This window comes from Desmodus rotundus, chromosome 9, assembly GCF_022682495.2.
Source record: "Desmodus rotundus isolate HL8 chromosome 9, HLdesRot8A.1, whole genome shotgun sequence".
In the NCBI taxonomy this organism is placed as follows: domain Eukaryota; kingdom Metazoa; phylum Chordata; class Mammalia; order Chiroptera; family Phyllostomidae; genus Desmodus; species Desmodus rotundus.
In genome coordinates this window covers 42,533,403-42,787,219 of record NC_071395.1, presented here as the reverse complement: position 1 = coordinate 42,787,219, position 253,817 = coordinate 42,533,403, and the positions used below count along the sequence as shown (strand labels likewise).

The window sequence follows — 253,817 nt, the reverse complement described above, 5'->3', positions numbered from 1 at the left end:
TCTAGGGCCCATCTCATTTAGTCCCGCAACTGCAAAAACGTTCCCCAAGGTCAGGTTACACAGTTTGTGACAGTCTCTACCCTTGCCTCTTTCAAACCTACCCTTCCTCATTTTTCAGGTGTCAGCTGACTCACCATCTCAAGCCTCACCTCCTTTTTGATCACTCCTCCTTTTCCCTTCCTTGGTATTTCTTGGGTACCCTCTTTCTGTTGTCTGTCTCCCTTCCCTCAAGTTCAATGGCAAAGATGTTAATTTTAGTCACTAGTGAATATCCAGCGTCCAGTGTGGTGCCCCCCTCCCCCTCCGTGACATACTACTTTTTTTTTTTTTTTTTAAGATTTTATTTTTAGAGAGAGGGAAAGGGACCTGACCCACAACCTGGGCATGTGCCCTGACCAGAAATCAAACCAGTGACCTCTTGGTTCATAGGCTGGTGCTCAATCCACTGAGCCATACCAGCCAGGGCTTTTTTTTTAATTGAAAGAATAATAGAGACTGAATGCCTATTAAGTAAGTATGTATCTTACCTGCATTAGCTCATTGAGTCTTTCCAAGCTCAAGGTGAGTCACTTGCAGCATAAAGCAGAAGGTGAGATCTCACACAGGAGTCAGGAAGACCTGGATTTAAAACCTGACTCTGTTAGCATGCAGGGGTGCCAAGCAAGTTTATGGGACTTGTTTACACTTCCCTTTCATCACCTGTAAAATGGAATCAATGGTGCACACCTCCACAGGCTGCTTATGAGGAATCCATGAAAAGCAGGCCATCTGCGAATAATGCACAGAAAATGGGCAAGTGGGGTCTGAACATTGGTTTCTCTCATTCATTTAATATTTAAGCACCCTCAATATGCTGAGCACTGGGCTGATCATAGGCCTGCAGTGATTTAGCGAAGAGACAGGGTTCCTGTCCATGAAGCAGACAGTCTGAGTTCAACTGACTGTCTCCCATGTTGATCACACTAATACATAATAGAAAAAAAATTTTTTTTCTATAAGAGATAGTCTATTCAGAAAGTTATGGAGGTAGAAGTGAGCCAGCTGGGCTTCGTAGCCTCAGGAACAAGTTACAGAGACAGAAAGAGGAGCTCTTGGAGCGTAGGAGAGAGAAAGGCAAAGGTAACACTCCTGGGGGAAAGAAGAAAGGTAGAGAAAGGCATGGGTGTGCTCCTGCTTGAGCAGTGAATAAGAAAATCTTAAGTGTAATGGAGGAAAACCCTAAGGTATAATAAGTCAAAACATGGGACCTTTCTGGGATTGGAGGAGTCAGCTAGACCTCTCTTGAGGAAGAGGTGTTTATGCCAAGACCCAAAAGATGAGCAGGAGCAAAGAGGAGGATAAGACTAGGTAGAGGAAACAGGATGTGCCAAGACCCTGAAGAGGAAAAAAATGTGGGAATAGATAATGGCCCATGTGGCTCTGAGGGGAAGGTCAGTAACAGTCATACCAGGCAGAGCCTGTGGTGAGGATCTTTCTGGAGCACAGTGGGAAGTAGTTGAAGGGCTTTAAGGAGGAGAATCCCATGGCTGCTATGGCTGCTATGGGGCTGGGAAGGAAGTGGGAAGTCACTTTAGGCCATAGCTGTTCCCCAGTGTGGAGAAAGTGGTGGCTTGCACTAGACTGAAGGTGGTATGGGTAGGTGGGAGGAAGAATGGCTAGAAATTGGAAGCATGGACCTGAGGTAAAGAAGGGAGGTCAAGAGTGAACTCAAGCTTTCTTTGCAGCTAGGACAATGGGATATGGAATGGCAAGGAGGGATCAAGAATCCTGTTTTAAGAATAAGATACCTGTTGGGAAAAATCCTGAGAAACATTTCCAGTTAATGTTTGTATATGGTATGAGTTAAGGCTGACTGTTTAAGTGTTTGTTTCTGTACTCTTTTCTGTTCATTGACTGATAGGTCTACCTTTGTGCTAAGGTAGTGCTTTTTTTTTTTTTTTTAATTTGTGTGTGTGTGTATTACATTACCTTTTATCCCCTTGGCAATACTATCTTGATTACTTTAGCTTTAATAAGTCTAGAAATCAGGTGATCGTCCAACTTTGTTCCTTTTTTTTTTCTTTAAGATTTTATTTTTAGAGAGGGGAAGTGAGGGAGAAAGAGGGAGAGAAACATCAATGTGTGGTTGCCTCTCATACACCCCCTACTGGGGACCTGGCCTGCAACCCAGGCATGTGCCCTGATGGGAATTGAACCAGTGACCCTTTGGTTTGCAGGCTGGCACTCAGTCCACTGAGCCACACCAGCCAGGGCCCCAGCTTTGTTCTTTTTAAAGATTGCTTTGGTCACTCTAGGTCCTTTGCATTACTATGTAAATTTTAGCATCATTTTGTCAATTTCTATCCAAACCATGATGGGATTTTGTTTGAGATTGCATTGAATTCGTAGACCAATTCCAAAAAATCACCATTTTAGCACTATTAAATTTTCCACAAACGTGATATATCTCTCTATTAAGATCTTTTATTAATTTCCATTAAACTTGCTCTTTTGGGGCCTTGCCTGTTCCACTGAGATGACTCTTGCCAAGGTCACAAGGACCTACCTGTTTCTGAATCCAGAGATATGTTCTCATCTTGACCTTGATCTGTGGGCAACAGCTGATACATTCCGTCCTTAGAACAATCACCTTACTTGGCTTCCAGAGCACCACACTGCTGGGTTTCTTCCCACCCCATCGGCTCTTCCTTCCTGGAGTCTTTGACAGCTTCCTCCTCTTCATACTGACCTCTTAATAATGAACTGCTCCAGGACTCAGACCTCGGTCCCTGTCTACATTCATCCCTTTGGCTTCCAGTCTTGTGATCTTAAAAAAAAAGTCCTCATTCTAGGTATCTACCCAAAGGAATTGAAAATAAGTACTTGAACAAATACAAACAAATGTTTGTTGGTGCTGTACTATTCACAATAGGCAAAAGGTGGAAACAGTCCACGTGTTCCTCAACAAGTGATGATAAACACATTGTGTATTATACGTTCAGTAGAGTGTTTAGACACAGAAAGGGATGTAGCCCTAATGCATGGTGTTGTACAATGTGAACGGACTCCGAACACATGATAAGTGAAAGAAGTCAGACACAAAAGACCACATGTCGTATGATTCTATTATTTCAAATGTGCAGAATTGGCAAATCCACAGACAACAAGCAGATTGCCAGGTATTGGGGGTCGTAGGAGACAGAACTGCTTCATGGGTAAAGGGTTTTATTTTGGGACAATAATATTTTGGAACTAGATAAAGATGGTGCTTACACAACATTGTGAACATACTAAATACCATTGAATTGTTCATTTTCAAATGTCTAATTTTATGTTATGTGAATCTTACCTTACGTGCTCATAATTTTCAGATGTTTGTCTCCTGCCTGTACCTTACCCTTAAGCTCCAGAAAATTGCCTCTCACACACCACCATTTGGATATTAAATAAGAGTTAAAATTTCAGTTCCATTGTGTCCCTCTTTTGCTCAAAGCCCACCAGTGGCTCCCATCTAGCCAAGAAAAGGGCAAAGATCATCAAGAGAATGAGAAGACGAGCCACAGATTGGGAGAAAATATTTGAGAAGACACATCTGATAAAGGAACATTATCCAAAATGCATGAAGAACTCTTAGAACTCCACATAAGGTGATGAACAACCCAATTTAAAAATAGACAAACCTGTCCTGGCTGGGTAGCTCAGTTGGAGTGTCATTCTGTACACCAAAAGGTTGAGGGTTCAATTCCTGGTCAGGGTGGATAACTAGGTTTCAGATTGGATTCCTGGTCTGGGGCATATGGGAGGCAAGAGATGAATGTCTCTCTTTCCCCCTCTCTCGAAAATCAGTGAAAACATATTTTTTAGGGTAAGGATTAAAAATTTTTTAAAAAGACACACCTGAACAGACACCTCACCAAAGAAGATGTACAGATGGCAAATAAGCATATGAAATATGTTGAACATGATACGTCATTAGGGAATTGCAAATTAAAGCAACAATGATACTACTACATACCTTAGAATAGGAGAAATCTGGAACTCTTAAGAACACCAAATGCTGGTGAAGATGTGGCAAGAGGGACTCTCATTCATTGCTGGTGGGGATGCAATATGAGTCAGCTACTTTGGAAGATGTTTTGGCATTTTCTTAAAAAGTAAACGTACTCTTACCCGAAGACCCAGCAGTCCTGCTCCTTGGAGCCTATCCAAAGGGGACAAAAACAGGTGTCCGCACAAAAACCTCCAAGTGGGTTTTTCTAGCAACTTTAGTCATAATGCCAAAACTCAGAAGCAATCAGGATACCTTCAGCAAGTGAATGGATAAAAAGTGGTACATCTAAACAGTGGAATATTATGCAGTGGTAAAAGGGAATGAGCTATTCAGCACTAAAAAGGAATGAATTATCATCATGAAAACACATGAAGGAACCTTAAGTACATACTACTAAGTGGAAGAAGGCAATCTGGATAGGTTATATGCTGTATCACTCCAACTGTATGAAATTCTGGGAAAAGGTAAAACTATGGAGACAGTAAAAAATCAGTGGTTTCCAAGGATTGAGGGAGAGAGAGGAATAAATAGGTAGAGTACAGAGGATTTTTAAGGCAGTGAAACTAATCTGTGGGATACTGCAGTGTTCATGGAAACATTCTACAATTGTGCAAACCCATAGGACATATAGCACTATGAGTGAAGCCTAAAGTAAATGACGGTCTTCGGGGGCTGACATGTCAATATAGGTTAATGACTGGTAACAAATACACCACTCTGGTGAGCGGTGTGGATAGTGGGGGAGGCCCACGTATTTGTTGAGGCAGGGGTTCTATGAGAACACTACTTTATGTCAGTTTTTCTATGAACCTAAAACTGCTCTAAAGAATAAAGTTGATACTTTAAATGTAAACTAACAAACCAAAGCCGGTCATCACAGGGGCCTACAGGACCTTTGTTTGTTCCATTACCGAATCTTCAACTCCTCCTGACTCATTCCACTTCCGCCACTGGCCTCCTTGCTCATGATTTTTCAAACCTGGCACATATTACCCCATGTGCTTCAAACACCTGCATGACTGTCTCCCAGAGGCCCTGTATAATGTTGCACATGCCCCATTCTACATCTCCAGTTTGCTTGTCTTCATGGTACTCACTCCTGTGCTGGAACATAAGCTTTGAGTCTGTCTCCATGAGCCATGCATCCCCAGTGCCTAGCATAGCACCAGATTCCTGTTGCATGTAGGTGAGAATGAATGAGTGAATGAGCACCAAGGAGGGAGTTCTTGGGGTGACTTGATGCTGCCTCTCCTCACGGGGAATTGGGACCTATGAGATGCTTCCTGAGACCTCTGTACCATACCACCCACTTCTCAGGTGCCAATATGGAAAAGGACGTGGGCCCTGGCCTAGAGTTACATCACATAGGCTCTGCCCCTCATCTCATGTGTCCTTGGCCAAGTCACCTTCCCCATTTGCTGCGTAGGGCCATGACGCCTGCCCCTTTTGCCCTCCCAGGGGAAGGGTAGTGTGAGGTACATGCGGAAGGGTGGTCTGTGACTACCAAGAGCGTGTAAAAGCCCTGATGTTCGCAGCATCAGTCTCATGTGGCAAAAATAAAAATTCCCTGTTGCTTTTTAGCAACCTCAGAGTCTGTGTTCCCGTCTACATCCTATGTATCTGTTGGCCCATGAGGTGGGGCTTTCTCATATTCTTTGCATGGCTCAGAGGATGTGTTGTAGTTCTCCAGAGATACAGAATCGATAGGATGTTGGATATACATATATATACATCCTATTGATTCTGCTTCTCTGGAGAAACAAAACATGTATATAGAGAATATATGTATAAGGGAGGGGTAATGTACATATATGTTCAGCTCAACAGAGATTTATTTCAAGGAATTGCCTCATGTGATCATAGAGGCTGGCAAGTCCAAAATCTAATCTGTAGGTCAGGCCAGCAGGCTGGAAATTCAGGAAGGAGTTGATGTTGCAGTCTTGAGTCAAATTCTGCAGGGCAAGAGGCTGGAAATTCAGGCAGGGTTATTATGCTAGAATCTTGAGGCATATTTCTTTGGGAAACCTCAGTCTTTGCTCTTAAGACTTTTGGCTGATTGGATGAGGCCCACCCACATCATGGACTATTGTCCATATTACTCAGTGTCAACTGATTTAAACATTAATTATATCTTTAAAAATACCTCCACGGCAACATCTATACTGGGGTTTGGCCAAACTGGGCACCATGGCCTAGCCATGTTGATGCATGAAATTCACCATCGCAGAGAAAAATCCGTTCCTCTTTTAACTCAACATTGAGGACTTGAAATAAAAAGCTTACCCATGTCCAATATGTGAAAATGTAAAAGGCATCCTTTCAGGTGCCACTGTAAATGAATGATTTTTGAGTAATCTCTTCAGATCTTCCTCAAAACATGAAATTGCTTATTTATTAAACAAACATATATTTATTCCCCAAACATGACCAACTACCGTGAAAAACAGGTCTCAGAGGAAAGCAATTCCCCCAAATCAAGCAATGAGATGTGTAGGGTGGGGAAACAGGGAGTAGTCCTTCCAAATTACAAACACAGGACAACAGGTTTCTTTTCGCTGGCAGCCAGTTGTACCTCGACACAGCAACAACCGGTACGTCGCGTATGCTTACACTGAACGAGCCGCTTCCTGCAGCTGCAGGTGGAAGCCTAACCACCTTCACGTGTCAAAACGTTTACAGGTGTTTTATTCTAGGTTGAATTTATTAAGCTCTCCTAAAACACTAGTTCTGAATTTTTATACTTTGGTCCTCCATCAAGTGTACCCAACAATACCCTGGCTAGTGTGGCGCATTGGTTGGAGCATGGTCCTGTAATGAAATGGTTGTGGGTTCAATTCCTGGTCAGGGAACATACCTAGGTTTCGGGTTCAATCTCCCGGTCCAGCGCATATGGCGGGGGTGGGGGCAGGTAGGGGCAGCTGATCAATGCTTCTCTCTCATATCAATGTTTCTGTCTTCCTCATTCTCTAACAAAAGCAGTGGAAAGATGTCCTTGGGTGAGGATTAAAAAAAAAGTAATCAACAATAGGTTTTACACATACACCCCCCCAAACATAATTGGGGCTAGGCTTGATACGTTTAGACATTTGACTAAAGAGGATATACAGATGGCAAATAAGCACAAGAAAAGATGTTTAATGTCATTAGCCATTAAGGAAATGTAAATTAAGACCACAATGAGAATGGCTAAAATAAAAATTAGTGGCAACAACAAATGCTGGGGAAGATGTGGAGAAACTGGAATACGTCGGAATATGTGTAAATACATTGCAGGTCGGGACATAAGTGGTACAGACACTCTAGGAAACAGTTTGACAGTTTCAAAAGAAACTAAACAGCCAACTGCCACGTGACCCAGTCATTATACTCCTAGGATTTTAGCCTAAAGAAATGAAAATGTACATTCACACAGAAACCTGTACATGAAATGTACATAGTAGCTTTAAAAAAAAACATTTTATTTATTTACTTTTAGAGTGAGGGGAAGGGAGGGAGAAAGAGAGGGAGAGAAACATCAATATGTGAGAGAGACATCAGTCAGTTGCCTCTTGCATACCCACAACTGGGGTCTGGCCCACAACCTAGACATGTGGCCTGATAGGGAATCAAACCACAACTTTTCCGTTCGCAGGCCAGCACTCGGTCCACTGAGCCATACCAGCCAGGGCTGTTCACAGTAGCTTTTCCTGCAGTAGACAACAACTGGAACCAGGCCCATTGTCCTTCACAAAGGTGAATGGGTAAACACACTGCTGCATCTGTACCATGAAGTACTACTCAGCAATAAAGGGAATGAACTACTGATCCATGCAACAACCCGGATGAATGAATCTCCAGGAGACTGGGCTGAGCAAAAAACTAAGCCACTCAGAAAGGCTACATACTATCTGATTTCATTTATATCATGTTTGGGGGGGGTAGAGATTTTATTTATTTTTAGAGAGCAGGGAAGGGAGGAAGAGAGGGAAACATCAGTGTGTGGTGGTTGCCTCCTGTGCTCTTCCAACTGGGGACCCTCAACCCAGGCATGCATGCTGGACTGAGAATCAAACTGGCAACCGTTTGGTTCGCAGGCCCGCGCTCAATCTACTGAGCTACACCAGCCAGGGCTATATCATATTTTTGAAATGGTAACATTTTTGAGATGAAGGGCAGTTTCCAGGAGGGAGGTGGGCATGGTTATAAAAAGGCATCTTTGTGCCTTTGGAACGTTCGGTATCTTGATTGTGGTGGTGGATAGACAAACCCACACACATTAAAACTGTACAGAACGTAATACACCTGAGCACACACAAATGAGTACAAGTAAATCTGAGAAAATCTGAATAAGATCAGTGAATTGTATCAACGTCAATATCCTGGCTGTTATATCTCAATAAAGCTGGGGGGTGGAAATAATGGAATTATTTATGTTCAATGTATATATCCTGGCTATGATATTATACTATCATTTTGCAAAAGATTACCATTGGGGACTCAAACAAATAATTGTACACTCACAGCAGCATTGGTTACAGTAGACAAGATGTGGATGCGACCCTTGTGTCCTTTGACAGACGACTAGATAAACAAAATGTGGTCCCTCGATGCAATGTAATATTATTCAGCCTGGAAAGGGAAGGAAACTCTGACACATGCTACCAGGTGGATGAACCTTGAGGACGTTATGCTCATGAAATAAGCCAGTCACAAAATGACAAATACTGTGTGATTCCACACGAATGAGGCACCAAGGACAGGCAAATAGAGAGACAAAACAGAACAGAGGTTGGTGGGAGCGGATGTGGAATTAGTGTTTAGTAGGGACAGAGTGTCGGTTCGGAAGATGAGAAAGTTCTAGACGTGGCTAGCAGGGATGTTTGCACAACAGTGTCAATGTACCTGATGTCACTGAACTGTACAATTAAAAATGGTAAATTTTATGCATATTTTACATATATTTTACCACAATTTACAAAAGGAGGAAAAAAGTTACTATTGGGAAAAACTGATAAAGTGTATGAGGAATTAATCTGTATTATTTCTTACAACTGCAGACGAATCAACAATGATCTCAAAAATTTCCATTAAAAATTTAAGTCAGCCATGGCTCTGGATGGCTCAGGTGGTGAGAGTGTCATCCGTGCACCAAAAGCTTGCAGGTTTGATCCCCAGGTGTGGTGCATACAGAAGGCCCTGGATCGATGTTTCTCTCACGTCAAGTTTCTTTCTCTCTCTCTTTAAATATTTTGTTTGTTTATTTTTAGAGGGGAAGAAGGAGAAAGAGAGGGAGAGAAACATTGATGTGCAAGAGAAACATCAATCAGATGCCTGATCAGTTGCCTGTCACACTCCCCCAGCTGGGGGCCTGGCCCACAACCCAGGCATGTGCCCTGACAGGGAATCGAACTGGTAACCTTTCAGTCCGCAGGCTGGTGCTCAGTCCACTGAGTCACACCAGCCAGGGCATCCCTTCCTCTCTCTCTAAAATCAATAAACATATCTTCAGGTGAGGATGAAAAAAAATGTAGGTCAACATGCAGAAAATTAATCTTAACATTATTGTACGTTCTGGTAACTATATGAATGTTTGCTTCTGCAGTATAAGAGTCTCCAAAGAATTTTTAAACATATATATATATATACATATATATATATATATATACATATATATATATATATATGAAGATTTTAAAGATCCTAGGGATAAAAATTCTCATGAACATATTAATACAAGATTAAACAAAGCAAAGCTGCAGATCACTTGCATTTTCTTGGAAGTCTTCAAGCTGCCATCCAGGGAAGCCAGCAAGGGGCTTAGGATAACGTTTACAGGGAAAACAGCCTGCCTTATTCGTTTGGGCCTGTGGTCTCTTCTGCTGTTGTGAGAGTGCACATGTGAGTGTGTGCATGTGTGAATGTGCATGTAATCACACCCCTTGTGGCCTTTCATGGTATTTACCCCTGAAGAAACAGCAGGAGCAGCAATGAGATCTGGTCAGCACGCTCAGCTTCCCGTCCTTCCCACCTCATTCAGGACAAGGGGACAATTTAAACTCTGTCGCTTTCCCTCCTAGGTCTGTAAGAGCAATGCACAGTATTCCGAAGTCTGTACCACTCACCACCCTGGCTTTTACACCATGAGCTGCGTGTAACGTCTGGTTGTTTAACTTCACCTGGCTTTCAGAGCTCATACGAGTTTAGGCAAATGAGCAGATGAGCAGGTTGAGGAGGGTGCATCCACTTCTCAGTGGTCCCATAAGCTATGCTGGGTCCCTTTTCTATGATAATCATACCTTAGCTGCTAGAAGAAACTTAAAATAAAAGAAGGCCTCCCTTCTGAGAGCCACAGTCAGACTGGCCCGCAAGACAACTCCACAAAAAGGCCTTGATTTGTTACTTGGTTGCTTTGTATGTACTGTGCAGCTACTCTGCCCCGGTGGTGTTGTGTTCTAGAGAAACATACAAAGAAGGAACATTAGCTTGTGGGCACTCCCCAGATTCACTAGGCAGGTGAACTGCTGAGGGGGCTTATTCAAAACACAAGCCTGGGAAGTTCCCTGGAGATTCTGAGACCTCTTGAGGGGATCTCCAGAGTCCATTAATAACAAGGGCCCCGGGTGAGCCTCACTATCCTGACAGTCTGTGAACAGGTAAGGAAGCCGTGGTTTCAGTGGGGCAGATCCGCTCACAGACGTACCCCACCTGGTTGCCGATGCTCAGAGAAAGGTGCAGATATTTTCAACAAGGTATTCCCACCTAATGTGGCCATGTGATTAATCTTAAAATGACCATTTCAGAAACTCTACATTTAAATGTGTACTCTAAAATACACTTTTTGGCCCTGCTTGATGTGGCTCAGTGAATTGAGCGACGGCCTGCAAACCAGGGGGTCGCTGGTTCCATTCCCAGTCAGAGCACATGCTGGGTGTGGGCCGGGTTCCCTGGTGTGGTGCACGCGAGAGGCAACCGCACAGTGATGTTGCTCTCCCTCTCTTTCTCCCTCCCTTCCCCTCTCTCTAAAAATAAGTAAAATCTTTAAAACATGCACACACACTTTTGAGTGTTGCTCTCAGAATACCCCCGCAGATCACTGGGCCCCACCCACAGAGCCCCTAATTCAGCAGGTCTGGGGCAGGGCCTGGGAACCTGCATTGCTAGTGGGCTCCTGGGTGACACGGTCACTGCTTGTCAGAGACGGCTATGTTAGGGGATGAAATCCTATTGGCAATGCAACAAGGTTCAAGTTATTGTCACCTCGATCAGTGCCCTTTTCACAGGTGAGGCAGCTCAGTCCAGAGGCTAAGAAATGTGTCCCAGATCACACACCAGGGGCAGGGGAGCAGCAGGCCCTCTCTGAGCACAGCCCTGGTCTGGCCCCTGGGAGGAGCCACGGCATACCTAGGAAGGGAGACTCCCACACCCTTTGGGGCTGACTGCCTATCTTACCTCATTACTTTAAATAAATCCTGGATGGCTCGGAATGAGCCCCCAACTTCTGAATATGGCCCACAAGGTTCTGCTCCCCTGTCCTTCCCCCTTGTGGTTCTTCCTCGAGCTGCATCACAACAGTAGCCCTGCACCCCAACCCTCACGTCCACTAGCATCTGCACGTGATTCCTCAGCCTGAAGGCGCTCTGAGACTCCCTCCTTGGCTTACTACTCACGACTCAGCTTGGATTACTTTGTACCGCCTTCCCCAGACTGGTTAGATACCCTTCTTCTGTTAGGAGAAATAGGGACCCTTATCCTTTCTTAAAGGCGTTGAAAGGATGGACGAGCTTAGCAAGCCAAAGAGTGTGTGTTAAAAACTTACGTCCATACAAAAACCTGCATGTGAATGTTTATAACAGCTTGATTTATAGTTGCCAAAACTTGGAAGCAACCAAGATGTCCCTGGATAAGTGAATGGATAAACAATCCCCAGTACACCCAGACAATGGAATATTATTTAGTAATAAAAACAAATGAGCTATCAAGCCACAAAAAGACATGGAGGAGCCGTAAATGCATATTGCTGAGTGAAAGAAGCCCATCTGTAAAGACTGTGTACTACGTGATTCCAACTCTATGACATTCCGGTAAAGGCAAAACCAGAGGCAGTAAAACAATCAGTGGTTTCCAGGGTGTTGGGAGAAGGGAGGCAGGAATAGGTGGGCCACTGGATTCTTAGGGCAGTGAAGCCATTCTGTATGATACTACATTGATTGATACATATCATTTTACATTTGTCAAAATCCATAGGATACACAATGCCAAGACCGGACCCTAATGCCAAGTATGGACTCTGGGTTAATATGATGTGTCAGTGCAGGTTCATCCATCGCAACAAATACACCACTCTGGGGAGGGATGCTGATAGTTGCAGGGGCAAAGATGTACAGGAAATCTCTGTTCCTTCTGCTTAATTTTTCTATGAGCTGCTAAAAAGAAAAGCCTATTTTTTAAAAGAAAAAGAATGTACAACATTAAGAATGAACCCTGAAGGGAGCAGGGGTCTGGGGTCTGGGTGGAAAAGGTGAAAGGGTTAAGCAAAACCAAACAAAAAACCCTCATAGATACAGACAACAGTAGGGTGATTACCAGAGGGGGAGGGGGGAGGGGGGGAAGAAAAGGGTAAAGGGGGATAAGCGGTGAAGGAGGGAGACTGGACTTGGGGTGGTGAGCACACACTACAACATACAGGTGATATATTGTAGAATTGTACACCTGAAACGTATACAATTTTATTATCCCATGTCACCCCAATAAACTGAGTTAAAAATAGCAAACACTAATGTAAACTGTGGACTTTAGTTAGTAATGTATCAAAATTGGTTTAATTGGAACAAACTTCAGTTGTAACAAATCATCCACATTAGTGCAACATGTTAACAGCAGGAGAAACTGGCAACTGTGGGGCACAGGGCTGGGCAGGAGAGGAAATACAGGAACTCTGTCATTTCTGCTCAATTTTCTGTAAGCTAAAACTGCTCTAAAACAATAAAGTCTATTCATTTAAAAACCATATGTACTTATACATATGTGTCCCTGATCCTCGCCAAACCCTGGGCTGCATCTCCCACCATCGCCCCCATGCTGTAGTTGAAACTGAGGCCCAGAGAAGGCTAATAACCTACCCAGGGTCATCGCAGTCCTGCCAGAGACGCGGACTCCACACCCAGGCAGGTGGGCTCGGGGCCTGCAGCGTTGCCGCACTCACCTCCGCCCTCTGCCGCCTGCTGCCAATGACAGAAGCAGAGACAGGAGTGGGAGTAGGCTGCCTGCAGTTGATATGTGAAGCCAAGGAAGGGAGGGGACCCCTAGATGACTGTTGTCACTCAGGCTTAGTGTTCTGTGACAAACAGTGCTGGGGCGGTTCGTTTGGAAGATCTCCCCTTACATGGGCTACACTCCTCGGCGATCTCCAGAGAAACAGAACCAACCGGATGTGCACGTAGACAGAGGTTTAGCGTGGGTGGAATTGGGTCCCTTGGAATTCACATGTTGAGGCCCCAACCCCAATGTGAATATATTTGGAGATAGGGCCTGTGAGAAGGTAATTAAAGTTAATTGAGGTCGTAAGGGTGGGGCCCTGAACGGGTAGGTTTAGTGTCCTTATAAAAACAGACACCAGAGAGCAACCTCACACTCATTGGTTCTCTCTCTCTCTGTAATGGGGGGGGGGGGGCAATGAAAAGGTGGCTGTCTATCAGGATGAGAGCCCCCACTAAAAAGTGAGTTTCCAGGCGCTTTGATCCTGGTCTTCCCAGCCTTCGGAACTGTGAAAAATAACTATGGTGTTATTGTCAGCCTGAGCAGATGTTAAGGAATTGGTTCAAGTGACTGTGAAGGCTGCAAGTCCAAAATCCAAAGACCCAGGAAGAGCTGATTCAAGCCCCAGGGCCCGGAGGGCCGGATTCAACCTGCAGGCCTTGTGTGTGCCACCTGTGCTCCAGAACTACCCAGGTCCCCACACCAGGACCCCACTGGTTGATTCAAAGACCAAGGATGGGTACACCTGAAACTAATACAAAATAATATTGAATGTGAGAGAAAAAAAGAACAGGGATGGGAAGGGGAGGCAGCAGCCCTGGCCACAGCAGGGCCCCTCAGCCTCCAGCGGGGGGGTCCAGGAGTAAAGACTGTCCTTCGAAGACAGCCGCTCCCTGCCCTCTGAAGAAGCCCCGCCCCTTGCAGAGGTCTGTGCCTGACGGGGGGGGGGGGGGGGGGGGGGGGCAACTGGGGCTGGGACTGTCTCTACATATTTGATGTACAGATTTTATCAGTCTGCCAAACACATCGAGTTACATAAATTCAGTGACAAGTACTTAATGCTCATCCACTGTTAAGTATCCCATATTTATAGGACTTCAGAGACTCTCATGTGATACAGCAGGGGTCCCCAACCTCCCTCCTCCCCGTCCGTGGACGATGCTTGCATTTCCAGCTGAGCTCTGCCTTCTGTCTCCCCCACCCCTACCCCAGTCCCTGGAAATATCATCTTCCACGAAACCAGCCCTTGGCGTCAAAAATGTTGGGGACCACTGTGATAAAGGACACCCTCCCTCCAGTGTCCAACGTCCAGTTCCAACCCCAGAGAGGGGACAGACCTGTGTATTTATCTGTCTGTTCTGTAGGTTTACATGTCCAGAATCCCGTTGAAGGTTTTAGGATACCTTCAATACTTTTTGAAATAAAAATATTTCCTATTAAAAAAAAAAAAATCCTGCCCTGACTGGTGTGGCTCAGTGGATTGAGAGCCAGCCTGTGAACTGAAAGGTCACTGGTTCGATTTCCATTCAGGACACATGCCTGGGTTGTGGGCCAGGTCTGCTAGAGGCAGCCAACTGATATTTCTCTCTCAAATCATTGTTTCTTTCCTCCTCTTTCTCCCTCCCTTCCCCTCTCTCTGAAAATCAATAAATAAAATCTTTTTAAAATAAAAATAAAAAAAACTCCCACCCTCCCAACCCATTTTTTGGTTATGACCACCAAAAAATGCCTCCGTACATGGCCAAATGTCCCTTTAGGGCAAAACTGCGTTCACTGAGAAACAGTGACCCAGTTGCTTCTAACCCTCCTCTCACCTTCACCTGTCATGGGAGGGTCATAGCGCAGGGGGGGGGGTGACTTGTCACCCCAGCTCCCAGGGTTGGTGCAGACCCTGCAGCCAGCACGGGTGTGACAGAGCCAAGTGGCTGTCCCCCCGGCCCCTTTCCATCTGCCTCCTCTTTGCCTCTCACACTTTCTCCTCCCTGTCTCCCACTGACCTCGTTTGCAGGGCAAACGGAGCCCAGGAGTGGCATTTGTGATTGTGGCAAAACAGGCTGTCCGGCCCTGAACTGGAGAAACAAGAACCTGTCTCTGCTGGAGCAGAGGTCCCACGAGCCTCGCCTGCACCTGCGCTCCAGTCCGCGGGTGGCCGTGGGGAAAGCACAGGAGGCAGGGTCTCAGCAGCTCTGCCTCTCCCAAGGGAAGGTTTCGCCGTCCTGCATGTCTCTGGCCATTCCTTCTTCCTGTTCTTCGAATGACTTTATAAACCCGAGACACACTTTTAGGGAGGCAGCACCAGACTTAGCCCCGGGAAGTGACTATAACCTCATACCCATGACGGTGGCTACTATCAAGAAAACAGAAAATAACAAGCGTTGACAAGAATGTGGAGAAATCCAAGCCCTTGTGCACTGTTGGGGGCAACGTGAGGTGGTGCGGCTGCTGAGGGAAAGAGCACGGTGGTTCCTCAAAAAGTCAGAAATAGAATTGACCATATGATCTAGCAGCTCTACTTGTGGGTATATTATCAAAAGAATTGAAAGCAAGGCCTCAAAGAGATACTCGTATACTGTGTTCATAGCAATGTTGGCCTTAAAAATAAAACACTAATTTTTTTTTGATTTATTGGTTTTTAGAGAAAAAGAGAGAAACACATCAATTTGTTGTTCCACTTACTGATGCATTCATTGGTTGATTGTTGTATGTGCTCTGACAGGGGATTGAACCTGCAACCTTGGCGTACTGAGACGCTGCTCTAACCAAAGGAGCTACCCAGCCAGGGCATAAAACACTTATTTTATCAGCAAAAATGGGTTTATTCAGGAATAGCAGAGAACTGCAATTTGAGACATGCAAGCTGAGGCCAAACCATAGGCCTGGCGGAGAACAAAGGAGAGGAACCATTCTCTTACAGAGGAAAGCGGTTAGGTGGGAGGAGCTGTTATAAACAAAGAGCCCTTGGAAGGACACTGAGAGTTTGAAGTGTAGCAGCTTTTCATTGGCAGGGTAGTAAGGGAAAATCCTCCTTCCTCTTGCTGGGGTGCTAGAACAGAAAACATTTTCCTGTCAAAGCTGCAAGGTTCCCACCCCACCAACCCCCGCCCCTCTCCCCACCCCCTGCCATAGGCCCTCCCCAATCCAGTCTTAGGTTTTCTTCATTGATTCTTCACAACAGCATCATTCACAATTGCCAAGAGGTGGAAACAACCCCAGTGTCCATCGATAGATCCACACCATGGAATATTATTCAGCCTTAGGGAGGAAGGGCATTGTGAACCTTGAGGACATTATGCTGAGTGAAACAAGCCAGACGCAAAAGGACGAATACGACAGGACATCCCAAGAGGAATTATAGGGAACCTATCTGCATGGAATGGCAAATGTAGCCCAGCCCTGTTGGAAAGCCTATAGGCATGTGTCGGCACACAGGAAGCCAAACCACGGATTGGCTTTCCCGTGGGAAACCAGGCCTGCCATTATACCTAGGCTGCTTTGAGGCTTGCTCTTGCTAAAACTCCCTCACCCTGAGTTGAAGCAGCAAATGCTTACTGCATATCTTTAAAGTAACTTCCTGAAGTCTGTGCTAATTCTCCCAAGGATGGAGTGTAACCAGACCAATCACTCTTATCGTTCCCTTGCATTTGCAACATTTTTTCCTTGTTAATCTGTAGGAAGTAATCAGGAACATCCTTTCCCTTGTTATCTGTAAAAAGTAGTCACCTAAAGCACACCTGAGCATAATGAATGAGAACCTTCTTTGATGTATGCTGTTAGAAAGCCAATAAAAGCCTGTCAAGGCAAGGGTCAAGGCGCTCTCTCTCTTAGAGAGTGGCCGAGCCATCCCTTTTTCTCCACAGGACTCAGCAGTCCGTGTGAATTTGTTCATCTCATCCACAACACTGCGGACACTGCTGGCCAGAGTCTGCATCAAGGAGTCAAACCCAGAGGCAGAAAGTGGAAGGGTGGGTGCCTCAGGACCAACCTCAGGTGCAGAACAATGTGAAGAATCTCCCAATGAGAAGCATAAGCTTGAGAATTAATTAAGAATTTACCCCAGTCACCCAGAAAAATTTGGGAAACTATTTTAATCTGATCAGGATCATGACAACTGTGTTTCTGGAGGGGCCAGGGGGGTCCCTTCACAATGCTGTCATCGCTGGCCCTTCTGAGGTCAAGTCTGTGTCCCACGTGACAGGATGGAATTAGGAAAGTGCCGCCAGGCCCAGAGGCAGCAGGCGTGCGTGGTAATCACTGCTGGAGGTGGAATCAGCCGCCGATGGCCAATGATTCAATCAATGGTGCCCATGTAATGAAGCCCCCATGAAACCCACGAGGACAGGGTTCGGGAAGCTGCCAGGTTGGTAAACCAGATTCATCTACACGCTAAGCCCCAAGCTCCCTAGGGACAGAAGGACCTCGCCCTTTGTATCTTTTCATCTGGTTGTTGGTTTGTATCCTTTAATATCCTTTGTAATAAAACAGAATCTAATAAGTAAAACATTTCCCTGAGTTGTGTGAGCCGATCTAGCAGATGAATCAAACCAGCGGAGGGGGTCATGGGAACCTCTGATTTATAGCCAGAGGGTCAGAGGCATAGGTGACAACCTGAACTTGGGGGACAGAGCCCTTAACCCGTGGGATTGTTGCCAAACAACAAGTCGGGGCATGCTGCCCACCGCTGCCCTCTGGGCAAAATTCCAGAGGCAAAGGTTTAATGATAAAGGAAAGGAGTCTATTCAAAAGCTTCACAGTTTTGGAGTAAGAGCTTTCCACAGGCATTAGTCACTTAAGCCTATCAATTAAGGCTAAACTCTTTAACACCTGAGTCCTCTTATCATTTCCCCCTCTTAATTTTATAGGGTTAGTTTACAAACTGAAACAACATAAGATACAAAAGTTACACAATTTTGGAAAAATGGCAGGTTTCTGCCTCAAAACCTGTTCCCTCTAGAACACCCAGAGAAGAATAACCCTGCCACCCTCTGCCAGGCCAGCTGGATCCCAGCCTGAGCCTGGAGTTCCTTCCCATCCAAAATACCGTCCTTTGGGAAATGCAGGCAGCTGCAGCGCGATCATCCAGGCATCCTCGAGGAAGAGAGAGGAAGAGAGAGCCAGAGAGAGCCTGCGCGCCAGCCCAAGAGCCGAAGAGTCTTTCTTTTATTTCATATCTTCTAGCCCATAATCCCATGCGCTCTGGAGGCATTCGGTTCCTCAGCCAATCCCGGCCCAGGCTGTTTACCGTTGCCTTGGCAACCTCCTCCTGCGGCCCGCTCTGCTCCTCCCCAGATTGGATCAGATCTCTCGGTATCAGGGTTCGATGCTATCTCCAGGTGTGGGGCTGCGGCTGTTGTGCATTTTGATCTGCCCTCATTCCCCTCTCCTCAGGGACAAGCACAGAAGCTGGCTTTTGGGTCATCTCCCTCAGAGGAGTCCCACGGCTGAGGCAACTTCCCGGGTGTCGTCTGTCAAAAGCTATGAGGACGCGTGCTACCCACAGCTCGCAGGCAGGGGCTGGCAGAAGAGGCGAGCAACAGACATCAGAAGCCTGTGAAAAGGAAATGAGAACGGGATCTCAATGGTCCACTAGAAAGAAACAAACAGAAAAGAAGGCAGTAATGGCGGAATTAAGGAACAAAAAAGACATAAGTCATAAAAAAACTAGTCCTGTGTATCTCCAGCACCCATTCCTCCAGCGCTGACCGTGGCGAGACCCTGGAGATGCCACACCAAGAAGTATCTGTTGTCCTCATGGTGTGTTATCCTTCCCACACATCAGTCCACAAAAATCAGCAAAGATCACGTGTTGTCACACACAAGGCCCAGTGTTCAGAATCTGTGCTGGGGTTTGGTAGGTCTGCGTCGCTGATTGAATGACTACGCGCTGGTTGAACCACCCCCTCGGTCTCCAGCTTCCACCTCCGCCCCTGGAGGTCAGGCCGGTATCACGTGGCCGATCCACCTAATCACGTGCTGGGCTCCCTGGCATGGCCATCCCTCACTGGATTCATCTTAGCAGAACAAATCCAGGGGCCCCCATGAATCATCGAAGTAGCATAAACTACCAAAATGTGGTCCAAGATGCCCACCATGAAGCCGACACCATCCTAACACAGGAGAGTCCCAAGAGTTCAGAGGCTACCTCCCTAGAGCCAGGACAGAGGCCAGACCTCATTCTGGGTCGCTCTTCACTGTACAGAGTTACGCTGCAGTTCACAATTTATCAAAATAATAACTCCCCATCGAGATCAATGGTAACAACAGATCAGCCGGAATAAAACAATTATCCTGAAAGAAACAACAATTATACTGACACCTGCCATTGAAAAGCACCCCTGGAAGCCAGAAGACAAGCAATCATGTCTTCAATATACTGATTTTAAAACACCAAAGTGAAGTTTGCATGAAAACAGTGTTTAATGACACGATGAAATGAAGACATTTTCAGGCAAATAAAACAGAGTTTGCCACCAGAAGGAACGTTGAGTGAAAAAAGGTAGTAAATTTGAGAAAATATAAATGAACATAGAATTTGAAATACTAGTAATAATGCAGTGTATTGTGAGGTTGAAAAATAAAAAGGTTAAAACTATTTTATTAAGTAGTATGTCGACCAGAGCTTGGTAAATGTTTCTCCAGCAGAGAGGACAGGTCTGGTCTTTGTCGTTTGTGTGACAGGCTGGGGATGTGACGGAAGAAACCTAAACGCATGAATCACTGTATGATCTCCTGTGGCAAGTGCTCTGCAGGCGGAGTGTGAATGACAGGAGGCTGGACCCTGGGAAGGTCTCCTTCCCTCCAGTGACGATGCAGGTGACAGCTGAAGAAGGAAGCGGAGCTAAGGCGGAGGGCGGGACCAGTGGAGACTGTGTAGAAAGAACCGGCCACTCAGCTCACAGGTTGCTGTGAAAATGAAGACTGTAGGCTCACAACAGAGTGCAGGTCCGAAGTGGTTTTGCAGGCCCTGGCTTGGCTAGAGCGTCATCCTGGTCAGGGCACATACAAGAATCAACCAATGAATGCATAAATAAGAGGAACAACAAATGATGTTTCTCTTTCTCTCTCCCAGTCCCTTCCTCTCTCTCCAAAATCAATTAGCAGCAACAGCAACAAAAAAGTGGTTTTGCAGCTCTCCACCTGCCATTGTCCCACAGCTGAAGGCGTGTGTCTGGGTGCTCCCGTGTACTGGGCCGCTCTGTTTGCATTCAGAGGCTAGCGCAGGTGTGGCCTAGCACAGGTGTGTGCTGCTACCTGCACAGATGATGGTGTGTGCAGGGAGTGTGCCATTTATAACCATGCACCGTGCCAGGTGAGTCCCGGAAGTGTCAGGGGAACATGTTGTAAAGCACATGATTGTCTCACTACTACACTGTACACCTGAAGCTAATACAAAATAATATTGAATGTAAAACTGTAATTTAAAAGTAAAAGTTTTAAAACACTGGATGAAGGGTGTGTAGCACACTCCCAGACACACACAAACACAAGGAAGAAAGAAGGCACTAGCCTCGCTGTCATCTCTAAACACAACATGTGGCTGTTACATAATTTTGGATACAGCTCTACGGTCTTGAAAAAATTCTTAATTTAAAAATATTTTCTCCTGACCAGCGTGGCTCCATTCAGTTTCTCCTGTAAACCGAAAGGTCGGCAGTTTCATTTCCCGTCAGGGCACGTGCCTAGGTTGTGAGTTCTGTCTCCAGTCTGGGCACGTAAGAGAGGTGACCAATTGATGTTTCTCTGTCTCACATTAATGTTTCTCTCCCTCTCTCCTCTCCCCTTCCCCTCTCTAAAATCAGTAAGCATGTCCTCAGGTGAGGGTTAAAAAATTTTTTTCAGGAACGAAAAGCCGGAAGGGGCAAGACAAGTACAGTAAACAATGGGGCTGTTTGGAAAAACCCAAGAGAGGCCACCCAAAGAGCTGGTCAATGAGTGGTCATTGAAGATAAGAAAGGAAAGGAGAGTTGTTGACAGGCAAATAAGAGATATTCAAAGAGAAGAAGAAAAAGTGAAATGGTCTGTGAAAGATGCTGCCAAGAAGGGTCAGAAAGATGTCTGTGTGGTTCTGGCCAAGGAGATGATCAGGTCAAGGAAGGCTGTAAGCAAGCTCTATGCGTCCAAAGCTCACATGAACTCTGTGCTCATGGGCATGAAGAACCAGCTGGCGGTTTTGCGCGTGGCTGGTTCCCTGCAGAAGAGCACAGAAGGCCATGCAGAGTCTAGTGAAGATCCCAGAAATCCGGGCCACCATGCGGGAGCTGTCCAAAGAGATGATGAAGGCTGGGCTCATAGAAGAGATGTTAGAGGACACTTTTGAAAGCATGGATGATCAGGAAGAAATGGAAGAAGCAGCAGAAATGGAAATCGACAAAATTCTGTTTGAAATTACAGCAGGGGCCCTGGGCAAAGCCCCTAGTAAAGTGACTGACGCCCTTCCAGAGCCTGAACCTCCAGGAGCAATGGCCACCTCAGAAGATGAGGAGGAGGAGGAAGAAGAGGAGGCCCTGGAGGCCATGCAGTCCCGGCTGGCCACGCTCCGCAGCTAGGGGCCACCCAGCTGGGCCCTCAAGCTCTTCTCACGGCCTGCCCGCCAGATGTGCGCACACTCCTCTGAAACAGCAGCCATTTATGTATCTCTTGCACTACACCTCTGTGATGAGGCTTTGCGTTCTAAAGAAGGTTTTCTTCACTCCGCAGAGGTTTTGGGGATTGTTCTTGAGAGGTGGTGTAATAAACACATCATTTTCAGGGGTATAAACAGAAGTATCTTTTTTGAAGGGAGGGTAAAAGAATTTGGTCTTCTCACAAAACACTTCTGAGAATGGAGTTCATTGCCTGAATGTTGAAGACTCTGTACATATTTTTGTCTGTAAAACACTATATAAGTGGATTTGAATAAATTTCTGCTTTAACACTTGGAAAAAATTTTTTTTTTCAAAGCCACTAATCATTAGGGAAATGCAAATCAAAACCACAATGAGATACCACTTTGCATGCCTTAGGGTGGTTATTTTATTTATTTATTTTGGGGGTTATTTTATTTTTAAAAATAAAAGAAAATAACAAAAGTGTTGCAAGGATGTGGAGAAATTGAAATCCTTGTGCATTGCTGGTGGGGATGTGAAATGGGCAGCTGGTTTGGAAAACAGTTGGAGCATGTTTCAGAATTTCTTTCCGTTTTTTTTAAAGATTTTATTGATTTATTTTTAGAGAGAGGGTAAGGAAGGGAGAAAGAGATGGAGAGAAACATCAATGTGTGGTTGGTTCTCACATGCCCCCAAATGGGGGACCTGGCCTGCAACTGAGGCATGTGCCCTGAATGGGAATCGAACCAGTGACCTTTTGGTTCACAGGCCAGCACCTAAGCCACTGAGCCACACCAGCCAGAGCCCTTCCTTAAAAAAAAAAAAAAAAAAAAAAAAAAAGATTTTATTTATTTATTTTTAGAGAGAGGGGAAGGGAAGGAGAGAGGGAGAGAAACATCAGTGTGTGGTTGCCTCTCACACGCCCCCTACTGGGGATCTGACCCACAACCCAGGCATGTGCCCTGACTGGGAATCAAACTGGCAGCCCTTTCGTTTGCAGACCCGTGCTCAATCCACTGAGCTACACCAGCCAGGGCAGAATTTCCTTCCTTTTTAAGACTGAATTTTATTCCATCATGTGCATATATTGCATTTTGTTTGTCCATTCATTCATCGATGGACACTTGGGTTGTCTTAACCTTTTGGCTGTTGTGAATAATGTTGCTGTGAACATGGGTGTACAGAATCTGTTCAAGGCCCTGCTTTCAATTCTTTTGGGTATATACCCAGCAACAAAACCGCTGGATCACATGGTAATTTTATGTTTAGTTTCCTGAGGAACTATCTAAACATTTTCCCTTTTGGCTGCAGCATTCTATATTCCCACCAGCAGTGCACAAGGGTTCCCATTTCTCCACAGCCTCACCAACGCTTGTTTTCTTTCTTTGTTTGTTTTTTTATACTAACCATCCTGACGCATGTGAGAAGATATCTCGTTGTGGTAATTCTCCTCATATTTTGAAAGTGTTTTAACTCTTTTGCAGTTTTTATAATCCCCCAGTGATAAGACAGGATTGTTTCAAAAGCCTACACCCAGATGATTAACTGTTTTCAGGAGAAGTGGGGAGACTTTTCAGAGCGTCAGCAAGGCCACAGATCAGAAATCCAGATGGGAGTACACAGAGCTACAGACCAGAAGCTTCACCAAAGACCAGTGTGGTCCCCAGAGGAGACGCTGGACTTCCTGAAGACGGCTGACCCAAGAGCGACGTTTAAGCCAATCCACAGAGAACAGCCTCCACACTGTCATTGGTCAACGCTTACCAGGACTCAAAGAGTGGAAAACCCTAGAGATTCTAGCATGAATAACATCCAGGAGAGCCGGTTCCTCAGAGCAAACCGCCCCTCGGCCCCGTTTTTCATTCAAAGGACTATGAGAATTTCAATTAAATATTTTTCACTTAATGATTTGCTGTGAAGGGTTAGAGACAACCACAGAGTGTGAGGACATAGCCCACCCAAGACTGTTCTCATTTGTGCTATCAGTTGCAAGATCAGAGGTCCTCAAGACCACCCCTGAGCTTGATAATTCACTGGAAAGACCCACAGAACTGACTGGAAGCTGTTACACTCGTGGTTATGGCTTATTACAGGGGAGGGTATAGACTGAAACCAGCCAAAGGAAGAGGAGCGTGGGGCAGCATCCAGGACTTGTTCTGTCCCCAAAGGGCAGACAGCTTTACCCTCCTGGCGTCAGTGAGTAATGATACACACAGAGTAGGACCAGCCAGAAAGCCCAGCTATGCACAGGGATCTGAGTTTTTATTGGGGTTCCATTATGTGACCCAATTGGTTAACTGATTGATTGTCCACAGGTCGTCTCGGTCTCCAGGTCCACTGATACCACGTGACCCAAAGCCCCCACCTTAAATCACATTGTGGATCTTTCTGGCCTAAAGCATAACATTAGACCATCCAGTGTGACCCAAGGCCCCAGACAGACAAAGACACTGCAACCAGGCATCTTAGAGTTGACCTCCCAGAAGCTGGGGACAAAAGCCAGACCTCTTTTGGGACAAGGTTAAACTCTTACCACCCAGTTCCCTAATCCATTTCCTCCAGGAAATGGTAAACTCGGTGAGGGCAGGAAATGGAGCCCACTGTGCTGCCTCCCAGTGCCAGGGAGTTTGTTGGATGCAAAGAATGGGAAGTTTTTTGTTTTGGTTTGTTTTTGGTCTTCTTCCAGTGTTGAAGCATTTGGGTCATTGTCAAGGGACGGGGTGTCGAGGTGCCGTCAATGAAGGCCTGGGTGCTCAGCAGGAAGCAGAGGCTGATGACGTTGGGGCTGCCCCCTTAGCTGTTGTCCAGAGTGAAGGTTCTTCCTCGGACGACGAAGACCACTGCAATGCAGCAGATGCGCGTGTCCCTCGGAATGCACAGGGTGCAGTCCTCATGCCAGCGGGATGGTGGCAGCAGGCTGGGTATCTGGGAGGTGACTAGGTCGTGAGGATGGAGCCCCCATGAGTGGGATTAGTGCCCTTAAAGAGAGACCTCACGGAGCCCTCTGGCCTTATTTCTGCTGTGTGAAGACACGATGGGGGTCGGCTACCTGCAGCCCAGAAGGGAGGCCTCACACCGTGAATAACGCTGCGTTGGACACAGTGTGCAAGTGTCTGTTGGAGGCCCTGCTTTCAATTCTTTGGGGCATATACCCAGGAGTGGAATTGCTGAGTGGCATGAAAACCCTGTTTTTAACTCTTTGAGGGACCACACTGTTTCCACAGTGGCGTCTCTGCATCAGTTTTCACTGTTATCTTCTAATCAGAACAAATGATGCCGGCTGCCAAGTACGATAACGACAGAAAATTCCCTTTGAAAAATTCATTAGCTAAAATGGTAACCCCCTGAAATATAACTAAAATTTTGCTAAAAACTCTGGACATAGCATAAAGAAGCATAGCCCCAGCTGCCCACACGCCTGCAGGTTGATTTGTAGGCAGTACGAACGTTCGGGTTGGGCTTCTTTTGTTCTTTGCCTTGTTTGTTTTCTTTTGCATTTATACTTACTACTAACAGTGCAACATTTGCAAACATTTCTGCATTACCCTGTTATTGATATGGGACAAATCTCCCACAAGGGGGCTGGACTAGAGATTTTTCTGACGCCCTTTCTGGCAGTTTTGTATATTTCATCTTCACGCAGGTCCCAGGTGACGTTCGTTCGCTGATTTGTCAGTAGAAACACAAACACACTTTCTGACAGTCGCATATCCTGGGAGCTCCTGGCATGTTAATTTCTCCACAACCTTTTTCCCGGGATTGCAGCTAATAGAATCAGGCCCAGCAGTCTCCATGGTAACACTGTAATGTATCAATGTCATTTGCACCCCCTCAAGAACGTGGTTCACAGAATAAGTCTCAGTTATCACCATAGTAACATCGTGCCCTGTCAATGTCACCTTCATTCCTCCCAGAACACAGTCGCATAGGGACCAAGGCAGAGCCAGGGAGGGGGAAGATGCTGGTGCATTTTTAAACCTCTATGTAAACAAATTCCACCTCTCTAAACCAAGTTTACAAGGCTCTAAGAGCACAAAAGCTCCTAATGGGCTTTGACTGTTTTGCAAGGTAGAATTTCAAAGCAGAGCTTCAGCCGGCAATCAAGCAGGTGAAGGGGCTGCCCCCGAACCACATGCGGAGGTGCTATGAAAGTGCCTCCACGCTATGGTCTCGAGAGAAGAGACATTTATGAATCTTACTCTTTGAAAAAGAAAAAGTAGCATTATGGTGGCAGGAAGCCTAAATATAATCTGTGGCCACCGAGACCTAATAATGACTAGGATCCAGTAACTGTCATTCATTGCTCAGGATTTTTCATTTGCAGCAAATCGAGCTGTCTTCTGAGGTCACCTCAATGCCCTCTCTACAAAACATAAGGTGCAGGATGTAAATTCATGCATTTACCTCCAAACAATGACTGTCTTAGTCTGGTCAGGCTGCTGTAACAGAACACCGTAGACTGGGTGGCTTAAACAGAAAGTTACTTCTCTCAGCTCCGGAGGCTGGAAGTACAAGATCAAGGCGTTCGCAGAACTTGTGCCTGGTGAGAGCTCACTCCATGGTTCATAGGGGGACATCTCCCCGTGTACTCATACTGCAGAAAGAGGGCAAGAGAGCTCTCTGGGGTCCCTTTGTAGAGGCACTAATACCGTTCACGAGGGCTCCACCCTTATGACCTAATCATATCCAAAACCCGCCACCTTCCTAGTATCATTACCTTGAGGGTTAGGATTTCAACACACAAATCTGAGGAGGATGCAAACATTTAGTCCATGGATAACTGAGTGTGTACCACATGCTGGGCCCTGGAGAGGTGGTAGTGAACAAGGGAGGCAGATCCCTGCAACCTCAGACCTTCACCCAGTGGGGCAGAGCGACAGAGGAAACATTAATGAGTACCAGCGAGAAAGGGAAAGCGGGACAAGAGGCCAGAGAGCGATCTCAGACTGGGTGCTCAAGGAACACCTTCTCAATAAGGTGATGCCAAGCAGAGCCCAGAAGGAAGGGAGAGAGCCAGGCCAGCGTATGGGAAAAATCTTTTGGGTGGAAGAAGCAGCAAACGCAAAGGCACTGTTTGAGAAGAGCTGGGAACCGCATGGGCAAGGGGATTTGCCGGATGAAGCAGGAGGGGTTTGGGGCTACTGTGGGGACTTCAGTGGTTACTGGCTAATCTGTGCCACCCTCACAGGCACCTAGGAAGCGCTTAGCACGTGCTGAGGGCTGGGGAAGGGAGACCATCTTGTCTTTATCCCCCAGTGCAGTATGTGCTAAAATTTAGTTACCTTACATTGCTTTCTGAACAAAGGAGAGAGGTTTTTGTATTTTTTCTTTTGGATGGACTACAATGCATGGCCTCACTTTCACTCATGTCATCTGATGGGGTCTCTTGCCCCCTGGGCCTTATATCCTCTTAGGTAACTAACTCACCAGGAAGTCCCAGGGTGCTGTGCACCACACAGGTGAACTTAGTGAGAATCCACCTCCAGGGCAAGGAGCAGCAGTGGCTGAGACCTTGGGCTTTAGCCTAACTGTCTGAGTCTGAATTCAGATCCTGCCCCTTGCCTGTAAGATGGGGACAAGGGGACAGCAAGACTACCTGTATGAGCAAAAGGGGAATGTCAGTAAAGAACCAGAAAAAATAAAAAGAGAGGTGGACGAGAATCGGCACAAATGAAGACAGACAGGAGTATGACTCCACTTAAATGAGGTCCCCAGGAAGAGTCAGACTCACAGGGACAGACAGGAGAAGATGGCGGGGCCACAGGCTGGGGAGGGGTGGGGGCTTGGTGATTAATGGAGAGAGAGTGTCGGTTGGAAGAGATGGCAAATGTCTGTGGGTATGACGGCCACACAGTGACGGGAATGTGTTTAGTGCTTCTGACACCCTAAAGAATGGTTAAGATGGTACATTTTATGACATGTGTATTATATCATAATTTTTAAATTAAAAAAAGGAAGACATCTTTTTATTTTATTTATTGATTTTAGAGAGAGAGAAAAATGTCGATTTGTTGTTCCATTTATTCATTCATTGGTTGATTCTTATATGTGCTCTGGTAGGGGATCGAACCTGCAACCTTGGCGTATTAGGACAATGCTCTAACCAACTGAGCTAACTGGACAGGGCAGAAAGAGATATCTTTAATGGAGACAGAGTTTCAGTTTGGGAAGACAACAGGAGTTTCAGCGATGGACGATGGCACAGGTTGCACGGCAGTGTGAGTGCACCTAATGTCGCTTGGCCTAGACACTGAAAAATGGCGACGGCTGTAAATTTTATGTTGTTTGTGTCTCACCACAATGAACAAAAAATGTATGTTAGAAACAAAAAGAATAAGAGCTGTCAAACCATGAAAAGACATGAAGGAACCTTAAATGCATATTGCTCAGTGAAAGAAGTCAGTCTGAAAACACTACCTACCACGTGATTCCGACCATCGGATACCCTGGAAAAAGGTAAAACGGTGGAGATCATAACAGATCAGTGTCTTCCAGGAGTGTGGGGATGAGGGGGGACGAGGAGGGACGAGAGGGGACAAGGTGGAGCACAGGAGGCTCTCCGGGCAGTGGGCCTACTCTGCGTGACACTGTGCTGGCGGATGCCCGTCATTGTACATTTGTCCAAACCCCTACAACTGCCTGACACTGACAGCAAACCCTGACGTAAATTATGGGCTTCGGTTAATAATAGTAACGTACCATTTTGTTTCATTCTTTATCACAGATGCACCACATTAATGCAAGATGTTGTTAATATGTGGGGAAATCGGGGTGGGGAGAAGTGGGCGTGGATGTACGGAAACTACTTACTGCTCAGTTTTTTTAAAAACCTAAAACTGTTTCAAAAAATAAAGGCCATTAGTTTTTACAAAAGACACGTCCCATCCAACTGCCTAGGACCAAGTCCATCTCTGTACCATGGCCAAAGGTCGTGTGACCTGGTGGTCTCAGCACACACCGTTGTCCCTGCCTGCCTTGTTCCTCCCTACCCCCGAGGCCTGCGGGACTCCCAGGCTAGGATCCCCAGCAACCTCTCCAGGCGATCCGTGGCCTCTCCGGCTTCTGGAGACGGGTGGTGATCCAGAAAAGCATAGGAGGGTCTGAGGAACACCAGTACCACGGGCGGGGGGCCAGGAACTGGATTTTTATAAAGTCCCCTTTAGGGTCAATTTATCTTTGTCCTTGTTGTGCTCACCAGAATAAGCTGTTATCTCCCTTTAAAGGTATGAGGGAAAGAGATCAGGAAATAAGGAATGAAAAGAGTTAAAAGAGTTCTGATTTCACTCAGGTTTCCATGGGAACACTTTAAGTGGCTTTAAATGCCCTATTTCCCCTCAACTGCACTCAGCATGTGATAACTCATCGTGAATAATTCATCTGTGGGTAGAAATTCATTCCCCTATCATCTAAGTGCTTAATAAACAGACTCTTGAAATCGACCAGCACTTGGGGGACAGGCAGCACCTTCTCCACAGGGCCTGACAGTGCAGGGTGAACGGGTCAGGTCACTGCCCTGGTGGCTGTCACACCCTCATTGGAATCCAGCAGGAGGGTGTGCACACACAGGGAAGGAAGCTCCGCCCATAACTGGCGACAGCCACTCAAGTGACCACTAGATGAAGGACGATGACCTCTCTAGGTGGGTCCCTTAGTCCACAGCAAACCCACAATATTCCCAAACCCACCCTTCTGTTTGGCCCCAGGTTTCTCATCCCACCAAATACAAGCATCTGACACAATGAGCCGGTGGCATCACAGTCATGGGCCTGCTTTTCCTACCTGCCCATCTCCATAGATGGAAGATCCAGCTGGCACTTCAGTTAACTTCTTTGGGGACAAGATTCTGGACAAGCTCCATAAATGCTGAAGCAATAACCTGCTCCCCCCATCAAGCCCAAGGAAAACATTTAGTCATGAACCCCTGAATTTTATTCCGAAGGAAGCAAGTTCAACTTCACTTTTACCACAGTGCTTTCCAGATCAATCCCAGGTCAAGGCAAAGAGTAGATGAACCCTAGTACAGGAAAGGGCAGATTAGAACACTAGGGGAGGTAGGTGGCTGACTCCCACGCAGTGTGAGAGAAAAGGAGGGATCTTGCGCCCTCTGGTGGCCACCATGTGCCACTCCCATCAGGCCGAGCAGCTCCAGCGCCACCAGTAAACCAAGTCAACTGGCAACACCAAGCTGTCCCTCAATAGTTGAATTGATAAACTGTGGTAATCCAGCTAGTGGACTATATTTAGTGATTTTAGAAACTGAGCTTTCAAGCTATGAAAAGACATGCAGGAACCTTAAATTCATATTGCTAGGTAAAAGAAGCCCGTTTGAAAAGGCTACACACGCTTCCCTGGCGCTGCCTACGGAGGTGGCAGCCATCTCTTACTCGGCACCATGGCAGCTCTCAGACCCCTCGTGAAACCCAAGATTGTCAAAAAGAGGACCAAGAAGTTCATTCGGCACCAGTCAGACCATTATGTCAAAATTAAGCGGAAAAGGCGGAAACCCAGAGGTATTGACAATAGGGTGTGCAGAAGATTCAAGGGCCAGATCTTGATGCCCAACATTGGTCATGGGAGCAACAAGAAAACAAAGCACATGCTGCACAGTGGTTTTCGAAAGTTCCTGGTCCGCAGTGTCAAGGAGCTTGAAGTGCTGCTGATGTGCAACAAATCTTACTTTGCCGAGATTGCGCACAACGTCTCCTCAAAGAACCGCAGAGCCACTGTGGAAAGAGCAGCCCAGCTGGCCATCAGAGTCACCGATCCCAATGCCAGGCTGCGCAGTGAAGAAAACAAATAGACAGATTGTGTGCACATTGTATTTGTGTTAATAAAACCTTAAAATTCTGCCAAAAAAAGAAAAAAGAAAAGGCTACACACTGTATGATTGAAACTATGAGACATTCTGGAAAAGGCAAAGCTATGGAGACAATAAGACCCATGGTTGCCAGGAGCTGAGGGTGAGGAAGGATGAATAGACAGAGCACAGGATTTTTAGGGCAGTAAAATTGTTCTGTATAGCACCATAACGGTGGATACATGTCATTTCTACAATTGGCCAAACCCACCCTCCGCAGAAAGTGAACCCTACGTGAACTGTGAAATTTAGGTAATATTCATGTATCGATAGTAGTTTGTCAATTGTAATAAATGTCCCCTCACTGCACTAAGATATTAACAATAGGGAAACCAAGGGGTGGGGGGCAGGAGTCTATAGGGACATTCTGTACTTATGTGCTCATTTTTCTTCCTGTAAACTTAAAACTGAAGTCTAGGAAAAAACCCAGCTTTATTGAGGACAACTGACCTGTAGGGAACCACTTATGTGAGGTCCCTAGGGCAGTCAGATCCACAGAGGCAGGAAGTAGATTGGGGGGGGAAGGGGGAGGGAGAGGGGGAGTGAGTGTTAGATGGGGACACAGTTCCAGTTTTGCAGATGAAAAGAGTTCTGGAGAGACAGTTGGTAGGGACTATTCTACAACATTAAGTGAATCGCTTAATGCTACTGAACTGGACACTTAAAAATGATTAAGATGATGAGTTTTATGTGTATTTTTAACACAATTTTTTAAAAAAGCTCAGAGGAGGAGAATGGGAAATCATACAATTATTTGAAGAAACTTTGGGAAAATCCCTTTATAAACTTTTCTAACTATGGCGCTAAAACTAGAAGATAAAATCTTGATAAATTTAGCCATGGCTGGTGTGCCTCAATCAATTGGGTGTCATCCTGCAAACCTAAAGGTCGCCGGTTCGATTCCCAGTCAGGGCACGTGACAGAGGCAACTGATCGATGTTTCCCTCTCATGTTGATGTTTCTCTCCTTCTCCTTCTCCCTCCCTTCCCCCTCTCTAAAAATAAATAAAATCTTTTTGTTTATTTTTTAAAAGATTTTATTTATTTTTAGAGACAGGGGAAGGGAAGGAGAAAGAGAGGGAGAGAAACATCAATGGGTAGTTGCCTCTCGCACATCCCCCCTGCTGGGGACCTGGCCCCCAACCCAGGGATGTGCCAACTGGGAATCAAACCGGCAATCCTTTGGTTCACAGGCCAGTGCTCAGTCCACTGAGCTACACCAGCCAGGACTAAATTTTTTTTTTTTTTAATGATAACATCGTTAGAAGAAAGGCTGACGGGAAACCTAACCAGAGGGACAGTCTTAGACAGTGGGACAACCACACAGGGTGTGCCTCTGATGTGGTGCATCAGTAAGAGGCAGCACCCCGCGGGAGGAACAAGCTGGATAATAGAACAGGATTCCAATCAAACCTCTTCAGCAGTGGTTCTCAGACATAGTTCTTTGTTGGCAACACATGGAGAGATTTAAAAACTGGTTGATGGGGACCCACCCCATGACATTGACCTCAGTGGCCTAGATTAGTGCCTAGATGCAGGCAGACCTTGGAGATGTTTCAGGTTTGGTTGTAGACCACCAGTAAAGCAAGTGTCACAATAAAGTAAGTCATCATCTTTTTCCTGGTAGAGGGTCTTGCTTTCAATTTGTAAAAAGTACACCACCTGTGCCATGCAGTCAGATGAGACGTACCCAGCATGCATTCTGAGTTGAGAGTTGATTTACAGGAGCTATGGAGGATAAGGGAACAAGTTCAATGACACAAGATGACAAATCCAGTATGTGGAATACTTCTCAAGATGTCTGAGCCCATTTCCGCAATAGGTCAAAGGTGGGAGGTGGGGAGGGTACTTCTCTAGATTACAAAGGACTTAAAAGACACAACAACCAGACGGGCAGCTGGGGCAGAGAGGACTAGCATTGCCGTGTTGGGACCGAGACTGGTGGAGTGTGGGACCAACGAGGCAGGCAGTCTGACCACTAGCAGACCCTGCGGCCCCACATTCATGCACAGATAAACCAGGACGACCGGCAGGGAGCGAAGCAGACCACGTAACCGCGGGCTCCAGCGTGGGGAAAGGAAGCCTCAAACCTCTGATCGAAAGCGCCTGTGGGGGTTGGGGCGGCAGCAGGAGAGACTCCCAGCCTCACAGGAGAGGTTGTTGGAGAGACCCACAGGGGCCTAGAGTGCGCACAAGCCCACCCACTCGGGAACCATCACCAGAGGGGCCCCGTTTGATTGTGGGCAGAGGAGTGAAAGATTGAGGTCCGGTGGAGAGTGGAGCGGGTGCCATTGCTCCCTCTCGGCCCCTCCCCCACGTACAGTGGCACAGCGCAGCAACCAGCCTTACCCCACCCCGGGGAACACCTAAGGCTCCGCCCCTTTAAGTGACAGATGCACCAAGACAAAAAAAAAAAAAAAGGCCCAAATGACAGAACACTTCAAAGCTCCAGAAAAAATACAACTAAGCGAGGAAGAGATAGCCAACCTATCAGATGCACAGTTCAAAACACTGGTTATCAAGACGCTCACAGAATTGGTTGAATCTGTTCGAAAACCAGATGAAAAATGAAGCCTATGCTAAGAGAAACAAAGGAAAATGTACAGGGAACCAATAGTGATGCGAAGGAAACTGGGACTCAGATCAATGGTATGGACCAGAAGGAAGAAAGAAACATCCAACCAGAAAAGAGTGAAGAAACAAGAATTTGGAAAAATGAGGAGAGGCTTAGGAACCTCCAGGACATCTTGAAACGTTCCAACATCCAAATTATAGGGGTGCCAGAAGGAGAAGAGGAAGAAGAAAAAATTGAAAACTTATTTGAACAAATAATGAAGGAGAACTTCCCCAGTCTGGCAAAGGAAATAGACTTCCAGGAAGTCCAGGAAGCTCAGAGAGTCCCAAAGAAGCTGGACCCAAGGAGGAACACACCAAGGCACATCATCATTACATTACCCAAGATTAAAGATAAGGAGAGAATCTTAGAAGCAGCAAGAGAAAAGGAGACAGTTACCTACAAAGGTCTTCCCATAAGACTGTCAGCTGATTTCTCCAAAGAGATCTTACAGGCAAGAAGGGGCTGGCAAGAAGTATTCCAAGTCATGAAAGGCAAGGACCTACATCTAAGATTGCTCTATCTAGCAAAGCTTTCATTTAGAATGGAAGGGAAGATAAAGTGCTTCTCAGGTAAGGTCAAGTTAAAGGAGTTCATCATCACCAAGCCCTTATTATATGAAATGTTAAAGGGACTTACCTAAGAAAAAGAAGATAAAAAATATGAACAGTAAAAATGACAGCAAACTCACAGTTATTAACGACCACACCTAAAACAAAAACAAGAGCAAACTAGGCAAACAACTAGAACAGGAACAGAACCATAGAGATGGAGATCACATGGAGGGCTGTCAATAGGGGAGTGGGAGGGGGAGAGGGGGGGAAAGGTACAGAGAATAAGTAGCATAGATGATAGGTGGAAAATAGACAGGGGGAGGGTAAGAATAGTGTAGGAAATGTAGAAGCCAAAGAACTTATAAGTATGACCCATGGACATGAACTACAGGGGGGGAATGTGGGAGGGAGGGGGTGGGCAGGATGGAGTGGAGTGAGGTGGGGGGAAATGGGACAATTGTAATAGCATAACAAATAAATATATTAAAAAAAAAAGACACAACAACCAAATATCATGTGTGGACTTCGTTAGGATCTAGAGTCAAACAAACCAAAATGTAAAAAGACATTTTAAGACTATCAGGGAGATGTGATCATGGGCTGGGATCAGATGAAACCAAGGCATTATTGTGAATTTTGTTAAGTGTAACAATCTCGTAGTCACTATGTAAATACATGCTGAAATTATAGCGGTGAGTTGACGTGAGGTCTGGGATTGGCTTTAAAATACTTCAGCAAAGAAAAATCAGCTGATGCAAATGTGGCAAAATCTTAACTGTCAGATTGGGTGATGTGTGTATAGGGGTTCAGATGTACTTGTGTGTTTAGAAGTTTTCATACAAAAGAGTTTTAAAATGTTGTTAGCTATTCCCAAACCTCACAGTTCTGCTGGCTCCGCCTTGCCTCTCTCAACTGCCTTCCGAGTCAGTACAGGTGCGTCTGGTTTTGTTGCACATCACTGTTGTGCTTCGCGGATGCTGGGTTTTTTCCAAACTGAAAGCAAGGCCCTCCACCTGCAAAACGGTTGTGATCTGCTTAGTTGAAATATTTGCTCTATTGCAGTGGTCTGGAACCGAACCCACAAATACCTCCACGATGTGGCTGTACCTGTCATGTGTCCAAAATGGAGGCGGGTGTTGGAGAATTTTAAAAAAGTCAGACGCTGGTGCGTGCCCTCCCATTTGTGGCGTGAGTATCAGTTTGAGAAGGGCTTGCGGTGTCAGGGCTGAGCAAATCTGGAAAAGCCCACTGGGCACACGTGGGTGATTATGGCAGGGCCTGATGCAAGGCCAGGACTAAGGCAGGCTTGAGGTGCTTTGGGCCTAGAATTTAAGGGGGCACTCCATTTCTGGGACTGCCCCTGCACTTGCTGGACCCTGAGAGGGAGTGTCTCCTTAAAGCCTGTGCCTGAGGGACCTCACTTGCCTTACCCTGGTCCAGGGTCTAACACGCTGAGTGCTCAGTTCAACTTCCAGAAAACTAGGGAACTGGACAAGCTCCTGGGGCCAACCAGGTGACTCTGCCCCACCCTGCCCTAAGGGAAGGAGACAGGAAGTCTCAGTGGTAGGGCATGGCTTCCTCTGCTAACAAGGTAGGTGCAAGTTCTAGACATGGAAATCCCTAGATACCTACAGCCCTGACTTCAGCCTCCAGCGACCGGAAGAGCAGTAACCAGAAACGTGAGCCGACTGCGCAGCCTCCTGTGCTGCTTCTCAGAACAAAAGCAAGCTGGCTTGCTGCTCCCCCGCCAGAGGAGCCCTCAGGCTTCCCTGAACTGAACCCCAGATGCCCTCTGCTGGCCTCTCTGGTTACAACAGTTGGCACCGAGGACATGGGGCCTTGCCTGGAAAACTGATTAAGCTGATGGAGACTAAATTTTAAGACAAACGGAGAAAATGTTCATTTTAGATTCAAGAGTCTTTTGGCTCCAAGAGACGCCCACACCCAGTACCAGGCTGCATTGTTCCTCCATTCACTGAGCTCGCCCCACGGGGCTGGCCCTGGGCAGGCAAGGCCGTCTGGAGCTGAGAGGGCAGGGCTGGGCATGGACTCAGAGCCTTCGGCTCCCCACACCGTCATGCCATGGACTGTGAATACTTTCGAGTGGTTTCTTTTCTTTTTCTTTTCTTTTTTGCCTAACAGTCCTGAGCAGAACCATTCCCATTTACAGATACGGAACTTTAGGCCTGGAGAGGTCCCTTCCCCTGTCCTAGGTCAGTCACAAAGCTAGTGTGAAAACTGAGACTCAAACCCTACTTTTTTTTAACATTTAATACAATATTACTAACTATAGTCACCAAGCTGTCCACGACATCCTTATGACTCATTTATAACTGGAACTTTGTACCTTTTGACTCCCTTCACCCATTTCACCCCTACTCCCACTGCCCCCCTCTGGCAGCAGCACGTCTGTTCTCTTGTCTCGTTTTCTTTCTCTCTTAGATTCCACGTAGGAGAGATCACACGGGGCTTGTCTCTGTCAGACTTATTTTACTAACTGTAATACTTCAAGGTCCATCCACGTCGTTGCAAATGGCAAGATTTCCTCCCCCCACCAGGAGGTTTCCCCAAGTTTATTTGGATGGACTAGGGGACAGGGAGGCCCTGCATCTGAAAGAAGGTGTTGGGCCTCTTGGTGGTGAAGCATGGCTCGTGCTGGTGACGAAGGACCTGGTGGGGCAGTGGGAACTTGATCTTGGAGTCTTGGAACTGCCTGACTGCCTTTGGCGGCACGCGGCCATGATCTCCTCCACCTTCATCCTCTGGATTCAGTGGGTGCGGCACAGTGCCGGGGCCCCATGTCTCCATAGCACTGGGAGGCGGTGCCAGCAGCAGTCAGGTCCCAGTTCTCCCAGTGTATGTGGTGGGTGCCACTGCGGGAGTCACAGCCAAAAGCCAAAGTTCTTCACCTGAAGGGGGTGTTTTTCGAATGCCTGCCATCATAAGACAATTTCCCCTGAAGATTCCTTCATTTTCTTTAGTTGAGACACAAAGTACCAGAAGCTGCACTTAGCAACGACGTGGTTAGGTGCAAAGATGCCATGTGGTAGAGGGGCGGTGTTGGCACTCGGGGGTGGGCAGGCAGCGCCCCAACCCCTTGCGCTCTCCCAGCACGCCGGAGGCCTTCGCAGTGTTCTCTCCACTTTGGCTGCCACCCACAAAAAGATTTCCTTCATTTTATGGCTGAATATTCCATTGCGTGTACATACCACGTTTTCTTCATTCATTTATCGATGGATATCTAGGGTAGTTCCATATCTCAGTTATTATGAATTATGCTGCGGTGGACACGTGGGTGCAGATAACTTTTCAGGTTAGTGTTTACTTCAGATAAATATCCAGAAGTGGAATTGCTGGATCACATGGTAGTTCTGTTTTCAATTTTCTTTAAGGAAACTCCATAGTGTTTTCTGTAGTGGCTGCACCCATTTACATTCCCACTAGCCGTGCGCCAATACGTGTTACTTCTGTTATTTCCTGTCTTTTTGATACTGGCCATTCTGATGAGTTGCTATCTCATTGTGGTTTTGAGTTGCATTTCCCTGATGATTAGTGATGTTCAGCTCATTTTCATGTACCTGTTGGCCACCTGTATGTCTTTTTTTGAAAAATGTCTATTCAGATCCTCTACCCATTTTTCGATTTTTTTTTCTTTTTGGTGCCATTGATTGTATGAGTTCTTTATATATTTTGGGTATTAACCCCTTGTGAGATATGATTCACAAACATTTTCTCTCACTCATCAGGTTGCTTTTCCGGTTTGTCAACAGTTTCTTTTGCTTTTTATTTTGATGTAATCCCACTTGTTTTTCTTTTGTTCTTTGTTTTTGATGTCAAATACAAAATATCATCACCAAGACTGATGTCGAGCTTACTATTTCCTTCCAGTTTTCTGGATTCAAGTCTTTAATCCATTTTGACTTGACTTTTGTCTATCATGTAAGATAGTGATGCAGTTTCATTCTTTTGCACATGGCTGTTAAGTTTCCCAAGACCATTTACTGACTATCCTTTGTCCATTGTATATTCTTGGCTCCTTCTTCAAAAATTAATTGATCATATATGGGTGGGTCTATTTCTGGCCTCTCTTCTGTCCCACTGACCAGTGTCCGTTTTTATGCCAATATCATAGTTTTGATTACTGTAGCCTTGTAATATAGTTTGAAATCAGGGCATGTGATGTCTCCAGCTTTGTTCTTTCAAGATTACTTTGGCTATTCAGGGTATTTTTTGTTTGTTTGTTTTTGTTTCATTCATGGTAAGTGCCCTATATTGGTGTATCAATTTTTATCTTTTATACCATATTTTTGCCATACCTTTTCTGTTTAGATCTGTCTAGAACCACAAATACTATTGTTACAATCGTCTATAGTATTCAGTATCGTAACATGCTGTACATGTTTGTAACCTAAGAGCAAACAGGCTCTGCCACATGGCCTAGGTGTGCAGTAGGCTGTACCATCCAGGTCTGTGTAAGGGCACTCTGTGATGTTTGTGCAAGGACAGAATCCATTAACAATGCACTTCTCAGAAAGCATCACCATCATTAAGTGGCATGTAACTACAGTGACAGTTGTACACTTTATGATTTGGATGCCTTTACATTTTGGATGTTTTTCTTTTTCTTTTCTTGCCTAATTGCTATAGTCCAGGTCAGTCACAAAGCTAGGGTAAAAGCAGAGATTCAAACCCTGCTTTAAAGCCCACTTCTTTCCCAGGTCCTACTGTGTGTCCACTGTGCTGCTTCTGGCATCCGTCAGGGTTGAGACTCGAGGTCCTCTTCCCTGGGCTTGCCAATGGATGGGGAGCCAGCCTTGGGCCCCTTCCCACTCCCCAGCCAGGCCATACCAGTTCTCAGCCATGTGGACATGCACAGTACCTAACTCGTCTTTTTTTTTTTTTTTTTTTTTTTTTGCAAAAGCACTTGTGAGCATTTAATGAATTCCCCTCTGTGTGGCTTCAAGCTACCAGCACACAAGCCCCACCAACACTCTTAATCTTCTCCTCAGCTCTTCTGCTGAAGAATTGGGCCTTCACAATGACAGGCTGCTTTGGGAGCTTTCCCTTCGCCAGAACTTTGTAGTAGCCCGATTGCACCACATCAATGATGGGAGCAGCTCCCGTCTTGTTTTTGGCAGCGTTTACCCGTGTCTGCTCACTGACCAAGGTCCACAGTTTATCCAGGTTGACAGTGGGGCAGAAGCTCTGGTTCCTCTTTAAGTGGTAGTGCCTCATACCAACTTTCCCAAAGTACCCTGGGTGATATTTGTCGAAGTTGATCCTGTGATGATGCAAGCCACCAGCATTACCTCGGCCTCCCGGGTGCTTCCTGTGCTTGCCGATGTGGCCATGGCCGTGGCTCACGTGGCCCCTAAGTTTCCGGGTCTTCCTCAGTCTGGATGGCATTTTGGTGGCCGAGACGCAAAAAGCGTCATTATTTTTTATTGAATTTACTAGGGTGACACTGGTTAATAAAATTATATAAGTTTCAGGTGTCATCTAAGGGTTTCAACATTTGCTGGGGCTCACACTTGGTTGAGTATTATGCGGAGTTGGGAGCTCAGCAGCGAACAAGGAGACCTGGACTGGTCCTGTGTGAGCCTGTATTTGCCCCAAGATGCAGAACATGAACACCTGGTCCCTTGTCCAGTCTAACAGCTCCAGTCCACAGGCCTTACATCAAACTCAGGAGGCCAGAGCTACTAGAGAGGGTACTACTCCTGTGGGAAAGGTCAACCCTCCCACCAAAGACAAAGCCACACCAACATCAAGCCTGTACCAAGCCCCTTGTTTCCTACGTACATTTTGAGTTGTTTATGTGTAGTTTGTCGTCAACCACTGCTGAGCTTCACAGCTACAGGGCATCTGCATGGAACACACACACCCTGGCAGGAAGTCAGAAGTGGCACTTAGTAACTGACTCAGTGAAGATGTGCAGTCCTCTTTCAATACTTCTGACCATGGTAAGGAGCAAATCTCACTTGGATGCCAGTGTGTCTTAAATCCTTCCCTGAAGTTGGCGATTCTCTCTCTTGAACAAAATCGTCAGGATTTAGGTCCAGAACCTTTGGCAGGTAACAGTAGTCAGGGGTCTGGCAGAAGTGATGCCTGCTTGAGTGTGGTTGGTAGGGTAATAATTAGGGTGTAATAATTTAGTTTTAATTTGAACATTTTACCTAAAATGTCATATGGTGTGTTTGAATGTGATATTATATTATAGAACTACATGCTTTTGACTTTGTAATGGAAAAGGGGCATTATTTGTGCCGGACCCTGTATGATTAAAATTTAGTATCATTTTCATTGCATTTTAGAATTCATTTATTTGTGTATTCGTTTTATTTATGGTTACTGGTAACAGTATTCAATGGTTTCCGACAGGATGTTGTTAGGATCAAAGACGGTGCTATGAGTTTCAGAATTAAGTGACAGGGCTGGTAGTTACAGTTTGCCAACAGTTTGGGAGGCTCTGCCACCATCTTGGAAAAAATAAAACTTTTTGACCCTCACTTTTTTCTTAGGGAAATGGAAATGCAGGCTGAGAAGATGCCCCTTTGCCCCAAAAACAAGGATTTAAAAATTGCCATTTGTCCAGCGCACCCATAGTACCAGTACAAGATCTAAGTACCAAAACTGAGAAGCAAAGCACAAGAACACAAAATCACAACAAAGCTGGCTGTTTCATCTCCTGGTTTTAGTAACTGGCCACAGGCCACCTGGGTGAGAAAGTTACTCTCACTCTGTACATTTAGTTTTCAAAGTATTATTACCATAACCTAGCTGTCAGCTACCATGTTCCTTTCCATAGGATTCTGTGTTTTAAAGGTTTCTGAAGTATAACATAACTAGAATGTATGATTCCATACAGATTTCCAGGTCAGAAATGTTTTATCATTCCAAATCACTTTAACATCACTATCAATACACAAATGGTAAAAGCAGGTTGTTTTGCGAAAAGTTTCTCTGTAAAACCCAAAGTCATACCAATGTCCATCTCTAGTTTGGTACTGCTTCTGTAAAATGTTACCATGTAGGGAAAGCTGGGCACAGAGAACAAAGGGTGTCCTGTATTATTTTTCCAGTTTACTCTGGTACTGTAATTATTTCAAAATAAATTAAAACAAAAATGCTATTCATGAAAATTAGAGTATAAACATTGCAGCTTTAAATTTAAACCAAAAATCTGAATGGTTTTAGGAGAGCCTGGGAGTCACCTGTCAGATATGATGCCTCAGTAAGGGGGACCACGAGGCCCAATGAAAAAGGCTTACTCACGTATAAAGCTCATTACTAATGCTGGCAGTGATTAACATTATATGGTCTTGTCATTTCTGCTCTTCCCAACTCCTAGACCAAAAAGGCTCTGAATTAAGCCCTGGCTGGTGTGGCTTAGTGGATTGAGCACCGGCCTATGAACCCAAAAGACTCTGAATTAGCTTTAGCGTTAGGACAAATGTGAGAGGGACAAAGGCTCCCCAATTTTGTGAAAGCCCAGCGAGAACACTCTGCACATAATTTATTTCAGTCACTCTGCACTTGAGGCTCACTCACACCAATTGCACAGTCCCGGGCAAACAGTCTGCCAGGACTAGGAGCTGGGTCTGGATCCAGGCCTCACTGGGTTTCATCTGGGGCCCTCCCCATCAGAGACTCGGCCTGGCTCAGGGCCAGCTTGTCCTTTTTCTCCTTCTGCAAGACCTGCTCCTCCCATAGCGCTTGATCCACCTGATCGTCGGTGAGCACGACGGGCTGATATTTCTCATCAAAGAGGCGCTCATTGGCTTCCGAGTGCAGCTGATGGGCCCCGACCACGCGCAAATGTGCTGGCAGGTGAAGAAACTCATCGTCGTTTATGTCGCAGTCGCGCATCCGAGCCCCCAGCACCCACCAGCGGCCCACGAAGCCCACGTCCAAGATCCGGTCTGGGAACTCAGCCCAACGGGGTTGCAGATAGCGGCAGCGGGCCTGGTAAAGGCTGGCCTGGGCGTCGTAGGGAGCCTCGTACACCAGTGACCAGAGGCCCAGATTCACGTGGCGTAGGCGCCCGCGGCCCCGCAGCCAGAGGAGGTGCTGCACGTATGCTTCCGACTCGTGGTTTCGCGTGGCGGGCGCCAGCAGCAGCAGGGTCCCTGACGCGTCGAGCAACGCCTCCTCAAAGGCCTGCTCGCTGGGTGCCAGCGCGCAGCACGTCGCCGCACCGCCCAGCAATCCCAAGTACACTGCTGCACGGCCGGGCCGGGCCCGCGCCGCCGCCGCCGCGTCCCCGCAAGCTTCCGCGTAGTCCCGGAGCAGCGCGCGGGCCCAGGCACCTACGGGAAAGGAAGAGAGATGACAGGCGTCCAGCCGCTGCCGCCACTCACTCCGCGCTCTGTCTCCGCCGCGGCCACCCACCCTGCCGCTACTCACCCAATCTCGCCCACACGCCTGGCTTCGCTGCTGCCGAGTCCCCTGCCTCCCCGCGGCTTCGCGACCAAAGTCTTTTTAGAGCGGCTGCCGCCATTCCCTTCCGGCTTGACGTCCTTTTTCCGAAGAGAAACGACAGGTATGCAAAGTAAAAGGCCCGGGAGTCTCATCTGCGCAAGCGTCAATATTGCCGGTAGTGGTTTCCTATCGGAAGAGGATAGAAAACGGATCGGCGCCGGATGTTGCTGTCCGAAACGGGTCGGATTAACTGGCTGGTAGGCGGTCGCGCAGGCGCAGAAACCCCTGGCCACGCCGGCTGAGACGGACTCAGGTGAGTAGAGCAAGTTGCACCTGTGGGGCGGGGGCGGCAGTTAACTCCCAGGTGGGTACCGTTAAGAGCCAAGCTGGGCTGGGGGCTGAGGGACGGACTCCCCGCGGGGCGCCGAGTGGGATTGGGTGCGGGCCTGATTGGCCTCTGTCTTCAGAGCGGGATGCGGTGACGCCCCTGAATGACCATGGCAACGGGCGACGAGCTGGCCTTCCATGGTGAGTGCCCCGACCTACCCCCTCCGCTTGTCAGGACCTCACATCCAAGTCCCGACTCATATCTAACCCGAGCCGCAGTCATCTGTGAATTCTGATCCTAGGCGTGAAACCCAGCCTGAACGCGAACTCCGCTCCAGCCCAAACTCAGACCTCAAACCTGACACTGTTCCAGAACCAGCCCTCAGTTGCCATCACTTGTTAGGAGTGAAGGAACACCTCCTTCCCCACTCCCCAAAATTGAGGAAGCCAGGCCCGAGGTGGCCACAAGTAGAGTCTTGGCCCTCAGATGAGTAGTGAGCCAAACCAAATTGTCTTGACTTCCCCCAACCAAACGTACCTGTGTCCCATATTTATTCCCAATAGAGTTCGAGGAAGCCACTAATCTGCTAGCAGAGACCCCAGATGTGGCTACCACCAGAAGTGATCAGCAGACCCCAAAGGGGCATGTAGCTGTGGCTGTGGGCTCAGATGGAAGCTATGGTGTAGAGGACGAGGTGGAAGAGAGTGACAAGACCACGGTGAGTCACAGAAGTCCCTGTGCCCTACCTCCATCCAGACCCCGGTTGACCCAGGCTGGAAGGGCAGGCACTGAAAGCCCACACTGTGCAGCTTCTACAGGAAGAGAAGCAGCAGCCGGGATTCTGGACCTTTGGCTACTATCAGAGCTTCTTTGATGTGGACACCGCACAGGTCAGGTTTGGGAAGCTGGTGGGATGGGGCTTAGAGTCATGCTTGGGGTTTAGCTACTATGTACTGAGCACTTTCTGTGAACCAGGCCCTGGGCAGGTTGCTGGAGATACACACGTGGGAACACAGGAGATTCCACCCAGGCTAGCTGAAGTAACTGGTATGCTGTAAGGGTTATGATGAGTGGGGCTTTGGGGAGCCCAGGAGACATATGATATGGTGGGTTAGAGAAAGGCCGCCCAGAGGTGGTATGGAATTTGCTGAAACTTAAAGAAGGAAAACTTAGCCAGGAAGAGTGGAAGGACGCATAAGTGTGTTCCAGACATAGGGAATGTCATATACAGGAGACTAAAGATGAGAGAAGGCGGGAGCTATCACAGAAGCTACCTGTCACTCTGGTTGGCTGGAGTGTGAGAGGTGGGGGAGAGACAGGCAGAAGCCAGACAAGGTATGTTAAGGAGTTTGGGTTTTATCCTGAGGGTGCTGGGGAGCCATGGAAGGGTATAGAGCAGAAGATGCTTGAATGGAGTGAGCAGATGTGCAACATGGAAGGTGGATTGGAGGCCCCAGGCCAGGGTAGGAGATGATAGTAAACCAGGGCTACAGAGTAGAGGCCCTATTGGAGAGAGATGCGGGAAGGAGATCGCCCAGGACTTTCCAACTGCTCGCTGGAGTTGGGGGAAGCAGCAAGGGCAGCAGTCCAGGGCAGCTTAACAAAGAGGCAGATGTCGAGTCCCGAAGTCCTTCAGAATGGTGGGACACTGATATATTGTTGGATGGGGGCTGGCCAAGCGAAGTGGCTCCAGGCCATGGGAACAGCCCATCAAAATCGCAGAGGGAAGTGCTTATTCAAGTAGGGTGGAGAGAGGAAATGGGAGGGCAGCAGAGAAGCCTCTAAGGTCAGGAGAGGAGCTTGGCCTCTTCCCTCTGGGGGTGGTGAGGAGCCCCAGCAGGCTTCCATCCTGGGCCTGGCCTTGTCCCCAGGTCCTGGACCGGATTAAAGGGTCGCTGCTGCCCCGGCCTGGCCACAGCTTTGTACGGCACCATTTGCGGAATCGCCCGGACCTGTACGGTGAGTGATGTACTTTCAACTCATTCTTCATTCAGCAAATGTGGAAAGCAGAGTCTCCCTCATGGAGGGTGTGAAACACACACTTCAAGGAGGCAGAGACATAAAGGGTTGCAGTGGGTGAAGAGAATTGCTTGTTTAGAGCACAGGTGGCAAACACAAGGCCCGCGGGCTGAATCCGGCCCTCCACCTTGTTTTATCCAGCCCAGCACCTTGTTTCTACTTAGTGGCAGTGCCGAGCTGCTTGCCCCTAGTTAAGGAGAAGTTATATCTATACAGTCCTAACATTATATTCAGCCCTTTGAAGGAAACCACAAGGCTTATGTGGCCCCCGGTGAAAATGAGTTTGACACCCCTGGTTTAGAGGATGAGAGTTGCTGCTTTGCATGGGTTTATCAGGGAAGGTCCCTCTGAGGAGAATGAGGGAATGAGCCTTGCTGGTGTCAGGGTTGGGGGTGGGGAGAGCTAGGGGAAGGATATTCCAGAAGGGGCATAAGCCCTGTGGAGGAAACACACCTGAACTGCAGGGCAGCATTGTCACTGGAGCAGAATAAACTGGTAGGCCACCACCTAGGTGACATGTCACACAGACCTCCTAAGGTTCGGTGAGAAGGGAGCTTAGGGAAGTGTTTTTAGGTGCCCTCTGGCTGCTATCAGGCATGAGGGCAGAAGCAGGGAGACAAGGGAAGAGGTGACTACTGTGGGGGTGGAGCTGGTGCCAGGGAGAGAAGAGTGATTGAACTCTGGCCTACATCTTGAAGGGGTAGAGCTGACAGGATTTGCTGACCCACTGGATGATGGGATGGGAAGGGAGGAGCCCAGGAGGGCCCCAAGATTTTTTCCTGGACCATGAGAAGCATGGAGTTGCTACTTATCAGTGAGAAAATATGGGCGGGTTTGAGGGGAAAGAGTGAGTGTGGTGGGGTGGAGAGGGAGGTACGCACGTGGAAACGTTGAATGTCAAGTCCAAGAAGGTTCAGGGCAGAGGCCTGGACATGAGACGTTTGGCATCTGTTGGCCTAAAGGTGGCATAAAGCCCTGAGGTTGTACAAGATCATGCAAAGGGTGAGCACAGAGAGGGGCTGAGGACTGGGCCCAGCTGGCTCCCCATCATCAGGTCAGGGAGTCAAAGAGGTTAAGAAGTTTTCAGTGACATGAGACAGAAGCCAGGAATGTGGGGAGTGTTTCTGGGGGGTGGGGGGGAATCAGGTACATCAAAGGCTGTCGAACGGCCAAGAAAGATGAGGACTAAGCCAGCACTGCATTCAACCACCAGATTGTCAGTGGGTGTAAGTCGGGTTGATGGAGTGGTGGGTGTGGAGGTAGCCCAGAGCTTGGAAAGGCTGGGACAAAACAGGACAAGTCACCTGTTCTGGAAGCTCTGTGCCTGAGACCCTGACTACACCCCATCCGCAGGCCCCTTCTGGATCTGCGCCACACTGGCCTTTGTTCTGGCCATCACCGGCAACCTGACCGTGGTGCTGGCCCACAGAAGGGACACCTCCATTCACTACAGCCCCCAGTTCCACAAAGGTAAGCAAAGCAGGCGAGGCCTAGTGCCTGGTGGGGCTGAGGGGTGCCATGGGGCCCCAGGGGTGACTGCCTACTTTGCCCCCCAGTGACTGTGGCCAGCATCACCATCTACTGCTATGCCTGGCTGGTACCTCTGGCACTGTGGGCCTTCCTGCAGTGGCGCAAGGGTGTCCGGGAACGCATGGGACCTTACACCTTTCTGGAGACAGTGTGTGTCTACGGCTACTCCCTCTTCATCTTCATCCCCACTGTGGTGAGTACGGCCCCAGGAGGTGGGGGATTCATATGCCGTGGAGAAACCCGGTAGCCATCTGCCCGTGTTGCCCCCAGGTCCTGTGGCTGATTCCTGTCCCATGGCTGCAGTGGCTCTTCGGGGTGCTGGCTCTGGCCCTGTCAGCCTCTGGGCTGGTGTTCACCCTTTGGCCCATTGTCCGCGAGGACACCAGGTTGGTGGCCTCTGTGCTGCTATCTGTTGTCGTGCTACTCCATGCCCTCCTGGCCCTGGGCTGTAAGGTATGGGTCTGGGGTGGTCACAGCAGGGCTTCTGGGTCGGTCAGCTTACTGGTCATGATGCTAACCCCAGGGATCTGGGTTCAGTTTTACTTTTTCCAGCCACTGCCTCTGGAGCACGTGACACCTCCAGCCCAGGCCACAGCTCTGCCTTCAGATGTACTCCAGACACCCACCCCGCAAAGACACGTGATAGCCTAAGGCCCGAGCCTGCAGGTGAGGAGTTGTTTCCAGCTGTGGCTGCGGGGCTTCCAGCCTCTTCCCCGTAGGGTGAGAAGTCACAGAGCCACTGGTGGGAGTTTCTCTTTCAGGTCCAACATGAGGGGACTCCTCTGCCTGCCCTGCCCCCAGATGATGACTGAAAGGTCCCTTGACATCTTGAGATCACTCTGCTACTTTCCAGACTTTTCTTACAAAGCAAACACTTTTATTTTCTATGCAAAGGTGATTCAGAGAATTTATATAAAGGTGGGAGAAGGGTGGCTGAGCAAGGAGCTTTCAGTGCAGCTGTTGCCCCATGGGCTGCCCGCTGGGCCTTTCTTCTTCCCCAAGGGTGGGGCTGTAGAGCAGAGGGTCACTCCAGCCTCAACTGTGCCCGCCCTTCCCGGAGTGCCCAGTTGGCAGGACCTCAGGCCTAGCTTCGGCTCCACCGCATCCGACTGGGGTGGTGGTAGAAATGGGGGGAGCAGAAGTAGAAGAAAATTGCCTGTGCTGAAACACTTTTCCTTGTTTATTTTTTCCTTTTTTCCTTTTTTTTTGGAGGGAAAGATCCCTGCAAGGCCCTTTCCCAGGCTGGGAAGAGACCAAAATGCCATCATCGTAGTAGGGACTGGAGCATCTACAAATACTGAGGGAGATACACAGGCCTAATGTTAGCTACAAGGAAAAAGGACGCCTTCCATGACAGTTCCTTGAGGTTTCTGTGTCTGCCCCCATTGGCTGACAAGTGACCCTCCTTCCCTCCAGGCCCACTGGCCTCCTGTTCTAGTTCTTGGCGGGGTGAGGGGCAGGGTGGAACCTAGAGGGGCTCAGGGACAGGACAGCAGCAAGAGGCAGGGGCCGGACGGAGGGCCTTCCCGACAGCTGGGGTAGGTTGTACATTCAAGTGTGAGGTGAACCCATTTGCGGGAGGGGCTGTGGGGTTGCCCAGGCCTGGCCCCACCCTGTCCTGATGACCAGGTAGGGCCACCCCTCGTCACTGAGCTTCTGAGTTGGGAAAAAGGGCTGCTGGCTCGGCCCGGCCGGCCTGGTGACTCAGAGGGTCTGCGGATTGACACTGGTTCTTTTTGTAAAAAAATAAAATTAAAAAAAGCAGCATGTCACGCCCATTGTGACCATGGCCTGGTAGCTGAAGGGGAGGCCCCATCTAGCGAGAACTGCCTTCCCACTGGAGACAGGCAGGGGCAGGTGCCGGGAACTGGGCGGGACCATAGTTGCTCCTTGCCACCTGCCCCACAGGGCCATGGCTATCCGGCCTGGACACGCCTGTTTCATTAGATGTTACACCCAGGTCAGGGTGGAGAGGGCAGGAGGGGGTAACAGGACTCCCATGACATGATCTTGTGTAAAATATGGCAGCGACACACGCTCAGGGCCAAGATATGGGTGGGGGTGGCGGCAGCAATGTTGTGTAAAAAAGTATCCAAGTTCCCGTAGCAAAGGGGGCTAGGGCTGTGACCGGTGTTTGGGCTTCTCCAGTACAGGGGTGAAAGCCGCCCAGGCAGAGGGGTGGGTGGGCAGGGTCTTCATTTGGTTTCCTGGTGCTGTCAGTCCATTCCCCACTGGAGGGGCCTAGCTCCCGTAGTGCATGGTGTTGGTTGGGATGGACATGGGTGAAGCCATTGAGATGGCCGGGCCGCCCATGGTGAACTGGCTGTTGACTGCGTAGTGGGCGCTGGATCCGCCGCCACTGCTGCCTTGGGTGCCGGAGGACCCTGTGGAGCGGGGCATGGGCACTGAGGGCCAGCTCTGCCCCCTTGCCCACCTGGCCCCACAGCAGAGTCAGAGGGAAAGAGAGAGCAGGCGAGAGGGCCAGTGGGTGGCCCAGCAGTCAGCATGCTCACACCCCCGGGACCCGTTCGCTCTGTTACCTTGGACAATCCCCGTGCTCATTATGGAGCCCATCCGGGAGTGGGTGTGATTGACAATCCCCGTGTTGGCTGCGCAGCAGAGGGAGGAAGGAAGGGAGACGGCGTCACCGCCCCCGGCCAGCCCAGGCCCACATTCTGCCTGAGGTGGGTGCTCCCACTCACACTTTCACACCAAGGTGCAGGGAGGGTGGTTGCAGCGGCGGCAGAGCGAGGCAGAGAGGAGTGGAGCACCTCAACCAGGAGCCCCAAGGAGGAGGAAAAGGCGATGCAGAAGGCCCGAGCACATGGGCCATTCTGGGTGCCGGTGATCCTACCCCCACCTCCCCAGACCCGGGCACACTCACCTAAAGGAATCAGGTTGTTGTGGCCCACACTAGAGCCGCTGGCGATAACACTGCTCAGGTCGTAGGCAGTCGGCATCCCTGTGTCCAGGGAGGGAGATGTCAGGGGTGGGGACAGTGTCTTGTGTGAGGTTCCAGAACTGCCAGCTTTGCCCCGGAAGCACTGGTAGGTGTGACCAGTCAGTGGCTCTGCCACTCGCCCCACCCACACGGGGACCCGCTCACCAGCCACAGCCATCCCACTGCTGAGGTTGTAGGTGCTGCCCGTGTTCCACATGTTCTCCGAGGGGGATGTGTAGTGGGAGCCCGGCGGGGGTGACGGCGTCGTGCCTGTGTATCTGCACCAGAGATGGACTCGTGGGCAGGGCCGAGGGGCTGTGGGCCAAAAGGGTATCCCCCCACCCCCAAAGGCCACAAGCCCATCCTACCTGAAGAAGGGGTTTTTCAGATCCAGGAGGTTACTGGATTTGGAGCCCGTCTGGTCTACCTGGGCCACAATACTGATGTCGTAGCTCTGTCTGTGGGGAGGGCAGGAGAGGGCAGACATAAGCCAGCTGGGTGGATAGACCCCTTTCTCTCCCAGCCCCGGGAGGCACCTGGCACCTTTTGTTGGCAATAAGCAGACATGTCCCTGAGAGCGTGTCCCCAGCCTTGGCGAACAGTGGTGACTGGAACAGGCACCGGACCTGGTACCAGTGGGTCAGGGGCTCCGTCGGGGCCGTGGACAGCCATACAGTCATTCTGTCAAGAAGGGACAGGCACAAACAGCGGGGCTGGAGCCACCACCCGTGTACCTTGAGCCCTCCCTAGGTGTCCACCCTTTCTGTAGGTCCCCTGGGGCCCTGGAGCTAAGACAGAATGGCCACCCAGGTAGTTGTAGTCACACACACAGCTAGGAGATGATGGTCACGGGGTGCCCATTCACCCTGACGTGCCAAGACACTGACCAGGCCCTGTAAAGGACAGTCACTCAGAACAGGGTAGACACACTCCCACAGAAGTCTCTGGCTTGAGGCGAGCTCTGTCTTCTTGGAAGGGACAGGGGAAACTGGAGGGGACAGTCTGCCCTCCCAGACACCCATTAGCATCCGAACCAACCACGCTTGGGGTTCGCAACTGCAGGGAAGTCCTGGGTGCTGGGGGTAGCATGCTCTGGTGTACTCACATGGACCCAATGAAGGCGACGTCAAACCAGAAAGCCAGACCGTGAATCAGCCCAGAATGCAGCATGTGGAATTTGAATGGGATTTCTATCCTGGAAGGCAAAGGGCAGTGATTGCTGGGGAAGCTGAACAGGGGTTGCTAGCAGAGAAGAAGGGTGGCCAGGTGCAGAGTCCCGGACTTTGGTCCACTTGCCTGCCCTGGGGCTGTAGAATGCCTGCAAGAGCCAGCAGTGGCCCAGCAGGAGGGGCGTGAGGGCTGGTACCTGTGCAAATCCCCTTCTTTGGCTTCTAAGAAGTTCACCGTATACTTGACAGACTTGGCCATCAGGATTCGGATGTCAAATGTGTCCTGGGAGAGACCACAGAGGTGACCTGGCTTCAAGCTCAGGGGCTAGCAAAGCAGGGGAGAGCCCTACCCCTCTCCCTGAGTCTGGCCACGGCCTCTAGGCCACTCAGGTCAAACCAGTTTGCCCTTCTCAGGCATGCTGGGGGAGGATGCACTGGTTCAACACCATGGAGGGCAACTAGATGCCAGCTCTCAAAATGACAAGCCTTCATACACATTCAAGATTTCCACTTCCAGAAGTTGAACCTACAGATAGAGGTACACACATACGAATTCACACACGTAATTAGAGACTGTAGTAGCAACACACTGGAAACCATCTAATTAAACCGATGGCCCTTCCATGAAAGGCTGTGTGTGAAATAGAATGAAGAGGCCCTTTATGAACAGAAGGGGAAGATCTCTGAGAAAAATTGTCAAGTAAGTCCACACAAAAGCAAGTTAGAGGACTGTGCTAACATCTGTCCAATCGCAGTCACAACACTAATTTTTCTGTTAGACTAACACTCTTGCCAAGAACTATATGAGTGAAGTAAAAAGAAAAAAACCCAGTTGTTGAAACACTTAAGAGTAACAGCAGCAGCCATTGCTTTGGGGGCCAAGATCCTGGAGAGAAGGGAGATGCTTTTTGGCCTGTGCCTTTCCCCTTTGGTGTGGGGCCTTTCAGCGGCCTCCCTGGGTGGGGAAAGGAAAATGGGGGCTCAGGGTTATGATGGAAGTTGGGACACAAGGGGCCAAGATGCTAAAGAGAAGGGAAATGTGGAAGTGGAAGGTGGATGTTCTGCATGTGATTTCACTTTGTGGCATTTGCCATGTCCTGAACTGTGCCCCTGGCTGGTGTGGCTCAGTGGATTGAGCACTGACCTACAAACTGAAACGATGCCGGTTCGATTCCCAGTTGAGGCACATCCAGGCTGGGTCCCCTGTTGGGAAGCCCATCAGCGTGACTCACACATCAATGTTTCTCTCCCTCTCCTTCTCCCCCCCCCTCTAAAAGTAAATAAAATATTTTCTTAAAGCTAAAGAAAGGTTTAGCAGCATATAGTGCTGAGAGGCTGAAATCAGGGCTCTGTGAGCCACCTTCACTTAAACCACTGAAGGCTGCACCCTAAAGCAGCAGTTCTCAAAGTGTGGTCCTTTCCAAAGTACCACGATCAAAACTATTTTCATAACAAGACTCAGATGTTTTCTGCCGTTCTTCATTCATTAACTCACCTGTGATATCACAACAGAGGAATGCAGAAGCAGAATCTGTCTTCTGTTAAATCAGGCACTAAACAGATTTACAAATTAAAAATGCCAGTATTCTTACTGGAAAATATTGGAATAGTTTTTTCCCCTTAAAAATGATATTTATATTAATAGGTAATGGTTTTACTACTGTTTTTAAATTAACTAAATATTTTTTAATTTCTTGGGCTTAGGGGTTTTTTTAAAATTAGATTTTACTTATTTTTAGAGATGGGGGAAGGGAGGGAGAAAGAGAGGGAGAGAAACATGGATTGGTGGGTGCCTCTCTTAAGCACCCCAACCAGGGATTGAACCCATAAGCATTGTGCCCTGACCTGGAATCGAACCTATGACCTTTAGTTTTGTGAGATGGAACAACGCCCAACCACCTGAGCCACACCAGTCAGGGCTGGGCTTAGTTTTTAATATCAATAGACGTTGGAAGTGTGTCAATAGATATAACGCACATTAACAAAAGTTCTTTGGGATTCTCCTTTTTTTTCCCTTTTTTATCCTCGCCTAAGGACATTTTCTTTTTTTTAAAGACTTTATTTATTTGTTTTTATGGAAAGAGGGAGGGAGAAAGAAGGGGAGAGAAACATCTATGAGAGAGAAAAATAGATTGGTTACCTTTCATTGGTTCCCCGACCAGGGACCGAACCCACAACCTAGGCATGTGCCCTGACTGGGAATCGAACCAGCAACCTTTCGCTTTGCGGGACAATGCCCAACCAACTGAGCCACATTGGTTAGGTCTGAGAACATTTTTTCATTGCTTTTAGAGAGAGAGAAAAGGAGAAAAAAAGGGAGAGAAACATCAGTGCAAGAGAGAAGTATCAATCGGTTGCCTCCCGTAACGCTCAGACCAGGGATTGAACCCACAACCTAGGCATGTGCCCTGACTGGGAGTTGAACCCACAATGTTTTGGTTATGGGACGATGTTCCAACCAACTGAGCCACACAGGCCAGGATGCACTCTCCATTGTTAAGATGTAAAAGGAACTGAAGACCAAAATGTTTGAGAACTGCTACCCTACAGGGAAGCCAGGAAATATACCAGCTGAGTCGGAAAAGCAGCCACCAAATATCTCATTCAAATGCATGACAGGGCCAAAATAAGTCTGTCCATATGGCTAATTGTCTGGAAAACAAAACAAAACAAAACAAAACAAATCCTTGGAAGGAAAACATCATCCAGAGCGTGTATAATTTTTTATTCTGGCATTTCATGACCAGGAATCAAGAGACAGGACCAAAGGATGAGAACCAAACACCAAGAGAATAGACAACAGAAACACACTTACCACGTATGCAGATACTAAAAGTGATCAGTGACTTATAATTAATATGTTCAAAAAGAAAGGTGAAAATATGGAGAATTTCACAGAGACCTGAAATAACAAATAAGCAAAATAGAATTCTAGAACTGAAATTAAGAATTAGATGATCAGATGAGACACAGCAAAGAAAGGACTGGAACTGGAAAATAGTAGCAAATGTGAAAATGAAGCAATTGAGAGAAAATAGGATGGAAATGCAGAAAAGAAGAATCATCTGAGACAGGATGTAAATGTCTAAACTCAAGTCCATGTCATCAGAACCCCAGAAGGAGAAAGAGAAGGGTGCAGAGGTAGTGTTTAAAAAGAGAGCACCCAAGACATCGAAACTAGTGAAAGACATCAAGAGGGGAAAACAGTAACATATACTGAATTAAAAGAAGGCAAGAAAAGAGTTTAAAAAGAAACAGTAGTCAGGATACATAGAAAAATTGTAAAATGAAAGATTTATACCCACAAGAGTAGTAATTACTTTAAATGTAAATGTTCTATTCTAATTTAAAGACAGAAAACATTAACCTGGTTAAAAAATAAAACCCACATATATGCTGCTTACATGAGACAAACCTTAAGGGATAAGGGCACAAAACAGTTGAAAATAGAAGGATGGAGAAATATATACTGTACAAAGATTAACCCAAATAAAACCAGAGTAGCTAAACTATCATCAGAAAAAAAATAGACTTCAAGGCAAGAAACCCCACTTGAGATAAAAAGAGATACTTTTTATGACAAAAGGATCAATCCAACAGGAAGATACAATTATCCAAAACCTGTATGCACCTAATGATGTAGTGTCCAAAAATATAAAGCAAAAAGTATCAGAACTAAATGGAAAAGTACATCTACAATCAGGAATAGATAGGAAAAGCAGATAAAAGGAAATCACTAGAGATAGAGATTCGACCAACATGATTAACAAGTGAGACCTAATTGACAGTAACCTAATTCTGTACTCACCAAGCGATTAAAATCCATTTTTTCTCAAGTACACATAGAACAGAAAACAAAAGAGAGCTCATACTGGGTATAAAGAAACTCAAAACATTTTAAGGGACTAAAATCATAATTTACGTTCTCTGACCACAGAGAAAGTAAGAACAGTATGTTGATTATGCTATATGTATGTGGTAATTATGCATTTAGTTGTAAAACTTCTGGAAAGATACACAAGAAGGACTGTTTGCCCACATGAAGAACTCTGTGTCTGGGGATGACAGCGGGGAGGCTTTTCATTTCTATACTTTCTGGATTTTTGTGTCATGGGTCTACATATTGGTTTAAAGATCTCAATAATTGTTTTTAATCATATAAAATCAGTTTACCAAGGATCAGTTCATCTAACTACGGTTCACATGTACTGCATGCTTACTGTGTGCTGAGTACTCTGTGTGCATCACCACCTCACTCCCATCCTATCTGTGGGACGGCTCTGTGCAGGGGCAGAAGCCAGGGCTCAGAGGGAGAGTGGCTGCTCCAGGGCTGCACAGCTTGCACACGGCCTGACAGGAAAGCCCGTGCCCACCCCGTCACCCCAGGTGAGGGCCTTGACCAGTGTTAACTGAGATATCACCCGGGGTGACTTACTCACCACTACAGGCTGCCGGAAATACTCGTCCACAGCAGCGCCTCGGAGGGCCGACAGGTCTACTCCATGGAAGGACGGCTGGTACCTGCAGAAAGCCCCCACCCCCATGGCAAGGTCATCAGCAGCAGAGAGGCAGGTAAGCAGCCTGCCTTCTCTCCCAGTTGGCCCTCGTCCAGCCCAGGTCCTTCAGGTCCTATTTAGAATGAGGAAGAAGAGGCAGGGCCATCCCTGAGAAGGCAGGACACACGCAGGGCACTCACCAGAAGTTGGCCTTAGTGAACTGCTCCATGTAGAGCTGTTCATCCGTGAAAGGTGCGAGGTGGACATCACCAATGGTAGGGAACATGTTTCCTGGGAGGCACGGAGGGGTGCTGGCGTCATGGTGGGACATTCTGCAGGGCCAGGCAGAGCCTCCAAAGGGCCCCAGGACCCCCAACCCTGGGCTTTCCCAGCCTCTCATTCATTCATTCATTCATGCATTTGTGCAACACAGAGGTACTGAGCACCTACTCTGCCAGCGGCCACGACGAGCACTTTACATGCACCGTCTCACCAAACCTGGATTGCCAGCCAGGGAGTAGGAGTGCCTGTCCTGAAGTCCCATAGCTAGGGCTTGGAGACAGGAAGGAACCTGCCAGAGCCTCAGGGTAATCAAGTTGTGCCAGGGGTCCTGCTCTGTAGCCAGGCAGTGCCACTTTATGTGCCATCATCCATGGACGGCCGGGGAAATGGGGAAAGTGAAGTGCTCTGAACAAAGCAAGGCTGAGTCCCAGGCTATGCCATAGGGACCTCGGGGGAGCCAGAGGCTGGGTGGAGGGTCACCTGAAGCCCTGTCACTGGGGCTGCCCAGGCTCTGGCAGGCAGAGTGGACCTTCTGGTCACCCTGGTCTGGTACATGGCTTGAAATGGGAGGGGCAGCAGCGTCCTCCATCTGTGTGACTCAAGGGCTATATGAGTCAGGGTCAGCAGCTACCTCAGTGAGTCTAGGGCAGAGTCAGCTGGCCTCCAGATGTAGGCCTCCCTCCTTCTTCCTACGTGGGGGGCACAGGGAGGTGGGAGCTGAGGTACTAGCAAGAATCAGGCTGGGGAGGGGGAGGGGAGATGTTCTACTTTGGCCCAGAGGCCACTCACTAGGCCCCTACACAGGAGGTCTGCCAGTCACCTAGAGCATCATGGGAAAGTACTCCACCCCTGAAGGCACCTATGTGTGAGGGAATGCAAAGAGCTTCCTGAGGTGGAACAAAGGACACTCATGCAGGCAGAACAAGGGGGTGTTGCTGGCCCCAGGCCTTATCCTGGGCAGGCTGCTTGAACAGTGGGGTGGAATGTGCAGCTGCCCACCAGAGTCTGCCTCTTGTCTGTCCTTATGTCCCATAAGGAAGAGCCCACTCTGCTGGGCCACCCCCACAGCAGGCTGGGCCACCCCCACAGCAGGCTGGGCCACCTAAAGGGTAGAATGGGAGGAGAGTAGGGTGCACTCAACCCCCTGGGGAAGCCTAGCTTCCCACACTCACACCTGGGACACAGGACACCGCTGTGGGAAATGGCAGTCACCACCCACCTCCAGGAGTGAAGCCCAAGGCAGGTAGGTCCCTGCAGCCTGGACCCAGGAAGGCCAGAGGTGCTCCCCCAGAGACCAGCTCCCCCTGCCCTCCACCCACCATGGGGCCACCAGTCTGCTGGGTTCCCACACTGCTGTCCTGGCCAGGTCCTCTGGCCACACGTACATGTGCACACACACTACCCTGTGCTTGTACAGGAATACTCAAAGACACACAACCTAAACCAAGAAATGGACACACTAGTAGATGTTCAGGACGGGGCACAGACCCCACCCCAGGGCTGTTCCCACAGTGGCCCAGTAAGCAAGGAGCATGGACGGGCAGGCACAGTGACACAAACGTGGGCCACTGATAGGCATGCCAGGCAGCTAGCTGCCCCTGCGCCACACTGATCCTTGCCCCATCTCCCTGGCTTGGAGGAATGCAGGCGCTGGCCAGCCAAGGGTTCGGTTTCTGGGCTAGGAATGCAGATGACAGGTCAGCTCCTCTGAGCACCACAGGACACCTTCCACAGCTGCCACATTCCCAGCCAAACACTATCCCCATGACACAGGGCATGAGATGGCAGGTAGCCTGGAAGCTCTCAGGGGACCTGGGGGAAACCCCTCAGTACCATGGCCAGGCAGGCTAAGCAGGTGTCTCTGGCCTTATCTGGGGCAGTCTGGGCATAGGGAGTGGCAGGGGGCCGGGGAGGGAGGGAGCAAGGGAGGCATGAAGGCTCGGGTGCCCTTAGCACTGCAAGCCACTAAAACAGGCCAGCAGAGAGCTGAACCACAACTGTGCCCACTGAGTAGCAGCCAGGGGCACCCCAAGGAGCCCCAGTGGGCATGCCTGTGGTGCCAGGTCACGTGCCAGCAGGGACACTCACCACCAGGCCTCAGGTACTTCTTGGCGTGGAGGTAGCTCTCGAGCATGCGCTCATTGAAGAGCATGTAGCCCATGGGCTCTGAGATAATGATATCCACCTGCTCAGGGAGCGAGACCTCTTCTACCTTCCCGGGGATGACCACGATGCGGTCGGTGAGGTTGTTACTCTTCACCAGGACCTGTGGGTGGGCAGGCCAGAGGGGTCACGGGGGTCTCTGCCCCCACCCATCCACCACACATCCTCAGGGAAGGGAGGACCTCCGTCGCCATGTAGCCACCCAATTCCCTCTGCCTTCTTCGTCAGCACCCTACCCAGAGCCATGATCAGCCATGGCCTCAGTTCTCCCTGTCTCTTCCCGCTGCAGCTCCTGGACCCCTCACGTCGCCTGTACCCTGATGGACAACCAACTGCTAACGGCAGGGGGAAGATGGGGATGATAGGCTTGGCTAGACCCATTGAAGCTACCCTGGGACACACTCTCAAGCCCAGCTACTCCAGTGCTAGAAATCTGTCCTGTGAACATGACCTCACACAGGAGAAGTGGCATGTGTATGAGGAATTCAGCACAGCATCTGCTTGGGCTGCAAAGTCTGGGAAGCAGCCTAAGTGGCGATAATAATGTATCTACACAGTGGTCCGTCTAGGCAAAGGATGCTCTGTGGCCACTAGAAAGAGTAAAGAAGCTCTTTGTAGGATGACACAGTGGCAGGCAAACTGTTAAGGGAACAGAGCAGGTGCAAGATGGTGGTGGGCTACCATATGTGTAAGAGCCCGGCAGGCAGAGGAGAGCACACGCTTGCTGTGGGAGCCACCCAATAACTCAGCAGAGCTTGCATACATGTCCCTCCCTGCAACCCCTGATGTGGGGGCTGGGCAGCTGGGGATGAGTGGTGGGGAGGGGATCAATGTCACTGTTTACCCTTTTGTGGCTTGTAGGTTTTGAACCTTGTAAATGAAGGTTTCATTTTGAAAAAAACAAAAAAAACAACAAATGAAAAAATGACAGCTTAAACTAATGAAATAAAGCCATGTTGTTACCCCCATTTCACAGATGTGGGAAGTGGGGTTTGGAGAGGTGGGCTGTTGGCCAGGTCCAAGATCCCACCCTGGTCTGTGTGACTGCAAAGTCCCTTGAGGCATAAGGCTGTCAAGCCTCGGAAGACCCCAAACCACCCCTGAACCCGGTAGGTGACCACCAGTCATGGAGGGGACACCACCTCAGGCCCAAATTTTGGGGACAAGAGACCAAAGAGGTAATGTCCACAGATCCCCCCGAATCCAGGGGTTACGTCTCCTCTCCAGGGGGCTCCCAGCGGGGCCAGTTTCCCAGGCTGGCACAGGCACAGAGCTGAAGGACATGGACTGGCTGGGGTCCCAGTGGGCCGCTGACCTCGGCATGCTGGGCCATGGTGCTGGCCTCCACAGCATAGATCTTCCTTGCTCCAGCTTGGGCAGCGAAAAATGACAGGATCCCAGAGCCACAGCCAACATCAAGAACAATCTGAGGAAGGATGGGGCAGTGAGAAGACACCAGTGAAGGGATGGTGATCATGATGATGTGCACGTCACCAGGCTCTGGCTCCCTGCAGACCCAAGCAGCGGAGAGCACCCTGGGCCCTGCAGCCTGCCTCCCCGTGGCACAGGCCAGCTGACAAGTTGGTTTCTGAGCAACCTGGGGCACAAAGGAGCCCCTAGTTCTGGATCTGAAGATGGTAGAACAAAATTTCTGAAGACAGCTAGGATGTTAAAACCATCACATGCTCTCAGACCCGATTTCAGAAGGACTGATTGGGCTGTGAACTTCCTATGCGGCATGGTGGACACCTGGCTGTCACAAGCGAGCCTGTGGTTTCTGTGGGAATGAGTACTCACTAGGTAAAGACACCTCTGAGCCCTGCAGCATGACTGCTGAGGCCCACACAGAGGGCCGGAGGTGGGCAGCCCCTGATCACAGGCCCCACGGGGCATTCCTGAGTCTTGGGAGGAGCCCCCAGGGAAAGCTTACTCAGCCCCAACCCCATGGGCCGCACGGACGCTGAATCCGCTGGGCTGAATACTATGGTTCTCCCCAGAAAATGGTGCAACAACTGAGAGGTATCCTTCTGGGACCTCTGTAGCCTTTGCAGGAAAGAAAGGGGCCTGGGAGGTGTTAGAGTGTCGGTGGCAGTGGCTTCTGGTTGTGTAATGACCCTAGCCCAGGGATTCAGCTAGTGGCTGGGCCGGGCCACATGAGCTGCCCCAGACCTGGGCTCAGTGGGCACACTCTCAAGGGCTGCTGGCCCCAAGGCCATGAGCTCTTAGAAGAGTCCATTGCTAGTGTATGGGAGATGATCCCTCATTCTAGGTTTGTCTGATTGTGCCTATCAGCAGAATCAGGACAAAAGTTGCTAGTGGTGACAGGTATTTGCAGAACTGCTCTGGGTGCAGTGGCAAACACAGAGGGAGTGTCCGGAGGGGTGCTGGGACAGTCAGGTGGGAGAGCCTCTCAGAGCTCTGGATGAAACACGAAATAAATGCATTGCCATCCCGGGAGAGCTGGAAGAAACTTCGCTGAAGGAGCGTGCACTTCCCAGGCCCCAAGCACTGCTTCAGCATGGCACACACCAGCAGCTAGGAGGAAGCTGGGGGAGCGGATGGTCCTAACACACATGCTGCTTTGTCCAGGACTTCCTCCTAGGCTGCAGGGGTCAGGCCCTGGGGCCCAGGGGGCTTAGTGTCCTGAGGGAATTCTCAGCAATGCTAGGGGGACGTGACCAAGGCAACGATCATACCTTGGTCACATGGACCATGTTGAGAGCCCCCAAAGATAAGTCAAGGAAAACATAAGCTCTCACTGGGTTCAAAGTGGGGAAAGGAATAAACTTTCACTTATGAATACAGATACTCTGTACTGCTTTCTCTTTTTAATCATGAGCATAGAGCACTTCCTCAAATAACATTTCATCCAACATCACTCGTTACAATGTTGGTGAGATGGCACAGAAACCGAATCTTGTTCATATCAATTAGCCGAAGGTAAAACTGGTGTCCTTGTATGCCATTTCACTTAAAGTCACTGAACCTATCAACGACATGAAACGAGGACTCACTGTATAATACTTGGTGCTATTTAAAAAAAATCTTAAAAGGAATTAGGGAAGTAACTAGATAAATTACACTACATCCATGTAATTTGATAGTATGGCCCCAGACACACCATTAGGTGGGGAAAGAGAATTCTGCGTGAAGAGCATGTAGTAAAACACACACATATACACACAGGATAGGGTCCGGCAGAAGTAACACCTGCCTGAGTGTGGCTGGTAGGCTACGTGAATGTCTCGCACGAGGCGGACAGCAATTTGAACGTTTCACCTACACTGTCATATGGTGTGCTTGAGTGTGATATTGTTATGTTACAGAACGACATACTTATGATTTTGTAATTTAAAAAAGGGGCATTGTTTGTGCCGGACCCTGTGTACAATATAAAGTAACTCTAAAATACATGTGCTGGTCCATGCATGGGGAGACTGGGCAGTGGTTGCTGTGGAGGGAAATGACAGAAGCCTTTCCTGTCCATATTGTGCATGATGGGTTCTCTGAGTTTTTACAAAAAGTAGATTTTGCTTTTGTAACCAGAAAAAGTTAAAGCTAAAATCCATGAGCAAAGGAAAAAGAGAGAGGCAGCTGTTGCACTGAGGCAGGCACAGAGCCTGAGGGAAGGGCTGTGGCGAGAGGGCGGAGGGAGGCAGGACAGGCCCTGCTCACCTTGTCCTTGAAGTCAGTGTGGTTCTGCAGTATCGCACGCTGGTAGGTGCCTGTCCGCACGTAGTCCTGCATCATGTTCTGCTGCTGGGACAGGTAGCCATAAAACTGGAACAGAGACACGCCAATGGCACAGGGCACGCGGTGGCACAAATGGCCCAGGCCATGGCCCGAGACAGCAGAAGGGTCACCTCGGGCACAAACTGCCTGTAGGAGGCTGCACCCTCTCTGCTGGCCAAACCCCTCTGGCAGCTGCTGGCTACTCCAGGAGAGGGAGCGAGAAGCCAGAGGCAGCCCCCAGGAGGGAAACCTCCACCATCACCATGGCCAAAGGACACAGCTGTATGCCACCTGGACCTGGAATCCTCCGGCAGAACTCAAGATTTGCCACAGGCAGAGTTCTGGGATCAGGGGCCAGGTGCCCCATCTTAGGAACCCCAAAGAAGCAGCGTAGATCAAACAGAACCCTAGGACTCAGAGCGCCAGGCGGGTGAGGTGCTGCGGGGTCTCTCTGTAAGACAACGGGCGATCGGGAGGCAGCGTGGCACCTGGGCAGGGGCACAGGCTTTGGCATCAGGCAGGCCTGGCTTCCCATCTTGGCTCTGTTGCATAATAGCTGTGTGACTTGGAGCAAGTCACTTAACCTCTCTGAGTCAGTTTTCTCATCTGCAAAATGGGGACAATAATAGTACTTACCTCCTAGAGTTGTTGGGAGGGCTCAAGCGCTTCCATACGTGTGAAAGCGCTTGGACCAGTGCCTAGCATGCCCTATGTGGTCGGTACATTCTATCTGTGCTGTTATTACTCAAAACACCTGTGGACTTGAACTTCACCTGCACTCAAGTCCTTCTAGCAACCCTCCTAAGGCAGGCCCTGGCATCTCTGTTTCACAGATGAGGAAACTGAGGCCCAGCAAGCGGAGGAAACCTGCCCAAGGTTACGCAGCTAGTAAGGGGCAGAGCCAGGACGTGAACCCAGGTGGGCCTGCCCTGTGCTTCGCGGCCTCCCAGGGGCCATCAGTTGGTGACGGCCTGTTCGGAGACCACATGTACCCACCTGGAAATACTGCACGGCGGAGGACTCCTCCGTCCGCTCACTGAATACCGACCGCTCCAGGGTATGGCCCCGGCAGGTCTTCAGGATGTTGTAGAAGGAACAGAAATCTGGAAGGGGGAAGCCGGGTCATACATGGCAATTTGGGGGGGGTGGGAGGGTTTGAATGAGCCAGTGGCCCTCTGTCTAGCTGCACACCCTGACTTTCGTGCACTGAGTATGTGTGATTTGGTGATTTTTTTCCCCCAAAACAATGGTAAAACTAAAGGAAAAGAAGGGCAGCCAAGCCCGCCACTTGGTGCCTGACACAAGAGGGCAAGCTTCTTGCACTGGAGAGTGAATGTGCTCCACGCAGCTGGCAGCCATGGGCCTGGGTGCCACCTCACCAAAGGGCAGCGTGGCTGAAGCCTTTGCAAAGCACAAGCCTGCCGGCCTGGGTGTCAGACTTCTGGGACTCACCCTAGCAAGTCCAGCCAGCTGTGCACAGCAGTGTCTGTGAATGGCAGTGGACACAAGGGACACCACCACAATATCCCATAACGGGGGACTGGACCTGAGTGGACACAGAAGCACTTCAGAGAACCAATCACCATGGGTTTCCTGGACTGGATGTTATGTAGCCTTTAAAATTAACTGTATTTATTAGCAGAGAATGACGACTGCTAAATTGTATCAAGTAAAAAAAAAAAAAGTAGAACAAAATCACAGACAGAAAGTAGAAGGGCAGGTGCCAGGAACTGGGGAGCAGGATGTGGAGTTAGTGTTTGGTGCACAGGGGATGGGTGGCCTGAGGCTGGTCTGGGCCATGGGGTGTCCCCTCCATGGGGGCACAGGGCCAAGTGAGGCAGCTCCTGGGAGCTGGGTGGCCGTGGGCAGGGGGCTTGAGCTCTCTGTGCCGCCCACCAGAACTACTGCCCTCTGCTCTACAGTGACCGAGCCTGGTGGCTAGACCTCAGGCAGTCTCCAGCCCTGGGCATCTGACCACCTCCATGGCTGCCCCCCAACCCTGAGCCACCACAGGCCTCCTCAGTAACCCTGTGTGTCTGCTTGCGTCCTCTCAGGAAGGTCTGTTTAAAACCTTTCACTGACTTCTCTCTGTGCTCCCCAGAGAGCCACTGCCTGCCTCAGGACTTTGTCTCACCCCCATCCTCTGCTGTCAGAAGGCCAGGCCCCAGACCCCACCTGACAGGCTCCTCCTAGAGGCCTGGGTGGCAGCCCAGCCAGGTTGTTAGAACAGGCCTGTTGGAGAAGAGGACATATAAGCCAAGCCCAGGACCTGAAGGAGTCAGTGAGGGAGGGTCTGATGCAGAGTTCTAGGATTCGAGAAAGTGCTGCCCAGGGACACATCTCTACACGGGAATAGGGTTTTGAACAACAGTGGGGCCTTCACTGGGACAGATGGATGGGCCACAATTTAACTAGGGTCCAAGCCCCTACCAGCCACAGCCCAAAGCCTAAGACCCCCAGCCCTGGGAGCTCTCTGAGCCACTGGGCCAGAAGGAACGCATACCATTGGGTGTGGCAAACTGGATGAGGACGCTGTTGCAGCCCAGGGTGATGATGAAGGACTGCTTGCCCACGCGGCTGCACTCCGTCTCACGGGACACCGAGCACTTGAACACACATACATCTTCATCTACAAGGAGAGAGGTGGGCGTGAGCTGGCAGGCCCTGGGCCAGTGAGCAAGGCTCCCTATAAACTGCCTTTGAGTCTTGTCCTCACTACCCACCTCCTTCCCTCATTTCCAATTTTTCCAAGGTGCCACAAATCCCTCCCTGAAAGTGCTGCCACGTGCCCTGCCTGCCCAGCCCATGCAGACTACAAGGTGGTAGCCAATCAGGTGGTGGGGATGCAGGGACACAGCCTGTCCAGTGAGAGAGAACAGCTGTCCACAGGGCAACCAGGGCTGAGACAGGGAGTGCCCGGAGCTGCGGGGCCCAGGCAGATATCCTGGCCTAGGACATTCCCTCATGGAGCATGTCCTGGTGGCAGGCCTGTTGCTCATCCAGTGGGAAGACACAGCGACAGAAGGGCAACTTTGGCAGGGTCAGAGGGTCCCAGGATCCTGGCGGGGGCCCAGGCCCAACTGAGAGTCAGGCATTCATTCGCCAATTCTTCCGTGTCACATGGAGAGGAAGCGGGGACTATTGGTGCTGAGATGGGGGTGGAGAATGAATTGGTGGTGGCACCTCTACTTCCTTCAGCTGAACCTTCTTCTCCTTGCATGTACGCAGCATAGTGATCATGAGCGTGGCCATTGGAGCCAGACAGCCTGGGTTCATGTTCTGCCTCTGATGCTTACTGTGGCACATGGGCAGGTCACTTGGCCTCCCTGAGCCTCAGTTTTCTTATCCATCAAATGGGGCTAATGATGGGACAGGCATAGGGTCCAGTGCACACAGGAAGCACTGCATCCACGTGCCTGCCACTATTACAGTTCCTAGTCACTCATTCAACCGACGCATACAACAGCTGTGCCCACTTCAGCCCAATGGTAAACTTAGCATTACCAGGAACAGGACAAACTCATATAACACTGTGGCCCTGACGTAACACAGCGGACAAGCGTGGCATGTCATGCATGCTTAGCAAAATTTTACCCCGGTCTCATCACAAGGGGACAACAAACAGTGACAAATCATGAGGCAGTCTTGTCTCTTCAAAAAGGCCAATGTCAGAAAATACCAAAATTGCTGGGAACTATTCCAGAAGGAGGGAGACTAAGGAGACAAGACCATCAAATGCCAAGTATGACCTGGACTGGAGCCTAAGAAAAAACTTTTCAAGAGCTATAAAGGACATCCAAGGAAATATAAATGCAAACTATAGATGCAATCATTTTAAATGATTTGGAGGTGATGACAGCAATGTGGTTCCGTAGGAGAACGCCCTTATTCTCAGAAAACACATGTGGAAGAATTTCAAGTGGATTCTGGTGATGTTTATAACGTGCTTTGGAGTGGCTCATCAAATTAACAACAAAATCTATGTACAGGGAGAAGCACAAGTACAAGTGTGGCAAAATGTTCCCCATCACCCAGAATCACCAGAAGAGTCTTTAAAAAATTTTTTTTAAATTTTATTTTAGAGATAGGGGAAGGGAGGGAGAAAGAGAGGGCAAGAAACATCAATGTGAGAAAAATCAATTGGTTGCCTCCGGTACAAGCCCTGACCAGGGACCAAACCCACAACCCAGGCATGTGCCCAAACCAGGAATCAAACTGGTGACCCTTTGGTTCGCGGGACGAGGCCCAACCAACTGAACCACATCGGCTGGGGGACAGAACAGTCTTGGGCAAAAAACAAAGTTCAAAGACTCACACTTCCTGATTTCAAAACTTACTATAAAGGTACAGTAATCGAAACAGAATAGTCCTGGCAAAAGGCCAGACATCAATGAAACAGAATTATAGTACAGAAATAAACCTTTACGTTTACAATTAATTGATTTTTAACAAGGGTGCCAAGAACATTCAGTGGGGAGAAAAGAGTATCTTCAAAGAATGGTGCTGGGATAACTGGATCTCCACATGAAAAGAGTGAAGTTGGATCCCTACCTCACACCAGACACAAAACCTAACTCCAATGGGTTAATGACCTAAATTTAAGAGTGAAAGCTATAGAACTTCTAAAAGGAAACAATGGAGTAAGTCTTCATAATTTGGCAAAGGAATTGGCAAAGCTTTCTAGACATGGTACCAAAAACAAGAATATCAAAAGAAAAACTACATAAATTGGACTTCACTGAAATTTAAAATTTTTGTGCCTCAAAGGACACTGTCAAAAAAGTAAAAAGACAGCTTACAGAATGGGAGAAAGTATTTGCAAATCATAAGCCTGTCATATACTAGCACCCAGAATACACAAAGAGCTCTTTTTAAAAATAATTATTTATTTAGTTTTAGAAAGAAGCTAAGGGAGGAAGAAAGAAAGGGAGAGAAACATTGATCAGTTGCTTCTTGTACACACCCCGACTGGGGACCAAACCTGCAACCCAGGCATGTGCCCCGACTGGGAATCAAACTGGCAACCTTTCGCTTTGAGGAATGACGTCCAACCAAGTGAGCCACATGGCCATGGCTACAAAGAACTCTTAACAACAAAAAGATAACAACCCAATTCAAAAGCGTACAAAGGAATCAAGGAGACATGTTTCTCCAAAGACACACAAATGGCCAACAAGCCCATGAAAAGACGTCATTAGGAAATACAAATCAAAACTACTATGAGATAGCACTTCATACCTACTAGGATGGCTATACTTTAAAACAAACAAAAAAAAAAGCCCTGGCTGGTGTGGCTCAGTGGATTGAGCGTGGGCCTGAGAACCTGAGGGCTGCCAGTTCGATTCCCAGTCGGGGCACATGTCTGGGTTACAGACCCAGTCCCCAGTACAGGGGGTGTGAGAGGCAACCACACACTGAGGTTTCTCTCCCTCTCTTTCTCCTTCCCTTCCCCTCTCTCTAAAAATAAATAAAAAATGTTATTTTTTAAAGAAATTAAATTTTAAGTTTTTTTAAGAAATTAAATTAAAAAATAAATTTTATTTATTTTTTTAAGAAATTTAAAAAAAAAAACCCAGCATGAAACCAACAAGTATTGGCAAGAATGTGGAGAAACTGGAACACTTGTATCCTGCTTGGTAGCAATAGAAAATGGTGAAAACAGTTTGGAGATTCCTTACAAAGTTAAAAATATAGTTTCCATTTGACAGAACAATCCCACTTGTAGCTAGAGCCAAAAGAACTGAAAACAGGTATTCAAACGAATACCTGTGTGTAAATACTCAAAGTAGCGCTATTCACAACAGCCAGCAAGCAGAAACTCAAACGTTCATCAGCTGCTGAATGGATAAACAAAACGTGGTGCATCCACACAGAGAAATATTATTCAGCCATAAGAAGGAATGAAGCCTGACACGTCTGCCAGATGGATGAAGCTCAGAAACATGATGCCCAGTGCAAGAAGCCAGACACAAAAGGTCACATATACACGATTCCACTAATACGAAGTCTCCAGAATTGACGGATCCAGAGACAAAAAACAAATTGGTGGCTGCCAGAGGATGGGAGGAGGGAGGATGAGGAATGACTGCTTAATGGATACAGGTTTTTTTGGGGTTGATGAACATGTTTTGGAACTAGACAGAGGTGATGGTTACATGATAGTGGGAATGTACTAAATGCCACTGAGCTGTACACCTTAAAATGGTTTACATCACACAAATTTTACTTCAATAGAAAAAACTGTTCCCAGTGGGCGAATGTAAAGGGCCTACAGGTGTTCACTGGGCCCCTTGCTCTCCTCCTGTGTAGTCTGCGCATTGGGCCAGACCCTGGAAAAGGGCTGCCTGAGCCACAGGGCGGGTTCTGCCAAGCTGCCTCACATCTCAGGGGCCAGGTCCCGCTAAACTGGGGTGGGGGTGAAGGCAGTGCTGCAGGCTCACAGCCATGTGGCGCTCACAGCCGTGCGGCACTCACAGAGGACTCACACAAGGTACTCCTAAGTCCAGCTATAAGCAGGTCCCAGGAAGAAACCCCAAACCTTGGCATGGTGCCCCCGCCCACGCCCCTCCTGGGATAGGAGATAAGCCAATCCATTGGCTGAGCCAGAGTGACAGCGGGCAGATCAGTGAGGGCCTGTTTACAAGGCAGCCTGGTAACCTCACCGGTTGCCCCAGCGCCCCCTGCAACCTGGAGCAGGGCCGGCGACCACAAGGACCTGTGGCTGAGCGAAAATTGGCGGCATCTAGAGGTGCTGGGCTTGGGCCAGAGCAGCTGGGGCTGACGGCAACCTGACCTATCCCATCACAATAGTGGCACCCAAAGCTAGTGAAGCCTGCCTTTTGTGCAAGTCACAGCTATGCCACCCCACAGGCCCGTCCCTGGTACATAGGAGGTATTTGGTAAATATTTCTCACACACATACACACACACAAAGGTGGGTCATATTCCTACCTGCTTTCAAAAGCCTCAGAAGTCTGAGCTCTCGGATAGGCAGTCAAGGCCATGCATGACCTGTACCCCTCATTCATCAGCCTCTCCACTGCCCAGCCCCTTCCCCATGGCCACATTCAACCCTCCCGCAATGGCCCAGCTCTGGGCCTTCTTACATTCTGTTGCCCTCTGTCCCTCTCGCCCTTTCTCTCACTAGGATGGGCCCTCAGGACAGCAGGTAGGGGTGGTGGCATTGTGCTTCTACCTGCCCGTGGCCTGCTGCACATGGGGCTCAGGTTCACCCACTGTCCACAGTCACCTGTAGCCAGGTGGAGCACCCTGCTTCCTGGTTCCCTCACGGTTCCTCACGGGGAGAGTGTCCTGGGACAGCTTCTCCCCTCGGTAAAGGGGCACAGATCTCCTGGGGCCTAGACCCAGCAATGACGATTAGGTCCCCCCACAGGCACAGCCGGAAACCTGCTGGCAAACTTAAAGGCAGATCCCACCCTCTCAAATCACCCTTTATTCAGTCAGCTGGTGAGCCACAGAAAAGGCAGGAACTTGAGGCCTCTGTGCCCCGCCTCCAGAAACCAACCTAGAGCGCACAGTTTTGTCACACAGCTGGTGTATTCGGGGGCTACTCCCCAGAGAGGTGGGGGACAGGAAGCAGAAAAGGAGTTAGCAGGCTGCTGCGACAATTAAGTGGGGGTGAACACAAAGGGGGTGGCAGCCGATGGCTGTGCTGGGATCCCACAGATTGTGGTCAGCAGAGCTGTGTTCCTTTTCTCTGCAGTAATAGAAACAACAGCCAAGCTGTGGCCAGGCCCACTGTCTGGGTCAGTGTTCTCTGGAGAGGCTCTCCCTAGGTGGGGTCTGAACAGGGAGCATGAGAGAGATCAACCCAGACCGAAGGAGGTTAATCTGCCACAAAAGTGTGCCCTCTTCCTGGTCCCAGCTGGGCACCATGGGCTGGCCTCCCTCCCACCTGACACCCTGCTAAGTCTGCCCTACTGAAGCTCTAGGGCTAAGGGTTAAGGGACCGAAATCACCAGGGACAACACCACTGGGTAGGTGTGCCCAGGTCAGAACCACAGTGAGGTCAGAAAACCACCCCACCTATCTTGCTCCAGGGAAGCAAGGCCCCTGCAAATCCATATCATAAACACAGAGGTCCCCTGGGGAGCCAGGCCCAAACCCTGCCACACCCTTCCGGGGCTGGGATGTCAGACTATGCGGAACAACATTCTCCAGGGGCCAGGCTCTGTTCCTGCACTTTACAGGAACCCCTCATAGCACTCCTGTGGGTATCTACTGTCACTGCCCCCTTTGGCTCAAATGAGGAAATGGGCTCAGACTGGTTAAGTATCTAACTCAAGGTCACACACAAGCCAGTGGCTCATTTGACTGGCTCCAGGGTCTGTGCTCCTGACTGACAGGCTGTCCACCCCTCCTAGAGCAGGGTCAACCAACTTTCTCTGTAAAGGAGCAGACAGTAATAAGTATTTTCGGCTTTGTGGGCTATATAAACTGCTACTATAACTCATCTCTGCCACATACAATATGTAAACAAGCAAGTGTCGCTGTGCGCCAACAAAACTTTATTATTGGGTCGGCCAAAAAGTCCATATGGTTTTTTCTGTAAAATAAAAGACACAGTTTTCATTTTTACCAATAACTTTATTGATTTGGATATTTTGAGTATGTGGGCTATCTCCTGCTATGGGCTTCTAGTGGGTATAGGCCAAGGTGCTTCTAAACGTCTTCCAACTCCTAAGAGAGCCCCACAGCAAAGATTTATTTGTCCAAAATGTCAGTAGTATGAAGGAACTTTGCAAACCACTTTTGATACGTTCCATCAGTCATAGCAACTTCTCCATACACTGCACAAATCTTTTTTTGCATTTTTACCTTTCTTAAAATAAAGCATAATATGCTGTAAATGTTGCATATCCTCTTCCATCTTCAATATTAAAATAGCTGCACAAGCCCTGGCTGGTGTGGCTCAGTGGACTGAGTGACGGCCTACAAACTGAAGGGTTGCCAGTTCAATTCTCAGGGTACATACCTGGGTTTCGGCCCAGGTCCCAAGTTGGGGGCATGCGAGAGGCAACCGATGGATGTATCTCTCACACTTCGATGTTTCTCTCCCTCTCTTTTCTCTCCCTTCCCCTCTCTCTAAAAATAAGTAAAATCTTTAAAAATAAAAAGTAAAATGGCTGCACAAAACTTCACCATTTTTTTTTTTAATGCACACTGGTATGACAGCTGTCACAATACAATCAAACAAAATTGTTTCAAATGAAGTTAAAGACAGCTAAGTGCTAGTAGAGCCGTCATATAGAAAAAACATAATGGACTTTTTGGCCAACCCAATACAAACCCAGCAGGGGCGTCTAGAACTACAGGTGCAGGAGACTGGATGCTGAGCCCTCTCCTCCACCTACTTCATTTGCTCACCAGACATTGAGCAATAGAGACACAATCCCCACCTGGGAGGTGTGAGGTGAGCAGGGTGGCAGTTATGAGGATCCCCAGGTGATGGGCACCGAGGCCGGGGAAAAGGGCCACAGTGGGAACCTAAAGGTGGCACCTGATCCAGCCTGGGAAAGAGACTGGGAACAAATTCCCCGATGAGAGGAAACAGGACATGGGAAGAGACAGAAAAGGGGCTGCGACACTGAGATTCGTAATGCAGGGCCGGCAGAAGTAATGCCTGCTTGAGTGTGGTTGGTAGGGTAATAATAGGAATGTAATAATTTATAGTTCCAATGTGAACATTTCACCTAAAATGTCATATGGTGTGCTTGAGTGTGATATTGTTACACAATTACATGCTTATGATTTTGTAATAAAAGATTTTATAATAAATAGGGGCATTATTTGTGCCAGACCCTGTATATATTTGTTCACTGTTCCTGGCACAGAGCTCCTAAAACTCTTGGAATTTCCTAAGCGATAAGAATAATAAAAAGTGTCTGTTGTTTCATAATGCCCCTTTCAACCACTGCAGAGTTAGTGAGGAGACCCTTGAAATGTCCCTGAGGATGAAGGCTGCTTGTCAGAGGTACCAACCAAGTATTAGAGGGTTGGAACTCTGAGTCTCCCCCACCCCACAGCTATTAGTAGCCAAAGATTTAGTCGAATGTCTACAAAATAAGGCCTCCATAAAAACCCAAAAAGACTGGGTTCTGAGAGCTTTCAGGTTGGTAAACACCTGGAGATTTGGGGAGAGTGGTACACCTGGGAAAGCATAGAAGCTTCATGCCTCCCCCACACATACCTTGCCCTATACATCTCTTCCATCTGCTATTCATGAGGTAAAGCTTTTTATAGTGAAGTGAATCTGTTAAGCACAATGGTTTCCTCAGTTCTGTGAGCCACTCTAGCAGATCTGTCAAACCAGAGGATGGTGTCAAGGGAAAACCCAATTTATAGCTGGTAGCTCCAAAGCACAGGTGACAACCTGGATCTGCTACTGGTGTACAGTCTTGTGGGACCCACCCCTTAACCTGTGGGATCGATTACTATCTCCATGGAGGTAGTATCAGAACTGAGTTGAATTACAGGATACCCAGCTTGGTGTGTGGGAAGTACGCCCCCCCCCCATACTTGGTAATCAGAAGTGTTCAAAGTGTTCAGTGTGCAACACACAGGAGGAATTTTTTTTTTTAATAGAGAGAAGGGAAGGGAAGGAGAAAGAGGGGGAGAGAAACATCAATGTGAGAAAGAGATATCAATCAGTTGATACACACCCCGACCCGGGACCAAACCTGCAATCCAGGCCTGTGCCCTGACCGGGAATCAAACTGGCGACCCTTCAGTTTGCAGGATGATGTCCAACCCACTGAGCCACACCAGTCAGGGCAGGAGGATTGATTTTCTTTGGAGAGGCCCAGAAGGGAGAATGAGAGTGATTGAGACAGTGTGGCTGTGGCCCAGGGAGGTTGCCAAGACAGACTCCCAGGCAAGACAGGTGATTTGCAGGAGGGTTGTTGAGGGGTCACAAGAGGGCCTGGTAGAAGCATAGCTCAAGTTTGGCTGCTTCCACAGCCACTGGCAGCACCAGAAGGACCATGTGCTGAGAGAGACAGGACTGAAGGAGGAGCTGTTAGCCAGATGAGGGAGGCTCGGAAAGGGACAGCTCTAGAGGTGGCAGAGTGCCTGCTACCTGCCCATCACAAAGCTGACCTCCTTGTCGGCTCCCTGGACAGCACATTGGGATTCAGGCAGTAGGATATGGGGGGACCCTGAGGCACAGGGGGCTCCCTGGTCCTAGCTTCAAGGAAACACTCAGCTCACCACCTTACCCCAGGCCCAACTCCCAGGAATGCCTCAAAAGAGCTGGAGGCTGACACACAAACATCTGCCTCAGGGGCGCTGACCAGCAGTCCTGGATGGCAGGCCAAGCCTCCAGTCCCTCCCAGTCACAGTTCCGAATACAGCTGACTTGCTGTGGTCTCTTGCCTGCTTCCACTCCTCCATGGTTCCCCAGAGCCTTTTGGAACAAGTCCAAACTCCTTATAGGGCCCATGAGCCCCTGTCAATGTCTGAAGCCTCGTCACACCTCTTCATCTCTCCAGTCGCGCCATGCTGGCCTTGGCCACCCCCCAGAACATGGGCAGAAAGGACTTCTCTCTGGCCTCCATGGCTCCTGAGACCCAGAGCATCCTTCTTCTCTTTCCCTTATCCCTGTTACCTTCTCCTGGAGATCCTTCAGAACTTTCTGGACAAGCCCCAATTGCAGAGTGGCTCCATATCCAACACCCTCCTTGCACAGACCCAGGGCTCTGCATGTGGAAGGCACTCGGGGATGCTGACCTGCATGGAGGCCTGGGGCATGCAGGCAGGGAGGTGGGGCCCCTCCCTACATGCAGGAAGCAGCTGCTGTGGGAGACTAGGCACCTAGGCCCTGACCTAGTTCATGGCCTGGGATGGTCACTTAGCTGTTCAGAGACACTGGGTACTGGGTGGCCCTGCACGGTCACTTTTCTGCCCCTAGTGTCCTCCTTGTTCTACCCTCTTGCTTCTGGAAAGTAATGAAGGAAGCAGCAGGGTCTCAAGCCCTTTAGGCTGAACAGACCTGGGTCAGAGGGACAAAGAGGAACAAGAACAAAAGGCCTGGAGTTAATTAATCTCTCCTCCAGCAGAACCTTCCATCCTCATTCATGATGAGGAAAGTTCTTCCCCTCATGGAGGACAGGGAAGTAGAGGATGAGACGGGAAAGCAGCCACCAGCTCAGGGGAAAATCAACAACACAAAGGCTACATTTCCAGTCCTTGCTCTCCAACAGGAAACCTACTACAGCCACCAAATGAGGAATAACCTGGGGGGCGGGGGAAATAGAAACACTTGTCCAAATGTGAGGTCTTCTATTAAATTGCCTCCTGCTGCCAAATAAAACATGGGCTGTTCACCTTCTAGAGGGAAAACATTCCAAGTAAAGGGGGGAGACATGGAAAAATCAAGGTGCTCTCCCTAGCCCCCCATAGCGGCTTCCCTCTGCTTAGGGCCCCTGGGCAGCTCCTGCCTGCAGCCACCCTGTGCCAAGCACAGGTGCAGGTGCCCCAGCAGTGAACAGGATGCCAGGCCTGTCTCCCCACACTCACACGTGCCAGTGGGGGGCCAATGGCACATGGTATACCAGTAAGAAGGTAGGGTAAGGGGACTCAGGGGGTCTGATCACACAGATGTGGAATACCAGGCAGAGTACAGACTGCCTCGAGGAGGGGACAGCAATCACGCCAAGCCAGGATCTGGGTGATGTGGGGCTCGAGTCCTGGAAGGACACCTCGCCTACAGAAGCACAGGCCCCACTGCCCTGGAGGCAGCGATTAAGTCTCCAAACTGTGGGCCCTGGAAGCTTCCCTCTGTCCCTGTGTGGTATGGTGCCCCATGACCAGCAGAGGAAACAGGTCACTCTCCGACCATCCAGCAAGGAAGGCCAAAAACGGCAGTGGTTAAAATGATGGGTGTCACAGCGGACGTTGGTTCAGGGCCAAACTTGCCGTTCTCCTGCTATGTGACCATGGGCTTCAGTGTCCTCATCTGTCAAAGGATCACCATGACACAGCCACCCGGAGGGACTGGCAGCCAGGCCCAACCCCTGCCTTCACTCCTGACCTCAGGGACCCAACTGTGAAATGGAAATGAAATGGTGGTAAGCCCCTGCTGTGAGGATATCTCACTGAGCTGACAGCGGTAGCAGCAAGTGTACTGGGTACTTCATGACTGGGGAACAGCCATTTTGACCATGGTCAGATCAGTCCCAACTGGGGAATCCTAACACAGCCCAGCCTCCCTCTCCAGAGGTAACCCGAAGCCAGGTGCTCTGGTGCTGTCCTCAGAGATACTCAGCCGTTGTTGCCACGCACTGGCCTGTGCCATGGTATTTTGAGGACCGGGAGGGTCACCCCAGACTCCCTGGGCAGGCCTCGTGCACCCTGTGGCATCTGAGCATCTCTTCCCAGGTCCCAACCCAGCAACCCCGTGTCTTATCCCTACAGCTCTGCTTATGGACCGTCAGCCACACTCCACCTAGATTGGGACTGTTCAAAGCAGCAGCAAACCTAAATACTTACATGAGTGAATGAAGGTGCAGTGCAGCCAATGAAAACAGATTTCAATCTGCAAACGCTGCCACGTTAGGATAACCAAGCCTCACCGTTAAGCACAGAACAGTGTAAAACATATGTGCCGTGGGTGTAAAAAATGAGAGGGGGAAGGGTGGGGCCAGGCGCACTGCAAGCCTGGGCCTTGTCTACAAAGAAACAGAGTGAAATGACTCCAGTAGCTGCCTCTGGAAGGGAGGTGCACTTTTCATGGGCACTGTCCTCTCCCTCCCCCATTGTTGAAATTGTGGAACTTTAAGCACAGTGGGGGTCTTGGGGAGAGATTTATGCAAAAGTGCCTGGAAAATGGTGTGGGAACGTCACACCAGACCACCAGGTATGGGGACAGGCCAGGATCTGGAGGAAGAAAAAGAGGGACTCTTCATGTTACACCCTCCTGAGCAGCTAGAATTTTTACCCTGCGTACAAAAGACAACCAGACAAAAGGCAGTCAGGACACTGCCTGTGCTGGCCCCAAAGGGAGCAGGTCTGACCAAGGGTGCAGCCCCCGCCAACGCTAGATAGGGAAGAGCAGTGGGAACAGGCCCTGGGTCCTGCCCTCTGCAGACTCAGGGCCTATGACCTAAGGGTCCTACTAGGGCTGGAAGATGGAGCACACCAGTACCTCAGCCTCCAGCCACTGTCTTCCCCAGAGCAGGCCCGCACCCTTCCCACCCCCTTAGTGGGTGTGATGGAGGAGGGGCAGTGGGCTGGTCAAGTCTGAGCACCCAGGGCCACTAGAGGCTCAGGTTTCTTTAAGCCTGAGGCAGCAGGCCTGCATTCCAAGCAGTTGTCACCTAGGAAAGCCGTTTTCCCCCTGAGGGGGAGACCACACGGGAAGGTAGTTGTCAGAACCCTGGTTCTGGAACCAGTTAGCAGGGGGACCCTCACCAAATCCTCAGCTTCCATGACTAGGAAAATAAAATAATGCATTGCTCCGTGTCATCATAGGACTCACACACCCTGCGCTCAGCCCAAGACCCAAGGGCACACAGCAGGTGTTGTTGGCCCCCATGTCCCTAAGGCCAGAGGTAGATAGTAGAGAGGAGTTCTAGAAAGAATTCTGGACACAAGGCCACACTGGAGCCCGACCAGGCTAGGTGCGCTCCTCAGGGACACCTGGCTGCAGCTGAGAGAGGCACCAGCTTCACGTAGTGCTTGGGCACATCTTCATTTAGGCTGGGTCTTTAGACCACACCAAAATGGTCCCTGGTGAAGGCTAACCTCCTAGAACTGGGAGAACACAAGGTCACCTCCCTGGGAGGAGACAAGATGGATGGGGGGCCCTTCATTCTATCCGCGTTTTATTTCTCAAGGTAGGGGTGGAAGCACACAGTGTTTGCAGTATCTGTATCCTTCATTCCTCAAAATATCTTGCAATAACTCAACACTGCCACCTCTGCTAGCCCAAAAGCCTCATGCTGAATCCAGGGTTGGCAATTTACAGGCAGCTGGAAAAGTCAAATAGTTAAATCTACTCCAAGAGGGGCTATGAGAATTCAAGAGAAGACACGTTTCCCATGAGGGCTAATCACTGCCAAAGTCACCCAGCGGCAGGGTGACAGGACTCTGGGCAGTGCATGAGCAGGGCTGAGAAGGGGACAGGCTCCTGGTTGGAGAGGCAGCCATCGGGGGAGCAGCAACTCCCCCTACCCCAAGGTTTCCTGTTGGGACGTGGGGAAGGTACTACTCAGGCCACAGGCCTCTCTACTGAATTTGGGAGACTGCTGGAGCCACTCGGGAAGGTAATACCCTGAAAAATAGTGGGCAGGGCCACACCACGCTAGTCCGTGAGCTGACAGGCTTGAAAAAGGCCCCTGCACTAGAGACAACGAAACCTCATAAATCAGTGATGGCTTGGAGAGGTCAGCGGCCTGAGAGGGGACACTCAGCAGGGGCTCCTCTCCGGGAAAGGCCAGCTCTGTCTTCTGCAGTTGAAGGATTTGGGCCCTGCAGGCCTGATCCTGATGGTCCCAAAAGAAGTCTAATTGTGAGGTATGCAGAAGGGTAACCCCAAGCAAAGGAGGACCAGACAAAGAAAGGGCCTGGCTTTTTTGAAAAGAATCCTAGGGAACTGATTGGGTGGGAGCTATTACATGCAAATATCTCCCCATCCATGCTAATCAGCCACAGCCAGGCTTTGTGAGCTACAAAAGGGACAGCAGATGTGCACCAGTTCTTCGGCCCCTGAAAGCACAGGGGCTTAGTGAATAATTATGAAGGGGTGGGGGTGAGCAAGGAAACAAACAGGCCACCCCAGCCCCTTGCTGCTCCAGAAGCTGGGCCGCCAGCCTCCTTCACCTGCCCTCTCCTCCCCAGCTATGACTTTGAAGCTGTGATTTATGCAATACGAAGCACACATCTAATGTCACACAGTGCATCAGTTAGTGCTCCCAATCACCTTCCAGGGTACATTTAATTCGTTTTTAAGTGGGAAAACCAAGGCACAGAGCTATGACATGCTGGGAGCAGCTCAGCCTGGGGACACAGCAGCTTGTGAGAGACAGCTTACCACCTCCAAGCCTCCAAGGAGGAGATTTGGGCCCAGGAGGCTGTGGGGAACTAGGCTCTGGGCCCAGACAGAGCCAAGCCTGGCTGGTCAACCACGACTGACAGGCGCCGTCCCCCTGCTTGAAGCCACCACTACAGGGAGGTGGTAGAGCCTTCTTCCTATGGCTGTGAGGGATCACTGGGGGTTCCCCCCACCTGCAACACACAGCAGGAGCTGAGCAGGCAGTGCTCTGCAAGGACTGAGGCAAGCAGAGGAGGACCTCTGCAGAGGAGACACTTAGAGAGGCCTGGAAAGCCAGGTTGGCAGGAGGTGTGTCGAGACCCCCAGAGCTGTACAGGGGGACTGGCTCTCTAGACAGTTGGTACACTCCATACTCTGGCTCCTGCAGCTTAGAGGATAAAGCAGGAAGTTGAACCAGTCAGGGGTCTGAGGACCGATAATGTGGCTCCTAGTAGGAAGAGGGGCTGCCCTCCAGCTGGCCAAGGGGCCTCAACACACACCCCAGTGTGGCTCTGGAGAGGCGGAAGAGGCTGGGGACGGGGCAGGGACAGCCTCACAGGGAATGACTGATGGAGGAAACTGCAGCCTGGGACTGACGCTGACTGGAGTACCCCTGCCAAGACCCTTCTGAAAAAAAGGTTTTGACCACTGGCCCAGAGGTGAAACAGGATATCCTGAGGCCGCAATGCTGGCGGAAAGGCCTCTGCCAGGCCCCTGGGGCTCAGGAGGTCCGAAGGGCCCCACCAGGAGCTTACAGAACAGGATGTTTAAGTTAGGGAGGGCCACTGCCCACCCACCCACCAGCCTCACCAGATGTGAGTCCAGATGTGGTGCAGGCTACAGGGGACACCATAAGGGACTCGGCAACTGGGTAGGAATAATGAAAAACTGGTTTTGGGCTCCAGAAGGGTACATGGGGCCATTGCCCTGACATAGGACAAAGACAAGAAGGGGCAGGTGGGTGCCTCCTCCATGCCAGGTGCCAGCTAAATCTCCTGGTATGGCCTGGACTCCTCCCCCACAATGCCCAGGAGGAAGCAGGGTTGGTGACCACTGAGTCCACCTGGGTTGGCATCCCGACTCTGCTGCCCACCACAAAGTGCCTCGTTTACAAAAGAGGTTAGGAGCATGGCTACTGTGGCTCCCCACGGTGTATGCATGGTGTGGGGAAGAGAATAAGCTGATCTCACACAACTCACGCTTCCGCTGAGCACCCTTGTGCCAACAGCGCACAGTAGACGGCACCCTTTGGGGCTGTTCTACAGTTCAGCAAGTCAATGAAAGTAAAGCGTCTGGCACACACTCCAGCTCAGTAAACATTAGCCATGGTTAGGGCCTGGAGGAACCCATAAGCAGGGCCCAGGGAGGGGGCCGAGGGGAGTCGAGGCTAGGCTCTGTGGAGGGGCCCCCAGGGCACGCAAGAGAAGTCTGGAAGCTCCAATCCAATCTGCCTTTGCCTTCTCTCCAGCTCAAGGAAGAATCTGGAAAGTTCTCCGGAATGTCCTTCTTTGGTCTGCAAGAGGCCCCCCCAGTCTGTCTTTGATTATTGATTCCCATGCCCCCTGCAGGGAGTCACAGGAGCATCTCTTTTTCATTAAGGCACTGATCCACCAGGGTCCTTTCCTTGCCCAGAATCTCAACAGTGCCTGGTTGTCAGGCAGGTTTCTATCCATAAAACCATTCCCCTCTGACATGTGTAACACTCACAGCGAAAACGAACCCCAGCCACAGGAACACAATTAGCGGGGGAGCAAATCCACCAACGATCTAAAGGAAAATCAGCCCAGACCCGCTCTTGCCAAAGCAGTGGGTGATGAAACACTTGAAAGAAACAGACAAAAACAGGGAATAAAAGGAGGTTCTCCCGTCTCTGTGTAAGGAGTGGGGGTGGGGAGGAGACAGAGCCCCCCTCCCTCCAACCAGTCTAGACCTGTTTTCAAGAATGTTCTGCCTGGCAGCACCTGACCAAACAAAAGCTACCCAGAGGCTGAGGGACAAATTCTAGGCCTGGTTCTGGGGGCAGTTAGGTGGGTGTACATGACTGTCAAATGCACCGAACAGGACATCTAAGGCCTGGGCATCTGTGTGTTGATTAAACAAATAGGTAATCAAAAGAATAACTCACCACAGGAGACACACAAGGGCCACGGAGTCACCATATCCAACTCCTGCATGGCTGGGTGGGGCCTGGTCTCAATTTCCTTCATATAACTTGTTTGGGGGGAACAAAGGGAGTGGGGGTGGAGGAAGTCAAGGACTCTAGATTCCTAAACAGAAAGCCAGAGTCAGGCATTGCAACAAGCACCAGGGCAGGTGCCACGGTCTTCCTGGGCAGGTATGAAGGTGCCCATGGCCCTGCCCTGCACTATTCCTGAGGCCCAAATCCTAAAGCTTCCCAAACAAGTCCCCAAAATGATGATGGGAAGGGCAATGGCACAAACGGAGGAGCTCCTGCCTGGGTCATTCCAGCAGGGAAAACCCAACTCTCTGTGCCCCGCCCAGCTCTACCTGTCTCAGAATTTAATGATCACCCCCACACCTGTGACACATCTTCTCTTCCAGGCCACACAGCAGGCTGAGGAGATATATATAATATATATCACACTGTGTTATTCATCTGCTGTGCTGGTTGATGCCAGCCCTTGAAGCTACCCTGTTTTCCAGGAAGGAAACTGCCCAGACTAGGTCACTTGGCCAGGGTCACAAGGTCACATCAAGGTTAGGCTCCCCAGCTTATGCTAATCACAACCTCCAGCAGTTCTGACCCAGAGAGGGCTGCTGCACTCCAGGAGGGGGAAGGGGGAATGTTCCAGCCAAGGAATGCAAAGCAGGGGAAAGACAGGGGCCCGGGGAGAGCATCAGGACTGACCCAGAGATACTGCAGACCCCAGCTGCCCTGAGAGCAGGCTGACAGCCCAGCAGACCTACTGCCCCCATCCCTGAGTTCCCTCCTTCCCACCCCAATTCTCTCCCTGGCCCACGGCCTCCTGCCCCTGCTCATAGCTCCTCAGCTGCCATTCTCTTCACAATGGCCCCTGACTACTTCCCCTAGAATGGGGAATGGGGTTCCTCCTCTGCCTCCTCTCTGCTCCACAAGACTAAGAGTGTGCTAGGGGTGGAGTTCATATCTGACTTGTGCAGCAGGGCTGTGCCTATAGTCCAGGCACAGATATCCATCCTTGCCAAGGTCACATGCCACCAGCTCAGCCCCTCGGTGAGACCTCTACACCAACAAGGAAGCTGAGATTCAGGATACTGAGGCTCACTCAGGATCACCCTGCTAGGAAAGGATGGGGAACAGAACTGGGCTATCCCAGACACAGCCACAGGGGTCACCTCCCCAACAGTCTTGGAATCAATGCTTTGCTGGGACACAACCTCCCCCAGCATGCCCTGCTCAAGCCACACTGGTTGCTGGCTGCTCTTAGTCACGCATGGCCCACAGGCTCACTCCCAGAGGTCTTCCCAGCTGCCAGGGAGTGAGCACTATTTTAAGCACTTTTACTTTTGTTAGTTCACAAGTCACAACAACCCTTCAAGGTGGATGATACTACCAAGATCCCCATTTTAGCCCTGGCTGGTGTGGCTCAGTTGGTTGGGCATCGTCACGCAAAGTGAAAGGTCGCTGGTTCAATTCCCAGTCAAGGGCACATGCCTGGGGTGCAGACCTGGTCCTTGGATGGGGGCACAAGAGAGGCAACTAATCAATGTTTCTCTAGAACACCGATGTTTCTCCCTCCCTTTCTTTCTCCTTCCCTTTTCCTCTCTTTAAAAATAAATAAATAAAATCTTAAAAAAAAAAAGACCCTCATTTTACAGTAGAGGAAACTGGGGTACAAAAAGGGAATGCAGATAATGAGGTGTGGGATCAGAACTCATAGGCCCCACCTGCTCTTCTCCTGAGCAGGGCCCACCAAACCTGGCCCCCCTCCCCGCAATCCCCCTCTCCTGAACCAGCCCCTCCTCCAGCATTCCTGAGCCTCAGTCCCTGTTATTTTTCTCCCAGGCACAGGCCATTTGGAGCACTAGCATGTTCCAGGTGATTGTTGACTGTCACATAACACTGCCAGATTAAAAAATGTGGGACCAAGTGCTTATCTTAGATCACTGTCTCCCCAGCTCCTAAAACAGTAACTGGCACACAGCAGATACTCAGTAAAATTTTGCCTCTTCAAGTTAGATGAATGGTAACTACCACAATAAAAAGACAGCAAGACTACTCTACATACATGTTTCTGGTTAAAGGAATAAAAGGTCTGGTCTCCCCATCTTCAAAGAACTGTTGGTGGGCCCTGAATTCCTGGGTGAGTTCAGCTCCCCTGCCACTCTCAGGTCCCACCCCACCAGCCAACTGGCTGGGTTCCCGCCCCCACTGCAGCCCTCCAAGAGGGCTGTCCTCCAGATCAGAAATCTGGCGACCTCCTTTGGCTCTCGCTCTGACCTCTGGGCAGCAGCTGACACTGCTAACCTCTCCATCATGCCTGTTCAAAGCTGCTCCACCAGGCCCAACAGACACAGCTCCAACCTTGAGCCTCTCCCACCTAACACCCCACCCCTTACAAGCCAGGGGCAGTGGAAGTGGATACTTCACTTCCCAATCTGGTACTGACCTCCAGTTACTGCCAGCTTGTCTCTGGTCACAGATCCCTCGGAGGGAGATCATCAGAAGGGGAGCCTCTCCATCCCACCACATGCACAGAGAACCGAACCAATAGTAACACCAGGGCTATGGTTTACCAGATGCATATGGAATGAAGCGTTTTACATGTGTTCCCTCCAGAGAGGTGCCACTGTCACACCTTTTCTACATTCAAGGAGGCTCACCTGAGGTAACAGCCACTGACTCTTGTCCCTCTATCCTTAAGCAAAAGTGCATACAATTTCAGGGAATCATGGGACCCTCCCCACCACAGGGGCCATCCACAGACTTCAAGTAAAGAGCCCTTGCTTTGAGTGGCCTCCACTCTCCACTGGGAGCAGCCAAGTCTGGCCCTCCATTCCACCCTCTCTGGGATGGGCATCTTGACAGCTGTCCTAACAAACTTAACTCACCAGCTTCCTGGGTAGCAGGCAGATCCCAGACACAGAGCAGACGCCCCAGGAAAGGAAACACAACTGTAGTGAGGGTTCCTGAGCCTCCCCCATTCTGCTAAATCTGACCTGGTCCAAAGCCTGGCACCTAAGAATCATCATGAGTTCATGCCATACTCCTCCCATTGAAAGGCCTACACACCCACCATATCCAGACCCCTGTGTATAATGCATGCTTGCCTGCTTGCCTGGTTACATGCATGGTGCTATCTTCCTCCTGTGATCTCACATATAGAACCCAACAACCCCAACAGCAGGTATGGTGCCAGGCCCTTAGCCCCTTGTCAGAAACACACAGGCCCAGTAGGTTTCAGATAACAGGCAGACTTCGGGAATATTGCAGGTTCAGTTCCAGACCACTGTAATGAAGCGAGTATCACAATAAATCAAGTTGTGATCTTTTTGTTGGTTGGGGGGTCCTGCCTTCAATTTGTAAGTAATGTAACATGTGCCCTTGGCTGGGTGGCTCAGTTGGTTGGAGCCTCCTCCCTATATGCCAAGGTTGGGGTTCGAGTCCCAGTCAGGGCACATGAATGGATAAAAAAGTGGGACAACAAATCAATGTTCCTCCCTTCACAAGATTAATTAAAAAAACACAGGAAAGAACTGCAACCCCTGTGAAGTGCAATTACATGATGTGGTGTACAAACTTTTCAGTTTTATAAAGGTAACAAGGTACAGATGATGTAGATTGTCCCAGGCAGAGTATAGGCAATACCTGTAAACAAGCATGTTTTACAGGGAAATATGTGATTAGTCACAGCAAATTGGATATGTAGAGATAATAAAGAGCCCAGGTGGCAGAGTTCAGGTCTGATTAGATTTTGCTGTCAAAAGAACGGCAGGTTAGGTTTTCAGAGGTCCTGAATTCCCAAATTGCCTGAACAGGTTGCAGGTGGAGGTCAGGAAGTTGAGAAGCTGCAAGGCGGGCAGTGGACGGGGCCTGGGACTGGCTGCCAGGCCAGGTTAGGATGGGGTGTAACAACCTTCACCTGCACAGGGACCAAACTCAGCCACCTAGAAGGAGGGTCTGGGGGCCAAAAAGAGATCGCAGGCTAAGGGAAAGAGATGTTTTCCCATAGCCAATGGAGACCTGGGTTCAGACAAATGCTCCTCTATTTTAAGAAACAAACCACTGCAAGTGAAAGGACAGATGGCTACTGGCGCGAGGCCTGTGCTGGGGTGGCAGCAGGCTGGGAGGAGACTCTAGCCAACTGGGGTGGCATGCCCCTTCTGAAGGTGGCACTGCTATCTACCTGGTCTCAGGGCATGTATGTCTGGGATTGCCAGGCTTTCTGATTTTTCAGAGTACAGAGTCAGATTTTGATGTGAAGACACCCAATTAAAAATTTGGATGTCTACTTTTATTTTAACCCCACAGCCAAGCAAACCCTGTAGGCAAGTCACTAACAACCCCTGATCAAGGGTCATGACCTCTGCCACCTTGTCCCCAATGCCCTCAGCAGAATTCACCTTTTGTTCCTTAACACAACTTCTGGACCTCTGACACGCTTCTTGGGGCAGGCTAAGGTAAAACTATTTGGTTACATTCCTGTTGGGTTCCTTAGTCTGGAAGCTTCCACAGGCTTCTCTCTCCCTGCTCCCATCTATACCAAAACCTGTTAGCAGAGTAATCTTCAGAAATACCATTTTTATCAGGTCAGCCCCCTGTGAAAAACAGTACACAGCTCCTGACCACATACAGGAAAAGGCCATCACTTGTAATGCATGACTTGGGCCCAACTTTGTTACCTTCCCGTTAGTGCCTCCATTCCTCAGAGCAACCCCTTTGTTCCACTCCAGGCTGCTGTCCACGCCCCCCATCCACTTGAGCCTCTCCCAAGTCCTTCCCAATGATCTGGCTATATCCACATCCTACCCCTGTGGCCAAGGCGACTGTCTCTCAGTGTTTGTTCTACCTTTCCTAAGACTCCATTTCCCAGCCTCCCTTGCAGCTAGTGGTGGTTGTATGGCTACATTCTAGCCAATGGGATAAAAGCAGAAATCCCCTTAGCCAGCTTCTGGGAATCAATCAATCAATCAATCAATCAATCTCTCTCTCTCTCTCCTTTAAACTTTAATTATTGATGAGAGAGAGACAGAGACACAGAGACAGAGAGACAGAGATATCAGTCTGTGGAAACCTCCCTTAACAGACACCTGGATCGGCCTTTGGCATCCTTGGTGCCTTCTTTATCCTGCTGCCTAGAAGCCAGGGTATAATGGCTGGACTCCAGCCACCACATGGATCGCAATGACAAGATCTCACTCCAGGAAAGACCTGGGTCCGAGGAGTTCCTAAAGAGAGGCTCCACACCAGCCCTGGTCTGCCAGTCTCCAGACTTCAGCATGAAGGGAACAGGAAATAAAATGCCACCCTGTTTAAGCCACTGCTACTTGGGGTCTGTGTTGCGCACAGACAAGCTGAATCCTGATCACCCTTCTCCACTGAACCACTCTGCATTAAGACTGCAGGTCCAAGAGCCCTTAACTCCAAAGCCAGCTCTGCTGCCTGCTGGCCATGTCACTTGGTTGAGGCTTTTCACCTGTTTTCCACCAGTACAATGGGAATGGTGTCCTTGACCTCGAAGAACTGTGTTAAAGACCAGAGGTAACACACAGCAAGGGAAACACCTGTCAGACCAACTGGCCCTCACAGTCCAGAAAGTGTACTCTATCTGGCCTGGGCAATCAGGACACTTCATATCCAAAACAGACATATGCAACGAAAGGCTTTTCTGTTTCTTTTAAAGCTGTGGGTTTCTTTTAAACCTGCTGGGATCTGGTATCCCAGCTGAGGCCAAGTTCTCACAGCGCCCCCTCCTCCTGCCAGCTTCATTCGTTTATTACAGGGGTCCAGAAGCTTTTCTGTCACAGGCCAGAAAATAAATATTTTAGTTTTTTCAGAACATGATGGTCTTGGTTGAATAGTCTTATTTGGTGGGGTTTTTTTTTTTTTTAGTCAACCTTTAAAAATGTACAAACCTCCCTCAGCTCTAACTGCATAAAAATAGGCTGCAGGCCCAACCTGGCCCACAAGCCACAGTTTGCCCACAGGCCCTAATTTATATACCATTACCCTTTCCCTGGCTGCCCCCAAGGTCAAACACTTGAGTCTGTCAATACAGGTTTACATTTATGCAGAATTTGGTACACAGTAAATGCTCAAGAAAGAATAGCAGCCGATAGCAACTTGCAGGCACCAGTGAAATGTGAACGCCCCTTCCAGTGTTACTTTCTTAATTGTCACTGCAGCATGACACTGAATATTTCTGAAGGCCGGACGCATATGACAAAGTCTTCTGTGCCCTCTCCCCCTTCCCCAGCTGTGGGGGGGAGGTGGTATCACTGAAGGAAGTCCCAAGGGGTGTTTGAACAGAGGGGTTTTCTCTGGGATTTCCACACCTGGCATGGCCCCCACAAACTGAAATTTAGCCCCTGTATGAGCCAGTCCTGCTATATACCTCTTCCTGGCCAAAGAGGCGGGGAGAATTCAGCCAGCCAGCCAAAGTGACTCGTGCTGACCAAGAAAGAAAAGTGACACAGTCATCTCCAGAAAAACTGCCATGGGGCTGAGGAACTGAGAATCTGTTCAGCTCTCCATCCCACCATGGGCTTCCCCAGGGAGCTGGCTCCTTCCAAGGGCAGGGCAGCCTGCATCCAAGAACTCCAGAGACTTTGCCAAAGCCTCCTCAAGCCCAGGAAGGCTATACCTCTGCCCAGGGAAAATGGCCTGGTTTTGGTAGCTGCCACTTAGCCAGTGCCATGGATACAGGCCAGAGTGACTTCAAGTGGCAAGAAGGAAGGGTGACTGGAACAGGGCCCTCTACAGCTATCATTGTTCCCGCATGGAGGGTACAGATATCAAGAAACAGAACTGTTCATCCTATACTCCCCCCCCCCCCCAATCAGCTCTGTTTCTTGATGTCTGTACCCTCCATGCGGGAACGATGACAGCTGCACAGCTGCTACCCACAACCGCCCCCAGACCTGCCACCTCAGGCAGAGGTTGCAGCCCAGGGGTCCCCCTCCCATCTGCAGAAAGTTCAAGACATCTGGACAGCCCTGCAGCAGAAAGGGATCCCTCCCAGGAAACCCAGTCCTTCACTGCTCTACACTAATAACATCACAGTCAATAAAATCTATAGAAGTATTGACTACTTCAGGCTAGACACCCTGCTCCACACCCCCATGGTCCATTTCACCCACATTCCCAGTGTGGATGAGGAAACCGAGGGTGTGTGCAGATAAGAGCTGCTTCAGGCTCAGGGAGGGGAAATGGCTTGTGTAGGACCACATCAGTCAGACCCCACATTCGGAACCCTCAACAAAGATACCTCCGGCCCAAATCCCACACGTGAGGCACTGGGAGATTCATGCAGGTTTCCTGGCCAACCCCTCTGTCCCCACCCAAACACAGATTCAAATCTTGGGGGTAATCTATAAGCAGAAACAGCTCGCAGGACCCCACCACACTGAGCAAAACTGGGATCCTGACACTTTCTCACCTGGCCAAAGCATTCAGGTCCCAGAAGGATCCAGGTGGGCAAATGCTGGGGCCAAAGAAGGAAGTTCATCCCAAGAGAAGACCTAAGGGTTGCAGCAGCCTGGTTCACCCCCAATTCCTATCCTCCGCCCCTGCCACCCACCCAGCTGCCACATGCCTGCACATCCCCTCAGTGGCTGGACCATCTCTGACTTTTTCCAGGCGACTGTCAGCCAGCACTCCACACCCAGCAGGCCCGCTCTCAGATGCAGGAACAGCATGCAGCCCACACCCCAGCCCTGGAACTTTGCACTCCCTGACACCCTTCACAGCAATCTGTTCCTGTGTACCCACACTCCCCAGGCCTGCTGAGGAAACAGTGCTGCCTCACCCTGAGCAGTAACCCAGCCAACTTGGAGGCCATGGCCAGGCAGTTACAGCAGCAGGTGCTACCTCCAAAGAACTGTTCGTTCACTGAGCAAACACAGTGGCTACATAGTCCTATCACCACCCTCATTCTACCGCTGAAGAAACTGAGTCACAAAGACACACAGCTACTGGCAGGGCACCAGCCTAGCCTATGGTAGTGGACCAAAAAAATAAGCGCCCAACCCCTAACCCCCAGAGACTATGAAGATGACCTTATTTATGAAAAGGGTCTTTGCAGGCGTAATTGAAGATTTTGAGATAAGATCATCCTGGGTTTAGGGTTGGCCCTAAATCCAAAGATAAGTGTCCTTACAGATAAAGACAGAGAGACAGGGAGAGGCTGTGTGAAGACTGAGGCACAGATTGGACTTGTTTCTGTAAGCCAAGCAATACCTGGAGCCACGGAAGCTGGAAGAAGCAAGAAAGGGGCCTCCAGAGGGAATGTGACAGTTTGATTTCGGATTTTGGGCCAGGAACTATATGAGAACACATTCCTGTTGTTTTAAGTCACCAAGTTTGTTATGGCGGCCCTGTGAAACTAACACAAGCTGGTTCAGCTGACTCCAGAACCCTTGCTCTCAACTCCACACCACTGTTATGTGAACGCTAAGGAAAAAAACAAAACAAAACTTTTCACTGGTAAGACTGTATCATCCCAGACTAAGGATCTCAGTTTGAGAACATGGACTTTCTCCTCTTTACAAATGATACTTTAGTTATGAATTACCTTGAAAAGAGAAATGTTGCCCTGGCTGGTGTGGCTCAGTTGATTGAGCACCAGCCTGCAAACCAAATGGTCCCTGGTGTACAGGTTCCATTCCCAGCTAAGGCACATGCCTGGGCTGTGGGCCGGGTCCCCAGTTGGGGGCGTGGGAGAGGCAACCAATCTGTTTCTCTCACACATCCATGTTTCTCTCCCTCTCTTTCTCCCTTCCTTCCCCTGTCTCTGAAAATAAATAAAAACTTTAAAAAAAATAGAAGTGTTATCTTTATCTTCACAGCTCATTACAATTCAAGATTATCAACAAAAACACAAGAGTAAAATTTCTCCTGAACAAAGATGCTAATAGGGGAAACTTGGTATGGAGTATATGGGAACTCTCTGTATTATCTTCCTAATAATCCTACAAACCTCAAACTGTTTTAAAATAAAAAGAAGTTTATTTACAAAAGAAAAACCAACTCTCCTGGAACTCTTTTGTGGGTCAGCCTTTGAGACCCTAGTTTGAAAAACTGTACCCTACGTTACTCTGTTCCCTATTAATGCTTGCACAATGAATGGCCTTGTTTATGATCTGGGGGACCTACTGAGCGTAAGATGGATCTTAAGCGTCTGTCCTGAGCTCTGATGCCCACCTAGGATACCCTTCTCCTCCTCATCTGGTCCAAGACCTACTAGCTCTACCCCAGCAAAGAGAGGTGGGACACTTGGGAAATAGACACAGCTCTACTGAGTTTGGATTTTCCAAGTCAAGGCACAGGGAGAACCCTGTGTGAATCAACTGCTCTTCACACCCCTCTCTTCACACCCCATACCCAAAGTGACAAAAAATGCACATTGGCGAAAACCAGTAAGAGACTTCTGAGTGCCTCCCGCGAGAAACCCTGAGAGACAAAGCTGAATGAAACAGAACAGCAAAATTTGAAGGAGGACCAAAGAACAGGGGAGAACAGATTAAGAGTAATAAGAGAAAGAAAAAAGATGAACTACAAAGACTCGAGGTCTTTGGCAACCAACCACATTTGTGATTCTTTTTTTCCCACTGAAATGTCAGTTTTGAAACTAGCTTCTGAAAATGCACCCAGTTTCTCACATCCCCTAAAAGGAAGGTCAGAGGCACGTGGCCCAGGAGAATGCTGTGTTACCTCTTCGGAACTAGGCATCAAGAAGGTGCCCTGCCCATCCGCGTTATCACCAGAAGCACATCCAGGGGCTCGCACCACCCTCACGCGGTCCCCCCACTGCCCTAGTCTACGAGTGTCCCCCCTGGGGAAGGGAGTCCCAACACCAAGCCTTCTAGATAGGTGGAATCCGTCCTCCAAGCCGCCCCAAACCGGGTACCACTTTCCCACTGTCCTTAGAAGTCCAGGGGGTCCCCTGAGATGGCCAGAGGCTGCCCACATCCATCCTCCTCCCACCCCCGCCAGGGCGGCCACACCCGACTTCGAGACTCCCCACCTCTCCCACACCCCCTTCTCTCCCACCCAGCCCCCACACCCCCAACGTCCTCCGAATTCACCTTCCACTCTCGGCCCCCCACTTCCTGCCCACTCCCTCCCAATCTCCTAGCCCTCAATCCCTCATTTCCCGCTTTCCTCCGCACACAGGACACCTCACCTCGGAACGCCACGCACGCCCTCTTCTCTGCCTCTGTCCCTTGATACCGTTCCTCCACAGTCCTCACTCGGGGCTACCCACAGTCTGCTACCTCGGCTCGGCCCCACGTACCCTAAACCAAGCCCCCAAGGCTCGGGGCCCCTAACCCTCGGGACGCCAAGCCCCTCACCCACCACTGCCGCCGCGTCCCTCCCGCCTCTGGCCACCCGCCCGGCCCGCCTCGTGCGCAGTCCCCGCACGCCGCCCGGCCGTCGGCCCGGACCCGGGACCCCGCACTCACGGCTGTAGAGGGCGATGCCTGCCGCGTCCGGGCCGGCGCGCACCTCGAGGCGCAGAGCCTGCTGCTCCGCGTGCCGCTGGATCTCGCCGTTCGCATCGCCAATGGTGAGGAGGCGGGCGCCGGAGAACACCGACACGGCAGCGCAGGGCCCCGCGACGCCCGGGCCCGCCACCCCCACAACGCCCGCGCCCGGCCCAGCCGCCGCCGCCGCTGCCATCTTAGATCCGGCTCCAGGCCCCACCACAGCCGCCGCCGCCGCCCGGGCCCAGGCCGCCGCCGCTACCGCCGCCGCTGCTGCCGCCGCGCAGGCCGAGACCGAGGCCGAGCCGGGCAGCGCCGCCTGCGGGCCACGCGCCGCCTCGCTGCCACTGGCGACAGCCCGGACCCGTGGCGCAGCGCCCCCTGCCGGCGGTCCTAGGCGCGGGGGGAGGAGCACGCCGAGCACCGGACAAGCCGGGGGAAAGGGTCGGCCACGCCCCGTCCCCGCCCAGCGCGAACGGTCGCGGCTTTGTGAGGTGCGTCGGTGGCCCAGGAACGGCGAGGGGGTGGGGAGTGTGCGTCAAGGGGCGGTGTTCGGCCCCGCGGACACGCCCCTAAGCCTGAGTTCCGCCCGAGAAACGGCCGCACTTTCCCAGGCGGTGCGGGTTCTGATGCCCGAAGGGGACCGAGTAGGAGAGCGTTAGTGGGCGGTGCTAGGCCGTGCAGACACGCCCCGCGTCCTGCCCCGCGCAAACGACCGCGCATTGTGAAGAGGCTCCCCCGATCGAGAAACGGTGGGGGCGGGTCTGACGCCCGCTGGCTCCGACACGCCCCTGAATCTTGGCCACGCCCCTTGGCCCTGCCAGGTTTTCTGAGGTGGCAAGCGGAGGGGCGGAGTCCAGCTGCGACGGGGCCCCGCCCCTATACCGGCCCTGCTCCCTCCCACTGGGCCCTCTCTAGGGCTTACGGCTCCTGGGTAGGGGCGGGCCCATGGCCTGGGGCACGCCCCCAGGCTGTGGCCAACTCTACACCCAGCCCACCCACCTGGAAAAGCAGTTCCTGGTGGGAGTAGTTCTTTACACACTACCTGAACCCCGTGGGAACCCACAGCATTCAAGCATTCCCTCTCTCTTCCCCGTCATCTCTCTTCCCCATCATCTCCACTCCTGTCCCCACAGCATTCCCCGCCTCCATCCTCAGACTTTCACTATCTCCTCCCACAAAAAATTCTTGGACCTCTCCTTCTGGACCCCTCCTTAGCCCCTAGTTATTCTGCCTTCCTCCAATGATGGCTGGCTAGTTGAGTCCAGCAGGGCAAGGCCAAGTGCGCCTTTTCTCTCTCTCTCTCTCTCTCACACACACACATACACACACTCATCTTCCCTCCAAGTTCCCCCTTCCACTGCTCCAGGGCCCCTTTTGGGGAACTCAAAGAGGCTTGCGGCCTTTTCCCATCTTCCGCAGCTCCCATCGTTCCCTGGATCTCCTCATTTACTATTCATTCTCCCCAATATTCCTCTTCTCCCTTCCCCCATCATTCTACCTCCTATACCCAACAATGCCAGGACTTCACCAGAGACTCCCTGTGGCACTGTCCCCTCCCCACACCTTTATGGGCTTTTATGTTAACCACCCTTGTCTGCGTGCAGTTGAGGGGTACTCCCCCCACCCACCAGGCATCCAGTGATTGGAACCCAGAAGTCTGGGTCTTGAAAGATTACACTCCATAGAGGCCTTAGGATCAGCTCAGCACGTGCTATAATTAATAATTTAGGCATACCAGCAAGGCAGACACACAGAACATACCTGGGCATACCCTATGCTCCAAAAACCCAGTTGGGTTGTCCAAGTCAGGTGTGGCAAAAGATGAGGAAACCGGAGGGGTTTACAGAGAGCTCAGACCTCTTATGGCCTATGGCCCAGCTGGGGACCAGAAGGGGTCCTAACTACTTCCCTGGTGGTCTTTGAAGCTGAGAATCCAAAGAGAGATTTTTCTGCTTTCTGTCCAGCCTCCAGGCCAATGCCTGCTCCCACTCTTCTACTCCTGCTCCTCTGTGAGGAAGGTCCCAAGGCCAGACATCCTGTTCAGTTCCCTGAGAAAGCAGCAGCCAGAGCCCTCCAAACTACCTGAAGGGACTCCGGCCCCACGTGGCCTGGCCAGATCAAGTGAGAGATGGGGGCAGAGTACATAGAGAGGGACTGCAATCCTTAGCCTCACTGGCAGGCCCGGAAGGTGCTGAATTCAGGGGGCTCAGGTGAGGATGATGTGGAGGTGGGCCTCTTCCGGGGACCGCAGTCTTCAGGGGTCGCAGCAGAGCCTGAGTAAGCATCCAGGGTGACTGTGTCTCCTTCTGAAGTCATTTTCTTTGTCCATGGAAGAAAAATAGAACTGAGTGATTTGTTGTTTCTGGGTTTCCCGTTGTTCTGAGACTCCCTAATCCATCAGGTCTCATCTACCCCCCACACATGTATCCCACAGCTTCAGAGCCCTGATCTATCTTCTGTCCTCCTGCCTTCCTCTTTGCTGAATAGGGGACCAAGAAGCCTGAGTTCAGATCCCAGCTCCAGTACATCCTAGTGGTGTGACCTCAGTTGAATGACTTAATTCCTCAGTGCTCAGTTTCCCCTATTGCACAATGGAGAGAGCACTAATACCCTCCTCCTGGGGTTGCTATGAAGCATAAAGGAATTAAAGCACCTGATGCATCATATTGTAAGTGTTCAGTGAACAAAGTTATTACAATTATCTCCTCCCCTTCCACTCTGGACTTCCTCAAAAGTCTACCCTCTCCTCTGCCTTGAAGGCTCCTGCTCGAAATGCTGGTCATGAAGAGATGAATTCGCTAAAACTGAAGCCTGGCAGGTGAGAGCAGGCTGGGGTTCCACTCCCAGTCTTGTTCCTCCCTAGTTCGGTGACCCCAGTAAGGCTCATAACCAGCTCTAGTCTCGTTGTTTACACTGAGAAAAAAAAAAGTCAACCTCACTTTATGTGATGTTACAAAGTAAATATCAGACCCTCAGTGTAATAATACAGTACAAACTGAGAGCATGGGCAGCTGCTTCATTTTCATTTCAGCCAACAGCACAGCTTTCTAATGCTTCAAAAAGAAACTAGAATTGAAAGCAGGGACTCAAACAGATACTTGCACGCCCATGTTCACTGCAGCATTATTCACAATAGCCAAAAAGTGGAAGCAGCCCAAATGTCCATCAGTGGGTGACTGGATAAACAAAATGTGGTGTACACATACAATGGAATATTATTCAGCCTTACAAAGGAAGGAAACTGACACAAGTTAGAATACGAATGAACCTTGAAAACATTATGCTGAGTGAAATAAGCCAGACACAGAAAGGATGAGGGGTCCAAAAAAGGGAAATTCACAGAGACATAAAATAGAAGGGTAGTTGCCAAGGGCTGAGGGGAGAGGTAAGACTGAGGAGTTAGTGCATAGTGGGAACAGAGTCTCAGCTTTCCAAGACAAAGTCTGCAAATGGGTGGTTGTGACAGTTGCATAATGTGAATGTACTTAATGCCACAGAACTGCACACTGAAAAATGGTTACAATGAGGCCCTGGACAGACTGCTCATTGGTTAGAGTGACATCCCAATGGGCCAAGGTTGCAGGTTTCATCCCTAGTCAGGGCACATACAAGAATCAACTGATGATTACATAAATAAGTGGAACTACAAATCGATGCTCCTCTCTACCTTCCTCTCCCTAAAATCAATACATTTTTTTAAATGGTCAAAATGTTATATATGTTACGTATATTTTACCACAATTTATAAAAAAGGAAACTAGAAAAGATCAATAGAATTTACTCTTAAGGAACAAAAGCACCATACATAACATGTTATCATTTATCATGTAAATATCATGTTATCATTTGAGTTTAAAAGGGAGAGGATATAGATTTGCCATTTTCACCTTTGCTTGCATTTTGCAAGAAGCTCCTAACAGTGGTCAGTGGTTACTTCTGTGTGTGTATAGAGGGAGACCAATGGGTGGAGAACAGTTATGTGATTTAAAAAAAAGTACTGTATGTATAATTTTGGCATATGTATGTATTTCATATTTAAAATGTTTTTAATATAATTAAAAAATATATATAGCAGCCCTGGCTGGTGTGGCTCAGTGGATTGAGCACCAGCATGCAAACCAAAGGGAACCCGGTTCAATTCCAGTCAGAGCACATGCCTGGGTTGAGGGCCAGGTCCCCAGTGGGGTGCATGCAAGAGGCAACCACACATTGATGTTTCTCTCCCTCTCTTTCTCCCTCCCTTCCCCTCTGTCTAAAAAAAAAAAGAAAGAAGAATAAAATATTTTAAAATATATATATAGCAAAAAATAAAAAAATATATAGTCACCAGGTCTAAGATACTAAGAAATAAGTTGTTCTGTTTTCCACTGTTTCATTTTAAACGCCTTCTTTAAAATGGAAAAAGGAAAAATCACCAGATTGGTGCCTTGAGCCTGTAGTTTCTCATGGAAAGTTTTAGAACTTGCCCTGCCTGTCAGCATTTTCTTAACAACTCAGGATTTGTTCTGGGAGCAGAGACCTCAGAAGGCTGAACAGCCCGACACTAAGCCCCTTCCTTGCCACTATTTGTACACCAGTGACTGGGGACAAGTTTAAACTTCCCTACTCCTCTCTCTGGAATTCCAGACTCACATCTCCATCTGCTCTTGGGCATAACCAAAGGAGGTGGCCCGTCCCTTGTCCCTTTAAGCTGTCCCTCCCCAAGACTCCCCCACACCTCCTCCTCCTTCAGCCTGCTCATCCAGTCAAAACTCAATGCCATGTTTCCCATCTACCTGAATCTACCTGACCTGCATCTGTTCGCTTCTTCCACCTCTGCTGCCAACAAGCTGGACCAAACCACTTTGTGTGCCTGGACCAATCCATCCACGCCCTCCAAGTCTGTCATCCCCATAGCCTGTGAGCACCTGAATCTGGTTATGTCCCTTCTCTGCTCTGAAACCTTCATGGCTCCCACCTCACTTAGGGTACAAGTCAAAGCTATCCACATGGCCTGTCAACTCACTCCGCTCTACCCCAGTTATATGTGCTGTGTCATGAACGTGTCCCCAAGCTTGCATCAGTCTTCCACAGCTACCTCCTGCTCCTGCTTGTCACCCATCTCGGAGACCCCTTGGATCTCCTACCTATGTGAGAAGTGAGTTTCCTGGTCAGTCCTGGCCTCTGTGGCATTATCTCTGTCTCCCCATAGAATTAAGAAGTTCTGAGGGAGTGAGGGCCTCATCCTGTTCTTGACCAGATGCCCTCACCCCACTCCCCATCATGGTGCCTTAAGCAGACGACTCTGCCCAGGTGCCAGCAGCAGTCCCACAGTGTCTGCTTGTCCAAATGGGAACTCTGAGGCCAACTCGAGTGGGGCCACCTTCACCCCAGACCTGTGCTCCTCTCTGTATGAAGAGGAGCAGCTGAATGTTTTCTTGATTCATGGTGTCCCTGGCTCAGACATCTCTAATTTAGTAAAAAAAAAAAAATTTAAGTAATAAAGTACAAACACCAAGGCCACCTCAAGATGCAGTTGTGCAGAGGGGCTCAAATCCCAGCCCAAACAGGTATGATCTGAGGGAGCAACACCCCTCAATGGAGGGGGCTGCAGTGAGACCCTCCCCACTAAAAGGGAAAACGTACAACGGGGACATTTAAGCTGAAATCCCAGAAAATGAACCCAAAGTAGGCTTTTCTTTATACCTGGAGGGCCTACACTGTACATCAGACTCTCACAAAGCTCCATGAGCCCCCAAATGCCACCAGGTCTCCCTGAATTCCCTCTCTCACCATTCTGGGGAGTTGGCCAGACTGAATGCAAAGACAGTGCTGACCCCAACAGCAAGCACCCCTGGGAACTGCCCATTGCCACACAGTGGCCTGGCTGTGGCCGCCTCCAATCCCCCAGGAAGTCTCACAGCCAACTCTCAGCTCACAAACAAATCCCTGCTCAGGATTCTGGGCTTTTCCCTCCCACCCTGACAACAGGTCAACCCAGCCTGGTGGTGGTCCCACCTTTCCTAGAGATAGGCAAAAAACTGGGACCAAGAAATGAAAGGACTTACCGTTGAGATGGCAAACAGGGAATTATCAAAGGACATGTCTGGAAGAGAGAGAGGAAAATCAGGACTGGGGCCAGTTTAAATTCCCTGCCCCCAAGCCCACAGGCCCAATGCCAACCCTGGCCATCCCCTGGCACCCTCTTTCCTCCCTCCAGCCCGCCTGCAGGGTGAACCGTTCACAGCTGCAAATTGTACCATGTCCCCCTCTTCTACTCCCAGCCCTTCTTCAGCAGCCTCTCGCTGCCTTCCGGAAAAAGGGTGCCTCATCTCAACTCCCGCTTTTGAAAACACCTCTTAGCTCCTTCACCTCCCTAGGCTCTTCCTAAGCGTCTCCTCCAGGTACTTAAACATCACTTCTTTGAGGGAACCACCCTAAGAGCCCCAGACAGGTCTCGGCCAACACCGCCTATTTCCCCACTGGAGTGTGAGCTTGTGGGCAGACAACATCTTTATCTTGCTCTTCGAGGGAGCCGCGCAGATATCATCCCAAAGTAGATGCTCAACAAATGTGTGGGACAGTGAAAAAAGTAGAAGGGAATTTCTCGGTTTGAGGCCGCTTCCTGAACATCGCACATCGCGTACTGGCTGCTGCCCCTCGCCCCCTGGTGGAAGCCGGCAGAATGACACGTTTGGACAAGTGGAGCTCCATTTGAGGATGGTGAGGTACTGTGAAAGCAGCGGGGTGCTCAAGCAGACGAGGCAGAGGCAGTGCGCCCCCCATGGAATTGACTGCCCAGTGGTGGAGGCAAATATTACATACCCAGCAGGCAATGATTACTTGATTGTGTTTCTACCAAGGCGTAAGAAGGATGACAAGATGCCTATTGGGAGCATGTAGGTAGAAAGCACAGACCCTGTCTAGGGAGTCAAGGAAGACTTCCTGGAGGAAGTGACCTTCAGACTGAGACCAGAAGAAAGAACAGTACTCTAGGCAGAGGGCTGAGTGCATGAAAGGCCCAAGGATGGGGCAAGGAGAGGTGAGAGGTGAAACCTGGGGTGGAGGGGAGTTGGAAAGGGGGGGTATATTCTTGCCCTTAAGGGAAGTGATCAGCCCCAGAAGAGGTCCCGTAGTGAGTAGTGAGGCCTATGGTGTTTTGAGGCAGAGGACCCCACCTGGTCGCCGAGGGAGGGACAGGATCAAGGAAGAGGCACAAACCTGTGGTGGTGAAGTTAATCTGGGCCCAGCAAGATTCTTGCTCTCTGTAAAGGGATTGGGAAGAGAGTAATGCCATCTCAGGCAGGAGGCTTTTTCCAGGCCCCAAACCTGACCCTAGTTTGCCACCCACCCTGAATCCTCTCAGATGGAAATTCTAAGAGCCCCACAAGCCAGATAAAGTGAGGATCTGATTCCAGGGCTGCTGCTAGCTCTCTGCCACTAGGCAACAGGGTGTCCACCCCGCTCTTAGAGGGGAGAAACCAAGGCTGGAGCCAGTTGGGACACCCTGGCATCAGGTGGGGCACTGCACAACCCCTGGGGGATGACCCTTGCCTTTCCCCATGGTGGATTTCTAGAGTGATTAGACCATTTTTTGGCGGCTGGCAGTAAAAGGATATGTGGAAGGCTCGGCCATTTCTCTCCATGCCTCAGTCTCCTTGTCTGTAAAATGGGGCTATTTATGGTGCCTGCTTTCAGGGCTGCTGTGAGGATAACAGGATCTCCAGCTTCAGAGCCTCCTAGCACAGTGCCCCGCACATCCACCCATCAGAGGGTCTGTCTGCAATGCAGCTTCCACACAGCCAGGGAAGTGCCCTTCTCATCCCAGAACCTGGCCAACTCTCAGAGTCCCTAACACCCATCAGGAACTCCTACCCTGAGACTGAATTTCTCTTTCCCCCAAATCCCCCTCTGAGGATCTCCAGAGATGGTCTCACCTTTTCTTCTGCAATTTTTTTACTTTAACTGAGGAACAAAAAAACAAATAAGCATTTGTTAGATATTGGTCCTGGGTGCATCCTGTTTGCAAATTTCTAAAAACCAAAGAGCCAAAAGCCGCCCTCATTTGTGGCTCGGCCTTTGCCTTCTCCCTTGGGCGATCTGCCATTCTACAGGAGAACTACTGCAAACATTTATTTTCCCCAAGTACATGAGTAATGTGAGTAATGTGGTAAAAACTTCAAACAAGGTACAAGCATGTAAAATTGCTTACAGAAAAAAATGTTAATTTCAGTGGGTGCCTGGGGTTGGGTGGAGGGGAGTGGGAAATTATGTTTAATGGGGACAGAGTTTCAGCCTGAGATGAAAGAACCCTGCAGATGGGTGGAGGTCACAGCTGCACGATAATGTGAATATGCTTCACGCCGCTGAACTGGACACTTAAAAAGGGCTAAAATTGTAAATTTTGTGTTTTGTATATTTGACCACAATAAAAAAAATATATGTCCCCCCTGCCCACCACCATCCCCATACTGCTGGAAGGTTCTTCACTGCTAAGTTTTGGAGTTAGGTCTCCCCATTCCTGGGCTATAAAAAACGGGTGTGAGTGGAAGTGCATTTATACGCTCCAGGGATGGCACTCTGGCAGCCCGTGGGCCACGCTTGCTCTCTCCGCCTGCTGTTACCTTTCCTGATCACCACAGCGACAGCCACCAGCCCAGCAAGGAGGAGGGCTCCGGCCAGGCTCAAGGAGAGTGCCAGAATCCAAGGGGGCACTAGAGAAAAATGGAAAAAGAGAGAATGGGCAGGTCACGGAGTTGTAGAGGCACAGGGAGGAGGTAGGACAACTGTCATTCCTCTCAGTTATCTTGGCGGAGCCAGCCCCGTCCCCCCCAACCCTGGCCCACCCCCTCCTGCGCCATAACCCCCACACTATGTGGCTTGAGTATAGCTGGACCCTAGGGATCCCGCAAATCTTGTATCTAGCCAATTAACATGTTCGCACCCCTGGCCATTGTGATTGGTTCGAAGATGGGCATGTGACTCAAGTTGAGCCAATGAGAGCTAATTCTGAGGCTGGATAGGCCGCTAGGAGGAGAGGTTTACTGGTTGGGATACATATCTTGATCTAGATCTAGATCGATCGATCTATCTATCTATCTATCTATCTATCTATCTATCTATCTATCTGGTGGGATATACATCTGGAGCTGCTGGGCACAGTTTTGCCACCACGAAGGGAAGGCTTGCCTGAGAATAAGACACAGAAGAAAGCTGAACTGAAAGGTAGCAAATGATTTCTGACCCCTTGGGTCACCAGGATCCAATAAATCCCCTTTTGTGATTGAGACCAGTTTCAGTCAAGTTTTAGTTACTTGTAACCTGAAGTAAGTTTCAAACTTGTAGTCCTGCTGGCTTCAGCATGGGTATGAGGGGATCAGGGGACATCCACCCTCAGCCACACAGTGAGTCCTGAGGCCCCACACAGAGCTCAGCCACAGGAGCATGAAGCCCCAGCTCCAGAGTTTTCTCTGCAAAGGATTTGGCTGCACCTCCCAGGAGAGAAAAGGGTCTCTTGGGGGAGCCGAGAGCAGATGCTCTGACCCCAGTGGAGGACAGGAGCTAAGCCAGGAGTGGGAAGGACAGACACACACTTAGTGCTCTCACAGTATTAGCCTTGTTCATTCATTCATCTGGGGCTGGGCAGGGTGGTGGGGGTGGTTGTCACATCCTCACTCTGAGACCACAGGACCAAGGTGAGAGAAGGGGGCCTTTGATAGTGGAACTTGAGGCCAGGAAGGACACAGAGACTGTTCTGTCATAAAAACGTATGAGCCTCTGCGGGCAACAAAGTTCTCTTTGCCCCTGGAAAGTTCTGATTAATGTTGCCACAGAGGCTTCACCTGGAGGCTCCTCCGTCCCTCCCTCCCACTCCTGATACAGAGCCTACACCCACCCATGTCCTGGATAGACCAGCAACCCTTGGTCCAAAAGTCCCACTTGTCCAAAAGACCAGGATCCTTGCTGCAGACACAAGGCCCTGCAGGATCCTTTTTACCACCTCCTTGCCCTCAACTCTCCCCACTTCCCTCCTTGTTCACTAGGCTTCAATCAAGGATGCCTCCATGTTGCTCAAACATACTAAGTATACACCAGCTTCCGGTCCTTTGCACAGCCTACTCCTTCTACCTTCAACCTCCTACCCCAGACATTCACATGGCCGGCTCTTTATTATTCAGGTCTTTTCCCAAACATCGCCTCCTCAGAGAGGCGTTCCCTGGCCACTCTTCTCTGTATTTAAAGTGACACCCTTCACGAGGCTATATTTCGTCCTCGGCATTTTACCTGCCCCCTGCTGGCAGATCCAATAATTATTAGACTCATTGTTTATTGTCTGTCACTATTCCACCAGAATGTCAGCTGCAGGAGGGCAGGGACATTGTTTCAGTGACTGCTGAAACTGCACTGCTAAAGACAGTGCCTGGTGCACAGCGGGTGCTCTCAAATGTTCTGTGGCCAGGAGCGGAGGGAGGCGGCAGCATGGGCCGGTCAAGGCCTGGGCTTTGGAAGCCAGTGGAAGCCCAGCTCTGCTTCCTGCTGGCTGTGTGACTTGGGCAAGTCCCTTCATCTTTTACGCCTTGGTTTCCTTATCTATAAAATGGGGAGACTCATGATACCCATGGCTCGGGGTGACTGAGAGGATTAAACATGGGAAGGTAAGTCCTGGAGAGTCAGAAGCCTGGTTTGTCCTATGATGACTGCCAAGCGGAGGGAACAGCACATGGAAAGCCTCAGTAGGGAGAAAATGGAGCCACAGGCTGATGAGGGCCAATGAGAGGGCCTTACCTGGGAAGGAGACGTGCACAGGCTCACTGAGGTCTGACAGCTGTGGTAGCCTGTGCTCGCCGAGCACGCCGTACTGGCAATGAAACGTCGTCCCCCCTGCAGCCTCCCAGCTGCCACCACTCAGGTTGAAGATGACACCGAGCTGGTTTGCAGGGGCCTGCAGGAGTTGGGCCACCATCTCCCCTTGGTACAGCGTGAAGTTGGCGCCTGGGAAGCCCACTGGGGCCATGCACTCAATGTAGATGGGGTCCTCGTGACTGCTGGGGTGTGGGGGCACCAGCAGAATGGATGGTGCTGGTATCGCCATGGAGCCTATGATGCAGAATAAGGGAGGTCTTAAGTCAGTGGGGGTTAGAGCAGGGGCCGGCCTGGCTGTGTGTCTTTGGGCAAGTGACTCACCCTTGCAGGCCCTTGTTGGTAGTTCCAACTGATTACAGATTTATTTTCTTCACTTGTCAAACACACAGTTGATAATTTCAAGGGGAAAATACATCAAGGGCATATATACAATTATAGAAGTTATTATTATACATGTAGCATGGAAGATACATTTATTGACTACTTTTTACATATTCTAGAAGGCACTCAAATCAAGATAGATTCAAACTGGTTGATATAACTTCTGTGGCTTTGATTTTTATGTACAACGTGAGGCTAGTCATCCCTACCCCACTGCAGTGTTGAGGGAATCCAGTGCCTAGCACCTGGTGAGGGTCACTGCATTTGAGACCCTCATAAATGTACTTACTGATTTTATTTTTAATTTTTAAGACTTTATTTATTTTTAGAGAGAGGGGAATGGAGGGAGAGAGGGGAACATCGATGTGTGAGAAAAACATGGATCAGTTGCCTCTCAAGGACCCCAACTGGGGACCTGGCCCGCAACCCAGGCATGTGCCCTGACCAGGAATCAAACCAGTGACCTTTTGGTTTGCAGGCTGACACTCAATCCACTGAGCCACACTAGCCGGGGCATAAATTTACTTATTGATTTTAAAGAGAGGTGAAGGGAGAGAAACAGAGAAAAACATCAATCTGTTGTCCCACTTATTTCTACATTCATTGGTTGATTCTTGTATGTGCCCTGACCGAGGATGGAACCTGCAGCCTTGGAATATTAGTGGGATGCTCTAACCAACTGAGCTACCCAGCCAGGGCTGAGTCATTTTTTAAAATAGTTGCAGTAGTTATTATACAGCAACACAATTACATTCTCATTACTTCAATCAACAGTAACGACTATGTGCCAGGCCCTGTTTTAGGTGCTGGGGACAGAGCAGCGAATGAAACACAGAGAGACAAGCCTGACTCAGGGAGCTGGTGTTCTCAAGGAGACAAGAGGCGCCGTGCAGCACATCAGAGTAATGAGAAGGCTGCACTAGCTGGGGCGGCCACAGAGGCTTCCCTGAAGGAGTGACACAAGGGGAGCTGAAGGAAAGCATTTCAGGCAGAGGGAGCAGCTTGGGCAAAGGCTGGGAGGCTGGGAGGGGTGTGGGATATTCAAGGAGGCTAGGGAGGTTGGAGGGGATGAGGGAGAGGGAGAGTGGGAGGAAGGGAGGGCTGAGAGGTTCCTGCTTCTCAGGCTGTGCTGAGGAATGTAGATTTTGGGGTTCAGTTTCCTACAGGAGGGGCCATTTTCTCCCCAGCTGCCCCCAGCCCCCTGAGCACAGTGTGTGTCTGGCTCAGGTGGGGTCCACGCGAGCCCTTCCTTGTCCCCCAGCAGGTCTGCTGCTCTGGCCCTGGAGGTGCGAGCCTCAGAGGCCAAGCGGGCTGAGTCATGGGGTGTGGGCACTGCTGTCTTTAGTGGGGTGGCATTTCTATATCCATAATGTGAGGGTAAAGAGGAGCACAATAAAAGAAAGACATTCTCCTGGGACATTCCCAAGGCTCTGAGGCAAATCTATCAGAGCTCAGCCTCTTTTAGCACCTGGGGAGAGCAGCCCGGGGGCCTCAGCTCCTGGCCCCAGAGCAGAGGCTAGGTGGGTGGGCATGGGGGAGTGGTTGGGGGTGGTGCAGGGGTGTCAGGCTCACCAGCTGCAAAGAGCAGGACAGTCCAGGGCATTGCTTCGCCAGCGTTTGGCCGGACAATCTGGCTGAGGCCAGCGTGGCCCACGGCTCACCCCAGCTGCTCCTGTGAGACCAGAGCAGGGAAAGGAGAAGCTGGGCTGATTTTAGCCCAGTGTTTCCTCACTGGCAGGAAGTTGCACACATATTCGGGTACTCTGAAAGAGACTCTCCTCTCCCTCCACCCTTCTATTGGCGCCCATCAGAACTTGGCACCTCTCTGTGCTTTGGTGGCCGTGGTTCTGCAGATGGGAGGGACAAAAAAGTGAAATGGTCAGGGTGTATTTATTTTCCTCCCCTGAAAGGCCTCCTGGGCATGAGGAAGGGCGAGGACTGTGGGCTGTTTGGGAAACCTATGCCCAAGACATACACCACACCCCAAATGGTTCCAACATTGATATACATGTCAAGTGGTAGGGCGTGGGGGTTAGGGCTTGGCCTTTGTGACCTCAGGCAAGACATAGTCCTTTTTTGAAGCCTCAACTCCCTGCTCTGTAATGGGGCTAAGAGAAGACAGAAGAGCCCAAGAACTCATAGTATGAAGCACAGTGCCAAGTGGGTATCAGCATTTTAATGTGAAGCCACAGAGAAGAAAAGCCTTAGGAGCTTCACCAGCCAGGTGAAACCCTTGCTCCAGAGCTGAGGCAATGATATACTTTGCGAGATAAGTTGCCTTCTATTTCCAGCCCAAAGATTTGTTTGACTTTTGGGTTCGCTTTGGTCCCCAAAGTTTTCTGTTCAAATCAAGCAAGTCCACCTGGAGCTTTACACCCAGGAAGGACATAAGTATGTGTTCATCAAACAGCAGAAAGGGTCACTAGAGTAGACTTTTTCTTGGGACACACAAACTTCATTCTAACCTCAGGGCCTTTGCACATGCTCTGTCCCATACTGTGCCTGGGACACAATTCTATCACCTTGGTCAAATCCCACTCCCTCAGGTCTCTGCTTAAATATTACTTCTGGGAAATCTTTTCCAGACCCCTCTAGACTTAGAAAAATCCCCTTGTTGAATTCTTCCATACTGTCTAGTAGTTTTATTTCAATTAGCGTGCTTGTTGTTACCAAGGAATTTGTCCCTTTCATCTAAGTTGAAGAACTTATTGATGTAGAATTGTTAATATTTTCTTATCATTTTCCCATTTTAGTTAACTAATTAAATTACTATTAGAAAAAGGCGGGAGGGGGAGATTTGTTGGTCCACTTTATGCATGCATGCATTTGTTGACTCTTGTATGTTTCCTAAGTGGGGATCGAACCCACAACCTTGGCATATCGGGCCAATGCTCTAACCAACTGAGCTACCTGGCCAGGGTCTTCTTGTTTTCCTTTTAATGTTTGTAGGGTCTATGGTGATGATGTCTCCCTTTAGTAATGTAAATTGTGGGGGTTTTTTTTCTCCTTGATTAGTCTTGCTAGGAATTATTCACTTTTATTCATCTTTTCAAAGTACCAACTTTTGACTTCGTTGTTTTTCTCTCTTTTCTGTTTTCTATTTCTTTGTTTTTTGGTCTTATCTGTATTTTTTATTTCTTCTATTTACCTTGTATCTAATTGGCTCTTTTATTCGCTTCTTAAGATGGAAGCTTAGATCACTGATTTTCAATGTTTATCTTCTAATATAAGCATTTAAAGCTATACATTTTACTTTAAGCACTACTTTAACTACATCTCATTATCATTGTTAAAATATTATCTTATTTCCTTTGTGAATTCTTTCTATGAGTTATAGTTTATTTAGGTATTGTTTAATTTATAAATATTTGGGCTTTTTTTGATAACCCATTGTTAGTGATTTTTAATTTAATTCCTTTGTGGTCAGACAATATACTCCATGTAATTTCAATCCTTTGAAATTTATTGATTTTTTTAATAGCCCAGTATATCTTGATCCACATTCTGTTGGACCTTAAAATATAGAAACAACACTCTGCTGTTGTTTGGTATAATATTCCGTAAGTGTCAATTAGATTAGGTCAAGGTGGTCCACAGAACTTGCGTGAATTCATCCAGCTCTTTTCCTCCAGAGGTGCAGGGCTGGGGTCCTTCGTGTCTCCTGCGGGTTCCCAATGCCTATCACAGTGCTTGGTATACAATGAACCATAAATATTTCTGGATTGTCTGATCTGAAAGCCAAAAAATATTCATTCAGTCTATTTTTGTGTTTCTATCGTGTGTATAAAAGAGAGAGTTGAGAGATTCTTGGCTTTGATGTGTAGGAGACAGAATTGAGAGATTCCTTCCAGATACAGGGGAACCTCGGTCCTCGAAGTTAATTTGTTCCAGAAATCTATTAGAGAAGCAATTTGTTCAAAAACCAAATCTCCTTGTTTGTTGCCTGAGAGACGCCTTACTGATGATCATCCTGGTATCAGCATGGAAAGGTTGTCAGGTAGAGAATCCAAACCTTAGGTTTTGTTAGACAACCAAGACTTTTTTGTCCAAAAACTTGGTCAAACCCCAAACTGTTCGAGAACCAAGATGGTCGAGAACCGAGGTTTGACTGTATCTGACTCTAAAAGCCTGAGGAGGAGACAGAGGAAGGGCATGCGAGGTAGAGGGAATTATATGTGTGTAAGGACTTCATTCTGGAAGCGTTTAGTATGATGTAGGAATTTATAACCTGGAATTGAGTTCAGAAAAACAGCAACACATACCTGTATTAGTCACCAAGTGTCACACAGATGTTGTCCTTAAGAGGCACAACTGAGGAGTCACAGACATGATGGAGGGAAATCAACAAGGGATGGTGCCTCCTGGGTTAGGGGGGCTGTTACTGGCCTAGGCCTGAAGTTGCTGGGGAGGAAGTGGTCCTGGAATTTGGAGAGAGATGAAGTTCCAGACTTTGGTAGAGAGATACAGACCAACATGGTGGGAGCCAGGGGATATATACCTAGATCTTCCTCTCCTCCAGGCCTCAGATCTCCTGCCAGAGCTGAACCCAAGCAGCCAGGTTGATCCAGGGTACTGAGGCCGGCCTTCCACGGCACAGAGTGGTGCAGGGAAGGGTGAAAAACCACTCTGGTGGGGAGCACACAAAGATTGCCCAGCACACACTTAGAATCTTTTGGAAGTCAGGCTGCCAGCCCCCCATGGTTGTAAGAAACCCAGGCTAAGATTCCAGGGCAATACTACAAAGGGAAGAGGGGTCCTTCATACTGTGACCTGTGCTGACTACTCCCATCTGTTCTCTGGTTACTTCGCTCACTCCCATTATTCCCTTCACCTCCTTTCTGCCCCTTGAACCCTTTGAGCACCTTCTGACCTCAGGGCACTGTTCTGTTTGTCTCCTCTCTCTTCTTCAAGGATGAGTTGCAATGCCACCTCTTCAGGAAAGCCTTCCCTGACTCCACCCAGGCTAAATGAGCCACCCGCCTACCACCTAGCATTTACTTCTTAGTGCCTATGACTACCTAAGACCATCTTAGTGGAGCAACACTAGGAAGACAGCTCCACAAGGATATAGACAGGGCCTGCTTTATTCATAGTGTCAGATACTCAGTAAATATTTGTTGAATAATGGGGAAGGGGAAGTTTTTGTTTAAATGAAAGAAATAAGAATCAACCATTCAGGCCTCAGATGTCAGAGAAAGTGGAAGGATTAGTAGCTCCAAGGGCCTGTCCTTCCATAGAAACATTGACGAATTGAGCAAAGACAGTCAGAATCAACTTTATACAAACCCTGGAAAAGGTTTATGCCAACCAAGCAAAAGCACAATCAGAATAAAAGCAACATGAACATGGCAGGAAAGCTTGTGTTTCCGTGACCTTCCTTCATCTCCTTCCCTGACATGGCAGGTCTTGAAGACAGCAGCCTGTGTCCTCAGTATGGGGCCCTGGTCTCTGGTTCCTGAGGGAGCAGCCCTCCTTCTCACAGTCTTGTGTTTGTCTGTTCTGACACGTCTGGGGCTATCTGCAAGACTGACTCCAGAAATAAGTACTTGCCTATTTGACTCAGATTGCAGTCAACAATGTAAGGCAAAGGAAGACCCACAGCTGCTGGGGGCAAAAGATGACCACTGGGGACAATGACAGACATGCTATTATTAAAGCTGGGAGGAAAAGCTGGGGTAAAAGTTTCTTTGGGTAAACAGAGCATTCAAAAGTACCCATATATACTGAGGAATTTAGAGAGCATCATGCATGCCCAACGCAGGACAAATGCTCAGAAAAGACCTGAGAAGACAAGCTTTCTCCTCTGGCTGATCTCTTATTCAGCAGAAATAGGAAGCGAAAGCTAAGGCAGAGCTGGAAATGCCCTATGGAAGCATTGAAACGTCACAGATCTGCAGAGTAGGAGGTTTTTCATTTTTTTCTTCCTTTTTCTCTCATAATATATAAAAACTCTTACAACTCAACAACAGAAAGACACAGAACCTGATTTTGAGATGGGCAAAGACTTGAACGGACATTTCTCTAAAGAAGATATACAAATGGCCGACAAGCACATGAGAAGACGCTTAACATCATTATGGAAATGTAAATCAAAACCACAATGAGATACACCTTCACACCCATTGGATGGCTATAATAAAAATAAAATACAAAATAACATGTGTTGATGAAGATGTGGAGAAACTAGAACCCTCATACATGGTTGGTGAGAATGTTAAATCGTGCAGATATTGTGCAACAGTTTGGCAGTTCCTTAAAAATGTTAAATGTAGAATTACCATATGATCCCAGCAATTCCACTCCTAGGTAAATCCCCAAAGAATTGAAAGCGGATACTAAAAAAACCGAGAAGTTCACATACACACATGTTCACAGCAGCATTATCCAAAACAGACAAAAGAAAGAAACAACCCAAATGTCCATCAGCACATGAATGGTTATAACAAACTGTGGTAATCCATATACTGGAATACAATTCAGCCATAAAAGGTATTTAATATTGATACACGCTATGATGATGAACCTTGAAAACATTTTGCTAAGTGAAGTCAGCCAAATGGTCACACATTCCACTTACATCAGAAATCCAGAATCTGTGAATCCACATAGGCAGACTGGCAGTTGCCAGAAGCTGGGGTGAATGAGGGAATGAGGAATAATTGCTTAATGGGTACACGGTTTCCTTTTCTTTTGGGCTGATAAAATATTTCAGAAGTAGGTAGAAATGGTGGTTGCACAGCATACTGGATGTCCTAATTGCCACTGAATTATTCTTTGTAAAATGGTTAATTTTATGTAGTAATGTTTACTACATAAACATACTCATTAAAAAAATCCATTAAAAACATCACTCATTCTTCACAACTACTTCATAATGTCCAAGCAGCGTCCAAATGATAGAAATACTAGTGAAACAAAATACCAAGCACAACCATACATAAACTTTGACATTACAAAGTGGTGTAACTTCCCCAAGTTCTCCAAATGCAGGAAGACGCTGACAGCCACCAGCTGTATTTGAAGAGTAATTGTCACCATCTGCCAACCTCTCCCAGGCCTATCTTTAAAGACTCAAAATTTCCGTCTAAACAGTTTTTCTTATGTTTAGACGGAATCACCAAGCAGAGTCCATTTCTCCAATGACTTCTTTGCTTATCTGTCTGCTTCCCAGAGGGAGGTCGTCTCCAAATCCTCTAAGCCAGACTGAGGAAGAGGTTAAATGGTTGGATGACACACCTAGAACATAACAGATATTTAATGAGGCCTATGATGTGCCAAGCACCAAACAAGCATTATCTCAGTTCATCTTCACAACACCCCAATGAGGTAGGCCTTGTATCATCCCATTTTACAGATGAGGAAATTGAGGATCAGAAGGGCCATTGCCTCAAGTAAAGGGTCAGGCGTGGTTTGAACTAGGCAACCTGGCTCCCAGGCCCACACTCTCTCTTCATCTCTTCTCTGCTGACTCTAAGCAGTGGGGCTGCGTTTTTCTTACCCTGGGCCAGTTGAATCATTCTGCATACCGTCTGGCCCCTAAATTTGAGACCCCTGGGTGGCCAGTTGGGGCCACACCCCTATAGTGACTATGCAAGGAAAACAGAGAGCTCACTATGGACCAAAGCTTCATCTCACCTCAATTCTCAACACCCCCAACTTACAAGTGAGGAAACTGATAAAGTGATGGTTCTATGGCGCAAAGGGAATGAGAAGTCAGGCTTGGAAGCTGGGGCTCTGCTGAGAGACCAGGAACAACGTGATACACCCGTTAATATGAAAAACTCTCCGCCCTACCCCAGCAGAGCCTTTTATATGCGAGTCCTAAGGTTCGCGTGCAGGGACACGCCCAGCCTCTATTTTCGCTTTGCTACATCCAGACCGGATAACCCAACGGTCGTAGTACAGCACCTTGGAAAACCAGCAGAGCTGTGCCTTAGAAGGACCCGGCCGCCTTTACTTTAGTTGTCTTAATATTTGCCTTAGAGGAATACACCATAACGGTACTTTTTTTTTTTTTGTCATTTTCCTTCACCAGCAATTGAGACTGAATGTGGAGGGTTTTCATGAAAATGTCTTTAAAAGGTTGAATGTTTTCGGGCACATCAGGCATCTATTTGGGCAGCTACACCCACAGGGGGTCCTTCACTTCTGACTCCGCTAGTTAAGGTAAACAGGCAGAAGCGGCTGCCAATGAGCTCCGCCAAATAGCAGAAGGGGCAGGGCTAGCCCTTAAAGGTGCCGCGACCCGTTAGAAGATCGGAGTATGATCTAGATGATGGCGGCCGATGCGGCCCTAGCCTTGGCTCTGTGGCTACTATTGCCGTTAGTGGGGGTGGGAGGAGCAGGACCCCCACCGATCCAGGACGGCGAGTTCACATTCCTGCTGCCTGCGGGGAGGAAGCAATGTTTCTACCAGTCTGCTCCTGCCAACGCAAGCCTCGAGACCGAATACCAGGTACAGAGGGTCCGGGGTTGAGAAGCAAGGGGAGCCAAGAGAAGGGGGCGTGGCCTCGCAGCTACAGCAAGGCTTGCGTTAAAGAGGGAAGGGGCAGGAGCCTGTGAGAAAGAGCGTGGGGGAGGAATCTGAGTCAGACGAAGGGGGCGGGCGCAGCGCGTGGGACCGGAAGGGGTGGGGGGTAACGGACGAAGGCGGGGCTAGAGACAGCCGGGAGGCGGGTCATCGGAAAATAGAGCTCTTCATAGGGCCCGACTCCCCCGTGGGCGTGGCAAAGGCGTGTCGGATTGGGCTGGTGGGCGTGACCAGGGTGCACTGCGAGAAAGGGCGTGATCAACTGCAGAATTTTGGGGGGTCTTGGGCTAAAGGCTGGACCGGTTGTCTCATTTGGGGCGTGGCAAGTCAGGGACGGGGCCAGGTAAAAGCCGATCAAGGACTTCCGACGGGGGAGTTACCAGACGAAAGAGTTAATCCCAAAGCTGGCATATCAGTGAGGGCTCAGCCATGGTAATCAATGATCGTGGGAGAAGGAAGGACGGGTGGGAATAGAACCCGGTTGCAGGTGTGGGTGTCTGTGTTCAGGTAGGTCCCTAGTAGTTTGTATGGGTCTGCGCGGTGGTCCAGCCTTGGCCTACCCCTAGCCCTTCAACTTCTCTTACCTGCCCCCCAGGTGATCGGAGGTGCTGGGCTTGATGTGGATTTCACGCTGGAGAGCCCTCGGGGCGTGCTGCTGGTCAGTGAGTCCCGCAAGGCAGATGGGGTGCACACGTGAGTTCAGTCCTGCTGCCTGCTAGGGTTCTGTTACAGCCCTGCCCCTCCCCAGCAGCCTCCGGTTACCACCCTGTTTCACAAAGTCCGGTTGGCGGCCATTCAGGGTCATGTCTGTGTGTCTGCCTGTCTGCCCAGGATAGAACCCACGGAGGCTGGGGACTACAAGCTGTGCTTTGACAACACCTTCAGCACAATCTCCGAGAAGTTGGTGTTCTTCGAACTCATCTTTGACAGCCTGCAGGATGATGAGGAGGTCGAAGGCTGGGCAGAGGTCGTGGAGCCTGAGGAGATGCTGGATGTCAAGATGGAGGACATCAAGGTGCACCCAAGCTGAGATGGGGCCACTCCTTCCAGATCATTGGCATTGGGCTACAGTGTCCCTGACCTACAGCCTTGGCTAGAGTCCTCCTTGGCCTGACCTAGCCTCTCCTAGCAGTGGTGCCTCCAACTTAAATTAATAGTAGCAGCTCACAGTTAAAAGTAATAGCACATTTCTAGGTGTAAACCCTGATTTTAAGGGCTTATATAACTCATTACATCTCCATAACCATCCTATGAAGGAGTGTGCTCAAATCATCCCCTGTTTTACTGAGGCACAGGATGGCTAAGTAATTGTCATAAGGCCACACAGCTAGCAACTGGTAGAGCCAATATTTGAACCCAGGCGGTCTGGCTTCAATAACTGTGCTGTTATCCACTAGTAAATACATTCTTTAAACTTATTTAAGCATTCAGTTCTCACAGCAATTCTGAGGAAGGAATTGAGGCCCGGAGAGGTTAATTAATTTGCTCATGTTTTCACAGCCAGTGAGTGACAGAATGAGGATTTAGACTCAGGCAGGCAGCCTGGTCAAAGTCTGTGCTCTCAGTTCTCTCTCCCCCTGCAACATGGACTCTCACCCCATTTCCTCATTTGATTGGTCTCTGCTCCCCAAAGGACGGAGGCCTGACTCTGCTCCTCCCTTGTTCCACAGGAGTCTATCGAGACCATGAGGACCCGTCTGGAGCGCAGCATCCAAATGCTGACACTGCTGCGAGCCTTTGAAGCACGTGACCGCAACCTGCAGGAGGGCAACCTGGAACGGGTCAACTTCTGGTCGGCTGTCAACGTGGCTGTGCTGCTGCTAGTGGCTGTGCTGCAGGTCTGCACACTCAAGCGCTTCTTTCAGGATAAGCGCCCTGTGCCTACGTAGCCCCTGCCCCTGAAGGAAGAACCAGGAAAAGGAGTGACAGCAGGGTGCATGTGTGTAAGACTTGAGGGGGGTGGGGGTCCCTTCACCAACTTAGTTCCTGTGGGAGGAGAGGCTGTACATTCTGGGCGTGAAATGTGGCCCCCCCCCCCCCCCCCCCCCCCGTGTGTCTTCCCTTTCAGGCCAGAACACTGGCTGGCTTGCAGGTCTGGACCATCCAGAAGGGTGGCTCAGTGCCTGCATGTACTTTCCTGGAAATTGTGCACGGTGGAGGGAGGGCACTGCCACATTTGGATGCAACCCTGGGATCCCTGGCCCCACCTCTGTCCCCTACTGTAAATGTGCCTTAGCCTGAGCCTTCCGGCTGCACCACCATTGCCTGGTGCTCGATGGGGCCCAGGAAGCAAGCGTCCCTTTCCCTTTCCCACTGGCCCTATGAGCTAGGTGGGGGTGGAAGGCAGCTTGCTGCTAATGGGACCCCATGCCTTCCCTCCCCTCCTTGTTGCTCCACCTGGGCCCTGTTGCTGCTGCTGAGGGTATTGCTCATGCCAGGAGTTGGGAAGGAAACTCAGCTGCTGTGTTCTTGCCAGGACAATCACTTTATTAACAGGAAGGAGCCGGCCCCTTGGCCCAGCAGGGGCTAGGTGTGAGGTCCAGTAACAGAATTCCAGGAGCGGAGCCTGTGAGACCACCAGCCCCTCCTCCCCCTGCAGGGGCCCAAGGCAGTTCTGAGGGGTGGCCTGGCCAGAGCCTGCACAGGAGCCTCACAGAACAAAGGGCCGTCTGGCCTGGGGACCGGAGCCAATAAATTATGGTCAGAAAATCACAGAGCCTGGTGATTGGGGCTCCGGGACACAAGCCAGATCAGACCTGCCCCCAAGAGGGCAGCCAGGCAGGCGGGAGGGATCTCCCACGAAGCTCAGAAGAAGGGTCTGGCGGGAGCCGACGGAGGTGGTCGCCTGGGCATAAGAGAAAAATCAGAAAGCAAAGTTGAACTTTGTCCCCAGCTGGGCCAGAAGGCCTGGGGCCCTGAGAGGGGACTTGGGGGAAGTGCTCAGGGCTTTAAGGTAGAGACAGAGCCTGACCACTGCACAGTTTGGGGTGGAGGGCTAGGACTCCCTCTTCCCTCAGTGATTCTGATGCCTGCCCCAGGCCTCTGTGTGGTGTAGTGAGGTGGGGTGGTGGGGGATGTTGCCTCCACTTCTGAGATGTTAAGGAAAGTAAAAGCTTCCCCTTCTAGAGCATGGATTCCTCTGGAAGAAATGAACCCTCCCCACAAGAGCAGAGCCTCTGTGAGTGAGGTGTGGGGAAGCCCATGGTGGGAAAGATGGGATCCTACTTGGAGGCCTCCAGGGGGAAAGCAAGCAGCCCACGTCCTCAGCCTGAACGCCAACACAAAAGGCCCACACAGCAGCCACCAGAAGCGTCTTCCCTTTATTTTAGTTTATTAATAGGATACAGAGTGCAGGCACTTACAGTGGTCAAACCGAGCGAGCAGTGAGCGAGGTTTGCTCGGAGAGCAGCCACCTGAGCCCACCCCGTGTGGGAGGCCTGGGTAGGAGCCAAGGGGCCCCCACACTCTCCTTACCCATTCAGCCCAGAGCTTGGCCCAGGAGGGGAAGGGGGCTGAGGGAAGAGAGCGAGCGAGGCCAGCAGAGCTGAGGGTTCTGGACCTGGCAAAGGCACCCCTGGCAGTGGCACCTCTGGCAGCCAAGGCTGGGCCGTGTGGTTAGTACGGCCAAGAAAGTATGTACAACTTGGGTGGGGCAGGCAGCACTGGACCCACTCCTAGCTTGCCACCAGGAGCTCCTGCTGCTGAGAAGTGGATATATCACTTGCACCCCAACAAGGACCAGGGGTATAGGTGTCCTTGGTGCCCAGTTTCCAGAAGGCCTGGTCTGCTCAGGCTTTCTAGGCCAGATAAGCCCCTGGGTGAGTCCACCCCAAACTAGCTGGGATACCTCACTGCAGATGGTGCTCAGGATGCAGTTCCCTCCTCTGCTGCCCAACGCCTCATCCCCCAAAGTGCAACACCCAAGGTCCTCCCACACTAGGGCTCCAGGGCCCCTTCATTCAGTGCTATATCCAGCTGGGGATGGGGCCAGGCCAGCCCCTGACTGGGCCAGGGTTAGGAAAGAGTCGGGGAGCCTGGTTCTGGCGCGGGGGTGGGAGGGCCAGAGGCGGCAGAGGGGCCCACACCACTGAAGCTCCTGCACCAAGGGTGCACGAGAAACCCCCCGAGAAAATGCCCCTGCAGCCTAGTCGAGCAGAGATGGCTCGGCTGGGCGGATAATGGTGGGCCGGCTGGGCGCAGCCGGGGGTCTTCTGCTGCAAAGAGAATAAAGACAGACAGGGAGGGGGAGATGGCAGTGAGGCTGCAAGCAGGGCAACGGTGATGACCCAAGCCCCACCACCCCTTCCCAGGTTGCTGCCCTTTGCTAGATGCTCTGAAGGCTGCCAGGATGCCAGGAAGGAGTTTGCCAAGCCTAGGCACTGGTACCCCTGCAGTCATTTGCTTGCTCTGTGACCCTGGACAAGTGCCCCACCAGCCCTGAACTTCAGGTTCCCCACGGTACAAGTGGGGAGAAGAGAGGTTGGCCTGCAAGGTGGAGAGAGGAGGGTAGAGTTACTCCATGACTGATGTGTGTCCTCAGTAAGGAAGCAAAGGCCAAACCCCCATGTGAGGGTCCCAAGCTGTGTGGACAAGCTTGGTGCCTTGGAGTCACCAGACTCTACCACTCCATGACTTTGGGTAGTTGACTTGGCTTCTCTTGGCCTCAGTTTCCCCACCAGTCAAATGAAGATGCTGGTTACTACTCTATCCCCTACAGGGTGCAGGCTAATGACTAGATGGTAGGCAATGAGGGGCCAGCCTTACCTGGGCACTCCAGGGGGGATGCCAGGTGGAATCCGAGCAGGCCGAGATGGGATCTGGGGCGGGGCCGAGAAGGGGTCGTTATTGGCAAACACGCTCTGGGGTCCGGGCCGGGATGGGATGGGAGGCGCTGAGAAAGAAGCTGCTGCCCCCACCGGCACAGGTATCAGGGGAGGCCCTGGGGTGGAACCCCTCACTGCTGGGGGCCGGCTTGGGGGATGCACGCTGGATAAGGGTCTGCGCTGCGGAGTGGGGCTGTGGAAGAAAGAAAGTGAGCTGGAAACCGTGGTCAGGAGCACCAGCTGGCACCAACTACCACCCAGCGAGATGTGGAAGAGCGCCTGGGCAAGGGGCAGTGCAGGTGCACTGGACTCCTGTGCTCACCCCCCCAGACCTGCTAGAGACAGCCATCCTCCCACCCAAATCCAGTCCTTGGCCAAGGGCTCCTGCTTCCTCTGATCTCACTTTCAGAGACATTTCTCTCTCACTGGCCCTGTTTGGGTCTCCTCCGTGCTTCCTCCAATCCACCCTCCATAGTTGAAAATCCTACCAGAGCCCAGCTCTGCCCTACAAATCAAGTCCACATGCCTCCAGAGGCCACAGGCCTGTGCCCCAGGGGCCACATGGGATACCCCTGGGCCTGAGCACCTGCTGCTCCCCAGGCTAGATGCTGTTTCCTCTCCCTAAGTAACTCTGTGGTTCCCTGGGGTCTCAGTGGGGCTGATAACCTCCTATGACATTTCCCTGACCTATCCGGCTCTCTCCTCCCACCGCTTGCTCACCCTTGCACTGGTTAGGTTTCCCTGCCAGTTACTATGAATTACCCACACCAGGGTCCCATTTCCATCTAACAGCTCGGGGAAAGTCGATAGGGAGGAGATGTGCTGGTTATGTCCTGTTTGTCCCTCCAGACCCTTCCCCACTCACTATTCTTGGCCGTGCTCTGTGCCCCGGGAGACTGACCCCCGTGGCTTGTGTTGCCCAGGCCTCTTGCCTGGGTTTCATTGTACTGAAGCAATGAAAGGCACCAGGAGGGTCTTTAACCCTTTTCTCTCCCGGTCCCTTCAGGCTGAGGTGGGCTAGTAGCTCCCACTGTGACTACTAGCCCTGCATGCTGTGTCATCTGGGTTAGGCCCTTTTACCCTGCCCACCCAGGGGTTGGGAGAAGAGCTAGGAACCCCCAGGCAGCAGCCTCTACAGCAAATGGGTTACCAGGCCTCACAGACCTGTGGCTGCTGGTGCTCTGGAGCCAGGTGTCATCAACAGGTGGGGGCACGGGTGTAGACACAGTGCTGGTGCTGATGTCCCCGATGATGTTGAGCGCCTCCTTGAGTGCATGGTACATGCGCAGCATGTCATCCCTCCTCTGGGCCTGGTCAGCTGACTCCTCCATGAGGCTGGTCTGGTCTGCCGATGAGTATAAGTAGGCCAGCAGCTCATGGTGGATGAAGGCCTTTGTCTGGGGGCAAGGGTCAGAGAGGTCAGGGCTTCCCACCACACCAACCACGTACTCAGCTGGCTATTCTGACTGGCTGGAAAAGCATCCACCACTCTAGGTAGGTCATTCTTTGTCTTCATTGTAGAACATGTAAGATGTTTAAAACACAGGTGAGCTTTCCACCTAGTTGGCTTCCAAGTTCCTCAGGGATGCTTTCAAGTGTTCTTCCAACACATTTCAGGAGATTCTTATTAAAGGTATTCCTAGAAGCATATCTCTTTTATTGCTATCTTTTCTGCTATCACTTTATCTTCAAACTGGCTTTTGTTTGAAAACTATAGCAAGTCCTCCAATAATGTCCAATGTCATGTGATTGTATCATTGATGAAATTTCCCAGGAACCTAACCCTTATTTATATATGCCAATTAGCCTATGGTGTTTTTAAAATTTGAGTACGGTTGGTATACAGTATTATATTAGTTATATTAGTTTCAGGTGTACATCATTAGCCTATGGAAAAATTGGTTTCCAATTTTTCACTTAAGTCATTTCACTTAAAATTGTAGAACCTAACCACAAAGTTAATTGAGGACTTCCTGCACTAGTTTCTGTTCATTAATTTATACTTTGTTCCTGAATCCTCCCACAGGATACAGCAGTTTTTCAGTTACTTTTCTTGGGATTTCTAGGTAACATTATGTGTACATGATTTTCAACAAATATGAATAATTTTTCCTATTCTTTTTCAATGTTCACACCTCTAAATTATTTTATCTAACTACACTGACTAGTAACTGTACAAGGAAGTTAAATAAAAGTGGAAATGGCCAACTTGTTCTTGCTTTTAAAGGGGATGCTTCCAAAGCATGCTCGTTAAGGTCAAGAGCGGCTTGAGACTGAAATACGTCTATTCGGAGGATATATGACACCTCATAACAGAAGACTCTGCCTATAAATTGTCTATATTGGAAATTTTCTCAAACTTTCAGTATCTGTGAAGATGACCACACTCTATAGTTTCTAAATGTGACTGCATCAGCCATTCAAACATTTACATTTTGAAAAAGTGGTAAAAGGAAAGATAGAACCTAAAGGTACAAAAAGGTACAGCAAAAACTCCTTTGTCCACACTGGCCTCCTTAGTCCCCCTGAATTCTGGGAAACAACGAGAACCAGGTTCGTGTACAAACATCTAGCGATAGCAATGCATATACAAAGTACATGTATTTCCCCTCCTTTTTAACACAAATGGAGTCTTCCTGTATATTGTTATACTCCATATATTTCCACTTAATAATGAAAGTTATTATAAACCTGGAGATTTTTCTCATTCTTTGTTTTTTTTTTTTTTGGTGATGCAATCGATATTTATTAAACGGATTCTATTAAAAGGATAGAGATCTCAAACCTTTGGCCACCACAAGACAATGCTGAAAAGAATAACCACACATATGCTCAGTTGACACATGCACATGGGCAAACGTCTCTGTGCGGGAAATTCCTTAAGTAGAACTGCAGGGTCAAAGCACACATGCATTTTAAATTTCAGGCCATAGAACCACTTACATCATAAGTTTCATCTATCTGTGAAGGATATACCAGGACACCCACAAAACTGAACACTGATCCCCACTGAGGAGACTGTGAAAACCGGCACGAAAGGGAAGGGACTTGAGCTTTTTGCTTTAGGCCCTGTCATAGTTGCAGCTCTTATAGTCAACACAAATCAAACATGGTCTACATAGCTTTCTGAGCACCTACCGCCAAGCAGAAGGCCTAAAACGGGAGGCAATTGGTACAGCTGCATTTTGCAAAAGAGAAACCCAAATGAGAGGCTTGCAAGCCCCAGGGCAAGCAGTTCCTGCTGAAAGTAAAGGTGGGCTGGGCTGCAGGCCATGAGGAGGCCAAGGCTGCCAATACCAGGCTACAGCCGGGAACAGACTCAGCCTGGCTTTCAATCCCGCCTCCCACTTTTCTGAGTGTTGGAGCAGGTTTCCTGAACTCTCTGGGCCTCCATTTTCCTGTCTATAAAATGGGGGTGATAGCAATCCCTCTCCTAGGGTTATTGGAAGACTAAACAAATTAATTCAGAGGACGCTCACATGTGTCACGTTAGCTTGAGTTACCTGATAAATGGGAGTGTGAACCCTGTGTGGCCTGCACCCTCCAATTTCGTGGAAGAGGCCGGCAATCCAGATTTTGATGTTTAAACAGTGGTGACTGACTCTAATCCCCCAGCCCCTGCCTGTGACTAGAGGCCCTGCGGGGGCAGACACTTACGTTGTTGATCATGAGGTGCATGATGGTCTTTGGCATGAGGTCACGGATGGACTTGTTGATGATAGCCACGTAGGAGTCCACCAGGTTTCGAATGGTCTCCACCTGGCGCTCCAGCTGTGGGTCCATGGAGAAGGTGTTCTCCTGAATTCCATCCTCGTTTTCTGCCTATAAGGTAGCAAAGATGGTGAGGGGTGACTATAGCCTAAGGAGAGTGTGGGGAGCCCCCCTTCCCTAGAAATTGCTTTCCCTGTCCCACCCACAACTAACCCTCCAGGGCTGGCTCCTGATGGCTGTGTAGGCACCATGTGGCCCTGTCTGCCCCTGGCCTGAGCTGCCTGGACCTGGGGTGACCAGAGCCCAAAGCCGGCTAGATCCTCTTGAGGATTGAAATGTGTTCATTTGGGGACTGAGGGCAGTCATGTTCACTCTACCTCAAAGAGGGAAGGAGAAGAGAGAACAAAGCAGATGGGATCCCAGTCCCTATTCATCCCTGTCTTTGGCTTCAGTTGGAGAACCTTCTGGGCCCTGATGACAAAAAATCCTCCTCCATCTTTCTGTTTTGTTTGCTTGAGGATATGGGCTATATGCCTTCAGTGAGTTCTGGCAAATACAGTCTGAAAATGACCCATCTTGTGAGACCCCAGCTCCCTTCCTCCCCCAGGACGGGGTCAGCTTAGCCAAAGGTGTACTGGCGGGGCAGGGCGCGACAACTGCTCACCTGGTCCTTCTCAGGGTAAACACCAGCTCGGAGGAATGAGGCCTTCCAGCTGTCCACGTCCTCCTGAGAGTCACAGGCCAGCTCAATCTGCCGCAGGTCCTTGTAGACATTCCTATGACCGAAGAGAGAGGCACGTGTTCGACCTTGACTGTGGGCCCAGCTCAGGTGTAGTGAGCTCTGGGGTCTGAGTGACTGGGATTCACACTTGACCCAGACAGTCACAACCACAGGCCCCAGGAGGGTGGCAACATCTGCACCCTATTCTGTCCCACAGGGCAGGCACAGCTGAGATGACCAAGCTACCCCAAAGTCTTTGTGAGATGTGGGTGTGAGGTTAGGCATGGCCCAGTGGCAGAGCTCTGGCCAACTGGTGTCAGTGAGTGGCTTCCCTGAGGGACTTCTGGAAGGAGTCTCGGAGGGAGAGGCATGCCTTTGTTACGTCTCCCCCTCTTCCCTGATGCCTGCAATTTGGGTAGTCATCTTGGACAAGGAGGAGGAAGGCTGAGGAATGGAGGGATTGGGCCCAGGTGCCTGTGGAGCTTCCTCACCTGCCCTGGATGGTAAAGTCTTAACTTGATTTATATAAAAAAACAAGAACATCTACCTCATTCCTGCTACTGTTATTTTGGGTTTTCTGAACTTATAAACGATCTATCAGGTTATATCTTCAACCCCCTCTACAGGAGGGCTGACACAGGGCCAGGGTGGTAGGACAGGTGCCCGATGTCACTCAGCCAGAAAAAGCTTCCCAACAGGTCTGTCCCACTGCAGGGCCCAGGTTGTGTGGGCAGAGGAGGGAAGATGGTGAGGCTAAAGGAGCTTTAGAAGCTTTTGAAGCCAGCTGATGTCCAAAGTAGGTCTTTGGGGCAGCTCAGAAAAAAGCAAGACAGAGCTTTTCCTACACAAATCAGGGGCCTCAGCTGGAACTGGTGGTGCAGATGAGCAGTGGGGTGGTGGTCCTGGGGCCAGCCAGGAGGATGTCATTCACCTGCCAGCTGCTCATGAATAGCCACTGGGTCTTGCGTGATACCTGTTGATCCAGGTGGTTCCTGGTTCCTGGGTGAGGGTGTGTGTTTGAGTCTGGGGGGACTGCCTTTTTTTGTGCTAAATAAAGTCTCCCACCAACACCCCAGGGGACAGATTTCCCGAGAGCCTTCTTGTCCCTTCTCTTCTCCATCTACACTCACTCAGGGATCTCATTCTGTCTCATGACTATAAACACCACCATGCAACCACAACTCAGCAATTCACACCCCTTCATGAAGCCTGTACTGACCCAGCTGCCTCCCTAGTCCCTACAGGCCTCTCCCTCAGAGTGGCTCAAACCCAGCTCCTGACTGTCCCCTAGCCTGTCCCACCTCCACCTTCCTCATCACAGCCAATGGCAGCTTCCTCCCTGTAGGAGCCAGAGGTCACTAGCAATGCCTTTCTCTCTCCACACCCACACCAACCAGGAGTTTGGTAAACTCTACTGGAATCTGCCCCCGCCCTATGACCTCCACAGAACCTGGATCCAGCCCCACCATCTCCCACCTAGGCCAGCACAGTCTCTTGATACTTGGTTCCTAGGATCCCACCACCCCCCATGTCTGTTTTTCTTTTTTAAAATTTTTATTTATTATTTTTAGAGGAAAAGAGAGAGAATTATACACTTGTCCCACTTATTGATGCATTCACTGGTTCTTTTTTAAGATTTTATTTATTTATTTTTAGAGAGGGGAAGGGAGGGAGAAAGAGACAGAGAGATACACTGATGTGTGGTTACCTCTTGCACATCGCCAACTGGGGACCTGGCCTGCAACCCAGGCATGTGCCCTGATCAGGAATCGAACCAGCAATCTTTTGGTTTGCAGACTAGTGCTCAGTCCACTGAGCCAGACCAGCCAGGGCTCACTGGTTGATTCTTGTATGTGCCCTGACTGGGGATTGAACCCACAACCTTGGTGTATCTGGAAGATTCTCTAACCAACTGAGCTACCCAGCGAGGGTCCCATGTCTGCTTCTCCCACTGCCACCAGAGGGCGCCTGCAAGCACCTTAGTCAGGTCCTATCCCTCTGTTTAGACCTTTCCAGGGCAAAAAACATCATTTCATCCCAGTCTCTGCCCAACCACCCACTGAAAGTGCCCATGGCATTTTTGTTTCTCCTCTGACTCCCTTTCTAGAACATGATGCCCTAGTGCAGGGACTATAAATACACTTCAAGTGCTGAGTGGATGCTGCTGAATGACTGAAGGAAGTCATCAGTCTCCACCCTGGGACCCCATGGGTGCTCACCTCTGCTCGGTGTTGAAGATGGCGAAGACATGCTTGTTGGACATGAAGCCCTTTTCCACGTCACGGATTTTGAGGTTGTCCAAAGGCAGCATGTACTTCTTCTCTTTCTCCTGAGGGTGGAAGGGCACGGGTCACCCTGTGCTATTTAACTGAAGACCTGAGGTTGCCCAGGGCTGGACTCTACCACAAGGACCACTGCCAACATCTGATGTGTCCCATGTTAGTCATTGCACTCAGATGGACTCATCCGTCACTGCTGCCCCCTTGCCCCAGCCATGCCGGCCTCCTCGACATTCCCTGAACATCCTCAGCAAGCTCCTATCCAGGACCTTTGCACATCTGGGACCTCTGCCTGCAACACCCCATGCCTCTGCGGCTCCCTCCTTGCATCCTCCACATCTTTGTGCAGAGGAGACCCCCTTGGCAAGACCTGCCCTGACCCCAGCCCACCACCCTACTGGCCCCACTTCTCCCCTTGGTGCTTCCCGTCACAACACAACACAACACTCTATCTTGTTTATTGAACTAGGTTGCAGTCTGTCACCTGGACTGACTCCTCAGTTCCTGGAGGGCAGGGACTCCTGTCCATTTTGGTTACTGCTGACACAGGGGATACTCAAAACTGGCCAGCTCTCATTCTCCCCAATTCCAACCACTTCTCTCCTCTGGGCTGAGGGAATGAACCGTTAACTCAGCTGCTGCTGCCTCACAACGAGCGTGAAAGTGAGCTACCATTTATAGAGGGAGACAGAGGCACAGAGAGGGGTAGGCAGGAGATCAGGAGCAGGGCTGGGGTTTCAGATGATCCAGGAGCTGATGCCTGAGCCCCAAAGCCACAGAGGACACGTGTCACTTACTTCCTAAGAGGAGTTCCTTTTAGGAAGTATCTACTGATGGCTGCTGGGGAAGGCAGCCCAGGGGGAATGGGTCCTTTGGCCAGGAGTGTGGGCTTGGCAAGTGGCACTCTGGAGCCCACTGCTCACCCAGTCATCAGCTAAGCATCTACAGGGCCGGTGCATCACTGTTAGTCCTCAAAGTAGCCATGTGTGCATATGTACTTGCTATCTAGGTTTTTACATCAGGAAACCAGAGCACGGCACCAGGGTTCCTGGCTCCCACACCCAGGTGATCCACAGCAGCTTGAGGACCAAGGACGGACATGAAGTGCTGCTCCTCCACCAGCTCACGGAACCCTCCCTGAGCCCAACCGGGATGCATCTGCTCAGGGAGGGGAGCTGGCTGCCAGGGCCACAGAGCAGGTGCAGTGGGCCACAGAGGGACATGTGCCCCAAATTAGATTCTCTCCTCAGCTCTCCCAGCCTTTCACCTCCTGGGTGACTTAGGAGGAGAGACCTGCCCCCTCACCCAGCAGTTTACTTCTTTCCACCTCTCAGGTCCTTGTGTGCCAGAAAACCCCAGAAAGAAGCCCAGAATGGCTGCTGCTTTCAAATTCAAGAGCAACCACAGTGATGGAGGGGCTCCCTGGTGAATGGGTGCCGGCTTGGAGTTTCAGGACTAAAGACAGAGCAGCGGGAGCTTGCGTCAGGCTTGGTGTGTGTGTGGGCTGTCCTTCAGCACTGGAAGCAAGAGCTTGCCCTCCCTAACCGTGTGCCCTTGGGCAAGCCACTTCCACTCTGCCTCAGTCTCTGCCTCTGTCAAAGGCAGACAGGAGTCTTGCCCTCCTTGTTTGAGGTGAGAATTGACACTCCGTGTGAAAATGCTGAGCCCCAGAGCCAGTGCTTCTTTTGTCTTTCTCTCTCATGGTCCCAAGGTCAGCCTACCAAGCTCTGGACTAGGAGGAAGAAGGACACAGAGGCTCTCCAGGCCTCCAGACCAAGCATCAGAGAGGCAGGGAGAGGGGCCCAGTGCCCCGGAGGATGGGAGTCCCACCCTCCCATTCAGGCTCCAGACTTGGAGCCTAAGACAAGAAGGGTGGTGAAGAAAGGGTATACCAGTGGTCCCAGGAAGTTTTGGGAGCTTTAGAAGGGGTCAGGGCGGGAGTTCCTGACTAGAAGTTTGTGGAAAGGCCTTCACTGCCCCCACTCTGCCGTGTCATGAGGCAGGAAGCTTCTAGTCAGCCGGCCAGGCCAAGTAACTGAGTCACAGTCCTTCTGGACCCCGAGCAAGACGCCACATCTGGAATTGTTTATAGTGAGATTCCGCCCAGAGCAGAGCGGCTGCCTTCCTGATGCTGCCAGCAAGCCAGCGTGCACACACACACGCACAGCCGCATGTGTGCCCGCCCCCACGCCGACCCCCAAGGAGACTGTCTCCCGCACGAAAGAGGCCAAGGACTCAAACCCTCCTTCCCACCCCCCCTTCCTTAGGACTTCCTGAAAACCCACAACTTGCTCCAGATGCAAGCCAGCCCAGCCTTGCCACGTCAGAAAAGCCAGAGCCGATTGTCACGGGTGGAGCAGTGGCTTCCTTGCCTGCTTAGAGGTGCTGAAGCATGGTGGCTCTGCCGCTGCCTGGGGGGCCCGCAGGACAGACAGCCAGCCCCGCCAACCCAGTGTTCAGACTACCTGTTCAGGGGGCTCTGAATGTGTACAGTAGTCTGCACATTGGTTAGGCTGGGCTCGGGCCAGCAGCACGTCGGGACAGTGGCCCCCCAAACTTGCTGCCATCCCACAGAGAGGCAGAGCCAGAGGTGAGTGTCATCGCCCACCACCCTGTTTCCCACTGGGGTGGAGACCTGGATGGAAGGTTCTGGAGTCCAGAAGAAGGGCCCGGGTGGGGGAAAAGGCTCTAGGGAAAGGCGGAGGGGGCCCCAAAACCAGTTGTGAGGTTAGGGGCCTTGGATGAACCATCCCCCTATTCCTACCTCTTGCTGTAACCACCTCTTCTTGTTTAATTTTTAAAATAAAGAAATGGATATCTTGCCCCTCTCTGAGCCTTCTCTAAGGAGGCTTGGCCCCAGGGGTGGCTGCAATGTGTGACTCTGAGGGTTCCGGCTGGGATCCTAACTTGGGCAGGGGCACAGAATTTCGCCCCCTACCCCTCCGGAGCTGAGCCTGCTTTGTGTCTGGAGCACACACAAGGCCCCTTTCACACAGGCCTGCTGGTTCTCATTACCACCGGCGAGCGTTCGACCCCCCTCCCAACACTTCCCTGACTCTGGGGCCCCAATGGAGAGCCTGGGGCTCCTGCTTTCAACCCCCAGGTGAGAGGTAAATGAAGGGCCTTTCCTGAAGTTCACGAAGAGAAGCTTGAAAATTGAACTTGCAATGGCGACAAGCAGTGAACCAGGCTGAGGGTGGGACCCCAAAGCCCCTCTACAATGGCCCAAGGCCAGCACCAGACCCTGGGGACCCCTGAGCCCAAAGGCAGGGAACAGCCCTGAGCTTGCCTGACAGCTGACAAACCACAGAGCAGGCTGGGTTTCAGACTGTGGGGGCGGAAAGGGAAAAAATGTGAAAACGTCACCCCACCCCTCACTCGGCCATTTTAGGGAGGTGATGTGGCCACAAGGGTTCCTTGAGGAATGCCTGGTCTCACCCTCCCTCCACATCCAAACCCATGAAGTTGCAGGGTCCTGGACAACCCCCTAACTTTGTAAAAACAGCCACCTAGACAGGGTCCCTCCCTTCGGGGGACTCAGAGCTCCTGAGGTATCTAGAACACCCAGGGGCATGTGTCTGGCTTCGTGGAAGTGGGATGATTTCACCCCCAAACACCCTCCCTTGGAGGAACACACACCTGGCCTGGGCTGTGGGGCACTGGTCCAGGCTGGGGCTGAGGAGTGTCTTGGGTCAGGGAGCTGGTGCCCTTTACCCACCCATGGGACCCCTTCTCTGCTCTGCGACACGGGGCAAGTCACTACTTAGAGCCTGTTTTCTCACTGACAAAGTGTGAGAATTTCCTGAGGAGGAGGGTCCCCTCCACGGAAAAGTGGCCTCAGAGGGCTTCATACATAAAAGAGCCAGCTAGGGGCCACAACAGAACTCTACCTGCCTTATCTCTGAACCAGGATGGAAATACACATAATGGGGCCCAGGGAGACTGCCCATCCTGGGACAGTGTCAGCTGCCAGTGAGGCCTCTGGTGCGGGCCACTTCTGAAGGGGGTCCTCCCAAACCCCTGAGGGGAGGAAAGCCAGGAGGGGAGGTTCCAGGGGTGACCAGAGAAGCTTAACTTCTCCGAGGGCACCTGGGCTGGCTATGCCCTCCCAGACGAGCAGGACACAGTGGCCGTGTGACTGGATCCTGGTCAGAGACACATGAAGAGGGCAATGCATTCATGTTCTTTGTGACACCCTTATTTCCCTTCTTGGGGCTGCTAGAGGCCACATGGTGACAGGCACAGGGGCAGCCATCTTGGACCATGAGGGGAGCCATGTGGAAAGGCGGCAACAGAAAAAGAGAAGCCTAGGCCCCGGGCAGCCTTGGAGCACAGGGCCACCAAGCTCACCAAGGATACGTACAAGAAACAGACTTCTGTCTTTGCAAGTGCCTTCATTTTGGGCCTATCACAGACTCCTAACACTGCTCTGGCCAACAGGAAGAGCCTGTGGGTCTCTCAGAAGGCAACCACGGAGAATGGCAGGAACACGGTGCCCCTTGCTGGCAGCCTTGATCCACGACAGCAGTAACAGGAACCGAAGGAATGCCTTCACAGTTATGTTGTTCCACCAAGGGAGAAGCAGGCCAGTCAGGATGGGAGTGCGTGCCACAGCAGAGGCAGAGGGAGAGGGGGCACTGGGACAGCAGCGCCAGCAGTGCTGCTCGGGAGGGGCTGCGCGGGGCAGGAATGCCCTCGCTCCCGGCTCCAGGCCTGCCCCAGGTCACAGAGACAGCAGCCCAGCAGCCTGGCTGTGAGCCTGCATCTTTGATCCCAGGCTGCATTCCCTCTGAGCACCAGAACCTCCCCTTGCTGTGCCTTTGGAGGCTGGGGTCAGTTTCCAGCCTGCTGATGGCTCCCGCCCCCATTTCCCTTTCTTCCATTAGGCTGGACCCCACAGTGAGCCACGAGGGGCTAGAACAAGACGTGCAATGCCTGGCACACCTTCCATCCCTGACTGTTACCATCCTAGTGGTAAGCTCTAAGGCACAGTGGTGCTCAGAGAACCTTTCCTGAACAAACCAGTAAGCAAGTCAGTGAATGAGGAAATCAGTGAATGAACAGTGAGCAAGCGAGTGACAAGTGAGCAACCACCGCTCTCACGCTATGGCCTTGTCCCTGGCAACCACTCACCTCCTCATCCTTGTACCAGGAGAGAGACTCGGCTGTCAGCACAAACCAGTACTCCTTAGAGCCGCCCTTCATCAGGCTGATGTTGTTGATGGTTAGCCAGCCTCTGCGGATCACCTGGGGAGAAGGGCACAGCTCAGTGGAGGACCTACCACCCAGCCCAGCCCACCCCCAGCACGGCAGCCAGGCCCTCGCCCCAGCAAGGTAGGAAGCCAGGGACCAAGGCAGACACATCCAGCCCAAAGACAGCCAACCCAAGTTTGCTTTGCTGCAATCACTTTCCACTGGACACCAGTGTGGGGCACTTGGGTGGATAGTCGCCAACTCACACGCCCAGGCTGAGGTGACAGGGAACATGGCCCCTGGGGTTAGGTTGAGTTAGCACAGATGGCAAAAGGTATGCCTGCTGAAATGGGCCCAGAGAAGGAATCCTGGGCTTGTGTGCGGGGCCATGTCACATGGAACGTGACACTGGAAGTATTGTAATTAGGGTAGGATGGTGCCACTGGGCCCTGCCCCTCATGCCCTCTGGAAGGTAGCTATCAGTGGAAGACTGGAGGAGTCACCCACACAACGAAGTAGCTCTTTCTCTCTCCTCTTTCAGGAGCCACTGGCAGAGGCTCAGTTTGTAGCCTTCACTCTACTCTCTCCTCTGCTGGCTCAACTGCTCGGCTGACCAGGGCAGATGCTTAGGGGGCACAAGTACCTGCTTTGACAGCCCCCGCTCTGGGGCTCCTTTCCCCATGGGCTCTTTAGGGAGTATGAAGATGAAGGGACGCCTCCATCCAGAGCCCTGGGGATGAAGGTTTGAGCCCACGGGATCTGCAGGGAATATTCTCCATGCTGGACTCAAGCCCGATGATCCCAGTTTTCTCTGCCTGACACATCAGGCTGAGACACCCCCTGGGTGGGGGTCATCAGGCAGTGGCTATCACCTGAGTGAGAGGCAGAACCCAGGCCTGCGTGGAGAACTCACCTGACAACTAAACGCAGGCAGCCTCCTGGGCCATAGAACCATGTGTGGGCCAGAGCCCCCCATCATTCTGGACTGGGGACCTTGGGGCAGCGGGAAGCATGTGCAGGCACAGGCAGCACTGCCTGGGACCAAGGCAGCAACAGACTAGGCCTACCTGCAGAGGGTGGGTTGCGAGTGGCCACAAACAGCTGGGAAGAGCTGGTGTTGGGAACCCAGATTGGGGTGGAGCACAAGTACCCTAGATGGGGCTTTGGGGATACTTCCGGGGCCTACATGCCTTCCTAGAAGGTAGCTACCAGGAGGGGCCAAATCCTGCCCAATCTGACCTGCCCCCAACCCTGCACAATCTTAACAGTGACCAGCCCCCAGCCCTCTGCCCTCCTGGGGCCTGACTTAGGCTCTCGGCCTCAGAGTGTAAAGACTGAGGTGGCCGCAGAGCACCCAGAGATCACTGCACTGTGCAGAAGCCTCTGCCCAGGCTGGAGATAGGACGAGACACCACCTGGAAGCCCTTGTTAAGCGGAGGGCATAGGCTTCTCCCTCCCTGAGACGAGACAGCATTTTGGAGTCTTTCTGCCAACAGGGAGCAGTGACATCTGGCACCTGCCCAGCCACAGGCTGTCTGGTGGGCAAGGGGGCAGAGATTATCAGCACCATCAAGGTCATGGTATCTTCCCTGGCAGCAGGGTGACCAACTCACCCCAGTTTTCCCAGGATCCCCAGTTTAGCACTAAAAGTCTCAAGTCATGGAGATAGCCTCAGTCCTGGATAAAGCAGGAAGGCTGGTCATGCTGGGGGCAGGGATGGTCTCCACACTCACTCAGGCCCAGGGCCCTCCTGCCTAGGACCCAGGGAGAAGCCCCTGCACCTGGCCACACATCCAGCCCCAGAGCTCCGGGGCTCTGCTCACACCTGTTACTCCACTCCCCTAGGGGTAGGTGGGGCATATCCTGGCCAGCCCCACAGAGTGGATATTTCTATCTAACCTTCAGGTCAGTCATTGATTGACAGCCAGAGGAGGGAGGATAAGGGCGGTGGAAAGACAGGCTGTTAGTGCTTGCCAGAGAAATCCTCCCATGGGCAGACCTCCACACTCTGGGGCCCAGCCTGGATCCAGAGTGGAAAGGGGCAGCTGTGCCCCATTCACCCCTTCCCTGGTGGTCTGGCTTGTCTGCCTCTACCCTCGGTCAATAGAGGTCTGAGCTGGCAGGCAGGGCCCTGGCTGTGCTTCAGGGTGTGTGTACATGAGGCAGGGCCTCGGCAGGAATGACACACCTGAGTCTCGGGGGCAGAAGGTTGCTTGTCAGACCTGCAGAAGCCCCTGAGAGCTGCCTTCGAGCCACCCAGAGAGTTGCCTTCATGGGCGCTTGACTGGGGTCAGAGACAGAACCTCAGCCTGGGAAGGTGCAGGGCTAGGTCTAGAGAAACAGGAGCACTTGGGCCTGCTCATTCAAAAGGCAGATTTGTGCCCAAGGCGATTGGGCTCAGAACGAGATGGGACAGGAGTACGGTGGGCAGGGGAGACTGAAGAGGCAGGCAGCACTCCCACATTTAACAGGGCACAGCAATAGGCATGCTGGGGTGGGAGAACAGGCCACAGGGACAGCATGGGCAGCAGGCAAGAAGCAACAGAGCTGGGGCCCACCAGCAGGACAGACCAGCCTCCCAGATGAGGGTCCCAGCCCTAGTCACCAAGACAGATAAGGCAACCATGGCTGGGAAACCCAGGACCCCTGGGCTGTTTAGAGGCAGGAAATCATTCAAGTTCAAAGAACGTTGGAAGTGACATGTGGGAAAGTGGAATCAGGGGGGTAAGGACCAAGGATAATCCATTCCTCTTTCTGTATCTTCCAAGAGAATTCTAGGCCCTGGGCATAACTGGCAAGATCCTGGGGTCTCTAGGAGATGCCTGCCAGAGGGCAGCAGTGGGACCCAGTGCCTCAGTGGCTGGTGGTGGCAGACTATCCCAGAGAAGGAGGCAGCTGTTCGGGTTGGAGGCCCAGGCCATGCTCGCCAGGGTGGAGGGCTGAGGCTGAAGCCAGCTGCCTGGAGGCAGACACCTTGAAAAAAGCTCAACTCTCAGATGTGAACAGCACCTGCTCCCCCCTAGGCTGGGCCACGCAAGGAGAGGTAGTATAACCCACAACAGGGATGGCAAATACCACTCATGTGGGGGCCACACCCATCAACGAGTAGGAGCTGCCTGAAGTCCTATGGTAAGAATTCTAGGTTCAGTGGGAAAAAATGCTGGGATCAACAAGTGATGTCTGCCACAGGCAAAGGGTGCAAGTAGAACAGAGCAGCCTAATCCATCATATATCTGCCATGGAGGCAGGATAGTGGCAGCATCCAATAGAGAGTCACCTCATCAATTAGTCATATCTATCATGGGAGTGTGTCACATACAAAGCTATTGTGTGGAAAAAAATTCCCTGGGCAGTTAGTCACATCTTCCATAGCATGGGAAGTGGTGGCATGCTTAGGAATAAATGCCAGGATTGGTTAGCAGTGTCTGCCATGGGCACATGACAGGGGAGAGGCACAAGGGAAAGAGTGCTAGATCAATTAGTAATGTCTGCCATGAGCGCAGGAGGGGAAATTTTCTGCATGGTGCCGTTTGCACTGGAGACAAAGTGGCGGCAGTGACAAGTTCCAGCAGAGCTTGAGCAAAATGTTTCCTGAGAGGGATGTGAAGAGGGAGGGGAGGGATATTAGCCAATTATTTGCCATCCCCGACCTACAGGAAACCAAGTCATCATGTCAGGAATGGGCTGGAAGGGTGGGCCTCCCACCAGGGCGGTCGGGTTAGTGTTTGCGTTAGTCAGCTAATGCCCAGGACAACGTGACATTGGGCACAGGCGGGGGGTTTAGGTTAGCTTGATTTTTAGTTGTTTTTTTTATTTTGAGGGGAAGGGAATGTTAAGGGGTGGGGGATCTCCACCACTTCTACATTCTCTAATGTTTGCTACCACGCTAAGTGGGTACTTACCAAGATCTCCCCCTTTGAAAAGGCAAAGTTAGGATTGTGGGTAAATCAAAGAAGAGCAGGCGGAGGAAAAGAGACATAAGGGACATGAGGGGATGGAGAAAAAGCAGGAAAGGCACAAAAATGGGAGGAGAGAAGAGCAGAGAAAAAAACAGCAAAAGAAAAAAATTACATGCTATTAATTATACTCATGGTGTTAATATTTAATTCATTATCATCTCCCAAAACAAAAAAGCAACAACATACATATTATCTACAAGCACAAAAAATCATGCAGTGATTACACCCTTCTTTTCCAGAGGGCTCTATAATCGTGCAAGATAAATAGCAGAGCCCCCATCCCCACCCCCGCTGCATGATGTGGAGAAGCAGGGGATATTGGTAGAAATTTTTGCCAAGATGAATTTCTCAAAAAAAAAAAAAAAAAAAGTACCTAATACTGGTAAATATAAAGCTGTTCTTATTTCACAGGCCTCTGGCTGGGGCACAACATCAAGGCAGAAACCCGTGTGTGGCTTAAGGTTTCCCCAGGTGTGCAGTCAAACCACCCCACAGGCCTCTCCAGAAGGGCTTGTCACAACACCGCCTCCCACAGGCTCCAAGTCTTTGGGGCCAAAAACCCAATTCGGCTGCTGACACCATGGAACTGGGCTGCCCTGAGGGGGTCAAGTTCTAACCATGGTCTTGGATAGGGCCTTACAGATAGAGCCTTGCAAAATCTTCCCCCTCAGCCTGCCAGACCTTGGTTCTCAGACCAGTTTCCCAAAGCATCAAAACCGAAGTGTACTCGAGAGGCTGTAAGGGTGAGGATCTGGTGGGGCATGCACACGCCAGGTGCCATCTCAAGGCTCAATCGTTTCTTAGGGCCCTTCCATCCCCATCCCCGAGTGTGGAGCTGTGGCCCCGAGGGCTGCCTACCTGGTTAGGAATGGCTCTCTTCTTGTTCAGCTGAGTGCTCCTCTGCTGAGCGCTGAAACCAAAGCACAGAGAGGCATGTAGGTGAGATGCTGGGAGGGTAAAGGAGCAAGAGCCCTCAGGGCCCAGGTGGGGTTCTTTCCCATAGGACACCAGTTAAGGGCAGAGTCAGAGTAAAACTACCCTGCGCATGAAGGGCTGCTTAAGGGAAAGAGATCGGGCTTGTGGAATGAGAAAACATACGGAGTTAAGCCAAGACATCTATGCCCTGATCTCTGCCACTCCTGGGAGCACCAGCTATTTCCAGTACTCACTGGGTGATGGAGACTCCAAGGATGGGCGTGAGAAGCTGGACTCCCAGGTGGCTAGAAGTTACCATGGCTGAGTGTCAGGCTGTTTGGGGGTTGAAAAGTTGAGGTTTCCTCCCGCTCTCAATTCCTACGCCTAACCTGGGCACCAAGACCTAAGTACCATAGCTGCGACCACAGTTTTGTCAGACCTGAGAGACCAGACCATGGGAGAGCTGCTCACTAATACTTCACTCATCTTGGACAGCTCCTGTCCCAAGCCAGAGGACAGCCAAGGTCAACAGGGTGTGTTTCTATTACAAGGTCTGCTATTTATCTACAGTCCCAGGTCTCTTTTCTTCTTTATTTATCCTGTTTCCTGGCCAGTCCATGCCAGGAAATGGTAAGTGCCGATGAAAGCCATGCATTTATATATGGACACTTAACTTAGTTCCCTTGTTTGTACTAATGCAGTATCTTCTTATTGTATTGCTTCAGCTGGAACTTTCAGAACAATGTGAAAGGGCAAACTATCTTGTTTCATTCTTGTACTGACTGCCTCTGGGTTTTTTAATTTTTAAATGCTCACCCAAGAATATATGTTTATTAATTTTTTTCTAAGAGAAAGAAGGAAAGAAAGAGACAGACAGGCAGAAACATTGATGTGAGAGAGAAACATCGATCGGTTGCCTACTGTACATGCCCCAACCGGGGATCTAAATCCACAACCTACGTTATGTGCCCCGAATGAGGCTCAAACCTGCAATCTTATTGCATAAAAGATGGTACTCCAACCAACTGAACCACCCGGCCAAGGCTGCTCTCTGGAGTTTTACCTTAAAATTCAAGTTGGCTGTTGGATAAGTTGAGTGTGTGTGTGCACACATGCACGAATGAAATAAGTTTGTTCCTTGAGCAGTAGAAGTTGAACACTAAGCGTGGGGGTTGGTCCTGACAGATATGGCTCAGTGGACTGAACACCGGCCTGCCAACCAAAAGGTCACTAGTTTGACTCCTGGTCAGGGCACATGCCTGGGTTGAGGGTCAGTCCCTGGCTGGGGGCGTAGGAGAGGCAACTGATCAATGTTTATCTTCCACATCGATGTTTCTCTTCCTCTCTTTCTCCCTCCCTTTCCCTCTCTCTAAAAATAAATAAATAAAATCTAAAAGAAAAAAAGAATGGAGGTAATACTTTACTCAATAATTTACCTAATGTTTAGTGAGTTTATTACAGGGTGTTTTCTTTGGGCCCTGTTTTTAGTGTTTAGAGAGCAGTGGGAAAAGAGCCCAGAACATCTAAGCAAAGGAAGAAGTTTGATCAGGAATGCCTGAAGAAGACAGAACCAAGCTAAGCCACAGATGACAAGGTCTAGGTACTAGAGATTCCACGTATGCTGCTTCCTAAGGACCTCTTGGCTCGCTCGCTTTCGTGGCAGCCCACACGGCTGCACCTTTCCCTTGCCTGCACATAACTGGAGATTTCCCACTGCTGCAGGGGGTCCAAAGTCCAACTCTAGAGTAGCAAGAGCCCTCCTGGTGATGGGGCCTGACCTCCCACCTCCCCCTGTGTTGGCCTCCTCATGTTCCTGGCTTCTCAGCCTTCCTTCCCTGTCTCCAACGCTCTGTAGGGTACCCCCACCTGTCATCTGGCTGTCAGGACTTCCTCAGGATGGTCTCTCCAGGGTGCATCCTTTATCCCCCTTTCCCACAACTCCTCATCTACCCTCCTTTCCAACTCTCATTTTCCTTGTGACAGTTTGCTCAATGACAATGTGTCCCCAGCCTGTACGCTCTGAAGGGGCAGGGCCCAAGTCTGGCTTGTTCACTGTCCTAGTCCAAAGGCTCCAAGACGGTGCTCCAGGGTTGTACAGTGGGACCCTAGATATCCCACCCAGGGCTGGGACCCTGGTTTATACCTGGGCTGGGCGGAGCCTGGCACCCTGGGCCCCGCCCCCAGCCATTCACACATCAGGGAAAAGGCACACAGCAGGCAATACCCACCAGGTCACCAGCTGCTCAGTATAGTAACAGCTGGGGGAGGTGGGAAGGCGCAGGAATCCAGAGGAAAGAGTGGAGTGGTCAAAGGAAAAACAGGAGAGATTGTGAGAAGGAACTGTGGATGAAGTGTGAGAAGCAGAGACATCAAGGTGAGGAAAACAGCAGCAAACCGAACAGGGAGGACCAGTGTTTTCAGCCCACACACAAATGGCTGCTGGGGACAGGAGCAGGAGGGGTTGCTCCCCAGGCTCTGAGAATCCTGCCTGCAGGGTGGCTCGTGGACTGTGCCTCCCAGCCCACCCCCCAAAGGGACAGCACAGCTGGGGCCCGAAGTTTCTGATGAGGCCCTTATTCATTCACCTACCATGTGCCCAGCACAGACCAGCTGCTCAATCAATTGTATTGAGTGCACTGATAAGTGTTCTACCCGGTAACTACTTAGCCCCAACAGAGAGACCTCTGACAGAAATAACCTCTTGCTCCAGCCTGCTAGGCCAAGATTGGGCTCTAGCAGGCCCCTACTCAAAGGTGCCTCCCTGTACCCCCAAGGCCATGCCAGAAGGTCACCCGCTGGACTCCCACGGGTCCTACACAGCCCTTGCCCTGGCACTGACCACACTGTGTCTTAACTGTCCGGGTGTATGTCTGTCCCTGGCATGAGACCTTCCTTTGAGGATGGGGACCTGGGTCTGTGCTTGCTCACCACTGTGTCATAGGGCCTGGCACAGAGAAGGCACACCAGCAATATTTGCTAAATGATATAAGGAGGTTGGCTACCAATCGTCTGTTATTCTATTGGACTCAAGAAAGAAAACCTGTGAGCCACCAGAACAATCCATGTGAGGTCCAAGCTCACTAAGGGGGTGGTACAGGGGCTGATGGAATTGGTGGGAGGATGCCTGAGACCACGAACATTTATGTCTACATCTTGCTAAAATCAGAGTTCCCTGTTTAGTCCCTTATCTGAGTTCCATGGAAGGTTCTGGTTTTAAGTCTACAGTGTATAAATGGAAGCCATGGTGATCCTAGGCAGCCCTGATCCCATGAGATGCTCTGTGAAAGGGCCAAGGGTGAATGGAGAGTCTGGGAAAACTACACAGGAGTCTATGAAAGGCTCTGAGTAGTCCCTCAGGAAAGGAAGCACTGGACAATGGCTAGTCTTGTCCTTGCCTCACGCGTCTGACCTCAGGACTGTACTTTCTTCCTTAAACCGCTAGTGCCCCAAAGGAGATGCAGTGGGAACAATGGCAATGGGGCTGCTACTAATCCAGGCAACCCTCCCGATACTTCATCCCAAGAGACCCAGCCCACACAGGGAATCCCAACTGTGAGTGGACTGGCACCACCCCATCGCCGCTGTCCCGAACAGTACATACTTGGCAAATCCAATGAAGTCCTCATGGTTTGTGTTGATGTAGGACTGCTCAATGTCGATGAGAAGAAGAATCTGGGGGAATGTAGGGGGCATTGTGAATACAGATGGTCCCCAACTTACAATGGTTTTATTTACGACTTTTCTACTTTATAACAGTGTGAAAATGATAAGCATTCAGTAGCAACCGTACTTTGAATTTTTGTCTTTTCCTGGGCTAGTGATATGTGATATGATACTCTCCCATGATGCTGGGCAGCAAGTCGTGGTTACCAGTCAGCCAAGCAATCATGAGGGCCAGCAAATGACACTCTACAATGTATTCATTATATTAAATGATTCTGCCCAACTGTAGGTTCATGTAAGTTCTGAACACATTTATAGTAGGCTAGGCTAAGCTATGATGCTCAGTAGGTTGGGTGTGTTATATGCATTCTCACTCAGCTTACTATATTTTCAAGCTATGATGAGGTCATCAGGATGTTACAATGAGGTTATGTCCTGATAAACTCATCATAAGTTGAGAAGCATCTGTATAGAGCCCAGCAAGGCAAGGAGGGGAAGCGGATGGAGCACTTTTCGCATGGGGAGTGGAGTTGAGGGTATGGTGCAGAGCCATGCTGCTTTCAAAGTAGGAGAACAGGGGTCACACATACACCTACCCCCAACACACACTCTGCAGTACATCTGCAGGAAAAGGGGACACAGGTGCTTCCAGATGTCAAGGACTCACAACTAAGTTAAGACTGAGCCAACAGAGCAGAGTGATGCAGCCCAGCATGGTGGTCACAGACACAGCCTCGGAAGCTAACCACCAGGGCTGCAAGCTTGGCTCAGCCACTGTCTTGCTGTGTGAACCTGGGCCCCAAGTTCCCAAGCTATGGAATAGGGGTACAAGAGGCCCACTTCAAAGGGTTGAGTAATTCACAATATTTAAAGTCTTTAGCCAGTACCTGGCATTTCATAAGTGCTACATTTAAACAGCAAAGACAATTTGGCCAGATGGGGACATTAAAAGGAAACACACACATAGGCACAGAGGAGCAGTTGGGATGTCATTCAGATGAGGGACATGCCCTTAAACAGTACCTCCAAGCCCTCAAGCATAAAACAGACCAGGTGCTAGGCCAGACGTTGTGGGGTTGTTGGAAAATGCTGGGGTCCTCCGACCATGGGATCCATTGTCGCCAGTTTTATGAAGCCTGAATCCCATTCCCCTGGAGCCAGAGGATCAAGCCTAGCAGTGTTGACAGGGAGGCAACCAGGGACTGTGGTATGTTTGGAAGCGACAGCAGCATCCTTGACAACACTGACAACAAAACGAATTGGAATCTCTCACACTTCTGATGCAGCTTCTAGGCTGCAGAAGCAAAGAGAGGTAAGGCACAGGTTGATGGGGGGAAACACTGAAGGACAAATGAGCCAGTTTCCGCCTCACCAGTGTCAAGGAGAGAGAACCATTCTAAACAGGTGATATCACAACCAAATACAACACATAGGCTTGTTTCAGTTCTGGTTTAAACAAACAGCTGCCAAGAGACCATAGCAGACAACTGGGGGGAAGTGACTCAGACCAGGTGTTGGGTGGTATAAAGGCAGAATAAAGGCCCAGGGTGCACTCAGCAGGGGACAGGTGAGACTGCTACTGTGATTGCTTGGAGGGGTCCTACTCTCTCTATCTTTGTGTGTGCTTAGATGGTCTTCACAGGAAAATTAAAAGACAAAAAGCACCCTAATGTCCTCTGGCAGGCAAACAGATAACCAAGCTGTGGTCTACACATTTAGCAATCAAAAGTAACAAACTTCAGGAACACCACAAACAACAGGGATGAATGCTTAATACATCATGCTGAGAGAAGGATGTCAGAATCAAAAGGCTATGTAGCCCTGGCTGGGTGCTCAGTTGGTCAGAGAGTCATTCTGAGATGCCAAGGTTGCAGGTTCAATCCCGGGTCAGGGCACATACAAGAACCAACCAATGAATACATAAATAAGTGGAACACCAAATTAATATTTATCTCTCTCTCCCCTTCCCTCTCTCTCTAAAATAATTAAAGAAAAAAAGGCTATGTAGTACAGGAGACCATTCACAGAACATTCTGGACAGGGCAAAACCATAGGACAGGGAGCAGCCACGTGGTTGCCAGGGCTTTGGGATCAGTAAGGGGTTGATGACAAAGGGGCAAAGGAGAATTCAGGGGTGTGACAGAACGGTTCTGTATTGTGACTGAGGTGGGAGTTACTGTATGTATGTGTCAAAACTCAAAGAACTGGGGGTGCTCTCCTTCTTGGGGGCACGTCTACGCCTTTCTTCCCTCTCAGACATACATCTCCTAAACCCCAAGGGACCGCACAAGACCTGTAATGGCAACAGGCAGGTGCAGCTCATCCCGGGCTAACCCCATGAGCCTCTCTCCAAGGCCCCTTTGCTCTGACTTCTCAGTGAGCCAAACCAGCCCCGCCTGGCTCTTTTTTTTTTTTTTTTAATTGTTGTTCAAGTACAGTTGTCTCTATTCTGCCCCACCCACTCACCCCACTGACCCGCCTAGGCTCTCTGGTTCTTCCCTAAGCCCTTCTTTGTTTCACTGTACCTACCTTTCATAAACGCACTCTCAACATAAAAAAAATCATAATAAAAACCAAAATCAAAGAACTTTACACTCAAGATTTCCTACAACCAAATGATACCCGAAAATTAAAACAAAAAGCCAATACCTGGTCCTTGGTTCTCCCCTCCCGTTCGCGGATGTAAGAGGTGACAATTCGTTCTGTCTCCTCTCTCAACCGGGGGTAGGAGCTGAGCTGGGGGAGAAAGCAGAGTGGCAGCGTTGGCTGGGTCCTCATGGCTCAGGAAGCAATGTGAACCACACTGAAAACATGGGGGAAGGTGGGTGACATGGGGTAGGCCCACTGAGTCCCCACCTCACTCCTGTCTCACAGCTGTTCCAGCTGGGAGACAAAGGGACAGTGGGGGGACAGTGGGCCAAAGAGAGTGGCAGGGCGCCCATGCACAAGCAAAGATGCTTTTCGAAAACACGATTTAGAGGTGGAAAGTGGCAAAGGAAGTGGGTGACAGCCATCCCCCTCCCGCCCAGCACTGGGTGAGAGCGAAGACACTGACTGTAATTAAAGCCACTGGTCACTGGGGCGAGTGCTCTTGCTTAGCTTGTGAGCACGTAGCAACTGTTCTAAGATGGTGGGTTGGCATCTGGGCCATCTATCTCGGAGGGACCCCCTTGTAGGAAAACCATTCCTCATCATCTCATCTTTGGAGTCCACTCCTCTAATCCCCCCGGAGCCCAAGCCTTGCAGCAGTAACCAAACCAAACACATGAAGAGCCCACCTTCTGCAGTTTGGGTTAAGTCCACAAGTTGAAGAAAACTGAGCAGTCAAAATTCCTTGATGAAAACCTAGCAAATGTCCCGTGGCATAAGAACATGAAGGTCTGCACAGTGAAATGTTTTAGTGCTTTGGTGAGTGTGGAGACACCCTTTCTCTAAGGGCCCCAGAAACGGCACTGACTCTTGCCCCCAATGCCTGCTGAGTAAATGCTTTTGGCAACACCAAAAGCCTCCCTGCCCCTTCAGAAGCCCAAACTGCAAAGGTACAACACCCATGCGATGCAACTTGTCCCATTTTGTCTGCAAATGCAAAGCTGAGATGTTAAGTGACAACTGGACCATGGGGGCAGGGTCCATCCGAGCAGAGTTTCCCAGATGCATGGGTTAAGACTAACAACAGAGGGAGAAGATGGGGACAAATGCATGGGTGATAAGAACGAAACCTTCCGTTACCTTCTCAGCACACTTTTTAATGACCGTGGCCAGTTCTGAGACCACGAGATCAACACACTTCAAACTCGGCTCTTTGAGTTTTACAATCTGTTTTTTCACAATGGCTTCAAAGGCCATATCAGGGGTGAAGAGCCCAGTCCTGGGTCATGCGGAGGGTGGGACCAGTAGAAAGACACCCAGGGACAGTGCAGGCCACACACCCGGGACAGGAGACAGAGAAAGAGAGAAACGAGAGTCAGCTGGTTAGTGACATGCATGGTGGAGCCTGTGCCCGCATTTGCCCCGGAAGCTACTTCAGATCAAAGAGACATCCTGGGTCTGAGGGGTGGACTTGATCTGGGTTTAATTACAGAAGTGCTAAGGGTCAGTGTCATGGTGCAGATGCTAAGGGTGTACAGATGCTTTGAGTTCTCATATCTGTGACAATGAGCTCCAGGATGAAAATCTCCAACCCATCTGGGTTTCTTTCCCCTCCCTTTTCTTATTGAAGAAGCTTAAGAAGCAAATGTGGGCTTTTCCAGACTGAGAACCGAAGGCCCAAGCAGAAACCCCTGCCTACGAAGGCCGACCCAGAGCTCTGTGGCCATCATGGACGTGCAAGCACAAACTGCCCACCAGGAAGCGCCTCAGCTGCTTGGCCAAAGCATGCTGCCCTGGGAACCAGGCCTGTGCAGGAACCCAGCACATCTTGCTGGGGGGAGGCAGTGGCCTAGACACATAGGCACTTGTGGCCCAGTGGATCTGAGGACTAGCTACCTGGGGAAACAGCACTGCTCCTGAGAGTAGCAAGGGAACTAGAGGAGGCAGCTAGGAGTCGAACTGATATTGGGACCCAAGCATTCATTATGCGTTGGCATTTGGGCCTTTCTCAGTAACTTGGGGACAGAGAAGGTACTATCTCCAGGGAAGCCCAAGGGCATCACTCAAGGAGTGACAGCCAGGGAGGTTCAGGGAGCTTGGCCTCCAGCAGCTGACGCGGGGTCCCTCTCTTTCCCAGAAGGTAGCAAAGCGACAGCCCAATGACACCCCCAATTCCATCAGACACATGCTAGGCTTGGTATCAGGGTCCCAGGGAGCCCTGCCCACCAGTCTGGCCAGTCCTGGTGGCCTGGCACCCCCCACCCCCGGTTGTACCCAAGCTCACAAGCCCCCGCCCTAGCCTCTGGAAAGATACCATGTTGTTGGAAACCAAGGCTGTGTGGGGGCGGGGGAGGCACCATGGAGCACAGGCTGAAGCAGCACTGGGAGCCTGATACCAAAGCCCTGACCCCATCTCCACGGCCAGGGTCCCCACCGAGGGCCGATACCTTACTGGTACACTGCCTAACTGTATTGATTAGCTCCTGGATAACCAGGTCGACACATTTCAGACAGGGCTCTTTCAGCTTGACGACCTGCTTTTTCACAATGGCCTCGAATGCCAGGTCCGGGGTGAAGAGCCCAGTCCTAAAACCATCCAAACCCGGGGGCAGGGGAGATAAGTCAGAGAGAAACAAAGCATGGTCAGCAATCTCACAGGCATGGGCCGGGTTCCCGAGAAAGAACCAAGGTCATGGCAAGTCTCAGGGTCAGATGCCTGTGACTACTACCTGGAACCCCCCAGGGCAACCTGAGGACCCCATGTTGATGTGAGACTGGACAGCTGGAGCGACTACTTTTGTTGGAGTCTGAAGGGGACCCAGGAGGCTCAGGGGAACCTGTGAGGGGGATGAACACTGGGGTCCTATGATCATGCTCAGGTCGGGCTCCCCACCTCCATCCCCCAGGACAAATATGCAGTGAGTTTTCTCAGATGTCCATAGTAACTAGGGCTCATGCCAACTGACTTGGAAGTTTAATGTTTAATCCAAGGGCAGCAGACAAGCCTGCGGCCCATTACAAAGTCACGCAGGACCGAGCACATCCACCCTCGGGTGCCCCTGGAGAGAGTTATAGCTACTGAGAGCCACTCAGGAACCCTGTCAAGACCTCAAGACTGGGGGACCCAGAGGTCTGGGGGGACCAGTTGGCTGGAGGGTGGCACCGCAAAGGTGAAGGGAACAACGGTGACTCTCCCTGTAGAACTTGCCTGACTCCATGAATGTTCTTTATGGCGTAGCTGATCTCCCGTCTTAGGTCCTTCTCATCGAACTCCATCTGAGAACAGAGAAACCAAACTCATGCAAGGACATACCTGGGCCACCTTCAGAACAGGTATTTATTTGGGCAGTGTTGCCTCCTGTGTGCATTTGTATTCACATGGGAGGATATTAACTTGGTTGAAATTTTTTTAAATATTAAAACCTAGTATCAGCAAGGATGCTGTGATACTAACACTCTTGCTGTCTTTAAAACATGAATTCATGTTAACCTTTTTATTAGCTACTTGCCGTACAAATCAAGAACTTCCAAAATATACCTATGCTATCACCTGGTAGTTTTAAATGCTTGAAAAATTTATCTCAAGGAATTAAAGAATTAGCTACATTCACAGAACTATTCCTAACTGCTAAAAAATGTGGAAAACAACCCTGAGTGTCCAGAAAAGGGAGACTGGTTAAATGCATGACGCAACATAAAATACACTGTTTTGTCATTGACAATGCATGAAGTGTTTATGACTAGTTTTGAAAGATGGCCACCACATGAAAAAAGCAGGGGATAAAAACAGCATTTAAAAACATATATATACATATACATATATGCACACAAGTTTGGATGAATATATGTGCTGTGTTTCCATAAGCAAGGGGCTTTCTTTTTTTATATGGAACACGTCAGGAGTGTGCGTGTCATCCTTGCTCAGGGGCCGTGACAATCTTCTCTGTGTGGGTCCAACGTTAGTATATGTGCTTCCGAAGTGAGCACAGGTGGGGCTTTCTGTTTGCATAGAAGTAACTGCAAGGACACACATCTAAGTGCCAGCAGGACTCATCTGTCGGGTGTTAGAGTTATGGGGGTTTTCCTGCTTTTAGTTTTTGATCTTTAATTGAAAAAACTTTACTGGTTCTTATAAAAACATGTGGTCACAGTAAAAAGTAAAAGTTTAAGCAAATTAAAAATAAAACAAACCACCCTCAAATCCTAGCACCAAGAACTGCAAGAGCATCCTTACAGATCTATGCAAATAGACACATATAGACACACATGTGTAATTGCATATGAAAGGATATTACAATATTATCTAAGTGTTAACGCTGGGTTCATAACCTGTTTTTTCCTCTTCAACCTGCTGGGGACGTGAGGTTCCCACTACTGTCTACATATCTTGCAAGGAATAAGTATTGATGTTTGTCAGAAGAAAAAAATGAAACTTTGTACAACTCTGCCAGAAACCTGTAAACTGCCTGTTCAGGGAAGGAAACCCACTGAGGACATCTCCCCCAGGCCACACTCTGCCCACATCAGGCTCAGGCCTGAAGGCTGGAGTTCAAGACCTCAAGATCTGGAAGGAAGCTAGGCTCAAGGCCGAGCAGAAGGGTGCCTGACCAAGGAAAAGAGGGCTCAGCCTTGGCTACACTACCTTCACCAGCTCGAAGGGAAACCGCTCATGGAAGATACGATTGATTCGTGCACCCCCAGAGAGCTCCAGCGTGTCCACTTGGTCTCCAGAGCCCTCAATCCTCTTTTCAAAGTCCACCCCAAACTGCTGGACCATCCTATGAGGAAAAAAGAAAACCCAAACATCAAGCAGAGGTTTCTTTTTTTGTTTTTAATAAAATTTTAAAAAGATTTTATTTACTTATTTATTTTTATTTTTAGAGGGGAAGGGAGGGAGAAATAGAGGGAGAGAAATATCAATGTGTGGTTGCCTCTCAAGCATCCCCTACCGGGGACCTGGCCTGCAACCCAGGCATGTGCTCTGACTGGGAATCAAACCAGCGACCCTTTGGTTTGCAGGACAGCACTCAGTCCACTGAGCCACGCCAGCCAGGGCTCAAGCAGAGGTTTTGACACAGCTACAGTGTTATGTCCTGAGTCAAACCATGGTTCAGTTTCCTCTTTTCATTTTTAGCAGCAAAATCTATGTGTAGGTTAAAACAAACAAAATTCAGGAGCTGCAGGTGGCAAACACTCACTAAGTGCCAGGCCCATTCTATAGGCCTGTTATGATCATTCATTGAACCAAAGGGGGCACATATTAATCCACTTTGCAGATGACAAGACTGAGGTGCAGGGGTCACAGCTTAGCGACCTCACCTCTGCCCTGAGGCTTGGCCTAATCCAATAGTACCATGAAGTGAAAAGGAAGTCCTTCCACACAATTTGGGTGGTTTCCGCTGGCTCCCACCACCTGCCAACATGTGAGTCACCACTCCACCACTATAGGCTGGGGCCCTGGACGGAGAGATTTGTCCCTGAGCCTCAGTTTCTTTATCTGCAAAGTGGGTTGACAGTACCAGCACCTCCACACAGGGTCATTGTGAGGATTCAGAAATTTCTAGATTTCATCAGCTTCAAGAAGTCAATGATCCTAAAATGCACCATTAGTCTATACACCCACAAAAAAAGATAAAATGCTGTCAATTCATGGTAATTCACCTAAACTCCTGAATTCAGAGAAGTCAAAATGCCACATAATTGACAAAATGTGATAATACCATGAGTGGCCCTTTAGAAGCCAGCCCAGCCCTTACAAAACATCTCTAAGTGTAACTAGTTAGTCCTGTGACAATGCGAGCAAAGCGGAGATCTAAGATATTTATTTGTGTCTTGGTTTTCCTTAGTATTTCTAACTGCTCCCCCAGTCCCCTGCATGGTCTGCCTCAATCATTTCCTTATTTCTGCCCCCCAAATTCTTGGTCTACTCAAGTACAAGCAGACCTCAGAGATAATGCATGTTTGGTTCCAGACCACTGCAAAAAGCCATCAATACAATTTTTTTTCTTTCCCTGTGCATATAAAAGTTACTTTTACGCTATACTGCAGATTGGTTTTTTTTTTTTTAAAGATTTTATTTATTTTTAGAGAGAGGGGAAGGGAGAGAGAAAGAGGGAGAGAAACACTGATTGGTTGCCTCTTACACACGCCCCAACTGGGGACCGGGCCTGCAACCCAGGCATGTGCCCTGACCAGGAATCGAACCAGCGACCTTTTGCTTTGTGGAACAGTGCTCAACCAACTGAGCCACACCGGTCAGGGCTACTGCAGATTATTAAGAGTTCCAATAGCATCATGTTTTTAAAAAAGAATGTACATGCCTTAATTTAAAATACTTTATTACTGAAAAATGCTAACTGTCATCTAAGCCTTTTGGAAAAATGGCGCTGATAGACTTGCGTGACACAGGGGTGCCATAAAACCTCCAATTTGTACAAAATGCAGTACCCGCAAAGCGCAAGAAAACAAGGTGTGTCTGTATTGTGTGGTTTCCCACCCTGGGCCTGCAGCATGGAGCCCGAAGCGCTCTGGTAGAGAGAAGTCCAGCTCTTCTGAGCAAACACAGGAGATGCTCGTGCACTGCCAGGGAGACCAGGATCGGCCACTGGTGAAGAGGGCTCTCCCTCCACACTTGCGGTGGCAGAGGCATGAGGCAGGATGTCCCAGATCTGGAGAAGCTCTCTGCCCACATGCAGCGGATGGTGTACATACTGGGTTTCCTTTCCAGAGACACACACACGCCTATGTTCATGTCACACATGGAATGGGGACCATGAATGGTGGGCCAAACCCCAAGGCCAAAACTGTGAAAGGCTTAGTAGCACTATGAGAGCAGCAGAGTGGATCAGGGCCAGGTTGGAGACTCTGGCCATCTGCCACCAGCTTCAGAAGGGAAAAGATACAGCACACGGGTACCAGACTCCCAGGGCCACTGGAGTCCAAGCTGATCTCACAGCACCCTTACCAACTGTTATGAGTTGAACCGTATCCCCAAAATTCATGTTGATATCCTAACTCCCAGTACCTCTGAATGTGACCTTAGTGGGAAAGAGTCATTGCAGATGTAATTAGTTAAGATGAAGTCACACTGTAGCAGGATGGGCCCCAAGCCAATGTGACTTAGAAAAAGGAGACATGTGGATGCACATAGGGAGCAGCCATGTGAAGACGAAGACAGAGACTGAGAACACCAAAGACTGCCAGCAAACCACCAAAATCCTCCTGAAGGAACCAATCCTGCTGATCCTTGATTTCAAAATCTTGGCATCCAGAACTGTGAGACAATAAATTTCAAATGTTTAAGTCATCCAGTTTGTGGTATTTTGTCAAAGCAGCCAGAGCAAATGAATGCAGCAATGGCCAGGGCAGGTGAGGTATCTGTAGATAACCACAGTTACCAGACACGACTGGCTGCAATTGGACAGCCACACTCGCACATCTAGGGAATGGGCATCCCTGTTTCCAGTTCTAGAAGGGGAGAGATCCAAGTGCAAAGCACAAAAGCTGAAGAAGGAGAGCGCATCTGTAAGATGTCCCTATAGTCTCTGCCTGGGTAAAGAACTTGTCTGGGGCTTTAAAGTGACCTGCATTCTAGTCACAGGATGGAGCTGGCAGGAAAAGGAGACAGCGTACCACCTGGCGTGATGACCAAGCTGTGGAGGGAGGAGGGGAAAAGGAAAGAGATACAGAACAGTTATCATAGTAATGGTGATGAAAGTAAAAACAGTTACCTTCCACCTTGTTTTATCCCACCTGGCACGTTGTTTCTACCCGGCGGCAGCGCTAAGCTCTTGCTTAACAGTTAAAAGTTACATTTATACAGTCCTAAAATTACATTCAGCCCTTTGAAAGCAACTGCAAGGCTGAAGTGGCCCCCGGTCAAAATGAGTTTGACACCCCTGCTGTCAAACTCATTTAAGTGATATCGATTAAAATGTAACTGTCCCTCAACTTAGCGACCCCACTTTTAGGAGTCTCCCCTGCAGGAATCCTTACATGTGTACTCAACGATGAATTCAAGAAGTACCTGTTGAAGGAAAAGTTATACAAATGTTGGGTCACAGCAATAACCTGTGGGATAGACCAGGTGGCCACAAGAAAAAGAAGCTTCTGTCAACTGTTCTTATTCTCTTGCAGGCAACAACGTGAAGATGGGAACCAGGGTACAGAGGAGGAAGGGTTTTCGCAGTCAGTCCCTTTGCATCATTTTTATAATAAAGGCTGAGAAGGAAGTCATGCAACAAACCATTCAAAGGGACGACCAGTAATGGGAAAGAAGGAGCAGGGCACTGGTGTCTGTGTGGCCTGCAGCCAGTAGGAGGAGATGCGACCTGTGGATGAGATGCTAAAGAAGAAAGGCCCAGCCCCCTGAGGGACTGCAGGTAACAACCATGCACCCCCACAGTGATGTCAAAACTAGCTGCAAGGCCCTTCAGGGCACCAGGAAAAATGACAACATGTTAAACCCTGGCTCCAGTCCTACCAAGGGCTTCTAGAGCAACACCAAGCAGCACTTTCACAAGTTCCACCAATGGCCATGTGAGATGACAGCTGCTGCCATCTTCATTTAGGGGCAAGGAAAGCAAGGTTCAGAGAGACATGGTCACCAGCTGGTGGAAGCCCAGCAGGCCCAGGCTTACCCCCAGGTTACGGTACATGCTAGACAAAATCTCTTCTTCAAGTCTGCAAAGGGTCTACGTTTGCTCTGTGGAAAGCTTTGCAGAATGCAGCTGAGCTCCTCTGAACATAAAAGAAAGCACTCTCACCCTGACCCCACTACCATGCATTGTCACAAGGCCGAAAGAGTGGGGAGACATCAGACCTAAGATGGTCATGGGAGCAATGTCTCTGTAGTGTGCCTGTGGGAGCCTTGTGCATGTCCCCATCTGCCATGTGAGCTGCTAGGGAGTTTCTGGAACCCACTCTAGGCAAGTCCTTGCAGTGCTCAGGGTCCCTGGCAGGGCAGAAACCAAGAGTACAGGGGCAGGAGGAGCCCCAATTGAGAGCCTGGAATCATGAGGCATGCCTGCTCCCTTGCCTCTCAGTCGCAAAGCAGTGGCAAGTCTCTCAGAGTTCTGAGCTGAACTCAATAGTCAGTGTGAGGATCTGAAGAGACCAGGCAGAAGCAGCTAACACAGGGTCCAACTCCCACCCTCCTTGTCTGTCCTCCCAGCAGCAGCCAGAGGGCGCCTGTGAGCACTTGAGTAGGGCCATTCCCATCTTCTCTGCTTAGAATCAGGCATATCTCAGAGCAAAAGCCAAAGTCCTCTCCATAGTCCACAAGGCCCTGCACACTCTGCCCTCACCTCTTCCCACTCTCCCTCGCTCACTCTGCTCCAGCCACATGGACCTCCAACATGCTGGACACAGTCCTGCCTCAGGGTGCTTGCACTGGCCGGGGGCCCCATCAGGGTTGTACATGGCTTCCTCCTTCACCTCCTCAGGTCTTTGCCTGAAACTCACTGTCTCACCCTGGTGCTCTCCAGGCACTTCCTCACACTGTACCTTTGCCATTTGCACAGTACACATTTACTTATTTACTTATTTTGTCTCATCATCCCACCTCTCCCCTTTCTGAACACATGGGGTGACCCCAGTGCTCAGGACAGGGCCTGGAACACACTTTGGGAAGTGTCTGTGGAATGAACAGAGAGATGAATGAGGATCGGTGGCCGGCCTAGACTGGAAACCCTGTGGCTGAGTGAAGGCCCTGGTGAGCCAGGCTGAGGGGCTGGGGGGGACACACGTACTGCAGCAGGGCTTTGGTTTTACGTGTGGGGTCATCGGGCCGGAAGTTCTTATATTCCTCCACTTCCTTCTCCAGGGACAACAGCTGGCTCTGCAGCTTACTGCGCAAGGTCGGCAGTGACTCCCGGATGTGGTTGGTCAATTGCTGCAGGAGAGAGGTCAGAGGTCAGTGCAGGCATGAGAAAGGGCCATGCATGATGGTGTCAGGTCCAGCACACCCCCAGCCTCAACAGAAAGCAATACAACATCAGCTGGAGTCATGCTTGTGCACGGAGCACAGAGAGGCTGAGAACAGCCCACGGGCCTTTGCAGCACAGATTAATTGGGGTGTCCACACCATAAAGTACACATAACGACGTGCAAGAACATGTGTGCTGACCCAGAGGAGTCTCCCACAAGTGCTGCTCAGTGAAAAGCCCAGGAGGCCACCGCAGGACCATGCGGATGGGTGACAGACAGTATATGTGGAAGGCAGGACATGGGGCGGGTACACAGACACAGGGACGGGTCCTACAAACTGAAGGGGAAACAGCTCCCCCCAAAAGGTACAAAATGTATGCATCACCCTTCTTTGAAAGACAAGGAGAACGTGAGAGCATGTGTTCATTCACTGGAACAGAAAAAAGAAGATTCACAAAAAACAAAAGTAAAAGAAACAGGCAGAATGAAGCAGGTGGGCAGAAGGAAAGCTTTTACCACAGCCCGCCTTTCCTCTACTGTTCTGATCTTGCATCATGTGGATTTAGTCATTATTCTTAAGTTTTAAAAAGAGACAGTAGTGCAGAAAAGCTTAGGGAATGAGTCTCAAGATGAGCTGTTAAAGAAAAAGCCAGATACAGAGCAGTGGTAAATACCTTCCTGTTCAGATGGAGAAAAGAAAGAAGAAAAAAAGGGAAGGGAAAGGAAAAGAAAGGCAGGAAGGAGGGAGAGAGGAGGGCAATATAGACACATCGGCCCTCTAGGCCCTGAGTGTCTCTAGAAGTCAGTCCAGGAAATGATGATGCTGGCTGCCTCCTCATGGAATGGGTCAAAATGGGAGTCACTATATTTGGGCTGTATGACTTTTTATTGCTTATTATTATAAGGGAGGGAGGAGTTAAAAGAGAGAGAGAAAGGAAGGGGAGAGGAGGGAGAGATGATAAGGGAAGGAAGGGAGGAAGGGACGAAGAGAGATTGGTTGGGAGGAAGGAAGGGCAAACCAAAAGCCATAAAATCATCTAATACTCCGAAAGTGAAAAGTGGCCTTTTGTTGCCATCTGCCCTACAGTAGAAAAGAAGTTACAAAACATCCATCAAGCTAGACACAGAGCATGAAGGAGCCTCACACTCTGGGGTATGCATCTTGGCTACTGCCAATTCCTTTGTAACCAGGGGGCCTGCCAACGGCCCCCCTTTGTGGGAGCTGCAGGTCTCTAAGGGTGGGCTACATGCTCTGCAGACCATTCTGGCTTCCTACAGCATCCTAGGCACTAGGGCTGCTCCATGTAACTCATGGGGAAACAGAGGAGCGGGGGTAACACCGCTCCAGGAAGCATCTGATGTGAGGCCAGGCCCTCAGGAGGCCAGCTGGGCTGCGGGCTCTCAAAGGAGGACCCAGCAGCCTGCAGGGGAGTTTTACTTCCCTTCCTGATCCTCCAACCCTCTGCCCAGACCCACTTCCTTTCCTGGAGGGCCCCTCCCTTTGGACAATTCCTCTCCTCTTTGCTCCCCTGAGCTGCTGCCTCTGCCTTCCCGCTCTGTGCCCCTTCCCTTTCTGGCCCCCACCACCACCTAACACTTGAGTGAGCATTCATCTGCTGACTTCCAAGTCTGTCCACCCCATTAGAAATCTGCCTTCCCAGAAGAAAGAGCCCTGCTCTTGGGTTGCTCCTGTGTCCCCATGGTGGATATGAAGGAGTGACTCTTGGACTGTCACTGCCACAATCCAGAAAGGTGCCATAAAGCATCAAGGGGACATTGCCTTGCAACTCCAGATGGACAAATCAGGATAGCTCCTAAGGACAGTCACTGCCTTTTACAGTGTGGCTTCATAATTCCCCATCAGGGACTCGGAGTAAATCAGCACATAATACAAAATCATGTTATTAACATCTGTCTTTCACTGACTAGGAAGATAAGAAGCTGTTCCAGTGTGGCTTCCAAAGTAGGGCCCATGTGCTTAGGGAATACTACACAGCTATGAAAGATAGCAAGGACACTTTTCCACATGGACAGAGCCCTAAGAGAAACTGCTGAATGAAAAAAAAAAAAAAAATCAAGGGTGGCATCCATGACTATGTTATGTCATCATCTAAGGTAAGGAAGACAGTATGTGATTCCTGAAAATCTTGTCAGCTTTTATGGACAGGAAGTCAAGCAGTACCAAGCTGTGGGTAGGAGGGAGGGGACAGAGAGGGTACTTCACTGTATGCTTTTTAATACTGGTTTTGTTATGAACCCTGTGAATATATTACCTACACAAAAAAAGAGAGATAGGAAAACAGTGAAATACTACAGTTGCTGGCACTTGGTGCATGCTGCATTTTACAGAGCGCATGCACTGAGCACTGTGTAGATGAGATGCCAGTCTCAGGGGCAGGGATGGCGATGATCCCCAACTGAGGGAGACTCGGAGAGGCTGGGTCCCTGGCCCAGGGCCACCTGGTCAGAAGCTGGCCTGGGCTTTTTTTGGACCCAAGAGGATCAGGGTCTGATGTCTTCACACTTAGCTGCCCCGCTTTGGTTCAGGCCAGGCTTTCATAAGCCAGGTCACCAACCTAAGGAACTATATGCAAACGTCTGGGTATGTGCCTAAATAACTGAAATAATAGAAATCATAATAGTAACAATGGTAATATAGCTGGTGCCAACTTATTGAACACACACTCTTCACCAAGCCATGAATCAAAGGTGGACTGAACCATTTCTGCTAAAACAAGAGCTGCTCTGGACCAAGGCCAGCGTCATTGTGGATGGCAGATTTGTACAGGGCACAGCACGGGCAGCTGAACGAAACCACTGCCATACCTGATTCAGAGACTTCTGCAGATGCGGGGTGCCCATGCGATCAGCCATGTGCCGGTAGGCTGGGTGGGAGAGAAAGAACTTCCTCTCAGCTGCCAATGCCGCGCGAATGTCTTTCTTGCCCTCGATGTCCTTCTGGCTGCGGTTCACCACACCAATGTAGCCTGCAGGGAGAGAGGGTCAAGGCAGGGCCAAGGTGCCCAGGTGCTCCCTGCAGCCCAGCCACAGAGCTGAGCAAGGTGCAGGTGAGTACGTGCATTCTGTCCTGTGAGTCCATGACAGACCAGGTTACAAGCTGCATGCATTACTTAGAAGCAACACAGAGAACGCAAACACAGAGTGCCGTCCTGAAAAACCAACATGTGTCTGGAAGGAGAGACTACATCCAGCCTGTGTAAGGGAGGGTGGATAGGGAAAGCTTTTTAAAGAAGGTCAAATCCACAAACTGAGCTTTAAAGACAGGTAAGATGCCCTGGCTGATGTGGCTCAGTGGATTGGGTGCCGGCCTGCAAACCAAGGGGTCGCGGGTTCTATTCTCAGTCAGGGGCACATGACTGGGCTGCAGAACAGGTCCCCAGTATGGGGCATGTGAGAGGCAACCACACATTGATGTTTCTCTTCCTCCTTTCCCCTCTCTAAAAATAAATAAATAAAATCTTAAATAAATAAAGATAGGTAAGGAAAACAAGTATCAAAAAGAAGGGCAATTGGGGTACAGCTAATACTGCCAGACATTCTAAAGCTGTTACATTGGAAAAGGTTGGGTATATTGGGGCATGTATGTCCACCAAGATGAATGGAATGAATAGAAAGTTCAAAACCATACCCAGCAGCTGGGGGAACTAATAGCTAACACTTCAAACGCAGTGGGAGGAAAAGTGGATTATTCAATGGTTGCTGTTGGCAAAGCTGGGTACCTACCTAAATTAATCCTCAAGGGATCACTGATTTACACACAAAATATAAAACTACAGAAGCACTTGAAGAAAACATGGGCTAGTTTTAAAATTGAATGTATTTATATTAAAATTTCCTGAATGAAACCTAAGGAACAGTTAACCATGAATACATGAGAAATGGGGCTTGGGGGAGAGGGTTGAGAGACAGTCTCCTCAAGGGAGAGCCTTTGGTACCATTTTGGAATTTTTTTCCCAAGCACGAGAATTTATTTTTTATAATAAAAATGGTAGTGTGAAGAAAAGATTTGCCATATTTGGAAATTAAGACTAGATAGAGAAAAACATAAAGAAGTGGGGGAAAAAGCAAAACCAGAAGAGCTGGAAGCCCTGAGCTTGGACAGAAGGCACCAAGCAATATGGAAGTACAAATGGGTGTTGTGGGAAATAAAGAACTTAGCCTGGTGGCTGACAAATGGTAGGCACTCAATAAACAGAGGCAGTTATTTGTTGCTATTAATATAATTAAAGCTGGAAAAGTAGACTGGAGATAGGTGACAAAAGACCTGAAGTGATACAACATATGTACTTATCCCCATTCTCTGGGCAGGGGTGGTCTGGTGCAATGCTTCTCTTGGGGAGAAAGGGAGTGGCACCGGCCGAGTCTTATGCAGACCCGATTTTCATCCTCTCCCTGTCTGTCATTATACCCATTTTATGGATGAGGGAACCAAGGCAGGCCAAGGTAGGGTCACTTGCAAAGGTCTCAGAAAGGATCAGTAGGAGAACACAGATCAGAATCCAGATCCACGGGAAGCCCCAAGTCTCTATCATCCCTATCATCGTAAGCAGAAGGAAGCAGTGGGGGCAGAGTGGAGTGTGGCTTGGGTTTCGGTTCCTCTAAAGGTGCTGCAGTCGAGTCTTTCATAAGCCAAGAAAAATCCCACCCATTGGAGGGATTCTGAAAACTGTGGGGCAAGAGGAGAAAACTGAGAGAGAGCCTGAGGTCTTAAGTGGGAAGGAAGCATGTGAGTGGATACAGGAAGAGGCACGTTCTTGGAAACAGACAGGAAGGCACAGGAGAGGAGACACAGGAAACAGTTGAGTGGGGAGGAAGGAAGGTGAGGAGGTCAACACATCCAGCCGCTCAGATGGCTATGCTGAGCACAGCTAGTGTCCCTCGGAGTCTAAGACGGTGGTCCCACATATGCAAGGGGGCAGAGTATTGGATTTCCAGTGGAGGGTGTGGGGACATATGGGGTCTGCTTTCCTCTTCAGCACTGGCCCTTCATTCCTAAACCTCTGGCACAGATTTGCTCTTCAGCCTCTCAACCTCACAGCCAAAAAGGTCTTTGAGTTTTGCTCCTGACTGCTCTCTTTCTAGGGCCGCCTCTCATCAGTGTCTCAGCCGTGCTGGGGGAAGGGGGAAGTCAAGGTCTGAACGTTCCCCGTGACTATCCCAGACATCAAGGAAGGAAACCCTGGGAGCAAAAGATAAGACCAAACTGGTGCCAGCAAGATGCAAAGAGCCACAAGGTACCCGCTGCTGAGAGCTGATCCCACAGGGAAGAAACAGGAAAGGCAGCAAGTAATTAAGGAAGAAATGGCCAAAAAAACCCCAAAGACCTACATGGGGAGTCAAACTGCACTGTAGGGGAAAAAAACAGAACCAACCTAAGTGTTCAACAAATGGGGAATGAATAACAATCAGCCCCCACTCCGCCATACAAGGGACTCCATGGGACCTTTTGAAGTCATCTTGAAGAACATTCACCTGTTAGGGGGAAATGTTCTGCGATTTTGCTAAGTGACATGGAAAATCAGGTCACAAAGCATCATGGTGCTGGGGGGCTGGCATTCAAAACCAGCTCCGCCACTTGCTGGTTGCGTGAGCTGGGGCAAGGGGTTTGGCCTCAGTGTCTTCATCCGTAAAATAGGGATGAGACTCGAACCACCATGTTGGCTGTTATCAGAATTAAGTGGGCTCTTATACATCAAGAGCTTAGAACAGTGCCTAATACGTAACAGACACTTAATGTTTGTTACTCACTCTTTGGAAATAAAAATACTTGGGTTACTCCTATAAGAAGATCTAAACCCAAAACTGAGCCTAATCAGGCCTCTGTCGAGAGCTAATTACCAGTTTACAGGGCACTACCATTGGCCATATCCCGAGTGTGGGCTGTGATCTGGTTTCTTTCACAAATGAATGTCAGAGGAAAAAACAAAGGGGCTGGGAGAGGGCTGTTTCAACAGAAACAAACTTAGGTACTTATGTGTAAAATGATATGATGCCTAGGATTTGCTTTATAACCCCCCCAGAAGAAAATGACAACAGGGGGTGAGGACATGTGGGAGATTCGAGATTAGCTGTGTGTAGGTAACCATCAAGGCTGAGTCCATTCTACTTTCAAGAATGTGACGGGAATGTTCATAACAAAGTATGAAAATTGATAAAAGTTACAAATTCTTAGGAACTTTTTGGAAGTAAAGCCGCAAAGTGTGAACTAGTAGCTCTGGAGGAATTAGGCTGGGGATGATTTTAGTTTGATTTTAGTTTCTTCTTTCTATATACAGTTGACCCTTGAACAATGCAGGGGGCTAGGGGTGCCTACCTCCAGTGCAGCTGAAACCCACATGTAACTACAGCCAGCCCTCTGCATATGTGGATTCCCAGCGGGAAGTGACCCTTGAACAACATGGGTTTAAACTGTGCGGGTCAGGGTAAAAATCCACATATACTGGACACGTGCAGTTCAACTGTATTTGTTTTCTCATGTTGCCCAAATAGGTGGGTGTTAAGTGTGTAATTGAAAATGCATGTATACAAACAAAACAAAAAGATAATATACGTTCACTCAAAAAAAAAAAAAGCAGCTAGAAGGGTTTAGGATGGAGCAGAAAAGCAGTGACTTCTGGGCAGGGGGGAAACAGTGTTGGGGAAATGTATCTGGGAGCACTTGCTGAGGTTTCAGTAATGAAAACAACAAAAACAAATTTTGTTTGCAAAACGCAGGGGTACACCAGCTCTCCTGCTCTGCCCCACCCATCTTTCCTGCCCTTCCCTGGCACTGTGGTTCTCCAGGTCTGCCCTTCCAGGCCGTACGGCCTCCCACTGCCCTGCCCCACGGCCCCCAGCTTCCCACCCAGTCACACCTCTTCTCAAGGGGAGTAGCTTGTTCTCCAGGACATCCCTGGCATCAGTGCCCTCGTCCATCAGGTCGAGCTTCGTGATGACGCCAATGGTCCGCAGGCCTGAAAGAGCCCAGAGGTCAAGGGCACTATTAGGAAGAAACCCCAGGCCACCACGGGTCCAACTGACCCCCAACCCTGACTGCCATATGACCTGGGACAAGCTACAATGTCACCTAGCTGGACTCTAGTTTCCCGTGTCACATAAAGACAGCAACAGCACCAATCTCAGGGGGTCGATTCTAAGAATAAATCTGACATGTAGCAAATGTTCAGTCAATAAACGGGTCATATCATCATTATCATCGTTTGTAGGATCAGTGACCTTGTCCTGCTGCTGCAGGGTCCAGGGAAACCTCACTGCACTCCCAGGGCAGAGGCTCCATGCTGTGCTCTCTGTGTGCAAAGCCCCAACATGATACAAGACCAGGGCTACTGTTTCTAGAGCACCTTTCACCTGAACAGCCAGAATTCTACTCTAGATGCCACCTATCGAATTATGCCTCCCCCAGATCACCCAGAATCAAGAGGAACCTCCTAGCAAAGCCTGGAACCTGCAGACCAACCTCCCACGGCAGTGCCTGAGGACCACCTGTGTGCCAACCATGTGTGTGGTATGTGTACATGCACGTGCACGACACTCAGGGCACAAAGGGAGGCCCAGGGAGATCCCCAGTGGGCACCAAGGCAGGCATCTAGAGGGTAACAGCACACCCTCCTGGGGGCTGCTGCCGGCACACATTCTGCTGTGAGATTGCGAGCTGGCATCACCTCTTCGGAGGGCAAAGGGATCGCAGCTATGGACATGCACAAAGCTCGTGCCTGGTCCAGAGCAGAGAATCAGAGCAAGGTAGAGAGATAGGACGGGGGAGGGGACCAGGGGACATTGACTTTTTTGGAAATATCAAATGTCACTGAGCCACTGTTTACTAAAGATCTGAAACAGCCCGCTGTACAAGAACAAAGAAAAGGCAACATCAGGGTGCCTGTGGATGGCTATGTATGCACAGCCCTATGGTAGTAAGAAAACACACACATCACAGAAAAGTAAATAAATATCATCCCATTTTAAAAATGTGAGTTTACAAGGAAGAACAAATTCTGAAAGGATATCTACCAAGTGTGGCTACCAGTCTCTGCAGGGGAAGAGAAGCTGTCACTTTTTAGGTTCTGTATTTTACAATGGTGACATTTTCTGATTAAAAATTATGAATACTTTCACAGGCAGAAAAATACCTCTTTTAAGGCAGAATGCCAGCAAGAAGTTCACAAACAGTGCTTCACTGTATTAATTCAGATTTTCTCACCACCTGATCAAGCCTCTGCAACATCTTTGTCACAGTTACACCCCATTTGGGGGACAAGCATGCTGTGGGGACCCTGGACAGGGACACCCTCAGACTTGGAAGACAAGCATGCTGTGGGGACCCTGGACAGGGACAGCCCCTCCTGGATAAGCACACCTCAAATGACCTTGAGGAGGAGCTAGAACAGCCTATTCCCCATGGGACAAAGATGCTCAGCACACAGCCCTGGACACTGAGGGGCCAGTAGTCCAGGGTGGGAAAGGGCTGTCGGCAGCCAAACACTCCCCAACTCGGGGCTGGAATCCGGGGAGCACAAACCATGAACCTGTCACCCTCTACTGGCTGCCAGTCCCTGACTCCCTCCAAACCACTATGGAGTCATGCAGTCAGAGGGCATTTTGCAAAATGTATTTCAGTGTGTCACACTCCACTAACCTCCAACACTCTCAGAATAAACCCGGATTCTCATCGCTGCCCATGAGGTCCTGCTCAGCTAGTTCTGGCCCCAGCCCTGCCCTCACTTCCCCTGCCCTCCCCTTAGCTGTCTCTGCTTCAGCAACACTAGCTTCCTCGATGTGTCTTGGGGAACCCAGGCTCAAATCAAAGCCTATTTAGTATCTACTGTCTATTTTGCTGGATTTTTGCCTCTTTTTATTATTCTGGTCTTGCCTAAAATTTCACATCTTCACAGTCTCCTGATCCTTTCCATCCCAGCCACTCTCAAAGGGTCCAATTTTCTTCAGTGCTTACATCTACCAGAAAGTATCCTACTTGCTTATTTCCTTGCTGGATTCTATCACCCCCATCAGAATATCAGCTCCCTGGTGGTAGGGACCCTGTCAATTTTGTCCCCTGCAAGGTTCCCAATGCCAAAACAGAGCCTCCTTGAATATAGCAATCTGTCACCTGCGACTCTTTTTATTTTTTTACTGAATAAATGGCCACTGGAAAAGTTTTACCCGCAATGCTTTGAGCCAGGGATGCCATAGTCTCCCACTACTATCAATTGCCAAAATTTACTTCATTCACTCATTCTTTCACTTCCCCTGCCTGACCCCTGAGAAGCTATGGAGACATCTCCAGTCCTCTCAGCAATTCTACAGGTTGGGATTGCTGCTTCCATTTGGACAGAAAGGGGACCAAGCCTCGGGAGGGTAAGTAACTCATAGAGATGGGATTTGGACTTGCATCTGTGCCCTGGGAGGACCGGACTCTTCCCACTCCCCTAACTGGCTTTCAGTGCAGGCAAAGTGGGGACCATCATGTCCGAGCAATGCCCAACTGCCACACAATGGCTTCCTGGGGGGACGCCCTCCTGTACTGCCGGTCCTCATAGGAAATGCTATGTTCCGTGAGACCTTTTCCTTGGGAGGCCATGTACCCAGGAGAACACGGGTGACTTGGAATCAAGGTTGCTGGGCAAATCGCAATGCTTGGAGACACCTGGAAGAGGGAGCTGCAACTGTGGGATTTGGTGGTTACCTTGGGGGTCAACCTCCTTGGCCAACTTGAGGGCATCTGAGTTGGCCAGGTCCATGTTGGCAGGGGTGACAGCAAGGATGAGGGTACTCTCTCGGCTGATGAACTGCAAGATCATTTCCTTGATCTGGTACTCGATGTCTGGGGGCTGGTCTCCTACTGGTACCTTGGTGATGCCCGGGAGGTCAATGAGGGTCAGGTTCAACACTGGGAAAGAAACCAAAGGGCAAAATCATCAAAGCCAGGGAAGGGGAGGCATACATATCCCCTTCAGCCACTCAGCCCATTTCCCCAAGTGCCAGGGGGGTCAGGCCTCAGGGGTCCTGCTGCTCCAACTGGGTCACCCCTTTTTTTTTAATTAATTTTTTTTATCCTCACCCAAGGACATTTTTTCCCATTGTTTTTAGAGAAAAAAGAAAGGACAGAGGAAGAGAGAGAGAGAGAGAAACACTGATGTACAAGAGAAATATCAACTGGTTATCTCCCATATGTGCCAGGACCGGGGATCGACCTACAACCTAGGTATGTGCCCCGACTAGGAATCAAACCCACAAGCTTTCAGCTATGGGACAATGTACCAACCAACGAAGCCACACCAGCCAGGACTAGGTGACACCTGTTGATCCAGTAACTCCCCTTCTAGGATCCTATCCTAAAGACACCCTCATCTACTCTATTTCAGTGATACAGTTTCTAATGAGGTCATCTGTATCTGCAGATCATAACTGCTTTAAATGGCTAAATAAATTTCAACCCAAAGATTCAGCCAATACCAAGGAACCCTTAAAAACAAAAGAAACTCTGAAAAGAAACACACTTTGAGATGCGTTCAGAGAAAGAGGCATAAATGATTTTTATATGATGCTACAATCTGAGTAAATATATATATATATATATGTATATATTCATATAAGTACATACACATGTAAATATTTATAAGTGCTTATATATTCATTATAATTTATGAAGAACATAAAATGTATTTGTAATATTGGGGGCCAGGGTGGATCTCTGCTGTATATTCTTTTGTAATTTTTTAATATGAGCCATCTACAGGCATAATTGATTCAAAATAAATTTTAAAACCATCACAAGGATCTCACACTAACAAGTTAGCGTCTGCTGGAATACTTCCCACATGCTGCCTGAATTAGCAATCTGTGCTCTGGGCCAGAGGCTGCATATGACCACAGGCTGCTCTGTTTAAATGATGCAGTTTTAAAATCAGGACATTCTGCAGAGAAGTCTTTCTGGATCCTCCTGAGAAACTAAAAGACCTGGCTGCCCTGGGCTGCTTTCACTTGACACTATGTGGGCCACCATCACCTAGGAGCCAAGTGATGTTTGTCCTTTTAGAAGGAACATAAAAAAATTGGCAATTACAAAATAGTCATGGGGATGCAAAGTACAGCATAGGGGATATAGTCGATAACACTGTCATAACTATGTGTGATGTCAGGTGGATACTAAACTTCCAGCAGAATCACCTAAGTTACATAAATGTCTAGCCACCATGCTGTACACCTGAAACTAATAGAATACTAAATGTCAACTGTAATTAGAAACTTCTTGTAATTAGAAATATACATGAATAAACAAAGGGAGAAGACAGCTAAAATTTGCCCCAGTCCCCACCACTCCTGACAGTCTTCCTAGCAGCCGTTTTTCTTGGAGCTGAGAGCAATTTCTCAGTACCATCTTCCTGTCAGAAGTGGGAAACTGCAGATCAAGAGGGTTGGTTGTATGTGAAGAAGATGGGAGGGGACATATTCTTTGTGACAGTAAGGCCGACCTGACCCGTGACCGGCACAGAGTCAGCTTTCCTCTGCCCCCGTGACAGGTACGTGCTCATGCTGCCTACCGTGCGGCGAGTAGACCCGCAAGTTGATGGGCACTGGGGAGATGCCTTTGTTGGTCCCCGTGACCCTGTCGGTCTCTGCTTCAATCTCCTGTCGTACTTCTTCAAAGTCTGTAAACTTTTTGGACTTGCAGTGCAAAAACTCAGCATATTCTGCAAAGGAAAGAAAAGATGCTGAAAATGAGAAAGATAAGGATCAGCCATAGTTGCTCCAGGAATACAGGGAGCAACTGGCAAAGATCCCATGGGCATGGGACAAACACTGTCATAAAGCATTTTGCAAAAGTATACATTGGGCCATATGAGTCAAAGCAAAACAAAAAAAAATCAACAGGTGGATGTGACCAGAATTTATTCTTCTTGGATGAATAGAATAAAAGAGGAAATGTGGGCCGGTCACCCAAATCGCAGGTTTTGTACATTTGATGAAACTTCTGCTGTGGTGTCATACATGAGACTGAGTCCTGGGTGGTGATGTAGAACCTCCCTTACTGTGGTCACAGTCAAATAGAGACGCCAGCTGCTGTCCTAGTGGGATCCCAAGTCACCAGCACTTGCCACCTGGCACAGGTCCTTGGAACCCATTTGTTCCCCAAGACACACAGTATGGGGAATAGGGCACTACTGCCAGCCTCACCAAAGCCTGTCTCGATGTCCCTCCTCTCCTCCTGGCTACTCAAGGGACCCCCCCACCTGGACATGAATGCCCTCCAGCAGAAATGCTTTCTGGGCAGAGCTTCAAGTGGATGCAAGAGGCCTCTGCATGCCTTCTGAGACCAAGGTGTCCGAATGCCCCATTGACAGCAAGATAGAGGGAAACAAGTAAGTAACAAGGCAGATCTGGTCCTGTTACCGACATGGCCTGGCCCTGTGCGGGTCTGCCGAGGGCCAGCTGTCGTGTGTGGATTCTTGGCTTCATGTAGGAAAGATTTCACAACACAAGTCCAGGTGAATGTGAGGATGCATTTATTAAAGCTGGGAATGGCGAAACAAAGAAGGGCTCAGCATAGAGGCAACAAAAGGGCTGGGCTGCTTTAGCTCACTGGCAAGTCAGAGAAAAGGGGGCCCTGGGGATAGGTTCAGGGGATCAGCTGGGACAAGCTACCAGCTGCTCACTGCCTTAGAGTTTAGGAGACATGTGTCTGTGAAGTGGGGGAAAAAGAAGGGAATGATGAGGACTGCTACTCAGAGGGAATGTGCATGCTGGGTCTTTGTGTTGAGGCTTTTATCTCTTCTTGCATGCAGGAACCTTAGGGGAGGTCTCAGGGGAGGGTTTCAGCAGAATGTTCATCAGTTCTCCAGGTGTGCCCTTTCAGGGTCATGATGTCCACTGATTGGTCAGGGTCAGGCCAGAGGGTCTTTAGTCACTGCAGTTAGTTCTGGCGTAGCCCACCTGGTTTTGCTGCTTTTCTGGGCCTGGAGCTGAAACATAACTGAGGCGTGGATGTTATCTCCAGGGAGGAAAGGCCAGGGGTGAAGTGGTTACCCTGGGGATAAGGTCCTTGTTCTCCCAGTTTTGCCCCTGCCAGGCACTCCGCCCTGGTGACCTTCTGTACCTGGCTATAAATTGCTAGGCCATTGTGTTCAGCTCTGCTTCAGTTTCCCTATTTCACATGCCAAAGAATTCTTCTAGCTTCTTACTATCCTGCCTCAGTCCTATCATCAGGCAAGAGAAATCCAAAGCACAGATATGGGATAAAGTGAGAATAAAAAATGTTCACTGTAGGATGGGATGTAGGTGCTGAGGTTACATGCATTTACTATATAATTCTTCAACTTTTCCTTATGTTTGAATATTCATAGTAAATATTGGGAACGAGGCTCAGAATCACGGCTCCTGCAGTAATGCTAAAAACAGTGAAATGAGTCACGCAACAAACAGCCCAAAGAAGAAGACCACTGCAGAAATGCTAAAAATGTGTACTGAAAAACTGGAAATCACCTCTACGTCCACCAGGAGGAGACCTGGCTACATAAACCACAACATAGACATACCATCAGCTGCCTCAAAAGAAAGGATGGAGATGGAGACAGAGAAAGGCCAGCAGGTCTAGAATCTCTACCTACAAGTGTAATGAGACAGAGAGAAGTGAGTTCAAAGAGGTCTGCCTTCCTATCACAGCAACCTAACAAACTATGGCCAACACTCAGCCCTTGCTCGCCTGGCCAGGCCCAGAGTGTGGTCCCATTGCTCCTCTTGTGGGTGAGCATCTCAGCAGGCAGGCATCTCTGTGATGCCTGCACCACAGATAAGGAAACTGAGGCCCAGAGAGGTGAAATGACTTGGCCCAAGCTCAGTGGTAGAGCTGGGATTTGGAGTTCAGATAATCTGTCTCCAGGCAGCGGCTCTCAACTCAAACGCTTTTTATCTCTCTGAAGCTCTGCAGCCAGGGTCAGGGGGACTTCATGGGCTCAGGTCACTGAGGACCTTGTCCAGCATGGGCACTGTCTACTCGGGAGCAGGGGCAATGAGGACACCAGCTGGAGGACCCAGGATCACCTACCCCAGCCCATCAGCTGACCCGGTCCCCAAGGACAGTCACATTCCAGCTCTCTACAGGGATGAGAGATTATACTTGGCTGCTCTTCCTGCAGCAGCTACCCCAAAATGAAACGGCTCTCCAACCCCCACAGCAAACCTCAGTTCTTTTCCAGCTCAAGGCCCTGGGCTCAGCACCTGCAATAGACCATCTTCCTTCCAGGACGAATGCAGGGGGATATGGGATGAGAAAAGGTGTGGGCCCAGGACGTGGGCCCTCTCCCCTGCAGACCTCTGCCCCGCCAGGCTTAGTGTCTAGGAGGCCTGACCCCACCTCCTCCTCTTCCAGGGCCTACCTGCCTGTCACTTCTTTCAGGGATCCTTCCCTGACTCCATGCCACCTGGCACTCCATCCTGCATCTTGAGTCTCTTCTGTGTCAGAGCCAGTTCATTGTAAAATCATGTTTATGGGACTAGGACCTGCTAGCTGTGGTCCACCAGAGCCCAGCATGTGCTGGCTGTGTGGGTAAAGGATATGCAGGAGACTGGGCTGCAGAGCCCTGACTCACCCCAGCAAATCACTGGGCAGCAGGAAGGTTCCGGAGACAGCCAGGCCCATCCCTCACCACCTGCCTTCTTTACCAGGCTCCTTGTTACTCTGGAATCATGTACTAGATTCCAGGATCATTCCAACATTAAAAAGCTTCTATGAGCCCTGACTGACGTGGCTCAGTTGGTTGGGTGTCGTCTCTCAAAGTGAAAGGTTGCTGATTCGATCCCCAGTCAGGGTACCTGCCTGGGCTGCAGGTTCAATCCCCCGTTGGGGTGTATACAAGAAGCAACTGATCAATGTTTCTTTCTAACATTGATGTTTCTCTCCCTGTCTTTTGCCCTCCCTTCCTACCTCTCTAAAAATAAATAAATAAAATCTTTTTTAAAAATAAAGATTTTATTTATTTATTTTTAGAGTGAGGGGAAGAGAGGGCAAAAGAGAGGGAGAGAAACATCAATGTGTGGTTGCTTCTCGTGCGCCCCCAAGTGGAGACCTGGCTTACAACCCAGGCATGTGCTCTGACTGGGAATCGAACCTGCAACCCTTTGGTTTGCATGCTGGCACTCAGTTCACTGAGCCATATCAACAGGCAAATAAAATCTTTAAGGAAAAAAAAAAAAGGTTCCACCAAGTTTGCTTCCTCCCATAGCAATGACCCTATTAAAGCCAAACCTCAGCCTTCCTCTCCTCCGAACCCTCCAGGGCTCCCCACCTTGTCTGAGTAAAAGCCAGAGTCTACTACATCCTACAAGGCCCTACAAAATCTCCTTCTCCCCCAATTCCTGACCTCACCTCATTCCCTCTCCAGTCACACTGGCTTCCCTGCTCACAACTTTGAGGCCTGCTCCTGCCTTAGGACTCTTGTCTGCAGAGACCCTCATGGTTCCCTCCCTGGCCTCATTCAGATGCTACCTTCTCTGTGACGCCTGCCCTGGCCCCCACCTGAGACGACAGTCCTCCTCAGTCTCTTTCTCCCTTCAGTGTCTTATACTCCTACAAGCACCCTAATATTGTTTACTTTCACACCCTGCGTATTTTCTCTGGTTCCCAGCTGGAAGGCCCACCTCCAGGGCAAGAATCTGAATCTGTGTTGTGCATTCTGTGTTCCCAGGGCTCCCTCTGGGCATACAGTAGGTACTCAATAATTATAGGTGTGACTGAATGACTCTGCCAGAATATGGCCCCTGCTTCAGTTTCTTCGAGGTAGCCCAGCACCCCCAAAGCCACCCAGCTGGATAGATGGATGTGTGGACAGGGCAGGGTCTGGAGGGCTCACCTCTGGTCTTCCCCTCCCTCCCTTCTTCCCAAAGCATTACTTGAAGACATAGGTCCTGCCCTGAGCCAGCCTCCTGGTCTGATGGGGAAGACAGACACTGCATAAGCATGTCACAGCAGCAAGTCTGACAGAGAGCCAACATACTAGGAACTGGGAGAGATGGCCTGCCTGACTCCAACCCCAGGCCACGGCAAGATGATAGAGGCAGCTGAGGGTGGCAGTAGGCAGAGAGCCTGTGCTCGTGCCATCTCTCTGAAGTGGCACCCTTTCCCCAAACCCTGAGGATGCTCTGGACCTAGGGTAGACTACAAGGGAGGGAAGGGCCTGACTATTGGCCAGGCTCACTCTCTGTACCTTAGATTCCACGTGATGAAAATAAAAACAGGGGAGGGAGATAGGAGAGGTTAGCCTGGGCCTCTGCAGCCCTGTATGTGTTTGAATGCTGGAGATGATTTAACTATCCATGATCTCAGTAAGTCAAAGGCCTTAGGACTGAGCTCATAGCCTGTGATACCTAAAGAGCTCCCTCTCAACTCGCCCCAGCAGCCGAGGCCTACTGCCCACTCTGCCTGTGGCAGTCCCCACTGCAGAGCTGCCTGCGCCCATCCCCAGCCCAGCTACAGCGATTTCAAACCTTGTCTTCCTCTTGTGCAGATAACAAAGCCAGTCCCTCCGGTTCCAGGGGCCTGCCTCAGTATTTCAACAGCCACACAAACATCCCCTACACTCCTAGCCAAGTGCGCTTCCCTGGGAGGAGGGTCAGCATGTGTAATCAGGCCTCAGGGCTCTGTGGGACCCAGCCCAGCGCCTGGAGCACAGCAGGAATAAAGGAATAAAGTGGGCCCTAATCCAGCAGTCACACTGCCAACCCAGAGCAGCCAGCCGCCCTCGTCCTCCACAGGGCTTCCAGCCTTGTCCTAATTGTGGGGTCAGTAAATGCACTTACAGCAGTTTTCTAGAAGAAGGTTCTGCTCTCACCCCAGCACTTGTTCCTGCCTCCTTCAAGTCTCAGGTCGAAACACCTGCTGGGCGGCCCACCATGACCACCCCATGGCAATAGCACCCCTGCCCTGTCCCTTTGTCCCCTCCTCCATGGCATTCTTCACACCGACACACCATGTGCTCAAATGTCCCCTGCTCAAGCTGGAGTGGTAAGAGAAGGACTGTCAGGGACTTGGTTTTGGTCATACTCTCCCTGGTGCCTGGTACAAGTTGCTGCTTAATAACATTTTATTGAGCAGCCTATTACAAAACATTAGGTCCTATAGCCTGGGAGGACAGCATCCCATGAAAGCAAGGTCATAAGATCACCCCCCTACCCCAAAGGCAGAACAGGTCATGTGCCCGCTGACATTTATTCTTTTTGTTGTTGTTCTTTTTTCTCTCTCCTTTCATCTTGTTTTGTTTGGGCATTTCTTAAGACTTGTGAAATGTCTTGCGAGAACAACCTGCCTTCAGCCCAGCCCCTCCAGCCTGCAGAAGGCACATCAGGCTCCACGTGATCTGGGGAGATGGCAGAAGGAAGAGAGGGAGGTGGGAGTACCTAGCCACACCCATCTATCAGGGCCTCAGTTTTCCACAGTGAAATGAAGCAACACAGAAGAACCCAGTGCTGGGGTGACACCAGAAAGCAATCAAATCCACAGTGCTCAGCGCTGGGCCTGCGCAAGAGCACACAAACAGCTTAGCTGCCAGATTAGGGACATTTGCGAGGCTGTTGGGAGTCTCAGTGCTCTGACGGAGGGGCTCGGCCCTGATTCTCATGCCCAGATCCCACCCCTTCTCTATTCTGAACCCAGCAGAGAGCAGAAACACCAGGCTGACCCCTGGCAGTGAGGTCTGCCTTTTCCAAACCTGGCACCAATAGGCATGCTGGTCTGGTTGACATGGCCCAGGGTGAATGACATATGGTTCAAAAACACTTGGAAGACCCTGAGTACCACACAATTGAACAGATCCAATCTCCAGGGACTTGCATCTGATCTCCAGGGACTTTTTACAGCCTTTAGCCGACGAAGAAGGGACAAAGTACATGTCATCTCCCAAGTGTGTTTGCTCTTCAAGCTCCCTCTGACTTGAGACAAATCTAGAGCATCTCCCAGAGTCTAGGACACATTGCCACTGGGAAACTGTGACACTGTGATTTATAACAAGAAATATGTTTGGTCTTACCTCCATACCTGGCACAAAGGTCCTAAAATCCTTGGAAAGTCCTAAGTGGTAAGAGCCATAAGAGAGTCTCTATTCATAATAAGCCCCTTTCAACCACACTTGAGTTTATGCAAAGAGGAACCAATCATGTGATTAGAGGATTGGTACTTTTGGTCCTACCCCAACCTCCTGGGAGGGGACAGGGGCTGAAGGTTGAATCAACCACCAACAAGGAATATTTAATCATTCATGCCTACACGATGAAGCTTCCTCAAAACCCAAAAGAATGAGTTTGGAGAGCTTCTGAGTTAGTGAACACGTGGAGGTGAGAGAGGGCACAGGAGTGCCAAGCCACTTCGCCAGACTTTGCCCTGTGCGTCTCTTCATTCTGCCTACTCCTGAGTTACATACTTTTCTAATAAACTGAAAATCTGGTGAGTAAAATGTCTCTCTGAGTTCTGTGAGCCACTCTAGAAACTTAAGTGAACCCAAAGAGAGGGTCGTTGAAACCTATAATCTAGAGCAAATCACTCAGAAGTACAGGTGACAATCTGGACTTGCAATTAGTGTCTAAAGGTGGGGGAGGGTAGTTTTGTGAGGCTGAACCCTACCCTGTGGGACCTCAAGCAATCTCCAGGTAGGTAGTATCAGAACTGAGTGAAATTGTAGGACAGCCAGAAAGTGACCACTCAAAACTGGGAGAACTGCTTGGTGGTAAGGGGAAACAACACACACTGAGAAGGTGGCGGCCCCGGCGGCATCCCGGCCAGTCCCCAGCCCAACCCCCACCAGTTTCCAGCTTAGTTTCCCCATGGAGACACAAGGTGCACACCTGACTGCTGCAAAGTCTGCAGCTTTACAGAAAGGGCCCCGCCAGAGCCTGGCTCAGGGGAAAGGTGCAGCACAGTCATTGGCAATCCCCTCTGAGGAAGAGAAGGGGCACAGCAGCAGCCCTCAGAGCATGCCTGGGCACCTGGCCGATGCTGATGGAGCACCTACTAGGTGCCAGGCCCTGTACTGGGCAGGGGAGATCGGGTGGGGGGGGGGGGGAAGCAACGGACTAAGCAGATCAGGGTCCCTACTCTCATGCCACTGGTGTTGGAACAGGGCCAGAGAGTGAGGCTGTTAAGAAAATCAAAGAACAGGATGATGTCACGTAACATGGCTTGCAGAGGAAATACAGCAGCGGTGACTGGAGGATGGGGTGGGGGTAGAGCTCCTGTATTGAGCAGGAGGAAGAGGATGGTACAGGGTGTTCCAGGCAGGCAGCACAGTGAGGATGAAGGCCCGCTGAGCTTGAGGATGAGGAGGGAGACTGTGGCTGCAGCAGGTGACCAACAGGAGTTAAGGTCTCAGAGGCCAGCAGAGCCCTGTCAGGGCCACAAAGCCACGAGAAGGAGGCTGAGAGTCAAGTCACAACAACCCCTCTCTGGCTCCTGTGAGCCAGGTCAAGGCCAGGAGGGGAGGCTCAGGAGGCCCAGTCACCCACATTCCACACAAGAACAGTCCCCAGCACCCAGGGTTTACAAGGCCCAGGGGTGGTTCCCAAAGGGAAGCAGAGTTCACCCATGAGACCCCAAACTCCTGGTGGCTGCAGTCTGAGGTAATTTTCAAACCAAGCTGATTAAACATAATGGCTCACCGAGACCAGACTGGACAAGGAGAAGCAGGGAACCACTGCGCGTCACAGGGGAGGAATAAGGCCCAGCCACAGGGCCACTGCCACGTAGGGTGCCACTCTCACCTCATTTTACCTCAGGTGAGGAAGCTGAGGCAAAAGAGAGGGAAACTACTTGCCTAAGACCCCAGATAGTAAAGAGTCGTGTCCCAGAGAGCCAGCCAGACAAAAGCGCCATCTCTAGGAACAACACGGCCCCTGTAGCCCCCAGAGACCCCAGGAGCCCCAGCCATCACTTCATCCCACACTGCACCGAGCTTTCTCCCTCATACGAGTGGGGCGTCCTACCTGCCTCTCCCACTCCACGCCTCTGCCGTTTGGTGTCTCGGTGGCCTCCCTCACTCTAGACTGTCCTTCACGCCCAAGGCACCACCGTGAGCCAGGCCCCATCACTTCTTGCTAGGCTAACCTCTCCCTGGCCTCCCGCCTCATGCTGCTGTCCCTGCCCGTCCCTCCCCAACAAAGCAGCCAGTGGGCTGAGCTGCTCTCCCCACCCTGCGTGACACCCAGGTTCCCACGGCTGGAATCCCTCCCCACCCCTGCCAGGCTGTGCCACCTGCCTCCTCCCCACATTCACCTCACAGCTTCACACTTACTTGTTGTCCCTGCCTAGAGTGTGCTCCCTGGGTCTCTGGCCCAAAGTAGAGCCAGTGCCCAATATACTCTCCCACAACGTCCTGTGCTCTTCCCTCTCAGCCTGGCTGAGCTCAGGGAGCGTCAAGACTCACACTTCCTCGCTGGTGTCTGAACCAGGCCCACATCACGGAGTGGGCCCACCTCTCCTTGGGGTGTTAAGAGGCCTGCAATGCCGTGGTCAGGTGAGGGAGGGAAAGTATGCAGGCTGGGACACAGCAAAGGCCACTCCCATGTGGGACACCAGGACTCCTCTTCCCCACCCCTACCCACACCCCAACCCAACAGGATCCAACCCTGCCACTGTCCTTACTTGCCCAGCTAGGCACCTGCCTCCTCCTGGGTCTCCCTGCCCCTGAGCTTGTCCCTGTGGTCTCTTCTCCATAAGCAGCTACAGGGTCTGTTCAAGTCATACCTTTGTCTCAAGCCAAACTCCCCAAGAGTGAATTTAAGATGGGGCTTTCAAAACAACCCTCCCACATGACCTCAGGAAAGACGGTTCGGCTCAGAAGCCTCAGTTGAGTCCTCTGTGAAGTAGGGACGACAGACATGAAGATTGCAACGGCGATCTAGGTCAGGCACTGGGCAGATGTGCACCCTCAAGTTCCTGCCCTGGGTGCTCCCACAGGGCCACTGCTTGTCATGTGCTTTTCCCTTCCCACAGAAAGAATTTCAGTTCCTCCAACAGGCCACTCTGGACACCGTGGCCTCACAGTCTTCACACATTCTCACTGCTGAAGGAGAGTTCTCTCTTCCCTGACATACCCATCGTACCCGTCAAACTCAACTCACATCACTTCTTCCCAAAAGCCCCATGATGTCCCTACCCTCCCCCACCACACAGACTCCCGTCTGATGAGGACCAGTCCTGTGTGTCTCCTCCTTGGTCTCCTGGCAAGCCTTCCTCATCTGTCCCCCCAGCACTAATGGAAGTGCCAGGAGGGCAGGTGGCAGGTCCTGGTCCTGCCCATTTTGGTGCCCCAGCCCTGGACCAGCTGTGACACACCATACATGCTCAGTGGACCACCGCTGGGTGAGAGCCACTGTGGAGGTGATGAGGGAGCCCTTCTGCCATGACATGGCCATGACCTTCCAGTGTAGGAAGCCAGCCCACCTGTTCTCCTAGCAAGCTGTCCCTAAACAGGCTGGCAGCAAGCACAAAACGGCAGCTGTTGGGTCAGCACTACTCAGCACTCTTCTAAGGATGTACCTATATTGAATAACATGGTCTTCACCACAACGGACAAAAAGATGCTATTATCATCTCCACTGTCCAGACAGGAAACATGGCTGTGAGCAGCAGTCCCTCCCCAGGGGCTAGGCAGCCAGTATACTGCACAGCAGGATCTGAACTTGGGCAGCCTTAGCTCCCAGCTCCCACAGGAAGGGTCAGAGGTTTTCCCAGGATGGCCAGGGGCCAGAAGCATCAGTACCACACAGGGAGCTTGTTAAAATGCAGATTATCATCCCCACCCCCAACAACCCACAAAATGGGAAGCAGAAGCCCAACAGTTCCGTGGACTCTGAAACCTGCTGCTCTGCAGCTGGCCTCCTGGCACAGCTGACTGGACAAAGAGGTGCTGGGCCAATCTGAAGCAGCCTCTCCCTACAGTTACACCCTCCCATGGCAAATGGGCAGGGTGGGCCAAGGATACAGCTGAGAGCTTGGTCTGAGGTCTAACCTCAGATTCCAGATCTGGAGCCTACTAGGAAGCAGGTAACTTAGCTAGGTCTCAGTTTCTTCATCTGTAAAATGAACGTATGCATTGCCTTCCCAGTGCTGAACTGGCCAGGGCTGACACTCTAGGTCACTGGCGAAGCAGCATTGAGAACTACATGGAGACCTCTAGAGAGAAGAGAGGACCCAGCCCCAATGCCACCCCTCTCCCTGAGACAGGCCAGTAATCCAAAACAGTGGAATAGGGAAACTGAGACAGAGAGCTGAACAAAATGACTGAGCAATTTACAGCCATGTGCAGAAAGTCACCTCCAATGATAACATCTAGGCCTCCAATGTATTCCAGCTCCAGGCCCAGAAAAGCAGCAAAACCAGGTGAGTGATGACAGGACTAGCTTCAATAACCAATGACCCCCTGCCCTGGCACTGACCAATCAGTGGCAACCATGACCCTGAAAGGGCACATCTGGAAAACTAATGAGTATTTTGCTGAAACCCTCCCCAAGACCTCTTCTAAGATTCTGGCCTGCAAGAGAGATAAAAACCCTCAAGACAAAGGACCCAGGGTGAGCTCTCCCTCTGGGCAGCACAGGGCCTTTCCTTTTCCTCTTCTCCCCCCACAGGCATGCATCTCCTAAACTCTAAGGATCCCCACAAGACTTGCAAACAGAGAAAAAATGGGCAATGGCAGCTCATCTTGGGCTGACCCTCAGAACCTGTCTCCAAGGCCCCCTTTTCTCTGCCTTCCCAGTGAGCCAAAGCAACCCCGCCTCAGCTCATTTCTTTCCTATAACATTTTTAGAGAGCCGAAGCAACCCAGTCTGGGCTTTCCTGTTGCTGCTTCTATGCTAAGCCCTTCCTAATTTCATGTCCCCAGCTTTAATAAACATACTCTCCTGCACGAAGTCAAGAAGCCACCCACTACTGGCTGGCCCTAGGCAGACATGCACAGGACCAGGTCCCCATCCACCTTCTGAACTGAGATGATTTCCAAGGAAGCCCAAGGGGGTTTAAAGCTGGGAGACAAGCCCGTGTCATGTGAGACTTGTGTGGGGAAAAAGAGAAATCAACCGAGGCCACCAAGGGGAGGATGGAAAAAAATCTACATGGGGAAGATTCTTCATTCAATTCAAGGGACTGAAATTCCTTCTGTGGGTATCTCTCAAAAGTCAACATCGTAATTAAAAAAGAAATGGCAGGGATGCCGCTCTAACGAAGACAAAAACATGCCGATGGAGTGAATGCAGCGCGGGAATGCTCAGACTGACCAGAACACGTGTAAAGCAGCCAGGGAGGACATCTGAGGGACAACTGGCACTACGTAACATGCAGGAATGACTCCTTTCCTTGGGTGTGGTCCAGTCTGTGACTGCAGGAGAGTGTCCCTGTTGCAAGGGGCGGCGCACTGCAGCATTAGAGGTTGAAGTGTCACAATGCCTGCTGCTGATTTTGAAAGCGTTCAGCACAAACATGTCATCTACAATACAGCAAGCATGTATGGCACCTGGTGGCCTGGTCATGGCTGAGGACACTGGGGTGGGTGTTCAGCGAACTGTGCTTCAACTTCACTGCACACATGGAAAACCCGAATTCGAACTCAAACAACAGCCTAGCCATCAGAGACTCCATCATAAGCCCTGGGGCTCCTGCTGAACACAGCCTCCCTGTGCACTTCCTGCTAACAGCTTCGACTCATTCCACCGTACCTGTTTTTGAGAAGATGAGCTGCAGAATGAGAGGCCGCCGGGTGACGATTCCTGACCCTCGGGGAAGGAAGTCCCTGTGGGAGGCAAAAGGGGCAGAAATTACTCGTGAGGCCAGCGTGCAGGACGGGAAGTATGACCACACGTGGTGAGGCAATCCCCTCTTGCATTCTGGGTAACCTCAGCAAAGACACTAACCCCAAAAGGGCACTGGGGAATGTTCTGGCCTGGGGGGTCCTGAGGCAGGAGTGGGGCACATGGGAGGGACTGGATAGAAGGTGGGTAACAAATGGAGCCATTTCCCTCTGGTTGGCCGTGCTCCAGCGCCAACATGCCTGATGGGCCCTTTCCTTAACAAATATTTCAACCATCTCCCCCAAACCCGAAGAGATTAGTACATTTCCCACATACATGTTTTAAATGAATGTACTGCCATACGTATCACATAAAGACTAAGAGGAAAGCAGTGGATGACAAAATAAGAAGTGTTTCATGTCCCAAAAAGACAAATCAATACTGGCAGGAAGTGGATCAGTGGTTGTCCAGGGGTGGAAAACGGAGAGGAGGGTGCTCTCTGGAATGATGAAAATGTTTTAAAACTGGACTGTGGTGATATTTGCTAATATTTACTGTAAATTTACTAAAAATCACTGCTTTGAAATGGGTGAATTTCCCAGCATGTAAAAAATTCCTCAGTGCAGCTGTTTAATACAAAATATATATATATATATGCTACATATTTAACTGCAGAAATACTCAGGCATTATCTGCACCGGCTTACACTATTACCCATGGATTCATGCAGAGTGGAAAGAGTGGAAGCCACCCTGTACCATTAGGGAAGGAAAGCAAAGCAGAGATCCAAGCAAGCATTGGAGTAGAAGGGGCATCTTCAGAGACTTTTAAAGCCATGCAAAGAATTCTTATGTCATGTAAAATAGAGAAAGGTTCTAGGCTCAGGGAATTTCCAACACAGTTTACACCTAGATAAACGTTTGGATTATCTGAAATCTGTGCAGGACATAGGACAACTGGGACTAGACAGGTGTGTCTCATATGGCAAGAGAACAGTATTCCCAGGTTCCCAGCCTAGTGCCACTGGTGCCACCTCGCTCACACAGTGTCTCAGGGACACCGTACCTGTGCTGGGAACCCTGCTGTGACTCTGGAGGGCACCAGAGGAGGTTGCTATTTCTCAGCCTGAGCTGGGCATCAGAATCCTTGGAACATGTTAACCCAGTGGGCAGGAGGATCCCCACTGGCCTGTGGGCCATCCCAGCACGCTTATGCAGTGCCTCCTCTGGCTGGGATCAGCGGCAGTGACTGCACAACAGATCAACCTGTACCCTCGTGGGGAACTGCAGTCCAGCCTGAGATGAGGAGCCCTCCACAGACACAGGGCTCTGAAGGCCTCCTGGGGGTGCTGGCAATAAGCAGAATAAGAGGTCATAATTAGAAGGCTGGTCATCATTCTTAGGGCAAGGCCACCCCTTGGGGTTTAGGGACATCCAGGTTATAACTATGCATGCTTCTACAGGTGTGTGGCTTTAAAAAACCCTTCCAGTTGCTGCAGATAGGAGAGTGGGAGCCAAAAGGCAGGCAGAAAGTGATGCCCTGTTCCAGGTGGGCGATGACTGGGGCTGGCCCAGAGTGTGGCAGGGACATGGCGGGCAGTGGACAGACAATGGACAGAAACTGGAGTGACACTGAAGTTTAGGATACGAACAGCCATGGTAGGGGGACAGGCTGGACTAAGATGATGGAGGGAGGGAGGGGCCAAAACACAGGGAAGAACACCTGGAGGACACGCGTGAGTGTCCAGGGTAGGGGAGCCTACAGCCCCGGTTGGCACAGTCTGCCTCCCACACCTCGGGTGCTACCCATCCAGCCATGTTCCTGAGGGTGACAAAGAGCCCATGGGCCATGCCTGCCCTTCACAAAGCATTTCATATCCACTTCATGCAGTGTGACACTGTGAACTGTGTACTATTCTCCCATCTGGCAGAAGAGAAGACCGAGGTACAGAGGCTACGTGACCTGGGCAAGGTCACACACGCGTTCACTCAAGTATTACTCAAGCCTACCAAGCACATTGGAGATGCTTAGGACACCAGCACCAACATTCTAACGGGGACCGCATAAGACGCAGAGGTGGGGACGAAGAAGACACACCGTGGGGATTAGAGAGGTTGGGATGGATGGTCAGGGAGGCCTTTCTGACAAGGGAAGATGAGAGGCGAGCTACATGTAGGGGTGCAGTGGGGAGGGCAGGGGAAACAGCAAGGGGGCCACATGCAGTAACCAGACCCCCAAATACACTCTTTACCTCGGCCCTTGCCAGAGGGGGTCACCCAGTGTCTCCAGGAGATAATGTCCCTTCACATCAGATGCCATGCTCTCCCACGGATGCAGGTGGCCTGCTGGAGGCTGTTAACCTCTAGAGCGCCATCCATGGCCTTGACCTTGGCTCCCTGCAGCACCAGACCACCTGGCTCACAGGCAGGGACCTAAGAGGCAGGAACAGGAGGCACCCTGCACATCAGAGACCGCAGGCTCTGGCCCTTCAACACAGAATCACCAACAGCAGTGGTGACAGTATGTGCACCCTTCACAAAAACCTCCTGCTCCCCCTCTTCCTTGCAAGTGGAATGTATTGGCAACCGAACAACACAGCAGCACCGTGTGAATGAATCTCCAACATCTGTCTGTGTGGTTCCTTCATGCTGATGCGCGTGACCAAAGCCAGTTCCTTTTCATTGCTGACCCATGTTCCACTGCATGAATGGACCACAGTTTGTTTATCCATTCACTAGGTGATGGGGTATTTGGGATCTTTCCATCTCAGGGCCATAATAAAGCTGCTATGAACATTCTCACACATGCCTTTTGTAGACTTATGCTCGTCTCATCTGCTGAGTCACAGGGTAGATTTGAACCTGAACAGGCAAAACTAGTCTCTACTGATTGAAATCAGAGCACTCACTTCACTCTGGGGGAACTAGCTGGAAGAGGCACGAGTGTACTTTCTGGGATGGTGACAGCATCCTCTGTCTTGATCTGTCCAGTGATCACCTGGGTGTGCATGCTTTCATTTTAAAAGGCAAGACGTACACTTAAGACTGGGCAAGTTCCTGTGTCTAAGTTAAATCTCAAATAAAGAGGTCCTGAGTATAAATAAGTCCAGGAAGACACGTTCATGAAGACTCAGGGAAGCACAGAGAGAACACCCCATGAAAATTTGCCCAGAGAATCATTACAATCCTGTTAGATTCCCAGTAAGAATAGCTCAGATCTAAAGAACTTCAAAGCCCACAGCGAGGGGGGTGGGGGAACTAAAATAAATCAGGGCCCATTCATACCACTGTGGAACCACCACCACCAAAAAAAAAAAAAAAAGCTTTTTATTTCCTGACATGGAACTTCCGCTGGATGTACTGAGGAAAACAACAACCGCCACCACCAAATTGAGCCCATAAAGACTGGGGCCTGTTGGGAGGGAAAAACCATTGCACATCCTGGAACATCTTTGAATTGTGCATCATCAACCACATGGATTACTGACTCCAAAAGATTAATTTTTTTAAAAAGTAGTTAACCGCTGTCAAGCACTCACTGTATGCCAGGCAAGAAGCTGAGAACTTTACATTGATTTAACCCACTTACCCGTGACAGGAAGCACCAAGATGAGTCTGTGAGCTCCACTTTACAGATGCAGTGAGGCCCAAAGGATGGGCAGCTATGCAAGGTCATCTAGTGTCCTGGAGTGGCGTGAGCATGGACCGAAACCTGAGGGGTCTGAGCCTCTGACCACCAGATCACCAGGCCTCTGGCCCCACACATCTGACACAGAAGCTGCCAGCATCTCCCCAGCCAGGGCCAGACCTTCTGCCACTAGTGTTGGCACATGTTGTCCTGTGGCTGCTCTGGATGTATCTGGGGACCAGGCACTGGGAGCAGCACAATGGTGACACCACAGACATGGACAACGACAGCCTGCAAACACAAGGGCTAGGCTGATGCCCAAGAGAACCCAGACAGCTCTGGGCACACACAGGGGAAGTCAGCTTCCCGGGCCTAGACTCAGTGGTAAGCGGCAAGGATGAGTGGTGGGCACAGCCTGGTGAGGAAGGCAGAACCTACGAGAAGTCTAAAGGATGAGGCTGGGCAGGCATAGGGGCTCGCAGGCCAGGAGCCCTGGCACTCATCCCACTGCATTTCCAGAAGCTCCTGGACTGAGTAAAAAGGACAATGACACCCTCCCTTGCCCTGGACAGTCCCCCAAAAGCAGCCTCCCAGAAATCTCCAAGGCACTCGGTGAGGGGGGGGCCTGTCCAGTTGTGCCCTCAAGCCACCCACAGCATTTCCTGGCACAGAGCAGCAGGGACACTCTTGGGGCCTTATGGTGGCGTGGTGGAAGAAATGCTCCTCCCAAGCAGCTCTGCCCGGAACACTGACTATCCACTTATCTGGAAGTGACTTTCAAGCCTGTCATCTGCTTCTTCCTCCTTGACCCCACCCATGTTCCACAGGTCACCACGTCCCTCACTGTGGCTCAAAGCGTCTACTTCCCTCCTCTCTCTTCCCCACTACCAGAACCACTGTGCAACTAGGCTGCCCTGTATGCTGTATGACGTTGGGCTGGCTTCCCTTACTCTCGGTGTGGGTTTCTCGGTGGGTAAGGGAAGGCCGTATGTGTAACTCCGCCCGTGTCAGGACTGCTGGGTACCAGACCTACAGGCAAAGGCACAAGGCTACAATCTCTGCTAAGAAATCCTTCCCCACAGGCTCTGCTCACCCACCTTTGGGCAGGTTCAGTGAAATGCACTCTCTCCCAAATGCACATCTTCCACACACCAACACAGCCTCCAGCGGAGGTCTAGTCAATGGACTCTGGAGCCAGACAGCCTGGGTTTAAGACCCAGCTTTGCCTCCATGAACCCTGGACAGGTCTCCACCCTCTCTGGGCACTGGCTCAGCCACCCGTGGAATGGGAGGATACCACCCGACCACAAGAGGGCCAGGCTGGCTGCAAAACCTGACATGAGCAACTTCAGCCCTGTGGAGCCTCACTTTACCAGCTCTAAAATGGGCCACCTCTCCCCTGGAAAGCGATAAGGGCTCCAGGAAGTGTCCTCTGAACAGAGCATAAGGCCCCACCAGGAGCCCTTTGACTTCCAGCCCCCATGAGCGTGGGGAACTCCTGCATGCAGGAACAGTGGAGGCCATCACCCCAGGCTGGAAGGTGGGTAGGCCTTCTCAGGGGAGGGAAGTAAACAGATAAGCCAGCAAAGGATGAGTCAGCAACAAGCCCAACCCAGATCCAGTGAGTGCCCAGGTCACCCCTCACCTGACCAGCCTGGTGGCAGGCGCTGGGTTGGGATCCGTTCCTCATCACCACACCCTTCTGGAGTCACTCGAAGCCTCAGTACGGCCCTGAGACCTTAGCACAATGTCAGCAGGGGCCACCAGCTCTCAGGTCCCAGTCATGCCCACCACACAAGGACCATTGGCCACCTGCCCAACCTGGGCAACGCCTCAGTAAACCCTCCAGCCACACTGCAGGAAGGAGGCCAGGGCCAATACACCTGTTTCACAGATGGAAGACTAAAGCTCAGAGTTTCAGGACTTGCTCAGGCCACTCAGTCAGGAAGGACATGAGCCAGGATGGGAACACGGGTGGGACACCAACGAGGGAGACACCCCAGCCACCCCCACCTCCCAGGAGGCCTCCTTTGTGGTTTTGCTAGAACTGAAGTAGAGCTTATCACTCAGTCTCCAGAACCTCAACATTCAGCCTGTGCAGATCCTGCCCTGGTCCCTGCCTCATGCACGCCCAACAATAAACATCCAGAGTAACCACTGATCTCAGAGCCCAGCCCACACTTGGTGTCCCCAGGCAGGTGCCACTGTGTTGTTGTGGTCACCCCAAGAACCAAACAGGGTAGTTACACCCCTCACTCAGATCACAGACCTGGGGCTCCTCCCACCTCTCAACCCCCGACCCCCCAACCCAGCCCTGCCCATCAGCAAGCCCTGCTGGCTCCACCTTCAAATGCAGCCACTTCTCTCCACATCCAAGGCCACTGGCTGGTCCTATCAGCGCATGCCTGGACCAGTGCAATCGCCCCCGTAGGCTGCCCACCCTCACCCCCACACTGTTCTCTCCAGAGTGGCCCGAGGGTGCCTGTAGATGCCAAGTCACAGCATGCCCCTCTCTGTTCAGAGCCCTCCCAGGACTCCCATCTCCCTCTGGGTAAAAGCCCAAGTCCTCCCCACAGCCCACAAGGCCCTGCATGATCTACCCAGTCACCTCCCTGTCCTCACCTCCTCCTTTTCTCCCCCTTGCTCACTTGGTTCCTGCCACACTGGCCTACTCAATGTTCTCCCAAAACAACAGACACAGGCCTGCGTCAGGAGGTTCTGTGCTGCCTGCTTCCTGGGCCGGGAACCCTTTCCCTGCAGCATTCACATGGCAAGCGGGCAACTCCTAGCTAAACTGTCTCCTCCTATTCCCACCCCCAATGTGAAGCAGCTCCCTTCTGTCACACACCATCCTGCTGGATTCTCAATTCCACTCCTAACTGGCAAGTTCCCAGTTTACTGGTTTGTTCACATGGCTGTGATCTGCCCCTTTCCAGCCACCCACCCTCCCATTAGAGTGGCAGACTCGTGGGGGCAGGATGTTCTGCCTGGCACAGTCCCAGGCCTCTCTCCAGCTCCCAACACTGAGCCAGGTGTGAGGCAGATGACCAATGCCTATGGGATGAAGGACCAGACCTGCAGGAGAATAAGACTTAGAAGGTGGTGGGGTGGGAAGACATCTTATTGGCTTTCATAATTCCACTCCAGACACCACCCCTTCACAAAATTCCCAACAGGCTCCTCCCTACTCAGAAATCCTGTGGGTTCCAGAGCCAGCCCTGCCCTTGGCACTCAGCCATCGTTTCACCTGCTCCACGGTCTCATCTGGCAGCCAGGCCAGGAGCAAAAGCAGGAAGTGGTCCATGGCAACTAGCTGCCCTGGCTCTGGGCTTCTCAGAGCCCAGCTGGAATCCAAGCACTGCCCTTTCCTTTCTGGACAACCTGAATAGGTCGGTCACCTCTTTGTGACTCAGTTTCCTCATTTGTTAAGCGGGAATAATGCCATGCCTCAGGGGGTAGTTGGAAGGGTTTGAAAAGTTCTTACCAAAAGAGAGAGCTTGCTCTATACAATCAAAGGAAAACTTACAGTATGAGTCAGATCACAGCTCTCCTCTGCTCCAAAGTGTTCCTATGGCCCCGAAGGCCCTGAGGGTTTGCCACGTCACCCCCCTGCCCTCCTCCATCTTGCCTGTTAATTCCAGCCAAACCTGGTGGTCAAGGTACAGCAGGGAAGCCAAATCTATTTCTGCCTCATGGCCTTTGCAAATGCCGATTCCCTACCTGGATGTTTCCTCCGAGCCTTTCCCTGGCTTCCTCTGTTCATTCAGGATTCAACCCAGGTGTCACCTCCTCTGACTGCCCCCTACTTGCCACTCTGCCCCACATCACCCTGTTTTATTCTCCTGAGTGGGTTTGCAAGGACAGCCACTTCCTGTGGCAGAGCTTTCTACGGAGATGTCCATAAGCTGGGAACTGGCTAAGTCGGCCTTGGAACTGGCCCAGGTAGCAATCCAGGCTGCAGTGCTGAAAGCCACATGTGATGCACAGAACGGATAGTGTTCTTCAACTTTGCTTTAAAAAAAAAAAATACTTGAGTAAGTTTCTGGCCTATGTAGAGACAATAAGCTTGGAAGCAAGAACCGAACCCTTGATGGCGGTTGTTCGTGGAGTGAATGGAAAACTTTGTTTTATAGTGTCCAAAGCAATTTGGGTTTCTGTCTTTTATAACTATTTTATAACTTTTATTAACAGGCAAATATTAATTGGTAACTTTTCAGTTGTACTGAGAAGCTCCAAAGCAACCGGTCCATCAGTCCATCAGCCAAGTAGCATTTAGGAACATTTTCAAGGATGAAGAGGAAAACCACTGGCCTGTTGGAAGGCAGCTCTCAACTACATCCTTCTGTGGGTCCCCTCAGCAACTTCATCCTTGCTCTACAGAGCAGATAGTCTGCATCATCATGCACCAGCTGGCCAGCTTGACAGCAAGGTCGCTTCCCCATCCCCTACTGCTCATCTCTCAGGTAATTTTGTCAGCTGCCCGAAAGGTACCCAGTCCCAGGGCCCCTCTTCCCTGCTCATCCCAATATCCTTATGCCAAGTCCCCTGGGTCACAGCCACACTTCACCCATCTTCCAGGGCCTGGCCCTGCCTGCTGTGTTCTCAACCCAGCAGCCAACAAGAGCTTTTCAAACACTGCACCGTGCTTAAAACCGACTGCCGCCAGTATACTTGGGACAAAATCAGTGTCCTCCCTGTGACTCACAGGGCCCTGTACCATCACCCTGTCACCTCCTTGCCATTCCCTGCTCACTCCCTAGGCTCCCAACTCAAGGCCCTGGGGGCTGATGCCTCAGCCAAGGCTGCTCTGCCCCTAGATGCCCCCACAGCACCCTCCCCCTTTCTTAGAGAGTCCCCACCTCCCCAGGCCAGGCTTTGTCCCCTCCTCCTGCAGGATCTTTGCCCTGACCCCAGAAGGGGCATCTAAGCTTCCTTTCTGCCTCCTGGTCTCCTCTCCCACCCTCAACTGTCAGCCCTAAGACAGGGATTCTTGCCTACTTTGTTCACTGCTAGGCCCCCAGCACCCAGCATGGTGTCTGGCACACAGTGGGTGCTCAATAAATGCCTGCTGAGGAGTAAACAACAAGAGTAGCTGCCATTTCCAGGGTACATATAACACAGGCACTGCACTGAACACTGTACACACAAGTCCTTGTTTCACTCTCATGGGGACTCTCACCAACCCCATTTCTCAGACAGTTAAAACTGATGCTAGAGGGATTAAGTTATCTGGACCAAAGCCACACAGCTAACAGCACCCCCACACTGTGAGGCACCAACCCAATTGGCCTCATTCCTGTCCCCATCTGCATGACACAGTCCCACACATCCAGGAACAAAGATGGAAAGGGCCCCCTGAACCCTGAAGACAGGAAGGCCAGTCGCATCTCCCTGTAGGGACAACTTGGTGAGCAGACGTGGTGGTGGAGAGTACCGAGTCTGCAGCTAGACAGCTCAGCCATGGCCACACCATGTGACCTGCATGAGGGCTGTCATTCTCCCAAGGCTCAATTGTTCTGTCTGTAAAATGGGGTAACAACAGTTCCAACCCCTGTCAGGATATCAGCAGGACTGGCAGGATGAGTCACTGTAACCCACACCCGGCATATGTAAGGCCCCATTCCACAGGACAGTTCACAAAGGTGATGGGGAAGGGGGACTCTTCTCCTTGGCACCTCAATAAGGACCTTGGCACAGCCATTCCAGGCAGACCCAGAAAGATGCTTCTAAATCCACTTCCTCTCTAACACAGCAACCCCCTTACAGGAATCAGCCCTATATCAGCCCTAATCAGGACATGGCGGACACACATAGCCTGAGGACATCAAACGCTCTGCCTGAACTCTCTGTCAGGAGGGAGAAACTAGAAACCCAGAAAGCTAAAAGCTCACATAGGAGAGTGACTGCATTTGTGGGACTGGTCCTGACTGAGGAACCAACACAGCTGTGTAGTGTTCTAAAGAAAGCAAAGGGCAAGGGAAATGAAGCAAGTCAATAATAGTAGTTGGAGACTACGTGAACACTGAACAGAAGGTCAACAAGGAAACAAAAAATGTCAGCACTGCCATAAACCAACAAGATCTAACCACCATGTATAGAACACGCCGCCCAACAGCAGCAGAACACACATTCTTATCAAGGGCACATGGGACACTCTCTAGGACAGAAGGAAGTTAGGCCACAAAACAAGATTCAACTGTAAAAGGATTGAAATCTTATAAAGCATATCTGGCCACAATGGAAGGAAGTTAAAAAAAAAAAAAAAAAGGAAATTTTGGGAAATTCATGACTATGTGCAAATTAAACAACACATTCCTAAATAACCATGAGTCAAATGAGAAATCATGAGGAAATTAAAAGATACTTTGAGCCCTGACTGGTGTGGCTCAGTTTGTTGTGTGTCATTCCACAAAGTGAAAGGTCACGGGTTCAATTCCCGATAAGGCACATGCCTGGGTTGCAGGTTTGGTACCTGATCGGGGCACATACAATAAGCAACCAATTGATGTTTTCCTCCCTCTCTTTCTCCCCCGCTTCTCCTCTTTCTCTAAAAAAAAACAAACTAATTAATTAAAAACTACTTTGAGATGAATGAAAATTGAAAACAACATATAAAACATATAGGATACAGCTAAAGCAACACACACAGGGAAATTTATAGATGTAAGCACCTATCTCAAAGAAAAAGATGATAATTTTCTGTATATCAGTTATAACCCAATAAAGCTTTTTTAAAAAAAGTTTTAAAATTCAAATCAATTTAATTTTTAAAAAGAAAATATATTTCAAATAAAAAATTAATCTTCCATTTAAGAATCTGGAAAAAGGCAAACAAACCAAACCCAAAGTGAACACGAAGAAGGACATAAGATGAGAGAGAAAATAAATGAAATAGAGAACAGGAAAATAGAGAAAAATCAGTAAAACCAAAATTTGTTCCTTAAAAAGATTTAAAAATTTTTTGACGTACCTTTAAGCTAAATTAACCAAGGAAAAAAGACAGAAGACTCAAATTACTGAAATCAGGAAGAAGAAAAGGGCCTATCACTTCCAACCTTACAGAAATAAAAAGGATTACAAGAAAGCACTATGCCAACAAAATAACCTAGATGAAATAAACAAATTCCTAGAAAGACACAAATCATTAAAACTGACTCAAAAAGAAATAGGATCTCAATAGACCTATAACAAGTAGAGATTTGAATTCATGGTCAAAAACCTTTCCAAAAAAAGCTCAGGTCCAAATGGCTTCACGGGTGAACTCTAACAAACATTTAAAGAAGTAATACTGATCTTTCACAAGCTTTTTCAAAAAACAGAAGAGGAAGGAACACTTCCTAACTCATTCTATGAGGCCGGCATCATCCTGATATCAGAGCCAGGCAAACATATCACAAGAAAACTATAGACTGACATTTTTAAGAATATAGCCAAATACAAAAATCCTCACTGAAATACTAATACAACAAATCTAGCAACACATGAAATAATTATGCACTGGAACTGGCCAGGTAGTTCAGTAGGTTAGATGTTACACTGATATGCCAATGTTGAGGGTTCGATCCACAGTCAGGGGACATACAAGAATTAACCAATGAATGCATAAATAAGTGGAACAACAAACTGACATCTTTTCTCTCCCTTACCTAAAATCAATAAATAAAAATTAACTCAAAAAACAAAGAATTATGCATCATATCCAGGTGGGATTTATCCCAGAAATTCAATGGTGGTCCAAAAATGTCAAAAATCAACACAACACATCATATTAATAGAGTAAATGATAAAACTATAATTACTATAATTGTATATCAATAGATGCAGTAAAAGCATTTGACAAAATCCAACGCCCTCCCATATCAAAAAGTGCTCAACAAACTAGGATTAGAAAGGAAATTCCTCAACCTGACAAAGGGCATCTGTACAAAAACCACAGCTAACATATTTTGTGGTGAAACACTGAAAGCTCTCCCTCTACAATCAGGAACAAGACAAGGACGTCCACTCTCACTGCTGTTCAACATTGTGCTGGATGACCCAGCCAGGGCAGTTAGGTAAGAAAAAGAGATAAAGGAAGAAGGAAGAAAACTAATTTCAGATAACATGATCATTTCTAGAGAAAAGGCTTCGGAATCTCATCCCCTCCCAAAAATACTATTAGAGATAATAAATAAGTTCAGCAAGGTTGCAGAATACAAGATCAATATACAAAAATCAGTTATGTTATTGTACAGTAGCAGTTAATCTGAAAATGAAACTAAGTAAATAATATGGAATTGTTTACAACAGCATAAAAAATAATAAAATACTTGTGAATAAGTTTAACAAAAGCACAAACTTTTACAATAAAAACTAAAAAACACTGTTGAAAGAAATTAAAGACCTAATAAAAAATATCTTGTACTCATACATTAGAAGAATTAATATTATTAAGATGGCAGTCTCTACCAAATTGATCTAGAGATTCAATGCAGCCCCTATCGAAATCCCAAAAGCAATCTTCTGGCCAAGATGGAGGCGTAGGTAGACACACTGCACCTCCTCGCACAACCAAAAGAAGGACAACAACAATTTAAAAACAAAAAGCAACCAGAACTGACAGGAAATCGAACTGCATGCAAGTTGGACAACCAAGGAGATAAAGAAGAAACATTCATCCAGACGGGTAGGAGGGGCAGAGACAGACTGCCGGGGTGAAGAGGACTTGGGACAAGGCGGCAGCTGGCGGACACAGCACCCAGCGAGCTGGCGGATTGTGGAAGGGGGCAGGCAGTGCAACAGCTAGCAGACCCCTCACCCGCATTCACGCATAAACTGGGAGGAACGGTGGGGGAGTAAAGCAGACCGCGCAACCCAGGGCTCCAGCGTGGGGAAATAAAGCCTCAAACCTCTGATTGAAAACACCTGTAGCGGTTGAGGCAGCAGCAGGAGAGACTCGCAGCCTCACAGGAGAGTTCGTTGGAGACCCACAGGGGCCTAGAACATGCACAAGCCCACCCACTCAGGAATCAGCACCAGAGTGGCCCAGTTTGATTGTGGCTAGAGGGGGAAGTGACTGAAATCCGGCAGAGAGTAGAGCAAGCACCATTGCTCCCTCTCAGCCCCTCCCCCACATACAGCATCACAGCACAGCTACCAGCATTACCCTGCTCTGGTGAACACCTAAGGCTCCACCCCTTTACTTAACAGGCACGCCAAGACAAAAAAAAAAAAAATGGCTCGAATGAAAGAACAGATCAAAGCTCCAGAAAAAATACAACTAAGCAACGAAGAGATAGCCAACCTATGAGATGCACAGTTCAAAACACTGGTAATCAGGAAGCTCACAGAATTGGTTGAATTTGGTCACAAATTAGATGAAAAAATGAGGGCTATGCTAAGAGAAACAGAGGAAAATGTACAGGGAACCAACAGTGACGGGAAGGAAACTGGGACTCAAATCAACATTGTGGACCAGAAGGAAGAAACATCCAACCAGAAAAGAATGAAGAAACAAGAATTCAAAAAAATGAGGAGAGGTTTAGGAACCTCCGGGACATCTTTAAACGTTCCAACAGGAAGAGAAGAGGAAGAACAAAAAATTGAAAACTTATTTGAACAAATAATGAAAGAGAACTTCCCTACTCTGGCAAAGGAAATAGACTTCCAGGAAGTCCAGGAAGCTGAGAGAGACCCGAAGAAGCTGGACCCAAGGAGGAACACACCAAGGCACATCATAATTACATTACCCAAGATGAAACAGAAGGAGAGAATCCTAGAAGCAACAAGAGAAAAGGACACAGTTACCTACAAAGGAGTTCCCATAAGACTGTCAGCTGATTTCTCCAAAGAGACCTTACAGGCAAGAAGGGGCTGGCAAGAAGTATTCCAAGTCATGAAAGGCAAGGGCCTACATCCAAGATTACTGTATCCAGCAAAGCTATCATTTAGAATGGAAGGGAAGATAAAGTGCTTCTCAGATAAGGTCAAGATAAAGGAGTTCATCATCACCAAGCCCTTATTATATGAAATGTTAAAGAGATTTATCTAAGAAAAAGAAGATCAAAAATAGGAACAGTAAAAATGACAGCAAACTCACAGTTATTAACGACCACACCTAAAACAAAAACAAGAGCAAACTAGGCAAACAACTAGAACAGGAACAGAACCATAGAGATGGAGATCACATAGAGGGTTGCCAATAGGGGAGTGGGAGGGGGAGAGGGGGGGAAAGGTACAGAGAATAAGTAGCATAGATGATAGGTGGAAAATAGACAGGGGGAGGGTAAGAATAGTGTAGGAAATGTAGAAGCCAAAGAACTTATAAATATGACCCATGGACATGAACTATAGGGGGGAATGTGGGAGGGAGGGGGTGGGCAGGATGGAGTGGAGTGGACTGAAGGGGGGGAAATGGGACAATTGTAATAGCATAATCAATAAATATATTTTTTTAATGATAAATAAATAAATAAATAAAATCCTCAAAAAAATCCCAAAAGCATTCTTTTTTTTGCAGTAATTGATAAGCTGATCCTAAAATTCACATGACAATGCAAGGGACCGAGAATAGCCACGAAAGAAAAGAAAGAAAAGAAAGAAAAGAAAGAAAAGAAAGAAGAAAGAAAGAAAGAAAGAAAGAAAGAAAGAAAGAAAGAAAGAAAGAAAGAAAAGAAAGAAAGAAAGAAAGAAAAGAAAAGAAAAGAAAAGAAAAGAAAAGAAAAGAAAGAAAGAAAGAAAGAAAGAAAAGAAAAGAAAAGAAAGAACAAAGTTGGAGAAATCACACTTCCCAATTTCAAAACTTTTTACAAAGGTGTAGTAAAAAAGACTGTGTGGTACTGGCATTAGAGTAGACCCAAAGACCAATGGATTTGAGAATCCAGAAATACACTCTTGCATTTGTGGTCAACTGATTTTCAACCAAGGGTGTCATGACCATTCAATGAGAAAGAATAGTCTTTTCAACAAATGGTGCTGGGACAACTGGATAGCCACATGCAAAAGAACAAAGTTGGACTCTTACCTTACTTACACCACACATAAAATAGGAACTCAAAATGGATCAGGGACTAAGAGCTAAAACTACTCAATATTTACTTATTTATTTTTAATTAATTATTTATTTATATTTAGAGAGGGGGAAGGAAAGGAGAGAGGGAAACATCAATGTGTGGCTGTGTCTTGCATGCCCCCTACTGGGGACTTGGCCCACAACCAGGGCATGTGCCCTGACTGGGAATCGAACCAGCAATCCTTTGGTTCACAGGCCCGTGTTCAATCCACTGAGCTACACCAGCCAGGGCAAACTATCAGTATTTAAAAGAAAACATAGGAGTAAATCTTCATGACCTTCATGGACTGGCAGTGGTTTCCTGGATATGACACCAAAAACATAAGTGACAAAAGAAAATATAGATAAATGGAACTTCATCAAAATTTCAAACTTTTCTGCTTCAAAGGACACCATATTTTCAACACGTAATAGGAGAAAATACAGTCATGCACTGCTTAACAACAGAGAAACGCATCATCAGGCAATGTCATCGTTGTGCGAACATCACGGAGCGTACTGACACAAACCTAGATGGTAGAGCCTACTACTCACCTAGGCTATGTGGCAGAGCCTACTTTTCTAAGTCTATAAACCCTATTACTGTACAAAATAACACCTGATTAAATCAACCACAGAGAAATGATGCCATCAAGAGATACAGTAGCCCTGGCCAGGTGGCTTGGTTTGTTGGAGTACTGTCCCATGCATCAAAAGGTTTCAGATTCGATCCCCAGTCCGGGTGTGTACGTTAGGCAACCAACTGATGTTTCTCTCTCCCCCATCCCTCTCTTCCTCCCCTCCCCCTCTCTTCCTCCCCTCCCCCTCTCTCTAAATTCAGTAAACATATCCCCAGGTAAGGAGTATAAAAATTAATAATAAAATAAATAAAATAAAATTTATATGTAAAGGCAATGTAATTTGACTGGCCAAAACAATTTTGGAAAAGATAAACAAAGAAGACTCAATTGGACTGATTCAAGACTCACTTTTATAAAGCTAAAGAAATGCGGTTTTGGCCAAAGGGCAGATGCATGGAATAGACCCCCATAAACATGACCAATTGATTTCTGACAATGGTAACTCAATGGAAAAAGGATGGTCTTTGGATATTCACATGCCAAACAAATTATAAATCTCAATCCGAACTTCATAAGTCATACAAAAATTAACTCAAAATGTATCCCATTTTGCCCTGGCCATTGTGGCTCAGTTGGTTGGCATGTGTCCTGTAGACTAAAAGGTTGTGGGCTTGATCCCCAGTTGGGGCTCATATGAGATGCAACCAATAGATGTTTCTCTCACATCGATGTTTCTCTCTTCCCCCCTACCTTTCTCTCTAAAAGCAATGAAAACATGTCCTTATTGCTTTGGCTGGTGTGGCTCAGTGGACTGAGCTCTTGCCTACAAACTGGAAGGTCACAGGTTCAATTCCCAGTAAGGGCACATATGCCTGGGTTGCAGGCCAGGTCCTCAACTGGGGATGGGTGAGAGGCAACCAATGCATCTCGTACTCGTTTATCTCCCTCTCTTTCTCCTTCCCTACCCCTCTCTCTAAAACTAAATAAATAAAAATCTTTTTTTTAAAATGTCCTTGGGTGAGAAAATGCACTCAGGTAAGGATTAAAAAAAATGTATCTCAACTTATGAACCACACAGAAACCTTCACATTAAGTGTTTATATTAGCATTATTCATAATTACCAAGTCGGGAGACAACCCAATTCCTTCAGTGAGTAACTGGTTCAACAGATGGTGGTCCAGCCATACCATGAACTACTTGTCATCAACAAAAAGAAGTGAACTACTGATGCCTAGATGGCTCTCAAAGGCATCATGCAGAGGGAAACAAGTCGGACTCAAAAGGCTGCATGAGCCCATTTATATTACATTCTGGAAAAGGCAAAACCATGGGGTGGAAAACCCATTAGTAAGAGCCAGGTTTGGAGGTGGGGATGGCGTGACCACAAAAGGGCACCGGGACGTTTTGGGGGTGACAGAAGTATTCTGTGTGTTGATTACAGTATTTTTGCATTTCTCAAAACTCTTAGACCTGTACACTAAAAATAGTTGGTGGTTTACTATGGTTAAATTATACCTCAAGGGAAGAAAAAAACAAATGAGCAAGCATTCTATGTGCTAATACACTAAAATCTCCAAGAAATACTGTGAAGTAACGATCTCACTGTTCAGACCAGGGTGTAAAGCTGTGTACGGGGGAGGAGAGAATAAAAACACACTCACATGTGCTTCTGTTTGCATTGAGAAACTGAGAAGACGCATAGGATACTACAGAGAGTGGTTAACTATGGGGATGCTGGCCATAGAAGTGGGCGGACAAGAGGCCTTTCTCCATCCTTTACGATGGCTTTGAACTTGAGGCTATTGGACATTACCTATTACTTATTCAAACAATTACATAACCCTCAGTGCTTCAGAAGAATAGTATATAAAAAGGGGAAAATGAGTACTTTGCAGTGGGGAAACCTGACAGACATAACCTTAACCAAGAGTTCAAGGCCAACATCACCCGTGGTAAGCCTTGTTGATACCCAGGACTATTGATAGGATGCAGAGAGAGGGGCACCTCACCTGTGGTCTCCTTCCCCAAACCCAAAGCCTGGTGTCATCATGAGAAAATACAAGATAAACCCAAACTGAATACCAATTCTATAAAATACCAAGGTCGTGAGAAAAAAGAAAATACTGGTGCTGTCACAGACAAGCAGACACTAAGGAGATGTGACAACAAAATGCCACGTGAGATTCTGGATGCGGCCCTGGGACAGAAAAAGGACATGGGGGGAAAACTGGGGAAATCTGAATAAAGTCTGGCACTTATCAATGATAGTAATATACTAAGGTTAACTTCTTAATTGTGAGAAATGTACCATATTAAGGTAAGACGTAATGCTAAGGAAAGATGGGTGAAAGGTATATGGTACTTCTTCCTACCTTTAGGAATTTCTTGTAAATTTAAAGCTTATTTTTCATAAATCTAAAATTACTCCCAAATAAAAACTTTATTAAAAACAAAACAAGGGCAAAAACCCCTCAGGCCACTAAATAGCAGGGACTTGGCATGAGGTGGTCACATTCTGCAAGACCTCAGACTGTCAGAGATGAACTTATGGTGGCATCGGGGGGAGGGTGGACAGGGGACATCTGCACATAGAAATATAGAAAAAGGACCTGACAAGAGCCACACACTGATGGAGGTGGTTCCCATGCAAAAGGCGACAGGAAGCTCCATCTTACTCTGTGCGCATCCTAAAGGAGTGAATTTTATTCTACAATGAACAGTCTAATAATTTTGTAATTAAAAAAAGACAGAAGTTGGAAAATCAAGTCAGCAGTTGGTTTTCACCCAGTGCTGGGAGTGCATTCCAGATAGGGCCTCCACACCTCAGAAAGCAGCCTACCCTGAGCTCCCCAGCGACCTGTGCCAGGTGGTGCGTGGGGAAATGCCACCAGGGCAGACACCTCAGAAGCCAGGCTTCCGCTGAAAGGGCTTCCGCCCAGACGAGGGGAACTCCTCGTAACCAGACAAGAAGCCATGCCAAACCAAACCACAGGAAGGCTCTCTCCAGCTGAGTGGGTGGCTCCTGGCCTCTGGTCGCAAGCCCCCAATCTTGATTTTTAGATCCCTGTCACTCCATCACCCTGCCAGGTAAAAATAACTTCTCAAAGCCCTAGCTCCCCAGTTGCAAGGCCAGCTGGGCGCCCCCTGGGTGAGGAGATTGTGACCCTCAAGAAGGACCCTGGCCATCAGCACTAAAAGACAAAGGTCCCGTGGTCTGGGACAGATGGGGCTGTGTCCCTGACCCACAACGGGGGGCTGGCCTGTCGTGCCAGGGTGTATCACTCACAGGCGGGTGTAACCCCAGCTGGGACTGTTCTTGCCTGCTCCACTCGCCTGCCAGCCCCAAAACACTCATCTCTGGGAAAATGTGTCATGTGGCAGAGTCTCCAGGGTGCCTCCTCCTACATCTGAACATAGGGTGTCACCAGGGCCCTGGACAGCTCTGCTGGCTACTTGTCCACAACCCCATGGGTGTGCAGTCCAAGTGGATTCAAGTTTAATCAAAGGAGGTCTACTGTGACTAACAGAGCAGAGGTTCTCCGAGCTGTGGCATGTGCCTGGAATACCCCCAGGAGTTTAAGTTGGTCTGGAGAGGGGCCTGGAACTGGGAGCTGGTATTTTATGGCATCTCCCTATGGTGGGTACTAATGGGCTGCCAGGGCTGGGGAGTGACAACCCCCAGCAGCTTCTTTTCCTTGGTTCTTGGTCCAAGTGGGCACATGAGCATGCAGTGGGGGGAAGTGAGGGCTGACTTTAAAACCTCAGGTGCTTGTTTTGAGACTGCTAAAGTGTCTGGGCAGAGCAGTGCCCTCTCCTGCCGGGACTGCCTGGCACCAAGACAGAAAGCAAGAGTGAGTCGGAGGGGGCACTTGACTGGTAGCTGTGCAGGGCCCAGGGAAGGGACAGCATCTTAATAGCCAGGATCCAACCCAGACAGACACCTGCGCATGGCCAACCTCGGGGTCTTAGCCTATTATTATTATTCTTTGTGTCAACAAGGTAAATCACAGCCCACCCATTAAGAAAATGCACTTGCTTCTGTGTTTCTGGAGAGCACCTAATGCCACCTGTCTGTTCATGGGTCCCACACTCCCCAAGTGGACTGTGAGCCCCCAAAGGCAAGTCCTGGAGCACTCCTCTGGCCCCCGCCTCATTGCACGTTTGTGCAGTGAAAATTAATACAATGCTGGTTTCTAGGTACATTTATTCAATATGCATGCTCCCGCTATGTGTCAGGACAGCAAGGGACACACCAGACAAAACTCCCTACCCTTGAGTCCCTGCTGTCCCAGGAAGCAGGTAGAAGATAGAAGAAACAAAAAATTTCAGGTGCTAGTGAGAACTCTAAAAAAACCCATCAAGACAGATGGTCTGAAAGTGCCGGGGTCCTGTGTTGAGCTGGAGCAGGTCAGGGACAGCCTCTCAAGGAGGTAACGTTTGAGCAGAGACCTGAGAAGAGATGGGCAAGTCAGGTGGTACAGCGCTCTAGAAAGAAAGAGATGCAGAGAGAGGGAGAGAAAGGCCCAGGGTAGAAGTGAGCCTAGGGGGCCCCAGGGGCAGTCAGGAGGCCACGTGAATGGTGGGAGAAGCAAAGCAGAAAGTGGAGGAGGTGACAGGAGTCATGGGAGGACTACTTGGGCTTTCACCCCAAGTGAGGTGGGAGCCATGGGTGTCCCGACTTAGGTGTTCACAGGAGCCCAGTGGATGGGGGGGGCGGGGCGGGGGGGGGGCGGGGCAGGAGCTGCAGGACCAGGGTAGAGGAGACTGTACTGGTCCAGGACATGGAAGAGGTGAGAAGGAGTGAAGCGTAGTGAGGACATGCTGACCAGTGCCAAATCTGCTCATCCAACCCCAGTGAAGCAGCTACTTGTTGGAGTCCTGGATACTCCATACTGGCCATCAACCTCCTGGTGTCTTCCTCCTCAACATTCTACACAGGTACACCCTGTCCAGGTGCAAATCCTGGGGCTGAATCACTGGGAAGAGCCTCACCACATCCATTACCAAGGGCTTGTAAATAAAGGTGCCTTTGCATTGTGAAGTACTGCACAGCCGTAAAACAGAAAAGAAAGTGCCCTAAGGACAACAGGGCATGAGCCACGAGCTGGGGCCCACAGCCAGGCAAGATGGGCACAAAGGAACAACGAGTTCAGCATCCAGCTCCTGCCTGTCCTCCTCACCTCAGCAGACAGACCTACTGCCTCCTCCAAAAAGCATTCCCTGACCACCATCCCTGCCCCAAGGCTCCGTATCAGAGCCTCCATCTTCCACAGGCCTCTTCTCATTTCGAACTGGAATGTGCATCCTGAGATGATAAGGACTTCTTGAGCCTGGCTCACCATGACACCCCCATTCGAACATAGCCTCTGTCACTTGCTATGGTGGTGACTTTTTCCACCAGGGAAAAATACTGGTTGAGTGGACAAGTGGGTAATTATGAGGGCCCAGAGGCCCCCACCTACCTGCCCTATTTCTGCCCCTCCACTGCCTCATCTGTGAAATGTGGCTGACCCCAGATGACATACAGACAGTACTCAGTACCTGGCACATGGCAAGTGCCTTTAAGACATGCGAAGTCCATCCCATGCAAGAGGAAGACCAGAGCCACACCCCTGGTCACCACTGAAGGAGGATAATCAAGCAAGTGAAGCTAGCACTAGGTACCACAAGGACTCCCAAAACGGTTTGGATTACTCCTTCACATCCTGCCTTCTTCAAGAAACTTCTGAGGCCACGCTGAGGCACAAAGACACAGGGCAGGGAGAGTGAAAACCAGACCCCATGAAGCCAGGTCAAGGAGAAGAAGTAGTTGGAAGATCCAACGAAGCCAGGGGGTGAGAGTGCTACTCCACATGTAGGTCAGCTGACCTGTGGGATAGGCCTTCCCAGGCCAGCCGAGGCTCTGGGTTCAAGTCTGGCTACCTGAAACCCCAGCATCCCTGGGCAAGCCTCTGTGACTCAGTTTCCTGATCAGTTAACAGGGATCAAGCACCGGACTCAAGTGTGGATCAGGGCACACGGTGGGTGCTGTCATCACTCATCTGGACAGCCATAGCAACTTTGCTGACCCCATCCCCATTCCCTACCCTCTGGGACAATCATGAAGCTCTAAGCAGCAGTTACAAACATCCCAACACGTAAAGACCTCTAGGATGTGTTGAGTGGTTGGGAAGCAGGTTGCCAAACTACAGATATGGATTGGTTCCAGTTCTGGAAAAAAGACATACTAAAAAAGATCCAGCCCCTAAAAGTGCTGTACATTTTCTATAGGAACCAGCATGTACATATGCACATAATCATACAAGAGGGGTCTGGTGAGGCATACCCCAAGCTGGCAATGGTGTTCCCATGCCGAGCTGGGAGGACGGGAAAGGGTGGGCCATGTGTTCTTCCTCATATGTCATGGTTTCCCTTTTTACAACACTGTTACCAGCGTTCTACTTGTGTAATTAAAATTACGAAAAATAGGCCTCCGATGAGCAGTTTCCTGCCCCTCACGTGCCTGCTGATTCTTGCCTCCATCTCCATCCCTTTTCCACATGTGCAGCAGGCACCCAACAGGCAGGTGTGCCTGGGGCAGTCATCTCTGGGGTTCTCGAGGGACTGGTTCCATTGCAGGACACCCACCCAGACCCCCTCTTCTGAAGCAGCCCCCTGCCCAGCCACTCTCTCACCTACCCACCCATTTTCACCGCACTTCTTGACCTTCAGAATGTTCTCGCTTTATGTAAACATTTGCCTGATCTCTGTCCCTGCTGGATCCCCAGCGTGTGGCACAGAGTAGGTGCTATTTAAGGTATGCCAGTTGACACACAGCTAATCAAATGATTCTAAAAGCTGGAAGTTGCTCAGTCTTCGACCTCTGTCCCATCCTTGGACACAAGTGCCATGGCATCCCCTGTTCACCCCATTCCTGAGAGCCATGGCCACACCTTCTCATCCCCACTGTCCCTGGGTATCTGTCTCTGGATGAGTAAGGCCCAGCTCAGGCCTTGGCTCCTGCACTAACCCCTGTGTGACTTCAAGCAAGGCCCCCATCTGGCCTCAATTTCCCCACCGCTGAAGCAGGGATGCTAAGAGCAGCACCTGCCCCCCCACAGCTGCTAGGACCTTGTGGTCAGATTTTAGATACTGCACAGGGTAATTGTCCACAAACATCAGCTCTTATTGTATCATAAACATCAAGCAGCAGGTGAAACCGAAAGAGCCACCCAGCATCCTGTTCAAGTTGAGAGTGACTCCAAGGGGGAAACCCCCCTGCCTCATCGTCAACACTAACAGGAACCCAATGCACCCAGAAGCAGGAGTCTTTTCCTCTCCAGTGCCATCCTGTTTCATTGGTAGAACAACTGTTTTCTTTTATTCAGATTGTAGCTAATACTCTATAAATATGTCACCATTGGCTTGCATTTTTCCAAAGCTTTAACACAATAAGGGCTTAATTACAGCATGCACTTGGCAACCCCAGTAAATTAAGGGTTAGCTGATGCTCCCATTTCTTTCTGCAGTAGAGGGTCCTATAATTTCAGCATTTTCATTCAACTCGAGCAAAAGCTTGGCAGATGTGGCTCTGAGCCAAACGCAAACCCCCAGAGAGGCACAGGGTTCCATTCCAAGACCAGCCCCTTCTTCCAGCTCTATCTTTGAAAACTCTTAACTCTAGAACTTTCCACAAGCCAGTCCTCTGCCCTCACCCAGAACTGACCTGGCTTATTAGCAGGGGATTTCAATCTGTGTACCTGCCGAGGGACATTATCCCCAGACAAAAAACTCTGAACTTTAGAGAAATTTGTTTTCCTGGATATAAACAATCTCATCCTGGTTATAAACAGAATCACCAAATGAGCAAAATCAAACTAGGAATCACATGGGGAGACAACCCACATATGAGGCTGGGCGTGGGGGAGAGACACATCTTTCCAGGCTTTTTACTGTGCAAATGAAACTGTTTTAATCAAGACAGGATCACACCATCCATGTGGTCTGGGACCTAAAAGGTCTTACATGACTTTCTGGGTCATTAAATCCTCTTCTAGATCACTCTGAGTAGCTATTTCAGTCGGTGGTCTGGACATACTGTTTGCCTAGCCAATTCCCTACTGTCAGGCATTTTGCTCCCAATTTCCCACCACCATAAACAAAATGGGCATAGAGAAACAAAATGAGAAATAATTTTCAGGGCCAAATATTTGTTTGCAGCCACTGCTCCCACTTAGAAACAAACCAAGAACAGGACCCTACTAGCATTTCAGAACCTGGGGGACCATATGCATGTGGTTCTCCAGCTGGTTCTGGTCTGTTCTGACAGGCCCTCACTTAGTGTTTGTGCTAAAATGCGGTGTTACTTACATTAATGATGTAATTATGAATTCCTTTTCTTTAAGGAAACAGAAATTAACAACCGGTCATCAGAGTCTGGACCCAGGGTTATGCAAAACGCGTATGTGTCACAAGGATTAGCTCATTTGATCCTCAGCCCACTCCCTGGAGGGAGGGACCACTGTGATCCCCATTTTCCAGAGGGGGAAACTGAGGCCCAGAGCAGTGAGGTCACTCAATTGATGTGCAGCAGCACAGGGACATTCCCACAGGCACCTCTAGACTCTCCCCGTATGACTAGCCTAGGTATTATAGACCACACGGGCAAAGACAATTTGGTTTCGCCCAGAAGAAAAAACAATGGAAAAAGCAGCCATCATTGCCAAGTGGCTTCAAACACTTAAGATCCATTATGGGAACAAACGAGCCCAAAGGGCAGATCACATGCCCATGTCTGGCAGGGGCATGAACTAACAGTCATCCTACATTTGTCCGGCACCCTCTGTGTGCCAGGCAGAAGCCATGTATCCCTGGTGGAACACATCACCAAAGACCAAATGGAAACACAGCTGGAGATGGGACAGTCCCACAGGCAGCTGTCTCTTGTTAAAAGAAAAATGGCACTAGACCCCCTACATGCATTCGATGGATCTGCTCACTGAGAAAATCAACATAAAGCTGAAAGTCAAAGGCAAAAGCCTCAGCTTGCCCAGGACCAGGTCCAGGAAGACAGTAAGGGCACCATCAGCAGCTTTCCCTCTACTCAGAGCCCTACTTAGGGCCCAGGACTCCACAGAGCCCATGCCCACGGAGACAACAATACCTCCCTTATCTTCCTCTCCTCCCCTTATACTAGCCTCCAAGCACGCTCCCACCTCAGTGCCTTTGCATTGGCTAGTTCCACGGCCTGGGATGCTCTTCCAGTAGCTGTCCAATGGAGGCTCATCCTTCACCTCAAGTCTTTGATCAAATGACCCTTTCTCTGACCCCCTTTCACCTGTTTAAACCTTAAAACTCCCTTTCCCCCCCCCACCCCCCACAACTCTCCTTAATCCTGCTCTTTTTTTCCATAAATTGTCATCTTCTACCACTTTTCTTCTTTATTTGCCCCCTGCTGGAAAGCCAGCTCCCCCAGGGCAGGGGTTTTAGTGTCTTGCTCAGGGCCTAGAAATATGTCTCAATGAAGGAATGAAAAATGCAAAGCATTTTAAGCACTTTTTCTGTGCTAGAGGCTCCAAAGAGCTCTAAGTGATCTCATTTAATCCTCACTCCAGCCTCAATGAGGGGCACCAGGTGACTTTATCTGCCCTAAGAGGTGAAACACACCCAATCTGGGTGCCTGAAAGGGCCTATGAGTAATTATTGTTAACAGCCCCGTTGGCTACCTGGGTAAACAGCGGCTCAGAAGAGGAAAGGCTCACAGGATCAAGCCCAAGGCTCAGGAGTTGGAGGCCTCAACATTGGCCTCCTCCTGCTCTTTTCCCAAGGAAAAATTTCCCAAGTTCCTCCTCTCCTCAGCGCCACACGTCTATCTGCTGGTGCTGAGCCAGGGGTCTTAAACTCAAAGGCTTCCATGGCCAGGAAGCAAATGTGAAATAGGCCTGGGCAAGCACTAGGTAGTGGTGGGCACTGTGGCAGCTCGAATAGCCAGTCCTGGTTTGACCAGGTAGCCAGTGACTGCTGATTCTGAAATCCAGGCAGTTGCACCAAGCAAAACACAGGAACAAGGAGGCCAGAAAACAATGATTACGACAGCAGCAGCCACGGGCATACGGGTATAGCCAACTACAGTGGAACTTTAATCGCTAAAGATCTCTGGATGTTTGCCAGCACTTCAAAAACCTGGATTTTGCCCCCAGCTGGTGTGGCTCAGTGGATTGAGTGCTGGCCTGTGAATCAAAGAGTCACTGGTTTGATTCCTGGTCGGGGCACATGCCCTGGGTTGCAGGCCAGGTCCCCAGTAGGGGGCACATGAGAGGCAACCAACATTGATGTTTCTCTCCCTCTCTTCCTCTCTCTCTAAATATAAAATAAAATCTTTCTTTAAAAATTCTGGATTTTATTCAGAACCTAATTTTTAAATATTGACAGCTAATTAAAAATAAAACACTTCAAATACCATGCAGGCGAAATAAAAGTTCCAGCAAGCAGGCCTTAGGCCCTGGGACCACCAATGTGCAACCCCTGGTACAGGGCTAAGTTAACTGGGTCATTCCCACTCCTACCACATCCTTATAAAATCCACAAGAAGGAAGCAATAAAACAGAGCAGCTTGTGCTGACCCCAAGGCACATGCCCTTGACACTCTTTATTTGTTCCTTGAAACCAACCAGGATATCCACTGTATAAGTCCAAGGTATAAGAAAAAATGATTTGACCAAATTCAGAAAAAGAAGTAGAGAGTGAAATTCAAAGGCCCGCCTGCCATTCCCTTCGAACGGCTTTATAGCTAAGTAGGCTTCCCCACATTCTAGAAATAAAAAGAAATTAGGCCTGTTGGAGCATCCCATAACCAAAGAGAGGCCTTTTTATAACTTTGGTTCTCAGGCCCTGAATTAATGTTCTTCACATGGGATGCTGCATCGCAGGCTTCTGGGAGGAGCTTCCCATAGAAGCCAGGATCAGTAGTAGCTGGCAATACCATATGCCAGGGTGGGCATCACAGAGAGGCAGGGGGGCAGAGGAAAAGAAGAAAGGTGGAGAGGGGAGAGAGACTCAGGCCCCCACCCACCCAAAGCCACTGATTCCTCAATGAACAACCTCAAGCAAGAGTGCTCAGTTCTCTGAGCCTATTTCCTGCTCTGTAAAATGGGATCATAGCAGTGCCACCCTACTAAGGCTTAAATGAAGTTCAGTGTGAAACATGAGAGCACTTTAATTCTGATTAGCTTCTGTTGTCAATATGAGAGGAGCCAGACCAATGAATAGTGGCCATATAGACCTACTGTGTGCAAGCACTGTGCTAAGTAAGCACTTTCAACACACTAAGTCACTGTATCCTTGCCACAATCTTGAAAGACCATCACCCTTTTTTAGAAGGGGAAACCAAGGCCTGGAGGGGTCAAAAAACATGCAAAGTCAAATGCAATCAAAATGGACAGAGCTTTGCAGACACCCAATGGAAGCTCAGGCAGGTAGGAAAATGGCCATGCAGAGGGGCCCAAAGTGCAAGCCTGGCTGACCCCAAAACAACATCTTTCCACCACAGTGGACAGAGTACAAAGCACCAGAGACAAAGGTGGAAATGCTGGGAGCAAAACCCCAGGCCTCTGCTTGGCTCCACTGAGCACCAGCTTGGTGGCCTTGGGCAAACAGTGAGTCCTTTCTGAGCCTCCCTGCTCATCTCTAAAGTGGGGATAACAGAACCTCCACTCCACTTGCTTATCATGGGAGTTAAGATGCTGAATGAAGAACTCAGCCTGCCCTAGCCAGGTGGCTCAGTTGGTTGGAGCATTGTCATGTAAACCACAAGGTTGTGGGTTCAACCCCCAGTTTGGTAACAATACAGGAGATAACTGATAGATGTTTCTCTCTCACATCGATGTCTCTCGCTCTCTCTCCTCCACCCTTCCCCTCTCTCTCTCTAAAATCAATAAATAAATCCTTAAGTGAGGATTTTTTAAAAAAAGAAAAGAAAAAGAACTCAGCCTGGCACCCGCCTGCTACTGAACATTACTTCTTAACACTGATGACAGCAGTAATAACAACAACAACTATGATGTTATCACTTGGCAGCCACACAGTCACAAATGGAGTCCTTTTTGGAATGGAAATACGCTGCCCATCTAGGAGGCAGAAAGGCAAGAGGCAGAAGGAACTGGCCACAGGACCAGTTCTCATTCATTAGCTTCCCAAATTTGCTTAATTTGGGAACAGCCCAGAGAGTAGAATTTGCTTATTGGACAGGTGGGCAAACTAAGGCTTCACAGGGCTGCCCAGGGAAGACCATATCCCAGCTCTTACCATGAAGGCCTGATCAGACAAGAAGTCCTTTCCCAGGCTCCAAGAGGGCCCCCAATTAGCAGGCTTTAGCTTGGGGGCTGGTCCCTGTGTCGCAGGTCCCTGGAACACCCTGATGTAGGCCAGGAAAGAAACCTGTAGAAAGTTCCTCCTGGGGTTCTACTTCCAAATGAAAAGACAGCAGTTCAAGAGTCATCTTTCAGCTCCCTTCTCTATGCTCCCACCACACCCTGCCAGAGGTTGGGCCAGACAATTGGGGGGTGTTAAGGCACTGATGGGCAGACTAGGAGAAGAATAGACACCAAACAGACAAAAAGATGAACCTGGGAGAGAAGAGCCAGTGTTTGCCAAGGACCAAGCTGAGGAGTCAGCCCAGGAGAAGCAGACAACAGGGTCCCCTAGGGTCCAGACAGCCAGTCAGACAGCAGAGGCCAGCTGCGGTAATGCAACAGAAGGATGGCTAACTGTTACTCTATGAAAGGCACGGGTGGGCGGCCAAACAGCACAGGTCACCCTGGACAGCTAGCTTAGACAGCAGGGAGCTTGCCCTGCAGAACTGGACAGATGGACAGCCAAATGGTGGTAGCAGGGAGGCCTATCCAGGACAGAGAGTTAGCCAATCAGGCGGCAGGGACTGCTCCAGATAAGTTAACAGCCAGCCAGACGGCAGGGGTCTGTCCAACAGATATCTAGGTGACAGTTTCGGACAGAGACGGGAGACCTACCCCTCACCCACTGGCAACCTGATGGTAGAATTCACCCACTAAAGCCGGTGACCAGTCGGCAGGGGTCCACCCCACATCCCGGCCCACGCCTCCCAGCCCGTGAGTCGCCCCTTGGGTCTGGGCCGGCTCCCCAGCCCCTTCAAGGAACCCTACGCTCATAATGACCCACAGGGCCCGCCTCCCTGCCCCTGTCCCCGTCACCAGCACGCAAGCGCCGCAGTTACGCTGGAAGCGCAGGGCGCGCCATTCCCGGTCCGCCCTCCCCGCCCTAGGCCGCCGCCCGCGGGTCGGGTCGTCGCCACCCCGCTCACTCACCGGCCCACGAAGTTCTCAAGCACCGAGCTCTTGCCCGCGCTCTGGCCGCCTACCACGGCAATCTGCGGAAGGTCCAGGTGGCAGCTCTGACCGATGGAGCTAAAGGCGTCCTGTAGCTTGTTGACCAGAGGGATAAGCTCTTCCATCCCGCGGTTGCCCATGGCGCCGGCGGCCCCGGACCAAGCGCCAAGCGCCCAGCGCTCCCTCCCCGCCCCCGTCCCTCAACGACGCAGTCCCGCGGCGTCCGCGGCCGTTGCTCCCCGCCCGGGGCTCAGCGCGACGCCCGCTCTCTCGGCCTCACGGTCGCCACTTCATCCGGTTCTCAGACGACACCCGACCGGAGCGACCTCCCGCCCGGCCCCAAAACCCTCGCGCCACCCCTGATTAGTAGGTCACACTGCCAGTCATACAAGCCAGCCAATGAAAGTGAACCATGGACTTAAGGCTGAGTTAGCCTTACCCCTCTGGGGACCTCCTCGCGGGCTCATTGGGCGTTAAAATCTGTCGCTATTACGCTTGAGCCAATAGCAGCAGGTAGCGACTTGTCAAGGCTGGTGGGTGGTGTTCCAGGAAAAGTCTAGTTGGCTCCGCCTACTAGGGGAGTTCCCGGATACCAGGAAAACCCGCCAGTTTTATTGGTAGGAAGACCCTCCAATCAACAACGTTGGCCAATGAAGTTAGGGATCAAATCTTTAGATGCTGGTTTGTCACTCGACGCTACCTAGTTCCCTAAAAATTCCTCATTGGTTTATATAAATATCATTCCATCAGCCAACAAACCGAGAGGAGGGCTTTCACCTCTGATTTAAAGCTGAATCTGTCGATCAACAATCTCTCTTTCTCACTCGTAATTGTAGTGTCTATGAAGTCTTCCGGAGCAGAGGGTAAGGCCCACCATACTCGCAAAAGGGCGACTCCTCGTGGTGGGACCCGGTGGGGACTGTCACTGGTGAATTTCTGGACTCTAATGAAAACTACAGGTCCTAGAATGCATTTTTCCCCTTCCTTGCAAACCAGCTCTCTGCGCGAGGTTTCAGAGCACTTTTAAGGTGCGAGTCTGTCAATGTTAGTGGTTCCTTAGGAGAGGCGGTCTAGCTGGACATTGTCTCCCCCTCTCATTCCTATATAAAAGTCACACCTCTATGCCTCTGAGAATGCTGTGCTCTTTCCTAAGAATACCTTCCTTCCTTCACCTCCACCTTGATGGGGCTAACAAACCCACTTGATTCTTCAAATTTAGCGTACCATACATGATCTTTTTGAGTACTCAAAGAAACTCAATGGATCCTGTGCCCATAAAAAGACGTTAAGAAAAGAAGTGAATTGCCCTGACTGGTGTGACTCCCATTGGTCGGGTGTCACCCTGCAAAGCAAAAGGTTGCCGGTTTGATTTTGGGTCAGGGCACATGCCTGGGTTGCAGGTTCGATCCCCATTCTGGCTGCATTTTGGAGGTAACCGATTGATGTTTTTCTCTCTCACATGGATGATTCTCTTTCTCCGTCTCTTTCCCTCTCTCTAAAAATAAATAAATAAAATCTTTTATTTAAACAAAAGAAAGAAAAAGTGATTTTCATCCCTCTGGGCATAGATGGACCAGAGAGAAACTGAGGAGTCCAAAGAATGTAGAAGCAACCCAGTAAGGACTCAGGAGCAATGGGGGTGGGGAAGTGGGCTGACTGGAGAAACGGGAGGAGGATGGCAGAGTGGCCAATGGTATGTACATGCTCCGAGCCCTAAGCCCCAAGTCTCAGATAGATGGGTAAAAAGATGACCAACAAGGATTGGCAGCGTGGCCCTGACTAGAATAGCAGAAATCTGGAAACACCCCAACTGTCCCTCCATGAAGCTAAATAAATACTCTGCAGCAGCTGTAAAGAAAATAAGTCTTCATGTACTGACATGTAAACAATTTGATGTATACTGAGAAAGGGAAAAATAGCAAAGTACGTAACTGCATGTAAAGGACACTGACATGAATGAAAAATAAGTACACGTGGAAAGTTTCTGGAATACACAAACTGATCAAAATAGTGCATTTTTATGCTATTTGAATGGTGGATCCTACACATGTACTACTTTTTCAATTTAAAAACCCTTATCTTCTAAGAGCACCAGCTCTGTAATTGGCCATATCTGGGTTAGATCCTGGGCCTGTTTATTTGCTGGGTGATAGTGACCAAGTGACTTCATTCCTCTGAAGCTCAGTTTCCTCATCCATAAAATGGGGAAGGTAGCTATTCATGCATCATAAAATTGTAAGAATTAAATACACATGACAACCATTTAGAACAGGGCCAGGTGCAGTGTAAGCGCCTACTACATCACACCTATTATCATTATAACTGTGTTTACTGACAGCAAGATTAAGCCACATGTTTGAAGAGTCAAGGCTAAGGGCATGAGCTCTGGAGCCAGGCTGCTACTTCCTCAGTGGTGACTTATGTAAGCTACTTCCCCTCTCTTGACCTGTTTACTCACCTGTGAAAAGGGGCAGGACAAAAATGATGACACCCAGAGTGTCTGGGAGGTCTAGCCCATAGGAAAAGGAATGCAGCTCCCCCTCTGGGAACTTCCTACATGATGGGCTGTGAAAGGTGGTTTCCAGATACGACTTGTTGCTATGGTTACTAGTTATGCCAATGGGAGGTGAGGGATATCGACCACAGGACACTCAAACCAGGAAGGGGACCAAGACAGGCCATTCCCCCAAGAAGGAACAGACACTAAGTTATAATAAAAAATCCAAACTCTTCAATATCTTCCATCCCCTCCCACATTCCCCCAAGCCAGGTCAACTCAATGTGATTCCCACAGAGGCTAGGGCTTCAGTGGCCCAGGTGGGATAGAGGGTGGGGTCCCCATACATGGTGCGCATGAAGTCCCGCACAAAGTCAGGAAAGCGTTTCTCCATGATGCTGGTGCGCACGGCGCCCATCAGCTGCAGCTATGGGGCAGAGGTGTCAGTGTCAGCCATCTGCACCCAGGAGACCCCTGCCCCACCCCTGCCTTGCCCACCCAGGCCATGCACGGGCCTACCTGATAGGCAATATTGTGGACAGTGAGGTGGTGCAGGGCGGCGGTGTTGTCGCTGTGGAGTAGGGCATGCAGGAAGGCCCGGCTGTGCCTGGTAATGGAAAGTCAGGGCTCAGCAGTGTAGAATCCTGTCCCCCTCCAAGCCTTCCCCCAGCCTCCAGCCTCATCATCCCCTACTTCTGGCAGGTAGGACAGGCACACTCAGGGTCTATGGGGCGGAAGTCCTTCTGGAACTGCTTCTTCTTCAGCTGTAGGTTCCCAGTAGGCACCAGGGCAGAGCCAAATCGCTGAGGGAGGAAAGATGGCAGAAGGAAGGTCAATCAGGTCTTTATGTCTTCTGGCCCCACCTCCACCTTGGCCCATCAACAGGCCCCGCCCCTTCTGCCCCCTGCCCAAGGCCTCACCGCTGTCCTCGTGGGGAAAACGCAGTCGAACATGTCGCATCCAAGAGCCACGCAGACCACCAGATCGGTGGCATAGCTGGGGGTGGGGCCATGGGGGGAGGGGAGCAGAGTACCTCAAACCCTGGTCACAGACCCAAACCCCTTCCGGATTCTCAGACTCCCCTTAAGTTAGAACCCTCAGAACCATACCCAGTGGAGGGCCATGTCCTCCTTAGCCCCCTCCCAGGCAGGGCTGTATCCTTTCCCCTGATACGCAGTGTTAGAAGGGGGCAGAAGGGAGAACAGAGGGTCCCCAGGAATCTGCTCCCCACAGGCGTGGCAGTCTCCCTGCTTTTGGACATACCCAACCCCCATCAGGTATCGGGGCTTGTCCTTAGGCAGCCTCGAAGTGCTCAGTGCCACCATCCTCCAGAACTGGTCCTTGCTCTCACCCCCACTCAGTCCCCCGATGGCGAAGCCAGGCACATCCCTCTTGGTCATCTCTGAGGGTACAGGGCAAGGTGCAGGGTGACTAAGCAAAAGGAAATGCTGCTTCTCCTCCTCTCTGCCCCCCACCTCCACTTCCTCCCCTTCATCTCCTGGGCCACAGTCTTGGTTTAGGCCTCAGTCACCCTTCTCCTGCACAACAACTCTAGCTTCCTCATAGGCCTTCTGATTTCTGTCCTACCAGGGTTTTTCTATGGTTCCCTGATGGTTCCTGTCACTCTCCCACTCAACAGCCCTCCATGGCTCCCCAGTATCTCAGTGTATCAATTAACGTTGTAGGTTCTAGGACTTAAGGCCTGGGTCCAAATCCCAGCTCTGTAACATTCAAGTTGTCTGGCTTGGGGTAAGTGACTTAATAGTTCTCTACCTTAATTTTTCCCTTCTGTTACCCTGGGAACTGGTAGTTCCTACCTTACAGGATTGTTATGAAAACTCAACGGGTCAATCTGTGACCAGCACTTGCCATAGTGTCCTAACACCAAAAAACACGATGGCTATTGGAATTACTATTATTCTGCAAACATTCGACTCCGTTCTGCCTCTGGGACTTTGTTTCAGCTGTTCTTTCTGCCTGTAAAACCTTTTCTCCGGGAGAACCCTTTCACCCATTAACAACCACTGCCTGAGCACCATCACATGCCAGACCCATGGAAGGCTCTCAGCAACGTGACAAACTCTGGTCCTGCCAAACATGGCTCTACCTTCGAGACAGGTGGCCCGGAGATCCGCGTCTAGCCCACCCTGGATGATAGCAAAGAGATTCTGCTTCTCTGGCTGCCGGTGGGCTGCAATGCATCGGTCTAGCCAGCGGATTGATCTGCAAGAGGCCCAATCAGCAGTTTAGGTCTGGTGAAGGGTAAGAAACAAGGGTGTAGGATCTGGATCCCTACCCCTGCTGCCCATGCACACACACACACCTGTACATAGCCTCCTCCACACGAGGTCCCGTCACAGTGCTGCTAACCACGTCGTCCAGCTGCATGATGATGTCTGACCCTGGGGTGGGGGGTGGGGGCAGTTGAAAATGGGGTACTGTCACTAGGAAAGACCCCACCTATTGGGGGCAAACTGGACACCAAAAGTCCCTGCTTGGGTCTTGCTGACGCCCACTTAATCTTCCAATCGTTTATACAGCACCTAGAGAGAGCTTTCAAAATGCTCATCTGTTACTGCCACCCCCAGCTAACTCCAGCCCTCCACAGTGAACCCCTCCCTGGCATGTAGAATAAAATCCCACTTCTGCAAGTTTACCCTTCAAGAACAAAACACCATGCATATAAAATGAGGTGGAGCGAACAATAGCACCATAGGAATCCAAGTGTCCATCAACAAGGGTCTGGTTAAAAAACCACGGTCCAGCCCTTAACGGTATGTGCCTTCCCCACCATCCCAAAATCCAGACGCTTCTCAAAATCAAAGGCTTTTTCTTAACGTTATGGCATACCTAATCAGTAGCAAAACCCAAGATGGTAATAATCTTTTCAAAAGTCCAATTTATTTATTTTATTTTTTAAAAGATTTTATTTATTTATTTTTTTAAAGAGAGGAGAAGGGAGGGAGAGAAAGAGGGAGAGAAACATCAGTGTGTGGTTGCCTCTCATGTGGCCCCCATCGGGGACCTGGCCTGCAATCCAGGCATGTACCCGGACTGGGAATCAAACCAGTGACCCTTTGGTTCGCAGCCCACACTCAATCCACTGAACTACACCAGCCAGGGCTCGAAAATCCAATTTAATATAAAGTTTCATAAACTGTTAATCCAAAAAAAGTGAAGTGTATACCATATGATTTAGCTGTCCCATTCTGGGCACATACCCAAAAGAATTGAAAGCAGGGTCTTAAGAGATATTTGTACACCCACGTTCATAGCATTATTACCAATAGTCAAAAGGTGAAAGCAACCCAAGTGTCCATCAACCAGTGAACAGATAAAATGTGATATAGACATACAATGGAATACTATGCAGGCTTGCAAAGGAAGGAAATTCTGACACATCCTACAACATAAATGAACCTTGAAGATATTAGGCTAAGTGAAATAAGCCAGTCACAAAAAGGCAAATACTGTATGTGTTCACTTATATGAGGTCCCCAGAGTAGTCTAATTCTTAAAGCAGAAGGGCAGGTGCCAGAGGCAGAGGGAGAAAGGAATGTGGAGTGAGTGTTTAATGGGGACAGAGTCTCAGTTTTGCAGATAAAGAGTTCCAGAAATGGATGGTGGGGATGGTTGCACAACAGTGTGAATGTACTTAATGCCACTGAATTGGACACTTAAAAATGGTTAAGATGGTTAACTTTATGATAGGTGTATTTACCACAATTATTTTTAAAGATTTTTTAAATTTTATTTATTTTTAGAGAAAGAGAGGGAGAGAAAATCAACGTGTGGTTGCTTCTCATGTACCCTCAACTAGGCACCTGGCCTGCAACCCAGGCATGTACCCTGCCTGGGAATCAAACCAGTGACCCTTTGGTTCACAGGCCAGTACTCAATCCACTGAGCCACATCAGCCAGGGCTTACCACAATTTTTTTAATTAAAAGAAAAAGAAGTGTAACACCACAGCATACTGCCCTAGGCCTTACTGAGAGGCTGTGTGTGTAATAAGTGGGGCTTGTTACCTTCTAAAATATGAAAATTCTTGGCCCCAAGAATTTTAGATTAGGGACTGTGGGTTTATATGTTAGAAAAGCTAAAGTATCACGTATCATTATAGGAAAAAAAGCATAGTACACCACATTAGCCAAAGATGGGGCGATTTGACAATCAATAAGAATTGATCCAATTGTAATGGATTGAGACACATCAAATACATCTAAATCCCTGACTTCATGGTGATCCTAAAAATCTAAATGTTAGTTTGCCCTGCTAAAGAATGTTAAGTAATCAACCCATGGAAACTGGTAAATAAAGGAAAAGAATGAATCCTTTGTTTCCTACATGAACTGAACTACTTGGTCCCCCAGGAGTAGGTGAGAGACGGGTTTTCTTTACAGAAGGACAGAATTAGAACATCACATGTTGCAACTCCTAATGGCATAACAGTCCCAAACAAGAAGCATGGATGGGCCAGGGCTGCTGTGGCTCAGTGGACTGAGTGGCAGCCTGCGAACCATAGGATTGCCGGTTCGATTCCCAGTCAGGGCACATGCCTGGGTTGTGGGCCAGGTCCCCAGTAGGGAGCATACAAGAGGCAACCACACACTCATGTTTCTCTCCCTCTATTTCTCCCTTCCCCTCTCTAAGAGTAAATAAGTAAAATCTTTAAAATTATAACATGTAATATACAAACATATATATTAAAAGAGAATTATGACACCTCTCAAACAATTGTAGTATCTTATTTGGACCCTAAAGTAAACAGACTATAGGGGTAAAAAAATGACATTTTTTAACTGTGTGTGGGGGGTATAAGGAGACTAAATGGCAATGGAAAATACAATAAAGATTAAGTTAAAAAATAAAAATAAAGAAACTATAACTTGGAACACTGACTAACCGGATACTTTGATGATGTTAATTAATTATTGTTAATTATTTTTAGGTAGCATTATGGGTTTTGGGTTTTTTTTAAACTCCTGTTTTAGAGATACAAATTAAAATACAGGGTCTGGGACAAATAACATCCCTTTTTTATTACAAAATCTTTTATTACAAAATCATAAGCATGTAATTCTGTAACATAACAATAACACACTCGAGCACACCATATGACATTTTAGGTGAAATGTTCAAATTAAAACTATAAACTATTACATCCATATTATTATCCTACCAATCACACTCAAGCAGGCGTTACTTTTGCCAGACCCTGTACTTACAGATGAAATGACAGAATGTCTAGGATTTGGTTTGATTATTACAGATGATCTAAGGAGTTAAAAGCTAGAAAAAGAGGAAGAAACCAAAAAAATTTTTTATTTAAAAACTAAACAAGATATGTATGTTAGATTGCAACTATCAAAAAAATCAATGAAGCATATCCACTCAATAGTATCTTATTTGGCTGAAGAAAGGACTATAATATAGACAAACCTCAAAAACATTATACCAGTGCTCACTTCAACAGCACATATACTGAGACTGGACTGGCAGAGATTGGCACAGCCCCTGTGCGGGGATGACATGTAAATTCGTGAAGTGTTCCGTATTAAAGAAAGAAAGTATACTAAGTAAAAGAAGCCACTCACAAAAGACTGCATATTGTACGATTTCATTTACATGAAATGCCTAGAAAAGACAAATCTATAGAGACAGCTTGATTCCTTAGGGCTTGGGGAGGGAGGAATGGGAAGTGACTAATAATGGGTATGGGATTTCTTCTTGGGGTGACAAAAACGTTCTGGAATTAGATTGTGGTGATGGTTGTACAACATGTGAATATACTGAAGTGTACACTTTAAATGGAGGAATTATTTGTGCATCATATCTCAATAAAGCTATAAAAAAGAAAAGAAAAACAAAACACAAAACAAATAAATGGAGAAAATAAACCAGCCACACCCTGAGCGGTGTGGCTCAGTTGGTGGGGCCAAGTCCAACAGCAAGGCACATGCCTAGAGGCAACCAATGGATGTTTCATCTCCATTCGATGTTTCTCTCCCTCTCTCTCTCCCTTTCCCTCTCTCTAGAATAAATGGCCATGTCTTCCCGTGAGGACTAAAAAGAAAGTCATAAGAGCAATAAGGGTAATAAGGGATACTACATGCCAGGCACTGTGCTTAGAGATTTACCGACATTAGATCATAAATCCTTGTGCACTATCCGCATTTGAGTTAGCTCAACTGCAGCTCAGGGAAGGGGAGCTATTGCCCAAAGCCACACCACATATAAGGAGCCGGCCTCCTGAATTCCACCTGCGACAGGTAGGGGAAGGGGCGGCTTCCCGGATCTGCTCACCCAGCGCGTTCTGGATCTCCACGGACCTCTCCGGGCTCAAAAGGGTCTCATCGCCGTTGTAGGGGGAGCGGAAGCGGACGCCCTCCTCCGTTACCTCAGACAGGGACACTAGGGACACCATCTGGAAGCCGCCACTGTCCTGGGGAAAACACACCGCAGGGCAGTCCTGAGACACGTTAGGAGAGATTCACCTCAGAGGATCGTCCTCGCCTCCCGGTCCCATCTCACCGTCAGCAGGTTGTGGGGCCAATTCATAAAGCCGTGGAGACCGTGGGCTTTCTGGATCAGCTCGGGACCCTGGGTTGGGGGGCGGTGGACGGTGAAAGAAAGAATGCTGTCAGAGGGTATCGCGACCCTGGGAACTCAGGTGGGGGGACAGGGATGGCCAACTTGGATCCCCGCTGCTCCCTCACGCACAGCACAAGGCCTGGGCCACCGGGGGCTCTCAATAGGCGTTTTTCGACCGATTTTTGGAGGCATCCCGGGCCTAGGGGATGCTCCAGGGCTCCCCAAGTTCCCTAACCACCCAGTAAGGGCAGAGCCCACCCACCGGCCTCAGACCCAGATGGTAGGTGTTGCCCAAGCAGATGCGGCAGCCTAGCGCGTCCAGCTGTTCCGCCGTGATGCCCTTCATGGTGGCCTGCGTGCCCACTGGCATGAATACTGGAGTGGTCACCGGCCCGTGCGGCAGCCGCAGCTCGCCTGCCCGTGCCCTGGAGCGACTGCACTCGGCCACCAGCCGCAGGATCCGCGGGGCCGACTCCAGGGAAGTAGGGCTGGCCGCGGCCATCTTGCCTACCAGACCCACGTGGGCAGTGAAACACCCTGGACCGCGCCATATTGGCTAGTGTCACGTGAGGCGAACTGCTGGCCTAAAGCCCTGGGAGAGCGTCAGGGGTCCATGGCAACGGACTTGAGCGGACTGGTCCTCACGGCGTCCAGGTCGCTGGCTCCAAAGGCAGGCAGCCCATTGCCTCAAAGTAGCAAAAATTGTCTTCTGATCACTTTGTAAGTTATATGAATATCTAACTACTTTGTCGTACGCCTGAAACTAATATAATATTGTATGTCGACTAATTGGGGCGAATGATAGCATCTCGGATTAAGGACATTGTGAAGATGAGGATAGACGTGTTCAGAACTTTACACGGTGCCTGGAACAGGCTTTTATATGTTTTGTTCATTGCTTTGTCCCAAGCACTTAGAATAGCGCCTAGCACGTAGTACATGCTCAATCAAGAGTTTATTCAATGAAAGTAGGAATCCAGATTTGCAGAAGGGGAGACTCAGGTCCAGAACCTAGCCACACCTATTCGTTCATTCATTCATTCAGTTCACCTACATATACATCCCTACTAGTGCCACTCGCCATACTGCACAGAGATGAGAGAGGCTAAGTCACGGTTTTATTAAGCGCTGGCTGTTTTCCACTAATAATAATAGCAATACTATATACATAACCGTTATTGTTGGAAATGGAGCTGATACCAGTCCTGGACGGTAGAGGGCGCTATTAACCCAAAATCATTCCTCTTACTCCCCCTGGCCTAACTGGGCTGACCTCAGCTAGACTCTGATCCTCCGAGCCTCGGGCTAATGATGCCAGTTTCTCAGGATGATGGAGATTCCTCACTCAGGTTACAGCTGGGAAACACCCACTGAGGAGGCCCATCTCAAGGCCTTTGCTGTTGCCACTGTGTGCAACACTTCTGATTTTCCCATGGCTGGCTCATATTTTCACCATCAATTGCTCCTAACTCCCCCAATCTTAAGAAACCCGTCCCACCATGGCCTGTAAATCATATTATGCTTTTGAAACCTCTATACGTTGAAAATGCCCAAATTTTTATTTCTATCTCCTGAATTCTCAACTCCTGTTAAGAAATGCTTCCTTGCCCTGGCTGGTGTAGCTCAGAGGATTGAGCGTGGGCTGCGAACCAGAGGGTCGCCAGTTGAGTCCCAGTCAGGGCACATGCCTGAGTTGCGGTCCAGGTCCCCAGTATGGGGCGCACCAGAGGCAACCACACATTGATAGTTCTCTCCTCTTTCTCCTTCTCATCCCCTCTCTCTAAAAATAAATAAATAAAATCTTTTTAAAAATAAAAAAAAAAAAGAAAAGAAATGCTTCCTTGACATCTCCCCTGGATGTCTATGGGCGTCCAAACTCTACATGTCCAAAGCAAAGCTCCAATCCAAGCTTGCCTAACTAACCCCTTCCATCTTCCTCTTCTCAAATAATAGCAGCTCAGATCTTCCAGGAGCTCCGGTAGAAACTTAGGGATGGATGATCCTTGAGCTCTCAGTGTCACTCCCTATATTTGATTTCTCAGCAAATCCTGGCTGCTCTGCTTTCAAAATCTAGCCAAAATCAAACACTTCACACCCTCCTCCTGCATAGCTCTCACCCTGGTCCAGGCACCACCAGCTCTTGCCTGGATTATTGCAGTCTTCTCACTGTTTGGGCTTCTGTCATTGACTCCTTATGCTATATACCAGAAGGCATTTTAAAGCAAATGATTTCAACATTTTGGCATTATGTAAGTTGTCTGTTGTAGGTTTTTTGAAAATGCACCATATTAAGTAAAAATAAAAAAGGGTGGTCCTTTCAATTCCTAGTTCATTCACAGATTTTTATTGTAAATAAATGTTTATTGTATACTTTTTGTGTATCTATAGAGATAACCATATAATTTGTCTCATTTAATTTAAAATGCCCAATGAGACTTGGCCTGTGTGCCTCAGTTGGTTGGAGTGTCATTCCGTGAACTGACAGGTCATAGGTTCAATTCCGATCAGGGCACATGCCTGGCTGTGGGTTCAGTCCCCCATTGGGAGGTGTGAGAGAGGCAAATGATTAGATCTGTTTTTTTCTCCTTCTCTTCCCCCTCTCTAAAATCAGTATTTAAAAAAATAAAATGCCCGATGACATAAATTTTCTTTTCTAATTTATTAATACATTTTATTTCCACTCCTGAAATACATCCACCTTCTTCATGGTACTGTTTTAGATTGTGGCACTTTATTAGTCTTTTTAAATTAATATTTTATTTAGAATTTTTGCATCTTGGCAAATTATATTGGTCTATAATGGTTCTTGCTTATAGTACTGTCTTGCCCAAGCCTGATTATGTTGTTTTCCTTGTAGAAATATTTTAAACTTATAACGGACTATTCGGGTATTCCATTTCTTCTCAAGTCAATACAGGTAAGTTTTTCTGAAAATTTATTCATTTATTTGGGTTGTCAAATGTATTGGCCTACAGTTGTTTCTAATGTTCTCATATAATTTTGTCCCCCTCGTTGTGGATTTCAAATGCAGAGGTTTGAGTTATGCATAGTCCTTGAATGACACCAATCCATGTAAAGTCTCTCTCTTTTTCTTTCTTTCTTCTCTTTAATTCCCATTCCCCTATCTCCACAGCCTATGAGTTTGTATAAATCTTTTTATTTGGTAATAATATAGCTATTCCAGTTTCCCTTATGTTATGGTAACCCTTAAATATTTTTGTACATCCCCTGAACTTCACATTTTCTGCCTTGTTTAAGATGTGTGTTTAGAAAACAAAAAAGAACTGGACTTCATATTTTTCAAACATTCCAATAATCTTTTTCTGTTATTGACAAGTTTAGTCTATTTACATTTATAATGCTTACTATTATATTGGATCTGATTCCATCTTTCTACAGGCTATTTGTGTAGAGTCTGAGGGTTCTTTTTAAAATTTAATTATTTTTAAGAAGACATTAATTTATTGTCCCACTTATTTATGCATTCATTGGTTGGTTCTTGTGTATGCCCTGATTGGAAATCAAACCTGCAACCTTGGTTGAGATGATGCTCTAACCAACTGAGCTTCCCAGCCAAGGCTGAGGTTTCTTTTATTTGCTTTTCCTCTCTTGTCTCTCTTGCCTTTTTTTTTTTCATTGTTAGAAAGTTTTACATTTTTTCTCAATTCATTTTTTCTCTGTTTTACTGAAACTTGTTCTCTGTGTATTTTTGTGGTGGACTTGCTAGCCACGTTAAGAGGCATACTTATGCAATACCTTTAACATATCCCAATCAACGAAGACAATTTAATTCAGAATTCAGAAGCCTTATTTGTCTAGTATTTGATATATTGATTGGGTTTTTTACCTACAAATTAGGCATTATGATTGTTGTTGTTTTACGGTGTTAATATATATATACCCACGTAGACAGCAATATCTTTGCTTGTAACTTATATTCACTGAGACTTTGAATCTCAAATGAATGTGTATGTCTGAAGAACATTTGAAATTTCTTTCAATAATAAAAACCCTAAGTTGATAATCTCTAAATTTTTGTTTACCTGAAAAGAAATGTATTTGCCCTGGCTCTTGACCAATAGTTTCACTGAGTATACAATGCTAGGTTGATAATTATTTTTTTTCTTGGCATATCAAATATATCCCATTGTCACTTTTTTTAAAAGATTTTATTTACTTTTTTATTTACTCTTATTTAGAGAGGGTAAGGGAGGGAGAAAGAGAGGGAAAAAAGCATCAATGTGCGAGAGATACGTGGATCTGTAGCCTCTTGCTTCGGCCCCAACTGGGGACCTGGCCCACAACCCAAGCGTGTGCCCTGACCAGGAATCCAAACAGCGATCTCTTGGTTCCCAGGCTGGCGCTCAGTCTGCTGAGCCACACCAGCCAGGGCTCCACTGTCACTTTCATTATCACTGTTAAGTAGAATCTCAAGCTAAGCATCATTTCTTGTGATCTGTTTTTATCTTTCTAGTTTCTTTTCAAAAATTATTCCTTTTTCTTTGCTAGTTTGTAATTCCATAAGATGTGTCTAATTGTGGACTTTTTTAATTTTTAATTTTTATTTTATTTTTAATTGATCTGTAGAGAGAAAGGGAGAGAGAGAGACATCAATTTGTTGTGCCACTTATTTATGCTTTCATTGTTTGATCCAAGCGATAATCTTTTATCCTAAGTTGAGGACATTTTTTACTACTCTTTAGAACAGGGGTGTCAAAGTCATTTTCACGGGGGGCCACATCAACCTCATGGTTGCCTTCAAAGGGCCAAATGTAATTTCAACTCCTTAACAGTTAAGGAGTAGTTACATTTATATAGTCCTAAAATTATTTCGGACTTCATAATAATATCACACTCAAGCACACCATATGACATTTTAGGTGAAATGTTCAAATTAAAACTATAAATTATTACATCCATATTATTACCCTACCAAGTACACTCAAAGAGGCGTTACTTCTGACAGACTCTGTATATTCCCAATGTATACATACATCAAATCATTGTTATACAGCTAATGCGGTATTATATGTCAATTATATCTCAATAAAAATGAGGGAGAGAAATCTCTTAGTGATATGAAAAAGGTTAAAATGATAAATTTTATATTTTATATACCTTATTACATTAAAAATGTATATTGATAAAAACACATGTACACTAACAAAAAATCAAGAAAATATTGAAAACAGAAGTTTAATAAGCTTTATGATTTAACTTTAAATACATTTAAGTTTTAAAATAGATATATTACCACATAATGTAAAAATATAAATAAAATGTATATAATGTGAGTTATTTTTCCCACTGTTGTCCCTTGTCCAAATGCTTCTCACTTAGTAATATTATTATTCTTTTAAGATTTTATTTTATTTTTAGAGAGAGGGGAAAGGAGGGAGGGAGAAAGAGAGGGAGAGAAACATCAAATAGCTGCCTTTCATACGCCCCCAACCGGGGACCTGGCCCACAACTCAAGCATGTGCCCCGACTGGGAATGGAACCAGCGACCTTTCGGTTCGCAAGCTGATGCTCAATCCACCAAGCTACACCAGCCAGGGCATATTAAGTATTATTTAGTATTCATTATTTTTTATTGAATCTTCACCCGAAGATGTTTTTATTGATTTTAGAGAGAGAAGAAGGGAGAGAGAGAGGAAGAGGGAGAAACATCAATATGAGAGAAAAACATCAATCTGTCCGCCTCCTGTATGAGCCCCGACCAGGGATCGAATCTGCAACCTAGGTATGTGCCCTGATCGATAATTGAACCCACAACCTTTTGGGGTAGGAGACGACACTCCAAACAAATGAGCCACCCAGCCAGAGCCATTCTTTTCATATTCATTCTTGTGTATACTTACAGACATGTTTATCAGCATACACAAGCAAATATGTTGCTGTTTTATTTTAATTGATTCATTTAGATATACTAATGGCTTTTTTTTTCATTTTCTAGAAGCTTTAATACTTTTATACTTTTATAAACTTATGGGGCTTTTGAATAGTCATTTTCCACTAGTCACAGACCATTGACTCATGGCATTGTCTAAACAACATTGCAAAGCCTTATGACTTACTCTAATATAAATTTCATAATAGTTTTAAAAATTCAATAGCAAAAAAAGGAGGCATGGGAGAAACTGCTGATTGTCCCCCAACATCTATCACACTAATAAAATTATACCACACCCAGTCCCTGTGACTTGCTTTATGTTCCCTACAATTGTTTCTAAGATTCATTCATGTTATATGTAGTTGTGATTCATTCATTTCTTCTGCGAGCCAATCACATATTGGTATAAATATACTAAAGTGTATTTATTCATTCTCCAATCAATGGACTTGTGGACTTTCCAGTGCTTTTGTTTTGTTTTTTACCCTTATACAGTGCTGGTAGGAGCATTTGTGTACTCATCTCCTTTTATACTGCTGTAAAACTCCTAGGAATGGAATTGCAGGACCCTAGACACAGTGGAGAGTCAGCTTTACAAGGCAAAAGCAGTACAGGAAAGCCCCCTCATGTCACTTCCTCTCAGATTCTCATGTATTCAGAACTCTTAAATGTTGCCAATCAAGTTTGTGTGAAATGGAATCTCATTGGAGTTTTAATTTGCATTTCCATGATTCCTGCTTAGATTGAACACCTTTTCAGATGTTGGAGCTATTTACAAATATTTTTTTATTACTAAGCTTAGGTGATTTGGCAGCAGAATTCAATACAACTAAGCTGCTGAATACTTTTTTTTATTTTAGTGTTTTGTATACACACACACATCTTTTCCACATGAAACAAAAATATAAAATGGTTATCTTTGGAGGTTGTAAGTACAAGGGTCTTCACTGAACTGTATTTTATGTTTTAGGCACTTTTCTTCTTTTGTAGTACCTCAAAGTTTCAAATGTATAAAAAATTCAGAAAATGCAAAAAGCAAACAAACTCACTCCCAACTCATCCCCCACCCACCCAGTTTTCATCTCAGCTTTTTCTAGTAACATTTTATTAGATTCCTGTCTTTTTCCTGCATTTGTTCATGCAAACAGAAGCTTATACAAAGCTAAGTATTTATCCTTTTTTTTATACAAAAGGTTTGGTAGTTATACTGGTAGGATGCACCTTGCTTTTTGTCTATACTTTGGAGGCCATTCTGTCAGTACAGTCTCCTTGCTCTTAACAGTTGCCTATTTCAAAGTATGGGTAGACCATCACTTGCTTAAGGGGTCTCCCATTGATTCTCACTTGAGTTATGAGTAATCTTTGGTTCTATAAACAAGGCTGCAATTAGTAATCTTGTATTGAAGTAATTTCACATGGCTGCAGGTATACTTTTAGGACAAATTTCCATCAGCTGGATGACTGGGTTAAAGATTATAATATTATGAGATCCTACCAAATGCCCTATATCAGGGTCTGACATTTGCACCTGCACCCGATAGTAGTAGATGGAAGTGCCTATTTCTCCACAGCCTAACACAATTTCCCTGCTTACTTGACAGAAGCACTGTGGTAGCTCTGTCACTTTTTCTTTTTTGTTTTTTAAGTTTATTTTTATTGTATTTTTCGATTAACACTTATTTGTCTCCCACCTTCCCTCACCCCCCTCCCTCCCACAATCTCCACACTGTTGTTCATGTCCATTAGTTCTTTTTAGCTGTCTTATTGCAGTAAGGTTTGGCATCTATTCTTCGCTTCTACCTTCTTGGATTGTTCTTCCTATAGCTTTTTCTGGTCTCATTATTCTAATATTTTAGAGTTATTTTTTAGTTCATATAAATAATAATAATAATATGATGATGATGACTAACGGCCAGCACTAAAGGAGCAGGTGCCAATGTGTGCCAGGTGTCTGGTAAGTTCTACAATGGCAGTGCATCATTTGGCCCTCTCAGTACAATGAGATTAGTATTATTTTCATCCCCATTTTATGGATGAAGAAAATGAGGCAGAGATGTTTGCTGGCTTGCTCAGGTCACATGGCTAGTAATCAAGGAAGAGGAGTTGAAATCTAGTCCTGTGTGAGCCCTGTGAAGCTACTCTCTTATACTTCTTTGCTTGAAGGAGAAGGCAGAATTAGGGATTGCAGCACAGACATGGGGTGGAAAGGTTACGGCCAGAGGAAGCTGAGAAGAGGGAGGATTCAGGCTCTGACACTCAAAAGCTGGGGACTTTGGTCTGGTGATGGCCTTTCTCTGAATCTTGGTTTGTCCTTGAAACGGGGGTAGGGGATCATTATGAAGTACGCAGGGCTTGGCACACAGTAAACGTCCAACTACACACATGAGTATGCATGCAATAAACGTTATGGAGCACCCACTCTGTGCCAGGCACTGTTTTCACTGCTGGCAACATAGCAGTGAACAGACAAAAATCCGTGGCCTTGAGGGAAAAACAAGAAAAATTAGCAGTGCATATCATGTCTCAGGTGGTGAGTTCTGGAGAATAAGAGGGCAAGAAAGGAGACAAGAGGTTGGAAGGTAGGGTGGTAGTCACCATCAGTCTCACTGAGGTGACATTTAAGGTCTGAAAAATATGTGGGAAGAGCTATGATGGGAACTGAGTGCATTTCACGCAGTGGGTGGAAACAATGAGAGCAAAGACCCTGAGGTGGGCATGTGCCTGGATTGTTTGTGGTGCAGCGCAGAGGTCAGCATGTCTAGAGGGAGAGTGAAGGAGCAGATGAGGTTTGGGAGGTCAAACGGCGAGTTCCTGCAAGTCCTCTAGTTTGTGGTGAGAACTTTCCTCTGAGCTAGATGGAAGGAAGGGGCATGGAGAGAAGCGATCTTTTTCTATCACCAAGAGGTAAAGGGTGGGTGGAAATGGATTAGCAGCCTAGGTTCATGGCATTGAGGTTTCAACACCGCTCATGAGGAAGGCCTGGGGGCGCCACGAAGTCTCTGAGGCGTTGCTGGGAAGCCTTCAGCACTCTGGACAGCTCCCCTAGCGTTGCCTGGCGACAAGCAAGCAGCCGCTCTGGGTAGAGCGAAGGCAACCTATTAGAAGCAGCCCTCTGTACGCACCCTATGGGAGTGTGGCAAGGGCGGGGCTTAAGGGTCCCATTAGAAGTGCTTCATGCCGTCACTGGGCGGAGCCTGTGAAGCGCTTCCTTTAGGGCGGGACATGTTCTTTGAGCAGGAAAGAGAATAGTGTAAGGGTGAACAAGAGGTTGTTTGGAAAGGGTAATCTTTGCAACACAGCCTCCGCAGATTTCTGCGCCCGTCAAGTGGACGCCGGCGCATTATCCCAGGTTCGTAACCATGATTAGGGGTGCTCTGTAGATCCCACAGCTGCTGCCCAGGAGAGCCCCCCAAACTGGGTACCAGGTGGTTGGCTTTAAAGATGTCCCTGGACTGAGAGAAGGGCAGGAGTTAAAATTTATGAGCACGAAATGGGAGGTCCAAGAACCTGTGAAATTGGGCATTTCAAATACCTCCAACATTAAAATAGAGGTCCGGGATCCTGGAGGATTTAGTTTTCCCATCTGGGGATGGAGAGTACTCCTGTGATTTTTTTCTTTCTAAAGACTTTATTTAGAAGGGAAGGGAGGAGAAAGAAGATATGCCCTGGCTGGTACGGTTTAGTGGATTGAGTGCCAGCCTGCGAACGAAAGGGTCACTGGTTGATTCCCAGTCAGGGCACATGCCTGGGTTGTGCCCAGGTACCCAGTGGGGGACACGTGTGAGGCAACTGCACATTACTGTTTCTCTCCCTTTTTCTCCTTCCCTTCCCCTTTATATAAAACCTTCAGAAGAAAGGAAAACATGGATGTGTGAAGACACATTGATCAATTTCCCCCACCCTCCACACGCCCTCAACCAAGGGCTTGGGGCCTAGCTGGCAACCCAGGCATGTGCCCCAACTAGGAGTGCCCCACTGGGTGACCACTTGGTTCACAGGGCAGGGATGGCACTCAATCCACTGTGCCACACCACAGTACTCCTGCTGTATCTTTGCCCCACCTCTTTACCGGCTCATCTGGCAAGAGGCTGAGCTTAGGAGTCAGCTTCTTCAGAGATATTGAGAAGACCAAGGACAGGACTTGCCATCTCTGGGTAATGACCTCCATGGTCACTCCTTAGCCATTCCTGCTTGTCTCCCCACAGCAGAGAAGCCGTGTATCTGGGCTTTTCCCAGTCCTGTATCCTGAGGCAAGACGATGCCCCTTACTGGGCTAGTCTACTTGTCTGGGACATTGTTTTTAGCCATATTGGGTCTGTGAGCTGTTCCCTTACCGGCTCCAGTGGACTCGTGTCACTTAAGTCCCCCTGAACATCACAGCTTGGATAATCCAGAAATCAAGCCTCATTGCTGGTCTGCTGCCCCTATTCTCAGCCCCATAGCCAAAAGGACTGTTTTTAAGGAAGACTCAGCCTGGGGGCTTCCCAGTTCCGAACCCTTCATAGCTGTGAATTATCCTCAGGATCGAGGTTAGAATTTCTCTGGCTGGCTGTCAAGGCATTTCACTGGTGCCTCTTGCTGACACAGCCACACTTCTCCCTTTTTGCAACCAAACACCTCCACTCACCTGACTTCAAATCTGTTCCCATCCTCCCAGCTGATTTATGCATGCTGCTGCCTCTGCATAGCATACCCTTCTCTCACCCTCCCTAACATACATACCCCTGGTCTCAGTTCAAGCATCCTGTCTCACCTGAAACACAGAAAGACTTCCCTGACATTCCCTGCCCAAATGGGACAGGGCCCTCTTGGCACCCAGCAGCTCCGTGGGGCAGGGACCAAAGTTTCAGCACCCAGTGCAGGAGTGAAACATAAGCAACACCCAATAAATACATGTTGAGTGAATAAAACAGTGAACACAGGAAGTTTCCATTTATTCCGGAATGGGTTAGAATGAGCATCCATCTGGGCCAAGGTTTGCTGCAAAGGAACCACAGCCAGCATAGGGCTCACACCTGGAGCCTAAATCCTCAGGATGACAGCCCAGCTACAGGCAGCCAGGCTTCAGGGGCAGGGAAGGCCCTGCTGACTACACAGAATGGTCAATGGTCCATGGGGGAGTGAATGCTCTGCCCAGGTAATTGGGCAGCTAGGTGGTAACTTCCAAGTCAGACTGGAAATTACCCCAGCCCAAAGGGACACCAGAGCTCCAGTGACTCTGCCAAATACAAAGGTGAAATTCTGAATCTGTGTCCCATTACTGCTCAGAGGCCCTTTTGGTCTTAATCGCCAATCCCCAAAACCCCTCCCCAATCAGTCCACATTCCTGGAAAGGCCCTGCCCCTCCCTCACATGTCATCTTCGCCCACCATGCCCATATCCAGCTGTGCTGTCAGTGGTTTGGTTTCCTTTCCTTCCTTCCCTCCAAAGGCATTCTGAGCCCTCTGGAGTGTTGTGTGCAATCCTGGGTGGCTGACCCCCAGCCTATTCACCGAACAAACACCCTCTTGATCAACTTGCTCAGTAAACATGCGGGCCAGTGGTCCTTTCTGTTCATGCTCCTGGTGCTTTCTGCTGGTGAAAGATGCATGACACTGTCCTCCAGCAACATACAGGACAAACCATCTCCATCATAGGCCATCTATTGCCCAGCATGGCCCTAGCTAAGGTGGTGGAAAAGCAGCTCAGAAAGGTCTTCCTCCAAGCTGGCTTCCTGGGTTTGGATGGCAACAGGCCTGGGAAGGTCTTGGTCAGCTTTGAATGGGTATGCAGCAGCAAGGCCTTCGCCATGCTCGAGGTGGCAGCCACATCTTCCCGAACCCAGCTTCCTGGAGCAGCAGGTTCTTAAGAGTTGGGATATTGCAGTCGGCCAGCTGCACCACCAGTGAGGTCCCCAAGCAGCATTAGAGTGCCAAGACCTGTGCTCATGAGCTATCCCCTCAGGACAGGTACCCACTCTGCTGCAAAGATTCTGCTGGCTGTGTTGTCCAGACTTGATCATGGTGAACTTGGCTGTGGCCAATGAACTCCCTGGGCTGTGCCAGCAGCCTGATGGGTGAAACTGTCACCCAACACAGTAATGGGTTGAATAGTTGTCTCCCAAAAGGATATTTCCTCATCTTAAACGCTGATGCCTGTGAATCTGTAAATAGGGTTTTTGTAGATGGAATTAAGGATCTTGAGATGGATTAGGGTGGGCCCTAATTCCAATGACTTGTGTCTTTATAAGAAAGATTTGAGACAGACTCACATTCAGGAATTTGAATGTGGTGGTGGTGGTCACTATTTGGGAAACTGATGAGGAGAGACCTGTGTTGACAAGGCATGTCCAGAGTTTGAAGGCATTTAGCAGGCAAAGCAGGGGGCTCCTCCCTGTGGATTTCAGTGACGCAGACTCTGTCCACCGCCTGTATCCTGTTATCTCCATCACAAGGTCCCAATGATCTCACCTGGGTCTCTTTGTCCCAGCCCTTGTATGTGTGTGGGAGAGAAGCTGGGGTGGATACCCATCCTTCAGTTCTGTCTCCTCAAGCGATCCCAAGGCACTTCAGTTCAACCCAAACGTTCACACAGTGGGCCACCTCTTAGATGGACTTCATAGGGCCCCTCTCCCTAGGCTGGACCACTTGGTATCTGAGACCTCTGCTGCAGCTGAATGCAAATATTTTCCAATGTTTTCTTTTTTAGTGCAGAACACCATTCTTCCCGCTCTCCCAGAAAGCAAGTCTTCATCCTTTGAAGGCACACTGAAGTTTCTGCCTCAGCTGAGTGATCCTGCATCAAGAATGGTTTGCACTTCTCCCAGTGGGCATGGCTAACCAAGCATGTGAGGCCAAAGGGCCTCCTGGGCCTTAGGCCACAAACAGCGCCTGGTCTGAGAGGGTGAAGAGGTGGCAAGTTAACAGGGGTCCCGGTAGAGGGGCAGACCAGGCCTTGCCTGCCCACAGGGCTCTTACCATACAGGTTACCCCTGGGGCAGGGCCAGAGTTGAGAACAGCGGCTCAGAGGAGGGTTCCTATGCCTCTGCACCGCTGATGTTTAAGAGCAGAATGTTCTGCAGTATCCTTGGCTTTTACCCACTACATGGCAAATGTCTCCCAAGCACTACAAAATTGCCTGGGATTGAGAAACAGTGCTCCAGAGAAACCTGCTGGAGCATGGCTGGCCACTACAGAGCGCCCCACCTGCACACTCTGTGCAATTCTGGGTGGAGGCAGCAACAGGAAGGCTGTGGCTGCGGATGCCACAGTGTGCCACCCCAATGTAGATGGTTCCATGGTTGGAGTTTCCCACATTTTGGGGTGCCTCAGCCAGTTTTAAATTGGAATTTTTCAAATTAGGTTCTGTGCCCCACACTTAATCCGTGGTAACTTCAGACTGCACTTATACTACACCCAGAATTCATGGCATAGAAAACAAAGCATGCTGAATTATGGAATCAAACCCTAAACAGCAGCATAGGCCACTAGGCTGCTATGCAGACACTAGGGGGATGACATTCGCTGAGACACAGGGGCTACAAGATTCCAAATAACTGATTGCTGGCCCTGGGCAACTCAGAATAAAGACGTCTGTAAGCCTGGAGCTGGACCCTAGAGCCTCGCTGATGAACAGGGACCATCCTGCCACCCGTGCCCCACTTTCTGGTAATGGGAACAGAGTGGAGGAACCTGCCCATTACACTACTGGAGGGTCAGACACCCAGGCCTACGACGGTGCAGATTTCTTTCTTTTTCTTTATTTGTCTACATTCAGCTGAATTCAGATGTACTGCCTGAATGATCCAGACATACAAAACCCCCCCACTCTTTCCCACTGTTTTTAAAATAAAATCTTCACTTATAAAACTGAAACACTAAAGCATTAAAATACAGAAAGCTCGTTTAACTCACTTCACAAAAGCATTAACAGATGAGGTATCCCTTCTGTAACTATTTCAAGACAAACTGAGTTAACACTAACACCAATTGTAAATAGACAGAGGGATACTGAATTGTAAGAACTCAGAACTCTACTCGGACAAAGTTGTAATGGCAACTAACGAACCACTGAAGACGCGGAGTCCCAAACACAGCTAAATATGGGTCACAGAACAGGTCACAGAGTGACCAGCTGCACCTCACAACACAGCAACGTGGACGGGGTAGGGCAAGAGGACCCAGAGGGGCCGCAGACATGTTAACTGTGATGCATAAAACTGAATCTTACAACAAGGAGGGGTAAGTGCTGAAGGTACAAATCTTCACCCTCAGGGCTTTATCTGTACTGGTAGTTCATGCTGTGGTCTGCGTTCCTGCCGTAGCCTCCCTGTGATGACTGGTAGGAGCTGGGAGGGCCGCTGTAATTCTGGCCGGACCCCGGGGAGTTGTAGTTCGACTGTGACGAGTAGCCTCCTGAGGGAAAGAGGGGTTGGGGATCAGCCCAGTCACAGAGGTGTCACCAGTGGGAGCTCTAACTGAGGTTCTCTCTGAGCACCAGACTGTTTGGCTCTCAGTATAGTCAGCATTTCTTCATGTAGGTGCCAACATTTAGAGTAGGGCAATTTCTGGATCTCTGGCTTCTGAAAAGCCAAGAAGCTGGAGGTATACCTAAGTCGGTGCTTGCACAAGGTCCCATGTGCCCCCATCTCCTGCTTCCTGTTCTTGCCCCACACAGAAGCCAAGTAGCAGTTGCCACTGTGGCCCTGCCCAGGCTGCTATCTGCCCAAGCCAGGACACGCCCCTCTGTGTAGCTCTGGGCCCTCCCCACCATGCTGTGTCACCTGCTGCTCCAGGCCCACCTTGTTTGCCTTGATAGGAGGAGCCGCCCCCAGAACCTCCTCCGTAGCCCCCATGTGACCCTGCGTTGTAGGATGACCCGCCTGAACCGTAGCTGTTACCGCCGCTTCGGCCTCCGCTACCACTGTAGTCTGGGGGGGGAAGAGAAGACAGTGTGGTTAAGGGGCCTTGTGCTGCAGCCCTGGATGTGGCAGGCCCTTTGCGAAGACCCTAGAACTTTGCAAATTTCCTCGTCCTGAGTGTTTAAATTTGGCATGTCAGTCCCACCATGAAGTGCCAGGGGCTGGCTGGAGTTCCTACAAAGTAACCATGCTCTGGGCTGACTGAATCACTACATTCTGAAGCCAAGTTCAATCCCACCTTCCCACCTACCCTCCAACCTAAGCTTCCCAAAAGTTCAGGAACCACAGAGCTAATCTAAGTCTTGGCCTCCGCTGCCAAGTGTTCCATCACAAACAATCGTACTCCTACCCTTCCCTAGCTGGGCCACCAGCACAGTACAGCCCACCAATTCTGCGTGTGAAATGGACTGAGGAGTAATTCAGGCTCACTTAGGGACTGGATGCAACCCACTCTCCAGAGGTCACCTCCTAGTGCCCGGCCCAGACTCCACCCTTGTGGCCCAGCCTCAACCCACAGCCTCATGGACCTTAGCCTCAGAGCCTGTTCCTCCAGGTTTGTCCCAATGCCCACCCTGCAGCCAACGCCTCCAACTTCCTTCCAGTCCCTCAGCCAGAGGTGGGACAGTGCTGAGCTTCTGGGGGACTGGATGCCAACTCACTGAATTTGCTCTCGTAGCTGTAGTCGGAGCCACCCCCGCCCCCGGGGGAGCTGTAGGAGTTGGAGTAAGAGGAGTAGTTGCCTTGGCCATGACTATAGCCTTTTTGTTTGCCCTGTGGGGGGCCATAGTTGCTGTACTGGCTCTGGTTGTAGGACTGCTGCTGGCCTGGGTGGGACTGGTAGCCTGAGCCGTAGGAGGGCTTCTGCTGGCCCCCATGGGGCTGCTTCTTCCCGGCATGTTTCGGGGGCACTGGGGAGTTGTAGTTGTCGCCTTGGTAGTAGGAGCCGTAGCCGGAGGAGCCACCACCGCCCCCGCCGCCGCCACCGCCAGCATTCCCAGAATGCCCTCCATTGCTGTAGAACTGACCTAAACAGGAAGGCATCTGGTCAGGTGGAGGATTAGGGAGATAAGTGTGGGGGGATGGAGGGGGAGGGAGGGAAGTTCAAAGCTGTGGGTCCTGAAGGCTGACCCACCAGCCCACTGCCCAGGCAGGGGCAGAGTGAAAGACACGGGAGAGCAAGGAGCAGCAGCTCCGATCCCTAAAGCAGCCTAGTCTGGGCTGGCCCAGCCTTCAGCTCCACTCACCCATTAGCTGATGACAACAATGGATCTTTGCCAAGCAGCGGCACGGCAGCACGCCGAGAGCAGCTTTTGCAGCAGATGTCAACGTTACAATGAGATGGGCTTCGAGCGCAGGATGACATTCACAACTAGCTGACTGCTACCCAAATGTTCCCAACGATGACAGGAAAAGCAAAGCCCCAGAGAAGCAGCCAGCCCTCCCCTGCTGTGCTGGGAAGAGGCTTGGCAGTCACAGGCTTGGGTGACCCTAGGAAATGCTTTTTAACGAAGTCCCTGACACCGGTGTCATTATTGGAAGACCAACTGATCTGACCTGGTTCTTGGAGAACCAGGAATGTAGAGTGAGGCCAAATGACTTGGGTTCCTCCCTGACATGACTTAGGGAGCAATTCCATCACCTCCTGGGGAAAGAAGACTGAGGCTGGGATCAGAATATCCAGGTGGTCCCCCAAAGGGCCCTCCTTGTTCCCAGCACAGCTGCTGGGCTCAGGCAGGCCTGAGCAGCAGGACTGACAAGCGTGCAGCAAGGCAGCCACATTCTCAGGCCCTAGAGCTGAGAATGTCACCGAGAACCACCCCTCCCCGCCCTCTGCTCGTTAGGCAAGGACCCCCAGAACACTGGTTTATCAAGATATTGCTCCCATCAGACACTCAGGTGGACCTGTGGGAGATGAATCAGCTAAGGCGAGTGGTGAGGGGAAGGATGGGTCCCATGGGTGCTCTTCATCCTAGTTGGGCAATTTCCAGTGCTCCCGCAGGGGTGGTGGAGCTACTGGGCTCCTGGAGTAGGTAGGCCTTTGCTGGTTGGCCTGAGTCTGCCCAGTGTGGACATGAGGGGGAGAAAATGCTCCCACACAGCCTGTCTCTTCCATGTTTAACATCAAAGGTCCCTTGCCTTTGGGGTGAATTTGGGAGTCCTCATGAGCCTTCCACCCACTGAAGATGTGCACCCCACAGTGGTGTGCCTGGGTTGTTTGAATAGCAGTTTGGACAAAACTGGTCTCCGCCACGGGTTTATTTTCTTCAGGCGGGCAGCCTCCACCCTACACAACCCCCATCACAAAGCCAATGACAAGGATGAGTCCCACAGTACAAGAGAAAAAACATACAAGGAGGTCATGACAAGAGGTCCTCTTTAGGCCCCCTCTTAAAACTCTGCCACATTGGCTAATCCTCGGCCTGCACTGAGCATCTTGCCTCCTTACCCCTCCACAAGCACGGGAATGAATGAAGACGCCAAGTAGTTAGGGCTTGTTACTTTAACATGTATTGTAAAAAAAAAAGGGGGGGGGGGAGTTTTCAACGTCATTCAGGATAACTATTTCCTGGTATAAAAAGACATTATTCTCAAACAATAACCTTCTAAAAAAAAAAAAAATACATCATGCAATCAAAGTTTTAAAAAGTTTCACTGAATGTTTCAAACCTCTGGGAACAAATTATGCAGTAACCGTTTTGATCAGTTTTTGCCTGAATAAACACAAAATCTTGCAAGTCAACACAGAGGCAGGCTTTGCTGCAAAAAGAACTGCTGACCAGAGCCAAAACCAGACTTGTTTCCAGAGACTCCCATCAGGAAATAGGAGCTGAGTAAAGAGGCCCAATTGCCTTTGTGTGGTTCTGCACACAAGGAGAAGCAACAACTCAAGTCTGCACCCTAAGGTGAGAGGGTGGAAGCTTCCAGGGCTTCTGAAATCTGACACAGCTGTGTGCCCAGCAGTACAGGCCCTGCTGAGGCAAGTTATTCACGGGAGAATTGAGCTACATATCAGGCTCTTTCTGCTAATTTTTAAAGCCCCTTTAAAAAAAAAATTCTAGAACCCCATGCATTTGCAACTGTAACTAGGACTTGCAAAATTCTGCATTATCGCTCCCTTCAGCCTGTCTGTTTCTTGCACTAAATGATGGAAGCACAGTTTTGATACCTTTGAGAGTTCATCTCTAGCTAAACCAGCCACTAAATGATGCATCCCCAAACATAAACCCACCAGAGCATTTACAAGAGGCAGGAGAGGTTAACTTAGCACAATATACAATCCCCCAATGTTCCCAACGTTTCACATGCTCATATATTTTTAAAAAAGAAAGAAAAGAAAAGCCGGTTGCTCTGGACTTGGATGTAGTGAAATGGTTTTCATCACTGTCAAAGGCATCAACCAGATTTGGGGATTTGTTAAAAGGTTAAAAATTCATACAAAACCTGCTGTAAATTAAGACAAAGGTAGATTAAAATGCATCATTATCTGTCTCTTAAATAAAGTAATGCTTTCCATAAAAAGCAAAGGTGGGCTTTTGCCTTGATGCTGACCAACGCTGGCTCTAGAATTCTGTGCAATTCTGCACAAAAAATGCATTCTCTGAAAATTGTTTTCCACTTATTGTGAACTTCAATATGACCAAGTTCAAAGGCAAATCACGATAAAAACTGCCATTGTCTTAAATTCTGCAGGCTAAGAGTTTCAGACAAGCTGCGGTGACAAGCCACGGTTGAGAAACCCAGTGAAGCACAGGGGCACAGCACGGACACTTTAGGTTTTGGAGTTCGAGAAAATTGGAGTAAAAAGTTGATTTTGTGTGCAATACTTTTAGATGCTCTAGGAAGACCCAAAATCATGATAGCCGTAGCAGTCTGTGAAAAAGTCACCTACAAAAGGGGGAGACAGAGCAGAGAAAAAAAATTAGAATTCTTTTGAAAAATGGCACAGAGCGCCACATTTGAAATTCATGTTTTAGATTTCTCTGCTCCTGTAACCCCCCAATGAAGGCTCCTTCTCAAGACAAGAGCTGTGCACTGTCAGGAAAAGCATATTCACAGTACTGGTGCTTCGTTCACATGGCTTAAAGCAGAGAAATTTAAAATTTTGACTTTTAAGGAACTTTCAAGTCACACAAGTGTGTGTGTTAACATTTACAGAGTAAATCACTTTTGCAAAATAGGGAGGGTTGGGGCCTTGAGGACCACCTGATCTAATCACCAAGAACAAGTGTGGGCGACTCTCATGTCTCAGGGAAGCTGCTGCTGGCGGGCCACCCTGCTCTAACTCAGGCATGGGAACTATACTGCAGCTTCTTCCCAAACTCAGACCAAGAGAAATACACACTTACTGTAGCCGGCTGTTGCCGAGTTGCCTCCGTATCCATAGCTGCCATACCCTGCGCCTAGAAGGGAACAGACAGAGTTACTGGGGCTGGAGGGGGGTCTTCCCCACACCTGCCTCTCCCAGCATCTCAGCTCAACCCTAGGGACCCCACACTCCCCAGGGAGCAAGATAAGCCCAAGGGGATAGTGCAGGGCAACAGTCCTCACCAGCATTCATGTAGCCTCCATGGTTGGCACCACCAAATCCTCTCCCTCTCCCTCGGCCACGGATGTTCCCTCCTCTTCCCCGCCCTCGAAGGTTTGGGGGCGGGGGCACTTCATTGTGCATGGGGCCTCCCATGCCAAAGCCAGGGTTATGCGGCTGGACAGGAGAGAACAGACAAGTTACATTCGCCTCAGGCTCAGATCACAGACGAACCAGAGTCTAGCTCAGAGATGTCAGAGGCAACCAGTTACCTTAGCAGCAAATTTCGGTCCACCCCTGACAGGTACAGGCGCTCTCTTCTTCTTACTGGCTTCAAGGGCCAGAGGAGCATCTGGGAACAACTTTTCTAGTGCAGCAAGGGCAGCATATGCTTTTGCCACCTTTTTGTTTGAGCCAGCACCTTGAAACTTCTGTCCGTCCACCTCGACCTGAGTGGGAAGAACAGACACATGTCGGGGTGATCCAAAGCCTCCCAATAAGGCACGGGGACTCTCCAAAGATGCCAGGCTTTCACATAAACTGCTCCAGGACCACTCACCTCCATGACAAAGCGCTTGTCATGGCTGCCACCAGTCTCTGAGATGAGCTCATACTTGAGGCCACGCCTCTTCTCGTTAAGCTCCATGACGGGGTTCTTGCCATGCTTGGTAAGGATCGGCCCCTGCTGTTTTACGTTCTCAGGGGAAACAGAAAAGAAAACCAACACACTCAGCTAAGGGCTGTACAGCATGTGGATGACAGCCGCTCCTGCATCACAGCCCTCCACTCTGAACCCTGCTGTCCCATACCACCCTCACCTCTCAAAGTCATCTGTGAGCCTCCCAACAACAGGATGACCTCCACCTGCACTTTCTCCCTGTGGGAAATAGCCTGTTCTTGACTGAGAGCCACCCCAGCGCAACCCTGAGCACTGGGTCAACATCAGCAAACCCTTCTTGGTAGTAGCTTAAAGGTTCACACCCAGCTCCCCCTATAGGCTCCCGAACTGGAAGGTGACTCCTTTGGGGGTAAAATGAGAAAAATCAACAACCGGCTCACAGGACACAAGGCCGCCTGCTCCATCCTGTTAGGCCCTTCAGTGCCCACCATGGGCTCACCTCGGCAGTGGGATCGGAGGTGAAGGCAGCACTGGGGGTCGAAGCGGCTTCTACAACGGGCGGAGGGGCCACCACAGCTGGCTTGGCCTCTGTCTCCTCAGCTGAGTCCTCCCCCTTATTGGAATCTCTGCCTTCGGCACCCGTAGGCAAGCCCATGTCCTGTAACACCTAGGACAGAGACCCGCAAAGCCCCCAGTGAGGGATGGGGCTCAGTACCTGGGCACCCTGAATCACATGCATCCTAGGCATCCTAGGGTGGTATCCAGCAATCTGAAGGGTGTCTTTTTCCTTTGGCTCTGCACATGCCCAGCCATGGGTAGACACCCTCTGCCTGTCAGCCATGATGACAAAAACATTCTTGCCACATGTTATTTGATAACCATTTCAGTATTTGCAAGCCTTCCCTAAGCCTCACGGTGTTTGTACCTAGGGCTTAAATAGGAGACAACAGCTCTGAAGAAGGCGCCAGATGAAGAAAGTGCTTTCACTGTCTGAATGGGCAAGGGCTGAACGAACTCCCAGCCATCCTACCTTAACAGCCACATGCAGCTTGGCAGTCTTTTTGGATGGTCCAGAGGCCTCAAATGAGCTGCCGTCTACTTCCACAGACATGGTGAAGATGGGGGCGTGGACCGGCCCCGCCTGGGAAACCAGTTTATACTGCAGCCCGGGCTTCAGCTGGTTCAGCCTCATTAGGGCATTCATAGCCTGGGGAGGCTCTGCCTTCTCCTCTAGAGAAAGACCACCAACATCACTCTGGAACACCAGTCAGTTCTGAACCAGGGAGGGGTCTCTTCTGATGGCTTTTGTTGCTGGACACAATGGACTGGGCAGCCCCACATTCCAAGGCCTTGCCTATGGTGATCCCAGATATATGCTACCCCTAGGGTCACCAGCTAGGGCACATCTATCCCACTTGTGTGCTGTACCAACATTATACGTAATCATTTTAAAAACAACTTAACTCGTATATAACGTCTGGAAAGAGTAAGGCATCTCCCCACTTTGTGTTTAACCTTAACTGATAGCACACGGAGAATAAAAAGGCCCCAGAACGAATGCCTGTACCTTTCTTCTGAATCTTCTTCTTCTTTTTGCTGGGAGACTTTTCCTCTCCATCCTCCTCCATCGGGCGTTTCATTGGTGTAATGGCATAGGTGGTACTTGGGGGGATTTGAACTGAAAGAGATTAGGACAGAAGCGGCTAAGAGTCCAGCCGGGTGCTTTAAGGGGAGTCCACAAGGCCACTCTCCAGCCTGGAACCCTTAGCACACTTACCCGTGTAGTCCACTGGGTTCTCATTCTTTGGTTTCTTGGGCATCTTGGAAGGCAGAGGATCCATACCCAGGACTTTATGCAGCTGGCCAAATGCAGCTAGTCGCAAAGCATGCTAGAAAAGGGAAGGAGGAATAGGAACCTGATTCAGCTGTCCTGTGCTCCTGGCCAAGGTTATGTGTGCTTGCTAGTGCCTTCTGTATGGGGCAGGAGCTAAGGGGTTTGCTAATGGTCTCCCTTACAACAGCAAGGGTTCCCCCAACAGCCAGGGGAGGGCCTGATTGCCAGGACCCAGCCTTGCTGTGGGGGAAGGCCAGCCTGTGACCACCCACCTTGAGAGGAATACAGGAGACCCCAACCTGGGGACTGGTTGCCACACGGAGCCACGTGGTAGGCCTGTAAGGGAAGGACCCCTGGAATGATCTATACAACAAATATATATCCCCGCTGAACTCGGTGTCTGAAAACAGCACTCGAGCAGGCCGAGGGGCAGGCTACAACCACGCGTGGCGCCAGGGGAAAGAAGCAGCCCAGATTGGGGCTCCCTGTATCAGTCACAATCCCTTCGCCTTCAGTCCCCAACCTGAGCCTACAAGTCCAGTGGCGACCCTGAGAATACCCAGTAATGGAACTAGAAGCCAGTGATTACAGACTGGGTAAGGGCTCACAGTGGCAATGGCGATGACTATACCTGCGCACTCTGTGTGATATCTTCCCGTTGCTGTCTGTCTAGATGCCCAATAGCATCAGTGGCTTCTTTTTCACAAGGGTCATAAATGCCAGAACCATCTGAAGGCAGGAAACAAGGAAGATATGCAGAGGATTATCTTTTAGCATCTCGGAAGAGTTGTACTGGCTGAGGGAACCAGATGCGTTACCCCCCCGCGCCCCATCCACACCCAGCTCTGAAAAACACGCCGAGCTCGGTGACCCACTCAGCGTCCAGCCCATGAGAGAAATAATCCACATGTGTCTCAGAGCAAGGAGCTCACGTGGGAGTGGGTCACCATTGCCCCAGATCCGCCCTGAGTCTCAGCTGCGGAGCCGGCACAGGGCTGGATATGATGGTGCAAGAGGGTAGTCACATGCTTTAGCCCTAGGGGGACATGGGGCTACTGCTGCCCTAACCCAGTCAGGGGACCCGCCAGGAAGTGGCCTCAGGGCCTTGATCCCTGTCCTTTCCCTGAAACTTGCAAAGCACAAGTCCCCAACCTGGCATCACGATGCCTGAAGCCAGGCATTCCAGCACTCTCCGCAGGGCCTCGCCAGCACCCATGGGTCTGTTGGCTGTGCCGATGGACTTCTCACAGAGAAGCTCAAGGGGCTGAAAGGCAAGAGGGACAGTTAGCCAGTGTCCAGGAGGGAAGTTGGTGATGCTGCACAGCTGTCACTGTGTATGTGTGAAGAGGGGGTGGCACAAACAGTCATAGCCGTTCAAGATCACAAGTCAGGGCTAAACCAAAGATAGAACACCTAGAGCTTTTCCTTAAAGGGCCAGTCAACATTTTCAGCCATACAGGCCAGGAGGCCAAGTTAAAAGTATTCTGTAGGTACTTATATTTAAAAATACAACACAACTGGCCTATAGGCCCACTTACTGACTGCTGGCCAAAGGCAGGTACAAAGGTGACATCATGGAGTGGGGCATGTCACACTAAGTGTGTTGCCTGGCCAGCCCCTTCCCTGGGCTGAACTGTGTACCTGCCATCATGGTAGGGAGAGGGGAGGGTATCCTGGTTTCACTCTCAGCTTCCAAACAGGGTATGGCAAATAGTAGTTGCTCAATAAGTAGCTATGATAGGGGCACAGTAGTCATGTCCAAACACGCCACTCTAGCCCAGTTACCAGAAGATATTCCTGGGTTATAAAGGAAGGTCCCTGTGCACAAAATCCCCAGGGGGCCATAGCTAGTAGGTGCCTTACCCATCCTCTTAGAGGACCCCAGGTGGGCACGCGGGTGCACAGGTCCCTCAGGACCCGGATGACAATAACACACGACTTCAGCCCATTGGCTCTGGCCTAGAGGAACAAAGCACAGGCTCTTTACACCAAGGCACCTCCAAGAACACAAGGCAAACATGAACAACACAAGCCTCAGGGTGCTACTTTGTCCAGGGTAAAGGGTGAACATTCACAACCATCAAGTGTGTGGTTGGCAGTGATGCCACTATGTGGACAACAATAATGTTACTCTTGGCACAAAGCAGCACCAACCCACCTAGTCAGTCACAAGTCTCCTGGGGGGGGGGGGGGTGTCGAATTTGTTTATGCGTGCTGCATTAGCAACTGCACGCCTGCAGGTGCTAAGCTTGGCACGGTGCTCTTCAATGTTACCGAAACTGTACGGTGCAAGTTTTAGCCAAGTTAAAACTGAGGAATTCTCTACCAAAAGACAAATAGAAGAACAAAATGCAAACCTGGAACCACTTGGCGTGTCGGAGGGACGCCAAGGCAGCAAGGCATTTCTGCCTGTCCAGGACGTCCGGGGGGTCGTTGACTGATAGCGTTTCTATTCATGGATGGAATAAGAAGACAAGGCACAGTTTGACCAAGGGGTTTCTGTCAGGTGGAAAGGGGATGTGGCAGCTTCCTAAAGGGCAGTGGAGGCTCCCAGAATCTCAAGTCATTTCTGCCCTGAACCAGGGTAGGAAAAGCCAGAGTGCATTATTAACTCTGCCCAGAGAGGAAATTGTAAAAATCGGAGGCCGCTCCAAAAAAACCCAAAAAACCCCAAAAAAACAAAAAGAAAACACAAATGGAAAGTTATTCTACAAGGAATAATTCCGTAAGGGAGGGGATAGATAGGTGGATCCTATCTAACAGACTGTTACCTTGCTTCCTCCCCATCATCTCCCAATAAATGAGCTATGCTAAAAATTTCAATTAAAAAAAAAAAAAAAACCACAAAAAAAAATTTCACAAAACAGAAAAAGGTGGGGGAGTGGAAATAAACTCCCTCTCTGCTTCCCACAACTGCCATCCCAAGGCATCTGCAGCAAAGGGGACCACCTCCGTCCACCAGGCAGGACTGCCCTAGCCCCAGCCCTTGACAGAGAGAGTCCTGTTGGTCAAAGGTCCAGCGTCCCTAAATTGATAAACTAAAAGGGCTTTGGTAGTTGGAATTAGGTCTGAGAACCAAAGGTAACCAAAGAACAGCAACAAGAGTGCTAAGTGTGAGCCTATGCTGCAGCAAAAACAGAGCATTTGTCGTTTCTGCCATATGTGTGTGTATAAGGGATTGAATAAGGCCTACTGCCTTTACTTTGCGGTGTGAGATTTGTGATTAAAAAACATTCACACAGAAGAAGCACAAGGGGCCCTGGGTGGACTTTGAGTTGTGAAAGCATTAGTGTCTGAGCTCTTTAGAAAAATCACACTCCTACTTAACTCTGTTATCAGCTCTTTGCGTTTCAGTCACTGAGCTGACCAAAGCAGCCAAGGGAAGGAAGACAAATGAAGACCTCAGTTCTGCCGCACCACAAGCTGTCTGCACAACTCCAATGTGATGTTCATGCAGAAACCGTCTGATTGTCTTCCATACTTTGAAAAACCGTAACATCACCCGAGACATACTTTTTCAAAGCCACAGAAGAGAATGGCTCAACAGAAAAACCAAGTGTAACACTGATGACAGCATTCAAGGATTAAGATAAACCAAAATGATGCAATCGTCTGAAAAGTGCTACTCACTTTTAGTGCAACCGTTTAGTCAAACTCCCCAGTACCGAAACCGAACGGGAGATGTGATCTCAGAGTAAAAGTGGGCAAAACTACACCAATATCTTTTTATCAACACAGTCTAAAATTGAATAGCACATTTGAATAGTGAGGGAACACCAAGTTTCCAAAGTCCTGCTGGCCTTCTTAGCCTTCCTACCTCCAGCTAGTACTTTCTCCATTTCTTCTCTGACAACAGGGGATGTCAGGTGGATGGTTAGGGACAATGGAGGCTCTTTTGTGTTTTTTATCACTATCGCAGCATCATCAACAGACTGGAGTATTTCGTACTTGTCTTCTGTAACAGCCTACAAAATAAAATGCAACTTTCAAAATACTTTCTCCTCAGAGGACGCAACACTTCTATTTAGCCCCACTGGTTACTGCAGAGACAGGCCAACTTCTTGGGGTGTGACGGGACAGCAGTCCATTCATCTAGAGAGTCAGGACTTCCCTCTTAATGGCAAGGTCTACTATGGCTATTTTCGGGTTTCACAGAGAGAGGGAGGTGATTTTTCATAATGCAACATGTGTGAGTTCAGGGTCTGGGAGGAGATAAGGATATGATTCCATGTTTTGTCACTGGGTTGCTGTATGACTTGACATATCAGTTAATCTCATTAAAGACTGTGGTTTCTAATTTGTAAAAAGGACTTAATTACATGATCTGTACCACAAGGCTGCAGGAGGCTTAATCCGGACCCTGCATGGAAAGCAGAGCACCCAGCAGAGTGGTTATGTACCCACTGCTATTCCCTCACCAGGATGAGTGGCCATCAATATGTGGTGTGAAATTGGTGTGTAGTAAAATAGTTTGTTATCATATGGTGCATAGTAAAGCATGTACTCACTGCAAATGCATTTGTACATAAGAATGGTTAAAACAGTCTGACTTCTGCTTTCTTTTATATACCATTTTATATGCCTTGATCAAGAAAATCCTAGCTTTTTGTCCTGGCAGTTCTAGCTCAGTGGATTGAGCGCTGGCCTGCAAACTGAAAGGTCGCCAGTTTGATTCCCAGTCAGGGCACATGCCTGAGTTGTGGGCCAGGTCCCTGGTGGGGGCTGTGCAAGAGGCAACCACACATTGATGTTTCTCTTCCTCTCTTTCTCCTTCCCTTCCCCTCTCTCTAAAAGTAAATAAATAAAATCTTTAATAAAAAAAAAATTCAAGCTTTTATGATTTTTTAAAGGGGAAACAAAGTAAATATATGCAGGGAAGGCAGCTGCACTTTGAAAAAAATCTAAATTTGGGGTTTCTCCTCTTTGGCAACACTGGCCTTCAGGCAGGATTATTATGGAGAGTGAGGCTGTCCTGTGCACTGTAGGGTGATATCAAAGCAGCATCTCCAGCCTCCACCCAATAGATACCAGTAGCACCCTACTCTTCAGACTGTGACAACCAAAACTGTGCACTGCCATGCCCCCTGGAGGCAGGGTCAAATTTGCCCCACTCAGAAACACTAACCTAAATTTAAATAAATAAATAAATAAATAAATAAATAAATAAATAAATAAATAAATATATATGTATATATGTATATATGTATATATACATACACACATGCGCTTTCTTTGTATCTTTCTCTAAAGGCCAACTCTTTATTTAAAACTTGTCTCTCCTATAGAAAAATTTTCATCATCTTAATTTTCTTCAATTCTTTAATTAATGAAAATAAAATTAACTTAAAATCACTACTAAAACAGAAAAGCTTAGGGATTTATTTTAAATAGTTCTTCAGAATTATCTGTTTACTGCATTAGGCTCCACATTTCAATTCTAACCCTTGGCCTGAATTCCAAATTGTCAGTCACATGTGACAGAATTCATGTTTAAATACAAAAGTGAATGGTGTTTCTTAGGAATGAGATTTTTTACTTTTGTTTTTGCTCATCCTGTCATTAAATCCAGGATGACAGTGTCCCAAGGAGGCAGCATGTTACAGTGACCTGTGGAGGTTCTAAAGCCCCAGAACTCACTACCTGGAGGTGCTGGGGTCAGTTACTCTTCTGACACACTTAGATGACAAAGCGCAATCTAAAAGGGGCATCATGAAGATGAAATGATACATGTAAAAAGCTTGTCTGGCCTAGGACCTGGTGTAAATACTCAAGAAATGCCACAGGCTGTTATTTATGTAACACTTTTGTAACAAGACAAATACACTGGTTTTTAAAAAGTTACCGGTGACTTCCTAGTTTGCATCAGGGTGAGTTAAATTATATCCATTCATCCATCCACCCACCCATTCAACTGAATCTAGATATGAAGTTCACATCCAGTGAGGCCTTAGCGCATGGTAGGTACTAGGTCCTTCCTTGATGCTAGAGTGGCTGGGCAACAATGCCGTGAGCTAGGCACTGTCCACAGAACCTAAGTGGCTCTGTGGCATCTGCCCATTACCTACTGAGAAGGTGTGAGTACAGCAGGTACAAGGGTAGGTTTCAAGTAGCCTCTTTGGCACACACTGCACAGTTGGGCATCTCTTCCTCTGCCTCATATCCTCAACAGCACCCCCAGTCCCACCCAGTACAAGTGGTCACACTCACAGCCAGTTGGATGGCCAAGTTGTCAGCCACCTTGTCCAAGAGGGCAGTTGTGGGCTTCTCTTTACATAGCAGCACCAGCTCTAGGTCCAAGTCCCCCTTGAGCAGCAGGCCCTTTGCCACGAGGCCAACACGCATAACCCCCCGCAGGGTTCTGGTCATGTGCTCTGTCTTCTGTTCCCTAAAGGACAAATCAATAAATGCTGTATGAGGAATTCAGTCTAACCAGAACTCAGAAAGGCTGGCGTTTCTTTAGAAAAGGAAATGCTCAGCTATATACTACACAGTACACCTAGAAACAAAAACCCCCCACAAAACCTCAAACTTACCCGGCCCCTTCTTTGGTCTCATCCTCCGGGGGCATGTCCAAGTTCTCAGACTCTGCTTGCTCGCCACTGCCTTTCTCTTGCTCATCAATCCAGTCGGACACAGCTTTGAGAGCCCGTTCTGTGTGGGACACCATGTTCTGAACTGCCTCCAGTTCTTCTTGGGTTGGATAAACGGAAGAATGTTTTGCCATTACGTGGCGATCATCATTCACAAAAATTCGCAATGGACGCTGGAAATGGGAAAATTCAGTTAAAACCAATTTGAAGAGACCAAGCAATCCACTGCTTATCTTTTAAGCTGCAAAACTCGTAACTATGGTTTATCATTCGTGTAAAAATAAGACTACAGTAGCCCCTGCTTATTTGCGACAGATACATTCCAAGACCCCCAGTGGATGCCTGAAGCCATGGATAACACTGAACCACCTATACACTGTATTTTTCCCATGCGTACACACCTATAGTAAAATTTAGTTTATAAAAATAGGGTAATCATAAATATACACTATAAAAGTTATGTAAATGTGGCATTTCTTTCACTCACAAAATATCTCATTGTACTATACTCACCCTTCCTCCACTTCCTGTGATGTGATAATGACACAACGCCTACATGATGAGATTGAGGTGAATTTGAATTATTTGTTTTTGGAATTCTTCCACGTACTATTTTTGGATTGTGGTTGATAATGGGTAACTGAAACCATGGAAAGCAAAGCCACAGATAGGGAGGGACTAGTGTATAGGGTGGGCAAAAGTAGGCTTATGGTTGTAATACAAATAAATAATACAATAATAAACTCTGTTTCATATACTCACGCTGTAAGCCGACTTCTGCCTACCCCTGTGTACAAACACTCAGAAAAGGACAATGAAACATAACGGTTGTTCTTTCTCTATACAGTGGGGGAAAGGGGCACTTACTTTATATATTTCTGTATTACTTGAATTGTTGCACTATGTAGTGTAATTCAAGAACTCTAAATAAAAATTATACAATCAAGTATTTTGAGGCAATACTACAAATGTATTTGTACACAAACGAAGAAATTGTACCTATGATTAAAGGAAAACTTTCTTACCATTTTTACTTCTTTTTCTGTAGTGTCTGGAAATCAAATTTTGCTTATCTTTTCAAATTGTGACGGATTTCCTTGGTGTTATCAGTACTCCAGCTATCTATAAGATCAGAAAATCTTTTTAGGTTCAAATATTTCATAGATGAGTAAATTTTAGCAGCAAGACAGCAGTGCTGTCTCATTAAGGAGCCCCGTTATCACTGCAGGACACATCTTTACTTCCAAGTAACCACTGCTACGCCAAGGTACAACTAATCATAAAGTTCCCTAAAAATGAAAACAGTTGGTTTCTAAAGCCAAGTCTCACTTCAGGCCCACACACAGATGATTTTTACTTTTTCTATCTTTATCACTTCTTCATCTTCTTTAATCCTCACCTGAGGATATGATCACTGATCTGAGAGACAGAGAGCACGAGCCAGAGAGAAATAGAGAGAGAGAGAGAGAGAGAAGGAAGGAAAAGAAACTTATCAATCGGTTGCCTCCACTACGTGTTCAACTGGAAATCGGACCTGTAACTTTTTGATATACGGGACAATGCTCCAACCAACCGAGTCGCACAGCCAGGGCAATCTTCATCATTTCTTATACAAAGTATGCCAAATTTTACAAATATAAAAAATAAATATAACAAGGCTCCAGAAAATGGTATAGGTATGAATGTTCAGCAATATTCGGGTGTTTGGAGAAGAAAAAGGAGAAAGGAGCTCTGGTCCTTAAGGGTAATGAAGAGATGAAGGAAAAAAACATGAGACACAGGACCCCATAAGGATCCTATAAACTGTAAAGTCAGGAACCTTTTGCAACATCAGGTGGATATGACCACTGCACCACATGGACACATCTTTCCAGAGGTTAAGATAATTGAAGGCTTCAGGATAAACACTGCTATAATTTTGGATTCCAAGTAACATGCTGACTACAACCTACTGAAATCCCACTTTGGGTAAAAAGTATGGTCCACATTGAAATCTTTCAAACGAGTACACAACAACAACAAAAAACCCATCAGTACAATATGGAACTGATGAATACACCCACTGCATGCAACCACCTAACAGCTAGCTCTGTCAATCTGAGCCAGTCACCAAGCCAGGGTAGCAGGCTTATCCTGGAAAGGGACCCACTTTTAGGATAAACACTGACTTGATTGGCCCAAACAAGAACTCCCACAATATGTCACAACTACCTAGCAATGGAACCGAAAATGTAAAGGCTCCATCCTGGCCAGACAGCTCAGTTGGTTAGAGAATGGTTCAGCTATACTAAAGCTGCTGGTTCTATCCCGTCAGGGAACATACGAGAATCAACCAATAAATACATAACTAAGTCGAACAACATACCAACATTTCTCTCTCTCAAATCAATTAAAAAGTGTCTTGGCTGGTGTGGCTCAGTGGATTGAGCGCTGGCCTGCAAACCAGTCCCCAGCTGGGGGCAAGGGAGAGGCAACCAACTGATGTCTCTCTCCTTCTCTTTCCCCCTCCCCCTCCTCTCTGAAAATAAATAAAATCTTTTTTTTTTTTTTAAGGAAAAAGAAAAAAAAAGCCATTGGGGAAAAAAATCATAGCCTAATGGTGAGGACCATGTTAATCAGCCACCAGTCCTGGCCATATCTATGCTGGAGCTTCATCAATCTGATAATGAAAGCTGATGTTTAAAAGCGTATTTATTCAGCACATTACATTTATTCAACACGTATTCAGTGTGCACCTTCTCTGTGCCAGGCCATGGGCTAACTGCTGTGATGGTGATGGACATGACAAGTCCCCTATTCCCTCTGACCTGGCTAGCTATTTCACCCTGAAGGACAAATTCCTTCCCTCTAAACCCGAAGTGGTACAGGAGCAAATGCTTCACTGTACACCTACCAAATGTGGATTCATCTCACATTCCTCCTCCACTACAAACAACAAATGTAGAGACTTTAAAAATAACAAAGCTTTGCTCTGGCTGGTATGGCTCAGTGGATTGTGTGCCAGCCTGCAGACCAAAGGGTCGCCAGTTCAATTCCCAGTCAGAGCACATGCCTGGGTTGCGGGCCAGGTCCTCCGTTGGGGGTGCAGAAGAGGCAACCACACATTAATGTTTCTCTCCTCTTTCTCCCTCCCTCCCCCTGTCTAAAAATAAACAAATAAAATCTTTTTAATTTTTAAAAATTTTTATTGTTGTTCAATTATAGTTGTCTGCATTTTTTCCCCAGCCCTCCACCCCACCTCAGCCAAACCCACCTCCCTCCCCTGAAAAAAAAAAAACAAAAAACACCAAAATCTTAAAAAACAAAAAAAACCACACCCAAACAACAAAGCTTTAACCAAGGTTCTAGGTGGCTCACACCTTTTTATTCAGGGCTTTGTAGGATTGATATATTCTAACATCTAAACCCTACTGAAAGGAGCTCCTGGGGGAAGTGGCTGATTCAGCACCTGATACAGAAATTGTACCAGGTGAGCCCGGGTCACACAGTGCAGTGTCAGAGAGCAAGAAAGTGCATGGAGGCTAACACAGGCTTGTCCACTTGAAAGGGCTCCCACTGGCTACATTCAGGGAAACTGAGTATTAAAAAGTAACAATAACACTTCCACCTGTATGAAGTTCTAGAACAGTCAAACTAATGGATGAGAAAAAATTCAGAACGGATGCCTCTGGGGAATGGTGACAGGGACACCTGGAAAAGGGCCCAAGGGTGCTCTCTCTGGGGTGTTGATCTTGGTCTACATCTTGGTAGAGGTTCAGTGTATGCAGTGGTCAGAATTCACTGAATGGGTGCATTACTTCAAAAGAAAAAAAGAACTGTGAATAAACACTGGACTCTAATGTTCTGAGAGAAGACTGAACTTTCCGCTTACTTTGAAATGCATTATAACAATAAAGTGGACTGAAGGATGAACAGAACAACATATGGACAGATAGATGTGTGAAACAGTCAAATGTCAATGGCAGGATCTAGGGTGTGTGTTCAGGTTGGCATTCACTGTAAAATTGTGTCACCTTTTATGTATGTTTAAGTTTTTCATAATAGAATGTTTCAAATATATAACTAAAATTGATTCAGCACATTACATTTACGCAAATCCATGAATCCATAATGATACTGATAATAATAATAATAATTTGCCACCACTGGAGATGTCTACATTCCAACTCCATACTTTGAAAATTGCTTTAAAAAGTACTCTAATTTCACCCACAGCTGATGCAGGGGATCACTACTATAAACGCCATGTGACAAACAGAGCTAGCTGTAAGCAGCCTAAAACTCCCCATCTCCCACTGGGGAAACAGGACATTCATTGTGTCAAAATATCAGCCCATCCAACGTGCATCCCAACACCCACATGCCCCCAAATGCACCCCTCTTCAACAAATGGCCTGCAAGTAGATTCCCATCTCCTGTCTTCACCTCACCGTTTAAAACTTCAGGAACTTGGGTGTGCCTCTCTGCTCTAGCAGGCTGCCTTATTTGATCCTCCACTGCTTTGAGAGGCAGGACCTCAAAAGGACCCGAGAGGATTCACTGAGCTGTGTCTGGCTCTGACCACCAAGCTTGGCCCACCTGCAGTCCATTTATCCCAGGCCTTCTTCCCTTACACCAGCCTTGGTGGCAATGCCTCTTTATTCAGATGGACAGAACGAGTAAGAGTGTTAATTATCTAAACTAAAACAAACATTTAAAAACGGAAGTCAACGCTCCTCTACAGGACAACAAAAGTGACCCACTGGTCTCAATATAAGCCCAGATTTGTCATCCAAGTCAGTTCTCAGCAGCCAGTTGCTCTGGTCTTGAATACCATGGAATCCATCTCATTAACAGACACAGGGGTCTTCTGGATGAGCAGAAATCTTTAAAATCATTTTTAGCGAGAAACAGCACTACCAAAAAATCCTCAACACCCATCTACATGCCAACACTGCACTGCTCCTTACCAATGTAACTTAAACAAAAAAAGAAGATTTTGTTTTTAGAAAGAGGGGAAGAGAGGAAGAGAGGGAGAGAAACATCAGTCGGTTGCCTCTCACACCTGGCCGGCTACCCAGGCATGTACCCTGACTGAGAATTGAACCAGTGACCTTTTGCTTCACTGGCTGTCATTGAATCCACTGAGCCACACCAACCATGGCTACCAACCTAACTTTAAAAAAAAGCCGTGAAAGGCTGCACCAAGCTTGTGCAGCAACTTTGTTTATGGTTCAAATCTGGGCACAAGTGCAACCTAACTTTTACTAGCCCAGCCGCTCTGAAAAGAAACCCGAAGAGAGAATGAAGAGAGTGAAGGACAGGATTTTAAACATGACCTCTGCGTGGTTTGGGATGTTTATTTATTTTTTTAAATTTTATTTATGGATTTTAGAGAGAGGAATGAAGAGAGAAAGAAAAAATATCACAGATTTGTTGTTCCACTTATTTATGCGTCCACTGGTTGATTCTCATTTGTGTCCTGACCAGGGATCAAACCTGCAATCTTGGTGTATCTGGAAGATGTGCTAACCAACTGTGCTACCCAGCCAGGGCCCGTTTGGGATGTTTTAACACAACAGAATCAAGCTTTTTTCTTTTATTCTTAAAACCAGCCCAAGTAGTTATGGCAAGTAGTTACAGAAGTTTAAACCACAAAACATTATATTTGCAACATGTTGACCATTTTTCTGACCTCTCACTAATTAGAATATGACCTTCATGGCACTTGCTGTTGGGAAAGAAACATGCCCAAATTAGCACGTGTGGATCAACAAATGTTCATAGAATGAGCCAGTAAGGATGAGCCAGTAGGATACCCTACTGGGTATGGCCCCATCATTCTTCCTCCAGGGTGGACCCCACTTCCAGAGTATTTCACAAAATCTTAGAGCTATCCCAGGGGCTCTGCAGAACTGTCTCAAAGTGGAAGTTGGTCCTAAACAGACTTAATTAGACTTTGAAATGTACAAGGACCCAACCCAGCTCCTAGTTTTTCTCACAACCAGAACTGTCCTATGCTGGGGTGTGAAGTTAAATAACACACACATGCTACTTACTCTTTAACTCCTTAAACATTTAGAGTCACACAAGGACACATAAAAAGTAATTTTACTTGGGGTTGTGAACACACAATACAGTATACAGATATGATGCATTATAGAATTGTGCACTTGAAACCTGTAATTTTATTAACAATGTCATCTCAATAAATTCAACAAATAAATAATAGTAATAGCTTTAATAAAGCAACCCAGGCAGAAGATGCCAATCTGAAATGTGGCTACGGACACCACTCGGAGAAATTAAGTCTAATGAAAGTCTGAAGTCTAATGCAACAGTTGCGAGTTTTGTCTGCAACAGTGTTTTTATTGATCGTAGAGAGATATAAAGTTAGGAATAGATTTTCACAAGTATTTTCAATGTAAAAGGCCATCCATTAAGTTTAATTTTCTTCCTATATTTCAGTGTTAAAACATACTTTTTTCTCATCCTGGCCAGGTGGCTCAGTTGATTGGAGCATTGTCCTGTACACCAAAAGGCTGAAGGTCTGACTCATAGTCAGGGCACATACCTAAGTTATAGGTTCGATCCCCAGTCAGGGAATGTGTAGAAGGTAGCCAATCGATGTCTCTCTCTCAGGTAAATAAAACATAAATAAGACATATTCCTTGACAAAATAAAAAGGTGGCAAATACAGGTTGTTCCTCAAAATGTTTCTGGAACTCCAACTGGTCTGTGGGACATAGAACCCCAGGCCCTCTAGCATTGTGGAGAACCCACGGGTCTTAGAAAGAGAAGCCCCGCCTAGGTTCTCCAACCTAGCAGCTGTGGAACCTCCAACAAATCACTCGCCTCAGAGTTGCAAATAGTAAGAATTGAAGGTGACTGTGGAAAAATGTTTTTTCAAGTGTAAAACTACAAATACAATGTATTAAAGGGGTAACTTCAACTACTCTTGAATGAGCCAACAGAAATGTTTTAAAATCTGCCTGGCCCTGACCAGTATGGCTCACAATGTTAAGCATCCTCCAGCAAAGCAAAAATTTGCTGGTTCAATTCCCAGGCAGGGCACATAGCTGGGTTGCAGGTCTGGTCTCAGGCTGGGGCAGGTACAAGAGGCAACAGATCCATGTTTTTTTTCCTCTCTCCCACCCTTCCCCCCTCTAAAAATAAAAAAATAAAAAACTTAAAATCTGCCTGTGAGAGGATATATCATAGCAGAAGATTTAACATAACTCCAAGTGGGAATTATCAAACCCTCTTTCCAACATGCTCTTCTGGCTGCAAGCAGGTGAGAGAAGCCAGCTAGGAAATTGTCCCCACCTTGTAAGGGGCAGGGGCAACCCACCAATATATCCCCAGGAGGAAGCCTTGGAAGACTTTTTAAAAGGTAGCATGCAACTTAATTTTACTCCTCCCAAAAATGTTTTTCCCCCTAACTAAGAAGAAAAGGATTTCCTCTGAAGAACATTAACACTCAAATGTGAATTACTTTAGGGGTCAAGGAAATTTTTTTTAATGTAAATCGTTCATTTTTAGATAACTGGTTTCACCTGCAATTGTAAGAAGTAACAGAGATCAAATGTACTCTTTTAAGCCAGTTTCCCCCAATGGTAACATTTTTGCAAACAAGATAATGAAATAGATACAGACCACTGCTGTCACAAAGATCTCTCCTATTGCCCTGTACAGTCACATTCACCTTCCAACTGTCCCCTATGCCTAATCCTTAGCCCCCACTAATCCACTTACCATTTCCGTAATTTTCTCACTCCAAGAATGTTACATAAATGGAATTGTAGAGAATGTAACCTTTCAGGACTAACTTGTTTCATGCAGCATATCTGCTTCAAGATCCACCCAAGTTGTGTATGTATCAACAACTGGTTCTTTTTTATTGCTAAATAGTATTCCATAGTATGGATATAGCTTCTTTTGTTTAACCATTCACCAGCTAGAGAACATCTGGGTGGTGTTATTGGGTCTTGGCTATTACAATTAAAGTTGCTAAGAACACTCGGCATTAGTTTTTATGTGAATATATATGTTCACTTCTTTGGGATAAATGCACAAGAGTTAAATTGCTGGGTCATATGGCAGTTGCGTTAGTTTTGTGAAAAACTGCCGAAGTGTTTCTCCAGAACTGAAGACTTACATTTTCAAAAACAATCTCAAGTAACTTCACCAAAATTGATTCAGTTCACCTTTTCTCCACTCCATCAGTTCACACATCTGCTCTGTGAGGCTGTGGTCACCGGTGAGCTCTCACTGTGAATCCCACAATTCTCTGTTTATTGGGCACCTATAGTCCCCTCCTGCAAGCATTCTGCACACAGGTTACCCACAAGACAAATATTTATTAGGTGCTACTATGAGCCATGGGGCTGGGCTGGTTCTTTCCATGTTGCTAACATTTATTCACATACTCAGTATAAAAGTAGTTGAAAGGCAAGTAACAGAAAAACAAGTGGCCTAGATGATTATCCCAATAAAACCTTACCCTTGGTTTTGAACCACAATCCTATTGAAAATAAGAAGGCAGGCTGTTTAGAATGTTCAATAAAAATTATCATGGACCTGCCCTAACCAGGTGGCTCAGTTGGTTTGAGGGTTGTCCCACTCATGAAAAGGTGGTGGGTTTGATTTCTGGTCGGGGCCTATGTGGGAGGCAGCCAATCAGTATTTCTCACACCAATGTTTCGCTCTCTGTAAAAATCAATAAATATATCCTCAGGTTGAGGATTAAAAAAAAATTATCATGGACCTCAAATTGCCAATAGCACCATTTCTCACTAATCATCTAAGAGCATAAAAATATGGATCCAATTTACATATTCTCATAAAAGGATGCACATTCGCCTTTAACTAAATGATCCTTGGTGATCATGTATGGACCACCAAAAAAAGAAAAAGGCCTTAGGTAGTAAACTCATTCTCCTGTTAAAACTGGTGGCTCTATTTTCACCCTGGCTGGTGTGGCTCAGTGTACATTTTTAATTTCTTCATTATACGGACATTCAACAAGAAGAGAAAAAATTTCAACTGGACATCGCTTTCTTAAGACATCTTGAAAACAGATATTTTAAAATCTCTCTGAGTTTCCAAGTGCAATTTCTAATGGGATCATCCATAATGTTCTGTCTTGGAAAGAAATCTCACAGGGATTTAACAGAACACAAATATAAGATGCAATTTTTAAAAATCAGTATACTGACAAGGCTCCCTAACAAACACCTATCCACCCAGTTTTCACTATGATTTCTATGATGCTGCTAGCATCACAAACAGATAGCACCAACTTACCCTATGTAACAAAGTAGAGGGAAGATAGCCTTTTCAGATGAAACTGTCAAATGCTACAGCAGAAAACTGAAGTCAACCTCATCCCTTCAAGGGCCCCGACAATTCACCAACAAACTGTCTAGACTCCCATCAGACCACCATCTGCCTCTAATTCTAAACCCTTCCCCTGGAAACAAAAATCCAATCTCCCTGTCCTAGGACTTTGCTAAAATAAAAAGCACCCAATACAGAAAGCCTAAATAATCCTAAATCCTGAGAAGGTTCAAAGCATGATTTGAAAAAAATGTCACCATTTTGTGGGCCATATATGCTAATACCAGATGGTGACATTTACACTTCTTTCAAAATTGCACAAGATTAATGAACTGACAAAGATGTAGCAGGTGAACCTCAAGGAGGTACAAACCCAAGTTTCTTGGGGAAAGGAGTACTTTCTCTGAACTGTAAAAGGTGGAATTAGGAAGAACTGGGGAGGAGAGTGAGAGAGCTAATTAAGAGGGAGATGACCAGCCTAAAAAACCCCTAGTCTTTTTCAGAAACGAAAACATTTCCAACCCCTCTATCTGGCTGAAGCCTAAAGCCAGACAAGATGCTACCAAGTGTTCACCCAAAGTAGAAGGCTCTTTTCTCTCTTGACTCCACCTGTCCCTACCCAGAGAACTTAACCAGGGAAGCATGAAATGAAAATGAGCACATACGTTTCATCAGAATACTAGCAGCCGCTCTTGCCAATGTGGGGGGTTTTTCTGACAGGAAATTTTTTTTAAAATTAGAAACAGCCTTTAAGTCCTCACTCCAAGGAATATGGGTCTCAAAAAAAAAAAACAAAAAACCCTCTTAAATATACTAAAGGAATTTTTGCCTATAGGCACTAAATGAGTTCAAATCAAGAAAAACAAAACTACCAATCAAGCATCACTCCACTCCAGAAAGATGATTCGCAGGCTTGCCCAAGCTCCTGGAGGGTAAGAAAACTCCGATAAATCAAGTGTCCAGTGCGGGTAAGGCCAAGCCTGGCAGTAATTGCCAGCCACCAATAAGCTACAGACAACACTAGGGCCAGCAGATTCCATTCCCAAACTACAGGGACCAGGAGGGGTCCACATGGCCTAGAGACATCTCAGGGGAAAAGACCCTAGGACTAGAGATAGTAGCACCTGTCCATTCCCTAGAGCCTTTATCCAGCTGTGAATGAGCTCCTGGTTCCCACACTTCATTCACAGCCTGAGCAGCTGCTGTCCCTACATCCCACACATCCCATAAGCATCACATACAAAGCATAGTGGCAGCATTGTGAGCAATCTGTGGAGACTCCCAACCACAGACACCTGAGGATAAGAGAGCCTAAAGTCGTAAATTTGAGTCTCAACTCTGGGAGGTACCTTGTATTTCCCCATGGACCCCAAATATACCACCAGACCACTTACTGTAAAGAGGGCAGAATCCTAAGCTACCAGAAACATAGATTCACAATCTGAAATACCCGAGTCCAGAAAAAGGAGGCTTATCACAGAAACTGATGCTTTCTTGCTGGTCCATCACGTCCCCTAAGCAGACACCCAAGCAACTTTCAATCAACTTCGAAATTATTTAGAAGAAATGGCTTACTTCTCACCAAGTTTTGGCATTAAGCTGGTGGAGACCATGCTGCTCCTAGTACACCCCAGATAATTCATCCAGGCAGAGGATTAACCCGGGCAGAACATCAAGAGCTACCCCAAGAACTCAGTCATTCTACTATTTGAGGAAATCAGGTAGAAAGGGGTTTTCAGCACTCATGTTTGGGTCCCAAACTTGCAGATTACAATGCTCCCAAGCATCGCACCAGATGACCATTTGGGGGAGGATGCAGATCCCTAAGCAATCTGGGAAAATTCAACACCAACGAAACACCTGGACTAAAAAAAGGGAAATCTTAAATCCTCCCCAAGTTTGAATCCTGATCTGCAGGAGGCCTGGCTGACCAAGGATATGGGAACCCCAAGAAATTCCTCTGTAATCCGCGTCTGGATGAGGTTCCAGGGAAGGGGTCGTCCTCTCCGCGCCTTGTAAGGACAAAGGAGGCCACGTTTCCCGCCCCTGGAACCTGGGACCCTCCTGCAACCAGAGGCGGGAGTGGGACAAAGAGGAGAAGGAGGGTCGCTCCGGCTGCGCGGGCCAGGACGCTCCAGACCAGAGGGGGGTGTGTGTTCCCAGCACGTGCGCGCGCGCACGCGGGGCGCCGCAACAGACAAAAGCCCGGCCCCGGGCAAGCTACAGCCGGGAGCCCGGTGAGCGCGCACCCCCCTCGCAAGGCGCTGCCGCCGATCGAGGGGCCGCGAGGGGGGAGGACGGATGCGCGCGCACCGGGCCCTCGCCGCCGACGCCGCCATTTTGTTTCCTCGGCACAATGGGGGAGAGTAACGGCCAAGCGCGGGAGCACGACTGACGAGGGAGAAATGAGCCAGGCGTTAAGGCGATAGGATCGCGCAGAGATCGGCAGCGCTGGGTGCCTCCGGCCTTGTCACTGCGACTCCAAAACCGGGCCCGCGATGAGTGGGAGGACGAGCCGGGGGGAGGGGTAGACGCGGGAGCGGGCTCGACCGCCGCCACATTGGAGCTTACCTTGTCGGCGTCCCCTTCCCCGACCGCAACCGCCGCCGACCTCCTGTCACAACCCGCCGCGGTCTCCCCCCAAAAGCCACGCGGTGCGCACCGGGTTGCTGAGTCCAACTGCAATGGCGAGAAGAGGAGGAGGAGCCGGGGGCGAGCGGGCGGGCGGGCGCGCGCCGGGGAGGTGCGGACCACGTGACCCCGGGAGCCCCGCCCCCTCGCCGCCGCGTTGCCGCTCGACGCAGGTCCAGCTTGAGAGGGAGGAGAGACAAAAAGGGAGGTGGGTTCTAATCACGTGACAAACATCGTAACCGTTGTGTCTTCGTCACGTGGCGTCGGAAAGTTCCCTCCCCTTTCCACGCCTCTGCTTCGTCACGTGATGGAGGCAAATTCAGAGTCCTAGGCCACGTGACAAGGGCCTTTCGCTTTCCCTTTTTGTGTTGGTGACCTGCGTCACGTGAAAGTGTCAACGCTTTTTTTTTTTTTTACGGTTTAGAACCTTTCCACGTGATTCGGTCTGAGGCGGCGGCGTTGCCCCCATTTTAATCCCGTGGCCTTGTGCACGTGGGTGGAAACGCTTCGGAGAATCTGGCCGGTTAGCCTCCTTAAAGAAGCGGGATCTCTGTTGAGTTGTGCGGCTTGGGAAAGATGCCGCCGCACCGAGCTTCCAACTCACTCCCCGCAACCTCCACTGATTGTTCCAGATGACAGTGACAGGAGACGCCAAAGTGCAGGAGCCGAACTGGTCGGATTTTTCAGCCCTTCTTTCACAGATGGAGAAAATGAGCTGTCTTGAGGCTTCACGGTCCATTCACGGGAGAACTGGTGCCCCGATGCTTGGCCACCATCGCTGGTCTCAAATAAAAGCCCTGGGACCCAGCACTTTTTTTTTTAGAAGCCTCGTGCCCGGGAATCCTCCCCGGGGGTTTTGTGAGATCCCTGATGTACAATCTATCTAAACTAAGCTCCGCACCCCTCCAGGGTCAGGATCTGGCTGGGACTCTACAGACGTCGTTGCTAGGCAGGTTGACAAGCGAGGCTAGGGTGCAGTCTTCCGAGATCTGGAGCAAGGAGTTGTTGAAAAGGTTTTCTTCGCGAAGGAGATGAGAAGTTGTTCAAGACTTACAGCTTAATAACGGGTCTTGCAAAAATGTAGGGACGGTACAGCTATTTGTAAAGAATGCAGGATCCACTGTCTGCCCCAGTTTTGAGCCCCCTGGTGTGAGCAAACACTGAGCCTCCGTTCCCTTATCTACAAAATGGTGAATATATAAGCATTTATATATTTAAGCATTTGGAGGGGGGAATGGAGACAACTGTACTTGAAAAACAATAAAGTTAATTTAAAAAAAACACTTGGCACAATTTTTTGTTCAGAACAAATGCCCCAACGTAATTATTAAAAAGGTAGGGTGTACATATACGATTACAGAAGTGGGTGCATGCTATACCTACTGCTTTTTTATTTACACTTAGGATTGTGAAGCAATAACGTATTCACATAATATAAAATGTCAGACGTGCAAAAGGGTGTGAATGGGCAAAATCAATCTTCCTTCCCTGACAACCTCTTCCTAGGCAGCCATTGTAAAGTTCTCTTGTGTCTCTCTACAGAGATACTTGACTCCCAGCGATGCTTCATTGTATTTTTATTGCTGTTTTTCTCATAAATGGTACCGTATTCATCTCCCCCCACCCCAACTTGGAGATATTTCTTAAACAAATAAAGCTTGAAATTAAAGTTTGGTAAAATTAATAGCGTGTGTATTCAGACGATTATGTTTAGATTGTTTCAGGTCACTGATAATAAAAGTGGTAACAGACTTGAACACTCTAGAGATGAGTAGTGTCTTGACAGGCAGAACGGGCTCAGAAGCAGACAATTTGACTAAGCTAACAGCGCTACCACGTGGTAGAACAGGGAAAGTTTCTTGTTTTCTGACCCCAAGGCCCTACACCTTTCTTGGGAAGGGCCCAAGGTTACATTTCTGAAGAACTTGCTTTTGAGCCAAGGAAGCCCTATCAAAGGAACCCCAAGTGAAGAAAGGGGCAGATAGGATCCTGATTTCCAACAGCAACCTCCACAGAGGAGCCCTGAACGGATCTCGGGTGTTTTTCAACCTCAAAGTTTTGCTGGAGTAGCCAACGTGGAATGAGTGCTGCAAAAACAGTCAATGTTGTGGATTTGTGCCCTAGGCAACCTGGGGTTTTTAATTGAGGAGATCCCTTAGGCTGCAGTGAGAGTGTGGAAGAAACCAAAACTCGCTTACAACTGTAGTCTGTTGGGGCCCACAACTACTCCGCCCACCAGGAGCTGCCGGATAAGATTTTCAGCCAAACCTCCCGACATGCTGTATCTATCATGCTCCTTGTCTGTGGTGTCTCCTTGGTCACAACACAAGATGGAGACCCCAGAAGCCATCTGCCCTCTCGCATCACTATATCTCCACCCTAACCCAGCCTCTAACCTTAGCTTTTCCACTACAACACAGTTAACGATCCCTATATACATAAACCATTCTCTCACTCCTTTGCCTTAACTGACACCCCCTGTCACCTGGCTATACCCTTCTCCCCATGATACCCTCCCCCTCATTGGTTGAAGATTAAGGTCTGTCCCCCTCTTGCACTCCCTCTATCTAAACAGGTTCTGCCATCCTCAGGACTTTAATGTCCTCACGAACATCATCCACTTGTCTTCCTCATCTTCACGTTTCTGCCAACTCCCCTGATTACACCCAAGAAAGCTTTGAACCATACCAGCTACCTTCCCGCCATCTCAGTAGGGTGGACATGGGCTGACCACAGTGCTGTGGGGAGCCACCCCTCTACCTTTCTCAATTAGTAGTTCTGTCAGCAGATCCCCACTGCCTGACTCCAAAACTAAGCCCATTACCTGGCCACAGTGATTAACTTAGTAATAAATGACAAAATTGGGGCAATCAGAGCCAGTGAGCACCAGGTACTGGGACTGTGGAGCAAGAGAAGCCCTTATTCTCTGATCTTGAAGCCAGGGAAAACTAAGGTGTGCCTAGGGGGTGGGGCATGTACTTAATGACAGAACTTGACAGAATGAAACCAACTCAGAAGAAAGCTGAGCCAATAGATGGAGCGAGAAAATGTATTTCCTCAAAAATATGAAATGTAAAATTACCATATGATTCACCAATTGAAAGCAGAGTCTGGAAGAGATATTTGCACACCCATGTTCATAGTCTTATTTACGGTCAACAAATAGTGGAAACAATTCAAGTGCCCATAAAAGGATGAATGCATAAACAATGTGTATTCATACTATGGAGTTATTACTTCACCTTAAAAAGGAAGGAAAGCCTGACACATGCTACAACATGAGTGAACCTTGAAGGCATATGCTAGGTGAAATAAGCCAGCCACTAAAGGACAACTCCTATAGGATTCCACTTACATGAGGTCCCTAAGGAGTCAAATTCACACAGACAGGAGGAACGGTGGGTGCCAGAAGGAGGCGATGACAAGTTGTTTAATGGGCACAGAGTTTCAGTGGGGGAAGATGAAGACTCCTGGAGCTGGATGGTAGTGACAGTTGCACAACATTGTGAATGTACTTACCGAACAAAATTTACCAAATGGTTAAGGTGGTAAATTTTATATGTATTTTATGACAATTTTTAAAAATAAAAATGGGGCCCTGGCTGGTGTGGCTCAGTGGAGTGAGTGCGGGCCCACAAACCAAAGGGTCACTGGTTCGATTCCCAGTCAGGGCACATGCCTGGGTTGTGGGCCAGGTCCCCAGTAGGGGGGCGGTAAGAGGCAACCACACATTGATGTTTCTCTCTCTTCCTCCCTCCCTTCCCCTCTCTAAAATAAATAAAATCTTTAAAAAAAATTAAAACAAACAAACAAAAACTTCACCACTCCAGTAGTCCAATGACTGGTTTGGAGATATTTCCCTAAAACGGGCCAAAGGAGAGGCAGTTCTAGTATTTGCCTCTGATTATGTGGGAAAGAGAAGTTCTTTCTGCTGGTGCCACTGGCCTAGGAGGATTTAAACCCATGATATAAAGTTTGATGTGTCCTTTCACACCTTACTCCCATCATTTGCTCAAGCACTTTCTCACTTCAGGGCCTTTATACTGGCTGTTCCCTCTGCCTGAGGCACTCTTCCCTCCATACTCAGAGCTCCCTCCCTTTCTCAGCCCTCAGCTCCTTACAGCTCCTCAGAGAGACCTGCCTGCCCTGACTGATTTTAGAGAGGGGAAAGGAGGGAGAGAGAAAGGGAGAGAAACATCAATCGGTTGCCTCTTGCGCAACCCAACTGGGGACCAAACCCACAACCTAGGCATGTGCCCTGACACGGAATTGAACCTGCAACCTTTCGGTCCATGGGATGATGCCCCAACCAACTGAGCCACACTAGCCAGGACCTGACCACCATTTCTTAAAGAGCACTATCCAATTACCCTGCTTAATTGTCCTTCGAAGTGTTTATTGTTGAGAGCTAGGCAAGAGAGCTAGGCAATTATAGGCATTGCTATGCAGAAAACCTCTTGAAGGTCACCAGAATAGATAGGGGAGAGAAACTACATTGTCGGCCAAAGTAAAGGTAAACAATACGTGATTTGCAGAGGGCTCATTCTGAGTTATAGCCAATTAGTTAGAGGGCCATAAAACTTTGGGTGCCGGACTCATCTCGGGTCTGGACCCTTATCTTTAAACTGAGGGTACAAATTAAGTGGGACAGGTGGTTCTTATCGACAGGAGACAGGGTTTCAAAAGAAAATTTTGACATCTGGTTAATGTTCCTCCAGAGCCAAGAGCTATGCAGAGATAACAGCAACTCCTGCTTTTGTAACTTGCTTGCTTGCTTCTCACCCTATAAAAGAGCTAGCCTGTGAGCGTTTGGGGCGGCTCTCATCGGAGAGTTCGCCCCTGCACAGGTAAAAACTTTGTTTGGCCAATAAACCAT

The 253,817-nt window shown here is 48.9% G+C and overlaps 10 protein-coding genes, 2 long non-coding RNA genes, 2 other non-coding genes and 2 pseudogenes across 35 annotated transcripts; 5 read left to right on the top strand and 11 right to left on the bottom strand.

Moving 5' to 3' along the window:
• Positions 1-21,105: 21,105 nt before the first annotated feature.
• On the top strand, positions 21,106-22,038 carry LOC112301549 (charged multivesicular body protein 3). The gene is given in 3 exon segments (XM_045192528.3): positions 21,106-21,185; positions 21,247-21,463; positions 21,465-22,038. Coding segments are annotated over 2 exon segments (468 nt in total). The 5' UTR covers positions 21,106-21,185; positions 21,247-21,338; the 3' UTR covers positions 21,808-22,038.
• Positions 22,039-30,202: 8,164 nt separating this feature from the next.
• On the top strand, positions 30,203-30,698 carry LOC112301580 (large ribosomal subunit protein eL32-like). The gene has a single exon (XM_045192571.2). It carries the CDS (start codon positions 30,239-30,241, stop codon positions 30,644-30,646), a length of 408 nt encoding a protein of 135 aa, XP_045048506.2. The 5' UTR covers positions 30,203-30,238; the 3' UTR covers positions 30,647-30,698.
• A 5,758-nt stretch (positions 30,699-36,456) lies between these two features.
• On the bottom strand, positions 36,457-38,732 carry LOC112301405 (large ribosomal subunit protein eL20 pseudogene; annotated as a pseudogene).
• A 54-nt stretch (positions 38,733-38,786) lies between these two features.
• LOC112301535 (large ribosomal subunit protein uL15 pseudogene) lies at positions 38,787-39,314 on the bottom strand (annotated as a pseudogene). Its single transcript, XR_011650353.1, has one exon. The product of XR_011650353.1 is annotated as a large ribosomal subunit protein uL15 pseudogene (transcript).
• Positions 39,315-40,152: 838 nt separating this feature from the next.
• Positions 40,153-42,417, bottom strand: TIMM29 (translocase of inner mitochondrial membrane 29). The gene is made up of 2 exons (XM_053930702.2): positions 42,277-42,417; positions 40,153-42,179 (listed from the first exon to the last, which is right to left on the bottom strand). The coding sequence occupies exons 1-2, from the start codon at positions 42,368-42,370 to the stop codon at positions 41,485-41,487; spliced, it is 789 nt and encodes a 262-aa protein (XP_053786677.1). The 5' UTR covers positions 42,371-42,417; the 3' UTR covers positions 40,153-41,484.
• Positions 42,418-42,469: 52 nt separating this feature from the next.
• YIPF2 (Yip1 domain family member 2) lies at positions 42,470-54,837 on the top strand. 5 transcript variants are annotated; one of them, XR_006655007.3, is made up of 10 exons: positions 42,470-42,604; positions 42,759-42,819; positions 43,183-43,337; positions 43,429-43,509; positions 44,491-44,578; positions 45,992-46,108; positions 46,195-46,361; positions 46,439-46,554; positions 46,706-46,834; positions 54,726-54,837. XR_006655007.3 is itself a non-coding variant. In XM_071219194.1 (10 exons), exons 2-9 carry the CDS (start codon positions 42,783-42,785, stop codon positions 46,817-46,819), a joined length of 942 nt encoding a protein of 313 aa, XP_071075295.1. In that variant the 5' UTR covers positions 42,470-42,604; positions 42,759-42,782; the 3' UTR covers positions 46,820-46,834; positions 54,726-54,837. The 5 variants fall into 5 exon arrangements, 3 of the variants coding, with proteins under 3 accessions (XP_071075295.1, XP_024412690.2, XP_045048420.2); XR_006655006.2 differs by lacking the exon at positions 54,726-54,837 and adding an exon at positions 46,930-47,337; XM_071219194.1 differs by having other exon boundaries at positions 46,439-46,621.
• Positions 47,024-90,179, bottom strand: CARM1 (coactivator associated arginine methyltransferase 1). Of its 2 annotated transcripts, XM_053930700.1 has the most exons (16): positions 89,627-90,179; positions 63,455-63,580; positions 61,948-62,054; positions 60,895-60,999; positions 58,535-58,645; positions 57,145-57,322; positions 54,975-55,065; positions 54,718-54,799; positions 50,476-50,561; positions 50,215-50,304; positions 49,653-49,790; positions 49,478-49,567; positions 49,275-49,387; positions 49,053-49,130; positions 48,709-48,777; positions 47,024-48,552 (listed from the first exon to the last, which is right to left on the bottom strand). In XM_053930700.1, the coding sequence occupies exons 1-16, from the start codon at positions 89,841-89,843 to the stop codon at positions 48,410-48,412; spliced, it is 1,824 nt and encodes a 607-aa protein (XP_053786675.1). In that variant the 5' UTR covers positions 89,844-90,179; the 3' UTR covers positions 47,024-48,409. The 2 variants fall into 2 exon arrangements, with proteins under 2 accessions (XP_053786675.1, XP_053786676.1); XM_053930701.2 differs by lacking the exon at positions 48,709-48,777 and having other exon boundaries at positions 47,916-48,552.
• Positions 90,180-91,353: 1,174 nt separating this feature from the next.
• On the bottom strand, positions 91,354-103,114 carry C9H19orf38 (chromosome 9 C19orf38 homolog). The gene is made up of 7 exons (XM_024556790.3): positions 102,446-103,114; positions 100,415-100,726; positions 98,254-98,343; positions 97,567-97,594; positions 96,851-96,894; positions 95,698-95,735; positions 91,354-91,969 (listed from the first exon to the last, which is right to left on the bottom strand). The coding sequence occupies exons 1-7, from the start codon at positions 102,474-102,476 to the stop codon at positions 91,820-91,822; spliced, it is 693 nt and encodes a 230-aa protein (XP_024412558.1). The 5' UTR covers positions 102,477-103,114; the 3' UTR covers positions 91,354-91,819.
• A 602-nt stretch (positions 103,115-103,716) lies between these two features.
• TRNAI-GAU (transfer RNA isoleucine (anticodon GAU)) lies at positions 103,717-103,794 on the bottom strand. Its single transcript has one exon. It is a non-coding gene; the product is annotated as a tRNA-Ile (tRNA).
• A 521-nt stretch (positions 103,795-104,315) lies between these two features.
• On the bottom strand, positions 104,316-108,775 carry LOC123479403 (uncharacterized). Its single transcript, XR_006655018.2, has 3 exons — positions 108,535-108,775; positions 105,136-108,109; positions 104,316-104,604 (listed from the first exon to the last, which is right to left on the bottom strand). It is a non-coding gene; the product is annotated as an uncharacterized lncRNA (long non-coding RNA).
• Positions 108,776-109,062: 287 nt separating this feature from the next.
• TMED1 (transmembrane p24 trafficking protein 1) lies at positions 109,063-112,115 on the top strand. 5 transcript variants are annotated; one of them, XM_045192525.2, is made up of 5 exons: positions 109,063-109,328; positions 109,999-110,096; positions 110,235-110,418; positions 111,074-111,241; positions 111,900-112,115. In XM_045192525.2, exons 1-5 carry the CDS (start codon positions 109,146-109,148, stop codon positions 112,095-112,097), a joined length of 831 nt encoding a protein of 276 aa, XP_045048460.2. In that variant the 5' UTR covers positions 109,063-109,145; the 3' UTR covers positions 112,098-112,115. The 5 variants fall into 5 exon arrangements, 3 of the variants coding, with proteins under 3 accessions (XP_045048460.2, XP_024412743.2, XP_045048461.2); XR_006655014.2 differs by having other exon boundaries at positions 109,137-109,328; positions 111,074-111,342; XR_006655015.2 differs by having other exon boundaries at positions 109,137-109,328; positions 111,074-111,346.
• DNM2 (dynamin 2) lies at positions 111,868-199,864 on the bottom strand. Of its 8 annotated transcripts, none has more exons than XM_024556793.4 (21): positions 199,522-199,862; positions 170,893-170,966; positions 158,742-158,891; positions 156,884-157,087; positions 154,059-154,157; positions 150,010-150,170; positions 147,006-147,148; positions 141,899-142,034; positions 140,465-140,532; positions 139,704-139,842; positions 137,317-137,403; positions 134,606-134,676; positions 130,948-130,999; positions 130,033-130,044; positions 126,071-126,184; positions 120,878-120,987; positions 118,602-118,713; positions 117,884-118,048; positions 115,391-115,623; positions 114,168-114,419; positions 111,868-112,248 (listed from the first exon to the last, which is right to left on the bottom strand). In XM_024556793.4, exons 1-21 carry the CDS (start codon positions 199,680-199,682, stop codon positions 112,209-112,211), a joined length of 2,583 nt encoding a protein of 860 aa, XP_024412561.1. In that variant the 5' UTR covers positions 199,683-199,862; the 3' UTR covers positions 111,868-112,208. The 8 variants fall into 8 exon arrangements, with proteins under 8 accessions (XP_024412561.1, XP_024412563.1, XP_045048456.1 ...); XM_024556795.4 differs by lacking the exons at positions 111,868-112,248; positions 139,704-139,842 and adding exons at positions 112,710-113,617; positions 138,397-138,535 and having other exon boundaries at positions 199,522-199,864; XM_045192521.3 differs by lacking the exons at positions 111,868-112,248; positions 139,704-139,842 and adding exons at positions 112,710-113,614; positions 138,397-138,535 and having other exon boundaries at positions 199,522-199,864.
• On the bottom strand, positions 141,137-141,243 carry LOC112301595 (U6 spliceosomal RNA). Its single transcript, XR_002974497.2, has one exon. It is a non-coding gene; the product is annotated as a U6 spliceosomal RNA (small nuclear RNA).
• A 2,382-nt stretch (positions 199,865-202,246) lies between the features above and the next one.
• On the bottom strand, positions 202,247-209,167 carry QTRT1 (queuine tRNA-ribosyltransferase catalytic subunit 1). 2 transcript variants are annotated; one of them, XM_024557080.3, is made up of 10 exons: positions 208,895-209,167; positions 208,573-208,641; positions 208,345-208,483; positions 204,363-204,441; positions 204,147-204,262; positions 203,303-203,441; positions 202,960-203,035; positions 202,733-202,842; positions 202,559-202,646; positions 202,247-202,466 (listed from the first exon to the last, which is right to left on the bottom strand). In XM_024557080.3, exons 1-10 carry the CDS (start codon positions 209,132-209,134, stop codon positions 202,314-202,316), a joined length of 1,209 nt encoding a protein of 402 aa, XP_024412848.1. In that variant the 5' UTR covers positions 209,135-209,167; the 3' UTR covers positions 202,247-202,313. The 2 variants fall into 2 exon arrangements, with proteins under 2 accessions (XP_024412848.1, XP_045048459.1); XM_045192524.2 differs by lacking the exon at positions 208,573-208,641 and having other exon boundaries at positions 208,345-208,510.
• A 109-nt stretch (positions 209,168-209,276) lies between these two features.
• Positions 209,277-221,328, top strand: LOC128779192 (uncharacterized). The gene is made up of 4 exons (XR_008425092.1): positions 209,277-209,352; positions 211,490-211,549; positions 214,263-214,375; positions 221,213-221,328. It is a non-coding gene; the product is annotated as an uncharacterized lncRNA (long non-coding RNA).
• On the bottom strand, positions 219,439-249,051 carry ILF3 (interleukin enhancer binding factor 3). 4 transcript variants are annotated; one of them, XM_024556899.4, is made up of 20 exons: positions 248,882-249,049; positions 238,018-238,114; positions 236,936-237,165; positions 236,610-236,787; positions 234,220-234,367; positions 232,760-232,851; positions 232,266-232,361; positions 231,555-231,666; positions 231,034-231,131; positions 230,346-230,457; positions 230,136-230,246; positions 229,599-229,798; positions 229,068-229,235; positions 228,509-228,634; positions 228,222-228,398; positions 227,973-228,126; positions 227,771-227,824; positions 224,084-224,449; positions 223,305-223,433; positions 219,439-222,918 (listed from the first exon to the last, which is right to left on the bottom strand). In XM_024556899.4, exons 2-20 carry the CDS (start codon positions 238,018-238,020, stop codon positions 222,782-222,784), a joined length of 2,691 nt encoding a protein of 896 aa, XP_024412667.1. In that variant the 5' UTR covers positions 238,021-238,114; positions 248,882-249,049; the 3' UTR covers positions 219,439-222,781. The 4 variants fall into 4 exon arrangements, with proteins under 4 accessions (XP_024412667.1, XP_024412666.1, XP_053766617.1 ...); XM_024556898.4 differs by having other exon boundaries at positions 222,637-222,918; positions 228,509-228,646; positions 248,882-249,050; XM_053910642.2 differs by lacking the exons at positions 219,439-222,918; positions 223,305-223,433; positions 224,084-224,449 and adding an exon at positions 226,144-227,309 and having other exon boundaries at positions 228,509-228,646; positions 248,882-249,051.
• Between the last annotated feature and the right edge of the window lie 4,766 nt (positions 249,052-253,817).

Bases quoted from the DNA above. Each gene is read 5' to 3' on its own strand.
- LOC112301580 (XM_045192571.2), top strand. From the start codon at position 30,239: ATGGCAGCTCTCAGACCCCTCGTGAAACCCAAGATTGTCAAAAAGAGG.
- TIMM29 (XM_053930702.2), bottom strand. From the start codon at position 42,370: ATGGCGGCAGCCGCTCTAAAAAGACTTTGGTCGCGAAGCCGCGGGGAG. The intron at 42,180-42,276 runs GTGAGTAGCGGC...CCTTTCCCGTAG, and splicing joins AGGCGTGTGGGCGAGATTGG to GTGCCTGGGCCCGCGCGCTG.
- YIPF2 (XM_071219194.1), top strand. From the start codon at position 42,783: ATGACCATGGCAACGGGCGACGAGCTGGCCTTCCATG. The intron at 42,820-43,182 runs GTGAGTGCCCCG...TATTCCCAATAG, and splicing joins CGACGAGCTGGCCTTCCATG to AGTTCGAGGAAGCCACTAAT. The intron at 44,579-45,991 runs GTGAGTGATGTA...CCCCATCCGCAG, and splicing joins GAATCGCCCGGACCTGTACG to GCCCCTTCTGGATCTGCGCC.
- CARM1 (XM_053930700.1), bottom strand. From the start codon at position 89,843: ATGGCAGCGGCGGCGGCGGCTGGGCCGGGCGCGGGCGTTGTGGGGGTG. The intron at 57,323-58,534 runs GTCAGCGGCCCA...GCCCACCCACAG, and splicing joins CCATGGCCCAGCATGCCGAG to GTCCTGGTGAAGAGTAACAA. The intron at 48,553-48,708 runs GTAACAGAGCGA...CCCGCTCCACAG, and splicing joins GAGCACGGGGATTGTCCAAG to GGTCCTCCGGCACCCAAGGC.
- C9H19orf38 (XM_024556790.3), bottom strand. From the start codon at position 102,476: ATGCCCTGGACTGTCCTGCTCTTTGCAGCTG. The intron at 97,595-98,253 runs GTAACAGCAGGC...TTTGTTCCTCAG, and splicing joins CGCTGTGGTGATCAGGAAAG to TTAAAGTAAAAAAATTGCAG. The intron at 91,970-95,697 runs GTAAGTCCTTTC...CCATGGACAAAG, and splicing joins CCCTGTTTGCCATCTCAACG to AAAATGACTTCAGAAGGAGA.
- TMED1 (XM_045192525.2), top strand. From the start codon at position 109,146: ATGATGGCGGCCGATGCGGCCCTAGCCTTGGCTCTGTGGCTACTATTG. The intron at 110,097-110,234 runs GTGAGTTCAGTC...CTGTCTGCCCAG, and splicing joins AAGGCAGATGGGGTGCACAC to GATAGAACCCACGGAGGCTG. The intron at 111,242-111,899 runs GTCTGCACACTC...CTTTATTAACAG, and splicing joins TGCTAGTGGCTGTGCTGCAG to GAAGGAGCCGGCCCCTTGGC.
- DNM2 (XM_024556795.4), bottom strand. From the start codon at position 199,682: ATGGGCAACCGCGGGATGGAAGAGCTTATCCCTCTGGTCAACAAGCTA. The intron at 120,988-126,070 runs GTGAGTGGTTGC...TTCCACCCTCAG, and splicing joins CCTGGTACAAGGATGAGGAG to GAGAAAGAGAAGAAGTACAT. The intron at 114,420-115,390 runs GTCTGTGAGGCC...TTTCTTCCACAG, and splicing joins CAGAGCACCAGCAGCCACAG to CCCCACTCCGCAGCGCAGAC.
- QTRT1 (XM_024557080.3), bottom strand. From the start codon at position 209,134: ATGGCCGCGGCCAGCCCTACTTCCCTGGAGTCGGCCCCGCGGATCCTG. The intron at 208,642-208,894 runs GTGGGTGGGCTC...CCCCCAACCCAG, and splicing joins ACCATCTGGGTCTGAGGCCG to GGTCCCGAGCTGATCCAGAA. The intron at 208,484-208,572 runs GTGAGATGGGAC...TGTTTTCCCCAG, and splicing joins GGCCCCACAACCTGCTGACG to GACAGTGGCGGCTTCCAGAT.
- ILF3 (XM_024556898.4), bottom strand. The intron at 224,450-227,770 runs GTAAGTGTGTAT...CTTCCTGTTTAG, and splicing joins CTCGGCAACAGCCGGCTACA to GTCAGTTCTACAGCAATGGA. The intron at 222,919-223,304 runs GTGGGCCTGGAG...TCTTTCCCTCAG, and splicing joins CTCCTATCAAGGCAAACAAG to GAGGCTACTCGTCACAGTCG.